The sequence below is a fragment of the Paramormyrops kingsleyae genome, chromosome 4 (genome assembly GCF_048594095.1).
Source record: "Paramormyrops kingsleyae isolate MSU_618 chromosome 4, PKINGS_0.4, whole genome shotgun sequence".
NCBI lineage: Eukaryota > Metazoa > Chordata > Actinopteri > Osteoglossiformes > Mormyridae > Paramormyrops > Paramormyrops kingsleyae.
In genome coordinates this window covers 47678524-47966881 of record NC_132800.1, presented here as the reverse complement: position 1 = coordinate 47966881, position 288358 = coordinate 47678524, and the positions used below count along the sequence as shown (strand labels likewise).

The 288358-nt window shown below is 45.3% G+C and overlaps 5 protein-coding genes and 5 long non-coding RNA genes across 13 annotated transcripts; 7 read left to right on the top strand and 3 right to left on the bottom strand.

The window, feature by feature from the left end:
- Positions 1-17039: 17039 nt before the first annotated feature.
- On the top strand, positions 17040-19056 carry LOC111843035 (uncharacterized). The gene is made up of 3 exons (XR_002838046.2): positions 17040-17121; positions 17239-17559; positions 18751-19056. It is a non-coding gene; the product is annotated as an uncharacterized lncRNA (long non-coding RNA).
- A 29100-nt stretch (positions 19057-48156) lies between these two features.
- Positions 48157-48968, top strand: LOC111841113 (uncharacterized). Its single transcript, XR_002837601.2, has 3 exons — positions 48157-48234; positions 48541-48600; positions 48887-48968. It is a non-coding gene; the product is annotated as an uncharacterized lncRNA (long non-coding RNA).
- A 2136-nt stretch (positions 48969-51104) lies between these two features.
- Positions 51105-57718, top strand: LOC140577569 (uncharacterized). The gene is made up of 16 exons (XM_072711622.1): positions 51105-51220; positions 52198-52366; positions 52703-54226; positions 54324-54463; positions 54612-54816; positions 54891-54995; positions 55082-55272; positions 55356-55497; positions 55582-56232; positions 56336-56401; positions 56601-56764; positions 56863-56982; positions 57056-57103; positions 57186-57269; positions 57376-57441; positions 57602-57718. The coding sequence occupies exons 2-16, from the start codon at positions 52198-52200 to the stop codon at positions 57716-57718; spliced, it is 3792 nt and encodes a 1263-aa protein (XP_072567723.1). The 5' UTR covers positions 51105-51220.
- Positions 57719-58372: 654 nt separating this feature from the next.
- Positions 58373-59497, top strand: LOC140588894 (structural maintenance of chromosomes protein 5-like). Its single transcript, XM_072711515.1, has 6 exons — positions 58373-58461; positions 58559-58609; positions 58703-58747; positions 58832-58896; positions 58973-59081; positions 59199-59497. The coding sequence occupies exons 2-6, from the start codon at positions 58601-58603 to the stop codon at positions 59466-59468; spliced, it is 498 nt and encodes a 165-aa protein (XP_072567616.1). The 5' UTR covers positions 58373-58461; positions 58559-58600; the 3' UTR covers positions 59469-59497.
- A 21010-nt stretch (positions 59498-80507) lies between these two features.
- Positions 80508-97688, bottom strand: LOC111832824 (uncharacterized). Of its 2 annotated transcripts, none has more exons than XR_002835598.2 (4): positions 97598-97688; positions 88264-88369; positions 81904-81968; positions 80508-81808 (listed from the first exon to the last, which is right to left on the bottom strand). It is a non-coding gene; the product is annotated as an uncharacterized lncRNA (long non-coding RNA). The 2 variants fall into 2 exon arrangements; XR_011990141.1 differs by lacking the exon at positions 97598-97688 and adding an exon at positions 96689-96965.
- Positions 90854-99131, top strand: LOC111832822 (eotaxin-like). Of its 3 annotated transcripts, none has more exons than XM_023790532.2 (3): positions 90854-90950; positions 98083-98197; positions 98580-99131. In XM_023790532.2, exons 1-3 carry the CDS (start codon positions 90944-90946, stop codon positions 98752-98754), a joined length of 297 nt encoding a protein of 98 aa, XP_023646300.1. In that variant the 5' UTR covers positions 90854-90943; the 3' UTR covers positions 98755-99131. The 3 variants fall into 3 exon arrangements, with proteins under 3 accessions (XP_023646300.1, XP_023646299.1, XP_023646298.1); XM_023790531.2 differs by lacking the exon at positions 90854-90950 and adding an exon at positions 95860-96340; XM_023790530.2 differs by lacking the exon at positions 90854-90950 and adding an exon at positions 97684-97796.
- A 6467-nt stretch (positions 99132-105598) lies between these two features.
- Positions 105599-117910, top strand: LOC111832825 (eotaxin-like). Its single transcript, XM_023790533.2, has 3 exons — positions 105599-105937; positions 106149-106263; positions 116884-117910. The coding sequence occupies exons 1-3, from the start codon at positions 105874-105876 to the stop codon at positions 117002-117004; spliced, it is 300 nt and encodes a 99-aa protein (XP_023646301.1). The 5' UTR covers positions 105599-105873; the 3' UTR covers positions 117005-117910.
- On the bottom strand, positions 106720-116131 carry LOC140588893 (uncharacterized). Its single transcript, XR_011990139.1, has 7 exons — positions 116011-116131; positions 115681-115747; positions 112706-112908; positions 110216-111222; positions 110030-110099; positions 108597-108771; positions 106720-107606 (listed from the first exon to the last, which is right to left on the bottom strand). It is a non-coding gene; the product is annotated as an uncharacterized lncRNA (long non-coding RNA).
- Positions 117911-122181: 4271 nt separating the features above from the next.
- LOC140588892 (uncharacterized) lies at positions 122182-131343 on the bottom strand. Its single transcript, XR_011990138.1, has 4 exons — positions 130873-131343; positions 130582-130711; positions 129291-129469; positions 122182-125240 (listed from the first exon to the last, which is right to left on the bottom strand). It is a non-coding gene; the product is annotated as an uncharacterized lncRNA (long non-coding RNA).
- On the top strand, positions 129346-193975 carry LOC111832831 (ephrin type-A receptor 3-like). Its single transcript, XM_023790542.2, has 17 exons — positions 129346-129481; positions 142166-142230; positions 144293-144953; positions 163169-163324; positions 164350-164694; positions 165881-165993; positions 167191-167353; positions 168615-168723; positions 175909-175976; positions 177458-177583; positions 177676-177861; positions 184578-184639; positions 186451-186660; positions 189292-189441; positions 191887-192080; positions 192410-192547; positions 192822-193975. The coding sequence occupies exons 1-17, from the start codon at positions 129394-129396 to the stop codon at positions 192922-192924; spliced, it is 2937 nt and encodes a 978-aa protein (XP_023646310.2). The 5' UTR covers positions 129346-129393; the 3' UTR covers positions 192925-193975.
- Positions 193976-288358: the final 94383 nt, after the last annotated feature.

Genomic DNA, 288358 nt, shown 5'->3' with positions numbered 1-288358 from the left:
ACAGTAGCTTAGGTGTATAGTTCTGTAGGCATATTCAATCAAGCCAGATATAGTAACAAACTGCAATAATCACTCACCTGTGCTTGAAGAATCCCGTTTGTGTGCTGCAATCTCCCTCCTGGCTTGAGACTGCAACACATACCACCGCTTTTCACATTCCTCACTGGTGCGCACAACCAGAGGGAAAGAGGAGTTTATCTGCTGAGATATTTTCTCCCAGGTCTGCCTCTTTCCTTGAGCTGTGACACCGGAGCCAAATTTACCTTTTAAAATGGCTTTCTTTTCTTCAACTAACTGAGCTAAAAGTAAACACTGCTCTTCTGTCCAATTTGGTTTTCGTGGTCTTTTACTTCCTTCCATCTCTCTTGGATTGTTGGCTACATACCATCCAAAAGTGCATCTTAAATAGACTGGCCTGCAATCATGTACATTGGTAAAAGCTGAGCCATTTTGCTCCAATCAATCTGAAATGGATTACAAGTAATAAAATCAGTATGGTAAATAAATGTAAGAACGTAAACATACAGTAGTAACTGCTGCGTGGAAATTGGTTGCTTTAAAAGTAGACACATTTTTAACATTTGGCTATTTTAATTAACTTTAATATATTTTGCCTATAACAGAAACTTTGCATAAAGTATCCTGTAGTCATGATTATACAATTTCTTTATATACAAACATTATGATTTCACTGTCTATTCTATTATCATATATTCTATTTTTACCAAGAGTCCATTTTAAGAGCTTTACAGATTTTTTTTTTTGTTATCAACCAATCACAGTCCTTGAATTGCTGCATCATCCCTAGCAACGGAGTCGACCACACCTCCTCACTAAGATAAAGGTTTTTGTACTTTCCTTACTCAGAGTTGCTCTAAGAAGTTTTCTAAATCACTTTTAGTCTAAGACACCCAGCTAGGACTTTTTAGGCTAAGATAGGAGCTCTCTGAGAGCATTCTAAGAAGCTTTGTGAATACGGGCCCAGGAGTTTATCCATGTGTTTCCCAGTCTAGAGAGAACTGATTAGCAAGTACTATATTGATGGTAAAATGTATAAACAAAATTACATAAAAACATGCATATAAGAAATAAGAAAATAAAAATTAATGGAAATGTAGTACAATAAATAAATTTAAAAAGTAAGAGTTAAATTAAAATCAAATTAAATGTGTCATTAAAAACTTTATAGTGGACTTGACAAAAACCATAGGAGAACCTTGAAAGCAAGAGAGAAGGTGGGTCTTTAGTTTAAGATATATACTCTTCAATAGTAATGCAGGAATTAATGTGGAGACTATTCCAAAGTCAGGGGGCAGCTACAGAGAAAGACCGGGGAGGTTGAATATGGAAATAGCAGATCTTACATGTATTGTGGGGCTAATCCATTGAGTGCTTTGAAATCAAATAGCAGAGTTGTAAGGAAAGCACTGCAGAGAGAGACGCTGGTATTCCAGTGAGGAATGGATACAGATAAAATAAAACCAAAATATGACACAGAAGGTGAGACTGACCTCAGGCCTCAAGCTGATGAAGGAGGGATGTCTGCCTCTGAGCTGCACACTCAGCCCACTGAGCCACGCGGTGGCCTGACTAAGGCAACATCAGACAGGGAAAAAGCACAGAGTACAGGGCCAGACGGGCACCGACCCTGACAAGTAATATTACAGTGTCAAACTCATGATGATGAACCATGAAAACCTGGATATAACTGAGGAGGACCAGGGACCCCATTGTGTACGAAACATCATTCTTGTTGCATCACTTCCTGTGTGACGTGTAAAGTGACCCTTCCCTCTTTACTGTGACTGCTGTATGTGAGCATAGAGAAGACAGAGAAACAGTGAAGTTATGGAAAATCAGGACGTGAGCATCAGTCTCCACAGATCTGAGGTCAGTGAGACACATGAAAAGGCTCCTCTGATGCTCCTCTTCATCCTCTGATGGGCCACCAGGTGAGAATCACTTACTTTAGGTTGGTTGTTTTTTCACTTCCTGTTTATAATAACTAACAGCAGACATCCTAGGAAAATGTATAAATTCACTATAATTTGACAGCATGTAGTTCCGCCCTTAACTGTGTATGAGCCCTCAGATGGACGGGCATCTCCTATGGATTAATGTCGGGTAAGAGGTTATACTCAGAGTAAAGACGTCTGGGCTGACTGACTGATTTTAAAATTGATTGCAGTCTTTTCTGTCTCCACCGTGTGGCAGCAGTGCACAGAAATGTTCTAATTCTATCATTACAACTGTGGGATTAGATCAGAATAGATGAGATTCAACTTCATTGTTATTGCACAAAGTACAATAACTCAGACAATAGAATTCAGCTTCACATCTGAAAATAAAACATAGTGCAAAACTGCCAGAAACAGCTGTAGAGTATATACATGTGTGATAATTATGAAGTGGGGAGAGGGGAAGCTGTGCGCCAATGATGTACTGGCCAGTTTTCATCATCTGCTGCAGGGCCTTCTGGTCTGGTACAGAACAGCTGAGTTACTGTGATACAGTAACTCAGGCCCCTACTTTCCCTCAGCTCTCTGCCTTTCAGTCAGCCATTGGCTGTGCTCATAGGCTGTACGGCCGTCAGAAAACTCTTCACGCCCCCTCCTATTATCATGCACTTTGACTTTTCTGACTTTTTGTAGGAGAATCTCTTTTATTACCAGTATTTTACTGCTAAAACAGCTGCAGCTGTGAAAGCGATGAACGCCCCGATCAGGACAGTGAAGGAGTTGAGGCTTACACCTTTTCCGATCTTACCTGCACACCAGAAGCTTTCCTTAGGAAGTCAGCATGTTTTATATGATACTCCTGAGGATGCAAATACTGCCATGGATGGCTTCCAGTATCTTGGAACTCTCCCTATTTAAGGTCATTGAACTGCACTGAGTTCGCCAGCCAATTCCTGCAGGTCACCTTGATCGCTATGGCTGCTGTGCAATGTGCTTCCCTGTAGCTGCTCTGTTGCGTGATGCTTCTTTCTGATTGCTTAGTTTGCCCATCCAGGAGTTGCTGTCTCCACAGCAGTTATTAATCACAAAACTGCATGATTGTTACATTGTTCCTGTTGTTTAATTACATGTCCGACATGCCCCTCAAATTTTCACTCTCGATTCTGGGGCTGATGCTCACCACAGGTTCTGCTGTATCCTGTCTGAGTTGGGGGAAGTAAGATCTGTTTCGCTTCTGCTTATGCCCCCACCCCCCACAAAGCTCATTCTTCCTGGGCCTCTCTAACCATATCCTTAAACTACTGTACATGATTATGAGCTCATTACAGGAACAGATGCCAATGTTGTCCATGACCCAGTCCTGGATAAATCCGGTTCTCTCTTAGGTAGTCAGGTATCCCCTCTAGTCACTCAAATACTTTATTATTTGCAACAACAAAACAAACTGGAGGTGTTGCTAAGTTGGAGTCTTGCCTAGGTTTTTTTGGAGATCCAGAAGTACCCCATGATTTGGATTCTCTTCTTGTCGAAGGAGATGATGAGCCAACCACTGAGAACCACTTCTGATTATGAGAAAGACCTTGGTGTGTATGTTGATGCTTCCATGTCTCATTCTCGCCAGTGCGGGGAAGCAATAAAAAAGGCCAATAAGAGGAATGTCATATGAGGAAAGGTTAGTTGAGCTAAATCTGTTCAGCCTCAAGCAAAGGAGACTGAGGGGGAACATGATCCAGGTGTATAAGATTCTAACAGGTTTGGATGCTGTTCAACCAAATAGTTACTTCAGCATTAGTTCAAATACATGAACTCGTGGCCATAGGTGGAAATTAACGGGAGAACATTTCAAACTGGATTTAAGGAAGCACTTCTTTACACAGCGTGTAGTCAGAGTATGGAATAGTCTTCCTGATAACGTAGTGCAAGCTGAATCCTTGGGTTCCTTTACATCAGAGCTAGATAAGATTTTAACAACTCTGAGCTATTAGTTAAGTTCTCCCCAAGCGAGCTCGATGGGCCGAATGGCCTCCTCTCATTTGTATAGTTCTTATGTTCTTATGTTCTCTTGTTCTGAAGAAGAAGTGCCCTTACCACGACCCCGGTCTGGTAGGACAGAAGATGCACCGAGACAGTCCTGAAAAAAAAAATATCTCTTGGTTTAAAAGGAAAATTTGACCATTCCAGACAAGGACTAATTGATTGAATGTATTGGTGTTTCATCTGTTCACATTTTTTTTTACATCCATCCATCCATCCATCCATTATCTCCCGCTTGATCCGAGGTCGGGTCGCAGGGGCAGCAGTCTCAGCAGGGAAACCCAGACTTCCCTCTCCCCGGCCACTTCATCCAGCTCCTCTGGGGGAACCCCGAGGCGTTCCCAGGCCAGCCGAGAGACATAGTCTCTCGTTTTGACTGCACAGACTGGGAAAAGTTCAGAGAAGCATCCACCTATGAACACTCAGTGGACTTGGAGGAGTACACAGACACAGTCACTAGCTACATCAGCAAGTGCATTGAGGATGTCACTGTCTCTAAGACCGTTATCACCCGACCAAACCATAAACCCTGGTTCTCTGCTGAGCTGCGCAACCTGGTGAAAATCAGGGACTCTGCTTTCAATTCAAAAGAAAAAATCAACAGACACTTCACATCCACAAAAGACATGCGGCGCATGTGGCAGTGCATCCAGACCATCACAGGCTACAAGCCAGCATGTCAGGCCTGCAGCAGTGAGCCCTCCCTGCCAGATGAGCTGAATGACTTCTTTGCACGTTTTGAGACAGAGATCAAGGACCCATTAAAGAAGATGACCCTATCACCGAATGACCACGTACTCCGGCTTTCTGCAGGCGACGTCAGAACAACTCTTTGCAGAGTGAACCCGCGGAAAGCAGCAGGACCTGACAACATACCTGGTCGGGTGCTACGGGAGTGTGCTGATCAGCTGGCGGACATCTTGACAGACATCTTCAACTCATCGATGAGTTCAACTGTGGTCCCTACCTGTCTCAAAACCACCAAAATCATCCTGGTGCCAAAGAAGTCCCACAAGCAGTGTCCTACAGTGTCTCAACGACTACCGGCCTGTGGCGCTCACCCCCATCATCATGAAGTGCTTTGAGAGGCTGGTACTGAGGCATGTGAAAACATAACTCCCACAGAACCTGGACCCATTACAGTTTGCCTACCGCCCAAACCGCTCCACAGACGATGCCATTTCGTCAGCCCTTCACCTGACCCTCTTCCATCTGGACAAAAAGGACACATGTCAGAATGCTGTTCATTGACTTCAGCTCAGCATTCAACACTGTCATTCTTCAGAAGCTCGTAAGCAAGTTAGACCTGCTGGGAATAAACACCCCCCTCTGCAACTGGATCTTGGACTTCCTGACGGACAGACCCCAATCTGTCTCGATAGGAAATAACACCTCCAAGGTCCTCAGACTGAGCACTGGTTCCCCACAAGGATGCATGTTCAGCCCACTGCTGTTCACTCTGCTGACTCACGACTGTACTGCACGGTACTGTTCAAACAAAATCATCAAGTTTGCAGATGACACAACAGTGGTAGGTCTCATCACCAACAAGGATGAGTCTGCATACAGAGAGGAGGTGAAACAACTGGTGGACTGGTGTCAGAGCAACAACTTGCCTCTCAATGTCAACAAGACCAAAGAGATGTTTGTTAACTTCAGGAAGAAGACAGCTGCACACACACCACTGCATATCGATGAGTCCGCGGTTGAGATCGTCAGCAGCATGAAGTTCCTAGGTGTGCACATGACTGACGACCTCTCCTGGAGCCTCAACACCACCTCCATCACTAAGAAAGCCCAGCAACGACTAAAGCTGAAGAAGGCCAGGCTCCCTCCTCCCAACCTCACATCATTCTTCCGGGGGACCATTGAGAGTGTACTCTGCTGCTATATCACTGTCTGGTACGGAAACTGTACCGTCGCTGAGCAGAAGGCCCTACAGCGGATAGTGAGGACAGCAGAGCGCATCATCGGGGTTCCTCTCCCACCCATCTCCCAGCTTTACGAGAAACACCTCATCCGTCGAGCCTGCAGCATTGTGAAGGACTCCTTCCACACCTCACATGCACTGTTCTCCCTCCTGCCATCTGGCAGGCGGTTCAAAAGCATCAGAACTTTGCCAGAAAAATGCCAGACACTGCAGGAGCTTCTTCCCACAAGCAGTCAGAGCTCTAAACTCACTGCCACCACCAAAGAACTGATAAAAATCACACAAATGCTAAATCTCAGAAATTTGTTTTTTTGACATTTGCACAATTTCACAAATTTCACAAATATGCACAAAAATTGCACAATTTTACCTCCTGCTAAATTTGCTCTTGCTTACTTTGTACATCTGACATTTTGCACATGTTTTTGTCTTGTCCTGTTCTGTTTTGTCTTTACAATATCCTGGAAACTATAATGCACAGCAGAGCATGTGAGCGGAGCGGAGCGTGAGCGAGGAGCGGAGCGGTCGGAATTTAGCCAGAACGCGGAGCGGTTTTTTTAATTAAGGCTGGAGCGGTCGCACTGTCTCGCTCCAATTTCACTCCGATACCGCTCACACTACGATTCTGAGGCGTGCCCAAATCTACCCAGAATTCATCTGTATAATTATCAAGACTATTACAGAAATTGGCCGAGATGGAATTCGCAAAGTATTTCACAAAGGAAACTGATAGATCATACAAGTATAATATTTTTATCAAACATTTAGATGATAATAATGTAGAGCAAGAATAACAAGGTGGTGAAACTGTTTCAGTGAGTAAAGATTCACTTTGGAATCATTTTTCTCAGAAACACGAGTGTTTTATGCGAACAGGTCGAAGCCAGAGCAAAACATGAGCAAGTTTTATATGGTTGTAGTATATCGATCAAGTCTATAAATTAAAGTTTAAAAGCCTATATTGGTAAATATTGGTAATCAAATAAATTCGTTTTGTCATTCAAAGTAGGTCTAATAGGATTTTTTAAATTTCACGTAACGTTGTCAGTGAAATTTTATTTTATTTTACAGCAGCATCAACAGAAAAAATTGAGAAATTTAAAACGTAGATGCTTAGCCTGTATATTCTTTAGACTATTAAGACCATTGATTCCTTTATTTTTAAGCCTATTTTTGTGTGGAATGCCATTGCCAAACGTGTCCTTTGTTGACTATATGTTGCTTAAAAATAAATATTTTCTGAGTGGCAATGTTGCCATTGCTCATATTTCTTTATGATATAAGGCTTTGGTTTAAGGTGACATTTGTTAGGCATACAGATTATTTGTCCCTCTTTTAAATTGGAGCGAGCGTGGAGCGATTTCACTGAAGCGGGAGGAAATTTTAGTGGAGCGAGGAGCGGAAATTCTCACCGCTCCACTCCGCTCACATGCTCTTAATGCACTTTTGAAACGTCTTGTTATGTCCTCCTGCTGTCCCTATTTAATGTACAGAGATATTTATAGTTTTTGTTATAGGTATTTAGGTGTGTACAGAATTTTTTTTATAGCTCTCATAGGTATTTAAGTGTGTAATCTCTGTTTATATTTTTCTATATTTTATATTCTACGTACCATGGGGAGGGCTGGGTGAAACGGCATTTCAATACACTGTATACTATGTACACTCACCTAAAGGATTATTAGGAACACCTGTTCAATTTCTCATTAATGCAATTATCTAATCAACCAATCACATGGCAGTTGCTTCAATGCATTTTGGGGTGTGGTCCTGGTCAAGACAATCTCCTGAACTCCAAACTGAATGTCAGAATGGGAAAGAAAGGTGATTTAAGCAATTTTGAGCGTGGCATGGTTGTTGGTGCCAGACGGGCCGGTCTGAGTATTTCACAATCTGCTCAGTTGGTGGGATTTTCACGCACAACCATTTCTAAGGTTTACAAAGAATGGTGTGCAAAGGGAAAAACATCCAGTATGCGGCACTCCTGTGGGCGAAAATGCCTTGTTGATGCTAAAGGTCAGAGGAGAATGGGCCGACTGATTCAAGCAGATAGAAGAGCAACTTTGACTGAAATAACCACTCGTTACAACCGAGGTATGCGGCAAAGCATTTGTGAAGCCACAACACGCACAACCTTGAGGCGGATGGGCTACAACAGCAGAAGACCCCACCGGGTACCACTCATCTCCACTACAAATAGGAAAAAGAGGCTACAATTTGCACGAGCTCACCAAAATTGGACAGTTGAAGACTGTAAAAATGTTGCCTGGTCTGATGAGTCTCAATTTCTGTTGAGACATTCAAATGGTAGAGTCAGAATTTGGCGTAAACAGAATGAGAACATGGATCCATCATGCCTTGTTACCACTGTGCAGGCTGGTGGTGGTGGTGTAATGGTGTGGGGGATGTTTTCTTGGCACACTTTAGGCCCCTTAGTGCCAATTGGGCATCGTTTAAATGCCACGGCCTACCTGAGCATTGTTTCTGACCATGTCCATCCCTTTATGACCACCATGTACCCATCCTCTGATGGCTACTTCCAGCAGGATAATGCACCATGTCACAAAGCTCGAATCATTTCAAATTGGTTTCTTGAACATGACAATGAGTTCACTGTACTAAAATGGCCCCCACAGTCACCAGATCTCAACCCAATAGAGCATCTTTGGGATGTGGTGGAATGGGAGCTTCGTGCCCTGGATGTGCATCCCACAAATCTCCATCAACTGCAAGATGCTATCCTATCAATATGGGCCAACATTTCTAAAGAATGCTTTCAGCACCTTGTTGAATCAATGCCACATAGAATTAAGGCAGTTCTGAAGGTGAAAGGGGTCAAACACCGTATTAGTATGGTGTTCCTAATAATCCTTTAGGTGAGTGTATATTGCTGTATTGACAATAAATCCCTCTTGAAATCTTGAAATCTCATCCACCCCCGCGGCCCAGCCACTGAGGAGCTTTTTAACCACCTCAGAGACCTCCACCCCAGAGATAGGGGAGTCCACACCCAAGTTCCCATAATTCTGCTTCCACGTTGGAAGGCGTGTCGGTGGGATTGAGGAGGTCTTCGAAGTACTCCCTCCACCGAACGAAAATGTCCCGAGTTGAGGTCAGCAGCACCCCATCCCCACCATAAACAGTGTTGATGTTGCACCACTTTCTCGCCCTGAGCCACCGGATGGTGAACCAGAATCGCCTCGAAGCCATCCGGAAGTTGTTTTCCATGGCCTCACCAAACTCCTCCCACACCCGAGTTTTTGTCTCAGCGAACGCCGAAGCCGCATCCCGCTTAGCCTGCCAGTAGCTGTCAGCTGCCTCTGGAGTCCCACAGGCCAAAAAGGCCCGATAGGATTCCTTCTTCAGCTTGACAGCATCCCTCACCACCGGTGTCCACCAGCGGGTTCTGGGATTGCCGCCGCGATAGGCACCGACCACCTTACGGCCACAGCTCCGGTCAGCCGCCTCCACAATGGAGGCGCGGAACATGGCGCATTCGGACTCAATGTCCCCCGCCTCCCCCGGGACATGGGAAAAGTTCTGCCGGAGGTAGGAGTTGAAACTTCTCCAGACAGGGGATTCCGCCAGAGGTTCCCAGCAGACCCTCACTAAACGCTTGGCCCTGCCAGGCCTGGCCGGCTTCCTCCCCCACCAGCGGAGCCAACCCACTACCAGGTAGTGATCAGTTGATAGCTCCGCCCCTTTCTTCTCCAGAGAGTCCAAGACATGCAGCCGCAAGTCCGACAACACGACTACAAAGTCGATCATCGAACTGCGGCCTAGGGTGTCCTGGTGCCAAATGCACATATGGACACCTTTATGCCTGAACATGGTGTTCATTATGGACAATCCGTGACGAGCACAGAAGTCCAACAACAAAGCACCGCTTGGGTTCAGATCGGGGGGGGGGGGGCGTTCTTCCCAATCACGCCACTCCAGGTCTCACTGTCATTGCCCACGTGAGCATTGAAGTCCCCCAGCAGAACAAGAGAGTCCCCGGGAGGAGCGCTCTCCAACACCCCTTCCAAGTATTCTGAACTGCCACTTGTTGCATAAGCGCAAACAACAGTCAGGACCCGTCCCCCCACCAAAAGGCGAAGAGAGGCTACCCTCTCATCCACTGCGGTAAACCCCAATGTACAGGCACCCAGCCAGGGGGCAATAAGTATGCCCACCCCTGCTCGGCGCCTTTCCCCCTGGGCAACTCCAGAGTGGAAGAGGGTCCAACCCCCCTCAAGGAGACTGGTTCCAAAGCCTAAGCCGTGCGTCTAGGTGAGCCCGACTATATCCAGTTCGAACCTCACAACCTCACGCACCAGCTCAGGGTCCTTCATCAGAGAGGTGACACTCTATGTCCCTATAGCTAGCTTCTGCAGCCAAGGATCAGACCGCCAAGGTCCCCACATCTGGCCACTGCCCAGCTCACATTGCACCCGACCCCTATGGCCCCTCCTATAGGTGGTGAGCCCATTGGAGGGGGGACCCACGTGCCTTGTTCAGGCTGTGCCCGACCAGGCCCCATGAGTACAGGCCTGGCCACCAGGCGCTCGCCATCAAGCCCCACCCCCAGGCCTGGCTCCAGGGGGGGCCCCGGTGACCCGCGTCCGGACAAGGGAAACCATGGTTCAAATATTTTTTTTCTTCATTAGGGGTCTTGTGAGCCGCACTTCGTCTGGTTCCTCACCCAGGACCTGTTTGCCTTGGGTGACCCTACCAGGGGCATAAAGCCCTGGGCAACTTAGCTCCTGGGATCATTGGAACATGCAAACCTCTCCACCACGATAAGGTGTCGGCTCCAGGAGAGGATTTTATTTTACAATGCAGGCTTAAATGTGTCTCTTTCAGTAAATTATCTTGTAAATACATTGATATCTGAAGTTAACTGAGGCCCTTGCTATTCATTGTGTCCGACTCTCCAATCCTTACCTCTCCTATAAACCTAGACACTGGTCCACTGTAATCTACCTGCATGATCAGGTCGCAGCTGTTGGTAGCAGGTTTCATGTCAGACCACTGTAGATGCAGCACCATGCATTGCAGCCTGCAACAAAGGTATACTGGTGAAACTTCTCCATGCCATACAGAATAAGGAAGTACTGGGGGCAGTGAGTGGCTCAGTGGGTTAAGCTTCTGCAGCTGTGATTGAAAGGTCACTGGTTCAAGCCCAACCTCAGCACATTTGTGGCTGGTTTGAATGAGGCCCTTAACCCCTAGCTTCCTGGGCACTGCCATGGGTGGCTGCCCTTCACAGCTAGGTTCCCCTTTGCCTAAGGAGAGCAGTTTGGGGGAAGGATAAAGAGAATCTTTCCACAGGCATCAATGAAGTATCTATTGTTAGAGGCTCCTTTTCTATCTGAGCATATCCTTGCTCAGTTTGCATGAGTGCTCTGCTGCACCCAAACTGGTGTCTGAAGCATCACACTGGAGAATCAAGTCTTCCTTGGGATTGTAATATTTCAGTACCGGTGCGTTTACAATGGACTTTCTGATTTTGGAGAATGCAGCATCCTGAATGTCTGTCCACTCCCACAAACTGCCTTTATGGGTCAGTTGTCGCACAGGCTCACACTGGTCTGAACGGTGGCTGCAAAACTTAGCTAAGAAAATCCTAGGAGTCGTTGCCCCCTTTAACATGTGTTGGGCATCTGCTGGATTGCTTTGCCTTTTTCTACATCAATTTGAAGTCCATCCACTGTCGGTAAATATCCTATGAATAGAACAGCGTCTGTTTCAGTCTTTTAGACTTGATGCAATGATGCTTGATTTTTTTCATAAATAAATTACTTTTACTCTGCCAGTTCCATTGTATCTCCCTCACCTGTGATCGAAATGCCGTCTGTAATCATATGAACTCCCTCCAAGCCGTTCCTGGGATAGGCTCAGTCATCTTTGGAAAATCTCTGGAGCAGTGCTGATGCCCATAGGTATGCACAGCCACCTGTACCTGCCACAAGGGGGCGAGAAAGTGGTCGAGTAGCTGAAGTTTTCCTCCAGCTTGACATGCCAACAGGCATTTCTGATGTCACACACTGAAAAGCTTCTTCAGATCTAGCAAGATGTCATCAATGGTAGGGAGAGGAAAATGGTTCCTCTTCAGTGCTTTATTCAGTGGTTTAGGATCTGTACACACGCTGAGCTCACCGTTTGGCTTCTTTGTGAGGACTATAGGCTGCTGATCCACTCCATGCTTTTGTCCACAGGTGTTACTATTCCCCTCTTCTTTAGGTGAAGCAGCTCTTCCTTTAAAGCAGACATGATGGAAACCAGAACCTGTCTCTCTGATAGCTTGGCTGGTGTTGCCCTCCTGTCTACTTCTATCTCATATTCTTCATCCAAGCAGCCATTGTCTTTGAAAACATCAGGATATGTAGCTTTAATGTGCTCCACTGTCCATGGCCCTTCTGTGGAGTCTTCTGTCACAGCACTGTCTAGTGCCAGTATATTCTCTTACTGCACCTTCAACAGATTCATAGTCCATGAAGACTACATGGTAAATTTAATATTTTTAGGTTCTTCAGTACATGTTTGCATCAGACGAAGGGCTACAGTGTCTTTTTGTCATACATTACTAGTAACTGATCTGTCTTTTCAGTCACAATGTCAGGAATCACTATGTGTATATTGCAGTTGGCCCCACAGTCTACACTAACCAGTACCATTTTTGGAATTCCGCTCTAAATTAGCTATTAATTAATACAGGAATTTTGGTGGTAATGTCTATCAAAGAATGTTTACAAATATCATACAATGGACGATTAAAGAAGTAACCGTAGCAGTTGAATAGTTCTGCAATCTAAAAATTTGAAGTGTTTCCACAATTTTGGCCACTAGTGTAGCTGAAATCTGACTGAAGCATTGATGCAAAAAGCTGCCCCTGCTTCTCATTCTATAATGCCATCCAATCACTGATGCCGCTGTAATGCTTAGAATTTCTTCACATTCTGCCTGTTCTAATTCATCAATGGCAGTGCAGTGTTACTCTTGCATTTTACAGCAAGAAATATTGACTTTCCCAATTCTTCTATTTCTTGCCATAAGCTGGACATTTATTTTAGTCTCTGATGTGTGATCTGCACAACACCATTGCAGTACCTTTTGTGTGCTTTTTGTCTTATTCCATAGCATGGACCTTCAGCTACTGCACCTTCTGCTGCTCTACAATCTGCACACAGAGGACTGAGCCCTGCTGGACTTGGCAGCAATGGGGAGTATTATAGACCTGAAGCTCACACAGCAGCATAAGATCCCTCTGGAGCCAGTGTCACCCCCTCTCACCATTCAGGGAGTGAATGGATACCTGCTAGCTTCTGGCTGGGTTATACACCAAACCGCCCCACTTGTGATGCAGGAGGGTACTTTGCAGTGGGACCAGATCCAACTCTTGGTCCTCCCTTTGGTCCACGACCAAGTCATCCTTGCACAGCCCTGACTCAGCCCTGCCTACCTCCAGGTGTCCCAAATGTGTTGACATTCAATGAGGAGGATTGATGGGAGAGTATCCACTGGTGTCTGGAAGACTTGTCCAAAACGTTTGACTTTGCCAAACCTCTATAATTCTGCCCAGAGGCTCTCCTTAGGCAAAGGGGAACCTGGCTGCCCAGGAAGCTTCTCCTTTTCAGTGGTTCCTGAGCCCATGTTCACCCCCTACAGTGTCCTCTGAGGCTGTCGTTGCCCCTGCAGTGCCCCCTGGGTCCGTTGTTACCCAGGCACCTGTCTTGTCGTCTCCTGTCATCACCCAGGTACCCACCTCATGGTCTCCTCTTGTCACTCTGGCCTCTGCCTCTGTGTCCCTTATTGCCCCCAGCCTAGAAGGGAAGGACTCGGAGGACACCCCTCCTGGGGACTTGGAATGGAACCCTTTGGACCAGGTCTTGAGCCCAGTGCTTTAGCTCTCTCCCCATTTGTCTGTCAGTTCAACTTTACACTGACCAAACATGTCAACATGTCATTTTGATGTATCATTCTCCTCCTCTTTTGACTGCTTGTTATGCAGCTCATCTTAATGTGTTGTTATGAATTTTGTTTTGATGTGTCATTCTTTGTTACATGTTCAGCCGACATAGACAGTAAGCTATTGACATATATTTGGGACAAATGGGAGCCCCAAATGCATGATGACATATTTTTTGCACAAACAGAGCCCCATACATAGGGACGGTATAGCAATCTGATGACTTGGAAAGTGAACTTAGCATTAATAACATGAAAGCCAGCTAGCATTTGTTATCATCCAAGCAAGGCCAAAGTAATGGAGCACAGATCAGCAAAGCCCCCCTGGCCAATAGCGCTTTAGAAAAATGGTTAGGGCCACCCAACTCATTTACATACAGATGAATAAAAATATCTTTGGAATAAAAAATATTTTTCTATGAATCTTTGGAAAAAAAAACCTTAAATAAATTTGTCTATTGATTTCTTTATTTCTGATTATGTCCTACATAATATTTGGCCCACAACGTGTTTATAATTAATCATTAAACATGGACAGAGGAACGATCTTTCATAACATCATTCCACTAATAATGGCACCCTGTCCCCCAGCAAGTGGCTCAGAGGTTTGCCCGTTATCAGCATCTGTGATATCAAACAAAAATAGTGTACAGATCGTTTGTCTTTTGAAGTGTTTGTAAAGTGTTTCTAAAACAGTGATATTTAAGACATGACCATTGCACCATGAATCAGGTTATTGATATTATATGTACACAGCAAATGTGCCAGTGTTAAATTAACACTGCATGGTGTCTATATGTGACCACACCATTCAGTGTTACCTTTAACACTTTTCAGTGTGCAGTGAGTGTTGTTTTTACAGTGTTAATATTTATTAACTCTTATAGTGTTCAATTTACAACCTAGAGTGTTAGGACAACGTGTCTCCACCTCTTCCCAAATTGCAAGCCCATATGGGTGGCACACAAGTACAAAATGGGTGGCCCATATCTGCCCTATTTTAATGTGCACTCATTTGAACTCATTTGGGCATTCAGCTGCTGTGTTTTACTAACCCACCATAATAAGAAAGACTTAGACCAATATAGCCTTTTTTCTTTTTATGCAAGTTTTATTTCAGTTCAGCTCATAATAATCAAAAGACTGTGCTGAGAATCTTCTGTGGTATGAAAGTGATTGAAATGTAAGGCACCAAACATAGATTATGAAGCTAGATTCTGTTAGACTGCATCACATAATTATTTAGAAGGGCTGAAGGAGTGTATTCCCGCTAAAGCAGATATAATGGATGGTGGCCTCATTGGTTTTAGACCGCAACTTGTGATAGAACAAATCAAATCACTTTGCTCATTTAATATTAAGATTTTCATTAAGCTTAATTTTTAGAAACCCACCACGATCGAGGCTGGTATGGCACTGATATTAGTCTTTACCACATTTCATTATCTGTATTTTTGAGTTGCCTGTTGTATGTTAATTGATGTGGGCAGTGTAGTTCTTATATGTGCATCCCTGTAGTAATCTCAATTGTAAAGATACAGAAGATCCAAATAATTTTCCTGGGAAGAGCAGACTTATAAAAGAAACAAAATGAGTGGTTTTTCCATAGCATTTTCCTCCCAGCCAATGCCTTCTCTCATCAAGCCATAGAGGCTAAACCACCCCACTGGGAAACACACTGACAAAAACATGTCACACACTTCAGCATTTTGATTGATGGCCTTTAGCTTGTGCACATTCACCATCTCTGTCTGTTTCGATGAGCTTATGCAGCATCACTATGTTAATTTTCATCCAGATTTGCTTTAATGTTTCACTGACATCAGAGAACTTTCACAATTGGAGCCTTATGAACCTTGGCATTGTGGTCCTGGAGTACACCCAGGCCATCAGGGAAGAAAACATTCATTGCTGGGATAACCTGGTTATTCAGTAGATTCAGGTACTCAGCTGACTTCACTTTATTGCTGCAAACAAATTAATCACTGCAATAATGAATTACTCACTGGCTCTTAACTATTTAAAATTCAAGCAGTGACTTAATTTTTTCCAGGCCGTGTACATGGTATGATGGCAGAAGTCCTTGCTCTATGGTCAGGTAAAAATTCACACAGTGCAATAAATCCATTTAGAATTCATGACATTCTGCAGGCAGAGCTGAGCGTATCGATTGGCTAACATTCCCACAATGCCTCTTCAGGAGTCCTTTTAGACACCATGTTCTGAGGTTTCCAATTAGCACCATGAAGGCGTACAATGGTGTTCATGGGTATTATGGTCTGCAACCAAGTAACAATTATTTAAGGCTTTTTCTAGATTTTATGTGTCTGCAGTGTTTGAACATTTTTAAAATATACATCGGGGTGCAACTTTTGCCCCCACTGTCTAAAGATGGACGAATTTGCAATATTTGGGGTCAATTTTTTTAAATTGTACTTAGAGCATAAGGTTTATGTTTTATGAGCGAAGAGCCCAGATTAAAATGCATACAGTAATCAGCACCTCGTGCCAACATGCGGAAATAAGAATAATATTCCTATCAGGGAGATTTTGGGCCCCATGAAGCCATATCATATTGGGCCCCCAGTCCAGACCAATGCAGTTATTTTCCATATTTTCTAGGCCCCCTGTCACTCAGGGGCCCCTGGAAGCGTCCTAACTTACCCCACCTTATGGTGCCCTGATTGCTGTTCCAAAGAGAAGTGTGCAGTCATCTGTATGTGTATAGAGAACCATCTGAATGTGAGAGGCAGCAGGTTCTAACTATTTAGGCTCTTATTTGCCTCTTAATAACCTTCAGATATGTATAATGCATTAGTTCATAGATAAAGTGAAAACTTCATCACAGTCTTTCAAATGAACTAGTTTACCATCTTTTTAAATGCCCTTTAGAAACTGTACAAAGTCTACTATGATATTTGGTAAAATAAAAGGCAGCGTTTTCCAGCTGTAAATACAAACCACCTTAAAAACAACATTATCAGAACCAAATTCAAGCAACAACACTGCCCTGCAATGGACCGACATGCTGTTAATAGTTTACCTCACTTTACACTGTGTGCTTACTGCTCTAATGATGAATAGTTATACTTAAAAAAGTGACAATAAAGGAACGACTTACTGAAATGCTAAACATTCAACCTTGTGGTTTTGTCACTTCCTGTTTAAGGTGTCCACTCCCCCTTCACTCTGCCTGCTGTGTCTGAGAATAGAAACGACAGAGACAGTGAAGTTACAGAGGATGAGGCAGTGAGTGTCCGGGTGTACTACTCACAGCAGGCGATCTGTACCCTGCCTGAGCATGTTTGGCCCCTAAAGTGCAGTTCATTTGAAAAATGGGAATTCAGTCAATTGTTTTTCCTGCAGGTGCTGACAGTGTGTCCACAGTGAGCTGGGTGTCAGTACTGAGTGGAGGATCTGTCACCATCCCATGTTTCTATGGTGACAGATATGAAACACATGTGAAATACTGGTGCAAACAGTATAATGTGAGTTCATGTACTCCCATAGTACACACTGACTCTCCACAGGAGGGTAAAGTGTCAATCAGAGATGATCCTGACCAGCGAGTCTTCACTGTGACCATCAACAATCTGACAGCTGGGGACTCTGGTTATAACTCATGTGGTGTGAAGATCTTTGGAGATGTAGATGTTGGAGATTGGGTTTACCTTTCAATTACTGATGGTAAGATATCTGTACAGATGTATGATCATTGTTTTCAGGCATATATGTCTTGTAAAAAATAAATACAAATATTCATTGTATGAGCTGCAATGACAATGACATGTCATTTTAATTAAGGAAGGAATATTTTTTTAAAAAAGGGGATGAATCTGCCAATATTTTCCTTACACAGAGTCACTGGTGACATTTAAATGGGCATCTTACATTTTATTTATGTAAATGAGGGTCCAAATGTATGTCTTTTGTTCTAAGCGACTTCAGGGTGTTATATAAGTTAAGAAATGTCATTTTGTTTAGGTTTTAGTTCATTTCAAGCATAAATATGGATACAGAAATGTATACAGCACCAGTTTGGCTGATATTTACTGGAGTTTATATTACATATATGAATTAGTAAATATGAATCAGCAAACATTTCCAAGGTAATTATGAAACTCAGTTAGTAATTTCTACACAGTTTGATTCTTACAAATACAGTGATATTAAATACAACATTTAAGAAAAACAATTTTTAATATTTTTGCAAAGTGAGCAGTGAAAGATATTGTCATGGAGGACGCTGCTGTGGATCAATCAGGTGAACGAGGCTTTATTATACGGATTGTGAACCAGGAAAAAGAATCAAGACGTGGTTCTGGGCTCGTGGTCGTGAGACAGGCTGAGGTTGGGCGATCTTCGTCAGTAATCAAGGAGGGCAAGGCAGGCTCAGGTCTGGGGACATGCGGGTAATCAGGCGATCTTCGTCGTAAACTCAGAGGGCAAGGTTAGAATCATTGTCGGGAAAACACAACAGAGTCAGGGTAACAGGCAGGCAGGGTTCTAGACAGGTTGAGGGAATATGGGACAGAACTGCTCGAACTCGCAAAAATTTCCTGAAGATCTCGCGTCTGGCGAAGTACGATCTTCCATTTACCCTGATGAGCTTCAGCTGTCAGAGGGCGGTGTATCGTAACCGGTTCTCTCGGTTCCCGGAGCCAGCGGGGAGTGAGCAGTCCGGTCGCTGCTACAATCCCTTCTCGGGAAACCATGAGGGCATGAAAAAGAAGCCCTGCGTGACATCAAAGGGGATTCCTCGGAGCGGTCCATGACAGATACAGTGGACTGGTACTGATTCATTATTAATGTGTGTATAAATGGTGTAAGAGGGAGTGAGAGTTAATCAGCTTGGTAATTTTCATACTGTCCCTGTAGGTGTGTCCACAGTGAAACGGGTGTCTATACACAGAGGAGGATCTGTCACCATCCCATGTTTCTATGATGACAGATATAAAACTCGTGTGAAATACTGGTGCAGAGGGTATAATGTGAGTTCATGTACTCCCATAGTACACAGTGACTCTCCACAGGAGGGTAAATTGTCAATCAGAGATGATCCTGACCAGCGAGTCTTCACTGTGACCATCAACAATCTGACAGCTGGGGACTCTGGTAGCTACTGGTGTCATGTGGAGATCAGTGGAGGTTCAAATGTTGGAGATCAGGTTTATCTGTCAGTCACTGATGCAGAAGATCCAAATAATCTTCCTGGGAAGAGCAGACTTATAAAAGAAACAAAATGAGTGGTTTTTCCATAGCATTTTCCTCCCAGCCAATGCCTTCTCTCGTCAAGCCATAGAGGCTAAACCACCCCACCGGGTGTGGATATCCACAAGTTGTGGATAGCTTTAAATGTAGCCATTTCGGTGGTTTTTGTTCTCTTGCCTTATTCATCACAATCGCTGTGGATAAAAAAAAATCTATTAAGTCAAAAACAGTACTGTGTTATGCTATGCAAATATACATCCAGCACCATTGGTCTACAGGGGAGTGGGTGGTACCAGGAGCTGCACGGAAAAGGGTAGCACAACTGTCCTGACACTTTTCCACATATGTTAATCATCCAAAGGCAGGACTGGCAGACAAACATACTCCCACACCATTAATATAAATACACCAATCTGGAAACACGTCCTGTATATCTCCAAGAGTTCTTGCTGTGATGCAGTAACAACAACATTCTCCCAGCTCTCTAATATTCAAGATTTGTCAGAACCGAACCAGCAAAACTTTAATACAAAACAAGAAAAAGCTGTAAGGTCCTGTTTGGTCAGAGTCTTTCTCATGATGGTGGGTAAATCTGGGATGGCTCTTCAGATCCTCATGATGTCTTGTTCGCATATTAAAATGGGGCAGATATGGGGAGGTGGAGACTCTTTGACAACACTCTATGTTGTAAATTGAACACTATAAGAGTTAATAAATATTAACACTTTAAAAACAACACTCACTGCACACTGAAAAGTGTTAAAGGTAACACTGAATGGTGTGGTCACATATAGACACCATGCAGTGTTAATTTAACACTGGCACATTTGCTGTGCACTCTCGGACAGTATCCTGGCATCATGTGATTACAATGTCTAAAATCTTGTAATCTGCACTGAAAACAAGTTTTGTATTGATGCTGTGGAACCTCTTTCTGTTGACAAAAACATCTTCATTTTCCGATGGTGCGATTATGCAGATATGTGTCCCATCAATTACACTGGCAACACCGGGAAACCCCGCTATGTCCATGAATGCCCTTTTGAGAGCCTGCAGAGTGCGAACGTCCAGTGGAAATGAAATGAACTGTTTCACTATACACTCACCTAAAGGATTATTAGGAACACCATAGTAATATGGTGTTTGACCCCCTTTCGCCTTCAGAACTGCCTTAATTCTACGTGGCATTGATTCAACAAGGTGCTGAAAGCATTCTTTAGAAATGTTGGCCCATATTGATAGGATAGCATCTTGCAGTTGATGGAGATTTGTGGGATGCACATCCAGGGCACGAAGCTCCCGTTCCACCACATCCCAAAGATGCTCTATTGGGTTGAGATCTGGTGACTGTGGGGGCCATTTTAGTACAGTGAACTCATTGTCATGTTCAAGAAACCAATTTGAAATGATTCGAGCTTTGTGACATGGTGCATTATCCTGTTGGAAGTAGCCATCAGAGGATGGGTACATGGTGGTCATAAAGGGATGGACATGGTCAGAAACAATGCTCAGGTAGGCCGTGGCATTTAAACGATGCCCAATTGGCACTAAGGGGCCTAAAGTGTGCCAAGAAAACATCCCCCACACCATTACACCACCACCACCAGCCTGCACAGTGGTAACAAGGCATGATGGATCCATGTTCTCATTCTGTTTACGCCAAATTCTGACTCTACCATTTGAATGTCTCAACAGAAATCGAGACTCATCAGACCAGGCAACATTTTTCCAGTCTTCAACTGTCCAATTTTGGTGAGCTCGTACAAATTGTAGCCTCATTTTCCTATTTGTAGTGGAGATGAGTGGTGCCCGGTGGGGTCTTCTGCTGTTGTAGCCCATCCGCCTCAAGGTTGTGCGTGTTGTGGCTTCACAAATGCTTTGCTGCATACCTCGGTTGTAACGAGTGGTTATTTCAGTCAAAGTTGCTCTTCTATCAGCTTGAATCAGTCGGCCCATTCTCCTCTGACCTCTAGCATCAACAAGGCATTTTCGCCCACAGGACTGCTGCATACTGGATGTTTTTCCCTTTGCACACCATTCTTTGTAAACCCTAGAAATGGTTGTGCGTGAAAATCCCAGTAACTGAGCAGATTATGAAATACTCAGACCGGCCCGTCTGGCACCAACAACCATGCCACGCTCAAAATTGCTTAAATCACCTTTCTTTCCCATTCTGACATTCAGTTTGGAGTTCAGGAGATTGTCTTGACCAGGACCACACCCCTAAATGCATTGAAGCAACTGCCATGTGATTGGTTGATTAGATAATTACATTAATGAGAAATTGAACAGGTGTTCCTAATAATCCTTTAGGTGAGTGTATGAGACTGTGAAAGCGCTTCAATAGTTAGTGTGATCACTCTGCTGATGGAAGGTTGTGACAGACACAAGTCATCACTACTGCACTGTTGCATTTTTCCAGTTGCCAAATACCTCAGTGTTGTAATCACTTTCATTTCTACGCATTACTACGCATTACTACGTTGAGTGGGAGATGTGAGCGCATCTCTAATAAGTTCGACCACAAACATTATCCCATCATGATCCAATCTGTAGCGTTTAATTAACTCAGGATCATTCAGTGTTTGGAGAATATTTCTTCTGTCCGCCATTTTGTCCTCTGCTACAGAAACTCTTAAGCCTCTTAAAAGTCCTCCTCTCTACTCTTAACAAATTTTACCTTAGGAGCTGTTTTTAGGGCTAAGATGTTTTGTGAATCATTTTTATCTTTACTAAGATTTAATCCTAAATTTAAGGGGAAATTCTAGGAAATACAGGCCCTGTTGTTTTTAAATGTGCTCTACAAATAAATGACTTGATTTCCTGAAGCATCAGATCCCTTGGTTTAGACAGTTGGTTTAGAGCACAGGTGTCAAACTCCAGTCCTGGAGAGCCAGGGCCCTGCACATTTTTGGGTTTCCCCTCATTTAACACACCTGATTCAACTCCATGTGCTAATTACCACACAGCTCTTGAGCTGAATCATTTGTGGTGGAACAGGGAAAGAACTAAGCTACACACCCTCCAGGACTGGAGTTTGACACCCCTGGTTGAGATGGTGTGTTTAGTTTAGACGGTGTGGTCTGCTGGGGCAGCAGCATCTCTGCTGGGGACAGTAAGAGACTAAACAGGCTGATCCGGAGGGCCAGCTCTGTTCTAGGATGCCCACTGGACCCAGTGGAGGTTGTGAGTGACAGGAGAATGGTGGCTAAGCTGCCATCCCTGTTGGATAACATCTATCACCCCATGCAGGAGACTCTGACAGCACTGAGCAGCTCCTTTAGTGGCCGGCTGCTGCATCCACGATGTGGGAAGGAGAGATTCAGAAGGTCTTTCCTTCCAACTGCTGTCAGACTCTATAACAAAGTCCTTGCAACTGACCACACACACACACACACACACACAGACTAACGAAACACACACATCCAATACACCATAGTGTTTTCTTATGTGCAATATTTCTTTGAGTGCATTTCCACAGTGTTGTACATATATTTATGTTTATATTTTTATATCCACTATGTACACATATAGTTTTAATCCTATTGTTTTTCATTTTTGCTGCTCTATTCTTGTACTGTCCACTTTCTCCCGTGACAATGCAAATTTCCCACTTGTGGGACTAATATAGGATCATCTTATCTTATCTTATCTTATCTTATCTTATCTTATCTTATCTTATCTTATCTTGTCTTATCTTATCTTATCTTATCTTTATTAGGGAATCTCCTGTGTGTGACTGCCCTCTAGTGGATAAACAAAATTCAGCTACATAAGTCAATATTACAGTTTTTTCCAATCATTTTCACACTTGTCTCAATACCATGTCCACTTTTTCAAAACACTTCACACTGTGAACTTTACAAACACGCACCTGAGCATATCAGTTAACTTTCGGTGCAAGATGCACTAGAACCACCAAAACACTTCACACTTCACCCAAAAGTGACTCATGCTGCCAAACCTATAGCACACACACTCTCTCACAAGACGACTTTGTCACACAAAGTACAATGCATGAAAAACCACAAACAACTTGAAGTGCTGCAAAATGCATATATATGATGTGTTGTTGGAAAAGAAAAATACATTACAACCACCTACTGAAAGTACATTACATTCAATACAGAAAAAAACAAAACAAACATAGCCAAATAGCAAAGTTTCACTGTATACAGTTAAGTATACTGTTGTCCTGGACTAATCCATTTGGTCCCTTGCATTTGGCCATAAATTTTCATCAACATCACACTGAATATTTTCTCTTGCAATACACCAAGGAAAAAATCTCTTTGAGTGTCTTATCCAGCTCTGGATGTCCTCCACATGGATGTCCACACCCAGCAGCCATTGCATCTAAAAGCGACATCTGATCATGTGGCCGATGGTCATATACCTTCCATCCCCATGCAGAAAAAAATCCTTCAGTCGGGTTGAGGAATGGAGAGTATGGTGGCAAGAATAATGACATCATCCTGGGATGGGCTATAAACCACTCTGTGACTTGGCGGGAATGATGAAAGGCCACATTGTCCCACACAATCACAGATACCAGTAAATTCTTCCTCTCCCTCCTGTGGGAGGTAAACGCTAAATCCTACAGTATTGGGTTACAGTAAAGACAAACGTGCATCGATGCATCAGTTTTTTCCTGGAGATTTTCCTCAAATCACACCACTACAGTAATATACACACCAATCAAATGCCTTCAGTCAGAATGCTCTAAATTGTGTGTAGTACCTGTTGCTTTGCCTGAAAATCCTGACAATTGATGCCTCTGTGGATCTAGGCAGGTGGGGCTGAACTCATAGACCCACTTTCCTCAGGGACAGACCATGACTTACAACATGGTCAATTACTGTGGCTCTGATTTCATCAGTAAACATGGTTCCTCCTCTTCCTCTCCATTGATGTCTTCTTGATCTTCCTCTGCCTCTTGCTGCATCCATTTTTCACTAGCTAAAGAAAAATGGCAATGGAAAGTGCCAATCCAAAGATTGCCCCTTTTGTACATATGGCAAATTGGCACAAACCACTCAAATAGATAGGTGCATAACTGAAATTACAGGCAGGTATGTGTTTTCATTCAGCTTTCCAGCCTCAAGCATTGTAAAATGCTTGGTGGTGATCTAGGGGGATCGTGGTGGTCTAGTAGTTAGGGATCTGGCTGGGATCCCATTAGGGCATTATTATGCTCACTTTCAGTTTATAATTTTATATTTATGATCTACTAGAATAGAGTATGCATGCTTCAGTGTTCAAAAAGCACATTTTTTTTCTCATAATGCACATCTCTATTCACCCTCTGTCTAATCCCGCCCCCAATGAGTCCAGTGTGGTTTGATTGGTCGGTTTACCCTTCATTCCCCTGTCTTTCAGTCTGCAGACAGATCCTTGCAGGTAGGCAGACAATAAGGATTGTGTTATGAGGTGACCTCATCATGTCATGGAAGTAAGGGCTGGAATTACAATGAGGTGTTTTAGGCAGATGAGAGATGAGTGGTTTCTGTGCTGAGAGTTACTCCCTTTGCTATGTACTTTGCAACTTAAGACTTTGCAGACTGTTTACATGCAGCTGAAGCCATGTAACACACTAATAGAAAGGGAAAAGCATAATAGGTCCCATTTACTGAGTGTTATAGCAATATGCAATATATTATTTTATATATAAATTTCTTTTGATGTTGACCAGAAGGTATGTGATACCCCCCCCCCCCCCCTTATCAGATAAGTAAGAGCTGCTGTCAGCTGAGACAAGCTGGTGTGATTCATTTCAATTCAATATTATTTGTGTCGCATATTTTCACAAAATTACATTGTCTCAAAGCACTTTACCTTATCCCTGCCCAAAGCCCACAGAGAGCAAGCCAGTGGCAAGGAAAAACTCCCTAGAAGGAAGAAACCTTGGGAGGAACCAAATTCAAAGGGGAAGCCCATCCTGCAAGTGCTGGCAGAGGAAGTGATATGAGCAAAATGGCAAAGTCCCAGCTCACACTTTCCATATTTTAAGGTTAAAATGAGGAAAAAGTGGGTGGTCCTGATTTCGTGTCTTACATCACACTCCAAGCACTGGCTGTACAGGTTCCCAGGAGACAATCCAACACTGCAGATAAACCTCCCTGTTTAACTGACTCCCATGGTATGACTAGACAGATTGAGCAGGGCCGCATGAGAAAGGTCTCACTGCAGTTAGTGTAACCATTTATTTTACTCTTCTGTCTCGTTCTGCTTCATAAAGGTCACACCCCCCTTCCAGCTTCCTCTGACGCAAGGAGATTCATGCACAAATAAATGGCTACAGCATAAACTGAAACAATTATGATATACAGTATAAAAAGGCATTTCATACAAACACAGCATAACCTTGCTGATAAAGCCTTGCGGTTTGTGCATTTATTTACACTAATAGTGGGCGTATGCTAATTATATTAACAGGTGTTACGATCTGGCTCAAATTCGTAACAAAAAGGAAAAGCAAAAAAAAAAGAAAATCCAAGGGAAGACACGGGACCCAAGATTACCAGATAAAGAATTTAATAAGTATAATGAAAAAAAAGAATGCTACACAACATATATATAAAACACATGGTTGTCAGTAATCAGTAGTGTCAGTAGTGCAGGCATGCCATGTTCATGTTTAGTGTAGAATAAATACAGAAAATGAAAATCAAATACATAACAAGAGCAAAACAAATGGCAACGTGCAATCGGCGCCTGACCACGAGCCCCATTTTCCCCAAAGCCTGGCCATTTTAAAAGGGAGCAAATCAGCTACAACCTTAACAAGCATCAGGTGTAACCGGCTCACAGGTATAGCAACAGCACTCAGAGTCATGACAATGTGAATTGCCAACACTAGATGACAATCAATCCACAACCCACACTCAAGGTCGTCACAACAGGATTAATAAGCCTGTATATTTAATCAGAATTCCCTAAGACCCGTGTTTTGTATCGGCTCCTCACATTTTGACAACAACAATCTAAATGTCACTGCAGGGCTTTAGAGAATAACTATTCCAATAATTGCGTAGTGATATTGAAGAAGAACATGTCATCGACTACGTCCACTAATCATGGCAGCCTTAATACATACACTGTAAAAAATAAACCGTAAATTTTACGGTAAAAAACTGGCAGCTGTGGTTGCCAGAACTTTACCGTCAAAAATACGGTAGCAACGTTATTGGTTTTACAGGACTGCACCCACAGTACTGTATATTTTACGGATTTTAATTGTTTTTTTTATGGTTTATAACTGTCTAATTAACATATTTATGTTGCTATAAAAACAGTTTATACCTGTCAAATTCCAGGGTTTACATTGTAATATTCTGCCTTTTATGTCTCCCTCAACTTGCTCTTTGTAAGTAAGTTGTCCATGAAGGGCAGCCACTCATGGCTGTGCCCAGGAAGCTGGGGGTTAAGGGCCTTGCTCAAGGACCCACAGACATGCTGAGACTGGATTTGAACCAGTGACCTTGTGATTATTGGCACACAGGCTTAACCCACTGAGCCACACAGAACACATGGACCCTGTTGCTTGAGTACAAGAACTTTTATAAATAAATTACAAATATCAACTCTAAACACAGAAAGCATACAATAGGTATTTTAGACATCCAGAAATTGTGCAAATGTTGCAAAAGTAGTCAAGTAGAAAACAATTTGAATAGTGGAATATAATCGTGTGCATTATATGTGTGTATGATCAGCAGGGTTTAAATATGAGTACAGTCAATCAATTTCAATACATCTATATTGTACAGCACAATACTATATACAGTACTATATGCTATATACAATATCTATACAGTATCTAAGTAGTATTGCATTTGTAAAATGCAACTAGAAAACCCCTTGTCTCATGCTGTCTTGCCATGCTTCCCCAAAGATAATACTTGTTACAGTTCGCATCAGTTAGCATAGCACTGCGCTAGCAGACCATAGCTGCTCTGGGTAAAATTGTTCTAAAATACGTTACACAGCAAATGTGCCAGTGTTAAATTAACACTGCATACTGTTTATATTGGCCCACAGCATTCAGTGTTACCTATAATACTTTACAGTGTGCAGTTAGTGTTGTTTTTACAGTGTTAATATTTCTTAAAACTCTTATAGTGTTCAGTTGACAACATAGACTGTTAAGTCAGTAAGTCGCCACCTCTTCCTGGATTGCAAGCCAATATGGGTGGCACACAAGTACAAAATGGGTGGCCCATGTCTGCCCCATTTTAATATGCACTCATTTGAACTCATTTGAGCATTCAGCTGCTGTGTTTTACTAACCCACCATAATAAGAAAGACTTAGACCAACATTGCCTTTTCTCATTTAAGCATGACTAATAGGTTTTTTGTATTTGTATAAGAAAGAACCAGTTAAGTTCATCTATGAACTGCTTGTGGTATTAATGTGTGTGAAATGTATAACACCAGCCACCAAACACAGATTACAAAACTTGCCTGTGTTCAACCGCATAACAATTATTTAACAGGGCTGCGAAAAGGTGAGAGCTCTGGTAATGGTTGGAGTGTGTTTCAGCTAAAGCAGCCAGAATGGGTGGTGGCCTTATTGCTTTTAGACCACAACTTGTGATGGAAGAACAAATAAAATCATTTTGCTCATTTAATATTCAGATTTTAATTAAGCTTAATTTTTGAAACCCACCACGACTGAGGATGGTATGGCACTGATATTAGTCTTCACCACATTTTGCTAGTTGGTCTGAGCGGTGTATTTGTGCTGCAATCTTAACTGTAGTGGTGCATGTGATCTGGATACTTTACCTAGAGAGCACAGGCTTAGAAAATGAGAAAAAAAAAAATATTGATTTTCCATAGCCTTTTCTTTCCCACCTAGTGCTGCCTTTAGTCAAACCATATAGGCTAATTAATCTCATTTAGTCATTGGCAAGCACACAAGTGGCATTTCTGTGGTTTTTATTCTCTTGCCCTATTCATCACAATCGCGGTGGATTGAAAAAAAAAAATCTATTAAGTCAAAAACAGTACCGTGTCATGCTATGCAAATATACATCCAGTACCATTGGTCTACAGTGGAGTGGGCGGTACCAGGAGCTGCAAAGAAAAGGGTATCACAACTGTCCTAACGCCTTTCCGCATATATTAATCATCCAAGGGCCAGACTAGCAATCAAATGCACCCCCACCCCATTAAAATACATATCACTCTAGAGACATGTCCTGTACGTCTCCACAAAACTTTCTTTGACCAGACACCAACATATATAAAACCACAAATCAGTGGAAAACCACCAGAACCACAGCTCTTTAATCTTCAAGATCAGACAGAACTTAGCCAACAACACTTTAACATAAGACAAGAAAAAGCTGGTCTTTTTTGGTCAGAGTCTTTCTCATTATGGTGGGTGAATCTGGGGTGGCTCTTCTGATCCTTATGACTTCTTGTGTGCATATTGAAATGGGGCTAATATGTGGAGCTGATGACTTACAGTTTTTCCCAATCATTTTCACACTTGTCTCAATACCATGTCCACTTTTTCAAAACACTTAACACAGTGGGCTGTACCAATACACAACTGAGCACACCACTTAACCTTTGGTGCAAAATGCCCTACAACCACCAAAACGTTTCACAATTCACCCAAAAGTGACTCATGCTGCCATAACCATGACAAATGCTGTCAGCCAACAACACTACTGGGGCACTCAATGTTCATTGGGCTAAAAAACACTAACAACTTTCAGCATTGCAAATTACATATATAAAGTGTGGCTGTATCCTCCAGTTTGGCACAAATTACTGTCATGTTACATTGTAAAAATAAAATAAACAAGAGCTACTTTTGCATGTGAAAATTGTAATACCAACCAATTCTGAAATGCTGCAATATATTTCATTAGAAATCATGTAAGTGTTGCTGTTTCTTTTTTGCAGTATGTAAATATTTCATTCCTAGCAGAAAATACCAATCCAAAGATGGCCCCTTTTGCAGGGACGGATTATGGGTTGTGTGGGCCCCTGGGCAAAACGCCAAAAAAAAAAAAAAAACGCCAGCATTGTCTGGGATGGCTAGTTGCTACGTAAATGACTACATGTGTACCGTGTCCAGCTGAACCATGCCAGAATCCACCTGTGTACCATATCCCCTTACAGAACGGAGTGATCAGGGGTGTAGTGGTAAAATAAGAGGTGGGTGAACTACGAATTCTGTGATCACATTTTGTGCATAAACTATACTATGATGTGCATTTAGATCAATTGAGAAGTGGGTAAACTCTAATTCTGAAATTTCAGAGGTGGGTAAACCGTGTTTACTTGCGTTTAGCCTCCACTACAGCCCTGGGAGTGATTACACTGGTCAAACTCTTACACTGCTACACTGGTCTGGGGGCCACTCAGCGGGCAGGTTAACCGCCTCCATCCCACCATGCTACCGCTCCCTAGTCAGAGGGCCTTCTGTAAGGCTGTTACAGTAACATGACCCCCTCCCTTCCCCCCAGAAGCCAGGGGCCCCATGGTAGGGGCCCTTGTAATCAGATGGCCCTCTAAAGGTACACTACACCCTCCTCCCTAGGGCCTCCTAGTAGGGCCCTCATAATCAGAGGGCCCTCTAAAAGCCCCCAAAACCCCCATCCTCCCTAGGACCCCCTGGTAGCCAGAAGCCAGGACCATAATAGGAGGGCCTAAGAGGGCCTTCTAAAAGTAGGCTCCCATGCACCCATTTCCCTTTAAAGTTCCTATAGCAGGGCCGGGGGCCCCCTGAAAGCACCGAACCCCCCCACCACCAGCACCACCACCACAACCACCACAATTCAAGGGCCCTTGGCAGCCAAACGCCCTCCCTCCATGTTTCCATCAGAGGCCCTATAGGGTCAGGGGCCCTTGTAGGCAGAGGATCAAAGAATGTAGGCCCTCCAAAATAGACAAACGAAAATACATTGTTGATAAGCGTTGCAAATTGTTTTGGGATAGGGGCCCCACGGGCCCCCTGCACCCCAAGGGCCCCAGGGCAGCGGCCCCGCTGGCCCGGTCCGTAATCCGTCCCTGCCCTTTTGTACATATGGCAAATTTGCACTAACCAAACAAATTCCTAGATAGGTTCTTAGCTGAAATTTCAGGCTGGTGTGTGTTTTCATTCAGCTTTCCAGCTTCAACCATTGTAAAATGCTTGGGGTGATCTAGGGCAGGGGTCTCCAACTCCAGTCCTGGAGAGCTACTGTCCAGTAGGTTTTTCTATCCTACCTGGCTTCTGATGAGTCACACCTATACTCAAGTAAATACCAGGAACAGGTGTGGCTCATCAGAAGCCAGGTAGGATAGAAAACCTACTGGACAGTAGCTCTCCAGGACCGGACTTGGAGATCTCTGATGTAGGGGGATGGTGGTGGTCTAGTAGTTAGGGATCTGGCTGGGCTCCCATTAGGAACCCCAGAAGATTGTGAGTTCACTCCCAGGAGGTGCCATCATTGTGCCCCTGAGCAAGGCCCTTGACCCCAACTTGCTCCAGGGGGACTGTCTCTGTAGATATAGTACGTCACTGTAAGTCGCTTTGGATAAAAGTGCCTGCTAAATAAATACATGTAAATGTTGTACTGTAATATATGTGTTGTCATACCCACTGTTTTTGCACAGATTACATTGTGTTGCCTTGCAAAAAGGAAAGGGACACTCCATGGCCTCATTCGTATAGATAATGTAGATGGTAACGAAGCAGCAAACAAAAACAAAATTAGGAAATTTCTGCTAAAAGCACAATTATTTGTGTTAGTGCAAGTGCATAGTGTCCTTTGTCTGTGAAAATGCAGCATATTTCAATTGACAGTGCTCTAAATTTCATTAGGTTTTGACCTGAAAGTTAACTGTTTTGAACAGATTATCTAAACGTCTGAAAAATCGGCTGTAGTTGTACAAAGTTTTGCTGGTGGCGAACACTGACTGAGAGAAGTATTCATGAAATTTGGGGGAAGTGGTGATTGAATGCATATTGTGTCAAAGCAATGCAAACGTATACATAGTTTAGCTCACGTGGTCCAATGGTATGGTGCATGTGTTAAGTGTTTTGAAAAAGTGGACATGGTATTGAGACACGCGTTAAAATGACTGGAAAAAACTGTAACAGTCTAGGTTGTCAATTGAACACTATATGAATTAATAAATATTAACACTGTAAAAACAAAACTTACTGCACACTGTAAAGTATTATAGGTAACACTGAATGCTGTGGGCCAATATAAACAGTATGCAGTGTTAATTTAACACTTGCACATTTGCTGTGTAACGTATTTTAGAACAATTTTACCCAGAGCAGCTATGGTCTGCTAGCGCAGTGCTATGCTAACTGATGCGAACTGTAACAAGTATTATCTTCGGGGAAGCATGGCAAGACAGCATGAGACAAGCGGTTTTCTAGTTGCATTTTACAAATGCAATACTACTTAGATACTGTATAGATATTGTATATAGCATATAGTACTGTATATAGTATTGTGCTGTACAATATAGATGTATTGAAATTGATTGACTGTACTCATATTTAAACCCTGCTGATCATACACACATATAATGCACACGATTATATTCCACTATTCAAATTGTTTTCTACTTGACTACTTTTGCAACATTTGCACAATTTCTGGATGTCTAAAATACCTATTGTATGCTTTCTGTGTTTAGAGTTGATATTTGTAATTTATTTATAAAAGTTCTTGTACTCAAGCAACAGGGTCCATGTGTTCTGTGTGGCTCAGTGGGCTAAGCCTGTGTGCCAATAATCACAAGGTCACCGGTTCAAAAACCAGTTTCAGCATGTCTGTGGGTCCTTGAGCAAGGCCCTTAACCCCCAGCTTCCTGGGCACAGCCATGAGTGGCTGCCCTTCATGGACAACTTACTTACAAAGAGCAAGTTGAGGGAGACATAAAAGGCAGTTTCCCCATGGGGACTTGCAGTCAAATATAAGAACATTGTTAAACAGCTTTAAGTTACATTTTCATGTTGAGTTAACTTAAATATATAAGTACACTTAAAAAAAGTGAACAAGTGAATGTTGGGAGATATTAAAAAAAATGTTAATTGATCTCAAAATGTATAAACAGGGTAACTTGGGTATTTTAAGTAAGAATAAATAATTTTGCATGAGTACAACAAACTCAAAACTAGATTTTTCTGTTTACTTAAAACTGTAAATTTCATAACTTAAAAAATTTGATGTAACTGATTACCTCAAATTTTTTGAGTTTTGCCAACTTATTCGGGATTACAGTGCAGTATATTGTTAATTTTACTGCAATAAACCATATTTTCATATGTTTTTAACTGTGAAATGTAAGGTCTTACTCTGTAAAACTAATTACGGTTTTTCACTGTAAATTCTAAGGTTATCGCATGTTTTGTGGAATATGGTTTTATCCGGTAGCATTTATACGGTATTTTACTGTTAAATCTACGGACATTTTTTACAGTGTAGCTGATGTAATGCTGCAAACGGTCGGGGCTCTGACATTCTTAAGGTGCGGCTATCTATCCCCGAGACACTTTAGCCAGGATCGTGTATATTTGCGCTTATTAATGCTGCAATGTCAGGGTTTTGCTGACTCTTATAGGAAGCTGGCTAGCAATAACATTTTTTAGCTGGTCTTTTTCATTTAGTACATACACGGTTTAGAAGAAAACCTAATCACCATTAAAATAAATAAATAAATAAACGTACAAAACTATTGAAATCCCCCAGAAGCATGTGCATATTTTTCTGGTTTGCATGTTGTGTGTGTGTGTGTGTGGTTACCTATAAGCACAGTCGGCCTAGTGTTTGATAGGTGATGGAGAAGCGTACGGTCGTGGGGACAATAAACTACATGCGCCTATGCCAACATGTGTTTAAGTACAGCGACAAACATGGACGCTTTCTTTAACGTAAAACAGTTAAAGGCTCATTCGGTTTTGTTTACATTTTTATTTTTTTAATTTCAAGTAGCCTCTAATCACCTTACATTAGTTCTGATTTACTGTAGTCACCAATCAGAGTATTTTAAAACAATGGCACTGAAATGTCACCACATGTTAAAGCTAACAAGGTAACATTATTATATCAGCGGAACAAACCAGTCGCCGGTACGTACAGACAGATCATGTTTTGCTCAACAATCGACTGCATTTTATTTAGACAAATATATTGGGAATAAAGCGTTGTGTTTTAAAAGGCAGACATTGAGGTCGAATTTAAATTGGTCACAATTGTATTTTTTTCCACAGCTAGAAGTGTCGGCTGAGGCTGATTTTAATTGGCATGTCAGTTTAGGATTCTTGCAGTAGAAGTTATGTAGTGAATTGCGGTACTCTGAAATTAAGTGATATGTGTATTAGAATCGTGAAGCGTCATCTTCCTTTGTTTTAGGTTCACCCCGGGCATTTTATGAATTATAATGTAATATCAGACAGTGTGTGATGAATTTCTGAAGGCCTGTTATATATGACAATTTCGTGGAACCGTCTCATGGAAAAATGTAGTTGCAGTTTGTCAGGACTAAAGACTGGCTAATATGACATGGTGAACAAGTCCTGTGGTAAAAGAATGCCTGCCTGTTGCTTAAAACATTGTGTTGTATGCCGAATGTTTCTTGCCCATAGACTACATGTTGCTATACTGTTCCTTTATAATATTCAAGTATTATTTTTTAAATCATTTAATGAAATAGGTAAATACCTCATCATTGATGACTATGGTCCACCTGAGTGACAAGTAACCCGTCCTGGACAGAGGTTTCTTCAAGGCCTGTTGTGGGAACCCCATGGTGTAGCATTAAGAGAAAGAATACAGGGAGTGGTACAAATGAGCAGTTGTCTTGCCCCCTTTTACTCATTTTGGATGCTTAAATTACTAAATTGTGATTTTAATGCTAATCTGTATGATTCTATGGTCTGAGCGAGTCTCCAGTACTACATGAATGGTAAACTTAAAAACTCTACTTCTCTTAGCTTAATGATATTTTCTTTTACTGTGTACGATTGGTAGAAATGAAAATCGTGATTTGCCTCTCAGCTTGTGTGTGTGTGTGTGTGTGTGTGTGTGTGTGCGTGCGGTGTGTCAACAATGGCAATTAATCACTAAATTCTAAACAAACCCACATATAAAACCCCCTCCCCACCCTCCCCAGACACCTATAAAACACAGCATTCTTGCTCTCACCCCCCACTCATTTTGTGAAAAAGCATGTCTGTTGCCAAGACTACAGCTCGTGTCTTGAGTCGTACATACTATGACCCCAGCCACCCGGGGTCATACGGAGGGGCCTCCAGACTGCAGAGAGCCGTGCAGGAAGATACGGGGGAAAAAGTGGCTACTGATGACATCAGAGAGTGGCTGTCTATGCAAGACAGTTATACTTTACATAAGCCGGCTAAAAAGAATTTCCCCAGGAGCAGAGTGTTTAATACCGAGAGCCATGTATCAGCGGCAGGCCGGTTTATGCGACATGCAAGGGCTGGCGATGTACAACGACAGGTTAAAGTATCTCCTTACGGTGATTGATGTTTTTTCCTAAAAGACATACTTGCGTGTGTTAAGAAACAAGACAGGGGTGGTTGTAACGGAGGCCTTTGATTTTATTTTAACCGAGGGGGCGTGTCCCTCGAGTTACACACGGATGCTGGTAATGAGTTTTCAGAATGAACTTTTCAGAAACTTTTAAAAAGTCATAAAATCACCCATTTCACCATTTAACCGAACGTTAAAAGAGAGGATGTCCAAGTCAAATTGAATTTTCTCACAGCTTGAAAACTGGTCACATCTTTTCATTGTGCCACACATACAATGTGTAGTGTACATTTGAATGTGTAGTGTACACATTCAAATGTAACGCTTTTTAATAAAGTAAAAACATTTTGCCCGCAAATAATTCTATTAAACAGTAATATCAGCAACCGCTCTCCCTTAACTACAAGAGTAGCAGGACTGCACACATTAATTTAACATGGGAGTGTGTGGTGTGTCGAGGGACACTCTGACTCGCGCGCGCATTAGACTCCTTGGTCCATGTTTCAAGACGGGTCCGGTGGGTAGCGACATCGCCGCGGACCCCTGGTGCCATTCGTGGGCCGTGATCTGCGCGTGCCGGCGCAACACGGTCGGGCCGCACTGGGGACAGTACGGCCCGGTCGGCAGTCGCGCCGGGGCACGGTGACCCCGTTCCTCGCCCAGCAGCCGGGCGCACCCCATCAAGGGGAACCCGGAGAGGGCGGAGGGAAGGCACGGTGACAGGTCATCTCCCTCGGCCCCGGGAAGCTGGCGGGCGGGGGCTGTAACACCCGCCTGCTGACCCCCTCCCCCGAGAGGGAACAGTACACACCACACACTCCCATGTTAAATTAATGTGTGCAGTCCTGCTATTACATTACAATTCATAAAATGCCCGGGGTGAACCTAAAACAAAGGAAGATGACGCTTCACGATTCTAATACACATATCACTTAATTTCAGAGTACCGCAATTCACTACATAACTTCTATTGCAAGAATCTTAAACTGACATGGCAATTAAAATCAGCCTCAGCCGACACTTCTAGCTGTGGAAAAAAATACAATTGTGACCAATTTAAATTCGACCTCAATGTCTGCCTTTTAAAACACAACGCTTTATTCCCAATATATTTGTCTAAATAAAATGCAGTCGATTGTTGAGCAAAACATGATCTGTCTGTACGTACCGGCGACTGGTTTGTTCCGCTGATATAATAATGTTACCTTGTTAGCTTTAACATGTGGTGACATTTCAGTGCCATTGTTTTAAAATACTCTGATTGGTGACTACAGTAAATCAGAACTAATGTAAGGTGATTAGAGGCTACTTGAAATTAAAAAAATAAAAATGTAAACAAAACCGAATGAGCCTTTAACTGTTTTACGTTAAAGAAAGCGTCCATGTTTGTCGCTGTACTTAAACACATGTTGGCATAGGCGCATGTAGTTTATTGTCCCCACGACCGTACGCTTCTCCATCACCTATCAAACACTAGGCCGACTGTGCTTATAGGTAACCACACACACACACACACAACATGCAAACCAGAAAAATATGCACATGCTTCTGGGGGATTTCAATAGTTTTGTACGTTTATTTATTTATTTATTTTAATGGTGATTAGGTTTTCTTCTAAACCGTGTATGTACTAAATGAAAAAGACCAGCTAAAAAATGTTATTGCTAGCCAGCTTCCTATAAGAGTCAGCAAAACCCTGACATTGCAGCATTAATAAGCGCAAATATACACGATCCTGGCTAAAGTGTCTCGGGGATAGATAGCCGCACCTTAAGAATGTCAGAGCCCCCACCGTTCGCAGCATTACATCAGCTATAGCAGCTTCTGCGCCTCACCGCGGACTCCCTCGTGCTCAGAGCCATTGTGTCCGACATACTATGAATGAATGAAATGCCTTTTTATTGTCACTATACACATGTACAATGAGAATAAAAAGCAGATCCTCCAGTGTAAACATGCATGTAGAACACACAACAAACAATAAACAAATAGTGCAAAAAAGTGCAAAACGTTCTGCGGTGCTATATATATACATATGGAAGGAACAAATAACTGTGTACGTTATTGCCGCTGCCATTTCCCTTGTTATCCGATAAGTGGTAAAGTAAGAAAATGAATCTCTATTCACATTTCGCTCAGAAATCTCACTGCAAAGTGGATGACGACTGGTTCTGTTGAATTAGGTCTAAGTTTCATTAAGAGTCAAACACGGTGCAGCTCAGTCACCACTGTTAACTTAACATATACATCTCAAATCAGGCGCCCGGATGTCACCAGGCCGCGGGGTCACCTTGTAGGAAAACCATTTACTAGAAAGCCGTCTTTATTAAAAATAACTAAGGCTTTATTCTTTAAAGTTTTTAATGTGTTTTAATGCGACTGCTAAATGCAGTTTACAAGCTCCTACTGTTATAAATAAAATGCTATTAAACCAGGTGCACTCGAAGTTACATCTTTTGATGCTTCAGCTAAAAAACAATTTTGGAAAACTCAGCATATAACGAATGGAAAGAATGGTTACAGATTCGTTGATACACAAAATGCTGGTGGATCGTTCTTTCACGGCGGAGACATTCTCTTGCGATGGACCTGACCCTACACTGGGTACATGGGGACCATTGCTGAAGTAAGGATCTAATGCGTAGCTAGGCGTCGAGTCTCACGGTTAAAAACCCCAGTCCCCGTGTGGCTCAGGGTTCAAAAGCTGCTAAAGATTGGTAGATTCCACGAGAGGTACCCCTTTAAATACGCTTTATTCCCACCATCCCGCAAATATTAGCACATTTTAAAAACATGACCGTGCTGCATACATATAACAAAATGTATGTACAACTTTTATTTTGAATAATAAAAACACCTGTACATGTTACATTTTAAAACTCATTTGATAAATGTACACAAACATTTTTGTACAAGTTTGAAAAATAAAACACACGTAGCCTATACATGTTACATTTTAAAAACATTGTGCAACTTTGAAAATAAAAAAAAACTTCATGTTATATTAACAAAATCTGCTTTGATAAAGAGCCTACAAATTTTTTGCAACTTTGTGTTTGTAAAATAAAAGCCACGTTCATATTAGATTTAAAAACCGATTCGCAAAATGAATGCATATAACTTTGTACAAACACGCTTGGGCTGCATACACGTAACAAAACGTTTTTGTACAACGCGTCTAGAAAATAAAATACCCGAACGTTTTAAAACATCTGTACATCTTACTTTGAAAAGCTTTCATGTTACATTAACAAATTCATTCGATGAAATATTTTTAAAGACTTACAACACCCTTTTGCGATGCTGCTAGTTTTACATTTCGGTATCCAAAAGGCAGTTTCCCCTAGAGTTGTGACGTTCGCGAACGAACCGATTCTTTTGAACGGCTCATAAACATGAACGATGGGAGCCGAGTCGCGGCTGGAGGGGAGCCGTTCTTTCTGTCGTTCTTTTTTTCCTATGCGTGTTTCACACAGATGCACACAAATTAGCTCCTCCGCGAGACAGAACAGTTATAGGGGGAGGGGCGCACCCAGCGCAGGGGTGCTACTGCCTAACAGCATGATGATAGTTGTGCACGCATCCTTCACTTCCACATTGTGTGGAAGTGTTTGTAGTAAAAGCTGTTTTGCACAGAAATTCATTGCAGCCGGCTTTGTTTTTGATGTTTATTTGTGAGTAGGTATTGTATGAATAACACAAGTCAACGTAGCTTTACACATACACACACTTTGTACTAAAGGTAAATCCAAAATAGTGATGTCACTGTCTAAGCAGAGGGATGTTGTGCAACCATATGGAATATAGTACACACATGACAAATGAGGTAATAATCAATATTTCAGAATAATTCAAACTCAGATATTGGTGTGTGATATCTGAGTTTTAATTATTTGACTACAAATCTCACCTCATCATTCCTCCCAGTGATTATTTCCAGGATAAACTGAGATGCCCCCAAGCTGGCTTCTTAAAACTGACTAAATATTTAAAAAGAGCCAAAAGAGCCGTTCTTTTGAACGGCTCTTTGAAAGGAACGGATCGCCAAGATCCGGATCCCCTCAAAGAGCCATAAATCCCATCACTAGTTTCCCCACTAGGCAACAATCTGCGTTTGTCGTAGACGTCCCTGACATTTTTATTGAGGTCTATTAAACGTTTTCACGTCGCGTTTGATTTTGTTATAGTGCGGCATTATGGGGAATTATCCCGCTGCCTTTCATTTAACACGCTTAACCTTCGGCCTATGTTAGCTTTCTGTTCCTGTCTCTTATGTTAGACGGGTCGGTGTCAAGCAGCACGTGTCTTACATCAGCCATAAAATACCCTCAAAACAATTATTTATCATCCAATTTGTTTCTTACTTCTTGGTTACCTTGTTAGGCTTCCTTATCCATGAAAAGATTGGTTTTAATATTTTTGGTGTGGCTTTCTGGACCTTTCTTTTGACAGCATTCCTCTCGTTTTCAATAAAAAATAATGATAAAATAAACCTCTAGAGAATTATATAAATAAACTGAACTGGTCTTATCTTACCTTACATGTGTGGGGATGCCTTACCTTGATTTTGTTTTAATTTATTTAGTTTAAATAGAGATTCCTGACAAAGTCAAAAAGCTTTGATGCAGTATATATTTCGAAAAAAAGGTTCTTGGGTGTGCTATATAGAACTATAGGGGTTCTAACCAGAGGAAATATAACCATTGCCTTCAAAAAGGTGCCATTTCTTTTAATTGAGAATGTCCAAGAAGTGTCATATATGTACCAAGCTAAAAGGTTCAATATGGAGCCTTTTGTTTTAAGAGTATGCACAAATGTATGTGGTGCTTTTATGCATGTTAAACTTAAAAACGGGTCGGTGCCGACCCTAACAGCACAGGAAGGTTAATAATGTCTCTAAGGACGGTAGCAAACAGAGCTCTTGGGCCGTCGCTTCACCAGACGCTGCGGGTGGCGAGTCGTGTTGAGCAAAGTAAACCGCATCATTTTCATCATTATTAGCGTTGTTGATGTTGTCTATTTCATTTAATAGCGCTTCAGGTATAGGAGGGGGGTGTTGCTCCGTCCATACCTGCTGATTCAGGTCTTGCGTAGATTTTCTCTTGACCGGTCCGCGCCGTCTCTCTTGTACATAGAAAACAGGGAATACCTATTATTAGAATAAGTTATAATGTATAGTGTTTAATGTATAGCGTTTATCATATGTATAAAAGAAATAATATACTCACTCTATGCATGTCCCGTGTAGTTTTCTCTTTCCAGTGGGGGTACTTGTGTCTCTTTACCAAAGGAGGGAAACCCTGCTCGGCGTACTAAAAATATCTGTGGTTGATTACTTCTTAGGATTCTTTAAGGAGAAATATACGGCCTGTCAAGTTTTATCTGATTTTCTTAAGTCTATTTCGATGTACGTTTTTTCTTTTAACTGCGCAGACGATGTACATAACGGGCGAGTCGGGGAAAAAACAAAACTTCAAACAAAATTTACTGAAATACAAAATGTCCAATTTGATGTGTGGTCCAAATTATTACGGATGACCTACGGGGATGTACATAACAGGTGCATGAGAAAAACCAAAACTTCAAACAAAATTTACTGAAATACAAAATGTCCAATTTGATGTGTGGCCCAAATTACAGTTTGACCGGGATTTGAACTACGCTGATGTAATACAACGGCTGCATGACGAAAAACACAAACTTGAAAACCGCTACCACACAAGGCCAAGCTGTTGCTGCTGCTGCACGGGGTGTCAACACACACACCCAAACTGCCGCTAAGCGTTCATTGGAGGAGGATAGCGTCAGACCCAGACCCTCCTCCTCCTCTCATTCTTAGCTCCAACTTGTTCATTCTCACAGGGTTTCTTTCAGTATCGCGCAGCACAACTCTCAGCTCACAGCTCTCCAGCATCGCTCTCTCCAAGTCCTTTGCGGATTCTCCAAAGCCCGGGACCTTCCCAAGGTACCGCTCCACAGGCACCCCCTCCGAGTCCTTTGCGCTATGCCCAAGTACACGCTCCGCTGGACCGACTGGGACCTTCCCAAGGTACCGCTCCACAGGCACCGTACGCTCACACTCCATCAGGTAACCGACCCACTCAGCCCTCGTGCTCAGCTCCGTCCTCGGCACCCTCGTAGCACGGGGCTATTCCCACAAAACCCCACTCATAAGCACACAATTCACTCTCCTCAAATAAAAATAAATTTATAATTAATAATAATAATTGATTAATAATAAATACTATATTAATAATTAATTAATAATAATAAATAAATAAATAATAATAATAAAAAAAACCTCTCCCAACGTCACTAGTCGTTGCGTCACCCCAGACCCGCCCATCCAGTGAACTTTTGACCCGTGACCTTTTTGACCTTTGGGTCATAAATCTTTTTGAAAGAAGCGGTATTCTCCATCTCTCTCTAATATTAAAACAATATTTAATATTTGGTTGTCAAGGGATTTATCGATAAAGGGTCGAGTCTTATTATCCAAGAGTGAAGGTTTGTCAAGACTGATTTATTCTGCTATGGTGTTGGATGTCCCAAAAGTGATAATTAACCATACTGATAAGGATCTTTTCAATTGTGTTTGGAAAAATAAGCACCATTATTTAAGAAAAGAAGTGGTATGTAATTCTCTTGTGGATGGAGGCTTAAACATGATTGACTTTGGAACATGTAATACTATTTTGAAAACTAAGTGGATCAAAAATTATATCCAAAATGCAAAAAAAAAAAAAAAAAGTTTGCATAACGTCATGTCCGGACTCACTTGTGGAGGTCACATGTTTCCGGCCCTCTAGTGGAGTTTCTCCTGGTGGAGGTCTGCAGCCAGATGATCTTGTGAGGGCACAATCTGTCTTAAGTTGTCTTGATGTCGTTTTACAAAAAAATAAAAACATTTTAAATAGCTGGATACAGAGAAATAATTCAATCTTTGGGAGAGTTTTATTGACGAAAATGGAAGGAATTTAAAGAATAATGTACCCAGCATATTCCTTGGCTATACCAGACAGATTTATTGAAACAATAAACCAAAGTCATTATAATTTTATTTGGAATAATAAACAACATTTATTAAGAAAAGGAGATGTGGTAAAACCAGTAGGAGATAGTGGTTTGAATGTAATTGATTTTGAAGTGATGAATGGTACTATTAAGTTGAGATGGTAGCAAAATGTTTTAAAAAATGAACATTGTATTTGGTTCAGTTTACTTGCTTATCTGTTTAACAGGGTTGGTGGTATTAGGTTTCTTATTAGATTTTGACCCCCTTAAATTACCACTTAAGTTATCTGATTATCACAGACAGGTGTTACTGTACTGGAAAATGCTCTACAAACACAACTTCACCTCACACACAGCCATTATATGGAATAATAGATACATTTTACGTAAGGGTAAATCCTTATTTTATAAAGAGTGGATGGAGAAAGGTGTCTGGGCTATTGTCCATTTCATGGATAAGGAAGGTAATATTTTATCTTATACAGAGTTTAAATAAAAAATTAATTTGGATTGTTCTTTTAAACAATACTCCTTCATAGTTAAAGCTATTTCCTTTCGATGTGAAGAACTTATTTAAAGGTGTTTTACAGTATTCATTAGTAATACCTGTATATGCTAATTTATTAATTGACAAATATAACTTTTTAGATAGTAAATGTAATAATAGAATATTAAGATCTGTAATGACAAAAGAATGCCCTACTCCAGTTAAAAGAAGAGTATTATCTACAAATTTTTCATACTGAAACTATCAAAGTTAGATCTATATATTTGTCCTTTCCTGTTATCCAAAATGAAAGAAGTTCTCTTTAAAAAGATTAATGACATTTACCCAAGTAAACATTTTTTAAAAATGAGGTTTAATTTAGAAGACTTGGAGGATTTATGTTCTTTCTGTGATAATAAGAGTGAATCCCAGGAACATTTATTTTTCTCTTGTACAGTGGTCAACAATTTTTGGTCTGCTCTGTTTAACTGCTTATCTTCACAATATGTAATACCACATCTCACCATTAAGTTTGGGGTTTTCCTTGAAGAGAAGGATACTGAATTCTTGCTCAACAATATTATTTTAATTGCAAAATTTTATTTACATAAATGTAGATATACAAAGGTCCTCCCCTTTTAAAAATGATTTAGTTTTATTTTTTAATTCTTTAGAGAAGGTAAAGACCAATAGTGCCTGTAAACTTTGTACTCTTATGTATGGCCTGTTTTGATGTACCTGTGCTGTCCCCCGGCTCGGATATTGTATTTTGTTGAAGACGAAATAAAGGAGTTAAAAAAAAGAAGTCGTCTTGATCTCTCGAGGATTTTGTATCATGTGACATGGTGACGCGTGGTGACGTTTTGCAGCGCCAGACAAAAAGTCTAACCATGATTTGGCATTTTTTTGAAATAGGGGTTTAGATACTTTTCTACCTCAGAATTTTAAAAGTTTTTAAGAGACCAAGAATAGATGCAGATAGTTCTTGCAGTCAGTTCTGTCCTGCTTTATTTTGTGTTTGCCCATTATACTGTTTTTGTCAGCGTTCGTGGGGAGGGCGAGCAGGAAAGCAGGTGAGCGAAGCCAGGAAGTCCGGTAAAGTGGTTTATTGGGTAAACGGAGAACAGGCACGGACATCCACGGACAATACAATGACGAGTCTGGGGAAGGACTAAATACAAAAGACGAGCTAGACATAACAGGACACAGGTGATCACAATCAGGGCTGAACACGAGGTAACGAGGTGGGCGTGGCACACATCAGGAGCGGACGGAGTGGATCATGACAGTTTTGCACATTGTTACATTATTATATGGTTTTATTCATCTGAGCTATGTTTCTTTGAATACTTGAAAATCAATAACCTTTCATAATTTTAAGGGAATTTTGTATGTAAACAGTAAAATTTGTTGGAAAATAAACATTTGTTTACTAATATTGTTTATTTCAATGTATTCATTCTATTTGTCAGAATAGGGTTGTTTTTATTATTATTTAGTTTATTACATGGAACAACATTGTGAAACTATTATATTGATAATTATCGATATCAGTCAATACAAGAAAAAATATTGTGATATTTATTTTAGCCATATCGCCCAGCTCTACATTAAAGCATGGCTTATGCTAACAGGCTAGCGGGGCTTAAGCTACACAGCAAATAAGTGGATAAATGTTTTGTTTGTGCACCAAATTATTTCCCCATTTGGTACTGCTTTTTCCTTTTTACAGTATCATTGAAGCAGGATACATTTCCCATGGTACAATAAGCCCAACATCGTATTCACTAATAGTTCCAATACCAGTTACCATTACCAATTTACAGTTAGCATTCAATGGTACATTTCAATCAAACGCAATCAGGAGCATTGAAGTTTGGTGAAATGTAGCTTATTACTCACTTCATTACATTATGCATATAAATGGTGTAAGAGGGGGTGAGAGTTAATCAGCATGGCAATGTTCATACTGTTCCTGCAGGTGTGTCTACAATGAAATGGATCAGTGTACGGAGAGGAGGATCTGTCACCATCCCATGTTTCTATGGTGACAGACAAAAAACTCACATGAAATACTGGTGCAGAGGGGACGACTGGAGGTCATGTACTCCCATAGTACACACTGACTCTCCACAGGAGGGTAAAGTGTCAATCAGAGATGATCCTGACCAGCGAGTCTTCACTCTGACCATCAAAAATCTGACAGCTGGGGACTCTGGTACCTACTGGTGTCATGTGGAGATCAGTGGAGGTTCAAATGTTGGAGATCAGGTTTATCTGTCAGTCACTGATGGTAAGATGTTTGTACTGCAGACTGTAGCCAATGAGATGCACAGTATGTAACATGTCATTTACCCAAAAAGGAAGGACATTAACACAAACACTGGAGGAATAAATATTTTAGCATTTTAAAACCTACAAAATTTACAATAACAAATACCAAATCTTAGTTTTGCAAAGTATCATAAATGAGACCTGGGAGATGTAACAGTCTCAGTTTATATGGGCTACTCTAGGGGATAAATAACATTAGTAATATATTTTGTTCAGTTTTGATGTGATTAAAAAGTACAGATAAACATTAAAATAAGCATGTTGTAACTGGGTCATATGCATGAATATTTTACAGCTGAGTAAATAACAGTGTTTCATTTGTCCCTAATTTGCATATTCAGGTTCCCCTGGGCTGTCAGTGGACAAACAGGAGGTGACGGGTGTGGAAGGAGACAATGTCAGTGTTCAGTGTCGCTATAGAAACAGTGACAGTCTGAAGCTGTGGTGTAAGATCGGGGGCTCCTGTGCATCAGAGAGATCTGTGAGTTTGGATGGGAGGCCTGTCCTGATCAGGGAGGACAGAGTAAATAGAGTCTTCAGCGTGACAATGAGGGGACTGGAGATGAAGGATACAGGATCGTACTGGTGTGATGCTGGAGGCTGGCAGATCCCAGTTCATATTACTGTCAAACCAATAATCATCACCGAATGTAAGTAATTAATACAAATCTGGCTGTGAATAATTTGTGCTTCAATACAAATAGCCAAACAACAAATGATGCAGTTTCACCCATGAAGGGGGTCTGTGCGTTTTATAGGGATAATCTGTGGGGGGGGGGGGGCTAAGCTGTGTATATTTAAACTACCCTATTGATAACTTTAGCTGAACAGAGTTATTTATTGGCATTATAGGTTCTGTGTTAGTGGCACAGTGGCTCAGTAGGTGATACTGTTGCTTCTGACTGGCATCCCATCCAGGATGTACTCCATCCCTGTGCCCTGTCCTGCCTGGGATAGGTTCCAGGCCCCACATCCCTGACCAGGACAGAAGATTGATGGGTGGATGGCTGTAGTTTTATGTGTCTATATGAATGTACTGGAAGATTAACCATAAATACCAGCATTACCTCTATGGGAGACACTCCATAATACAGTTGTGATGACCTGCACCAAGAGGGATTCCTTGAACACTTGATACTTGGAAAACAATAAAGATTCTCATTCAGATTTAACTATACGTACATGCACCTGTTTTCTTATTAATTTCCTGGCCGATACATTGTATATAATCTAATCCTGCTGTTAGTATGTAATTCATTCCTGCCCAGATCCCTGACACAAAGTTGGAGGCAGAATTCCATGCTATCAGGTCCTGCTCTGTACCAAATACATGAGTGTCTGATCTGTTTGTTACTCCTGGAGCTGTACTGAGCCCTCAGGAATCAGCAGCTTCTAGGTCAGGATGTGTCTGTATAATGAGACACATTTCACAGGATGTTGCCGCAGACAGACATTCGTTTCCATATTACAGCCATTTGTTATGTATATAAATCCAAATACAAAATTGTTACAGAAGGTGTGCAGACTGGCTGATGTGTCTGTAGGTGGTTTCAAATTGCAGCAGAGGCCAGTGTTACAGTTATACTCTGTAATAACTGATCCAGTGCTGCAATAAGTACATTATGATATTATAATAAAATAATTAATATCACCAATTCACTGCAATTCCCTGGGATATGAACATTTTGATCATAACACTAATTTATTATTCTGTATCCAACCAGCTGCTCTATGAAATATTTTATTTTAGTTATTCTTATATCAGTTTTTTTAGGAGTCTTTAGTAATTTACAGACCAGGGTTTTTCTATTTGTAAAATAACAATTCTTTTTCTTGTTTCCAATGCTGATGTTTTCTGTCACATTAAATGGATGGAATGAAAAAGTGAGGTAAGCCTTCAGCAGCATTTACAGTAGTGTGGGGGTCCAGCTAGCAGCATTTACCTGGTCACACTGTAATGGGAAACTTCCATAATAATTATGAGAAGTAGGATATTGCTTTTCATTTTTTTCTTAATTATAATAAACTTGAGATGGCATCCCATCCAGGGTGAGTCCCTGCCTTGTGCCCTGTGCTGCTGGGGATAGACTGCAGGCCTGGATGATGGATGGATGGATGGATGGATGGATTTTACAAAACAGTATAACATTGAGCTATTTTTATGCTCTATGTTAATGTCTCCTCTTCCTCACATGTATCCTGTGTAATAGTACAGATGTGGCTGAACTGTGCTGTTATAAAGCATGTGAGACTTTACTATTCAAATCCACCCTCTTATTCAGCTCCTTGGTCCAGCTGGCTCTGTATGTAGGACTGGGCTTATTGGTCCTGCTGTTGATCATCATCATCATCACATGGAAAGTGCGGGACAAATACAGTGAGTATCTGCTGATGCAGACGGTGTATAAGTAACCTGAACTTTGCAGAGTTGCAGAGACACAGGTGTGAGCAGAATCATTTTCTGTGACTTTTTTCCTCATTCCTTTCTTGTAGAGAAAAAAATGGCTGAGAGACAAAATCTGGGAAGCACAGAATTGACAGTAAGTTCATATTTAATACGGAAAGTCCAGAAGAGCATTCCTCAGCCTGTGGGTCGCAACAACCTTTGGAAGGGTTTTGAGCCCGAGCTGGACAATTGTTAGGCTATTTTATCCTACTTTAAAATATTAAAATTGCTTATTTAAAATCAGAAACAATCACATTTTTTTCAATTGTAGTTGAAATGATGCTGAATTTGAGAGAACTGCTTATAATGAAACAGTTACTTTGAATGAACTCAGTTTAATATGTAAATTTATGACATGTGACTTTTATATCTCATTTTTATGTGCAGAATCTCAGTATGATGGGAGTCATAACAAAAAAAATATTTGGTACAATACTTAAAACAGATTTGAAATATATTCGTTTGCAATGTTTTGTAGTTAAACTATGTTGTCGAGGCATGTATTTAACGAAAATAGCATGTTTGTAGAATTTGCTGACTACTGCAGTGTATGATGGGTACAATATTTGGAAGCTACTTAAATTTCATCAACTGCAACTGGCATAGGCAGGGCCTAGGTGTGAATTTGGAGGTGGGGGGGGGGGGGGGCATGGTCCATTTTTGCCCCAGTGAAATACTAAAACAAAGCTTTTGCTAGTTCAGTGTGTTTCTTCACATTCCAATAGTTGAAAATTATTAGTTTCTTCATTAAAACGTAACCTTCTTATGTATGTTTATGGTTCAAGTTAAACTGAATAAATTACTTACATTGAGGCAACTTCAAATATTTCATGTTATCCATTACTTCTAATATTTTAAGTGATTCAAGATTTCCAGCATTTTATTTTTTTCCGCTTACAGCTGTTCTGCCACTGGTTATTTACCTAATTGAAGTTGAATGAAAGTGATTAAGTTGGTTTGATTAAACATGAGAAAATTTAGTGAGATTAACTCAACTATATTCTGTTCTCAGAACACAAAGTGAATGCATGAACTTTAAAAGAATGTTTAATTTTCAGAATACTCATTCTAGTTGTGTGGAACTACTCTGCATTATTCAATAGCGTTTATTCAAAGATTTATGCATAAAAACTAATACAATTTACATTGCATCAACATAATTATTTAAATAACAAGTAACATGAATCCTTTATTTCAGTGACTGATTAAAAAGTTTATTGTTGGATAGGAATATGATGTGAAACTGACTGGTATGGAGTGATTGTTTGAACGCTGAGCTGTGACTTTGTTCTAGCTGAACCCAGACCCTGAATACGCAGCAATAGGCAACATCAAGAGAGACCCCCCAGGGCAGGTAAAGTGCAGGAATAAAATATATACAGCAAGGATTTTGAGAGCAATCTGTGTTTCTATATGTAAAAAAGTGATATTATTTTATGTAACATATTTTCATAAGCCAGTTGTTACACTGTGGTTAAAGAGTTTTCTAAATGGAAATAAAAATTAATTAATATTGGACAACATCGATAAAGATACAAATCATTAACTAATATGTCAAATTATCAACAAATTCACCAACAATGATGCTCCACTGCTGTCAGTTAAAGAATGGGCAGGTGGTTCTGTATAGATACATGGTCATAATGTGATCCTCTCTAAGGCCTCTGAGGAGCCTGGAGCTGATGTCACCTACAGCTCCATTGTCCTGTCAGACCCAGAGGTAAGATGGTTTAATGTAAATCAGTGTTTGGTTCAGGCATAGGACCAGTATCACAATGCGAGTGACACGTATATCAATAATGTGCTGACTGGGCAGGTCATCTACACCTCAGCTGATCTCTCAGATCCATGTGTATCAGAATTAGCTGTAATGTACCAATAAGTACCATGATACCCTGATATTTCACAGTGACTCACATGGGAGGTTTGGGAGTTTATGGATTTGTGATTTATGTACAAAGGTTGGTCTTGTACCTCCACTGTAAGCAGCTAAATGTTCTCAGCAGGTGTCCTCTAGATGTTCTTCACACCGTCCTGCTGTAACCCCAGCCAGCGATGTGGTCTACAGCTCAGTCGCCCTGAAGCACAGAGAGGTGAGTTTGGACAATCTGCTCTAACATGAGCTGTGATACATTTAGTGTCTGATGCTACATACATGTCATATGTTTCATTTGACAACATATACGGCCATGATTCCAACATCATACATGCAGCTAATTTGATTTCAAATTATAAACTAGATGAAAGTGAACTAAAGAGGTTTCCCTCATTAATCTATCACTCTGGTTCATTTCCTGATCCTGTAGCAGTAAAATTAACACACCAAACTCCCTGAAATGCTAAGGAAGGCATTTGTGCCTCAGGAACCAAACTGATGTTAATGCTAATTTGTTCCTCACAGATATGGAAGATTATAAGCACAAAAATTCTTATGGCAATTCATTTTGCAATTGGCAATTCAATATTCAATCAGAGCATGCATTTGTCATTTCAATATTTAATCTGAACATGTAATTTGAAAATACATTTTGCAATCAGCAATTCAATGTGCAAAGTGCTTATGCAATCCTTAATTCATTTCAAAATATTTTGAATAATAAATAGAATAACAAGGCACTGAATTGCATTACGTGTATTGCCATGGCCTTTTTGCCTCTTTATTCAAATGCAATGGCGTCCCCGGCAATTCCATTGCATGTTAGGGGGAAAACTTAATTTGCAATTCCCAACTGTCAGACCGCTCATCAAGGCGGACCTTCATTAACGACGTCACTTCCTTGTTTAGGGCCTCGCCAGCATTCAACGGATTTGTTCATTTAGAGAGTAATGGCGACAGAACAGCCTGTAGCAAATATTTGTGCCTTAGCAGATGACATGGAAAACAATCGGGTATCAGCAATAGATGCGTTTGATAGGTTGCTTTTGCTCTCACAGAGGGTAGAGGAACTTTCAATCTTAACTGGACTTGACACGGGAAGGGTGCAAACTAATCTAGGCAGTCAGTGAGGCGCAGAGTAGGGAGACCCGCCATCGAGATACCTGTGGTGGCCATTGAGGGCTACCTCTATGGGCAGATATTTGTGCTACTAGAAACTGAATTTGAATTGTATGTATTTACTTGAATCTGCAGTTGTCGCATTAAAAAACTCAATCTGAGTTTATTAGTTGAATCTGAATTCAGTTCGCAAATTCAATTCCAACTTATTGAGGAAAAGTAATCGACCGCAGGTTCACAACGCAACTCATTTCCACGTTTACGACAGTTCTGCAGGTCGGGGTACAGTGGAGGCATGTGCCGGGATGTCGCAAGCGCATTACCTTATGATGTATATGAGAATAAGCTTTATATACACAAGCGATAGCATAAACATTAACCACACATCTGGTTAGTATATAGTAGTATATGTGGTTAAATGAACGATTTCTGGCTCTGCTAGTTTATTTTAATATGGTAGACTAATGCAAAACTAGCTACACAGCAAATGTGCCAGTGTTAAATTAACACTGCATGGTGTCTATATGTGTCCACACCATTCAGTGTTACCTTTAACACTTTTCAGTGTGCAGTGAGTGTTGTTTTTACAATGTTAATGTTTATTAACTTTTATAGTGTTTTATTTACAACCTAGTGTGTTAAGACAATGTGTCTCCACCTCTTCCCAAATTGCAAGCCCATATGGGTGGCACACCAGTTCAAAATGGGTGTCCCATATCTGCCCTATTTTAATGTACTTTCATTTGACCTTATTGGGCATTCAGCCGCTGTGTTTTACTAACCCAACATAATAAGAAAGATCTCCTTTTATGTAAGTTTTTAGTTCAGCTCGTAATAACCAAAGAACTGTACTTATATGAATCGAAGAATATTGAAACACACTCATTATGAATGTATTTGTTTAAGCTTGAGTAAGATAAGTTTCTTCAATCATCATAAGAAAGAACTGATCCAGCTCAGCTGAGAACTGCTCGTGGTATAAAAGTGTGTGAAATGTATGACACCAGTCACCAAACACAGATTATGAAGTTGGACTGTGTTAGACTGCATAACATAATTATTAGGGCTGGACGATATCATATCGATATTATATCGCGCATGCGCAATAATCACTAGGGCTTCAGATGACAGGCGCAACATTTGGCAGTGCGCCAGCTTTTCTCAAGAGCGCCTGGCTGCAGACACAGTAGGTGTGGAGCTCCACACTAAGCGGAAACACGTGACCTCCACACTAAGCGGAAACACGTGACCTCCACACTAAGCGGAAACACGTCACTCCTCCACAGTAGGCGGAAACACGTGATCTGCATAGATTCAGTGGAAACCGCGCAAGTGGATCGTAAAGGTTGGTACAGAGTCATTCATATACAAATGTGCTGTTAGTAATTTAGTAATTCTAGTATTCAACTAGTCTGCTTAAACTGATCATGTTGGCACTTTGTATGCGTATCAACATGGAATATTTAAAACGAAGGTCATTTTTAAACTTGTTTTTTTTTTTTATCGTGCTCCATGGCAGAGAAACACACCGATGTTTGTTTCCTGGCCCTGGTTTAAGTAAGAGAGCTGGATTAAGGGCTTCTGTGAGCGACATGACCAAAAATATCTCTAAACCACATTTTGCATTAGAATTAGTTATTGTTGGAATATAGTGGTCAGTTTCAAATGTATTTGTTTTTTGTTTCCTATTGAACAAATTCACTTCACTACTTTTCATTGTCTGTAACATCAATGTGCATTGTTCCATTTACTGCATATTGCGCTTTATTCATGTCTCTCATTCCACCTGCATCGACGTTGTAAAGTGCTTCAGAAAGAGATTTATATATTTATAAATACTTCTATTCTTTATTCTTTTCTCTAATGCTTTTTTATTGCCCGGTTTTTAGTTCGCCTTTGTTAAATTGTATGTGTTGTATGTCAATACATACGTATGTCACAATTAAAAGTCTTGTAAAGTATCTTTTTGTATAGACCTTTCTCCCCAAATCTTCATGGTTCTTACATGTTATTCTGCTAAATCGTTATCACGAAGCACAGTGGTTTTAAACAGTAATTGTTACCAGTGTAACATTGAGAAATCACTATTACATGCTAAGTGTAATGTGTTATTTCTGCTAAAACCTGAACTGGTTTTTTTTTTTTTACATCCAAAATGTATTTGATCTCATAATTTCAACTTAATCTGTTGTCTAGTACATTTTCTCTGCTCCCTCAATGTGGTCAGTAGAATAAGGGTCTCGGCACTTTGAAGAACATACAGTAGCATCAAAATAGTTCAAATGTGTATATGGTGTTTATCTTCTTTTCTCTCTGTTTTAGATGCACATATCAATCTGTGATTCTGCCTCAAAGCCAGCATTGCAGGAATGCACAACATGTTGCAGGAGACTCTTTCACTGCCCTCTGTGCCCTACTGTCAGCCCTACTGTCAGGGCAAAGATGGAGGAACATATAAATGGACACATTAAAAATGCTTTGCCTTTCAAAGGTATGTTGGTATTAAATATAGTTTATAGTTATAAATATAGTTATATGCACTTGTTTTCAGAACTTCTGTAGTGTCTTTGTTGACTTAAAAGTTGCTATCACATTGTACAGTTCAGTGCATTCATCAGCAAGAAAAAACTTGTTTTTATTAAATATATTTTTCTTTCCTCTTCACCACATTGCTTGATGGCATCCATACCCTTTTGCTTTTACTATAGAGGATTGGATGGTCATTATTTTATTTATGCTTTTGTTAACATGTACACTCTGTTAGATAAATTGATTGCATTCTATATAACTACGTTTAAACTACATGTGTTTTTTTTCTCTCTTACAGACAAAATTATATGCCGGTGCAGGCTGCCATGTAGGAGGACAGGACACTTTCACTGCCCTGTCTGTAACAGGACAATCATACGGCGTAGGGATATGGCAAGGCATTTATTATCATGTCAGCATTCTTCAATACCAAGTCAGCCACCACTGTCAGGACTGCTCCCCGCTGCACTCTCCGAGGAGCCCCGTCTCCCTCCCGCTGCACTCTCCGAGGAGCCCCGTCTCCCTCCCGCTGCACTCTCCGAGGAGCCCCGTCTCCCTCCCGCTGCACTCTCCGAGGAGCCCCGTCACCCTCCCGCTGCACTCTCCGAGGAGCCCCGTCACCCTCCCGCTGCACTCTCCGAGGAGCCCCGTCACCCTCCCGCTGCACTCTCCGAGGAGCCCCGTCACCCTCCCGCTGCACTCTCCGAGGAGCCCCGTCTCCCTCCCGCTGCACTCTCCGAGGAGCCCCGTCTCCCTCCCGCTGCACTCTGTCCAGTGTCTAGACAGTCTTCTGAACCTTTGGTAGAACATTCATATGCTCTACCCTCTGTGCTGAATGAAACTGTGGCTTATGGGAAGTCAATAAGAATGAAATGCCCTCACTGTGGTCTTAGTCTTCTTAAAAAAAACTTAAAGGCTCACATGATGAGGAGGCATTCAAACAGATCACTGGATGTTTACCTGGCTTGTCATCTGCAGTGTGTTTGTGTAGATGAGACTACTGGCTTATTTGCTGTGCAGAGAACTGGCCATGGGTTTTCAGTGCCAGTTCACGTTCAGAGGAAAACATGGGGGAGATCTCACAGTGTCAGATGTGAGCTGGAGGAATGTCAGCAATATCAGTTGCTGGCTCAGCGGAGCGGACTAGGCTACAGTTTATGTGAGCACATTCGCTCACTAGATTACTGTAGAGAAACTGTGAAAGAGGTATTTCTTCAAGAAGCTATTTTGATGGAAATGGTGGTCCTGAAATTCTTCGGAAAGGACAAGGCTGCGGCATGCTTAAGGAGACAGACAGCTGCCCAGATGACACATGTTCCACTTTGTGTGAGGGTAGATTTTGGTGGATCCTCCTCACAGATATGTTTCTCTGTACTTGAGCCTGAAATACACAGTTTCTGCCGTCTTGGCAGAATATTTGTGACTTACAATGCTCAGAGGAATACCTGGCATTGTGCTTGTGCAAAGCCACGAATATCATGCCCTCATAAAAGCATTGCTAAATGGCATCTCTTTCAGACAGAGAGAGACCTCTTCCAGTCAAATGTGCCACTATCATCAGGCCCCCCATCACTGATGACTCAGGAGGGTTCTTCCTGTGAGGACAATGCTGCTGCGGAAAGGAGTATCCGCTATATATTTAAAGAGAAAAAAATTCCTCAATCTCTTCCAGAAGATGTCATGTCACAGAAAATGGAACATCAGAGACAGCTCATTCCTTTTGAAACTCTGTGCCAGGTGTGCCCAGACTACCATAAACTTGACGAGGCTGTTCTAATTACTAATAAAGCAAGGATTGTCAGCATGATGGGAATGATTGAGAGTAAGTTGTAATGAATCAGATTAAATCTGTGTGGAATTATGACTTATAATTGCTCCTATACTAATGTTTTGAAATTAATGTGGTTTGTCTTTAACAGATGTTTCAACATACCATAGATTGTGTCCTCAGTGCCACATGGTGTACAGATACCAGGAGTGGACGGATGGGCTTCATAACTTTGACAACCACATCGTTTTATCTCTTGAACTCTGCCTTTTTCTGAGAGAAAATTTACAGGTGAGGATCACAAATAAATTGTACTCATCTGATGATTTCTTAAAATGTGTTTGTGTGTGTGAGTATGGTATGTTGTTGTATGCATACATTTGTGCCTAAATTTAAATATCTGTCTAATCACAATCTTCAATCTATTGTCATATTTCAGAACCATGTATCCGTGTCAAGGGTCATTGACTCATTGGAGGGCTTAAGAAGGGTGAAGTTTCCTTCTAGGGATATCATATTTCATGGTTATTGCCATTTTGAGGCTTTGACTGACACAGATTACATGTACTCCTGCATAAACTGTGGATTTCACCCCCCTGTGGTAGTTATGGACTTACACAGAAAAGGGGTGTTCAACTTAGCAGGTAAGTTTTATGTACATTTGTGTTTATAGTTCATGGAGTACGTACATGTTCCTGACTAGTCATTGTTATTATAGTGAGTGACCTCAAAGCCCCCCCTGAAGACTTCAGTGGTGAACATGACATTGAAGGTTTTTGGAGCTCTATTCACCTGGAGATGATAAGCCGTGAGTTTTTTCCAAGTAAGTGATGGCAAAAACTTATTTACAGTCATTCAGTGTTTTAACGTAATTTAGACTGTAAATAAAAACATACCATTTTTCTGTAGGCAGCGTGAAGAATCCATTTTCAGTTCCACCAACTTACACGCACTGGGCACCATGGATCGGGAGTGAAACTCGAAAGAGTGACATTGTGCTTAACACTGAGTTTAAAAAAGTAAGAACAAGCAGTTCACATGAAGCACAGCTTAGCAGTGTTACAGAGGAGCGTCTGTTTGATGAACTCACCAAACAAAAGGTAACATTGCTTTGAAGTTTTTAGAATATGTACAATAAAGCTCAGTGGTTGTTCCATTTACAGTTTTCCCTAATTACTGTCAGGTTGGAGTGGTGAGAAAATTGTGCAAAGCCTGCAACATCGACTCCAAAGGCTCCCGCTTTGATCTCATCACCAGACTGAGGGAGAAGATGAAGAGCAGGCAGACATATGATAAGGTCTTTCAAAGCATATGGGGTGCCTCTGGTAAGTATCACTTAGTGATTATAAGAAGTAGCATTAAATTATTGATTTACAATCACAGACACCTTGTTTAATCTTTTCTCGCAGGTGGATGGTCTGTAATACTATGTCCGCATGGCATTGTATACAGTATTAAATTTAATCTTCGTGCTGAAAGTCCCAGGGATTTTGCTGACCTTCTCCTGTCCTGGAAGCACATACCAAACATCTGCGTGTATGATTTTGCGAGGGGTTTGGTGGCACACACCAACTTGCGGGTTCCAAATCGAGTGCCATTTCATCCACATGAAGGTCGACTGGCTGAGCCCACTGAGGAAAATGTCAAGGCTGCACGGGATGGAAAATTGCGAGTGAATCTTCCATGGCTACATGAAAGGATGGACAGTGTAAATGAAAATCCTCATCCTATCACTGGATCATCCGACCATCATGTCCTGTATGACAGATTTCATGAGGGAAATACAAAAGATCCCAAGGACATATTACGTAGAATTCAACTTGTCCCAGAGCTGAAAGGTTGGCTGAACAGTCAAGTTGTTGAACAGTTCTTTGCAAGCATGAGGAAAAATAATTACTTTTTAAATAATATGAGTCCATCCACACATGTGTTTTTGATGAGAAATATAATTCATCATCATAACACTGTCACCAACAAGAAACTTCTGGAGAGGCAGTTAAGACATGGTCGACTTGGACAGATCAATATCTCATTGTCTGCACTGGGTCAAGCTGTCGTAGGTAAATGATACATGGATTTTCACAAGACCAGAAAGCTGTCATTGTTCACGGATTACATTTGTTCCTCACTGTGTGTATATTGCTGTTTTCTTTGTGTCCCTAGCCCTACAGTGCAGTAAACCCAGAGAAACCACAGAAACTGTGTTGAACCAAGCACCTTCAATTTCTGGTAACACTGGTACAATTTCTTATTTTGAATAGTGTTTGTTATATATAGGTGAAATGACAATCTTGCTCATAACAGATTTCCTTACCTGCTGTTTTAAATGCATTCCCTTATATAAATAGTGCTTGTTTTTCTTGCATGTGTATTCTTTAATATGCATTCTATGTAGTGTTTTGTATAAAACCTGTGGAAATCCCTATAGAACCTCTGGTACCAGTTGACGACAAGAAAAGCAATAGAACGTCAACAGATGCAACTCTTCCTGACCTGTGTGGACCACCGTGTAAAGCTCTGACAAAGCCTGAGAACATTTTGGCCAGCCGTTCATCGTGGTCTTTTGTACTGCACCCTGGTCAACAGCAGCTTGTATGTTAAAGTTTGAGTTTTCACATGTCACAAAGTAGTACTTTTAGTGCTTATTTGCTTTTCTCATCCACAGTGTATGATACTTATCTTTTTTTTAGCTCAACTATGTTCTGGACATCAGCAGACCCAAAGATGAGCTGATTGTTGAAACGTCTACTGGATGTCTCACACGGGCTGATTTTTGGACACTGGGTTTAAACGAACAAATGGAATCTACAGTAAGTATTTTTTATTTGGTCTGTAAATGTATAATAATAAAGTGTACATTAATTTTTAATCTATTTTTTTCAGGTTGGGAATGGCTGTTTTGAGCTTATCACCAAAATTGTTCAGTCAAAGGTACTGTGTGTTTGTATATGAAGATTTTTAAGCTTTATTTTAAAGAGTGGTTGTTTTAAATGTGCTATTTCACATTTTCTAGGGGATAAGCATTTACATTGAAAATCTTTATGTCACCCGGACTTGGCTTGCACCCTATGGCTGTGATCCATTGCAGTCCGTTCCTGTAAGTGTACCATCCTTTAAAAAAAAACAAGTGATCATAATGAATTTTTATAGAAATTTAGCAAGAGTTTATATACTGAATACTTAAAAATATGATTCTGTTTCAGACTGATGCTCAGTGGATGGACATCATAGTTCTCCCTCTCTGGACACCTGGCCATTTCCAGTTGTGTGTAAGTCTTATTTTTTGCCACATACTAAAATTTTGCTGTGTGTCTGTGATCTATTACATTTAGATGACACATTTTCAAAAGTATTTCTTTACTGTATTTTTTATGATCTCTTGCAATGACATTGTTTGCAAGTTTGAAGTCCTGAGCAACTGTCTTTTAGGTACTGAAGCCACGTAAAAGAGAAATCCTCTTTCTTGACCCATTAAACACAAAGGCAGGATTTGGTGGCCAACAATATGTTTCACTTTTGAGGTCACATTTTTATAAGCTTGTTTGAACAGGTTCCTGAAAACTCTGGAACAAACCAGTGTTCCAGGTTAAGTGCATCCCAGATCATGTTCTATTGATCTAGAGTGTTCACACATACAGTACATTCACATGCTTGCTTATAAACTATATCAGCAGGATGCATCACCTCTTGATTCTTTTTCTCATCTTCACATTCTGTTCAAATCAATGATGCTGTCTTTAGATGAGTTTCACACATTAATTGGCTTTTCAAAATCTTCTAGTGTTTAACATAAAACAAAAATCAGTTTATAAATTATGCCAACCTGAAAATAAAACTGAAATTGCTATGTATGACACACTTTAACCAACTGCGAGCATGTGACTGTACTTTTACATTTTGTTGTGTCCAGGCCGTGTTCCTAAGGCCGTGTTCCTAAGGCCGTGTTCCTAAGGCCGTGTTCCTAAGGCCGTGTTCCTAAGGCCGTGTTCCTAAGGCCGTGTTCCTAAGGCCGTGTTCCTAAGGCCGTGTTCCTAAGGCCGTGTTCCTAAGGCCGTGTTCCTAAGGCCGTGTTCCTAAGGCCGTGTTCCTAAGGCCGTGTTCCTAAGGCCGTGTTCCTAAGGCCGTGTTCCTAAGGCTTGCACTTAAAGTTGGTGCTATTGGCAAATAGCATTTCACACCCATCATGATGATGTCTGTTAACTTGTGAATGTAATTGTCTTGGAAAAAGGAATCTTGCAGTGAAGATCATTCCAGGGCAGTGGTCAGAAAAAAATGGGTTTGACTTGAAGGTATGTAATGGTGTGAGTGTATGGTGAATTACATGAATTACGCTAGTCGTCTTTTAAGGGATTTTATTAATGAACCTTTATTTTCTCTGTAATAAAGGGTTTTCCGAGCCAAGACTTTGGAATTGACTGTGGGATCTTCATGCTAATGGTTATTTTTCTGTTATTCAGTTTTCCTTGAGATTCATACAAAAATTAAATTAAGCTCCAAAACAATGTAATTTTTATTTTTCGTCCCAAACAGTCTGCTCTCTACGTGGCACTGGATGCACCATTTGATTATACTATAGTAAGTATCCTATTTCATTTGAGAGCAATGGAGTCTTGAATCTTTTGAAAGTTGTTAAACATGTTTCATATTGATATTTTACAGTCAGACATGCCCTACTTGCGGAAATGGTGGTGCTTGCTGTTGATGGAGAACTTTGATCTCAGGAGGTATTTATATTTTGGCTTCTGTGCTATATTGTCTCAAGGTTTAGACACATTAACAATATCAAAATTTTCTGTTAAGCTATGGCAAGCTTTTTGCACACTGGAGAGAGGACGCCAAAGTTGTGCTTCAAGGACAACATGTGCCCATTTTCAGACTGAAAAAGCGCAAGTTACCGGAAGTCAGTCAGGTCAGTATTCACTTTAAACATTAGTGTAATTTAATGGTTAGTGACTTGACTCACTGTTAAAATAACCGTTCTGCTTCAGAGAATATCTAAATTTTTATCCCGATTTGCTTGACACAGGAGCCAGCAGTTGTTCAAGATCTGCATACTGCTGTGCAGTGGGTTGTCCAAAATAAGGCGCTTTTCCATGAACACGTAACCATGCCAAAATATCTGTCCTTAAATAAAGAGGACCAGCAGAGGGTCTTAAGAGAGATGCTGGAGGAAGAAGACACTGAAGCAAGGGACTTCTTCATCTTTGTTTTTCAGTGTGCGGAGGACATGGAGCTCTTTCTACAGGCATGTGTTGACGAGCAGGGGCTAAGGGTCAATGCTATGTTTGAAAAATAATGGACGGAGGAAGGCACTGGCTGTTTGTTTTTTTTATGTGTTGTTTTTTTCAATGTAAATAAAAAATTACAATTAAACTTATTTCAAAATTTTGTTCACTTGTTTCCATGTTCATACTTATAGTTGAACTTTATTGATCCCCATGGGGAAATTATACTACTACAATTTAAAATAAAAGATTACAGTGCAAATATAACAGCATTGTTTATACTTGTAACATTAAAAAGCTTAGTTGCTATTAACAGTAATGTATTAGCCTGTAATCAATAATATTTTTATACATTTTACGAATTAAAAACACTTAATTAGAACCATGTTTATTTCTCAGCATTATCAACAGTAACAAAAACGCAATTTAGTTTTCGCTGTCAAAGTCTATTGTTATTAATTTGTCTATTTTAAGTACATCCTATATTTTTTAAACCTTTTATTCCAATATATTGCAATACGGGATACAACACAAAAACATTTCTCGTGCGACGTAACTGTGTTCAAATTTGAAGTCACGTGTTTCCGCTTACTGTGGAGCTCCACGTGTTTCTGCCAACTGTGGCGGTGACGTGTTTCCGCCTACTGTGGAGGTCACGTGTTTCCGCTTACTGTGGAGCTCCACAGTGTCTGCAGCCAGACCCTTCTCGCTTTTCTGTGCTATACGGACATTTATTTACGCCCACAATTTAAGCAACTTAGTATGGCTAAATTATTAATGAGGTTTTGTATCAGAGCATGTGAGCGGAGTGGAGCAGTGAGAATTTCCGCTCTTCGCTCACGAGGCTGTTGGCTCCGCCCGCTTCTCCGCTCTAATTCGCACTAAGCCGGCTCCGCTCAACACCGCTCCTCACTCCACTAAAATTTCCTCCCGCTCCAGTCAAATCGCTCCACGCTCGCTCCAATTTAAAAGAGGGACAAATAATCTGCATGCCTAACAAATGTCACCTTAAACCGAAGCCTTATATCATAAAGAAATATGAGCAACGGCAACATTGCCACAAAGAAAATATTTATTTTTAAGCAACATATAGGCAACAACGGACAGGTTTGGCAATGGCATTCCACAGAAAAATAGGCTTAAAAATTAAGGAATCAGTGGGCTTAATAGCCTAAAGAATATACAGGCTAAGCATCCACGTTTTAAATTCCTCAATTTTTTCTGTTGATGCTGCTGCGTCTCTATAAAATAAAATTTAATTGACAGCGTTACGTGAAATAAAAAAAATCCTATTAGACCTACTTTGAATGACAAAACGAATTTATTTGATTACCAATATTTACTTTATAGGCTTTTATACTTTAATTTACTTTATAGACTTGATATGCTACAACCATATAAAACTTGCTCACGTTTTGCTTGCTTCCGCCTGTTCGCGTACACTGTAAAAAAAAAAATCTATTGTAAAATGTCAGTCAAAAGTCTGGCAGGTCTTGAAGACCAATAGTGCTGATATATATTTGCATAGCATGACAGGGTACTGCCTTTGTTTAAACTTTTAACCATGCATGGTGTTGAATAGGGCAAAAACAGGGACACATCATTAAGTTTTTGATCACAATAACTAGTTATGACAGCAGCATTATGTTAGTCTAAATTAGTTTTAAGATAGCCAACAACGTCGCTTTCCTTTCACTGACGGAAACTTAAGTAACGTTAAGCAATTAACAGTTATTGACACCTACTCACAATCTCTGATGCTTAAAAATAAATATTTTCTTATTGACAGTGTTGCCGTTGCTCATATTTCTTTATGATACAAGGCTTCGGTTTAAGGTGACATTTGTTAGGCATGCAGATTATTTGTCCCTCTTTTAAATTGGAGCGGGCGTGGAGCGATTTGACTGGAGCGGGAGGAAATTTTAGTGGAGTGAGGAGCGGTGTTGAGCGGAGCGGCTTAGTGCGAATTAGAGCGGGGAAGCGGGCGGAGCCAACAGCCTCGTGAGCGAGGAGCGGAAATTCTCACTGCTCCACTCCGCTCACATTCTTTGATACAAAGCCTCATTAATAATAATAAATTGACACTTCTATTAATCCCCATGGGGAAATTCTTTTTACGCCTCCCTGTCCGCGAATTTAGCCATACTAAGCTGCTTAAATTGTGGGCGTAAATAAATGTCCGTATAGCACAGAAAAGCTGGCGCACTGCCAAATGTTGCTCCTGTCATCTGAAACCCTAATGATTATTGTGCATGCGCGATATAATATCGATATGATATCGCCCAGCCCTAGCACTATCTATACAAATTCCATCAAGGTATGAGTCAGCTGCTGGCGCCCTTACCATTATACCTGTTGCCAGCCGCTTTCATAACTGACTGTCGTTATCATAAATTTATCACGCTGATTTAAACTCTTGGTGTATAAACCTTGTAGTTGCCCTAGCAAGATAAGTTTGGTGATAATTAATGCAGCTAGCGAATTACTTACATAAAAACCTATTAGTTGGGGGCGCAATAAGTTATCGTAGATAACTCTACGGAAGAGGAAATGTATCGGCAGTCTATCGCTCATCCTGTCAGTCCCGTATAAGTAGAGGGTTGAATTTCGGACCGTATTTTAAACTGAAATTGTGGCAGCGTATTTGAAACAGCAAAAATAACGGGATTGAATATTGTAAAGCAGAAATAAGAGGACTGAATGTTACTGCTTGAATAATAAAGATGTGAATAAAACACATGGAATATTTTCTAACTGAATTTGTTCTTTTGAAATTTATTTTGAGGCGAAATTAAATGAACCGCATTCATGTGGTTGAATTATAAATATGCACTTTAAAATACGTATGTTTTGGAACTGAATTTTGGAAGCCGAATATGAACTGAACGTTTAAGCAATGAAATTACAATTGAAATGTTCAATGTTTAAATGTATGCACTAGGGGTGGAGCCGAACCCGAATACGGTATTCGGAAAGGCACAAATAATGTGTTTTTTACGAATACTTATTTCGAACAAATACTTGTATTCGGGAACAAGAAAAACTTTATATTAAAAAGCTGCGTTTCCTCTTGAGACCGCAGTGCATGCCCGGATGAGTGAGTGAGTGAGTTCAGGAGTCGGGGAGGGGAGTAAAAGAGGTGACTGACACAGGCTGCTCCACACAGCAACAGAGAAGGCTCGGCTGAGCGAAAAAAAGACTTAACTGTATCACTATTTTTGTTGAATAGATTTTTGTACCTTAACTGGGTTCCGGAGGCAGTTTATAACTTTCGGGAAGCGGAGTTTGATCGGGAGATTATTCCATTACGCTGCATTATTGACGTCTGCAGTCAGGTGCTCTCATGTTCGCTCTGTTTACGTAGCTCTGTTAGCTCGGTAATTTAGACAATAGGCTGTTGACAGAGTAACGTTAACGTTTGGTTAAAAAGGTTAAAACAATGCTTGTGTAGTTGTGTCGAATTGTATGCACTTGTAGGAGTTACAGTATATGGTACATTTAAGTTACTCTGTCTACTGCATATCCATAATTATAATTAAAGAATACTTACACTATAACGTAAATTAGAAGTGCAATGCAAAAAAACTGGATTTTTACGCCTATTTTGAATTTTACTCGAATACGAATACAAATACAAATACTTTTCCCCCCTCAACAAATACAAATACAGATACAAATACCGGCTGCTTTGCACACCCCTAGTATGCACAAATTACAGTCCCCAAAAATTCAAAGCGTCATTAATGCAGTGCGTTTTAATTCGATAAGTGTAATTCAACGTGTTTTTTTCATCAACGACTTTTGTCATTAATTTACTTCCATACACCCTTCTTGGTCGTCGACTGCGAGTGACGTCACTCCCCATACAATCACGCCCCACAGTATAGACCAGCACTTCTCAAAGTCTACATTCAAAGGTCCAAATCTGAATTTTCATCAATGACAAAGGTCCGGAACTATTGGTAATTACAAAACTTGTTTTTAATAAACATGTATAACAAATCAACATTCATTTTATGAAAAAATAAGGTGCCTTTTGCATTCAAAATACAATAACAAGTGCAAAAGTGGCAAAATAATTAATTTAAGTGTCTGGATTTTTCTTAACAAAACACCACAAAAGTAACATGGTGCAAAATACAGAGCAGTCTAATGTGAGAAATGGCACTGTCTGTCTCCCATCAGCTGCCGAAACCGTGGCACAAAAGGTGTGGTTGCTAGTGTACACAGCAAATGTGCCAGTGTTAAATTAACACTGCATGGTGTCTATATGTGACCACACCATTCAGTGTTACCTTTAACACTTTTCAGTGTGCAGTGAGTGTTGTTTTTACAGTGTTAATATTTATTAACTCTTATAGTGTTCAATTTACAACCTAGAGTGTTAGGACAACGTGTCTCCACCTCTTCCCAAATTGCAAGCCCATATGGGTGGCACACAAGTACAAAATGGGTGGCCCATATCTGCCCTATTTTAATGTACTTTCATTTGACCTTATTGGGCATTCAGCCGCTGTGTTTTACTAACCCACCATAATAAGAAAGACTTAGACCAATATAGCCTTTTTTCTTTTTATGCAAGTTTTATTTCAGTTCAGCTCATAATAATCAAAAGACTGTGCTGAGAATCTTCTGTGGTATGAAAGTGATTGAAATGTAAGGCACCAAACATAGATTATGAAGCTAGATTCTGTTAGACTGCATCACATAATTATTTAGAAGGGCTGAAGGAGTGTATTCCCGCTAAAGCAGATATAATGGATGGTGGCCTCATTGGTTTTAGACCGCAACTTGTGATAGAACAAATCAAATCACTTTGCTCATTTAATATTAAGATTTTCATTAAGCTTAATTTTTAGAAACCCACCACGATCGAGGCTGGTATGGCACTGATATTAGTCTTGACCACATTTCATTATCTGTATTTTTGAGTTGCCTGTTGTATGTTAATTGATGTGGGCAGTGTAGTTCTTATATGTGCATCCCTGTAGTAATCTCAATTGTAAAGATACAGAAGATCCAAATAATCTTCCTGGGAAGAGCAGACTTATAAAAGAAACAAAATGAGTGGTTTTTCCATAGCATTTTCCTCCCAGCCAATGCCTTCTCTCGTCAAGCCATAGAGGCTAAACCACCCCACCGGGTGTGGATATCCACAAGTTGTGGATAGCTTTAAATGTAGCCATTTCGGTGGTTTTTGTTCTCTTGCCTTATTCATCACAATCGCGGTGGATAAAAAAAAATCTATTAAGTGAAAAACAGTACTGTGTTATGCTATGCAAATATACATCCAGCACCATTGGTCTACAGGGGAGTGGGTGGTACCAGGAGCTGCACGGAAAAGGGTAGCACAACTGTCCTGACACTTTTCCACATATGTTAATCATCCAAAGGCAGGACTGGCAGACAAACATACTCCCACACCATTAATATAAATACACCAATCTGGAAACACGTCCTGTATATCTCCAAGAGTTCTTGCTGTGATGCAGTAACAACAACATTCTCCCAGCTCTCTAATATTCAAGATTTGTCAGAACCGAACCAGCAAAACCTTAATACAAAACAAGAAAAAGCTGTAAGGTCCTGTTTGGTCAGAGTCTTTCTCATGATGGTGGGTAAATCTGGGATGGCTCTTCAGATCCTCATGATGTCTTGTTCGCATATTAAAATGGGGCAGATATGGGGAGGTGGAGACTCTTTGACAACACTCTATGTTGTAAATTGAACACTATAAGAGTTAATAAATATTAACACTTTAAAAACAACACTCACTGCACACTGAAAAGTGTTAAAGGTAACACTGAATGGTGTGGTCACATATAGACACCATGCAGTGTTAATTTAACACTGGCACATTTGCTGTGTAGTAGAAAATTACCACCAAGCATGATGTCTGATGGTTACTAAGGAAGTTAGGCTGCAAAATAAGGTTGCTATGCTCGAAGAAACAGATGCAAGAGACTGGGGAGGGGTTTTAGACCTTACCCATGTTAAGCTAGACAAGAGATGAATTTTTATTCTATATATGGTAAATATAAGATGCTTGTGCTAGACGAAAAGCTTGTCCTGAGCATAGAATGTGCAAAAGCAGACATGGGTCTTCCGGTTGTGGTTGCAGAGAAAGGTCATTTGTCTGTCAATATAAAATGAAAGCAACTGCGTCTGCTATTTGGAGAACTTCTCAGAACTGTCTGTGGAGAGTCTCCCCGAGCTCGCATAGAAAGATATCTCAATAAATGAAACCAAGCTAAACCATTGGACTCATCTGTTGCTTCCTACCTCCAAATTTCCATAACACTAGACGGAGACACTGGCCTAATGGTGCGTTCCATTTGCCCTGGGAACTCGGATTCCGAGTTGGATTCCGAGTTTCAAAGCCGGAAGTGACGACATGCGCGCTCCCGTTTCTCGGAGATCCGAGAATGATCTCGGATAACGCAGAGGATCCCGAGTTCAGAATCGAAGATGGCTGCGCCCTTTATCAACAGAAGGGAAAGTTGTAGTTTTATCCTGTTTAAGCACTACTTCTCATTTCTGGCTCATTAAATCGGTCGCACACACTATACCGTCCAACTTATCTGTGGACGTGTTGCTACGGAGTTTTATACGTGAAGCACCGCGCGTAATGTGTTATCAAGTGATATGGCTAACAATGGCTACCAATTAACCGGTCTAGAATTGGATTTCATGATTAGTCGGATTATTTGTCGGATTTAAGGTAGTTCGGGCTAATTGTAAGTGAACGAAAATAAAGGCCATTTAAACTGAGGTACCTTAAATCCGACAAGTTGTCCGGCTAAGCAAAAAATCTTGCTTTTTCATATGGGTCGATGGTATTGCTACTTCTTTGGCAAATGGAACGTATCCAACTCGGTTTTTCCGAGTTTTTACCGGATGTGACGTAATCTCGGATTCCGAAAATCGGAATCCGAGGCAAATGGAATGCACGATAAATGTTCATTAGTCAAGCTGCTGCGGTGTGAGTTCTTTACAGCATTCATTGCTGAGAATGCAGACTCACACCGATATGTTGACCCAAACATGGTAAGAACACAGATGGCTACTTTCTGTAGATTGGGGAAATTTTCAGCTGTGACCATTTTAGTCCAAAAGGTAACAGTGTCACAGTCCACTTCCTGCAAAGCCACATTTTCCTGTAAGTCAATGAGTTCAGTCTGCAGAGATGCCATGCTTGCCCACGGGAAGATGCTCTTGATTTCTTTTGAAAATTCCTCAATATTCTTGACTAGGAATGGAGATGGAATGCAGAGCAGCACTTGTCTGCCTACATTGAAGCCCTCAAAGCGCATCCTGAAATTTTCAGCTAGCTTCTCCAAAAAGGAAAGATGGTGACGATGGTGATTGCCATTAGTCTGCTGGAGAAGAGTTGGAAAGTGGATATGTGGCCCTGTGATGTCATTCTTAAATATCTCCAGCCGCCTTTCAAAGGAGCGTACTACTGCCATCAGATCACACACTGTGTTGCCTTGGCCCTGGAGCTTCAGATTTAGTTCATTTAGATGAGATGTTATGTCCACTAAAAAGGCCACAACCTCCATGGTGTCATTATCCCTCAGAAAATCCAAGTAATGGCTGGCTTTGACATTCTTCTGCTGGGACAAAAACATCTCCAAATCTTTCCTGATGGCCCAAAACCTTTCCAAGACTCTTCCCTTACTCAGCCACCTAACATTGTTATGGAGGAGTAAGTCGTCATAAGCAGCATTTACCTGATAAGAGAAAGAAAAAAAATATACAAATAAATAAATACATGACCTTTTTGTGTTGCAGAAATATTCATAAAGTGAACACAAACACCTTTGTAAATTCTGTAAATGTAAATGGTTAAAGTCTGTTGTAAGTAGATTTTGATGCCAACCTTTAATAGTTCAAAATGCATATAATTACATTTTATTCACAATTAAAAATGATTAAATAAATAAAAAACATTTGTGGAATAAGGGTTGACTTATCATCAGTCAGTGGGGAGATTTTCAGCATTTCCTGCATTAATTATGCCTTAGTTACACATTGATTAAAATTGTTAAAGATGTAAATGCTTTTGCTCTGAAGCAATATTTTTTTATTGGGCCAGTCTCTGACTCTCTCTCTCTCTCTCTGTGAGTGAGTGTGTGTGTGTGTGTGTGTGTTTGTGCGTGCGTGTTTGTGCGTGCGTGTGATGAACACTTAATAAACCCCTATTGACCCACACACACAAAAATACAGTAGAAGTAAAAAGTCAAATAAATTCTCACCTCAGTCAGGAATGCCCGCAGAAGACGGTGCTGAAGGGCAGAGGATGCTCTCAGGTAGTTCACAAGCTTCATAATAGTTTTCATGACGTCTGAATATTCTTTTCCAAGGCTAGCACACAGCACCGACTGGTGTATTATACAGTGGTACGTCAGCAGGTCGGAGTGCTGCTCTTTCAGACGTTGAACAGCTCCCTTCTCCTTCCCTATCATGGCTGGAGCACCATCAGTAGTGATGGACACAATATGCTTGACATCAATTCCCCGTTCATTAAGCAGCTGCATGATAGCTTCATATATGTCCTCTCCTCTAGTGTGACAGAGTGGAGTAAGGCCCAGTATGTCTTCACAGAATGTCCCCTTTGCCTTGCTGAAATATCTGACAAACACACATAGCTGGGCTTGGTCTGTGCTATCTGTTGACTCATCCACCGCAAGTGAAAGGCAGGGTGCATCTTTGATATCGTCAGTTAACTGCTTTACTAAGTCATCAGCAAGTACCTCTGTCCTCCGAGTTGAAGTGTGATTGGACAGTGGAATTTTCTTTCATTTCTCTGACATCTCCTGTCTCTCCTTTCCCTCAAACAAAGCATCTGCTATCTCCACTAAACACTCCTTAACTATCTCTGCATCAGTGAATGGCTTCTTGTTTTTGCCTAGTACCCAGGCCACTCGGAAAGATGCTTCTGTAGCTCTCTCTTGCTGTGTCACAGCTCTCACAAGCAACTTATTTGTTGATTCATATGAAGACTTTAGCTGTCGAAGTTTTGCTGTCCGTACCTCTGTATTTTGTGGATATTGCCGTTCAAAATGACCGTGTTTTTTTTCATAATGCCGTTTGACATTTCTACTCTTCACAACTCCAACTGTCTCGTTACAAATCAAACAGAATGGCTTCGTGCTGGATTGGGGCAAAATGAACGCATACCTCTCTGTCCAATCATCTTTGAAAACTCTATTTTCTTCGTCAACTTTTTTTTTCCTAGACAATGACGTCCTCCACACCCATTCAAACACTTACTGTGGTGAAGTGTCGCGTTGCGCGGCTCGCGCCCGATTACGTTAAAAGTATACACTCACTGGATGTCATGGCAACTGAATCACGGAGGAAAACTTTAAATATCTCGCCTTCGCTTTAATTTCGGACCATCTCCAAAAAGACACAAAACACTAAACAAATGATTCTGACATGCGTTTATCAAAGTAGGAAATCCAGATTTTTAATCCCTTAAATTACTGCTGTTGAAATACGAAATGGTGGCGGGTCCGGATTGAATTCCCTCCGGGTCCGGATCCGGACCGGAGTCCGGACTTTGAGAAGTGCTGGTATAGACCCACCCCTGACGTTGATTGACAGGTTTCCATGTACCTCGTAGTGTTGTAGTCAAGACCGCCTAAACCGAGACCAAGACATTGCCGAGGCCGGAGGGTATCAAGACCAAGACACTGCCGAGACTTGAGGGTACCAAGACCAAGACACACTAAGGCGAGACCAAGACCAACACTGGTCGAGATCAAGACCAAGACCGAAAACAGACTAGGGCTAGAATTGACATCACATTACCCAGATCAACTGTAGAGAAAAAAGGCATTGCTGTAAAGTGTCGTTACTCATTAAATCAAATTCATGTTATCTTTTCAATTATATTGTCCGTATGTCCATATGTCTCTCATTTAAAATCTCCCAGATTTGTCATAGTTACGAGACCTGATGGAAAATAATATTCTCAGCAATCCTCTCCTATAACCATTTTATCAGACCTCGTCAAGGGAAAGAGATGGGATGTACCAGAAAGATGTTCATATTAAGTCTCTTATACCAGGGACAGAGGCCTCGGGCAAGCTATGAATACAGCTATGTAATGATCCTTTGCTTTGAATTGAAGAGAATGAGCCTCCAGATTGACTTGCACCTCCAAGACCGTGCTTTCTAATGAATGTAAAATACCTAATTTATTTGAATTGTAACTATGCTATAGACTTAGCGGACATTTTCGGACATTTTTTTTGCCGATGTATGATACGATGTGTATGATGTGTGTGGACTGTGAAGCACTGGCAGTGTCCGTGGAAAAAATGTATAAAATGTAACGTTTTTGAAATGGATGCATCTGACTGGTTGCATTTGAATTGAGGCGCGTAATAAATAATGATACTGTTCTGTGAGGATGTGCAGTTTTCTCTTTTTTTCCCCATCCCATCGAGACCGCTATGTCCGAGACCAAGACAAGACCGAGACCAAATAGAGTCGAGACCAAGACAAGATCGAGACCAAATAGAGTCGAGAGCAAGACAAGACCGAGACCACAAAAAATTGGTCTCGAGACCAAGACCGGTCTCAAGAACTACAGCACTAGTACCTCGTCGGATATTCAAATGCAAAATGAATTGCGCTTGCGTTTGAGTTTTGGCAGGCTACATACGTGACGCAGAGAAAGTGAAAAAGCAGACGTGGTAATTGATTTGCCTATTTAAATATGACAGGCTCATAACTTGTAAGACATGGGAAATGCAATTGCAAATGGACTTTGCTTTTTCATTTGAAATTTGGCAGTCAGTGTTCGTTCGCGTAATGCAAAATTTGCAATTGCATTTGAATTATGTCACACTTTATGTGTCCACATATGAATTTGCAATTCCTTTTGAAAAATGTCCGGGATTTCTCTCCATAGTGTGGGCCAGATCTGGGCCAAAGCAAATTATTAGTCTCGGTTTTCATTGTTTGGGCCAGATTTGGGCCAGGGACCCAGCCAGACTTGGGCCAGAACTGAGGCAAGGGTGTGGCCCAAGGGTGTTATGTGGGTAAAGATCGTATCCCAACATTACCCCTGTCCCTCCCCGATCGTCCGCTCCTTCCGTGTGCCACGCCCCCTTGTTAACCTCGTGTGGGATCCCCATGTGATCAGCTGTTTCTGGTTGTTGTCATTAGTCCTCTGTATTAGTCCGCGTTTCAGTTTGTCTCCCCTGTCCGGTCATTGGGTACGTTCAACTTGCTTACAGCGCTGGCTTTTTTTTTTTCCAATAAACTTTATTTAGAACAATGACAATGACAATCTCAAATAGACAAGCGAAAGAGTGCCTTTCATCACATTATGTCACACCTCCTTTTTCTTTTACATTAATTTAAAGAAAATACATCATTGCAAAGGTGAAGTTGGTATTTAACAATCAAACCAACAATAATTGTAACTAAACATATATATTAAAAATAAATAAAAATAGAGAACAAGAAACAAAAGCAGGAAAAAAGGGAGACAAAGGAGATCATGAAAACTTTAGAAGTGAAGTTTTATAAACAAGATATATAACTTAAATAAGGGGGCTAAGAAAAATCAAACTCCTCTAAAAATTTATGCAATTTAATTGCTTGGGGCTTATTTATTAAGTTCAGAGATGTACACAACAGGGATAGCTTGTTTTTAAGAGCAGGCCATGAAGGGGGGATTTAGCATATCGGCATTTATGAATGTAATATTTTGTTATAATGATCAGATTGTTTACCAAAAAATCACTATTTTTGTCCTTAAGGATAAAACCAATTTGAATATTCTGAAAAGACCAAAAATCAATATTTCTAGACCAGGATGATATTAAGACGTGGAGAGATTTCCATAAATTTTGGACAGTAACACACCCATAAAACATGTGCTCTGTAGTTTCCAAATATAACAGTTGTCTGCCACAAACTTAAATCTTTCTCTCATAAATTCATTAGAGGGGTAAATATTTTTCGTAGTTTTAAAATGAAAATGAAGAGTTTTATGCGCAATTTATAAATTTCAAAATCACATACTAATAGGAATTGGATCCCCCCAACTTTGTTGAAAATAAGAGATGGTATCAGAAACCAGATCTCATTATCATTTTTAAGAAAGATCGGAGCCAATTAATCTTTAACGTGCCATTCATTATTTCAAAATCAATTGCTTTTATGCCCCCCTCTTCATAGTCTTTTATCAAGTCCCTGATGTTTATTTTTCCATATGAAATTAAAATTCACCTTATTGATTTCTTTTATGATCCTTGGTGGGATGGCTAGGGAATAAGCTGGATAGATTAATCTGGACAAAGATGCAACCTTGGTTAACATTGTCCTGCCGAACAACGTTAAATCTCTTTGTAGCCAATGATTTAAAGTTTTTTTGCATTTGTCAATTGTGTTCTGAATATTATTTTTTTCACTATCAGCCATGCATTTAGTTACCCAAATTTCAAGATACTTGATTTCATTCTTTACAGGTATATCATACAAGGAAGAGTGAGGACAATTATGGATACTCATGAGTTCGCATTTTTCCAGGTTCAGGCGTAGTCCAGAGGCATCAGAAAAGACCTTTATTGTATCTAAGGCCATTGGAATTTGTTCTTTATTTTTTAGAAAGCTTGTAGTATCATCGGTGTCACGTTCAGCTCCGAACGCTCCTCGTGTGTGCCACGCCCCCTCATTACCTCCTGTCGAAACCTGATTGTTCTCACCTGTTGCCTGTTACGTTTGCCTAGTCTCATGTATTTAGTCCTAGTCTCAGTCAGTGTACCCCAGATTTGTCATTGTGATGTAGTGTCTGTGGATGTCTCTACCTGTCTGTCCGTTGACCCATTAAACCCCTGATTGCCCATAAGTTTGGCTTGCTCTCTTGCTTCCCTGCTCGCCTTCTTACCCGATCGTGACAGTATGACAAATCTCCAAGAAAGCACAAAGCGGCAGACCGAGCACCAACGGCTCGGTCTGCTGCAAAAGTTTGTGTTCTGGCGGTCCCAGCCCGAGGTTCAGGAGGACTCTGTAGCCCTGGCTCTGGCTCTTTGAGGAAGAGCGCCCGCCCGGACAGGACTATCCCCTCCGAAGGGCACGCAAATGCCTTCGCCGCCTGAGTCAGCGCCTGACAAACAGCTGGGAGAAGCGGAGCAGAGAACCAGCAGAAGAAGCCCCAATGCTCTTCCTGGGAGCTTGCTCTCTGCTCCCCGCCAGGGAGGCTTGTGCTGACCAGCCAGAACGCTTACCCGGAAGAGGGATCAGCGCCATGAGAGACGCAATTCCCCGGGTCCCTAATGCTCTTAAAGGGGTAGTCCCAGGCATACCTGATCCGGACCTGCATACTCCGGACCTGCAAGCAGCACCTGCTGCTGTTGCCGCCGCACTGCCCGCGGCAACGCCTGCTGCTGCTGCCGCCGCTCTGCCCGTGGCACCGCCTGCTGCTGCTGCCGGCGCTCTGCCCGCGGCACCGCCTGCAGCTGCCGCCGCTTTGCCAGCGGCACCGCCTGTCCTGCCTGACCCGCCTGTCCTGCCTGACCCGCTAGCTCTGCCTACGGCCTAGGCGCCTGCGGCCTAGGCGCCCGCGGCTGCGCCCTCTGCTGGCCGCGTGACGGTGGCGCCCGCCGAGGCGCCCCCTGCTGGCCGCACGCCCGCCGAGGCGCCCCCTGCTGGCCACATGTTGGCGGCGCCCCCTGCTGGCCACACGGCCAAGGTACCTGCTGCAGCATCTGAGCCACAGCCCTGCCTGGAGGATGTCAGCAGGTATTACCTCCTGCAGGAGCAGTACTGGCGGGTGGTTGGCGAACCCGCCATAACAGACTCCCTGGAGGCAGATCCACTCCTGGAGCAACTCCGCAGGGAGTTTGCCATGGCAGCCCCTGATTCCCCACTCCAACAGCTAGCCCGGGTGGAAGAAACCCTGAGGCAGCTGCTCCGTCTGCAGCCTGCTGCCGCCGCTCCTCCTGCAGCGCCCCCTGGTGGCCGCACGTTCGCTCTGCCCGCGGCACCGCCTGAGGTCGCCGCCCGGCTCTCCTGTCCAGCCCGTCCAGCCCAGCTCTCCTGTCCACCCCGTCCAGCCCAGCTCTCATGTCCTGCCCGTCCAGCCCAGCTCTCATGTCCTGCCCATCCAGCCCTGCTCTTCTGAACTGCCTGTCCAGCCTGCGGCCACGCCCGCGGCTCCTGCGGCATTGACTCAGGTTCCCCCAGCACTGGCCCTAGTCCCTGAGGAGGTCCCGGACAATCGGACCCCCGCTCCTCTCTCCTTGGAGGAGGAGGAGCTTGAGTGGGACCCCTCGGGGACCTCCCTAGAGACTCCCTCACCCTTGCTTCAGCGAGGCAGACACCCCCCTGGACCCCGCCTGTCAGTTTCCCGTAAGGGACGGGGACACAGGCGTCGGGCCTGGGTCCCGCCCACCCTGCCCCCTGGCTCGCCCTCGCTCGCTTTGGCTGGGGCTCGGGGCGCGCCTGCGGCTCCTCCGGCTCTGGGTCGGCGGTCGCCTGCGGGCCCCCCTCCGTGGCCTCGTCCCCCGGCCTCGGTCCCGCCTCCGACTCCTCGTCGGTCGCCTGTGGATCCCCCTGCGCCGGCACGTCGGCGGACGGCGCCTCCGCCCACTGTGGTAGCGCCTTCGCTGGCTGCAGCTTCCCCCTCCTCCTTCCCTTTGCTGTTGGCCCCTCCGACTCCCTCCTTGTCTTCTCCGTCTGTCCCTTGCCCTGTCTCCTTGTTCCCTTCGTGGTCCCCTCCTGCTCCCTCCTTCCTGTTGCCTGCGGCCCCTCCGGCTGCCACCCGTCGCCCGCCTGGGCTCCCTCGGACTCCCCTTTGTCCCCCTTCCGTTCCTGTCTGGTCTCCCCTGTCTGCTCCTCCTTTCTTCGTCCCGCCTGTTTCTCCTCCTCGTCCCTGTGTTTCTCCTCCGTGCACTCCTGGCCCCTTCGTGTCGCCTGTGGGTGCTTCCTCCGTGTCTCCCTTCTCTGTCTGTCTGTCCGCGTTTCCGGTCTTGTGTGGGGTTTTGTCGTGGGTCTTGCCCCTGTCTCGATCTTGTTCCCTCTTCCTCGTTGATGTCTTGCTTTTGTTTTTCAGTTCCTGCCCCTCGTCTCGTCCGTCGCCTCCCCTCGGGCACGCCCGGTGTGCGCGCCTTTGGGGGGGGGTTATGTCACATTCAGCTCCGAACGCTCCTTGTGTGTGCCACGCCCCCTCATTACCTCCTGTCGAAACCTGATTGTTCTCACCTGTTGCCTGTTACGTTTGCCTAGTCTCATGTATTTAGTCCTAGTCTCAGTCAGTGTACCCCAGATTTGTCATTGTGATGTAGTGTCCGTGGATGTCTCTACGTGTCTGTCCGTTGACCCATTACACCCCTGATTGCCCGTAAGTTTGGCTTGCTCTCTTGCTTCCCTGCTCGCCTTCTTACCCGATCGTGACAATCGGCAAGCTGACTTATAATTAATTTGTGATTATTTATATCTAAGCCTTTGATGTTCGATTTATTAACAGTAATAGCAAGTAATTCAGTAGCTACAATAAATAAAAGGGGTGAGATGCTGCAGCCTTGCCTGATGCCTCTTTCCACCCCGAACCTGGGACATGTGCCTTCTGAAAGAGAAACACAACTATTAATATCAGTGTACAACATAGTGATCATATCCAGAAATGAATTTCCAAATCCAAAATGTTTAAATGTCTTAAAAATAAAAGTATGTTCGATAGAATCAAATACTTTATGGAAATTCAAGAACAGCAAAAAACCATCATCCTTAATTAGGTAATTGTAATCAATAAGGTCTAAAACCAAACGGATATTATTTTGGATCAACCGTCCTTTGAGAAATCCTGATTGTGTTGGGCTAATTATTTCAGAAATACCTATTTTTAGTCTTGTAGCTAAAACTTTTGTAAAAATTTTGTAGTCCGTATTTAGGAGTGTGATAGGCCTTAGATTACATAGTTTTTCCTTATGTTTTCCAGGTTTTGGAATCAATTTTATAACTCCTTGTTTCATTGATGTCGTAAGCTCCTTTTGATTAATACATTCATTTAACGCTCTGAATAATAGTAATTTTAAATCTTCCCAGAAGTGCTTATAGAAGTTAGTTGTTATTCCATCTGCTCCTGGTGATCGATCAGATGCCATGCTCTTAATAGCAAAATCAAATTCTTCTATAGTTAGGTGTTTATCACAAATTTCTCTAAAATTATAATGAATTACAGGAATCCAATTGCTGATTTTGTCAAAAAAGGAAGAGACATTTGGTTCTGAGTATGAGGACCTATAAAGATTACTGTAAAAAGTAAATATTCCATTCGAAATGCGTTTAGGGTCAGTACATTCCTCTCCATTGATTATTAGGTTACATATTGAATTAGATTCTTGTCTACGTTTTTCTAGATTGCAGAAATAGGCAGTGTTTTTTTCACCCTCTTCTATCCAGTTGGCTTTGGATCGCAAATAAGCACCCTTGGCTCTATAAAGATACATTCCGTCCAATTTAGTCAGTAAATTGTTAATTTTTTCTTTTTCTACCTCAGTCGAATTCAATTTGCCATAAAGAGTCATAAGTTCTTTTACTACATTTGTTTCCTCTTCTTTCCTTTGTTTGTTTAATTTTTTACCGAATTTGATTGAGGATTTCCTGATTCTAAATTTAAGATATTCCCATTTGGATATCGGTGTACTGATGGCCTCATCATCCTGGATATCTAAAATTATTTTTTTAATAGAATTACAATACTCCTCATTTCTCAGCAGCTGAGAGTTAAATTTCCAATAATCCCTAAATGTGTTGTTTTGGTCTTTGCTTTGTAGTCTTAAAATAATGGAGCAATGGTCACTTAAGGGGCCATTAGAGATTATTATTTCCTTAACATGTTGTAAAATTGAGTTGGATACCAACCAATAGTCAATACGTGACCCGCTTCGACCTTTAGGTTTGTGCCAGGTAAATTGCTTGACATCTTTGTTTAACAATCTCCATATATCTATTAATTTATTATCATTAGCGAAATTTCCAATTATTGGGTTTTTATATTCTTTTGAATATTTTGGGGGCCATCTATCCATCCATTCATCGGGGGTCACATTGAAATCACCTCCAACTACTATATAATCAGTGGGGGATTTGGTATTTAAGTCCTTTATAACTGTAGATATTTGATGCAGCAGGTTCCTATTCTTTTGATCAGTGTTGTATCCATAAACGTTAATCAAAGTAATCAGAGAACTATCAACATTTACCACACAGTAGTGTTGTAGTCAAGATCGCCTAAACCGAGACCAAGACATTGCCGAGACCCGAGGGTATCAAGACCAAGACACTGCCTAGACTTGAGGGTACCAAGACCAAGACCAAGACACACTAAGGCGAGACCAAGACCAAGACTGGTCGAGACCAAGACCAAGACCGAAAACAGACTAATCGACATCACATTACCCAGATCAACTGTAGAGAAAAAAGGCATTGCTGTAAAGTGTCATTACTCGTTAAATCAAATTCATGTTATCTTTTCAATTATATTGTCCGTATGTCCATATGTCTCTCATTTAAAATCTCCCAGATTTGTCATAGTTACGAGACCTGATGGAAAATAATATTCTCAGCAATCCTCTCCTATAACCATTTTATCAGACCTCGTCAAGGGAAAGAGATGGGATGTACCAGAAAGATGTTCATATTAAGTCTCTTATACCAGGGACAGAGGCCTCGGGCAAGCTATGAATACAGCTATGTAATGATCCTTTGCTTTGAATTGAAGAGAATGAGCCTCCAGATTGACTTGCACCTCCAAGACCGTGCTTTCTAATCAATGTAAAATACCTAATTTATTTGAATTATAACTATGCTATAGACTTCACGGACATTTTTTTTGCCGATGTATGATACGATGTGTATGATGTGTGTGGACTGTGAAGCACTGGCAGTGTCCGTGGAAAAAATGTAACGTTTTTGAAATGGATGCATCTGACTGGTTGCATTTGAATTGAGGCGCGTAATAAATAATGATACTGTTCTGTGAGGATGTGCAGTTTTCTCTTTTTTTCCCCATCCCATCGAGACCGCTATGTCCGAGACCAAGACAAGACCGAGACCAAATAGAGTTGAGACCAAGACAAGACCGAGACCAAATAGAGTCGAGAGCAAGACAAGACCGAGACCACAAAAAATTGGTCTCGAGAACTACAGCACTACCACACGGGCAACCCAATCTCCATCTTTGTCCACCATGTTGCACAAAAACCTACCAGGACACCTGTTAAAACATATAGCAACCCCAGCCGACCTGTTTGTACCATGGCTAAAAAATTTTTTTTATCTCCCCATTGTTGTGACCAAAACTTCACATCAGACTCAACAGAATGAGTTTCCTGGAGAAAAAAACAATTTGCCTGTTGCGCCTTGCAAAACAGAAAAACAGCTTTGCGTTTAATTGAGTTTTTAAGTGGTATCTTATCATGTAATATCAGATTTTTTCCAGACTTCTTAGTGTCTTTGGTTTGTTTGTAGTTTGTTTGCCTCTCGAAAAAAGAATATTGCTATTGTAACCCAACTAAAATAAATACAGGGTAACTAACGCAAGCAATTATGCCAATTAGGCTCAGTTAAATTTTACCCATATTATTTGCGCTTTTATTAGGGAATTTACGTTTTTTGCGGTCACGTTGTGACGGGAAAAACTGTGTGAGAGAGAGAGTTTCTTTTGGATCGGGAAGTATAGATGTTGCATGAATGATAAGAAAAGGAGTATTTGAATAAAGCAGATTAAAGCAAAGTTTCTTTAAATTAAACTAGATATCGATTGATATAGTTTTCCTTTTAATTTATTTTGTCAGAATACGCCACTTTGTGAAGCAGATGGTTTATGATTGTTTGTGGATTTGCTGAACTCCGGTGAGTTGAATGCCATGTGGCCTCATCTGTATTAATGGGGACCTGAAAAAAGTGATGTTCGTGTGAACAGGATCATATGTTTAAGTTAAAACCAATCGGAGTAAAAGTTGAGAAACCGCTTTAATAAGTATATTATATATTTTATTTTAATAATTTGTCAAACTTTGTGCAGTGTATAGATATGGATTGTCAGCGGTTAAAAATCACTGTCAATGGATGTTACGATGGATTTGATACTGTTATTTCTTTTGCATTATATTAGATTAATGCTGGTATAGTATAGCTATTTTGTTAATTACAAAATGTTATTTTTGTTTATGATAGAAATACTTGAAACAACTTAACCTTGAACTGCTTGGGAAATGAATGAGGTCTCATTAGAAATTACTTACTTGAATTACTTACTGTATGTACTACAGGTTATTTTTTTTTTGCACATTGAAAATTGATGGCGAGCTGGTCCTAAGAACTCTGAGCGTGCACCCTCTGCCTTGCTCTGGTGCTGGAACCTGGGCACATCGTCTCAGCCCTGGATTGGAACGGCAAGTCGGCCACCCACTCTTCGACGCCAGAATCAGATGAGCTGGAACTGTTGATCCTCTGTCACATAAAGTCTACCCGGGTAGAGGACAATTTGTTTTCTTTCTTTCGGGGATAAACTTTCCTTATTTTCCATATTGGTCATTTCAGTTGTCATCAAACATTTCATGTTCTTGTTATATTAAACTGTTTAACTGCATATACCTTTGTTCTTGTCCCCCTCCATCCGGATCTAGAGTAGTGTGTTAGTTATGTTATTATTTTATTCACATTAATTTGAACACTGGCTCAATTATAAGGCTAACACCATCTGATGTGACCCCTACTCTGGCACAAGGGTTACACAAATTGGCGAGCCAGCCAGGAGGGGGCAGTTTTGTTAAAATTGCTGAACATATCTATATACACTGTTGTTCTGATATATGTGTATATATATTGAGTGTACAAGGTGTTGGTTACAATCTGTACCATTTGAAAGTGAGTTGTAATATTTATTTTATGTAAAATGGATGTAGTAGTAACAGAAAGTGTCAAAGTGCCCAACGCAGTGCTAGTGAGTGGGTTGTGCGAGAGTGATGAAAAGGGGGAAATTTTTGAATTTCTAGAGAAACATGGCTATATTTCTAGGGTGATTAGAGTGCCCAGCACTGACAAAGAACTTCAAAATTCAGTAATTGTAGAGTTTGAATCAGCATCTGCTGTCCAGAGCTTAGAAAGCCAACTGCCTTGTTATAGACAATGTCCTGACAACCCTGACATTGTGCATTATCTCAGACTCCTTTCAAGTGTGTATACTGAATATGCAGCAACTGCAGTTACCCAATCTTACTTGCGTTCCTTGAAAGATATCTCCCGCCTGAGTGGGCAAGATATGGAGACAGTGCTTAGGGATGAGTTATCTCGTATCCAGCGCTCTGTTGGAGATGCTTCCCCTTCTCCCCTTGCCAAGCCAGAAACTAGTCGTAACCCTGCAAAAGGGGTTGATCCTGCTGCTGCTTGCGATCCACCTTTAGTCTCTTTGGATGATCCCAACCCTCTGCGCCGCATACAAATAGCTAAGTCTGCTCCTGAGATTTCTCTTAGTCCCAGTGTTGAGAGTTCTCCTCACCCTCCAAAGGTTATTTACCAACAGCTTCCAGAGCCATTTACTAACCCTGAGGTTCAGAAGGTCATTGTGGAGCATGTAGTCAGAACTAATGAGGCTGCTTCTTCATATCACAGTCTTAGGATAAGGCCCTTTTCCGGTCGAAATCCAACACCTAATCATGAGGTGGATTATGAGACTTGGAGGAATCAAGTAGAATTGATGCTGTCTGATCCAGCAGTTTCTCCAAGGCAAGTGATTAGGAAAATTCATGAAAGCCTGGTACCACTGGCAGCCACTCTAGTCAAGCATTTGGGACCTGACTCTGACATGATGTCTTATCTTAATTTGCTTGATTCAGCTTACGGCACTGTTGAGGATGGGGATGAGCTTTTTGCAAAGTTCCTTGGTACCCATCAGGATCCTGGAAAAAAGCCGTCATCTTACTTGAGTCGCCTTCAAATTGCTCTTGGTGTTGTGTTGAGAAGGAATGGAATCCCAGCATCAGACTTTGACAGGCAGCTGCTGAAACAATTCTGTCGTGGCTGTTGGAACAATAGCCTAATTGCTAGCTTACAGTTGGAGCAGAAAAAGGACAATCCACCCTCTTTTTCTGATTTATTGCTCCTGTTAAGAACTGAGGAGGATAAGCAAGCAGCTACATCAATCAGAATGAAGCAATATCTAGGCATGTCCAAGACAAAAGCTCTGTCCGCCTCTCATCATGTCCATGACTATGGTTTAACTGAGTTAGGTGAACCAGGTTATTCTTCTGGGTCTCCATCAGTGGACGCCAATGAGATGAAAAAGGAAATTGCACAGCTCAGGTCACAGCTGGCTTCCCTTGGCAAATGTAAGGGAAGTACTGCACAGACCTTTAAGAAGTCCAAACCTAATGAGACTAAATATAATGCAGAAAGCAAAGAAAAACCTAAGACAATTGCAGCAGATAAGTCATGCAGTAAGAGGCCTAAGCCTGGTTATTGTTTTAGTTGTGGGGAGGATGGTCACCTGGCCTCATCATGTAGCAATGAACCAAACCCAGCATTGGTGCAGGAAAAAAGGGAAGAGTTGAGGGAAAAGCAGAGGGCCTGGGATAAACAGAACAGTTCCCAGGGTACGTCTCATTTAAACAGGGAGTAGTTTCTGTTGTGGGACAAACAGAGACTGGACGATTCCATAGTCCCATTGACTGCAAAACGCAAACTGCATTAGCACCTGTGAGGTCAGTGTACAGGGGGTTACCTAAAGGGCTTGTGGGTCATAAATGCACAGCCAATATTAATTTTTCAGGTGTAGAATGCATATCACTGCTTGATACTGGGTCCCAAGTAACCACAATGTCTCAGTCATTCTACCAAAAGTACTTGTCCAACCTCCCCATAAAAACTGTGGATAGCCTGTTAGAAGTTGAAGGGGCTAATGGCCAATCTGTCCCTTATTTAGGGTATGTTGAGGTCGCTATAGTTTTTCCCGAGGACCTCATTCCTTCAAAGCCTGAGGTTAGCACTTTGGCCCTAATTGTCCCTGATATCAGGTCTAGCAGTAGTTTTCCTATTTTAATTGGCACAAACACCCTGGATGTGGTCTATGATCAACACTGCGAAAAAGCTAATTTTTGTACAAACACTTTTGCTCATGGCTATAGTCAACTCTTAAAATTACTTGCACATTGGAAAAAGCAGCGCGACAGTGGTCATGTTGGCAACTTAATTGTGGATGGAAAAAAACAAGTAATTGTTCCTGCTGGGTGGAAAATCCCTGTTAAATGCTGTGTGAGTTTAGGGATTGATCATGGGAAAACACCATTGTTGGTTGAGCAGCCCTCAGACATCTCATTGCCTGGAGGTATTTTTGTTGACCCTTGTGTTGTCACTTTACATGGCCAGTCACCTTACAACCTACCTGTGTGGGTTAGAAATGAGAGATCATGATATAATGCTTGCCCACAAATGCGTTATTGCCAAACTTATCATTCCTCGGGATATAGTCTTTCTCACCACTGTGAAGAGTAGTGGGCCTGTAGGAGCTAATTCTTGCATGCTGTCTGCTCTTCAACCAGATCCTGAAGGAAAATCAGAGTTAAGTTTCAATTTTGGTGACTCTCCACTGCCAGAACCGTGGAAAGAAAGGATCACTAACAAACTAAACCAGTTTTCTGATGTTTTCTCACAGCATGATTTAGATTATGGGCATGCCACTAAGGTCAGGCATCGTATTAAACTCCAAGATGAAACACCCTTCAAACAAAGACCCAGACCCATACATCCTAATGATTATGAGGCAGTTCGAGATCATCTGAAAACCCTCTTTGAAGCGGGAATAATCCGTGAGTCAGAGTCTCCATATTCTTCCCCCATTGTTGTGGTCAGGAAGAAAAATGGTGATGTTCGATTGTGCGTTGATTATAGAAAATTGAATAATTTGACAATTAAAGATGCTTATGTGCTTCCTAATCTGGATGAAACTTTTTCTGCACTTTGGGGATCACAGTGGTTCTCTGTGATGGACCTAAAATCAGGTTATTATCAAATCGAGATGGATGAGGCAGACAAACCTAAAACCGCTTTTGTATGCCCTCTTGGTTTTTGGGAATTTAATAGAATGCCCCAGGGAATAACCAACGCCCCAAGCACATTTCAACGACTAATGGAGAAATGTATGGGAGACATTAATTTGAAAGAAGTATTAGTGTTTCTGGATGATCTGATTGTGTTTTCTAACAGTTTAGAAGAACATGAGACTAGGTTGTCACACGTCCTTACTCGCTTGAGAGAAAATGGGTTAAAATTGTCTCCATGTAAGTGTAAGTTCTTTCAGACTTCTGTGCGCTACTTGGGACATGTAGTTTCAAGACAGGGTGTCCATACTGACCCTGAAAAGATCAGTGCTATTATGACTTAGCCAGTACCAAAAACTGTAAAGGAACTTCGTTCATTTCTTGGCTTTGCAGGGTATTACCGTCGATTTGTTAGAGATTATGCTAAAATTGTTAAGCCATTGAACAATCTCACAGCTAGTTGATTGGTTTAAACCTATAGCCTATTGGTTTAAACCTATAGCCACATCTTGCCCATCGAACACTAAACAGTAGCTTTCATTTGGTACTAAATAGTTTGTTTACTAGAGTACTGGTTTACCTACACAGCAAATGTGCCAGTGTTAAATTAACACTGCATGGTGTCTATATGTGACCACACCATTCAGTGTTACCTTTAACAGTTTTCAGTGTGCAGTGAGTGTTGTTTTTACAGTGTTAATCTTTATTAACTCTTATAGTGTTCAATTTACAACCTACAGTGTTAAGACAACGTGTCTCCACCTCTTCCCAAATTGCAAGCCCATATGGGTGGCACACAAGTACAAAATGGGTGGCCCATATCTGCCCTATTTTAATGTGCACTCATTTGAACTCATTTGGGCATTCAGCTGCTGTGTTTTACTAACCCATCATAATAAGAAAGACTTAGACCAATATAGCCTTTTTTCTTTTTATGCATTTTTATTTTTCAGCTCATAATAATCGAAAAACTGTGCTGAGAACCCTCTGTGGTATAAAAGTGCGTGAAATGTATGGCACCAAACACAGATTATAAAGCTAGACTCTGTTAGACTGCATCACATAATTATTTAGAAGGGCTGAAGGAATGTATTTCCGCTAAAGCAGATAAAATGGGTGGTGGCATCATTGGCCTCTCCTGGAGCCGACACCTTATCGTGGTGGAGAGGTTTGCGTGTTCCAATGATCCCAGGAGCTAAGTTGCCTGGGGCTTTAAGCCCCTGGTAGGGTCACCCAAGGCAAACAGGTCCTGGGTGAGGAACCAGACGAAGTGCGGCTCACAGGACCCCTTATGATGAGTTACAACATGGATCCACGATTTCCCTTGCCCGGACGCGGGTCACCGGGGCCCCCTCCTGGAGCCAGGCCTGGGGGTGGGGCTCGATGGCGAGCGCCTGGTGGCCAGGCCTACATCCATGGGGCCTGGTTGGGCACAGACCAAATAAGGCATGTGGGTCCCCCCCCCAATGGGCTCATCACCTGTGGGAGGGGCCATAGGGGTCGGGTGCAGTGTGAGTTGGGCAGTGGCCGAAGGCGGGGACCTTGGCGGTCCGATCCTCGGCTGCAGAAGCTAGCTCTAGGGACATGGAATGTCACCTCTCTGGTGGGGAAGGAGCCTGAGCTGGTGCGCGAGGCTGTGAGGTTCCGACTAGATATAGTCGGGCTCACCTCGACGCACGGCTTGGGCTCTGGAACCAGTATCCTCGAAGGGGGTTGGACCCTCTTCCACTCTGGAGTTGCTCACGGGGAGAGGCGTCGAGCTGGGGTGGGCATACTTATTACTCCCTGGCTGGGCGCCTGTACATTGGGGATTACCGCAGTAGACAAGAGGGTAGCCTCCCTTCACTTTCGAGTGGGGGGACGGGTCCTGACTGTTGTTTGCGCTTATGCGCCAAATGGCAGTTCAGAATACCCACCCTTTTTGGAGTCCTTGGAAGGGGTGTTGGAGAGCGCTCCCCCCGGGGACTCTCTTGTTCTGCTGGGGGACTTCAATGCCCACGTGGGCAATGACAGTGAGACCTGGAGTGGCGTGATTGGGAGGAACGGCCCCCCCGATCTGAACCCGAGTGGTGTTCTGTTGTTGGACTTCTGTGCACGTCACGGATTGTCCATAATGAACACCATGTTCAGGCATAAGGGTGTTCATATGTGCACTTGGCACCAGGACACCCTAGGCCGCAGTTCGATGATCGACTTTGTGCTCGTGTCATCGGACTTGAGGCCGCATGTCTTGGACACTCGGGTGAAGAGAGGGGCGGAGCTGTCAACTGATCACTACCTGGTGGTGGGTTGGCTCCGCTGGTGGGGGAGGAAGCCGGCCAGGCCTGGCAGGCCTGAGCGTATAGTGAGGGTCTGTTGGGAACGTCTGGCGGAATCCCCTATCAGAGGGAGTTTCAACTCCTACCTCCGGCAGAACTTGTCCCATATTTCGGGGGAGGCGGGGGACATGTTCCGCGCCTCCATTGTGGAGGCGGCTGACCGGAGCTGTGGCCGTAAGGTGGTCGGTGCTTGTCGCGGCGGCAATCCCCGAACCCGCTGGTGGACACTGGTGGTGAGGGATGCCGTCAAGCTGAAGAAGGAGTCCTATCGGGCCTTTTTGGCCTGTGGGACTCCGGAAGCAGCTGATGAGTACCGGCAGGCTAAGCGGAACGCGGCTTCGGCGGTCACTGAGGCAAAAACTCGGGTATGGGTGGAGTTTGGCGAGGCCATGGAGAATGACTTTTGGACGGCTTCGAGGAGATTCTGGTCCACCATCCGGCGTCTCAGGGCGGGAAAGCGGTGCAGTATCAACACTGTTTATGGTGGGGATGGTGCGCTGCGGACCTCAGCTCCGGACGTTGTGGGTCGGTGGAAGGAATACTTCGAAGACCTCCTCAATCCCACCGACACGCCTTCCATTGCGGAAGCAGAGTCTGGGGACTTGGGGGTGGACTTACCTATCTCTGGGGCAGAGGTTGCTGAGGTGGTTAAAAAGCTCCTTGGTGGCCGGGCCCCGGGAGTGGATGAGATCCGCCCGGAGTTCCTCAAGGCTCTGGATGTTGCGGGGCTGTCTTGGTTGACACGCATCTGCGGCATCGTGTGGACATCGGGGGTGGTGCCTCTGGATTGGCAGACCGGGGTGGTGGTCCCCATCTTTAAGAAGGGAGACCGGAGGGTGTGTTCCAACTATAGGGGGATCACACTCCTCAGCCTCCCTGGTAAGGTCTATTCCAGTGTGCTGGAGAGGAGGGTCTGTCGGATAGTCGAACCTCGGATTCAGGAGGAGCAGTGTGGTTTTCGCCCTGGACATGGAACAGTGGACCAGCTCTATACTCTCGGCAGGGTCCTGGAGGGTGCGCGGGAGTTTGCCCAAGCAGTCTACATGTGCTTTGTGGACTTGGAGAAGGCATTCGACCGCGTCCCTCGGGGAGTCCTGTGGGGAGTGCTCCGGGAGTACGGGGTGCCGGACTGCCTTATAAGGGCTGTTCGGTCCCTGTACGACCGGTGTCAGAGCTTGGTCCGCATTGCCGGCAGTAAGTCGGACTCGTTCCCGGTGAGGGTTGGACTCCGCCAGGGCTGCCCTTTATCACCGATTCTGTTCATAACCTTTATGGACAGAATTTCTAGGCACAGCCAGGGCATTGAGGGTGTCCGGTTTGGTGACCTCAGGATTAGGTCTCTGCTTTTTGCAGATGATGTGGTTCTGTTGGCCTCATCAGACCGTGACCTTCGGCTCTCACTGGAACAGTTCGCAGCCGAGTGTGAAGCGGCTGGAATGAAAATCAGCACCTCCAAATCCGAGACCATGGTCCTCAGCCGGAAAAGGGGGGAGTGCTCTCTCCAGGTCGGGGAGGAGGTCCTTCCCCAAGTGGAGGAGTTTAAGTATCTCGGGGTCTTGTTCACGAGTGAGGGAAGGATGGAGCGGGAGATCGACAGGCGGATCGGTGCAGCGTCAGCAGTGATGCGGGCACATGCATCCTCATCCACATGCACCCTCCGCGGCCACCGCCATCACGTGGTCAGCAGGGGGCACATCCGCGGCCACCTCGGGTAATACCGCAGGCAGAGCGGTGGCAGCTGCAGGAAGCGGTGCAGCTGGAGCTGCGGGCAGGACGGGAACAGGCGGGTCGGGAACAGGCGGGTCCGGAACCGGCTGGACCGATGAGCAGGGCTGCACGGGAGAGGCGGCCTCGGACAGGGCCGCGGGCAGGACAGGAGAGGCGGCCTCGGACAGGGCCGCGGGCAGGACAGGAGAGGCACCCTCGGGCAGGACAGGAACGGCGGCCTCGGGCAGGGCCGCGGGCAGAGCGGCGGCCTCAGGCAGGGCCGCGGGCAGAGAGGACGTGCGGCCAACAGGGGACGCCTCCGCAGGCGCCGCCTTCACATGGCCAGCAGGGGGCGCCGCAGTAGGCACCTCGGGTAGATCGGCGGCAGCAGCAGCAGGCGGTGCCGCGGGCAGAGCGGCGGCAGCAGCAGCAGGCGGTGCCGCGGGCAGAGCGGCGGCAGCAGCAGCCGGTGCTGCTGGCAGGTCCGGAGCAGGCAGGTCCGGAATAGGCGCCAGAATCGGCGCCGGGTGCGCAGGCGCTGCCCCTTTAAGGGCCTTGGGGATCCGGGGAATCGCCTCCAAAACGGCCCTGGCCCCTTTAAGGGCTAGCCGCGTTCCCCGGAAGGGGGAAGCTGCCCGCGAAGGTACCTCCGTGTCGGTGCCTTCTGAGGTGATGTCCATGGTGATCAGGGATTCCCCCTGATCACTAACAAGGAGCGAAGCAGAGGAGAGAGAAGCGGCTCCCAGGCAGATGGTTAGGGCTTCCTCTGATGCCCTCTCCTTACGCCTCTTCTTCTTCCTCCGGCTTGGGGTTGGCGGTGGCTGCGCCGTCTCCATGACGACGGGGCGTCAGTCCCTGCTCTGGACCGCGTAACGGGCATCCTCACCGTTGTCACCCGCTGCACGAGCTTCCGGTGGTTTAGCCAGAACACCACCTCCTGTAGTAAGCCGAGGCGCCGCCGCTCGGCTTGCGGAGGCGAGTCTTCGTTGAGGTCTGTCATTCTGTCAGGTTGCGTGTCCGAGCGATCCGGGAAGCAGGCAAGTGAGCCGTGAACACGGTCAAAAAGGATTTATTAAAGGAAACAAAGCAGCCAGGGGAGCTTCACAACAAACGACGTCAATGACAGACCTTGGGAAACTAACTCAGACGCGGACTAAATACACAAGACAAGCAGGAAAGAACGGGTAACAGGTGATAACAATCGGTAATCACACGAGGTAACGAGGTGGGCGTGGCACACATCAGGATCGAACGGAGGGGATCGTGACACTCACTGCACAATGAAAAGTGTTAAAGGTAACACTGAATGGTGTGGTCACATATAGACACCATGCAGTGTTCATTTAACACTGGCACATTTGCTGTGTAGTAGTAGGCTAATAACTTTTTTTTTGTTTTATTCCCAGAAGTAAGCTTTTATTTATATCTCGATGCTTCACATAACGCAATGTCTACACTGTTCAATCATGGGTTGTTCTTTAATAAATGTCTTAACCAGTGTATCTGACTCATTTTGCACTGATCTGGCATTAGGTTGGTACAACGTGAAGTAGCTTCTGATGTAGTAAGCTACTTTTGCCATATTTGTGTAACTTAACTTGCTATATTTCTATGGGTGGTAGCTTTTGTGTAGTGAAGTTTAATTTATTGTTGAGTAAATGATAGCTTAGCTCACTACACTTTACAAGTAGCTTGCCCAACACTGCTGGGCTGTCCTTTCATCAACCCAAGGACACTTCACAGAGGACATTCATCCATTATCTATAGCGCTTTACCCATCTGGGTCGCGGGGAAGCTGGAGCCAATCCCAGCATCTTCGGGCGAGAGGCAGGGTACACCCTGGGCAGATCGCCAGTCCACCACAGGTCACAGAGGACATAACTAATAAAAAAAAATAATGAAAGATGAAAGAGATAAAACACATTCACAAATAATATGACAGGGAAACTGTAGTTATGCTGCCCTCGTGAAAGCGTGTCTTCGTAACACTAGACAGCTAGTTAACATTAAAGAAATCCATCAGTGATGACAAGACGTAAGTTTTACATTGTCAGTCGCCAACTAAAAAGGCAATTACAATTACCTCTGTAACAATGTTAAGCACAGACTAAATTCAAATTATATTCTAAAACACACTAAATCAGCCTCACTAAACACAATCCAAAATAAATACATGCACTTACAGACAAATGGTGTCCAAAGTACAGCGTGAAAACAAATAGTTCCATGGAACAATCTCCTATGCTCAACCATGTGCTTTTTCACTAAACTAAAACAACTTCCTGTCTTTCACCATCTTGACATAAAATAATGTGACACAAGGTGGCAGTACAAACGCATCGGCTAACATTTGAAGTACAACATATTAAAAGAACAATAAAGTAGTAAAAGTGAATGGACAGAATGACAGCCCATAATCAGAAAAAGACGGGTGGCAGAGAGAGAAGAGGTGGGACTTCAGCTGAGATTTGAATATGGGGAAAGAAGTGGTCACATGAAGACACTGGTGGTGGGGGGGAGGGGGGTGAAATTCCACAGTTTGGGGGCTGTGACCTTAGAAGCCTGAGTGACCATGGTGGGGACATCTCGGGACAGACAACAGACCAGAAGACAAGCAGGAGAGGAGGGCTGAAGTAATTCTGTAAGGCAGTGAGGAGCACAGCCATGAAGCACCTTATATGTAAACAGAAGAATTTTATATCTAATGTGATAAAATACTGGAAGCCAGCGCAGGTCAGGGAGGATAGGGGTGATGTGTGCTGAGCATTTGGCATGGTTAAACACACGGACTGCAGAGTTAATATACTGGATTCGAGTAATGATTCAGCTGGGAGACCAATGAACAGAGCATTTCAATTATCTAGATCCCTATTATTCAAATCACAGTCCTCAAGGTCCGAGCACTGCTGGTTTTCCAGCCTTCCTTTACCTATGAGCCAGGTGTGACCAATCAGAATCAGTAATTATTAAACTAACTGGGAGAACTGAAAACAAGGCCTGGATTTGGAATCAAGGACCAGATTTGAAGAACCCTGATCTAGATGATGGGATAAAGGCATGAAGGAGCATTTCAGTGGCCTTGGTACTGAATGCAGGACGAAGGCATGTAATGTTGCAGAGGCGAAGAAAAGCCGTCTTAGACATAGTTTATAATGATCTTCAGAGGTGAGAGCAGAATCAAAAACAACAACAAGGTTACATACAGGGGTGGGGGTGATGGTTTAACAACACTACCATGAATAATCAGATTAAAACTTTTGCGCTGACTCGTCTGCAGCTGCTGCAAAATGCCGCCGCACGCCTACTGACCAAATCTAAAAATCCGTGCCACATCACTCCCATTTTAGCATCGTTACACTGGTTGCCAGTGAAATTTAGAGTGGATTTTAAAATGCTACTGTTTGTTTTTAAAGCACTGAATGGGGGAGCGCCATCCTGCGTCAGTGACCTCATACATCCATACTGTCCACCGAGAGCCCTGGGGTCATCCAATCAGCTGCTGCTCTCCAGCCAGCCATTTGAGGAGGAAAGGCGACCACTCCTCCTCCGTGGCCAGGCCCAACCCTGCTCTCCATGTGCGATCTGCCCCCACCATTGAATGTTTTAAGTCGAGGCTGAAAAACTCATTTATTGGCTGAGGCATTGTAGACAAATGTGCAGTATGTTTTATTGCAATTTTGCATTTATTTTATTACATTTTCCTGTATTCTATTTATGTTTTTTTTGCATATATTTACATTTTCCAGCACCTTTTATGCATATTCTTTTTATTGTTGTAAAGCACCTTGGTGAACCACTGGTTGTTTTAACAGTGCTATACAAATAAAATGACTTGACTAATATGAGGGCAGTTTTATCGGGATTAAGCTTTAAAAAAAATGTGTACCCATGCAGCTTTATTTCTTACCGCCATACCACCTAAGAATAATGTCAATCAGGTATGATTCTAATTTTGATAGGGGGCACCTGTTCTACAAACCTCCCCTAGATCGTGTGGTTCTCTTGACTTCTGGTGTGAGATTAACTTTCTCAGGCTTGAAGCTAAAGCAGCTCTTCCTGGTCTAACAAAGACCACAGGAGGGTACTTTTTTTAAAAACTCATCTTAGCTTGAAATCTAACGTGATACAACATCTAAAGCAGGGGTGACCAATCTTATCCATAAAGGGCCGGTGTGTATGCGGGTCTTTGGGATAACCTGTAGGTCAGCTGTTCAAACCCAGGTGTGAGGACTCTTCAGCCAATCAGTCCTCTAATTAGTAATCTAATTAGGTAGCTGCAGTGATAACCGGCATACACTGCTACCCTTTCTGGATAAGATTGGACACCCCTGGTCTAAAGAATCCACGCATGGTACTGCGGTGACACTGGTGTGCCTGGGTGGTCCTGGGCCCCACCCAGATGGAACTCAGCCCCACCCATTCCACATTCACAGCGAGCGATGCGATAAAACGTACATGACAGGTATGTGTGTGTGTGTGCTCAGATGGATCGGCGGAGATGTGCTGTGGAAAGGTAAATAGATTTTTCATTCTCTTTGTTCATTTGGTCTCAGTAATGCCATGGGTCATTTAAAATCCGATTATGTAGACATGTATGTATGTATATTACCATTCAAAAGTTTTGGGACGTTTATAAGTTTCCTTGCTTTTCAAAAAAACCTATCCTCTGGTGATGGTGATGGTAAAAAAAACCTATAAAAAAACAGTCAGAAAAGATGAGAAGGGAAAATGTCAGTGGCCTCTGCCTGGTAAACCATTCCTGTTTTTTGGGTCGTCTCATTGTTGCCCCTCTAGTGCACCTGCTGTTAACTTCTTTAACACCAAAACAGCTGAAACTGGTTAACAACCCCCTCTGCTACTTAACTTATCAGATCAATATCCCAGAAGTTTAACTGATTTCATTCTATACTCTGATTAAATGGTGTTCCTTTAAATTTTTTGAGCAAAGTACGTATGCATGTATTCAGCCTGTAGTGTGATTTTGTCATCAAGGGACCTGCCACTGGGCCACCTACGTTATTATTTATTATAAGTGTTGGTGGTTCGAGAGCAGCACTGTGGGCCTGTGTCCAGTGGATGCCGTCATGTGAGTGTGACATCACTGAGCTAAATATCCTCCTGAGACCCCACCCATTTGTAGGATCACACATGCACATATCACAGGGCCTAAATTTCAGGTGGCCTGAGACGAGGCCGAGCCTGGTACGAGAGGCACCAAAGGGGGGTTACACACATAAACACACACACACAGATAACAAGGGAGGCCAGCACTCCAACTTTTATTGCCCAAAGATTTAGGGACCTACAGACAAGCAGAGTGGACCTAATGGACAGGGGTCCCCCGACTTGGCACACAACCCCCTCCCCATACGTTCTGCCTTACATATCACTCACCCAACAGACAAACATCCTAAAGGAAGTTTCATTTAAGTTTGGCTTTTGTATACCCTGTATATTGATTTACTCATAACTACTAGTCTCAATATACAGATAGGTTATGTTTGTATGTGTCCTTAGACAATCTTAGTGTTTTGTGTGCCACCCTTATAACCATGTTCACGGAGTATCACCTATTTTACCCCTTTGCACTTAAAAACACATATAAATTTAAATAAATAGATAGGTATAGCTACCATTGTATATATGTTCTCATGGTATACCAGAAGAATCTGGAAAGTGAGTGTAACCAATGTGTCCTAACTTTTAGAGAGTCTTCTTTGTTAACCCCCCCCCTTCTCTTCCAACATTCCTTTGTGGTCCTTATCTGATCTTGGTGGACCGTCACCAAGTTTCTTTGTTCTAACATGCTATGTTAAAAGAACTGAATTAAGGTGTATCTTATCCATTCTGGAGAAGATGAATTGGCATAAGCCACACCAAACAAAATATGTTGTTTCCAGATGTGCAACTTATATTGATATTACCACAAACTAACGGCCACACCTATCTATGGATAAGATGTGCTGTTTGTAATAGGAATATTTGATGTAATGTCTGCACAAAGTGTAACATCTGTTGAGGTGCAACCCAAAACACCTGTATCCCATACTGATGTGAATGAGTCACATAGATAAAATAATTAATTGTTTAATCAATTAATACAGATGGTATGAGGTATGTACCTGTGAAGCTGGTATGGCATGTTTGGTGTCAAACTGATTGTTAATCACCCCTGATTCCAAATCTGGTCAGTGATTACCATAAAAGTGGATGTATCAAAAGTTATAACAGCTTAATGAAAATCATCAGTAAAGGTAGATTCGGTCGGGCCATAAATCCCAAAAGGACTGATACAGACCCCCTTCCGAAAGCCCACCAAATGGATGGCCAGCCATTGGGCCAGGAGTCGAATTCCTGGCCATCCCTATTCATGAACTTTAGACCATAAAAACCTGGCATCTCAGAACAAAGGTGCGCGGAGAATAACCATCAGCCCGAAGGAGAACATCAGCCGGGGCAAACAGATCATCAAGTGCAGAAAAGACCATCAGCCCGGGAGGAGAGAAGCCCACAAGAAGCCCTCCGGTGAAGGCCCAGCTGAACAGAGAACAGCACCCAAGACAAAGTTTCACCAGGAGAGAGAATCCAAAGGGGCTCCACTCCACTGCTCCAAACACCGCACCTTCCTGAGTGCCATCAGCTCAACAGCTCTGCCATCAACTGCCAAGATCCCCAACCCCCACTCTTCAACCAAGTAAACCAACTTCCTTTCATTCTAACAACTTAAGCTGTTCCGTTAACCTGCTATAAGACTTTAGGGTCGTGTTTCCACAAACTGTGCTTGCTTTGCAGAACAGTATTTCCCATTTAAGGTTACTCATTTAAATCCGGTCATTGCATTTTCATAATTACATCGTTTGTTGTATTCCGTTATTTCGTGTTTGTTGTTTGTGTTAGGTGTAATGTCTGGCTTATGTTAGTTGTAGTGTTAGTTAGGAATAAATGCATGTCTTTTACACAACTTCAGCCTCCGTCATTGAGTACTCACACTAAGTCCCTGCCTCTGTGCGATCTTGCTACACGCTCTGAACCTCAAACTCGCCTGAAACATCGCGAGACTCTCTCTCATCGGCCGTGAGGGGAGCTTCGCTACCAATCGTTTACATTACCTGGTGATGCAGCTCGCTGGACGAGCCTTCTAACCCAGGTTACTAAGCGATACTGGTAATTCATGAATCCCATTTAAGTCTCACATTAACAGACTCACAGGGATACCGCAATTGAGTTTGGAGGAGACGACCATTCGGCATAACGATTGGTTAATAATCAGCATTAAATAATAATTAATTAAACTTTAATTAATTTCAAACATACTGGTGGAGATATTAAAAATTACCTGAGCTAATAATTCCTACATATTCATTTATGTCCATTGTAGTGGACATTTTGTTTTTGCATCTATCTTTTCACCGATGTAAGGAAACATATTTATTCCTGTTGTACACTAAAGAGCACATGCTGTGAAATTAAAAATAAATTTGAAAAAAATCCAAATTGCAAGATGTCTTATTTCCTCCAAAGACAAATAACCTAAAATTGAAGGACACGTTTTTCCTTGGGTCTCAGGAGGTTATGACATCCAGATATTATTACAAATAAACATTTAGGTGATGGTTAAACCAAGAGCCGCATGCTCTGAGAGGACGGGAAGTGACACGATTCTTGATCAGTGTTGCCAAGTAAGGAGGAGCTGTTCCAGTCTTGGCTTTAAAGGCAAGTGTTAGGCATTTGAACCTGATGTGGGCAGTCACAAGGAGCCAGTGCAGGTTGCGTAGATGAGGTGTGATGTGCGAGAATCTAGGAACATTACAATCCCTACCTTAGAGAGGAAGAGTCTGTTCTGAACCATAGGGAACAAGAAGATAATTAGAAGACGTATTCGTTCTTGATCAGTTAGTGGTAATTATTAAATTACAAAAAATATATAATAAAAATGCCTGAATGGGATAAAAACAATAATTTAAAGACACTTCTCCAAGTTAAAATAACAACTGCCTGGAAACAGTGCATAGCTCAGTTCACTTCCACACACGATGATCAAAACGCTCGTATGTTTAATGAGTAAGTAGGTACTTACGCCCATAGAATGAAGTCAGTTGAGTAGGCGGTCCTTCAATGCGGCTTGGGTTACATTCACGTTCACACCGCCGTAAGAGTGGCTATAAACGGCTTTCAGAGCGAACGCGGCATGCGCCTATATGCTAGGGTGACCAGATAATCCATGTCAGGGAGGACACTTTGAGCTACTTCGGGTTTTACAAACTACTTTCAAACTGAAAGGCCCCTGTGCTAGGCTAAATAGTTCCTGTGCTTTGACTGGTTTGTTTCCTTGAGTGAAAGACTCATCCAGCTGTTTCACATTAGCATTAGTGACACATGCATGATTATAGGAGACTGACCAATCAGCACACAGCAAGAACTCAGCGCTTAAGTGAAATCCAGGTCCGTTTAATTGAAATGGTAATACAATTCCTGTCCTAGCTCAGAGTGTCCTCCCTGACATGGATTATCTGGTCACCCTACTATATGCGTCCCAAACCACCTCCGAATGTGGTTACAGTATTTGGACCTCTATATGCGCAGTCCATTTGTGATCGGATCACCCAGGACGCATGTGTGAACAGGGCCTCCGCGTCATTTCGGAGGAGAAGCTCACGGCGGCCTTCCGCTCGTCACACTGACCGCCCGCAGTTACCAAGCTCGGTTATACACAGCAGACGGTGCCGTGATCAGACCTGCAATGAAAAGGCTGACACTTCATTTCACAGGCGATTAGTAAAACTTCCAGTGGCATTACGAAGTACGCGAAGACGGAGCTCGCTAATAAATTACAATCATAACTGTTCAACAAAACAGCTGTTATGCCGAAAAAGGCATCCCTGCAGTAGAATGCATACCTATCTCTAAATGACCGATTGGTCGCTGATCTGAAACGAGTTCAGCTACTTTGTAAAGTTAGGTTACCGTAGTGCTAATCGATAGCCCTAACCCTAACCCCCGAAACACCCCTAAAACCCTAATCCTAACCCCCAAAACACCCCTAAAAGCTCAACTCGTCAGAACACCGGCATGCATTCTACGGCAGGGGTGCGTTTTTCGGCATAACACCGCCATTCGCAACAAAACATTTTAAAGCTCTCTATAGACATTAGTATGCCATGACATTTGGTTAAAGAGGATTATTAACTTTTACTAGAAATAGCACACATATAATAAGGATTAAAAGATGGGTGGTCATATAGGCTCTATTTATACAGTTATTTTAATCTTTATTTCTTGCTTCATGTTGTTATTATTTGTATCACACATTTCCTTATGAACACAATCCAGGAAGCAGGTACGTGGGAAAGGTGCACACGTGTGTGGGCCTATACGTCACAAATAAAACTTCACAAAAGAAGAAATTGAAGTGCAGCTTATTAATATCGGATAGCTTTCGTGCCGATTTGCACAAAATCTTCGGTTAATGGCGTTTGACTGAGCACAGTATTACTCTCCCCCAGATTAGCAGACGGGCAGTAATGGGGGCGAAAAGAAAGAAGGCTGGGAATTGACATCACAAATCCAGCACGACCGCAGACGGCTAAGCGTACGACTCACAACCCGGGCAGAGACGCTCCAAACATCGGCGCGCTTTGCACCGCATCTCCGTACTACGGGTCTGTGTGTCGGGAGCGGTTCGAAGCCCAGAAGATACCCAAGGCTCAGTTCAGGAACTATCATCATAACATGATGGAGATCCTGAAAGTGATCGTGAAACAGCTTTAACATTCGAGCATGAATGCCGTAAACCCGCCCCGTCTCCGCCCATGCACGAGTTTCTGTTCAGTGCAGTTTTCCGGGTTGCTGACGGTGAGTGGAGCCTTTATAGATTAATATTCTTAATCTTTCACAGACTTGCAGAAATTACGTCTTGAGCAGATGCTACATCCCAGCGAAGGTCTGCACGGCTGAAACCGGACCACATTCGGTTGTATAGGAGCAAAACAACGCAGAATCCCAGAAGCTTTTCAAATTAATTCGGTCACAGATTGTCGCGCGTATTTCACGCCGAATTCAAGCCATTTAAGCTCATGGTGGTCAGTGATCCAGAAAACACACGAAGTCAGGATGTGTAACGTGCACCAGCACATTACATTCACTGCCGCTTACAAACTCTCACACCGCCGCGAACGTTTATTCACACTCACGTTTACTCACCTTTTTCTATAAATTCCCCTGAGCCCCCATTGCGGGTTCCGTGGGGGTCCCACACGAATATGGGGGGAAACAATAACTGCATTCACACGGAAGACGTAACAACGGGGTTTAACCCACACGCGACACGAAAGTGCGAAACCGCCACCCCCATGTAAAACGCTGAAATTGTACGGCTCAGTGAAAGTAGTGGGGAGTCGCAAATTAACCCCACAACGGCGTAACAAACGGTGAGAACACCGTCTCTTCATTCATACGTGAGCTGGCTTTGAATAGTCAACCACTGCAACCATAGAGAAAACACAGTATCAACGGTGCGCCTCAAGCGAGCCTGGGGTCACATTACATCGTGCCTCATCTTTGTGATGGATTCATAAATACTAAAAATACTGAGTATTGAATCAGTAGTTGTATGTGGTGGATGAATGAAAGTGCAAGTCAAGCAAATCTAACAAACTGTGCATCTATCTATCTATTTATCTAATGTCTCTCTATTTAATCATGTGTGAATTTAACACAATTTGCTCAGCGGTCTCCAGTCCTCGTGGACCCCAATACAGTCCACATCTTTGCTGTCTCCCAGCACAACTGAACTGAAGAATCAAAAACAAACCAAAACAACCAAGAACAGCAAATACCTAATAGCGGTGTATTAGGAGCTGGGAGTGAACAAAAATGTGCACTGTCTGGAGGTCCCAGCAGACTGGGTTGGGAAACGCGGATCTAATCTGTCTGTCTGTCAATCTATCATTTTACAACATCACTACTACTCACCACAGCCATGTGTAAGATGGAGGGATATATACTAAAGCTTCTACTGCCCAAATAATAATATAATTATAACAATAATACGCAACAATAAAACTGATAGCAGGTCTGCACATTTTGACACCTAGCTTCTCCCACACTTACCACAATGGAGAGTTGCTCTTGCGTGGGGTTTAGTACGGTGTAGGAGGCGAGGTGACCTGTTTTTTCCTGCCGGTCACAAGGTACAAATGCGCCCCTCACGCGGGCTGCTGGCAGACAGCACAGATGAAGCCCCTCAGCAGTTTGCCCCTGGGTCCTGCCTCATTTCTGCTTCTGCTGGTCAGCCTCACAGCCGTCCACTGTAAGTGCCTGTTTCTCTGCTCCTGACCAAATCAGGCTGTTTGGGGGGAGATTTACTAGCATGACCAGCAGGAGAAGTCAGGATACACTCTGGAGGATTTTAGTACTGCTGCTGCTTTGTCACATTAATACTCTCCTTGCTTTTCAGCTATTAGAGGCTTGTTTGCTGGTTGGTTTGGTGGTTTATATCCAGGAGGCCGACTGAGCTGTTTACTGCTGGTCTCCCTGATGTCTCGCGATGGCCAGAGTTTCTTTATGTCACCCACTATTTGCTTTTCGTCCTGCAGCCAGCGGACCAGTGCTGACCTGCTGTCTGAAGACGTCCAAAACCGTGCTGAGGGTACAACAGATAAGGAACTATTACCAGCAGAGTGCGGGCCTGTGTCCAGTGGATGCCGTCATGTGAGTGTGACATCACTGAGCTAATTATGACATCCAGATATTATTACAAATAAACGTTTAGGTCAGGGGTAGCCAATCTTATCCGCAAAGGGCCGGTGTGTATGCAGGTTTTTGAGATAACCTGTAGGTCAGCTGTTCAAACCCAGGTGTGAGGACTCTTTCAGCCAATCAGTCCTCTAATTAGGGAGTTGCAGCAAAAACCCGCATACACACCGGCCCTTTGCGGATAAGATTGGCTGCCCCTGGTTTAGGTGATGGTTAAACCAATGAGGAACTCCTCTGGGGATATTACTTAATGTGGCCAGAGGTGTCTGCAGAGAGTGTCCTGCAGGAAGGGGGCTCAGCACTGTAAGGTGACGGCTGCCTTTGTGCGTCTGTGCAGATTCGTTGTCGGAAAGAAAAAGGTAAAGATCTGTTCCAGCCCCGATGAGCCTTGGGTGAGGAAGGCCATGAAGTCTGTGGACAGCAGAAGGAGGAGAAGGCTGTGGGGGGAGCAGGAGGTGCCGCGGAAGAAGAAGCCGACCTCTGTGCGGAGAAGAGCGCCCCCTGCTGATTAATTACAGCTTGCATTTTTCTGGAATGTTTTGCCAATATGTGAAATATTGGAATATGAATATATTTTAGGCGTGCCGTCTAGTATCTGCATCTTGTATTAATTTTCTTTTTCATGTACTTTATTTTCTGCATACAGAACATGCTGATTGTGTGTACACCTGATTTCCCCCTTTAAACAAAGTCATTTCAAAGATATTTTAAAAGTTTATAAGAATTCTGAACCTTGCCCATTTTCATGAAACGTCCTGAGATTAAATATTAATTTATTATTTCAGCTATAAATAATCTGATTATGGGTTAAACTGTCTGACATTTTGGTCACAATTTGTTTGTGGTTTTAATGTTGCTATAAGAAGGATAAATAAAACTCGTTGTTTAATACAGTGTGCGGGTGATTTGGTGAGAACTCAGTAGCTCAATGTCCTTCCGGGAGACTAAAAAAACAATGACCGAGTGGAACTTCCGATTTCTGTGCCGAGAACTAGCTGTTCACAGGAACTTTCCGGAACAAACCCAGATACACAGTGGTTAAACCGAACTGTGAGCATGAGGCTGCAGACCCTAACCCTAGAAAGCAAAGCACACAACATGAATCACACAACAGCTCTGCTTTGTAAAATAATAAAGCAAACGCATTTGTGTAACAGCTAAACATGCTCTTTGGCTGGAGCAGTGTGGTGTATCACGGGGGCTATTTTCACATCCTGATGAGACTCAGGCACCATCTGCAGCCCACCGAGCTGCACCCTCCCCACATGTTTTCCCCTCTCCTGACCACCAGGTGGCAGCTGTTTCCACTCAGCCGGATTTGTCAGCATTGCCTTTTCAGGTTTCGCTTCAGGTCAGTCAGCCCGTCTCTAGACCCCCCGCCTATCACCACATGCTATTCTTGGCAGCAAGTTGGCGGCAGTTTAACGGAAAGGACCTCTGGGTCCCGGCGCTCAGAGTGGTGGGTTTCACGCCTGGGGGGGCCGGGGACTCTTTGCAGAAACAGTGAGGTTTTCAGGGGGTGGAAACCACCGCTAACGAATGCAAGAAGACAAGAAGGTGACAAGCGGCCTGCTGCATTTCTGGGGTTTCTAACTCTGAATCTCCAGGCAAGAGGCGCAACAGTCAGAGCCGGAGTGTAAAAACCCCACCTGGTTTATTCTGGTCCACAGAACAGCAGGAATGAGAGGGGAATTCAGACCTGAAAAATTCTACGCATACTAATCAGTAGGCCAGGACTAACTTAACATACACAAATAAAACAATCTCAGAATTCATCTGTCTTTGGTGTGCACACTTTTTGTTTTCATAACTGCTGCCGTCTTTCATCTGCACACCATTTTGATTACGGAGAAGAAACTTCCGGTGCAGTTACGGGGTTAATGACTGTGTGCATAAGAATGAAACATTCTATAAACATATTGCACAGCATATGCCTGAGATATAATAATTAGATTTATTTTTAGCCAGTGACAATGTATTTTACACCATGATTTATAACTAGTGTTTAAGAAATATAATAATAAAAGACACTTTTTATTCGTCCCTGTGGGGACATTCTCCTAACACCTCCCTCATCTTGCTCTCCATAACAGCAAATGGCAGCCAGCTGTTGCAGTGCCCAGGGAACCAAGGGTTAAGGGCCTTGGCCAGGGGCCCACAGAGGTGCCAGGGAGGGGTGTGAACCAGCAACCTTCCAATCTCAGACATAGAGGCTTAGCCCACTAAGCCACACTCTGCCCCCCAGTAAAGTGCATGAAACACACATAAGTAAATATTAAGAATATCTGTCTATTTGCAACAAACACATTGGCAAGTTGATTATCTAGACATTCCCCTGATTAGGGTTAGGGGGGTGTAAAGAAAAGCAGTAAAGGTGCCCCAATGTTCTTGGTTGATCATTTGAATGGAGACAGTGTTAGCTATTAATGATCATGGGGGAATGATCAAAGGGGGAAGTCTGGGAGAGAATAGGGGTTCCATTGGGCACCACTAAGGTGATAAGGAAGATAATTCAATTGACAGTGGCCAGAGAAGTGGCTGAGCTACCATTTGCTCTCACAGGAAATCCCCGTCCTGTCCTGTCCCGTCCCTGTCTCAGGATCCTCACACTCCAGGGGGTCACTCTTCATATGTAAATTCACTCACAACACCTACACACAGCACCTTGGCGGGGAGGGTCTTTTGGGGTATAAAGGGGGGTGAAGAGCTGCCCTTAATTTGTATTTGAGCTGCCTTTCAGTACCCGGTGTATGTCTACACTGTATTACATTATATTATTTTTACTGTTCAATAAACCACCATTTTGCTGAAACTGCGGAGATTCTGCAAGTGGATTCCTTACAGGGGGGCGTCTTTGAAAGGATGGAAAAATGGTCCGTTTGTTTCGTTAAACACCCCCTGATGCCTGTAAAGGCTCAGTGGGCTAAGCCTGTGTGCTTGTAATCACAAGGTTGCCAGGTTCAAACCCAGCCTCAGCATGTCTGCGGGTCCTTGAACAAGGCCCTTAATCCCCAGCTCCCTGGGTGCCCCAACAGGCGGCTTCCCTTCGCAGACAGCTTGTTCTAAGTTGATGGAGGTGTAAAAAGAATTTCCCCACAAGGGACAATAAAGGTTAAATTATTATTATTAATTTCCTGGGTTTGCACCTTTATTGGGTTGCAGCAAGTGTAGCGATTCTCAGATAGGACCCACTGGGGACTGCAGTTTTGACTGTGCCATTAGTAATCACTGATTGTATCAGGGCCCTCAAAAGTGTTAAAGCACAAACCGATTCAGACTCCCACATGTTGCTCCCAGGGCATTTTCCTCACGATGTTTGGAAGAAGGTGAAAAAAATCCAGCAAACCAGCAAGGCAAAGGCAGGGGCACCAGCATCTGATGGAGAACTTCATCATCTTGCTGCTCGGGTGTCATGAAGCACCGAACGTGTGCTTCTCGTTGCCAGGTGAAAAGGCTGTGCATATGCACACAGTCCCAAACACAATCCGCCTTGGCGTTTGCACTGCAGAGGCCCTGAGATCTTCACATGTGTTCATCTTCATTCTCGCTCCCTCAAGCCTGTGCTAAACAGCAGCACCAAGCCCATCAGGAAACGCGAATGAGCCTCTGTTTCCTCAGTGAAAGACGTTCAGAGTCAGCAGACGCCTCCTAATCAGAGTCTCCACCTCCATCGGGGACAGCGCCCCCACCTGCCCGTACGTCTGTAAGGCAGCACAAACACCCTAAGTCCAGCTCATAACTTCCTCCCGCTTGGTATCATCAAACCAAACCATCGAGACGGTTACGCTGCTCAGGGCTGGCCCAATCCTTTTCGGGGCCCTGAATGAAATGTGATTAACCTACTTGTCCTTTGCCATCTCCCATCCCATTCTGACAGGCTGATCAGATGGGGCGCCCCCTGGTGGCCGCTGGGCCCTAAGTAGCTGCTTCGTTCGCTAATGCCATGGGCCGATCTAACTGGTCCTCATATGGAACTTTAGGAAAAACACATCATATCTCTGTCTATGATTAGCCTATGTCTGTAATTATATGCATGCATTCATCAGTATATACCCAGCATATATATGCATAGTCGTATCTCTCTATACATCCATCTTTATCTTTTCACAGCTAAATATCTATATGTGCTTATTTCCACGTCATGTATGCACTATGAATGTTTTTCCTGTATATGAACATGCAATAGGATTACACCAAATGCAATTTCCATGAAGCTTGTTGGTGGCAATTAAAGTTTCTATCCTCTTCTCTTATATTATATACTATATAGCAGGGTTCTTCAAATCTGGACCTCGATTACAAATCCAGGCCTTGTTTTCAGTTCTCCCAGGTAGTTAGTTTAATAATTACTGATTGTGATTGGTCAGAGGCTTCACACCTGACTGACTGGTAAAGGAAGGCTGGAAAACCAGCAGTGCTCGGACCTTGAGGACCGTGATTTGAATAACCCTGCTATATAGTATCACGTATAATTTACACTTTGCCTGGCTCTAAACCAGGGTTATTCAACTCATGGTTATTCACAGGTTATTCACCTGCTAATTACTAGTGCTGTAGTTCTCGAGACCGTTCTCGAGACTGCTATGTCCGAGACCAAGACAAGACCGAGACCACAAAAAATTGGTCTCGGTCTTGTCTTGGTCTCGGACATAGCAGTCTCGATGGGATGGGGAAAAAAAGAGAAAACAGCACATCCTCACAGAACAGTATCATTATTTATTACGCGCCTCAATTCAAATGCAACCAGTCAGATGCATCTATTTTAAAAACGTTACATTTTATACATTTCTCAACGAACACTGCCAGTGCTTCACAGTCCACACACATCATACACATCGCATCATAGCGAAGTCGGCAAAGAAATGTCCGAAAATGTCTGCGAAGTCTATAGCATATAGGTATTTTACATTGATTAGAAAGCACGGTCTTGGAGGTGCAAGTCAATCTGGAGGCTCATTCTCTTCAATTAAAAGCAAAGGATCATTACATAGCCGTATTCATAGCTTACCCGAGGCCTCTGTCCCTGGTATAAGAGACTTAATATGAACATCTTTCTGGTACATCCCATCTCTTTCCCTTGACGACGTCTGATAAAATGGTTATAGGAGAGGATTGCTGAGAATATTATTTTCCATCTGGCCTCGTAACTATGACAAATCTGGGAGATTTTAAATGAGAGACATATGGACATATTGATCTGAGTAATGTGATGTCGATTCTAGCCCTAGTCTGTTTTCGGTCTTGGTCTTAGTACCCTCAAGTCTCGGCAGTGTCTTGGTCTTGATACCCTCCGGTCTCGGCAATGTCTTGGTCTCGGTTTAGGCGGTCTTGACTACAACACTACTAATTACATAAGTGGAAACGTAAATATATGCGCTACGATATCAATCAGCTGTGGTTTACCACCACCCCAACACCAAGAAATACAAATACTTTCCTTTGAAAGAGGAAAACATGCGCTTTTTAGTGAAGCTGCTGTTAAGTTCCTCTCACTGGTTCAACACGCATTCTTAGCCTAGAATACATTAGTGCAGGGGTGGGCAATCTTATCCACAAAGGACGGTGTGTATGCAGGTTTTCGCTGCAACTCCCTAATTAGATCACTAATTAGAGGACTGATTGGCTGAAGAGCCCTCACACCTGGGTTTGAACAGCTGACCTACAGGTTATCCCAAAAACCCGCATACACACTGGCCCTTTGCGGGTACACAGCAAATGTGCCAGTGTTAAATTAACACTGCATGGTGTCTATATGTGACCACACCATTCAGTGTTACCTTTAACACTTTTCAGTGTGCAGTGAGTGTTGTTTTTAAAGTGTTAATATTTATTAACTCTTATAGTGTTCAATTTACAACATAGAGTGTTGTCAAAGAGTCTCCACCTCCCCATATCTGCCCCATTTTAATATGCGAACAAGACATCATGAGGATCTGAAGAGCCATCCCAGATTTACCCACCATCATGAGAAAGACTCTGACCAAACAGGACCTTACAGCTTTTTCTTGTTTTGTATTAAAGTTTTGCTGGTTCGGTTCTGACAAATCTTGAATATTAGAGAGCTGGGAGAATGTTGTTGTTACTGCATCACAGCAAGAACTCTTGGAGATATACAGGACGTGTTTCCAGATTGGTGTATTTATATTAATGGTGTGGGAGTATGTTTGTCTGCCAGTCCTGCCTTTGGATGATTAACATATGTGGAAAAGTGTCAGGACAGTTGTGCTACCCTTTTCCGTGCAGCTCCTGGTACCACCCACTCCCCTGTAGACCAATGGTGCTGGATGTATATTTGCATAGCATAACACAGTACTGTTTTTGACTTAATAGATTTTTTTTTTATCCACCGCGATTGTGATGAATAAGGCAAGAGAACAAAAACCACCGAAATGGCTATATTTAAAGCTATCCACAACTTGTGGATATCCACACCCGGTGGGGTGGTTTAGCCTCTATGGCTTGACGAGAGAAGGCATTGGCTGGGAGGAAAATGCTATGGAAAAACCTCTCATTTTGTTTCTTTTATAAGTCTGCTCTTCCCAGGAAGATTATTTGGATCTTCTGTATCTTTACAATTGAGATTACTACAGGGATGCACATATAAGAACTACACTGCCCACATCAATTAACATACAACAGGCAACTCAAAAATACAGATAATGAAATGTGGTAAAGACTAATATCAGTGCCATACCAGCCTCGATCGTGGTGGGTTTCTAAAAATTAAGCTTAATGAAAATCTTAATATTAAATGAGCAAAGTGATTTGATTTGTTCTATCACAAGTTGCGGTCTAAAACCAATGAGGCCACCATCCATTATATCTGCTTTAGCGGGAATACACTCCTTCAGCCCTTCTAAATAATTATGCGATGCAGTCTAACAGAATCTAGCTTCATAATCTATGCTTGGTGCCTTACATTTCAATCACTTTCATACCACAGAAGATTCTCAGCACAGTTTTTTGATTATTATGAGCTGAACTGAAATAAAACTTGCATAAAAAGAAAAAAGGCTATATTGGTCTAAGTCTTTCTTATTATGGTGGGTTAGTAAAACACAGCAGCTGAATGCCCAAATGAGTTCAAATGAGTGCACATTAAAATAGGGCAGATATGGGCCACCCATTTTGTACTTGTGTGCCACCCATATGGGCTTGCAATTTGGGAAGAGGTGGAGACACGTTGTCCTAACACTCTAGGTTGTAAATTGAACACTATAAGAGTTAATAAATATTAACACTGTAAAAACAACACTCACTGCACACTGAAAAGTGTTAAAGGTAACACTGAATGGTGTGGTCACATATAGACACCATGCAGTGTTAATTTAACACTGGCACATTTGCTGTGTATGATTGCCCACCCCTGCATTAGTGTTTTAAAACATTAATTAACCATCGTGAAAGATTGATGAGAAAAGCGGCTGCTTGCTTTGCCCTAGCTGTTAGCTCATGGACCCTCATGCACCTTTTTTCAAAGTGACACAAGCGCTGGGTAGTTTCGCTTTTTGGGTGTTTTTTGCAGGGGGGAAATCCGCGCACAGCTCAGAGTGCGGCAGGAGGGAGCGACTGGAGGTCCGCTCACTTTCTCTCCGGCTAGTAAACGCATATAGTATACAGTCCCGGGAACGATGCGGCGGATTACTGCGGTCGCCGTCCTGCTCATCGCCGCGGCGGCGTGCCCCGTCTGCGCATGTGAGTCTGCGGACGCGAACTCGATGAACCGTGGTTGTCTACCACATTCCGTATAGCCTAGTTCTTATGCACTGGTAGTAGTTTGCGGTGGTTATGTATGCGTATAAATACGCGTACTTTTAATCTGGTTTGAAGCAATCAGATCACATAGCGCTGAGTGAAAGCTGCTCACGTATCCGCCTGTTAAAATATTCATGTTTCACTTTTCTAGCACCCGGACCGTCAGTGTCATGCTGCCTGTCCGTGTCTAACAGGGCGATACACCGACACAGGATCGCAGGATACACCGTGCAGGAGGCAGGACTGTGCCCGGTCAGGGCTGTCGTGTAAGTGCAGAGCAAGTGCTGGTGCATGTTTAATAAAGGACAATGTGTAGTTTGCGGGTAATATTCTTTATGATATATATGAAACAGGCAAATTACATGTAAATTGGAGCATAAGATAAAGCTACTCATATCTCGTAACTACACTGTTAAAAATTTCCTGTAGAATTTACAGTAATTTACTGGCAGCAGTTCGCCAGTAACTTGCTGTAAATTAAACATACAGCAAGAATGCTGTATTAATATTTACAGTACCAGTTTATATTACTGTAAATGTATTTACAGTAAAGTATTTTTAACTGTAAAACACTATGACATTATTTTCTCCAGTAATGTATTTCTTTAAAAAAAAAATTTTTTGTAATTCATTGTCCATTTGTCTTACAGTAAAGCTGCACTCTAAAATACTGTATTGCCTCAGTAAATGATAAAAAATAAAAACATTACACCATTGTCATTGCTTAATTGTTCGACTGTATTAAAAATGATGCAATAACCTTCCAGTATTTCTGCAGACTGAACTTTAAGTTTTCTTCACAAACTTAAATCTGCAGTAACATTTATACATAAGTTTCAGCATTTTCAGTTAATGAACAAATTCAGTCCTAGGAACAATTAAAAAAACGTACTAATTCAAAAGATTCTCCTGCATACGATACATTTGCTCACTGTAGCAACTGTTCAAACCTGTAGTAACATTTAACACAGGAGTTTCAAATTACAGCATTTTACACCAATTAACAAATACATTATTTTTTTTCTTACAAATTCAAACAACTCTTTAAGCAGAACGTTTGCTTGTAGTAGCAACTGTTCACATAACAGCATTTTAAACCAATTAATGAATAAATTCAGTCATAAGAACAATTTTTAAAAATATTACAAATTCAAAACATTCTTCTGAATAGAATGTGTTTGCTCATAGTAGCAACTGTTCAAACCCTTTAGAAACATTTATACACAAGTTTTACATTACAGCATAAACCAATTCGTGAACAAATTCAGTCATAAGAACAATATTTAAAACTTGAACATTCAAAAAAAGTTGAGTTTTGCCATACAGAGACAAATGAGGATTTCTGGATTGAGGGTTCAGGCCAGTAGGTTCAAGCACATGAGGGTTTAGTTCTTTCTTCGTACTTCAAAAAAAATCTTGCCTGAATGGAATGTATTTGCTCTTTGTACCTTAATAGTTCTGCCAGCTGAAATCCATGAACTCCTTAATGAAGGAGGACACATGAGGGTTCAGGCCTGAGTTCTTTCTTTGAACAATCCTCCCACTTCTTTTGCTGACTTGGAACTTTGAGGAGCACTTGCTGTTGTCTGGGTTTATCCTCACAAAGAACCTTCACATTAAAGAAATAAGTAATTACATTATTTGATATGTTATCATCAAGAAGAAGAAAAAATATATATATTTTCTCTTTTCTTTTTTCATCTATCCATCCATTCAAACCAAATTCTTAAGTGTTAGAAGCATAAAAGTCATCCTTATGATTTGAGAGGTTTAAAGGCCAAAGTATACTTCACTTTTTATGCATACGCGAGGGACTGCGCACTGTGCGCATGATGCAAATTTCGTCATTATTTATCATACTAGTGTGCTTGAATACTTAACCAGTAAGTGTGTTTGTGGTCAAAAATGACCAACCCTCCCCCTCCTCAGTCATTTTTGAGCAATATAAGCTCAGAGGCCTATGATCAGTTTGTTTAAAAAAAAAAAAAAAAAAAAAAAAACCTTTGGACAAAGAAAAGAAAAGAAAAAAAAAAAAGATTAAATCCTGTATTACGCCCTATGGCACATTTTGAACTGCGAGAGGCATTAAACATTCTTCCGAAGCCAAATACAGAACGCAGTCCAGCAGAGGCTGGATGTTTTCTTTTAAACATGGATATTTTTCTTAAACTCATTGCACAGATATGACTGTGATTGGCTACAATTACCAGCGCTTCATGCTTCTCACTGAGCTCTCACACAGCAGCACAACTGGAGCACTTGAAAGCCACGTCTGTCAGTGGATCCATCTACTGTATATGCAGATGTATTAGGGATCCTCTGACAGATGCTGCTTTCAAACGCTGTCATTGTGCTCCTGTGTGAGCGCTTGGTCAGGAGTGTGAAGCTCTGCTCATTGTAGCCAATTACAGACCTATCTATTGCGCATGTGAACACTATGGCCAATCAGCAATGTTTAAGAATCGGTTCAACAGCGTTCAAATGTGAGTGGGAAATGGACGTTTTTAAAAATTCTGTATTGTGTGGTACCGAATCAGTACTTTTGACAACATTACTGAAGTATAACCAAATGTTATAGAATACTATAAGATGTACTTACCTCTGTATAAACTCCAAAGTAGTGGCTGCTTCCACTTGGTACTCAAGGTTAAGCACATAATAGGAACCAAAAAGAACAGCAAACGCAGAAGACAAATCTGGTAGGTCAGACTCAGGAATAAAGACTTTGCCTTCAACTGACAGCATCCATTTTTTGCTGCATATAACCGAACCCCCTACCAAAAACAAAACAAATGTAATAATAAAAAATTATTATTATTATTATTATTATTATTATATATAAACATTTTACATTTGATTTCATTACAGTAACAATATGTTGGAGCTTTTCATTAATTTAAAGCAGGGATGTGGAACCTTAATCCTGGTGGAACGTTTAGCTCCATACCTAATACTGTTATAATTAAAAAAAATATTATAATTATTTATTACAATTTCAAAAAAAAATGAAATAATAATAATAATAATACCTACCTGTTTCTTGAAAACCTTACTGTAATTAGATTGTTTAGGTGTGTTGGATTAGGGTTGGAGCTAAAATCAATGTTCCCAGCCCCTGATTTAATGGGATAGTTCTCACAAAAATTTAAATTAACCCATGATTTATTCACCCTCAAGCATCTTAAGATATGTATTTAATAATGTATCTTAAGAATGTATTTGACTTTCTTCTTTCAGACAAATACAATTAGAGTTAATATGAAATTTTAAGTGGCTCTTCCAAGCATTATAATGGGAGTGAATGAAAGATCAGATTTTGAAGCTCAGAAAGCAAAAGTGCTTCCATCTATCCATCCATCCATCATAAAACTACTCTACATAGCTCTGGGGGTTACTAACATTTTGTAAGAGAAATTTCCAAATCTAAAACTTAAAACAAAACATCCAGCTTCTGGCAGATTCCAACTTACAAAAAATGCATAACGCCTCTCTGAGTTCAAAACCAATGCAACGCATGACGCTGATCATGGCGTAAGCATTTTGAACTGTGAGAGACGTTACACAATCTTTGTAAGTTACGGTCCGCCAGAAGCTGGATGTTTTGCTTTATAATTTTAAATATGGATTTTTTTTTCCCCCATCGATTCACTTCAGAAGACCTTTAGTAAGGAGCCGTGTAGAGCTGTTTTATGGTGAATGGATAGACTTTTTTTTTGAGCTTCAAAATCTCATCTTCCATTCACTCCCATTATAAAGCTTGGAAGAGCCGGGATACATTTTATTATAACTCAGACTGTGTTCATCTGAAAGAAGAAAGTCATATACATCTAGGATGGCTTGAAGTAAATCATGGGGTAATTTTCATTTTTGGGAGAATTATCCCTTTAAGGGTACGTTTACCAAAGAAATGACAATCATTTACTTATCCTTGTTTTTTAAAACTTTTTGATGAGATGTTAAGCAAAATGTTACACATGGAGAGCTATGGACCATCCCTTAAATGTTGCTAAATCATGAATTAAAGTATCTTACCAAGCATGATCAACCTTGGAGCAGAAGGAAGTGAAAGCCTGGTCTCTGCATCTGCTGGAGTTGTTGTGACCTAAACACACAGAAACACAGTTTTTGTAACTGTCAGTTACTTCAATTATATAAATGAAAAACAACAACAAAAAAACACAATAATAATAATAATAATAATAATAATAATATACTTACATCAGCTGAAAGGAACAGCGATTCCTCCTTTTCTTTGAAGTGGGCCATCATCAACAGTACAGCTGCCAGGCCTTGGTCAACATCTCTGCCTTCTCTGTCAATCTCTCTGAGGACAGTTCGAACTTCTTTTCCCCACCTGGAAGTTTGATTTTTGAAGAAGCACAGAATCCTTTCCCCTTTGGTACAAAGGGATTCCTTTAATCTGAGGTCAAGATCAATCCCAGTCAGTTCCTTGAAATGAGCGCATAAGAATCTCTTCATGAAGAGAAAAGGCCACCTTGCCTGAAGATCTGAAATACTGGATGGAGGTCTGGCATTAATGCTGTGGCGTTGTGCAACAAATGTCAATTTCATTAATTCTTGGACCTTGTTGCGCTCAGCTGCACGAGGTCCTTCTTGGGAAAAGAGACTAAGCATCTCATTTCTCTTTAACTCTAAAGACTCAAAATGTTCTCCTTCAGGAAATTCAGCAGGGTTCCAGTTCACACAACCATAGCTATCCAGTTTAGCCGATTTAGATGTTGAGGGCTGGCTATCATCCATTTCACCTTCTGTTCGTTTAGGTTTTCTAAGTCAAGCCATTGTATTGTTCCTGTTAAGATGTTCCACCCTTGTCTTCAGCTGACACAGCAAAGAGTAGTAACCACACCCGATTAACTCCCCCTCTTCTGTTTTGTCACTAAAACTGTGTGGATACTTTTGGATGACTGACTGTGCAATTTGTGAACATTGCTGCTTGCTTGGATTTAAACACACCTCTCTGATGGAATCCACAATCACCCTAACCATGTGTCTTCTATCTGAGGCTTCAGGTCGCTTTCCTTGAGCAAGACATGTCTGTAAATTTGGTGTCATCTTACCCCAGGGTATCTGAAAATCTGACAACCATGTTGCACTTTGAACTGGGACTGGAATGAATGTGGGACTCTGACTGGTAACTGAACTGGATCCATGACACTGCACAGTGAATGTTGAAGGGTTGGGAGTAGCTAGAACATTTTCGTTACCTAAATGAAATATTGAACAAAAATATTGATTAATAGAAAAAAAAAAAAAAAAATGACAAAGTATTTAATAACAGCACATTAATGATTTGAAAAATGTACATATTTCTTCTTCATTGATCATGGGCATGCCTTAAAGCCCACATAATCTATTTTTAATACTGTTTGTTACATATATAAATTACTAACACCTGCATTTGAACAAATTAATTATTCTCCTGCAATCTATAGGTATTTTACATATATACAAATGACTAACCTCTGTTTCTGAAGTAATTAATTACTTTCCTGCAATCTATTGGTATATTACATATTTAGTTGTGCTCATAAGTTTACATATTCCATGCAGACTATGAAAACTGTTAATCATAAAAATAAATAAATAAATAAAAGGGATCACAGAAATTGCATATTTTTATTCAGTACTGTCCCAAATAAGCCATTTCACATAACAAACGTTTATATAGATTCCACAAGACAACAGGACTTGATTTTACAAAAACTACCCCATTCAAAAGTTTACATACCCTTGAATCATAATATAGTGTGTTGTTTTCTGGATGATCTATGATTATTTTTGTGATTGTTGTTCATCGTGACTCCCTTAAGCAGTTCATCTGCCTGCTCTTCTTTAGAAAAATCCCCCAGAACCTGCAAATTCTTTGGTTTTCCAGCATTTGCATATTTGAACCCTTTCCAAAAGTGAATGTATGATTTTGAATTCTGTCTTTTCACAATGAGAACAAATGAGGGACACATATATAACTAATACAAAAGATGAAAACATTCACTGATGGTCATGAAAGGAACACAAACTTTTTGAATTGAATGATCATTGTAAATTGTACTTATATTGTCTACTGGCAGACATGTTAATATATATGTAGTTTCTGAAGTGCAATACTAAATGAGGAACAAAATCTGTAAACATAATGAGAAAAACTACTTTTAATGCATTGTGTTGCCTTCTTAAGCATCTGTAAATGTTTTCATGTTTTGTAATAGTTATGTATGAGTTCCTCAATTTTTCTCAGTGTTAAAAGATGGATCTAAAAATCATACATTCGCTTTTGGAAAGTGTTCACATATGCAGAAGATGCTGGAAAACCAAATAATGTGCAGGAGCTGAAGGATTTTTCTGAAGAACAGCAGGCAGATGACCTGCCCAGGACAAACAAGCGACTCATGAACAATACACAAAAGACAAAAACAGTTGTGGATCATTCAGGAAACGACACACAGTATTAAGATTCAAAAGTATGTGAACTTTTGAATGGGGTCATTTATATAAATTCAGTTAAAATTTTGTCTTGTGGAGAATATATGAACATCTCTGATGTTAAATAGTTTATTCAGGACAGTACTAAATAAATAAAAATACATACAGCTTTCGAGTTTCCTTTTTATTTTGTTATAATTATTAACATTTAGTATATTATGCAAGGGTACGTAAACTTATGGGCACAACTGTATACAAATGACTAACCTCTGCTTTTGAAGAAATTAATTAGTTTCCTGCAATCTATTGGTGAAAGGAAGTCTTTGACGTCATCTAATGTGACATATTGGAGATCATCATCTGTTTTCACACCAATTCTTCTTAATTCTGATGTCAAGTCATTCAGTTGATCTTTATCCAGCATTGGGAGGGCACTTCTAATGACAGCTTCCATCTTTTACCTTTTTACCCTAGACAAACAGAATGGTGAAGTGCAACAAAATTAGCATCAAATCGTTTGTACACTGGCAGGGGGTAATAGTCAGCTAGATTCTCTACGTTTACACACAAATATTCAGGATTTGACTCTTGCTGCAGACAATGCAGACCCAGATCAATAACTGTTACTGATTTACACTTTTCAACAACAAAGAATAAGTCTGAGAAGTGTATCAGAATCATTTCAATTTTCCCAAATGTGTACACATCATCTGTGTGATCTACCACAACAACCGTCGACGTTTTGTATGTGGTTCCTTTGTATGTAACAGTTGATGTGACAAATGTGGAGTCAAGAAGGCCTTGCATCCTTACAGCTGCTTGAATGCAGGTGTTGTATACATGACTGTGAAACTCATCTGCTTCACCTACTTGCATATTTGGGGAAAAGATGGAGCTAGCACTCAAATAGGCTTGCAATAATTGATGTCTGTCAGCTAGCGAACTCCCTAGGTTTTTAAAATTTCGCAATTTTCTGGCACACTGTTTAAAATAGCTGTGCTTGCTTTCGAATCGTAAACTCCATAGCCTAACCAGTGGTCCGAATTTGAGTGTGAGTTCAGCGTAGTGAAGCAAATAATGATGCTTTGGTTTAAGTGGTGCATCTGGAAACAAAGCAGCTCTTAAGTGCACATATTCTTCAATTAGACATTTCATATAGGCTATTTGATCATGATGGATTTTCGGTGCACATATAATTTCAACAAGCTCTCTCAACTTCAAGCACAACTGCCAAATTTCATCATCAAGTGGATTTTTAATTCGATCCCCAATTAATAATGGAAGTAATCGAAGCAGACACCAGTTCTGGGCTGCATGTCCTGACAACTTTGAACCATCAGGTTTTACTTCACATGGCTTATTGTTCATGTCACTTCCACTGTACTTGAAGCTCGATATGTTCCTGTTTAGCTGGACATAGCTAAAATGCTTACCTACAGTGACAAGTTGTTTTATATATAAAGCCAGATCTGATGACACGACCCCCTCAAAAAGATCGTGTGCCAAGCATGGAGGAAGCCCAGGATCACACACATGAAAGTGTTTTAGGCAGTTGAACGCAGAGTCAAACTTGACACCATCACAAATTTCTTGTCCTTCAGACACTGACAAACTGTCTTTGTAACTCTGTTTTGTTCTTGTTGGACCTAATTCTGTGCCTTTGCTTTTAAACATGTCTCTGTTTACAAGACAGTAACGACAGAAATGTGTACTTTTACTAAAATTTTCAGTGAAACCACCGATGCAGTGCGACCCCAAGTTATCGCCAACGATGGCAATCACTGTTCCCCTGACTGTCTCTCCATTCTCCAGTACAATTCCAAATTCCTCCATGTCCTTCAGATCACTCAAAAGAGGACTGAAAACTTGTTGCTGCCCAAAAAACTTAAAATCTTCCTCTCTGCAAAGCATGACCAACTGCATAGGATCAATAGACGATCTATTGTGAGGACAGATTTCTGAAAGTGTCATGTACATAGCAACCAGCTTGTGCTTTTTTCTTCCAGAGCCAAGGGGATTAACTACCTCAAATGCGTCTTGATATAAAATCAGAGACACAACTGATGAATACTCTTTGTAAAGAGTATTTTCTTGAAATTTTCTCCCATCCCTTATATCCTGCAGTACATGAGGATTTTGTGGTGTGTGCCTCTTGGCCTCATCATACTGTTCTTTAACAGATCCATTGTTCAGAAATGCCTTCAGAGTTTTATTTACTGGTACGTACTGGAAATAGCGCTCCTTCCCAGATGCATCACAGCCTAGGTACACTTGCACAGGCTCTACATAATTGAAATGTTTTTTGAAAAAGGACTTCCGTGTCTGATCTGATTTAAAATATCCCTCATTATACATCTTAAGTAAGTTTTCTTTAGATAACCCACTTATTATTTCATTTATTTGAGAGTCTGGAATTTTTAGCTTTGCCAATTCTTCATGAACTTTGGACAAGACGTGTGTCATGCTATTTGTATGCACCTCCATGAACTCATCAATTAAAATCTGAATTGTTGTGGCTGGCAGAATCATTTTTGATTGCATCCTCAAATAAAATAAAGCCAAATTAGTCAGAAATGTGTCTTTGTCAAGCTGAATGGCTGGACCATCTTGAAATTCCACATCATCAAAGCCTTCCCCAAGATCATTCACATCTGGCACAGCAACAGAGATCTCAGTAATATTTGCACAGACGGATTTCTGAAAATCACATTTATGCTTTCTACTGAGGTGTGCTGAAAATGATGACTTGACTCTAAAATACTTTTTACAGCCAATCATCGGACATTCAACTTTTTTACCATCTCGAATGTGCCACTTCAGGTGTTCACAAAGCCTGGCGAATTTAGTCGTCACGAATGTACAACCTTCAACGCTGCATTGAGAATTTAAATCATGTTGTTCAGATCTGTTCTTTATTTTTGCGGCCTTTCTGTGTTTGCGGTACATATGCGACTGAAGTGCAGAGAGGCTTTGAAACGTGCATGGGCATTCAGAAACTGCACACGAAAACCTGAAGTTCGCCATGTTTTTGTGCCCTTTTGCATGATTAATAAAGGCGTATAATGTCTCCACAGAGACGCCACAGTGTTTGCATAAGAACATCGCGGGTTTTATGCTAGCAATAAATGCATGCTGTACATTTGTATGGGGAAATAAGTTAACAGCAAGCGATCATATCACAAACTAAACCCACAAAAGCTTGGTCTGTCAGCTAAAGTTAAAAACGTTAGATGAACACTCACCTGCACCCAACGTGGTCAAACGTAGGACAGAGACCGTTTATGCTTATATTTCGATGCTGATTTATTCCTTAAAAAGGAAAGAAAATAAAGAAATGTTCATTTATTTCACAGAAGTTAAGTTTTCTTCAATTTAAATCGCGTTTCCGCCACAAAGTTGTTTAACGTTAGCTCTCTGAGCTCGCCTCTACACCATAGTCTGAGGTAACGTTACTGTGCGTCATTAAGTGACGCACAGACGCAAGTTTTGATCTGTTTTTATTTACTTTTTAAATAATTAAACCCAAAAATATAGACGAAATCTAGAAGAAACACAGGAATATTTCTGCACACCTTTGCAGCTGTCAGGTCCTTGCATCTGTGTCTTGGTGTTCTTCTTCCAGGCGGTAATAAAGGCCTTTCTGTGATTGGTCAGGTTTCGCGCTCTTTTGGTCAGGTTTCGCGCTCTTTTTACAGTAAATAAAAAAATACTGTATTTTAATGGCGCCAAGGGGATATTTCCCATAATGCAACTTTAAAATACAGTAGCATACTGTATAGCTGTCCTACAGTAAAATACAGTTCATTTTACAGTTAAATACTGTGAAATTTACAGAAATTGCTAACAGTGTATGTTGTGTTTTTACATCCATTTGAGCAATGATAAGTAGTGAAAGCAGTAAGGATTCAGACCGATTAGAAAGCAGTTACCATTATACATAATGACCGAAGGAGGAATTAATCTTCCGTCTTGCAGCTGAAATTAGGGAGCCTCTCACCTGGTCCTACAGAGCTATACCTGTTTCATAAGTAACGTTTTCTGTAGGGGCTTTTTTATTTACAAAAAGCAAATGATAAACGACTGACCATAAAACCACAGGCTTTAAGCATAGACTTTTGTGGTAATACTTACATGCGTTCAAAACTGGCTGTCAAGTAAGTTATGGCGTTTAACAGCTAGCGTATCCGGACCTTGGCATTAAACCATACAGATTTACACTTAAACGCTTTTGCGTTTCATGAACTTAAGATATACTGCTTACGCTTTTACCTGTATGTTCGTTGGAAGTTCTGTATGTTTGTGATGTGCTGGTTGCCTCACTTGTACGTCACTTTGGACAAAAGCGTCTGTTATATATAAATATAGACCTAAATGTAAATGCAAGAACAAGGGTCACCCGTCTGCCAGCCGCATTCAACCTAAATCGTCGACTCCTTCTCCTGCAGGTTCCACACCCGACACGGGAAGATCGTGTGTGCGGATCCCGACCGAAAGTGGGTGAGGCGGGCGATGCGGAGGTTGAATGAGGCGCTGGAGAAGGCAGGAACGACGGCTGGGGGGTACTGAGGAAGAACGAAGGAGAGAGGAAGAGGAGGGACGGGATCTGCGCGCTTTGTCCTCAGCGCACGGGGGTGTGCTGAGAAGGTCCTGCATGGCCATGAGTCCATGCTGCGCTTGTCCTCCTCGGAGGGAGATTCTCCCTGGGAGAATCCGGCGTCTTTCTCTGTCAAACAACCTGCTGGCGGGTTAGGGAAACGCTGTTCAGAAAACTGCATTTTCCAGCTGGTAACTTTAAATCAGCTACTGCTAACTGGCAATAAAAGCCTAGGGCACAATGGCAATCTTGCATTTTTAGTGATATTTCTCTATGCATGCATGCATCTATCCGCTTTATGAGACCACTTGTCTAACAGTTGGGGCTTTAGCCTTACCACCAGAACTGAGGTACATGGTTGCCAACTTTGGTAAGCTGACTGGAGTGAGATTTTCAATCAGAAACAAGCCTGCACACTCATTTACATGTACTTAACAGATTTATTACCTAGGAGTCAGTGTGTGGCTTAATGGACTAAGCCTCTTTGTGTCAGGGTCAGCACCAGTTTGTCTTGCATCTTCTCCCTGTTTGGCCAGCAGGTATCGCTGGCCATCCTGTCTTCCCCTGTTGTCCTAGTCCCCAATTTGTTAATTGTCTGTCTCACTCCTGCATGCTGTCTCGTTACCCAGTTCAGTTTCAGTATTTAAGTCCCTGCCTCAGTTCAGTTCCCCAGTGGCACATTGTATGAAATGTATGTTGTTGGATGTCAGTGAAGTTTGGATGTTCTGGTATTTCTAACCCGCCTGCCCACCCTTTGTTGCCCTGACCCTTTTTGTAAATTAGTCTTTGCTTATCCCTTTTAGTTCTGACCCCTCGAGGTCTGTTTTTGTTTGTAATGTTTTCAGTTTTGTTTCAATAAACCTTTGTTGTCTTGCGGAGCCGCCAGTGGGTCGTCCACCTATCTGCCTGCTTCATGCCTCATCCACGCACCAAATCCGCCCGGCTCCATGACACTCAAAGTCACCAGTTCAAGCCTGACCTCTGTATATCTGTGGGTCCTTCAGCAAGGCCCCTAACCCCCAGCTGCATGGGTGCTGCTATGGGTGACTGTGCTTTGCAGCCAGTTTGCTCTCACTTACAGAGAGCAATTTGGGGGAGAAAGTATAGACTAAGATTTGCAAACTACTCTGACACTTTTGATGTAGCTAATTTTAGGTTTAGATTTGCCATGAGCATGAGAGTCAGAAAGCGTGAGACTTGGCAACCCTGGAGGTAGTGATGCTAGACTGCAAGGCCTGAAGCATCCTGGTTTGAAAGCCACACTGGTTCCTCAGTAAAGTGTCTGAATCATGTTTCAAGATGTCCTTGTCCTCGTTCGTTGCCCCCATTCCTTTCTACTCCATCCTGAATGCGGTGTGGCTGATATGAAGCTACCTGAAGGCTGTGTTTAATGCTGAATCTGTTTCTCACACTTCCACAACTTCCCAGTGAAATCATCAAGTAATAATGACTGCAAAATTGCGGCATACTATCGTGTTACACAATGCCTTTGATTGCGATTGTGCCCTCTTCACACGCTCTCTGCACCCTTCCGGTGCCTTCAGCAGTCTGTCTCTGCGCAGAAGCGTCTGGTAGCTGCTGTCGAAACGCTGGCCTCAAAACCACACGATCGTTTCCTCCTTCTGTTCTCAGAACGAGTTCCTTTTTATTTTTAAACGGCTGATTTGAAGCTAAGCATTTAAACAATGATGCACCAACATCACTTTGACCACAAAAAGAGTGATAGGAATCGAGTGCTTTGTGGCGGCAGGTCAAGTGACCTTTCTGCGGGCGTCGTTCTCTAAGGGGAATAAAGGATGCCCGATGTTCACTTTCTGTCTATGACATGGCCACAAGGCTGCAGCTGTTCTCTTGGGTCACATGAACATATGGGTTTCAGAGAAATTTATTTCTAAACCTCATGCTTTGTGGGTTTTGAGTGAAAAGAAATGAAACGGTACAGCAACCCTCACCCAAAAAAGCAGCTCAAGAAAGGATGGAGGAATGACCGAAGCCACTAGAGGGCACTCTGCTAAGTTTTCTCAACTTCACTTCTGTTTAGCGCTGAATGAATGGTGATGAAATAAAAGAAGGGCAAATTAAAAGGTAATAACAGCATGCTGGTAAAATATAATGGGACTATTGAAAGCGCAGTTACTGTCTAAATTAATGTTACTCATACACGTACTTTTTGCGTGCTTTCATTGTGAAGCTACCATTACATTTTAGGTTACAGCTCTTCTGTTTTACTAACCTGCAGCCAATAAAACCTATACCTCATAACCTGCTTGTGGAGGCGGAGATTATTTTAACCAGTCAGACGGGGCTCTCGTTACCAATCAGTCTATCCACGGTAGGCCTATTTATCCATACATCCATCTATCATCAAAATTTGCTCAGCCGTCTCCAGTGAAACTGAATTAAAAACCGGCCCATTCACAGAAAAGCTGTTTACTCGATCATTCCACATGGCACCTTATCTTACTGCAGCAGTGCCTTCTGGGAATAAATGGTAATTGAGTTGTTATTCTGGGAGACGGTTCTCTAAGGCCGGACACCGTTTTCAATTTCTTATAGCCATTACCGGCTGTGCTCCCCACGTGTGTTATCCTACACGTCACTGATGTGAATTTAACATCGGCCAAAAATGGATTTCACACGGTATCTCGCACACAGCTGGTATCTGTCAGGAAGGCTTGTTCCTGCAATCTCTCTGTTGCACAGACTCCCGTTCCTTCGTCGTAAATCATGTCTAAAACACGAAAGGGACAAAAGGCTGCGGTATAAAAATGGGACTTCTAATCCAAAAAAAGCAACACAACAAAAGAGTGACATCCATCATCGCTGTAGCCTTTATCACACTGGACTGACAAAGTGGTGTGTCAGCACACACAGATCCCAGAAAGTTTATAAAGTACTGCGCTCCTATAGCAGTGTGGATCTCAGTCAGCTATGCACTTTATATGGCTAAAACATTTTTTGTCTATATCGGACAATGCCAAAAAAGTGTGCCGTTAATTTGCTTTGGTCAAATCAGGTGGTATTTAATTACTTATATTTTGTTTTAAAAGCAACTTTGATCTGAGATCGTACTTAAAGTTTTCGAACAATCTGACATTGCGAAATGTGACTTTGTGTCGTTCTCTGTGTTTAGGTGCCTGTTAAAAACGGAACTAGTTTACTCGCCTAGACTGAAAGAAGTGAGAAGTCATGAACTAAATTGGTTGCAAAATGCTGATGTGTTACTTACATATTGTGTGCAATAGTTCCGGGCTGGAAACAGCGCACTGCATGCTCATCTACACACACTTCCAGTGCAGTGGGAAAAAAACGCTCCGTGTCAGTATCCACTCTTACCCAGTAGGTGGCCACATTCACACAGAAATTGAAATTTCCTCCGCTAGGTTTTCGCGGTGCTTGAAGTCACTTATGAAGAACAAATTAGCGTTCAGGACGAAAAGACTTTGATCACCTTTTTTCTGCTTTACGTAAATGAAGAACTTATCTACGTGTAATATTGTATCTACGGTATATTAGGCCTATATAATAATAATAATAATAATAATAATAATAATAATGTTACTTACCTCACTGTAGCCCAAGGGTCACCAACATGGTGTCCGCGGGCACCAGGATGCCCTCAAGGACCACATGAGTCGTCCGCGGACCTGATCTAATAATAGCACAACTCACCAGTGAGCAGCGCCTAAAATTTAATTTTATCCTGTTGCTATTCTTCTTTAATCACATTTGCATCTATATAGATTTGAAAATGACAATATCTTAAAAAAACATTTAAAACATGTTCATTATACATGAAGTTTAGATGAGTTTAGGAGGGCGTTACAGACTGGTAGCCCTTCGTAAGGCTCAGTACCCATGAAGTAGCTCTCAGTTTCAAAAAGGTTGGGGACCCCTGCTCTAGCCCATACCTCACTGGGGAGTATAGTCCTTTACTCTTCTGGGGGAGTCATTTTCTCGGAAATAGATTAATAAAATAACCGATTATGTGTTTAAAATTAAATAAAATCACTGAATATCATAGACTATACTATACTATACTATACGCAGTGGTGAAAAGATGCGTTTTCAGCCTAGTTTTGAAAGTAATTACACATTATGTAGCTTTTTCTGGGAGAGAGCTGCAGAATTTGGCACCAGAGTAAACTTGTTGGGTTGCCACCCGTCCCACATAATATAATATAATATAATATAATATAATATAATATAATATAATATAATATAATATAATATAATATAATATAATATAATATCTGTCACTCAGGGGCCCTTGGAATTGTCCTAACTTTCCCCGCATAACGGACGGTGGTAACCCTAACACTACTTAAAAGCTGCCTACAAGGACAACGCGCTATTAATTACTGAAATACGCAAAAAAAAAATAGGATACCTCGGGGCAGGTCGCAAAGAGAGGCATCAATGCATGCAGAAAGTATTCTGATTAAAGAGAATTTTAGGTCCCAAAAAAGACTGTGAAAAAGAGGACAACCCAAGTTATGCTGGGCGTAACATTTCAGGTGCTTATAAACACACAAAGCAACAGGATATGTGTGTATCAGATACGTGCGTTAAGACAAGGAAAGTGAGATGCGCTCTTTTTTGCCCCCCATTACAAACTCTGCATATGATCTGGATGATGTTGATTGACACTTTATGAAGCTTTATATCTAGCCGAACGACTGATTTTTAAATATGTCATTCACGTCTTTGTTTGACCGTTTAACTCAGGGCTAATTAATCTTCGCCCAAAAGCCAGTATGCATACAGCTGTCACGCCCAGATAGGATCTCTCCATCGTAAGACCCATGGGTTAACGAGGGTCGCAATCAAAAGAAGCCAGTAAACCACTAGGGTCGTTCTCTGCTGGTCTAAGATTAGACTGCTGGGGTTTACAGACCTTTACTCGCCTGGGGACATGGAGATGCGTGTTGGGGGTCTTCTTAGGTCACAGCTCCTGGGCGGTTGTAGATTTGGGGTCTATTTTAAGCTTTCGGTCGATAATCTGGTTCTTCCTCTTGTTTCCCATTGCCTGCGCTAGAACAAATCTAACGGAGCAACCCAAGGGGGGAGGGTGGTGATGGTAAAAATGTGGATCGGAGGGGCGTTGGGTAAGCAGACGATTTGAAGCCACGACCCTGAGAGACCGGGATTATTTGTTTTAGGATGAAAGCCTTTATTAAAAATTAAAATGAAATAAAAGACTGTATACGTGGTGGGTGGTGTTTCGGCGAATTCCCCCCCTGCGGCCCTTTTGTTTCCTCTGGACGGGGATCAGTACGTTGCTGTGATTGCAGACCACGCTGGCAGAGCTGGGTGTGATCGGGATAACCGTAGGTTTTCCTTTGCTTGGTCTCCCGTTTAGGACGAGTGGTCAGTTGAAACAGAGTGTATTTTATTCCTTCATAAATAAAAACATAACCGCGCAACCCCCCATGAACACATAGACACACCCAGCTCACAGCGTTGGTTGGTTGCATTTAACTCATGGAGAGGGGCTACGTGTTCATTTTATCTGAACGAGAGGCTTAACTCTAGCCAAGTTCAAGTAAGCTGGGCCCGACTGATGGTAGCAATCGGGCATCCTGCATGGGCTTCCACGCACACCGGCTTCGTCGTTTCCTCTTTGCTGTTTGAGGGCTGAGTGTTTCCAGCCGAGCCGCTGGATCGCGTCCGGGCGGATGTCGAGACGGCGTGGCCATGCAGGAGCTGCCCAAGAGGTGCAGCACAGCCGGATCCAAAGGCTCCACAAACATGGTCATCTTGGATTACCGGACTGCGTGTCCTGGGTTATGTAATAAATGCACATTCAAAATATTTATATCATTCAATATATTGACAGCACTTTCAGTTTAATATCAAAATGTAACGTTTAGTGGAAAGCTTCAGCCTAGATAAATAAAACCATATATTGATTGGGGGTAACAAGCTCAAAGGAATAATGTAAATAAATATTTAGTTGACGTTCATGGGAGATAATAAGTTGAGGGGAAAGAGCATCTAAAGGCCAAAAGAAATGTTTCGCCTCTAGGCAGGTTTTAAATGAAATCATTATGAGGCTGAATCAACAGCCATCAAATATTAACCGTGTCACGCATTTATCAGCGCGGTAAATCTCCAAAGACCGCAGACTTCTCGCATGTTTGCGGCTGGGATGTTTCATTCATCTCCGATGGTGTGTCCTCATTTAAACGAACATAATGCGGATAAAGGCTGGCAGATATGCACAAGAATTAAAAGGACATTTCGCAGCCCAATTAAGGTGGCGGAAAATACCCCAAACACCTCGACTGAACTCGCCTTATTCCACATTTGGATCCAAAGAAGTGAAACTGTCAGTTTTTCTTTCTTTTCTGTGGACCTTACAACCATTTATTTTCAATTAGCCTATTTATTTGTGATCTCGGCCGATGGATGTATACACGTTTGAGGAGAGATATGATATGTGGATGTTTAAAGCTTAAAGTAGGATAAATTTCTTTCACAATTAGAGGAATCCATTTACCATTGTGATTTGCGGATTGTTTTGTGTCGGAAACAATTTTCATGAAGTCAAAAATTGTCTTAACTTAATTAACTAGTCATTTGAATGACTGACATTATAAAGTAACAACGTGTACTCCCTTATTACAGAACGTGTCACTGTAAACTGTTCGATGATTTTTACGGGTTTTACCAAAGGTTTAAAAATAATCTGGTTCTTGAATATATTTTACAATTGTATTAATTTTTGTTTCTTTACATCAGCCATGGTAAACAGGAAGCGGCAGGTAAACATTTAAGAAAAAGCATGTAACATGCCAAGTGTGTAAGGAAGTGAGATGATTCTCAGTCTGTCTCCTTGGCAGAGCCTCATGGGTACAGGGTCAGAACCAAAGGGGACTTTCCCACAATGCTGCTCACTGTTGATGGGCAGCATTTCTAAGGGGAACTGGAGCGTTTTGCTTTTTGTTTGGATAAGAGAAAAAAAAGGTCTTGTCTTAGCTGCCTGAGAATTTTGCCCGATTGCAAATGTCTGGGTTTGGAGGCCGGCCTGGTTCTGATCCAGCCTGCTTTTTGCAAAACAGTGCCGGCTGGTTTGCTGGCCACTGTCTCGAACCCAGGACTGAGGCATTGACAGGGTCAGGAGAGACAGTTTCCTTTGCCTTCTTCACCTCTGACCAGTGCGGCTTGAGCTGTTCTTGAAGCAGCCATGAAGTGAGGAGAAAAACCAAATACTGGCCCGGGGTCGTTCCGGGCACGTCGTCATGGAGACCTGGGGTCAGGATGGTTTGTTTGTGCATTTCTGCTTTTCTTTCTTCGCTGGATGTGTCAGCCATTTTTTTTTTAACTGGCCTGGAGATATTTTGGGGAAACTTTGAAGTTGCTCAATGCTCTTAAATCTGCTGCGGTTACAGGAGGTCAAGATCAGAAATGTGGGCTGGACTGAGAGAGCTTGGACAAATTGTGTGAGTACACCGGGGGGCGCAGAAGTGTTTATCACCACTCAAATCATGCATTTGTGTGGGGCCCCTGAGGTTTGGGCCCCCTATTGGCCACAAACAATTATTACACTATGGAAGGATAGGACCCCAAAGTGATTTTTGGATTGGGTCCCCAGAAACAACATAACCCCCCAGCAGTGGTGCAGAGAAGAGCTCTCTTTGATCACCACAGAAACGTGTAACTGGCAGAGAACATTGCAATCATGTGCAAGGTCAAAAGACACTCCTACAGTAAATGCTTTCCCATTATGACACACTTATGGGAACATGCTGAAATGCGATTTGCCACTGAGAGTCACAAAGCAGGGAAATTATTTTCCATTCAAGCCACTGTAAGGTGTCATGAATGTTAAGGTTAACATAGGAAACACACATGTAACAAAAACATGTCTGTGAACACATTAACTATGATGTTTTAGTCGGCTGACATTCAGTGAACTTGCCGATGCTGCCTCAACGTTGCCCCCTTTTGGCAGTTGCCCTGAAGTCAAATAAAAAGCACCACTGGTAATTTCCAGTTAGATCTGGGTGTCGTGTGGCTGAAATACTTGACATCCTAGGCAAATGGTGAACATCCTGTCTTCAGACATCCCAGTAACTGCTTGTCACAGCTGAAGCGTAGCATGCACTCCCAGCACCATAGTAACTCCACCCCCAGCCGGCAGACCTGGTCACGGAGGCTCCGGTCCATCTCGCCTGTTTGTGGGCAGCTGCATTCCAATGGGTCCTTTATAAAACGAAACCAAGCAAGGAGCCATCTGTACATTTCACAGCACAAACTTTACCACCAATGAAAACAAGAAAATCAAACTTCCCAATGAACAGTGCGTGACCATGCCAGCGATCTCACGCATTTGAAAGAAGAGACCTTTACTGCCATTTTCCTGCATCCCCCACCCTAACAGGATAATCCTTCTTCTTTGTGCAGGGAGGAAGACCCCCCCATAATAACATGCAAATAATTGTGTTATCAGCTTTGCAGAATTGGTTGTGATGGTATTTAGCTAAGGGGCCTGAATCCTAATTGCTTTGTGCTTGGACACAGTGACAATGAATGTGCCCCCCTCCTCCCTTAAGACACACACACACACACACACTATGTATTCTTATCTTTGTGAGGACTCTCCATTAATTTCTATGGACATAACTCTAAGCATAACTATATCAACCTTAAGCCCTATTGAGCCATAACCAAACTAAAGACTTTTGGCTGTTTTAGGATTTTGATTGTCACTGATTTTTTATAAAACTGAATTTCCCCTTGTGGGGACCGAAGAAAATGGTCCCAGAACGTCAAAATAATATGTTTTTTATATTGATATTGTAGGGACACGGCAGGGCAGCGATGGGTTATGCCCGCCCAAATTTATGCTCTGCCCACCCAATTGGTCAACTTTAGCCTTCGCCATCTGAATCTGCCAATCACGTTTATTTCATTCGCCCCATCACATATTCTTCTGCGTAGTGTTTGTAGTCACCTTTGAAAGTGGAGGAGGATTGTCACTCTATTCTTATTAAAGCTCCTTCGTGTTATAATGTATCATTTGTTGCTGTAGTTTGCTGTAATGTGTTGAATAAGGATCTTTGCTAGTAGGGGTTTAGTGAACTCTTAGTTAGCTAGCTAACTAACATTTCTGTTGGCTAGGAAGCTCACTAGAACGTACAGTACACTTAAAGTGAAAATTAAACTTTATCATAGGTATGTCTAGGTACAGGAAAAACAAGTAATTTAATGTGTTCGCTACTAATCACGGTTTGCGGTCAGTCTTGGCCGTAACCCCTGGGATTGGGGTGCACTATTGTATTTAACATTTGACAGTTTGCTAATCTTGATATCAGCGCAGGGTTGCCAACTTTGATCAGGTGGCTGGAATGACATTTTCAATTCGAGACAAGTCTGCACACACATTTACACGTATGTAAGAGTTTTATTACGTGAATTAATAGCAATAATAATAAAAAATAGTCTGTAGGGTTTGCAGACTATTCCAAAACTTTTGATGTAGCTGATTTAGGTTTATAATGGAATAATATAGATTTGCCGAAAGACCGTGAGAACCTGAAAGCGTGAGCGTCACGACAGACGCGTGAGAGGTGGCAACCCTGTCAGCGCTCAGTATAAATAACGTTGCCTGGGGGGTGTTCCGCGAAGCAGGATTAAGGGAAAGTCTGACTTTTCCACAAGTCGGGCTTATTTAAGTGGGAGTTCCGTACCATCAAAGTGTCTTAAATGAATCCCCACTGAGCTACCATGGTAACTTAGGCGAGTGAACAAGTCTGCTCCGCACCAGGTTAACTGTATGGCTTAGTTTAACGTTGTATCAAAGAACGTCAGACCTCTGGGTTCAGATTCCCAAAAGATCGTTCCGTCGGACGAAATTCCGCGCTGTCACTACTCATCTCATGTAAAATATATAATAAAGCCTATAAAAATCACGTCTCAGCATTTCAATTAATTCCAAAATAATTAAAATAAAAGCGTACCCATATTACAAAGGTCAAACATAAAGTTTAATGCCTGAAAAAAAAATCCGTTAAAATAATATGAACAGGAAGATATTTTTATATTTTGTTTAGTCACAGTCTACTTTGAAAGTTTATTAGTAAAGAGCAAAGACAAGACACGGTTATTTGTGCAGAACATTTCACATCTATGCGATTAAAAGTATTTTACGGAGATCAAATAATTCAGAATAACATTACACAGTAAGAATGGCACGTAAATTCAACCAAGATCAGGCTTCCCGTTGGCTATGGTGAGCGAACTAGGAACTTTCACGCTGTGAGGCGACAGTATAAACCACTGTACCACCGTACCAGGCATTTATTTATGGTCACAGTGTTGCCTTTTTTTAACGATTACATCTTTGTATATTTCATACAGCGTTTGTTCTGCAGCGGAAAAAAACACCGCTGTCGTTTTACACACTTTCTGACAAATTTGATCGATCTACCGTTTATCCATTCATTTGGGCTTCTTAAATATCTCGGGTGTGCGCTATGCAAGTCTGTCTTTTATGAGCCTTGATTAGGTTAAGCTGAACCGCGTTAATGGAACGACATGAGGCTATGAGGTTAGAGATGGTGCTAGTTTGATATGGAAGCGGTCTGACTTTTTCGGGAAAGTCTGGCGTTCTTTAGCTATTTTTATGGAATACCCCCTGGTTAGATAGATGACGTGCAATAATTCACTTAAATTATTCATACACAACCACAAACAACAAGTTTTGGTTCTCAAATCAAAGCTTGCTACCAGCAGTTCAGTTATTATGCCAGTAGATAAGCTTATGTTTATGTTACGCTTATGCTTAGTTAGCAGACACTTCCATCTGAAACGTACAGAAATCATATAATAATAATAATAATAATAATAATAATAATAATAATAATAGTCTTTCCTGATTAGAGAGATGACCATTCATAATTTAGAATTCATAGATAGTTCAAACGTACAGTATGAATATGCCCATGTACCCCACCTATCTCTCTCGTCACAAGCCGCTACTCCACTGTAGTATAGCCATTGTATGAAACGCTGACCACCCAAAATTTGTAATCCCCCCCAACCAGAGCAGCCTAGATCCGGAACTGGAGATATACATGACCACACACACCTAGAGATACTGTAGATCTAAGCTCTAAAGACAGAGCAGGGGGTTGACGTGCCTTAGCATGCACACTGGCAAAATGCGAGCTGCTAACGGGGAAGTTAAACACAGCAAACGTTCCAGAACAGAAGAGCAGCTTTGGTTGATAAGTAAACCAACACCCCCCGCCATTATTTTTGGCTGTTCATCTCCTGCAGTCAATCAGCTGCCAGCTGCCAACATCACGCGTGCAGATAACAGCCTTCCTTCCCGGGTACCGTGTCTGACTCCCTAAAGCTCACGGACCTTCGCAGCCCAAACCCCGCCCCCCTCCCGCGCTGTCACTCTGTCATGATGGCTGTCATCTGGCACCAAGCACGGGCGTGTATTCGGCTGGGGGGGGGCGGTTGTGGACTTTGATGATGGATGGTCTTCACGAGGGAAACTGGTGCTTTACAAATCTGCCAACCACGTGTTTGACCTTCACGTTCACACTCCAATTGATGGGATTATTTTAATCTAAAACTGCCCCCGTAGCAAATTACTGAAAAAGCGGTTACTGCAAATGGATGAATAACCACTATTATTGTGATTTTTTTTTTTTTTTGGAATAATGGCTGCCTCTAACCTTCCCGAATTTCAAACTTGGACCCAAATTTCAATTTATCTTCAAAAGAAGGGCTGCAGGTTTGAATTATAAAGTCGTCAGAAAATGACTGCAAGAAAACAAAAATGGCAAAGCCGATAGCGACTGATAGGTCTCTATAAAATAACGTAAATAATTAGACTGCCGTTTAATAGCCTTGACTTCATACGTATATAAAGTGCCAGTAAATATGCCTAATTTCAATATGTTAGAAAAATTGTATAAATTTGTCTTGGGCTTTCCGTTCGAATCTTTCCATACAGCACCACAAAAAGCGTCCTACTCCTGAGGCTTTTAGGTGGGGATAATAGATCCTATTTGCCAGTGGGCTCAAGTGATTAAGATCGCTTTCGAAATAACCAATTACATTTTTTAACCAAAAAATCGGCCGCAGATAAGGAGGTGACTTGGAGTTGGAGGTTTCACATTAACCTAGAAGGAAATGCCCATCTTTGAAGCTTGTTATTTCAGGGCTTCAAAACCAAGGCGAGCCTCCATCCCCGGGCGTTTGACCTGCCCCCCCCCCCTTCCGTGATTGACAGACCGGAGCGGCGCAGGATCCTCCTCCGCGCTGGCCGCCGCTCACTTCTCCTCCAGCACAGCCAGCTCTCCGGGATCAGTAAGTTTGTGCACAGGGATGCCTGAAAATGCCAGTCCATTGGATTTACCCAACCTTCTTGATCCTTTTCGCGTTGGCGCCGAACCTGGCTTTGCGGAATTACCCTGAAAATGAAGGTAGGATTATTTCTCTACATTCGTCTCACCAGTTAAATCTGAATTTCATAGCTGAGGCTTCGCTGTGCTTAGGCGCCGGCTGTCCGCAGAGATGCTTGGCATGAATCATGGACAAGTCAGGGGAAACGAGCAAGAAGCGCGGATAATGCTCCGCCGCCGTCTCTCACTTTTGTATTAGATTTGTATGGACACGCTTTTGAGTTCGGCAATATTTAATTTTGCACATTTCGGGCACAAAAAGATAAAGTTCTCTTTTTGTCAGCATCAGTTGCCACTAATTATCAATGCTCACTTGGTAAAGTTTATGAAGCAGCGACAAACCAGAAACGAGCATTTCTATTAACTCAGTCTTTCACTCAATATAGCCTATGTGTTAATATATGCACGCGATGTGATTATGTGTATATATGCATGCACGTATAATAGAGAGAATAATATAGAGAGAGCGGTATTTTCATTGTAATTTTTGTATTTTACATGTGACTTGTGATTTACGGAGGTTGGGCACGATGGTTCAGCTTTTACCGCCGTAAGTCGATCTATATAACTTACATACATGGTTACCCTATACAGTATACTTCTCCGCAAATAGGGCTGATAACTAGAAATGACAAATATGTCAGCCTTGTAAATATAAATATAGTGTTAGTACAAATAGGAATTGTTGTAGAATATAGTACGTCGCCTTGATCCGTACGACGGGCAACTACACCGTGTGAAAAATCACAGTGTGTCCCCCGCCAGTGCATCAATCCGCTGTTATCATTTAAACTGGTTTCACTGGCACTCCAGGTGATCGGACTGCTGCTTTACCCATTGACCCACTAGGATGTTATAATGGGGGAGACGGATCTCACCCGACCTTGCTGAGGTCCCACACTTCCCACACTTCCCACCGCACACCATTGCGATACCATGCTTCCTCTGAATGACACGTTCTGAAGAAGCCTTTAATAAATAGATGGCATTTTTTTAATCTCAATTTTTTTCTTCTATCAGAGACACGTTCTGTGGAATAACGTGCTTCGCAGAGTTACAATCCAGTTAAATGTAGTGCACCCATGGTCCGATCCACTGTACGGGAAGTGTCCCATACGTGCCTTTTTCATAGGGAGTCTGTCCAGACCAGGGGGTACCATCCGAAGCAAGGTGCGGCCGGCCCAGTCGCGACTGCTTATGGTTTCACTCGCCTGGGAAGTTTTTTTTTGCGTTGCCTGGGTACGGCCACCCCTAAAAATAATGAATACAATAAATGTTCAAAACAGATTAAAAGAAGAGACTCGCACAAATGATAAGTTCCTTTCAGACAAATATCAGCACAAATGGCCAGGGTTGATACTTCAGATGGCAGTGTTAATTATAACTCGTCCAGGTGTATTAAGCGATCTTACCTGGATTAAAAGCTTTGTCACCTTCGCAGTGGAGCAATTGTGCAGATGGTGCTTTAATGGAAAGTGGGTGTGATACTTATCTGAGTATTTCAGATAATCCGCAGACCACTGGCTTCGTTTGGAGCACCACTTTGAACGTACAGAGCTGTCAGCGCAGACAGATGCTTTCCCCACGAAATGAGCGGGAGGGGAAATAGGGCAGCGTTCCCTGTTTCGCGTTTCCCTGTTACTCGCGTCGGCACTCCATAGCCGCCATCCTTGGTTCGCAAGATCGGAGCTGGGCTGGGGGTCCAGTTGTGAACTGTTTTCTGAATTCCTGTCTAGCTTGCGCTGAAGTACTTCACAAAACTGAAACACCGTTAAAAAAATTGGTCGAACATTTGGCAAACTACAAACCACACTCAATCATGGAAATGTGGCATTACAATGAATTCGTAGAGACCGTCGTCTAATCGTTGCTGCGTAGTAATCCTCATGCCGACTGGAGTGACTGAATTTGTACAGCAGATGGCGCACTGACTTCTTCGGACGTTTGTGCGCGTGTAGGTGATTGTGTGTCAGAATTGATATGGATGGTTCTATTACGGGCTAGAGCCGATCGTTAAACAAGGAATGACACTTCAGCAAAACCAGTAATGGGTAGACAACTGTTAATCCGACCGATTGATGAGCTTCGATATTGCTGCTTGTTAGCCCTGATCTTTCCCTGACTTGTTCCACCTGGAAATAAGAAAATGACAAAGATTCACTGCATGGTCTTCGGGGTCATGGGAATCACATCTAAAGCAGGGCAAAGGTGAGATTTTGCGGGGGAATCAGGGGAGTGGAGATGAATTACAATGACATCAGGCGTTTGGACTATGTGTCTGTCGTCCTCTGGGCGAATGTGCCGAGTTTTAGATGAAACAGATTTCAAGTCCCCTGTCTGAAAACCGCTCAGGAATGACGCTCTTTGTTCTTTCATCTCCTCTCCATTTTCCAAGTCACACTGTACAATGTGTTAAGATTAGTTTTCATTTAAAGATAATGAGGTGACTCAAAGAGACCTCTGCTGATTTTATGGGCTGCTCAAAGTGGCACTCCCATGCCTCTAGATCACTGTGTATGTGTGTTTTATTTACTTGATGCCATGTGATATGAAAAGAACTCCTTTAGAAATGTCAGGAGATACAAACCAGGTTGTGAAAAGAGGTTGCGGAAATTCACACCTTTCAGGGGGCGGGTGGACCTGCCATGTCATGAACACACCCACCTCTGAGAAGATGTGAGCAGCCAGCAGGTGCTCCGTCTCTTAGGCAAGATCAAGCCTCTGTTGTGCCATTGTGGAAGGTACATAACCTCAACAGACTGAGTTAAACCTTCCAGTGCTAATTCACCTTTGTATGGAGTATCTGCTAACCTAATATCTAACATGAAAGGTTCTCCTATCAGCTGTTCACTATTGACCGAGGTTTCCTAATCCACCCAGCTGGCCCCATGTATGCTTACCTGCAGAATGTCTGTGAAGTGAGACCTCTGGTATGGTGCCCAGGTTGGTTCTGTAGGGATGACCAAACACTTGTCTGTGTGCTCTCTGTTAGCCATCCTCATAGCTGGATGTGGTTTCTGGAGAGGAGCTAAGGGTCGCTTGTTTCCAGGCTTGATTCTTCTGATGGTGAGCGCTTGGTCTGAGACACGGTCTTCAAGCAAAGCAGTCTCAACTCTACCCCCCCCCAGGTTGATATCCGGATTTCTCGACCTTGATCTTATGCTACGTTCCATTTGAACTCATAACTCGCAAATTCAGAGTTCCTAGTTGGAAATTTCAACTGGAACACCCCCTGAAGTTGGAATTCTGACTCACAAACTCGGAGGAATCGACACAACCCTGAGCTCAGAATTCAAGATGGCTGCACCCTTTATCAACAGAAGTTAAAGCTGTAGTTTTACACTGTTCATTAGCACGTACGTTTGATTTGTGGCTCATTAAATTGGTCATACACACAATACTGTCCAACTGCTATGGACGTGTTGGAATGGAGTTTTATGCGCAAAACACTGCATAGTGTGTTGTTATCAACTGATTTTGCAAACAATGCCTAACAATTAACCAGTCTAGAACTGGGTTTCTTATGTAGTCGGATAATTTGTCGGATTTAAGGTAGTCTGGGCTAAATGTAAGTAAATGAAAATAAAACCCATTTAAACTGAGGTACCTTAAATCCAACAAGCTGTCTGGCTAAGCAAGAAATCTTGCCTTTTGAAACAGGTCCCTGGTACTGCTAAATTGCTTTCTGACTTGCTGTATTGGGACGCTGTTAACTTGTTTTTGACGTCATTCCCAGTTCTGAGTTCGACCTCCGAGGTAAATGGAACGCAGCATTAGATCCTGTCTTTGCGTATTTTGTTGACCTTGGATTCATCCACGGCTGTGACTGACAGCTGCCGCTCTCTGCCTTCGGTTCAGCGCCAACACCTGGCCATGTTAGATGACACTGCGTGCTGGGGGGCTATATTTTTCCAGCTGGTTCTCATCTCCCTCATTCGGTAGGAATATCAGATAGCAGCTGTACATCTCCCCGCACTGCACCCCCAGCTTCAGATTTTACAGCCCTGTCCCCCAGGGCTGACACGGGCAATTTCAGCTTCGAGACCTTGGCAGTGCACTCAATACCGCAGGATGTCATAGTCTGTTGGCTTTTATTAGGACTAATCAAAACATTCATTGTTATATATGTCATGCACTTAGGGGGGCACTAGGTGGCATGGTGGTTGAGAATCTGGATGGATGCCAAACTAGATCAAGACACAGACTTTCTTCTCAAAGTCTGAGGGCATGCTAATCAGTTTTATCCTTGGGTGTTTTTGGATATTTTGTCTGCAAGTACTAACGCCCCATCCAGGACATACCATGACATATACTTTCAGACATGGACTTTGGATTTCTGTGACCCGTAGCAGATAAGCAGCCTCTAGATGAGGCTGCAATTCCTGGGAATTTTGTTGTGTTTAATGAGACAATATTGTATAGTTGTCAACGAGGGGTCAGGGGTCATCTCGTACATTTAATTGCATCAATTGCCTGGCGCTTGTATGTATCGGCAATTCCATATTTCTTGGCATGGGTCGATGCTTAGGGCTGGCGTGATTAAACAGATGATTAACAGGCACCGTGATTCCCACAATCTCCTTCCAGTCTTTTTGCGTATAATCGGCAGGTCCATTGATCTATACGATGACCTCCACGCTCTTTGTTGTGTTCTCCTGTGGTCGTGTCCCTTATCGGACACTATCTGATGGTCATCTCTAGGGTTGCTGTCTATAAACCAGGTCTACCGCACCACCACACTGCCACTTCATCCTACTGTTATTGATACAGGTCCTGACGCTTGCATGTCACAGCTCAAATAACTAACGGGTGAGGATTGCGAGCACCCAGGTCACTTCCTGAGACATGGGGTGTTATTTCGGCTCCGAGACGTTAGCCTTGACTGGGATGTTGGCCGGGTCATGCTGCGGTCCCTGAGCTCGAGTGCAGTGAGTACGCCAAGGGCAGAGAGCATTGGTCACTGGACTGCTCATCCAGCTGCTTGTCCTTTTTAGATATAAGAATATTTACACTGATTGAATCAAGACTAAGCCTGTTTGCACTCAAGCCTTTTTGGTCTTTAATCACAAATTTCTCCTACACGGGCAACACCCCCTCACTTAAAACTCACGGCAGTTGCTTACTCTGCAACCTGGCTCGACCGTGTCGGGCTGGTGGAATTAAGCTGTGGGAATGTGGGATTGAAAAGGGGCACAGAGCCTCAAGGTCAGCGGGCTTGCTGTGACTTGGCGTTTGCTGGCATGAGCTGACACCCCCTCGGTTCCCAGTAGCATCTCTTTTCCAGGTCAGGATGCCTTCGTTCTTGACAGCAGCCATAGGTGTGTGTGGATGTGTGTCTCTGACACTTTACATCTTGAAAACCAGATACTATATAGGGATGACCCTGCCAAACAAATTTTTTTTAAATGACTGCATTTTCAAGTGCCAAAATTGTACTCTTTGGAATTTTCATTCATTTTCAAGCCTTGTTGTGGCCTGGTTTGTGTATTTAAAGTAAAAGTAACAGGGGTTTCTCAGTAGCACATGTGCTTCTTGGGTGTATATATGCACATTCAGAGGACACGCCCCCCAATGCATCTGTCTGCGGTAGTGAGTACCACCACTCTTATACACTCACCTAAAGGATTATTAGGAACACCATACTAATACGGTGTTTGACCCCCTTTCGCCTTCAGAACTGCCTTAATTCTACGTGGCATTGATTCAACAAGGTGCAGAAAGCATCCTTTAGAAATGTTGGCCCATATTGATAGGATAGCATCTTGCAGTTGATGGAGATTTGTGGGATGCACATCCAGGGCACGAAGCTCCCGTTCCACCACATCCCAAAGATGCTCTATTGGGTTGAGATCTGGTGACTGTGGGGGCCATTTTAGTACAGTGAACTCATTGTCATGTTCAAGAAACCAATTTGAAATGATTCGAGCTTTGTGACATGGTGCATTATCCTGCTGGAAGTAGCCATCAGAGGATGGGTACATGGTGGTCATAAAGGGATGGACATGGTCAGAAACAATGCTCAGGTAGGCTGTGGCATTTAAACGATGCCCAATTGGCACAAAGGGGCCTAAAGTGTGCCAAGAAAACATCCCCCACACCATTACACCACCACCAGCCTGCACAGTGGTAACAAGGCATGATGGATCCATGTTCTCATTTTGTTTATGCCAAATTCTGACTCTACCATTTGAATGTCTCAACAGAAATCGAGACTCATCAGACCAGGCAACATTTTTCCAGTCTTCAACTGTCCAATTTTGGTGAGCTCGTGCAAATTGTAGCCTCTTTTTCCTATTTGTAGTGGAGATGAGTGGTACCCAGTGGGGTCTTCTGCTGTTGTAGCCCATCCGCCTCAAGGTTGTGCGTGTTGTGGCTTCACAAATGCTTTGCTGCATACCTTGGTTGTAACGAGTGGTTATTTCAGTCAAAGTTGCTTTTCTATCAGCTTGAATCTGTCGGCCCATTCTCCTCTAACCTCTAGCATCAACAAGGCATTTTCGCCCACAGGACTGCCGCATACTGGATGTTTTTCCCTTTGCACACCATTCTTTGTAAACCCTAGAAATGGTTGTGCGTGAAAATCCCAGTAACTGAGCAGATTGTGAAATACTCAGACCGGCTCGTCTGGCACCAACAACCATGCCACGCTCAAAATTGCTTAAATCACCTTTCTTTCCCATTCTGACATTCAGTTTGGAGTTCAGGAGATTGTCTTGACCAGGACCACACCCCTAAATGCATTGAAGCAACTGCCAGGTGATTGGTTGATTAGATAATTGCATTAATGAGAAATTGAACAGGTATTCCTAATAATCCTTTAGGTGAGTGTATAGGACTGAGCTAAACACAGCCCTGCACCTCCCCCCCAGCACCTTATCAGGAACAGTGTGACCACTGCCTTATCGGACCGGGGTGGGAGAAGCATGATTTTGACACCAAGCTCAGAACCAGTTATTGTCTGGATCAAATCCTGGGTGTGAGCTGCCGCTGTCCACTTGGAAAAATTGCGTTGGCACATATTTCTCTTCAGGATAAAAGCATCTGATTCCCAGATATATACCCAAGGAAATTGCCTGTGGTGCTTTTTACTCTCCGGGTGATGGTAGACATTTATTGTCCACTGAATTGTGCCTGAGACTTTATTGGATAATGCCAAATGCGACCGGGGCTGCGGAATAGGTGAGGCAAACATCCAGTGAGATTCTTAGCTGGTGGAGGAGTATCTAACGGGGTTAATAAAATTCCTCACTGGGGTCAGGGAAGGTTCACGGCAGTGATAGGCAGCGATTGGGAGCTTGTGGGAGGTGTCTCCTCCTGAGGATGTGGGACTCTGCGCTGTACTCCCGAGGGCCTCACAAACGCAGGTGCTTGTGGGAGGTGTCCCCTCCCGAGGATGTGGGACTCTGCACTGTACTCCCGAGGGCCACACAAACGCAGGTGCTTGTGGGAGGTGTCCCCTCCCGAGGATGTGGGACTCTGCGCTGTACTCCCGAGGGCCACACAAACGCAGGTGCTTGTGGGAGGTGTCCCCTCCCGAGGATGTGGGACTCTGCGCTGTACTCCCGAGGGCCACACAAACGCAGGTGCTTGTGGGAGGTGTCCCCTCCCTAGGATGTGGGACTCTGCGCTGTACTCCCGAGGGCCACACAAACGCAGGTGCTTGTGGGAGGTGTCCCCTCCCTAGGATGTGGGACTCTGCGCTGTACTCCCGAGGGCCACACAAACGCAGGTGCTTGTGGGAGGTGTCCCCTCCCGAGGATGTGGGACTCTGCGCTGTACTCCCGAGGGCCACACAAACGCAGGTGCTTGTGGGAGGTGTCCCCTCCCGAGGATGTGGGACTCTGCGCTGTACTCCCGAGGGCCACACAAACGCAGGTGCTTGTGGGAGGTGTCCCCTCCCGAGGATGTGGGACTCTGCGCTGTACTCCCGAGGGCCACACAAACGCAGGTGCTTGTGGGAGGTGTCCCCTCCCGAGGATGTGGGACTCTGCGCTGTACTCCCGAGAGCCACAAAAACGCAGGTGCTTGGCTCAAAGCTTGCATGTCGATTTATCTTCTCATACCACCGTACCGCCTCCTAAGCAGTATCTGGATATGGTATTTGAACCAGAACCTACTGGTTCCTCCTATTCCTGAATGACCTCTCTGTGCCCCCTGACCTGGTTCTCCATGTGATAGGGGTGTAGTTCTGTGGGAGATGGTAGTCTGTACCTATGATCCATGAGAGAGGTCCTTATATGCATGTTATTAGGGTTTTTCTATGTGTACATGTGTACACGGTCTACGTGATGCAACCATCTCTACTCGAGTGCAATTTGTACCGTACGTCCTAATGGGTTATATAACGATGGTTATGCAGTTTGAGTGCTGAAGCCACAGCCTGTGTCACAAGGTCATTACTTGCCTCTCCACAATGTCGGGGATGGGAGCTGGTGACAGTGACTGCTGTTTCTCCTAGTGCAACTGTCAGGCCAAATAGTCTATATTTCGACTCAAATTTGCTACAGTGGAATGGCCATATTATTGTCTTTCCCTGCAAGCATGATGATGCCTGTTTGTCTTTAAAGTTCTGATGGGTTTAGCATGCAGATTGAACCAGATCCATGTCCTCCGCCCTGTGGTTAAGAGAAGCATGTCTAATCTTTTGGTTTATCGCGGAATATAACTTAGCACAAAGGTCAGATCTTCCCTCCCAGAGGGGGGTGAAGCCCGATTGAGTTATAAAGGCTGGCAGCTTGCAGGTCTTAAGTTCCTCTGGACAAACGGGGGGAGGAATTTCTCTGTGATTCTTTCCACGACTGCTGCCTTACTCATGTGTCAGGGTGGGGGTGGGGAGACCCCCGACTGAACCGTATTTATTATTGCAGCACGAAACAGGCCAAGGGACAAACGAGGGGAGGTGACGTGATACGACACCGTCACGCGTGAAAATAAACGGAGAAAGCGGGAGACTGGGGCCAAGGTAATTGCTGTCAGCTGCAAAGTCGGCTGAAAACTGGCTCCTTGTTCCCATTGTAAATCGACATTTTTTCTTTGTTTTTATGAAGGAATGGAGCAGTATACCTGTCCTCAATAGCCTTTTGTAGAACCCAAGGCTGGCAAAGAAATTTCAAGTATTTTAAAGGTATTTCACTTGTCCCTGACATTTATAAAAAAAGGAACAAAAACATACTTTTATAGTTGAGGAAGTTGGTACAGTGAATATAGCCCAAATGTTTAAGATTTCTGGAAGACAAATTGCTTCTCTTACGATGCCCACACTATCTGAAGATGGCTGTTATTGGGTCGGCATATCTTAATGTCCGAAATATTGCTTGTCGGTCTTTATACATGGGTCGTGGTTTGCAATGCGATGGATAAATCCTGCCACGGACAGGTAGAAAGAGCGGAAAGGGAAACTCATTCAGCTCTGACTGCTCGATTAACATTAAGTGGGCCAACAGGATGCTGGGATCCCACCGCTGCGAGGGGCTTTTAATGTGTTACTGGGTCAGGCGAGCAATGTCTGAGTCCAGCGGCTGGAGATGAGAGTGGAAATGCTGAGCTTGGAAGCAGAGCATCTATTCTCCATCCATCTGTTCCACATCACCGGGTAACCGCGGTACGAGGACACTGATGCAGAATTTTGTAGGAGGTGCCTTCAAGGCAGGGGTCACCAACCCTGCTTCTGGGAGAGCTTGTACCACCCTGTATCACTTTGTACCACCATTTACCACTCTGCAGAGGTCAGGAGCAACCCTAATTTGACACACCTTACAAAGAGAAGGACCGGAACCATATATGTTGAAGCTAAGCTGGCTCTGATACTGAGATGCTACTGAAGGGCCTGATTACCTGCAACAGGTATGTTAAATTAGGGCTGCACCTACGCAGTGAGAAAAAAGTACCTCTTCCCAGGTTGCGATGGGGTTATGTTCTTATAAACTTGTCATAAAGCAAAAATGCATTTTAATACAGTACATCTAACCTAAGAAACATCATAGCCTAGCCGAGCCTACATTTAAAACATACTAAAGAACACTTATATTAGCTTGCAGTTGGGCAAAATCAAGCCTATTTTATAATAAAGTGTTCAACATCTTATGTAATTTATTGAATTAGGTACCGAAAGTGAAAAACAGAATGGAACTGGAATACCCATTGTAAAGTGGAAATGTCATAACACGGACCATCGTAACCCAGGGAGCATCTGTTCCAATTTGTATCTTTGAGGGTACAGTTACTTGTCACTAGGATCTGTCAATTGTAACCCAGTTGTAAGTAAGGGCACCATTTAAGGTATAGAAATGTACATTTTTGTACAGTTTGGGTACATTAATGTTGTTTATACCTTGGGAACAAAACATACCAGGCCTGTACCTTTTTTTGACAGTGTAAGCTCTGGAAGGTGATAGATCTTCAGGAGCAGGGTTGGAGGCTACTGAACTAAGGGACCACTTCATAGAACAATTTCCCTTCCACACTGAATTACTGGGTGTTTTTTTATATCTATACGGCAGTGGAAAACCATTCTATGAGACCATTCTATATTTTTAAACATATCTGCATTTTTAAATCCTGGTCTGCTGACAGAAGGCTACATTGAGCACCAGGTTGCTTCCAGGTTCAATATTTATAAGACAGCAGTACAACAGAATAAGGTGAAGCAGGAGACACTGGGAAATACCAGAAACCAGCCAGGTGATGGGCTCAAGCGACTTTCTAATGCCAGAGATGACAGTTAACTTAGGTATCTGACTGTGCCTCATGAATCAAAGGATGACATGAAGTGACCTTCAAAAGGAATTGGAAATATTAAGTACAGGTGTGAAGTGCACTGCGAGGACAGTTCGTATCAGGCTCCTAGAAGCAAGACTGAAGTCCCATAAGACAAGGATGAAGCCCTTCATTACTGACAAACAGAGAAGAACCAGGCTGCAGTTTGCAAAAATATATATGTTATTTACAGATGCACAAAAATGTGCTGGCTCTTTAGTTTACCCAACGGTTCAGTTTTGCACATCAGACACTTAGCTGGTACATGCAAAATTTAATTTTGGCACCTTCATTGAGTGGATGGGTCCATGACCTTGATGGGCTGGGAGCTGGGTCGCTGTGACTTGTATGAATTGGGTGTGTGTGTGTTATCAGAGAGTTCCAGGAGGAATGAATTGTCAGCAGAGGGGGGAGGTGATTAAAAATTAACTTCGCACAGTGCCTGGGCGCACGCCAGTTCAGAGCGGCGTTCCAATCGGAAATGACAATCAAGCAGATCTGAAGAAAGCAGGTGTGGAATGTTAACAGGCTTCCCGAACCCTGTGTGAGTCTGTACTCTTTTAATAACTGCTGACGAGCTCCTTTGGCTTGACACCAATCACTGACGGGTGTGAGACGTTAAACAGTCACTGAGTGTTCTGTAAACACGGCAGACTGTGTCCTTATCGGACCAGACGTACATGACATCACTAAGGCTGTTTTCTGCTTGGTCCTGGCACCAAAATGGCTGCCATTATTGTTGGCTAGAGTAACATCCTTACCTGGGGTGACATCAGAAGAATATGCCTTTGTAAAAATGGCCACACTTTTACTATCAAAGTTATATTGAAGAAACAGCGGAATGAATGACATGATTCTGTTCTGTAGCAAAGGGAGTAAACCTGTTTGTTTTTAGCAGGGGAATGGAGGCAGATTTAACAAAATGGCAGAAAGGGACACAAACAACATGTTTCTATTTCAAAGCTAAACGGGCTAAGGCAGGGTGTAGGCCCAGGTCTTTGTTTAATGAAAGATCCAGTAATATTAGTAAATGGGCTAAATTAAAAAAGTGTTTTCGTTGCTTTCATAGATTCAGTATTAAGCTTCATAGCCTAGGTGAAAGTCTTCCCATAGTGCAGTTAAGATACGGGAAAATCATTACAAATCCTATCAGCCCCTTGAAATCAAATCGAAGCAGCCCACCATTTAACCTGGAGATTGCCCCCAGATTCCTGATATCTGATAGCTTTTCAGACACATAAATCCTGGGCTGATGTGGAAGAAGCCCAGAGACGGGCCATTAAAACAAGTCTGCATCCACCATGATCTGGACTAGGTCATGAAGAAGGAGCGAAGGATGCTGGTGAAATGGTATTCGGCACAAATATGGAGGATTAGCGATGTGAATTTTTAGGCTCTGAGCATTACTGTGGGTTTTATTTTTAAAGCCGTGGCCTCCCCTGAGAAGTGCAGCGGCCCCGGGATCGATATTTGCGCATTAAGAATTCACCGTGTATTACGCGTGACCTTGCGCGTTCTCTCTGTCCACCCAGGAGACCCCACACAAATACTCTGCAGCTGACGTTGTCGCCTGTGAGCTTTCAGCGCTCTCCCGCAATACCCCAAACGCTGGGGTTGGCCATTTGCCCTCAGGACTCTTTGTTTTTTACATTTTAATGGCAAGATACCAGATGTAAATGGAGAACCATTAAAACCAGGGACGGGGCCTCAAAGTACGAGGACCGCTTCTTGGTCGGCCCATTAGGTGACCACCTTCTGAGAGAACGGTAAATCAGCAATCCGATTTCATTTTGAGTCAGACGGGGGTGGCGGCAGTGAAGCTTGCCGAGAGCCTCACGTGGGTCTCGAGCGGCACTGACAAGCACAGCCTAGAAGCTGATGGTTGCTACCTGAGCAGGTGCTGAAAATGGTGCCGTGGGGTGATAGTCTGTCCCCTGCTTTCCTCTGCAGTGACGCTCCTGGACTCCATGTCAGCGCTGGGGGACCTGGGCTGGGAGGCCTACCCTGCAGAGGGGGTGAGTACAGAACCGGACCCGCGCCACAGGAAGAGGAAGGTATTGATGATGATGATGATGATGAGGATGGTGACATAGGGCATCATCATCTGATCCATCTTATTTTGAAAGAACCACACACACTCACTATGTAGACGCGTGTGTGAGGTTATGCATGTATAGACACAAACCGACTGGTAATATGGATTTGGGGGTTTCTGTTACACCCTGGTACCAGTGTAGAGTGGGTAGAGTGCTATAATAGCAGCTACAGGGCGACGGTCGAGATGACCCACAAATGATGTCACATCCTGTTTCCTGTCTCGGTCACTCACCCAGCAGGAGTGGGTGTCAGAGCCTGGGGAGACATTCACACAGCAGCTGTCCATGATATAACCACCTTACCCACCCAAAAGAACCAAAAATCTGATGACAACAGGGCAACAACCCTGACCTTTCAACAGCCCAATTGCACTGGGAAAGGTCATGCCCGGCGTCTGGGGTATCATCCATGGGGGATTACTGAGCCTGACCCTTGACCCTTGAACTTGGGATGCCGTAATTGGCTTAACTTTCCCTGTTCTGTTTACCTTTCTGTTGATGGAGACGGGGCCGGCCGAGAACCAGATGTTTGAGGGCTGCTTAACTTGGAGATTATTCATGGTCACGGATAAATGAGGGGGCCTTCAAGAAAGAGAGGGATGAGCAATATTACAGGGTATGAGGAAAAATATAATGAAGTGTTTTCAGCCACAGAGAGTCTTTCAGCCACAGAGGGTCTTTCAGCCACAGAGAGTCTTTCAGCCACAGAGAGTTGAAGCCGCTGGGCCTTTACATTAACCACAGGTCCTCTGCTTCAGTGGAAGCTGATTGGTGGGATCTCCCATGACTGTTTCGATGCATGGCTGGATCTACCTTTTCAGAGGCCCCAGGCAAAGCTGTACTTCAGAGGCCCTCCTACCAAGAAATGTGATGATCATTTCACATCCTCTGTAATGCAGATAACTGGGGGCCCGAGGCAGCTTCCTGTTCTCTCCATAGTTAGACTGCCTGCAGAGAAACATTTTAATTTCATGCATTTCGTTTTATTTTTTACTTTAGTGTAATTATTTGTATTTATATTTATATGAATACATAATATACATTTTTTCTTGACTCAGTGGCCCCCAGGCAGCTGCCTAGTTTGACTACGCCTGGATCCTGCCTTGTGTGGAGGGCTTCTTAGTCCTAGTCGTAATGAGAGATTAGACACCAGGCACAGGGGACGTTGTGCACAGACCAGCCCTTCATTCACAGCCTGTGGGGCTGAATCCTTATAGATGGTCAGGAGTCACTGCCAGATGCCAGGAGTCATTACTGTCAGTCATCAGTTAAAGAGCATCAGGAGTCATAGTGGATTGACAGGAGTCATTACCGTATACCAGGAGTCATTAGTGATTCTCAGGAATCATTTCTGACTGTCTTGAATAATTTTGGATGGTCAGGAGTCATTGCCGAACATCAGGAGTCATTACTGAATGTTAGCCATCAGATACAGAGTGTCAGGAGTCATTACTGTATACCAGGAGTCATCACTGACTGTCCTGAATCATTATGAATGGTCAGGAGTCATTCTTTGAATGCCATGATTAATTACAGAGTGGTTGGAATTATAATAGATGGTTATGAGCCATTACTGAATACCACAAGTCATTATTAAGCTATGAATTATTATAATGCAGTGAATCCCAACCCAGTCCTTGAGGACTTCCAGACAGACCATATTTTTGCTCCCCCCAAATTCCCAGCCTATCAAAAACACCAAATACTGGTGTTTTGCGAGCAGTGAGGGTTTTAATGTGGACTGTCTAGGAATCCCTGAGGACTGAGCTAGGAAACACTGTTATAGAGAATTAGTCAATTATCAGATGCCAGGAGTCATTAATGAGTATGAGAAGTCATTTAAAAAATACATGAATTTGAAATAACTTTAGAGTTAGAGTGGAGTTCAAGTACAAAAGTTATGACAGGTCCCCAAATTTCTGATAATTCCTCGAGAGCGGAGCAGCCTCTGATGTGCTGTCCTACCGTCTCCCGTCTGCAGTGGGAAGAGATCACGGTGATGGATGAGAAGAACACGCCCATGCGCACCTACCAGGTGTGCAATGTGATGGAGGCCAGCCAGAACAACTGGCTGCGCACGGGGCACATCGCCCGCCAGGGCGCCCGCCGCGTCTACGTGGAGATGAAGTTCACGCTGCGTGACTGCAACAGCCTGCCGGGGGTGCCAGGCACCTGCAAGGAGACCTTCAACCTGTACTACCACGAGTCAGACAACGGGGGGCTGCGACACGTGCGAGAGAGCCAGTACACCAAGATCGACACCATCGCCGCGGACGAGAGCTTCACGCAGACCGACGTGGGTGACCGTGTCATGAAGCTCAACACGGAGGTGCGGGACATCGGTGGGCTCACCATGAGGGGCTTCTACCTGGCCTTCCAGGACGTGGGCGCCTGCATCGCCCTGGTCTCCGTGCGCGTCTTCTTCAAGCGCTGCCCACACGCCGCGCACAACCTGGCGCTCTTCCCTGACACGGTGACGGGTGGCGACTCAGCCCTGGTGGAGGTGCGCGGCTCCTGCGTGGGTGACGCCCAGGAGCTGGAGCCACCCCGCATGTTCTGCGGCGCCGACGGCGGCTGGCTGGTGCCCATCGGCCGCTGCGTCTGCAAGCCTGGGTTTGAGGAGCGAGAGGGCCGCTGCCAGCGTGAGTACTTATGGCTGTCGAAGCGGAGCCCATGCTTACGGGCATGTGGGGGGGGGGCAGTGTATGGCTCAGCGGGTCAGGATGGTTTGCCTATGATCATTAGGTTGTTGGATCAAATCCCAGCGGTAGCACCTGAACAAGGCACTTAACCCTTAGTCACTCGAGGGACTGTCTGACCCCATTTTCCAAAAAAATGTCCATTGCTTTGGATAAAAGTGTCCTAAAACTGTTACTAGTAATTTGATAATATATTAGTAAATAAAAACATCCAGTTGCAATCAAACATAGAAATGTATTATAAAGTCTCATTAAGTACTTAAGAGCTTGTAAACAATTGCTTTTTAACTCATTTATAAGCATGCTTACCAACCCATTATTTATATGTTCAAGTGATCTACAAGCTATTTTATAATTATCTCAAGCAAGATACAATTCTATTAAATGTTTACATTTCTGAATTAATATTTCCATTTACTAATATATTATGAAATGATTAGTAGCAATTTATTAATAGCTGAAGAGCAGGACTTAGAGCACAGTGTTACCGGAAAATCAAATAAAACAAGAAAAGTAATAAATACTGTAAGAATTCCTCACTGGTTGGGTTGCAGTGCTGCTTTAGTGACCTGTGCTGTTTCTTTCGGAGTGATGGAGCATGTCGCTCTGACTCGGCATCCTTTTTGTCCCCTGCAGCCACCAGTAGCTCAGCTGACACCCCCCTTCTTCTTGCTGATTGTTGGTTAGATGAAGGCCAGTCTCTCACTCTAAAAATATGGCTCGCTCTCCACTAAGCACAGTAAAACGATGGCTTTTACAGTGTCACTTGACCTGTGGGTGGGTAATTGACTGACACAGCAGGTTGTTTCACTGCTGGCATTCAGGTTCAGAATCTTTCAAAGGAATGTGAGGGTCTGTCTCCTACTGGATATGGGTTTTGAACCTATAACCTCCAGGTGACAGGTGCTGGTCCTTCTCCACCAGGCACCCTCAGGTGCTCCTCTGCTTCAGGGGCTCCACACGGCGGCTTCTAGCTGCTAATCCTGCAGGTGGGCTAATGGATCGAGTGGTAATTAGGGCAGGAAACTGGTGTCAGTAGCATATGGAGTATTTATCAGTGTTTCTGAATTTGACTGTAATGCTTTTTATTTTCCCTGAAGCGCGTGCTTGAGAGGATGAAAATTTTAGCAAAAAGAATAAAACAGAGGAACAGACATTTAAAACCCACCCATCTGTCACCCGGGGTTTTAAGGTAAGGGGAGATTGAGAGAGGGATCTTTGGCGATAGATGCTTTGTGCTTCATTCATGGGCCTCTCAGGCAGGGAGCTTGGGATATGAATTTCTTATAAGCTGAGAAACTAGCCTGGGCTTCTTCGGAAGGACCTCACTGTGTCACCATCCACAGAGTAGGGGTTAAAAAAATGAATAAATCAAACAGGAATGAGTCAGGTAATTACAGCATCATCTGAGAAGGAAGAAAAATGGTTTTAATAACTCCCCTCCGGGACAGGGTCCAGGGAAAAGGGGGGAATCTATGCTTTTTACACATCATGAAGGCCACCACGAAGAAACATCTACATGTAAATAAAAGATTCAAAGCTCCTCAGAAAGGCAGACAGGCATCGTCTCCAATGTCACTCATCACAAGCAGTAATGGATTCAAATTTGGGTCATTAGGCTTTCTGACAGGTGCTAATGACCTCATTAATATGTCCTGCTTCTTTGGTTTGAATGGCTGTCACCAGTAATTACTGCTGTCTCTCTCCTACTCGGTATCTCTCTCATAAGATTGTCCACCAGCTTCAGCATCCTCCGAATCTGAGGGCCACATTCCTAGAAGTCACTCTTCATCCAAGGCAGATGGGGATCTAGGTAGTCTATCCATAACATAGTCCATAACAATGATGTATCCTGGAGTCCCGCCTCCACAGCATTGGCTGGCTGACCGACAGCGACTTTGGCCACATGTTCCACTGACAGCATCATAGCACATAACACGAGGCTTGCGTGAGGCTGTTAGCTATAAACAAAATGTTCTGAACATGCACTTTTCCTCTTAGTATGTGAAGATAAATAGAGAGAGAACGAGAGAGAGAGAGAGCGAAAGAGAGAGAGAGAGAGAGCGTGCACAGCAAAGCTGAAAGCTGAGAGCTTTCGTACTGTCACATGGGCTAAAATGCCCGTGAGTGCTTCAGAAGTGCTGTGAGCTGAATGGCCAGTTATGTAAAGAAAGATACTCCTGAACCCTTCCAGCGAGAGCTGCGACTGTGTGTGATGGTGTGGGTGTGCTATCTGTGCGCATCAGCGGCTCCGCATTGTCCAGCCAAAAGCCTTCAGCCTTGAGTCTGTGGTATGACCAGCAAACAGTAGCCTATCCAGCTGCCTCTGGCCGTAATGGCAACTTCAGTGATATTTCTGTTTCTTCTTTGCTGAGTGTGCTGCTCCTGTAAAAAAAATAAAAAATAAGAAAAACAGATAGAAGGCACTATCAACGAGGGCTACCGTAGCTCCATCCTATTTCTGTGATTGAAATTATTCCAAGATGTCCTCCCAGCTGTGATGGGCAGCCATCCTGGTCCCTGGTAAACAGTTATGTAGGACGGATGCATGTTCTCTCAGCTTGAGGTTGCAGCTCTGTGCCGGATGCTGCAGTGCTTCCCAGGGCTTCTTCTGCAAAAGTGAAGAAACTCAGTCAGCAAACTGGTTTCGTAGTCACTCTCGTGCATTTTGTTTGGGCGTCATGCATAGTTCTCTCAGCGAATGTCTGGCCCTCAGCATGTTAGAAAACGGGAGATGCTGGGGCCTTAGCTTCTCGACCCCACTGGAAGCATGGCGACCCGTTTGAGCATCGGAAACTCCTTCTCAAAGGCATTAGAGGCTAATACCCGAAGGCTGGGCCTTTCTGGGGGTCATTCTGGGCTCTCGTGCTATGATTGCTTGGTTCTTGTGAAGGGGATTATGGGTACACTTTTTGTGTATATGTTTTGTATGGTTTTACAAATTAATAGCAGGACCGGTGAGGTGACTGGCTGGCAGCATGAGGTTCACAAAACCAGGCAGATGCAAAAGCAAAACGCCTGATGCCCTGGACACAGACTTCTGCCTTCAGGATCCCTGAACCATGGTGGAGAAGCAGCCAGGAGCTGCTCTTGTACCCTTGGTCAAGATCATCTAATAGGCTAAGCAGCCCAACAGCAGTGAGGGGTCTCGTTTGGCGACTGGGGAACCTTCCGGGCGTCTGCCTCTCCAGCTGCCTCCCGTGCCCTGTGACAGCGCGTCTCATTCCCTCGGCTTTCACGCCGGGGGCTGGGAGCGCTCACTGAGAGGGCTCCACCACCACCACGCTGTGAAATCCCACGCATCCACAGAAAATAACCTGATTAGCGCAATGTGAGAGTGGTTACGTAACACAGGGAGAGAGCCTGACCCACTTCCAGAGCCCCCCCTTCCCAGAGGAAGGTGCCGGGGCCTGACAATCGCTGTGCCTGCCTCATCATCTTCATCCTCATCATCAGGAGCTGCTGTGTCTCCTCCCTTTTAGCCTCATTTCCTCTGCACCATCTCCCATCATCTCCTCTCCTTTCCACCGTACCTTTTCTCCCCCACCTTCCCCATCTAACTCCTCTTTCTGCCGCTCCCATAATCTTATTCGATGCTCTACATTTCTGATTTTCTGCTCTCTCTCTTTCTGGTCTCCCTTTCAATACTTTCATGTCTCAATCTGATCCCCTCTTAGTCTCAGTTCAAGCCTCTCCTGCTCTCCATCTGACCCCCTCCTGGTCTTAAATTAAACCCTTCCCGGTCTGCAATTCTGAACCCTTCCCAGTCTGCAATTCTGAACCCTTCCCGGTCTGCAATCCTGAACCTCTCCCGGTCTGTAATTCTGAACCCTTCCCGGTCTACAATCCTGAACCTCTCCCGGTCTGCAATTCTGAACCTCTCCCGGTTTCCTGTTCTGATCCCCTTCCAGTGTCTTGTTCTGAAACCCTCCTGATCCCCTGATTTGAACTCAGAGGGGTATCATGTTCTTAACCCCTCGCGGTCTCCTGTTCTGAACCCCTTCCAGTGTATTGTTCTGAAACCCTCCTGATCCCCTGATTTGAACTCAGAGGGGTATCATGTTCTTAACCCCTCGCGGTCTCCTGTTCTGAACCCCTTCCAGTGTATTGTTCTGAAACCCTCCTGATCCCCTGATTTGAACTCAGAGGGGTATCATGTTCTTAACCCCTCGCGGTCTCCTGTTCTGAACCCCTTCCAGTGTATTGTTCTGAAACCCTCCTGATCCCCTGATTTGAACTCAGAGGGGTATCATGTTCTTAACCCCTCGCGGTCTCCTGTTCTGAACCCCTTCAGGTCTCGATCTGAATCCCTGCCGGGGTCCTCTTTTGAACCCCTCCCAGTCTCCAAATCTTGAGTCCCTCCCAGTCATCTTTTTTCCAGAATCTCTCCTGAGGTTTGTCTCCTGCCCCCTTTCCCTTCCTCCCTCTCTCCGAACACACTCACCTTTTCCTGGGCTTCCCTATCTTCTTGGTCTTGCCCTGCAGGCATGCTGAAAATCTCCCCTCCATCCCCGCTATCTCCTTTTGCCCTCTCCTCTCCTTGCCATCCTCGCCGCTCCTGAGTTTCCAGCCTGTGTCTTCCTCTGCGCTCTAGTTAATGGGGTGAGAAGCGGTGGTTCGTGCCCCTGTGGGACCCCCTCGCACCCTCTGCCACTTCACTAACACCCTATGCAGAAAGGGCTCCATCTTCCAGTGTAACACTACAGGTTAAGTGCCTGAGGTGATTGCTCGGAGTATACGATGATCGTGTTGGTTGGGCCACCTTTTCCCCAGCTAAGGTAGCTACTTCCGGCGGGTTATGAACCTGCCAGAGACAGTTCACTCTTCTTTTGCAGTGAGTTGTCCTCTTTTGGTCCACACAGATTCGTACCTCCTTGGAGGGGAGCAAGGGTGTAGCTAGAAATTCTAAGCCCCCCAACAAAATATCTCTTTTGGCCCCCCTGCCCAAATCTATGCATAATTTAATGTATTAAAAGGTCCTTGTCAATTACTGGGTGTCCTGAATCTGCCATTAATTAAATGATCAGTGGTCATTGTTGACACACCATAGCACAGAGTGCACAACAACAAAGTGTGTCCTCCTCATTTAACCCATATGTGACAATGTGACATAGCAGGGGGCAGCTAATTCAGCACCCAGGGAGCAGTACCATCTCAGTGGTGCCTTGCTGGTCAGGGATTTGAACCTTCAATCTTTCAATTACAAGTGTGTTTCCCTAACCATTAAGCCACCACTGCCCATGGTATCCATGCCCCTTTGACACCGCTGTGCAGGAGAAAGGGAGCAGGGAAAGGCATTGCAGCAGAGCCTGTTCAGCATGACACTCACACTGTAGAGGCTCTGAGAAGTCCAAACTCTCACCTGGCTCGCCGCATTCCCAGCCTGCTGTGTTCCCGGCCCACCATGTCTCTGGCAATCCCCGTTCCTGTCAGTTTGGGATTCAGGACTAGCTTGCCCTGCAGATTAGCAAGGCTGTAAGTGGGAGTCCCGCAACTCCCAAGGAGCGTGAGGAAGTGCCCGGTGGAGGGACACAGCTGGGGGCACCATGGCGACATCATCATGGCGACCTGGCCATGTTTATCTGTGATTCCCAGCCTATCTGCAGCTCCCAAATGCCCCGGTAAAGGCTGTGCCGTCTGGAGGCCTGAAGCAGTGGCAAGCGTGAGCGCCCACATCTGAGAGGAGTTTGGAAGCAAACCTCGCATCCTCCTGCAGCCAAACGGAGAGCTGCAGGGGCGGACCCCAGGCTGGGGGCTCTGTTTTTGTTTGTGTGGGCTAAAAGTTTTCTTTCCCTTTTAGATTAATGGGCTGCAGTGCCTGTAATTGAAGAAAGATGGTCCACGGCGGGGTCTGCAGGGGTCCTGCTGATTCCGGCATTCCCCTGTGGCCCCGCGGAGAAACGCCGCCTTTGACATGGAGCCAGAGGAAGTTGTTAATTGGGCCCATGCCTCAGGAAAGGGGGGGTGGGTCAGGGCTGAGATTAGATCTGTATGTCCTCGCAAAGAGAAGAAAGACTCCAACGCGTGGACAGATGTTTCCCTCACCCCCGGCTTCTGGGTGTCTGCTACTGAAGTGAAGTCACTCCCAGACCTCGAACATGAACGTTTTCTCTATCAACCAGCATGTTACCTGCTGTGCCGTGTCCATACTGTACAGATGATATGTGGCATTACAACATTGTTGCTGTTATACGCATGGTACGGCATTTACTGCCGAACACAGAGACATCTGCTGAAAGCTGATTAGTGTTTCATGGCATGGAACATGCAAGGCTGGAGCAGCCATCTGGCATACCGGGCATTTTCCCAGTGGGCCGGTAAAATTTATCGTGGAGACCCCCTCCCCGCCCCACCCGCTACATAAAATTAATCGTAGAGTCCCAGTCCCACGTGATTTACATCTCCATAAATCCGACCCTATACTGGATAAGTGGCTTGAACGGGGATGGATAGATGGATGGGTGAATGAGACGTCTGAGGTTTCAGGAACCGCTCAAAGGTTTAGCAGCAAAGCCGCTGTCGTCGTCACATGGAGCAATGGAGCCCTTCCAGGAATTTTTAATGACGAAAGATTTGCCATGTTTTTGACTTGACCTTGAGCATTAAGCCGATGCACGAGCCCCACTCCCGGCCCGTGGGGGACGCATCTCTGATCCCGTGCCGACTGCGGCGTTTCCCAGGGCAATGAACAAACAGTGGCATTTTTTTTAACAAACGTGACAGTCTGCTTTTTCCGCAAAGCCACTGATGTCTGATGTATATTCTGATACTGGAGTGTTTTCACCTCTCTGTACCCTCAGCTGTACCCATTGCTGCATTACCCGTGCCCTCAAAAGCTGCTTTTCATTATCCTGTAATGGTAGAATAGATTCTCCATCATGCATTGTGTGCAGATGAGTGGGTTTGTTCTGAATGGAACAAAGCCCAGTGCCTTAACTGCTCTGCTACTGTTTGTAGTGGCTTCAGTCACAAAGCCTGGAGACACTGACACAAAGCATGAGAACACTGTGAGAAAGTATGGGGACACTGTCACAAGGGCTGGGGCACTGTCACAAAGGTTGGGACACTGTCACAAAGGCTGTAGACACAGTCACATAGGCTGTCACACAGTCAGAAAATCTAAGACATTGTCACAGCCCCTAGGACACTGTCACAGAGGCTGGGGACACTGTCAGAAAGTCTGGGACATTGTCACAAACCCTAGGGACGCTGTCACAAAGCCCGCGGACACTATGCAAAAGTCTGGGACACTGTCATGAAGGCTGGGGACCCTGTCACAAAGGCTGGGGACGCTGTCAGCAAGGTCTGTGGTCCACACCACCTCATAACCCTGATGCATGTCTTCAATAAACTCCTCGGTTGTCTCCATCTATCCTAACAGCTAAGAGGAAACAAGAGTCAGCATACAGAGGACATGGCTGGGAATCAGTAATCCTCCTGCATGGCGTCCCACCTCTCAGCGGACAGGTCATCAATAAGGAGTTGTCACAGTGGCTAACTGCATCGCCAGCATTTCATCAATAATGACTCATTAGGAGCTGCCTCAGTGGAAGACAGCCTATCAGTTAGATAGAGATCCATGCAGTTACTTTTTGAACCCTCAGAAAGATTTCTGACACAGTCCGGCTTCTGAGGACGTGTGTGACTTAAAGGGCCCCTTCACATAAAGGTGCTTGTAAGATCATTGAGAAACATCTGTCATGGGTACTTGAATAAGAGAACCATCCCCTTGCTACCCAAACAGTGTCAAACAACAGGGAGACGCTGCTCTTCTGATTTACACTGGAGGTTGTCAGCGTTTTCCTGGACTCCGTGTTATTTCCTGCCTTCTAGGTTTTCTGCCAGGAATCATTCTGGGAAAAAATATCACCTAGGTGATAGTAAATTGAATAAAATGTCCTCATTTAATAGCCCGTTTAACATGGGGTTAAGTTAATGGTATGAAAACTATGCTGCGTGGTTATCCAAAACTCATAAGCAGACCCCAAGACACAAGGAATGTAAACATCACGTTGTGGATTTATGCTCCTTTTCTCGTTCTCCCTGTTTGAGAGTTAAATGAGGGTTTACTGAGGGGGGATTCAGTATTGCAGAGGCTTCCCCTCTCCCTCCTCACCGAACTCCTGACAAACAACAACACGACAAAATGAGTCAAAGTAACTGCTCTCATGCAGAGCAGAGCAGAATCTTGTCAGCCATCCCATAACTAACCAACCCCCGCCCCGACTAAAATAACACAAGAGTCCCCCACCAAAAAACCAAACTTGCACCTGGTATACATTACCCATGCAAGATTACAGCGTCGGTAGGAATGCGTGAAATTACCAAGCAATCATCTTGGGTCGGGGAGTGGTGCCTTAGCCATTAAGCACCCCCACCCTCCCCCACCGAGGCACACACGCCAAGACGAAACCCCACCCTGGAGATAATGAACGACTGCGGCCTGCGGCCTGTGTGCTGTTATTCCAGGGTTAGAATGGCGGGCCAAACGAGATGGGACTCGGCCAAGGGGGGACGAACTAATCGGACATCTATACTGGGGGGGCATGGGAAAACCAGACAGCTGTTACTCCATCTCTTCTCCCTTCCTGGCCCATCAGGCTCCAAACAGGCCCTCTTCCCCATGGCCCTGGGTGAATACTTACCCCACATCATGCTGACTCAGCAGCACTGGCATGCCAGGAAGGAGCGACGTTCGCAGATTAACTCTGAGGCGTGATTCTCACCGAATACTGGAAGTGATGTGTGGGATGGGGGAAGCATAAATCCACTTGGCAGCTTCCTCTGTGAGTTGAGTCCTGGTTGCCAGGTGCTCAAGTGGGCTATGATTAGAGGACGGTTAGTATACCTCACTTTGTCACTGGTCATTACTGTGGCTTTATTACACATTAACTAGTCCTGTTGAAATGCATCGATTAACTACTGGCCATTGGTAATTCATTAACTAGGAAGACGCCACTGAATTTACATGAAGAACTTCTCACCAATGTCCCCAAAAGTCATGATCATCCTGTTGGAGTGATTCTTACTCAGATTAGCCCTTCATGAGAGTCACTGGGGTGACCTGATTGCTCACTCTGCAGAATTCATTATTATTGGAAGGGGGAATGTTTTTAGCTAAGGAGACAGGCTTATTGAGCTAACGTAAGACCTTCCTGAGATGAGGATAATGTTTGAAACAATAAGGCGTCACAGCTCCTACAAACCCGACATCAGAGGGACAGGTCATTTTGCAGCTTGGCTGTCCGACTTTGCCATCAGTATGGTACTTAGTCAGAGCTCCAGGGGGAGCTGACCTTTGGCTGACCTCTGAGGGGCACCGTTTTCATAGCCTGTGGCTGCCAGGCCTGTGATACACTGAGCAGAGCATGAGAGGATGCAAAAGGTTAGTGCAAACGTCTGACTTCCAGGCGCAACTAAGTCTGCAGATCCATCAAATGGTGATCGATTCCAGTACCCGCACCTCCCCGGAGAACCATTCTCAGCCATATTATTGTTTCCAGGTTGGAATTTGCTTTGCAAATCCTACTTGGTTCCAGTCCGTGGATGGTGGGCGTCTAGTGTTGATGCTACCTCTTCCGACTCAGAAGGCTGGAGACACTCTGTGGCAGGCTCTCTCCTTCCATTCGTCGATACCAAACGGCTAAGGGACCTCTAAGCAGATGGAAAAGGCTTAGTGCTGGTGCTGAGCAGAAGTTTGCAGCAGCAGGTTCTATCTTCTTTTGGATGCTTTGCTCCTTGCAGTCTCCATTCCTAGCTTTATTTTAAAGCAGGGATCCTCAGCAAGGTTATGATCTTTGTCCTACTTGACATCTTCCCCTAGTGTGCCATTAACTGTGTCTCTGTTGTTAATTCATACTTATCATATTTCAAGATCTTTCCTGAGCATGTTGAAGAATTGACATCGGGAAGCACATGGTATTAAAAGATGAAGTCTCTGATGATGAACATGTTACAGAGTGCTTTGGATTAGGGAAGAGTCCTGAGGGCGTGTTGAAAGACACTACTTCAGCAGTGCATCACCGCTCCATGTGCCAAAATGCCCCAAGCGTGCCTTTCTCTTATCCATAGCTTCACAGCAACGCCCGCAAACCAAAGACCACTCAAAGACCATGAGCTTTTCAAACACCCATTGGAGAGATTTGTTACACTTCATTGACCATCAGGATTCAGCCAGATATTTGGGTGGGGTGTTTTATATTAGTATTTATGTGCACTACAGCCTTCAAAACTCAGATAGTATTTTCGCTGACATTCCTGGCAAGTGTTTCCTTTTCGAAAAAATTAATTCATGAAAAGGATTCCATTCAACTGCATGGTACACAGACACATGCAGACAACAACCAGCCTAGCTGCATGTCCTTAAACTATGGGAGAAAATCAGAGCATACAGAGGAAATCTGTACAGCGCTGTGAGGAGGTGGAAGCCTCACACACAGAGCATAGGCAGGATTCAATCCCCCAACACTGAATGGGAGCTACCCACTGAGGCACTGTGCCTGAACAAATCCAAGGCACCATTTGTGAAGTGAGTTTACTCGTGTCGTTTGAAGGACACTGGAAACTGTGATTGGAATGTCCTGTGGGAATTCTGGAGCTGAGAAAAATAGCGAGAAGCCATGCTGGTAAATTCATCAACACTCTGTTCGGGTGGGGCAGGGAGGTGGGACCGTGCTCCCACGAGGCCAGTAATGTGGACAAACTGGGCCATGTGTTGCCCTAGGCGACTCAGTGGAAACAGACAAGAGGCTCGAGAACCACATAATGGCCCGAATGGATGCCTCACTTCTCAAACACTACTATGGGCATGGAGCAAATGATGAATTGGTGACACCCAATAAAAAAATTGTGCTGGTGTGGGAGGGTAAATGAAGGGACATTCTTATTGGCTGAAATGGATCTGTAGCAGCCTGTCCATCATTGTCATTGTGTTTTACATGATGACTGGGAGCTAAAAACTCTGCAGTACCTAATTTCCTTTACACATCACGCATGAGGCATGCTGACGTTCTAGAGCCTATATGATTGCTAGTAAAAACTCTCACATCTGTTCGTATTTCTTGCAATGGTCCAAGGCCTCGAGGCACCACTATAGTGCATTGGCGCAGATCCTAGCTGCCAGGGTGTTTTGCCTAAAGGAGCTCACAGGAAGTAACACTTACCTGTAGGTGTTGGAAGCACATATGCCACAGGTGGGTGGGGTATCAGCAGGACCTGCTAATGGATCCTGTAAGCACCCTGCCATTCTGAAATATTCCTGGTCCAGTCTACAACACAGAGAACCTGGTCTCTGGTCTCAAGTTTGTGTGAATATTTAACAAATTTGCCATGAAATGCATGATGGCTCGTCAACAAAGGAACCATTAAATAGTTTTCATCCGACTGGAACATCAAACCTAGCAGCATTTAGCCCCGAACACAAGGCTGTGGAAAGGATGTCCTATTAATGATTTTACAACATTTACATTGTCCTACTAAACATGAGAGAGATGCTTTTTTCATCGACTAATATGCTCTGTGAGTAGTGGGCTCACCACCTTTTCCAGGTCCTGGTTCACAAATAATTGTAAGAGATTCCTCATCCTCTGCTTGAAGGATTCATTGATTTTGAAGAACCATCAAGTCCAATCACGTTAGCACTAGCTTTGTATGTGGCTTTTTAATATTCTAGGGCAGAACATTCAGCTAGTGATCCCTTGCTATTGGTCTCGCACCTGACAAAGAGACTCCATTCGGAGTTATGTTGCCATGGAGACCTTCACAGTGTCCTCTTCAGATCTGTAAAGTGGCCTTCTTTGTCTGGGTTTGATGTACCTGTCAGGGTGGACAGCTCATAACAGGGACTGTACACCCTCCTTTAGGCATCAGTAACTTCATGTACTTTTTTCAACCCTGTTCATTACTCCACACCCAAGAATATGTGAAAGCACTTTTCCTACTTGCTGGATACTGTCCTTTCCTTAGGGTGCCCCCTTGAAAGGACTTTTGGTAGCTGCTTGGAAAACTCGAGGCACGGAAGGTGCAAACTGCCATGGTACCATGGTAATATTACTTTCTTTGGATCCCATTGGAGTTCCCCATTCTTCAGCTGAAGTTTGGTTCTGTAATGATCTGATCTTTCGTCATCACGGGATCCCTAATCGGAATCTCTGGTGTTTAGCTCAAGTTTGGTTCTCTATTTGGTGTCCCTAATCTTTCATAAACACTGGATTGCTGATGTGGATCTCTGGTCGTCAGCTCAGTGCTGGTTCTGCAGGATCTTGGGCAAACTGCCTCTCGCCTCATAAGTTGTCCTTCTCCATCTACAGCAACCACACAAAGTTATGCTAGACTGACTTTCCAAAAATAGCTGAGGCTTTCCAAGCACAAATCTGATCGCTTACTGTACAGAATTCATTCTTATTGGTAGGGGGGATGTTTTCAGCAAAGGAGACGAGCTATTCAACGTTACTTTTCACTGGAGACTGTAAACTCCATTCACCCCGCTCATGTGGGGTCTCTCTGGGGCTTTCCGGCCAGTCGAGTCAGCTGGGGCTCAGCTTGATGGGAAACATACTGAGTGTAATCTGCTGTCTCTGAGGTGTGATTCACAGCTATATCAGAGAGCGCCGAGTCTCTGGGCGCATCTACAAGGTGGCGGTGGGGGGGTGTCTGTAGCTGGGTGGGCTCTCATCCGACCTCCCCCCACCCCACACACACCCCTCCACCTTTATTGGATTTCACAGCTATCAAAGGCTCATGTTCTCCAGCTAAGGAGGACACAACGTGTGGGAAATTCTGAGCTTCTTGCCAATTTGCTTTCCAGTGGAAGCAAAATGTGTCAAAAAGCCTCTCCTAACACATTATGGATATACGTTAGCATTAGCATTGGTAGCATAGTAGGGGGTCTTTCTGTTCTTTACAGTGAAGTATACTTGCTCTGGAGACAAGGGTGAAATTCAGAGGTCAACATTATTCTTACACCCCAATGAGAAAAAAAAATAAATCTTGAAAATTACAGTGCCAATGATTTTAATCGACAAAGAAAAGCCCAGAAGGCACTATTATCACTTGTGGTCTGTCCAGGCCTCTGGGTAAATAACTGTGTAAGTTACAGTTTTGTAGGCTGTTATTAATCTTATTATCAAATGTTCACTACAGTGTAATTAGCCTGTAATTGGCAATAAAACAAAGGGGGTTTTTGTTTGAATTATTCATGAGTATACAACAAATTTACATTTCATTCACTTTTCAGTATCATACAATTAGATCAAGTTAAAAGAAAACATACATGCCTGATGGGTGGCATCATGTTTAAGAGCACAGATATGTTGGGAGGGGCTGCGTCATAGACGAAGGAACTTTACAAACCCCAAGGTAACCAGGGGGTGCAAGTTCCTAATGACCTACATAATGGAGAGGGTACTCTTACTGCATTTGCGTCTGAAAATGCCCACCCATGACGTTTGGCCAATCCTGGGACGCCGGCCATATGTCCCACCCTTCAGGTGACGCCCACCCATGACATTTGGCCAATCCTGGGACGCCGGCCATATGTCCCACCCTTCAGGTGACGCCCACCCAAGATGTTTGGCCAATCCTGGGACGCCGGCCATATGTCCCACCCTTCAGGTGACGCCCACCCAAGATGTTTGGCCAATCCAGGGACGCCGGTCATATGTCCCGCCCTTCAGGTGACGCCCACCCAAGATGTTTGGCCAATCCTGGGACGCCGGCCATCTGTCCCACCCTTCAGGTGACGCCCACCCAAGATGTTTGGCCAATCCTGGGACGCCGGCCATCTGTCCCGCCCTTCAGGTGACGCCCACCCAAGATGTTTGGCCAATCCAGGGACGCCGGTCATATGTCCCGCCCTTCAGGTGACGCCCACCCAAGATGTTTGGCCAATCCAGGGACACCGGTCATATGTCCCGCCCTTCAGGTGACGCCCACCCAAGATGTTTGGCCAATCCTGGGAAGCCGGCCATATGTCCCACCCTTCAGGTGACGCCCACCCAAGATGTTTGGCCAATCCAGGGACACCGGCAATATTTCCTGCCGTTCAGGTGAAGACCCAGCCTGAAAAAATGCAGAGCAGCACCTTAGAATCTCCCCAGAAGTGCTTGAGGACTGCGGGCACCGTCACCACCACCCCCACTTCCCCCCCCAGCTGCTCATGACTCTAAAACCTAAAAGCTATCGATTGCTCCAAACAATCGAGCCCGCCGAGGAGTTTGTTAATATTTAATATGGCGTCCCCGGCAAATCGCTTAGAGATGTGTTTTTATTTAGCTGTTATTTTCTCAGTCTGCTAATTTGCTGCCAGGATCGATGTGCTGCACGATAGTACACCGAAAGCCCCGGGTGGGATTCTGAGAGCGAACCAGTTCGTTGGGCCTGACAGCCCTCCCTTTCCAGAGGGACGCTTTCCACTATCGATTAAACATGCCTGGGAGTCTATCCTTCTCCTGGGCAGTGCTGGGAATCCCCCCCACCCCCATCTACGTTGTTATAATGTGGCAGACTGCAAATTGAGCTGGACCTCCCCTCTTCCAGACCCTGTGGGAGATTCACTCACAGCCTCAATCGTTTTGGTAAAATATGCAGCAGTGTCAATTGGCAGAGGGTGAACGTATCGACCATTTAAGTTGCCCTGGCAAAGAAAAAAAAAAAAACACGGAACGATTATAATAAACAATGGTTCAGTAAGGGGGGTGTTCACTATGGCAGGTGTCGGCGGTTATGTGTTGGGAACATACTTCCTGGCTGGATGAGCTCGGAACTGGGCATGTTTATCGCACATTAGGGCATCATTAGCGGGGAATAGAGGAATTCAGGCCAGACCTTGAAGGACTCCAAGGCTCTTATTCTTGACTAGATTTAATACATCACATACGGCTCAAAAGCTCCAGCAGTACAGCTACGGCTTCAGTCTAACAAGTAATGTGGCCCCCGGACCTGAATCAGGGCTACCACCCATCCCAGTTTCCCGGGATTGTTCTCTTTTCAAATCAAACATCACATGATTGTTCTTCTACTGCGATGCTATTTTCTTCCTGGTTATGTTTACACATCCATCGATGTGTCCATAGATGGTTATAGATAGATAGATAGATAGATAGATAGATAGATATATAGATAGATAGATAGATAGATAGATAGATAGATAGATAGATAGATGACACTTTACTGTCATTGTAGTTATTCAATGAGACTTTGGTAGCTCTCAGAGAGAACAGACGATACAAAATATAAAATCCAAGATAAAATTACAGTGTAAAATACAAAAGTAAAAAAGAAAACATTTTACTGTAAACAGATGTTGCACACATTATAATAATTGTATTCAAGCAGTGTAAAACAGGTAAAGAGTGTAAACAGGTATGCTTTGTATACAGGCATTGCACATGTTATAATATTATAATTATTGTAGTTACAATCCTAGATGTAAAGAGATCAATGCGTTAGCAGCAGTTTCGCGGGGGTGGGGGGGGAGATGGGTAATACAGCTGATTTGTTTGTATGTGTAGAGTGTGTGTGTGTGTGTGTATGTGGTTCAGGTATAACTTACCTTGTGGGGACCAAATATCCCCATAATGTGATGAATATCAGTTTTTTTGACCTTATGGGGAGAAGTTTCTTTTTCCCCAAAAGGGAAAACCCAATTTTCTAAAAATCTGTGACTGCAATCGAAAAACTAAAAATGCAACAACAAGTCTTGTATTTTGTTTGGTTACTGTCCGGTTATGGTTAGGGCTGGGTAGGGGTTAAGGTTGTCATAGTTAGCGTTAGTATTTTTTCCATTGACATGAATGAGCGGCCCCCACAAAGATATAATTACAGGTCTGTGTGTGTGTGTTTGTGTGTGTGTGTGGATTATGCTTATATTTAGAGTCTGTTGGTACGTGTTCTGATGGTCTTTTATCCTTACTGCTAAAAGACAGCGACCATTGGCCATGGCGGTTCTTTATTTGATTGGTGGCAGAAATATGAAGCTTTCCTTATCGCCTAGCAACTGCCCAGGCTGCCGGTCTGCCGCACGCATCCACATCCGCGACCCACTGTGACTGCAGCTGCTGGCTAGAGGAAATACTAACTTATAAAGACTTTCTATTTGTTTTGTGAAAAGCGGAGAGATACAGACAAGGAGGGCGACAAAACAAAATCAGACGAGTCACTGGCATCAGAGAAAAAGTGATTTACACCGTACTGCTCAGACTGGGAGAAAACAGAAAACTTTTCTGAACGCCCAGCCAAAGAGACCAGCCAAAATTTCAGTTAAATATAAAGGAGAATCAGTGCTGGAAAATCACGCGAAAACAAAGATGCACCAGAATTTTGTATTAAGCAAATGCAAATCTACCCATTGCAACTTTTGGTTGAAGCAGAACTTCAAGTCAGATTAAATGTCAGATGATCATGCTTGGAGGTTAAAGCTTTCACTGAGGGACAGCAGGGATGTCTGCAGGCAGCATAGAGGAGTGAGAAATGGAAGAGGAGGAAAGAAATGTCAGTGTCAGGCTGCCCAAATGCATTAAGTTAAAAAGCGGTTTATAATGCATCAGGGAGAGAATCTGTGTCATGGAGTGCGTCAGGACAAAAAGGTAATTGATATTTATTGATGTCTGTGGAGAAATTCTCTTTACACCTCCCCCAGCTTGCTCTCTGTAGGTGAGATCAAGCTGGCCGCAAAGGGCAGCCACCCATAGGGGCACCAGGGAGCTGGGGGTTAGGTGCCTTGCAAGGATGTGCCTTGTGTATACTGTAGATGAACCAAAGCCAGGCTTGAACCGGCTGAGTCACATGCTGCCCCCAGTATAGGCAATAGAAAGTCCTAACATAGGATATTCACATATACAGTGGTACCTCAGTTCTCGAACTCATTATAACTTGAATTTCTTAAAAGTCGAACCAACCAGTTCGAAAAAAAATTATCTAGACTTGATCTGAATCTCAGAAGTCAAACCGTGAACGCCGACCTAAGATAACTTGTACGCGCAGGGAAATGAGTCACGCGGCACGTCTCTCAGCGGAAACAGTCTCAGCCTCGCATTCACTGTAATAGCATCGTGCATGTTTACACTAACTGAATACATATATTTAGACAGTAAAAATACATTTAGACAATGAAAGACAGTAACAGTAATTATTATATAATAAAATACATTTTAAAATAAAGATTTCTTATTAATAATTTTAATATTAATAATAAACCATTAATACATTTAATTATAATAATATTGTTGTGCTGGGCGCTGACGGAGCGGAGAGAAAGGCTCAGATGTCAGAGTATCGGGGAATACGGGGTTTAATTACAGGTAAGGCAGGCAAAACGCAGACGGACAATACAATGACCGGACTGGGGAAACAAACTGAAATGAGGACGAAATGCAGAGGACTAATGACAACAACCAGAAACAGCTGATCACACGGGTATTCCACACGGGGTTAACGAGGGAGCGTGGCACACGGAAGGAGCGGACGGTCGGAGCAAGACACATTGTTTGAATACATTTATTTTCTTACTTTAAAAATTACTGTTTTGATAAATGTGCTTAGATGTGTTTAGTACAGTATATGCTCTTCTTGTTTCATCTGGTTCATTTTGTGTTTAAATGCTAAAAAAAACATGTTTATGTGTAATTTTTTGGGGCCGGGAACCAATTGGTAATTGGTTTTCCATTATTTCTTATGGGGAAAATTCGATCAGAACTCGAACTTTTTAGGCTTCGATCTGGAGTTCTGAACGGATTAAGTTCGAGTTCTGAGGTATCACTGAGCGTCCTACTTTTTCACACATCAAAGGGGGCAGCCCTAACCTACACACACCATGGTGGATGAAGTCCTGTCTTTTTGGAAAGTTTGGGGATTTCCCGGAGGAGATACCCTGCCCTTCTGGGAGGATGGCCTGTAGGGATTTTCCTTGGTACCCCCTGTACGGCAATGTTGTTGCGCTTACTGCGAAGCAGTCAGCATGGATCTCCGGAGCATGCCGATAATCGCGTCGTACTTGTGATTCTGTCTGCATTGGCGACCATCCGTCAGCGGCCTCTCACTGTACCCCCTTCCTTGAGTGCCTGCCTGTGTTGGGATTGCCATGCAGCCTGTATCCGTCTCTCCCCTCCCTCTCACTCCAGGACTGACCTGGCCAATCTCTTTGTCTCCCTCGCACCTCCCAGCCTGCAGGTCTGGCTTCTACAAGGCCTCGTCCCTGGATGCCCTCTGCTCCAAGTGCCCCCCGCACAGCCACTCCCCCCAGGAGCGGGCTGCCGAGTGCCCCTGTCTGGAGGGCTTCCACCGGGCCGAGACGGACCCCCGCTCCATGGCCTGCACCCGTAAGCTTAGCCGCCACTTTGGGGTCCTTGAATTCTCTGGTTTATTGGGGTAGACCCATAAAAGATAGGCAACAATAAGGAGGATAGCACCTGTTCCTGTTCAGTCATGTGACTGGAGCGAAGGCAGGATCATTGTGAGGCTTAAGTTCTTAGAAAATCTTATGAACTAAAGCTCTCTTTTTTCAGCCAAGATTTATCTTAAACAACTGAGCCCCGAAACTGACGGCACTTTGGCAAGGCACTTGTTTACGCAGCCCGGCAGCTACGAGCAGCTAATTTAATCATGCTGACGGCAGGCATAAATCACAGCTCCTCACTGACGCATGTGTGGCCGGCTCTTGGGCTCCCATCGGCGAGGCTCACGTCTCACCCAGGGGCAATCCAGACCTTCCCGGTGATGGCACTGGCCATCCGTGATGTAGGAGGATATCCACTATGGCTATAGTGGTCTGGCCAGTCTGCACGCGAGACAGACGACTGATACTGTAGATGGCGAGCGAGTGTCTGTCACTGATACGCTGTTACATGTTTCAGTCTTTATTTGTCACATACACAAACACACTGTATTACTGCGTAGTGAAATGGATTGTGCAGAAGAAATTATGCAATACAGAACAAAACAAAATAGATAAGAATAAATAATGTGCAAAAGAGCGTTTATAGAGACACCCCCAAGTGGGTAGTGACTGATGATGTGACGATTTGTCCTTCTTTCCTTCCCACTCTTCTTTTCTTGCCCCTCTGCTTTCCTTCCCCCTCTTCTTATCTTGCCCCACTGCTTTCCTTCCCCCTCTGCTTTTCTTGCCCCTCTTCTTTCCTTCTCCCTCTTCTTTTGTTGCCCCTCTGCTTTCCTTCCCCCTCTTATTTTCTTGCCCCTCTTCTTTCCTTCCCCCTCTTCTTTTGTTGCCCCACTGCTTTCCTTCCCCCTCTTCTTTTCTTGCCCCTCTGCTTTCCTTCCCCCTCTTCTTTTCTTGCCCCTCTTCTCTTCCTTTCTGCCCTTTCTTCCATGCCGGCGGCTGATGCAGGACCCCCCTCAGCCCCTGAGAGCCTGGTCTCCACCGTGAATGAGACGTCGGTTGCTCTGGAGTGGACGGCTCCGCAGGACAACGGGGGGCGCTCCGACGTCACCTACAATGTGCACTGCAGCTGGTGCCCAGGCAGCGGGGGCGCATGCCTGCCCTGTGGGGGCATTGCCGGGGGACCCCACTTCCTCCCACGCCAGTTGGAGCTGACATCACCCCGCGTGCTGGTCACCGACCTCCTTCCGCGCACCAACTACACCTTCAGCGTGGAAGCGCTCAACGGCATCTCGGACCTGAGCCCTGGGCCCCGAAGGATGGTGTCCGTAAATGTCACCACCCGGCAGAAAGGTGGGGGGCTGGAACAGACACCTCCACCCACCCCGGCACCGGGGATCAAATCTGGGCAGCCGCAAGCGAATTTGTTTCAAAGCAGCAGCTGCTGATGCCTTTGTAGCTATAACACACGCTGGGCGAAGCGGCTTTTTCCGCGTCCGATTCACACGGGGAGTTCAGCTGGCTGGGCTCAATGGCAGCAACTTGCTGGCTCACCATCAACACGGGCTGCCGCCTCCGACCAGTGCCACAATCGGGACTGCTGTCCACCGCTGGTATGTGTGGGCTGCAGGTGGGCACAGGGCACGGGCACGTGCCTCATTCTCTCTGGTGAATCCTGAGAGTCGCCTTAACTCCAAAGGCTTCCGGTGTTTTCCGAGAGCTTTGTGTCTTTTCTGGGGGAAGCGGAATAAACTGAACCATCGCAATCTGCGTTTTCCCTGTGCGCATGCAGTTTACCCCGGATTCTTTATGTTTGTACTACAGTCCCCTGGCCTGTAGGTGGCGTGGTTGTTAAGGATCATCAGTCCCCACAGAGGGACCCTGCCCAGTTTCCCAGGTATTTGAATAGTGGCACTCAAAACAGCAAGGTGTGTAAGACAAAAACAGTCACTTGACTGTCTTCCTTGACATGTTTTAGCTGAATTCACACTCAGTGAGAAGTGGAATCTATATATCATGAATCCTTTTGAGTACATACTGATTTTTTTCCTTGTGTGAAAAGGTCTTTACCCAGGGTGCACTGGGCTTTAAGAAGGCTGAGAGATGAGAGAGCTGGTTCAGATTCAGGGTCCGAGTGATTTTTACAGGGGTCTATTTTTGGTGAAGTGTTACCGGGGTGATGGGGTGCTCGTCGATAGGTCCCATGAGGATCAGTCTCAGCAACCCACAGGCGTATGCGCTGGGTAACCTTGGCAACCTTGGTGTGGGGTGTGTGCCCATGTGCGTGCGTGTGTCCCCTCCATCAGCATCATGACCCGGCGACAGCGATCCTGAATCCAGGCAGCTCTTAGAAGAGGGGGTGGGGTGTGATGGAAAGCTAATTCACTGCAGCTTCCCCCCCTCCCCGTACTCCCGAGACGCTGGCCCCCACTAGAGCACCTAACCCACTCCCTCTGCCTTTTAATTAGAAAGTCAGATGAAGCCCCCACCCTTCGCAGCTGTAATCAGCCCCAATGAGTCTCGCTCTCCACCCCCACAGTGAGCGTGGTCCTCAAGGAGAGGAGAAGCAGAGACAGTGTCACCCTGGCTTGGCAGGAGCCTGACCGCGCTCTTGGAACCGTCTTGGACTACGAGGTCGTCTACTACGAGAAGGTAAGATCGCAAGCCCGGCTCTCAGCCCTGACCATGCATTAACCGGGTCTTCAGCGCCGGGGATTTCTCCTCTGCTGGCTCACACAGACCCAAACACGTGATCTCATTTTCCACTGCCATCTCTCAAAGGTTTGTCATGGAAGCTACTGGAAATCTAGGACAAAGGCAGGGGACAGAAATCCCCCAGGTGAATGTCTAATATAACAGACTGATCTTCACCAAAACCCTTCCTGGTAGCTTAATCCCCCTTTAACCGATAACTTGACATTATTAAGGGACAATTAGGAAAGAATTAGTGAACTGAGCATGCGATTTTTTGTGACAGTAGCACATAAATAATAATAATAAAGCAGTGCTTCTTTTGGAGGATGATCGGCGGTACTTCACAGGTCCACAAAGCCCTCAGTGAACATTGTTTGAACCCTTCACCTTTCCTCAAAATGCTCCAGCAGAACTTCAAGATTAGCTTGTGGAAATTGCCCTGGGACATTCCCACTTAATTAGAGCTTCATGAGAGCCACTGGATAAAAAGCTGACTTTGTGGCCGACGTGACGGATTGGGGGAACGGCCTACCACAGCGGATTCCCATCAAGACGGTCAGTGCTTTTTGAAAAACCGAGTGCATAGATGAACAAAGCCGTTACTGTCGCTCTCAAGCAACCCCAGGAACCGGGACGGGCACGGGATTGCGGGAAGCTGTACGTCTCGTTCACTCTGCATTCTGGGAGCCCGTATGTTGGTAGGAAGCGATGAGATGAAATAGGGGCACAGATGGCAGGACGACAGAGAGGCACACAGGCGGCACCAAGGAAGCCCAACCTGTGAAGTGGCAGGATTTCCACAGCTCTCCTCCAGCTCATGAGGTGTCAGCACTCCTGCCCCAGACTCCATCAGGTCCTGGGGTCTTCTCACAGACGTGACCATCCATTGTTCTCTGCCAAGCTGTCTCCTGATACGCCCATATTTCATTTATTTAGCAGATGCTTTAATCCAAAGCGACATACCTTTTCTGAGAAAGCTGGGACAGCCAGTTCCTGAGTAGATGGGGGATGAGGGTTATTGATTATATCACTCAGCTGACCCTGGGATTTAAACCAACGACCTTCCGGTTACATGCACAGAGTCCAAATCCTCAGAGCCACTGGGATGGGGCATAACAGCGGCTGCTTCACCTTCCTACTCTCCCTCCCCCTCAGAATCAGCGGGAGCAGAACTACACCGTCCTGAAGACGCGGTCCAACATCATGACTGTGGACGGGTTGAAGCCGGGCACCGCCTACGTGTTCCGGGTGCGGGCGCGCACCGACGGGGGGTACGGCGTCTACGGGGGCGAGATCGAGCTGGAAACCAGCCATGAGGGTGAGGCCCCTTGATGCCCCCTGTTGCCCTCTCCTCTCCCCCCCCCCCAGTTCCTCTGTCTCTCACCAATGACACACAGCCTGAGTAATCAGCGAAGTGTCTCATTAGGAAGTGAATCACTTGCTTAAAAATGAGAGGGCATACAGCTACTGTCTACCTGCGAATCCCCTGCATGTATCTGTTGACCCTCCCAAGCTCCACAGGAAGCTTTCAAACCAACACTCTCCCCCCGCACACCAGCGGCTGTGCCCAGTTGTACCAGGAGACAGCCTAGTAATGGCTCCGCTTGTTTAGCCTGTTTGTTATCCTCTGTTTCTGTCATTTACGCTCGGGAGCCCCCGCTCGCTGGCACTGCGGGGGGATTTTGAGAGCGGCCGACCAGCTAGTCATTTATTTCCAACAAAAGAGGCCCTCAGAAAGGATTTCGCTCCGGCGCCAATTTGCATGGCCTCGATAAGAAATGTAAAAAATGCCACGTTTAATGGCCAAAAAAGAGGACTTTTTTTTTTTTTTACCCACAAATGCCAATTTAAATACTGATTTCATCTGTAGAAATGTTTTCATCACTTAGCCTTGCTTGGCCACTGGAAGTCTTTGAAAGCTGTTGGAGCCCAAACTCTGTCTGATGAGTACTGGTTGAAGTGGTGAGGGGGGGTTGATTGTAGTTAACGTACTCCCTCCTGTTACCTGTGGTTACCGATACCAGCTTTCCTGCCGAATGCCGGCACGGGATGCAGGATTATGCAGTTGCTTAGGAGACGCTTTCCTATAGCTTGGAGTTAGATTTTCAAAGCTGAATATTTCCGTGGGGGTTTATGGCAAAACTGCCCCCTCCCTGGGATTTTTAGGTTATAACCGTCAGCCTCTCCTTGGAGTTTTCACGGTATAACAGCCGTATCCTTCCATGGATTTACAGGGTACAGTGGCTGACCCCTCCCTGGGATTTTCAGGCAGTAACAGCTGCCCCCCCTGGGATTTTCAGGGTATAAGAGCTGCCCCCCCTGGGATTTTCAGGCAGTAACAGCTGCCCCCCCTGGGATTTTCAGGGTATAAGAGCTGCCCCCCCTGGGATTTTCAGGCAGTAACAGCTGCCCCCCCTGGGATTTTCAGGCAGTAACAGCTGCCCCCCCTGGGATTTTCAGGCAGTAACAGCTGCCCCCCCCCCGGGGAATTTCAGGGTACAAGAGCTGGGACCTCCTGGGATTTTCTCCGCTGTCTGTTCACACCCACTCTCACACTGTCCCCCTACCCCCCTCCACAGACGTGCTGGCCATCGGAGACCCTGGGCAGACCAGTGTTCTGGCCATGTCCGTCGCTGGCGGAGTCGTGCTGTTTGTGCTCCTGGTCACCTGCTTCATTGTCAGCGGCAGGTGAGCACCCCCCCCCCCCCCCCCCATTTCTGCCTTGAATAGTGCTGCCTGAGTAAGTCATAAGTGGGAGAGAGAGCCGAAAATATCCACGTGAATGGATGGCCCAGTGATATGATCTATTCCTCTTTGACAGACTGGTTTGATCCCCAGTGGCAGCTCATGCAGTGTGGTTATTAACAGCAGAGTGATTAGTGCACGTTTGCAGGCCTGGAGTGCCATGCTTCAAGGTCACATGACAGAATATGCCTTGGCAAGGGCTGACGGGTGGCTGCGTCTTCTGCAATTCGCTCGGCCTCTGCGGGACATGCCGGGGCCTGCAGACTCAACACGGACAGACACAGACACGCAGACAGACACGCAGAAAGACACGCTACTGACGCACAGGGACACAGACGCAGTGCAGACACACACACACACACACACACAGACAGCTGCCACTGACATCTCCAGTGTCAGAGCATCACATGAGAGAGTGGGCACAGGAGATGAGGCAAAGCTGGCAGGTGTGTGCGGGGGTGGGAGGGAGGTGTAGGAGGGGCATGAGAGGAAAGAGGATAGAATGGCGTTGAGTGCATGTGTGAGCTCGGCACGGACAACATGAAAGGGCTCCGCGGAGTAGCACCCAGCCATGCCTTCTCCACAGATCAAAGGAGACACAGCGGGGGGGGCTTGCGCAGGGATGGGGGTGAAATTAGTGGCACAAAGAGATGGGATGGGGAGGGGGGTCAGAGGGTAAGTGAGATAGAAAGAGTGAGTGAGAGAGAGAGAGTGTGGATAGAGGTAATGGACTCGGAAAGGAAAGATACTGACCACTGGTCAGCAAGTTCCTCTTTCCAATTAACTAATTACAGCAATTACTGGCAATTAGCCACAGACCAGCATCGCTATGAGCAAATCAGACATATACCAGTACTGCCTGTTCAGAGATGTGACCCAAGAAACCACAAGATTTAAATTCCAGGTTCCTTAGTTATTGCGCCACCTAAACACCTAAATGGAGCCTCAGCTCACTCTGTACCAACAGCGAACATTTAACACGCTGGCCACTGAATAGCAGTGGCCTCATTGCTCGCTGTCCACTAGCAACTGGCAGCACCTAGTCAGTCACTGTATCAAACGATGCCCTGGCACTTCAGACCATGACGTTTCTGGGTCAGCGTTCCCGAAGTGCCTTCCCCAGCTGGGAGCCGCCAAGTGGAAAAACAAACCGGAGCGGAGGATCCCGAATGGCTGGTGTTAATCAGGAATGGCACACGGCTCGCAGTGGCAGCCAGCCATTGTCAGTGCAGTCCTGTGTTTTAAGGTCATTGGTCAGTGCAGTCCTGTGTTTTAAGGTCATTGGTCTGCACAGTCCTGTATTTTAAGCCCATCGATCTGTGCAGTCCTGTGTTTTAAGACCATCAGTCTGCGCAGTCCTGTATTTTAAGCCCATCGATCTGCGCAGTCCTGTGTTTTAAGTCCGTCAGTCCATGCGGTCCTGTGTTTTACGCCCCTCAGTCTGTGCAATCCTATGTTTTAAGCCCAACAGTATGCACAGTCTTCTGTTTTAAGCCCATCGATCTGTGCAGTCCTGTGTTGTAAGCCCATCAATCCGTGCAGTCCTGTGTTTGAAGCCCATCGATCTGCACAGTCCTGTGTTTTAAGCCCCTCAGTCTGTGCAATCCTGTGTTTTAAGCCTATCAATCCGTGCAGTCCTGTGTTTTAAGCCCATTGATCTGCGCAGTCCTGTGTTTTAAGTCCATCAGTCCATGTAGTCCTGTGTTTTAAGCCCATCAGTTTGCGCAGACTTGTGTTTTAAGCCCCTCAGTCTGTGCAATCCTGTGTTTTAAGCCCATCAATCCAAGCAGTCCTGTGTTTTAAGCCCATCGATCCATGCAGTCCTGTGTTTTAAACCCATCAATCTGTCCAGTCTTGTATTTTAAGCCCATCAATCTGCACAGTCATGGGTTTTAAGGCTATTGGTCCACGCAGTCCTGTGTTTAAGCCCATCAATCTGTGCAGTCTTGTGTTTTAAGCTCATCGATCTGAGCAGTCCTATGTTTTAAGCCCATCAGTCTGTGCAGTCCTGTGTTTTAAGCCTATCGATCTGCACAGTCCTGTGTTTTATTGCCCTCCCCCTACATCAGCATGGCTCAGTCCATTTTAAAGATCAGCTGGCTGTTGGTTCAAATCCCAGCCTGTTCTATATGCAGAGTTCTTATTCATTACAATTATGCAGAGTTCTTATTCATTACACTGGTGGGATAGTAATAGCGTATGCCAAGCTGCTCAGCCTGACCCACCAGAAGAGACTCAAAAGCTATTTCAGGGAGCACTTTTCAAAATCGTTTTCACAAATGATGTTGAAAATGATTCATTTATTTTTAAAAACGGTGGTATTTCAGACCCTTCATGGTGTGCGCTGTTTCCACGAAGGCATAAAGATGAGCGCTATACACCACCCCACCCCCCCAGCATAGAAGAGGGCCATGCTACCGGGGAGGGGGGGGGGTGGGGGGGGCAGTGACACCATGCTTGTCGCTTGGCAGCTCAGCCTTGAAGCGGTGCTGGCATCTGGAATGAACTTGTAGGTGGGAATAATCTGAAGCATATGGCGCCAACCCATAGGGGGCACTCTCTCTTACCGCGAGGGGCATTTAAACGCCTCCCGTCATGTTGCCGTTAACAAATCCAGGCATGTCTTCCTCTTCCTCTGGCTTTCAGTCCCCCTGATAATGGAACCCCCCCTTGATGTCAGCCCCCAGTGCTGCCCCCAAGTGGCATTCTGGGGCATAATGCCACCATTCCCTTTGTAAACAAAGCCTGATGTGCCAATACTCGTATGTGTTTCAAGCCTTTTGTTGGGTGTCACGTTAAAGTCCCGATATTGATCTTGGCATACAGAAAGTTGTGGGGTGTGTCCAGTTGTTCCCGTGGATGCCCCACCCCCGATATCTGCTGAAGAGGTAAAAGCTACAGAGGGCGAGCAGGGTTGCAACGCCAAACCCAGGTCAACATGGCCGTATGCAGAGTTTCCCGGTACCTCCAATGTTCCGGCAAACGGTACCAAAGTGGCCAAAACCTGTCAGACATGTCCAGAAGATCCAGGACCAGATGTCACCCACAATGCTGCCGGATGCGTCGGATGAGGAGAATGTTTCTGGACAGGCCCGAATGCCCGTCCCGGCCTGAGGGGGTTTAGCATTGATGCCAGAAATAGCGCCACACGTATCAGCGCTTCATGGTAAAAATAGCGTATCACAGACGGGCTTGGAGCCGGTCTCCGTTGTCTTCAGAGGGCTTCAGACGCCTGCCGAGGATCTGACTGCTGGTCTCGGTGGCACCTCAAAGTCCTGGTCGGGTTTCGGCCCGCTGCTCCTGCTCACGTTTGGCCCGGCATGTCTCCGTCTGATTTCCAGCCGTCACTGTGGATAGCCAGCAATAAAAGCTACCAAGGAGGCAATGGGGGGGCCTCGTTGTTCCAGAGACGTCCGCCTCCATGCCGACTTCAATTACCATAATGAACGCGGAGGCGAATCGAAGCCTTTAAACACCTCCGGGAGACGACGGGGCTGGAATTTACGGCCGTATATTTAATCCGGCGGGTAATTATTTTCTCTGCGAATTATAACCCAGGCAGCCGTAAATCTGCCTCTGGAGGGGGGCGGGCTACCCCTCCCATTTTGGAAAGCGGAGAGCCGCAGAAAGAACGAAGGTGGGGGGGAATCGAAAATTGTTTATTTCCTCCCCCCAGCGCCATTGGAGATTTCTCATGTTTATATTTTGAGCCGTTCTCTGGGTCCTTTGGCATGCGGCTCGTGTGCTCAAGTGCAGTTCTACACATGTGCATGCTCCTCTCCCCCAGGCGCAGCTCCCATGCACCACTTACTGCGGGATGATCCCTGCTGCCCAATCGTCAAAATGCAGTTCCGGCTTGGAGCTCCGGGGGCGCTGTTGCTATCACTGTCAGTGGCACTCAAATACAGCCCAGGCCTTTAACCTTTGACCCATGCACCCCTTTCTCATGTCTCTCCTCCATGTCAATGTAAGGTTGCCCCCCCCCTCCCTCATCACTGTAATCAGATAACACTCTTTAACACTTATACCAGCTGCCCCCGTAACTAAGTGGACCATCTTCCCCATTACGTTGTCATCGCCCTAGTCCCCCTGTGCACCAGTGTAATTACACCAAACGGCATCGCTGGCACCAATTCAGCGGCGCCAGGAGGACCCAGTTAATTCATCTATTTTCCTTTCCTCCTTACCGGACGGGAAGACATCCTACATGAAAATATCCATAATTAAAAGCCATTTTCCCTCCCATAAAGACGCCAACTTTTTTGTTAAACACTAAAAGGTAGAAAATCTGCTCAGCTTACTGCCTGGAAAGCATATTTATCGGAGGCTGGTTTGGTGCCTGGGCTGATCCATTCCGGCCCCGGGCTGGTGGGGAACAGAAACACACCTGAACCTACCTGAGCAATGCTCTAGCCCAACTTGCTCTATAGTTCATAACTTCCTCAATCCTGCAGATTCAGCCCGGAAACCCTGGTGTAAAGAATGATTATTTTTGTAGAGGAGTGGGATGGATGGATGGATTGATGGATGGTGTCTCTGTGTCTGTTTAATAAGCAGAATCTACAGGATTTCATTTGTGTCGAGGCTGAAACAACAGCCATAAGTCAATCAGCATTGACAACATAAATATTGCCGGAATGAATTACCAAGTAGTTAAATCCACATAGTAACGCTGAACTTCAGGAGGGGGGTGCAGTGGGTGAGAAAAGGGAGGTGAGGAGTGAAAAGGGGAGAGGAAGGGGACAGATAGATGCCAGCGGGTTCCTGGGGAGGGAATGGCTGCCGGTTGGAGCTAGAGGAAAGTGAAAGGGGTATCCGTGCACCCCCCTGACTAACACATGCTCCTGCTGGGACGAGCCCCGATCCGTGCAAATGCATGTTCATCCTAATAAGATCTGCGGGGGGCAGGTGACACCCTGATCCCTGTGGTAACGGCAGGTCCTCGATCAGCGAACCACCCACTCCAGGTGATAAATGAAAGCGGGCACAGATGGCACCGCCGGTCCCCATGGTAACACCTGAATGTTTCTCACCATTGGCCATTGGACGGTGTGGGTGTGTGTTGGGCCGGTGCCCACCCGAGTGCCAGGTTCAAGATGCCTCCACGGGCGCCTCTCTGTTGACATCTATGTTGACACTGTCTGTCTTGGTACCCACATAGGTGCCCATTTCAGTGACTGCCTCAGTACTTGTGTCAGTTCCCATTAAACAATCTATATTACTGCTAGTTTTGATGCCTTGGTCCATATATGTATGTTCCTTGATGCCAGAATTATTGGTCACTTCTCTGGTTACTGATGATGATCCCACAGAAGTCAGCAGGTTCTGTCTCATTAGCATTCCAGCGCTACTTGCACGCTCGCACCTACCCCATGAAAATGTGCTGGCAGAACCTCTGTAGCAAGGTGTGCCTCCGCAAAGCTTGCGTTTCTGCTCAAAGTCAGCCGGGGCTTAATGCTTCACTGTTTCATCTCTGACCCCTCATTAATAATGCTGCTACTTGTCAGGGTGCATCACAGCAGAAACCGAAAGAAATAAAAGTAACATCCCACTGCGCATAGTGACGTCGGAATGACATCTTTAATATGTCGTTTTTGGACGTCCAATTTTGGTCCACTGAAGGGGTTGTTTTGTAACGCCAGGCGACGTCTTTTTTTGACGTCTAATGAACGTCTAGTATTGACGGCCGTGGGACCTCCATGTATGGGCTATTTATAGTCCAAATGTGGTCGTTGTGGACGTCTTATAATACCAAAAGCAGACTAATTTTAGACATTGTGTATGTCGTGTCTCGACTAAATTCATATATAAATGAACAATTTCACCATGCTTTCAATTAAAACTTAAATTTAAATAACGTATTGCTGCGACGGGCAGATGGAGGTATCGCGAGCAGAGAAACACGGAGATTACTCTGACGGGGAACATCCACTCAATTAATAATCCGTACAAGGATTACATCAGGCACCCAAAAAGCACCAAAGATAATTATACGTAAGAAACACAAAGTAGTCAGACGACGAACTGTAAGACGCATCCACGGTGGGACATTTATGTAAGCTAATTACACACGAGGATCAGACCGGGTACACACAAGACACATGTAAACACATGCGCAACAATAAGGAATTACCTATTAATTAACAATAACAGCAACAACACAACAATGGCTATTTACAACTGCACGCGGGGCATGCTGGGACATGAGCCCCGCCGGTCCTACAGTGTATGCAACAGAGCAGTACAGAGCTAAAGTAAAAAACATAATTTAGCATTAACCTGGTTTAGCAAGCTGGATGTTAATTTGTTCGACCGGGCATCAAGCTGCTGCCAGATTTTGAAATCCCGCGTTCTGCACGTGCACAAAAGTGTCCGCGAGGGACGTGGATAAAACTGTTACAGCTGCTCTGCACTACTCAGTTTTCACATGGTTTTCAGAACGAACATAAAAAACAATGCACGATATAATTTATTGTCATATCAGCGCAAATGCACATAAAATACGTACGCATTAACATAATAAATCATGTTTGTTTCGAAATAATCATCTGTATTCCATTTATTATGTTGATAACAACAATGTTGATATTTGTAAATAAAACTATATTTCCTGCACCTGTCGTAGTCGTCCAAATAACGTCAAAAAAATTACGTTCAAATGTTGAATGTCATATTGACGTGCAAGTTGGGTCATGGATGGACGTTCAAATTGTGGACCTAGTTTGGACGTTGTATAGATGTCCAGAATTGGTCATGGACTGACGGACCTAATATAGACATGATCTGCACGCCTATCCGACGTCCAATGTTTAGTGGGATGAGCTTTTACTAGCCAGAGACACAGAAATCCATTTTCCCTGACATTAGAACTTTGGTCCAGTTGGAAAGTTTAAAACTAAATGTTAATGTTTGCAGTGTGACACAGGGGGATCCTGACTCTATGCATGCAGGCCAAGCCAGGGCCAATAGCTGGAATGGGACCAGTATGTTTTACATATCAACTGGACACCATAGACTGCACAGCTGTTATGGTATTTCGGCAACACGCCCTGTGGGTTTAGGGTGTATGAGCCCCCCGACCCTCACCATGACATCCAAGAGACACACCCGCATGTTAATGTGTTTCAGGCACTGCGGCTACATCAAAGCAAAGCAGGATCCCGAGGAGGACAAGATGCACTGCCAGCCAGGGGGAGGTAGGACAGCCGGGCCAACATCAGGCAGTATGTTGGACTTTCAAGGTTCCTCTAGGTTCTGAACCGAAATATCAAGGTTCAGGTTTTGGGGAAAGGAGACTGTACTTCTTATGTGAGACTACATTAGTTACTCTGCGCTACCTGGCTCTACAAAGCATTCATCACACATATCACCAGTCAAAGGTCTGGTTTTTCAACAAGATAATGAGCCTAAGCACAGCTCGAGGTTATGTAAGTACTGTATTAGTACTGTATTATCTTGTGAAAGAAAGAGATGGAGTGCTGTGAAAACCTAGTAGAGCTGGTTAGGGATGCCTTGGAGTGAAGAGTAAGAACAAGGTAGCCAAATTGTGCCCAGAACTTATGGAGAATCCTTCGGGACTGGTGGAGAAGCTTTCCAGGTGGCTACATCTGGAAGCTGCTTGGAAGAATGCCAAGAGTCTGCAATGCTGTCATCGAAGCAAGAGGGGAATTCTTTTGGTTGTTTTGCTGGTGCATTTGACATGTACTACTTCATTACCTGACGGACTTCTATTATAAAGGGAATAACGTAGCTAAAATAGAGACAAATGCATTAAAAACAGGTGTGTCCAGACTTTTGAGTGGTGTTGTATAGTAAAGTGTCACATTGTGACCAGGCCCAGATGCAGATATGGCTTTATTCAGCAACAAACAAGATAGATGAATACAGCTGAGAGAACACAGAGGACACTGACAGCACATCAGCTACACCAGCAACTGTAACACTGATAGTACATAACCTACACCAACAAATGTAACATTGGCAGTATATGACCTACACTGACAAATGTAACACTGATAGTACATAACCTACACCAACAAATGCAATATTGATAGTATATGACCTACACTGACAAATGTAACACTGATAGTACATAACCTACACCAACAAATGCAATATTGATAGTATATGACCTACACTGACAAATGTAACACTGATAGTACATAACCTACACCAACAAATGCAATATTGATAGTATATGACCTACACTGACAAATGTAACACTGATAGTACAGCACCTATATCACCTACCCCAACAAATGTAACAATGCCAGTACATCACCTACACCAAGAAATGTAACACTGACAGTACATCACCTACACTGACAAACATATGACTGACAGTATAAACGTACCAAATGTAACATTGACCATTGCCACACACATAATGCCAGGGCTATACCTTCACATGTAAAGGGTACAACACAGGTGAGAGCAATCAGGGTAGGATAACAGGTAATTGGGACACACCTGGGTAACACAATAGGCAAGCTTGACATAATGAAAAAGCATTAGTAATGGGAAGTGATGTGAGAAATCAAGAAAATAACCACAGTACCAAACATATTTGCTCATGTCATTGAGGGACTGGAAAAAATCATCAGTCCGCTCCATCTGCCCTCACGCCTATCCCCTATGAACCTTTACTCTCTCCCCATTCACTGTGCCCAAAATGAAGGTCAGATCCCAGGCAGCAGGACCTACATACACCCCCACACGTATGAGGATCCCAACCAGGCCGTCCGTGATTTCGCCCAGGAGATTGAGGTGTCCAGCATTCGCATCGAGCGGGTCATCGGGGCTGGTGAGCTTCAGGATCATTTGCTCAGGGACCTCAGAGAAGGCAGGGCAGGGACCCTGTGAGGGGTGCTGACTGGGCTGATTACGCTCACGCAGGCGAGTTTGGGGAGGTGTGCAGCGGCCGGCTGCGGCTACCTAGCAGACGGGAGATCTGCGTGGCCATCAAGAGCCTGAAGGCTGGCTACTCGGAGCAACAGAGGCGGGACTTCCTGGGCGAGGCCAGCATCATGGGCCAGTTCGACCACCCCAACATCATCCGGCTGGAGGGCGTGGTCACCAAATGTGAGTACTCTTATTGATGGAAATGGGCTGCATGGGGTCATGTGACCAGAGAGCAGTATTTCTGAGCATTTACTCTACAGGCCAGGTGCAGAGTCCTATCGCCAATGAGCTGGGCGGCCCACCTCAGTCTTAACAAAGGGGGCGGGGGACAGGGGTGCATGCATATTTATAAACCGGAAGAATGTTAATAATTCAAAGTGCTAATGGGATGCATTTTTTCCCTCTAGGGTCATGAATATTCAGTGGTGCACATATTAACGCTACATCCATCGCCTCCGCATTCCCCTTCCGTCTCTCCCTCATGCAGAATGCTAATTCTGGCCTTTTGTTCAATTTAGCTTAAACAGTTTTATTACAATAACCAGAGTAGAGTAGCTTCCATTAATTTTAAAAAGGCAAACATTGCATAATTTCACAGCATCATCATGGAGCTCTCCATCACCAGGAAGCAGTGTTTAAGGCACTCTATGCAAACATCCCCTCTTAATAGTGCTCATTATGGGGGGCAAATTTAATTTCTAAAAAGGTACACATCAGGCAGGTCACGGCCGTGGCTTAGAGACCATTGCGGTGGTCTTCTCCTGGCCCCTCCGAGTAACCAGTCCTGGGTGCGATTCCTGGGGGTGACAGTGCGGGTCAATTCCCAGGGCAGGGCCATTCAGTGCCCCCTAGTGGGCAGGCAGAGGTGGCCGCTCATCTGTCAGTGAGCGCGTGTGTTTATTTGTGGTTGTGGTGTGATGTGTGTGTTTTGAAGATGGGCCTGGGATAAATGTGTGTGTCTATGTGCATGTGTGTACATATGAGGGTAGGAGATAGAGTGTCTGTGTGTGTCTGTGTTTGTGTAATTATTACATTACTAATTATTACAGATTTCCTTAGGTGTGCCTCCCCAAAGCTTGTGCTCCTGCACAATGTGATAGAAACCTGTAACTTCATACCTTGTAGGGACATTTTTTCAGTCCCCAGACCTCAATTTTATAAAAAATGGAATTAAACAAAATTCCAAATGTCTCGTATTTTGCTTGGTTACTTGTGGTTACGGTTACAGGCTGGGTAGGACTTAAGGTTGTCATAGTGGGGCCTCATGCTTTTCCATTATGCTGGAAATGGCAGCTAGGCTGGAAGCCCATCCCCCTTCCACCCAGACAGCCCAGTACCCTCATGTGGCGACAGATTATCAGAAACCCAGGCAGTGGGATCAGCGGCTCCCGTTCCCGGCCGGGTGTCTGAGAGCTGTACCGTTTACCGTGGTCATTGCTAGGGGTTTGCTGCGTCCGTTAGTTGACTCGTTAGCCTGGTGCCGGTCCTGGACCATGTCAGTGCTGGAACCCTGAGACCCTCTACTGATGTGATACCTGCACACAGAGAGTGCTGGAACTTGGGTTCTAATTGGGTACTGTATTAAATAATGTTCTTGCTCTTTAAAAGTTGGTTACGGAGCCTCCCCTCTTGGGGCGGGAAATGAAAGGGGTCTGTGAGCGAAACAGCATTCGTAGAAATATGGGGATCAGTTTCTCAACAAATCAAATGAAGAGCTTGGTAGAGGCAGAGAGTGGAGAGGCAGGAGATGCAGTCGGGATGCTGAAATGGGTCCGAGACCCATCTACCTGAAGCGGGCTGTGACCCAACCCCACGGTTCCCCCTCACGGTTCTCTACCCAGCGGTGTAAATAGGAAGTATGTTGATGGTATACTGTGTACCTTATGTCAAGTGTGGCAAATTTATTATCCATATAATGTCGTTAAAGTCATCGTCTTGATATCAGCCATGTCAAGGATGGAGCCACATTAAAATGAATTAATAATACTGTAACTTGGCCATATATTCCATAATCCTTTGCATAAACCTGAGTATGACATTTAGATACAGTGGAGGGGCTGGGGCTGAAAGAAAATGTATTAAAAGGATTACAGGAGGGGGCAGTGGTTGGCACTGTCACCTCACACCTCTGAGGGTTCAGGCCTTCACTAGAGTTCCATGTGTGTGGAGTTTGCTTGTGTCATCATGGGGTTTCCTCTGGGTACCCTGGCAACCCCCCCAAGATTGCCTATATGTGTGAGTGACTGATGTGTGAATGACTGGTGTGTGAGTGACTGGTGCGTGAGTGACTGGTGTGTGAGTGAATGGTGTGTGAGTGACTGGTGCGTGAGTGACTGGTGTGTGAGTGAATGGTGCGTGAGTGACTGGTGCGTGAGTGACTGGGGTGTGAGTGAATGGTGCGTGAGTGACTGGTGCGTGAGTGACTGGTGCGTGAGTGACTGGGGTGTGAGTGACTGGTGTCTGAGTGACTGGGGTGTGAGTGACTGGTGTATGAGTGACTGGTGTGTGTGTGTGTGTGTGTGTGTGAGTGACTGGTGTGTGTGTGTATGTGAGTGGCTGGTGTGTGTGTGTATGTGTGAGTGACTGGTGTGTGTGTGTGTGTGAGTGACTGGTGTGTGTGTGTGTGTGTGTGTGTGAGTGACTGGTGTGTGTGTGTATGTGAGTGGCTGGTGTGTGTGTGTATGTGTGAGTGACTGGTGTGTGTGTGTGTGTGAGTGACTGGTGTGTGTGTGTGTGTGTGTGAGTGACTGGTGTGTGTGTGTATGTGAGTGGCTGGTGTGTGTGTATGTGTGAGTGACTGGTGTGTGTGTGTGTGTGTGTGTGTATGTGTGAGTGACTGGTGTGTGTGTGTGTGTGTGTGTGCGTGAGTGACTGGTGCGTGAGTGACTGGTGCGTGAGTGAATGGTGTGTGAGTGACTGGTGCGTGAGTGACTGGTGCGTGAGTGAATGGTGTGTGAGTGACTGGTGTGTGAGTGACTGGTGCGTGAGTGAATGGTGTGTGAGTGACTGGTGCGTGAGTGACTGGTGCGTGAGTGAATGGTGCGTGAATGAATGGTGCGTGAGTGACTGGTGCGTGAGTGACTGGTGCGTGAGTGACTGGGGTGTGAGTGACTGGTGTGTGAGTGAATGGTGTGTGAGTGACTGGTGTGTGAGTGAATGGTGTGTGAGTGACTGGGGTGTGAGTGACTGGTGTGTGAGTGAATGGTGTGTGAGTGACTGGTGTGTGAGTGAATGGTGTGTGAGTGACTGGGGTGTGAGTGACTGGTGTATGAGTGACTGGTGTCTGAGTGACTGGTGCGTGAGTGACTGGTGTCTGAGTGGCTGGTGTCTGAGTGACTGGTGCGTGAGTGACTGGTGTGTGTGTGTATGTGTGAGTGACTGGTGTGTGTGTGTGTGTGTGAGTGACTGGTGTGTGTGTGTATGTGAGTGGCTGGTGTGTGTGTATGTGTGAGTGACTGGTGTGTGTGTATGTGTGAGTGACTGGTGTGTGTGTGTGTGTGTGTGTATGTGTGAGTGACTGGTGTGTGTGTGTGTGTGACTGGTGTGTGTGTGTATGTGAGTGGCTGGTGTGTGTGTATGTGTGAGTGACTGGTGTGTGTGTGTGTGTGTGTGTATGTGTGAATGACTGGTGTGTGTGTGTATGTGTGAGTGACTGGTGTGTGTGTGTGTGTGTGTGTGGGTGGCTGGTGTGTGTGTGTATGTGTGAGTGACTGATGTGTGTGTGTCTGTGTGAGTGACTGGTGTGTGTGTGTATGTGTGACTGACTGGTGTGTGTGTGTGTGAGTGGCTGGTGTGTGTGTATGTGTGAGTGACTGGTGTGTGTGTGTGTGTGTGTATGTGTGAGTGACTGGTGTGTGTGTATGTGTGAGTGACTGGTGTGTGTGTGTGTGTGTGTGTATGTGTGAATGACTGGTGTGTGTGTGTATGTGTGAGTGACTGGTGTGTGTGTGTGTGTGTGTGTGTGGGTGGCTGGTGTGTGTGTGTATGTGTGAGTGACTGATGTGTGTGTGTCTGTGTGAGTGACTGGTGTGTGTGTGTATGTGTGACTGACTGGTGTGTGTGTGTGTGAGTGGCTGGTGTGTGTGTATGTGTGAGTGACTGGTGTGTGTGTGTGTGTGTGTATGTGTGAGTGACTGGTGTGTGTGTGTGTGTGTATGTGTGAGTGACTGGTGTGTGTGTGTATGTGTGAGTGACTGGTGTGTGTGTGTATGTGTGAGTGGCTGGTGTGTGTGTGTATGTGTGAGTGACTAGTGTGTGTGTGTATGTGTGAATGACTGGTGTGTGTGTGTATGTGAGTGGCTGGTGTGTGTGTGTGTGTATGTGTGAGTGACTGGTGTGTGTGTGTCTGTGTGAGTGACTGGTGTGTGTGTGTATGTGTGAGTGACTGGTGTGTGTGTGTGTGTGAGTGGCTGGTGTGTGTGTATGTGTGAGTGACTGGTGTGTGTGTGTGTGTGTATGTGTGAGTGACTGGTGTGTGTGTGTGTGTGTGTGTGTGTATGTGTGAGTGACTGGTGTGTGTGTGTATGTGTGAGTGACTGGTGTGTGTGTGTATGTGTGAGTGGCTGGTGTGTGTGTGTATGTGTGAGTGACTGGTGTGTGTGTGTATGTGTGAGTGGCTGGTGTGTGTGTGTATGTGTGAGTGACTGGTGTGTGTGTGTATGTGTGAGTGACTGGTGTGTGTGTGTATGTGTGAGTGACTGGTGTGTGTGTGTGTGTGAGTGGCTGGTGTGTGTGTATGTGTGAGTGACTGGTGTGTGTGTGTGTGTGTATGTGTGAGTGACTGGTGTGTGTGTGTGTGTGTGTGTGTGTATGTGTGAGTGACTGGTGTGTGTGTGTATGTGTGAGTGACTGGTGTGTGTGTGTATGTGTGAGTGGCTGGTGTGTGTGTGTATGTGTGAGTGACTGGTGTGTGTGTGTATGTGTGAGTGGCTGGTGTGTGTGTGTATGTGTGAGTGACTGGTGTGTGTGTGTATGTGTGAGTGGCTGGTGTGTGTGTGTATGTGTGAGTGGCTGGTGTGTGTGTGTATGTGTGAGTGACTGGTGTGTGTGTGTATGTGTGAGTGACTGGTGTGTGTGTGTATGTGTGAGTGGCTGGTGTGTGTGTGTATGTGTGAGTGACTGGTGTGTGTGTGTGTGTGAGTGGCTGGTGTGTGTGTATGTGTGAGTGACTGGTGTGTGTGTGTGTGTGTATGTGTGAGTGACTGGTGTGTGTGTGTGTGTGTGTGTGTGTGTATGTGTGAGTGACTGGTGTGTGTGTGTATGTGTGAGTGACTGGTGTGTGTGTGTCTGTGTGAGTGACTGGTGTGTGTGTGTATGTGTGAGTGACTGGTGTGTGTGTGTGTGTGAGTGGCTGGTGTGTGTGTATGTGTGAGTGACTGGTGTGTGTGTGTGTGTATGTGTGAGTGACTGGTGTGTGTGTGTGTGTGTGTGTGTGTATGTGTGAGTGACTGGTGTGTGTGTGTATGTGTGAGTGACTGGTGTGTGTGTGTATGTGTGAGTGACTGGTGTGTGTGTGTATGTGTGAGTGGCTGGTGTGTGTGTATGTGTGAGTGGCTGGTGTGTGTGTGTATGTGTGAGTGACTGGTGTGTGTGTGTATGTGTGAGTGACTGTGTGCCCTGCAATGGGTTGACACCCCATCCTGGGTTGTTCCCTGCTGTGTTCCCATAGGCTCCAGACCTTTTCAGCCCCCATAAGGGACACTAAATATTACAATAACCCATGACTGCAATAAAAAAAAAAATGCCAAAGTTCTTGTATTTGGTTTGGTTACTCATGGTTAAGGTTAGGGCTGTGTAGGGGTTAAGGTTGTCATTGTTGGGATTAGGGTTATGCCCATAGATATGAATGGAGAGTTCCCATAAAGATATAAATACAAACCTGTGTGTTTATATGTGTCTGTGTGTCAGCCTGTATCTTTGACGTTTCCATACCATCACCAAGTTCCTCTAATCTACCCCCCCCCCCCCACCAAGGTGTACTTGAGCACCCTGTCCACTGACACACTGCACAGAACAGCAGAACACACACCATAACCGTGCTGTCAGACATCTGTGGGGTTTGGAGGAATGGAGCTGCCTCCTGTAACTCAAACCTGCTCCCTGAACGCAGACCTGGATATCACATACAAAATATCGCGAACAGTCAAAGCAACAGGTGGATGGTCCCGAAAGGGAGTGTATTGAATTATTGGATTATTCTCTCAATAAAAGACAAGGGGTGGTGTCAAGGTCATTTGGCTGCTCTTAGCCGGGCACTAATTCTCCGTGTCTGATGCGAGATTCATTGTGCCTGTGCTCTCCTGTCTCCCGGCACTGGCTCGGCCAATGACGAGATATTTTATCTGTTTATTCAGATGTAATCCTGCCCGGGCTGGCAAGCGTGCATTGGGTTGTATTAGTGTCTTGTACTGGAAGCGTTTTCCATGGCTGTGGGGCGCTGGAGGGCCAGGTGCGCTGGGTAAAGCCTATTCCTGCTATACCTCTTGTACCCAAACTTATCTTCTCTGTAAGGCCATTCATCATGAGCTAACTACTTTGTGCTCTCACCCCCCCCCCCCCCCCCTGCCCCCCAAAACAGACCCCTCCCCCTGCAAGTGCCCGCTAACGGCTCTAGTCTTCCCGTACAAAGATATCCCCAGTGGACCACTCAGTCTCCTCAGGGCCTGACAGTTATTGACGCCTTTAATTACAGCCTGCTGCAGTGACGGAGGCCTACCTGCTGGTGGGCAGGCAGAGGAAGGTAGCTGGAAGGACAGTGGCAGGCCTCCCCGTTGTGTTGCCGTGTCCTGCGGGGGTTGAGAGAAGCTGTCAGTCCCCGGTCCCCCCGCCCCGCTGTTGGCTCACACCCTCCAGTCTTCTTTCTTTGCCATTTATCGTCCCTGTTTTCTCCTTGGCAGGTAAGCCTGTGATGATTATCACAGAGTTCATGGAAAATGGCTCTCTGGACACCTTCCTCAAGGTACGACACACCAACCGGCTCACAGTCCATGAGAGTGACCACCTTTCCAGTCCAGAGTCAATCTGCTAAAGGAAATATCACTTTAAAAAATAATTAGTCAAACAGTCAGAGCCGGTTAAAGCAATTATTTTGTCTGTTAATGTGATTCCAACACGTTAATCACTCACAACACAAAAGATCACAACACTACTTACCTTCAACCTGGGTAGCATGAGATGTAGAGGAACATGCTTGTATTTGGAGGACTCTAGTTACACTTTAATCAGACTGAACCCCCCCACGCTCCGGAGGTTAGAAGTGGGCCTGAGTTTCCATCATTTAGTGACGACCCTTTTTAATTACGGATGTGTAGAGATGGAAATGGAAAATAAAAACTGTCTGCGACATTCAGGTTGCTAGCGGAGACATAATGGACCAAGAGCCATAAATATTACCCAGCGCTCCCATAAAAAAGCTAATATAATAATGGTTTTGGTTTTTACGGCCGATAGCTCATCGTCATCCGTCTTTCAGAAAACATGCATTTAATTAGGCCTTTCATCAATTAAGCTTCACTCGCTCGATCGCTTGTTCAGATATACTGTATAGAGCAACTGTGTAAAACAGCCGTATCCCACGTTCAGCCTGTGTCGCGATAGCCGACACGCCGCCGCCATGTTTATCTCATGGGAGAGTCAGAGTCCTTTGGCTTGGGAGGGTTTGGCTGGTGCTTGTAGGCCCTATCGGAGATCAGAGTGGCGATCTTCGTGATGACAGCACTCAAAGGCAGAGCCGTAGGAAAAAAAACATTGAGTGAATAGAGGTTTTCATATGCTACCAGGAGCCTCTTAATGTACAGGCCTAGAAAGCCAGACCTTGCCCATCGGGGAATTGGTTTTCCTATACATACGCCCAAGAACAAATTCCTCACATTTCTATACCCAGATGTTCCAGTATTTTTCACCTTGATTTCCTAGTTTCAAGTTCTGTGTATTGTCAGCTACGATTTCTGAGTTTTCAAGGTCCCGGCATTGAGTTCTCATTCCACCAGGGTTGCATTCTGGGACATCGCAATCACATATGCATCAATGTGAAGAACAAGCGACAAGCACGTTTCCAAAACTCACCCACTCCACAAAATAGGCTTATGACAAAAATTTCTGTGGAAACTTAACAAAAGTTCCTAGTTGGAATGCAATGCCCTCCGCAATTATTGGCACCCCTTGTAAAGATTTGTAAAAACAGTTAGAAAAAATCCACCTTTTGGTGAAGCAGCTTCATCTCACACTGACAAAATGAGAAAAATACAACCTTTCATTGAAATAAATTTATTCAAAGAAAAACAAATCTTTCATCAAGAAATAATTACCTTTATCAAAAACACATGTGCCGCGATTATTGGTACCTCTGCTGTTAATACTTAATACAACCTCCCTTCGCCAGTATAACAGCACTGTCTTCTCCTATAACATTTTATAAGTTGGAGAATACCAAGCAGGGCATCTGAGTCCATTCCTCTTTACAGAATCTCTCCAGATCATCCAGGGTCCTAAGCCATCTCTGCTCTCTCCTCTTCAGCTCAGCCCACAGGTTTTCAGTGGGGTTCAGGTCAGGGGACTGAGATGGCCATGGCAGAAGCTTGATTCTGCGGTCAGCTAACCATTTTTGTGTTGATTTGGACATGTGCTTAGGATATCGGACTGAGTTTTGGAAATTTGCTGCTCAGTTCCTGGATTAAGGCGAGGGCTGAGAGGGTTTAGCTTGAGAATGGACGCTGCCATGACTTACGACGGGGACATGACTTCCTGTCTTCTGCACCCTTCCTGCCTCAGAAACACGACGGGCAGTTCACAATCATCCAGCTGCTGGGCATGCTGCGCGGCATCGCCGCTGGCATGAAGTACCTGTCCGAGATGAACTACGTGCACCGCGACCTGGCTGCCAGAAACATCCTGGTCAACGGCAACCTGGTGTGCAAGGTGTCCGATTTTGGCCTGTCCCGCGTGCTGGAGGACGACCCCGAGGCTGCTTACACCACAAGGGTAGGACGTCAGCTCTCTCTCCAATGATCATTTGGCATTAATTGGGCTAGCAAATCAGTAACGTAGTTAAGGTCATAAGCTTGTACCTTGAAGGTTACAGCAGCATTTGCAACCTTGAGCACGTCTCCTGATCCGCTAAAAACACCCAAGTGTATAAATGGAAAAAATACTCAAGTCACCCTGGATAAATATTCAAGCTTAGCATAGTGTAATCGGGGTACCCACCCAAAGGGACAGTCTGAAGGCTTAAATAAGAGTCCCAACACAGAAAAAGTCCAATACAGTCCTCGTGGAATGGTTTAACTGGCCAGCACTGCACTGCCAATTTGAAAGCATAAAAAAGATTAACACACCTACGCAGGCGGTTATTGGGTCTTTGTCGAAACAACAGAAATACAGTCCAACAGGGAAGCCTCTGAAAGGAGATACAGGCCAATCCAAGCCCAGCACTCAAAACACAATCATCAACAAGGCCTGTGAAAACAGAAGCTGTGCACTGTGAGCCTTCGAACATGCCAGTGAAGTTAGGCCATTTTCATCTGCTTAAGGGCCGTGCCTCTTTTCATAAGTAAGGCTAATTTAGAAACCCTTATAAGGTTTTGCCATACTTCCTACTTCCCATGAGTCGTGGCTGGCTGAGTTACAGCTGCTGTAATGGTGGTCCAGGCTCAAGTTCCTACCGAGTAAGAATGTGACAGCATCAGGGATTCGATTTTGCTTCTGTACTTTACCACGGTTGGACGTAAACAAGAACAAGAGACCTGTGCCTATGTGGAAGGAAAATTGGACATTGGTAGGCCCGGGAGGGGAGGCATATTGGGTCTGTTATGTCTTAGGCCTTAGGCAAGAAGAGATTGTTTTGAATACTGTGTGTCCTCGCTTCATGATAGCTGCATGTGGTTAGTTCCGCAGACCCTGAAGAAAGATCGGACCTTGGACAGACAGACAGCGGAGTAAGGGGTGGGGGGAGAAATTATCCGCAGGAAGGGAATCGAAGTTGCCCTAACTGGTTCACAAAGAGTTATAAAATAGTTGCAGTAGACAATACACGATATGTTATGCTGTAGTGCAAATATATTTAGTAACTTTTACGTTCATCATACTAATCATATGTTAACCATGTATTTGCAGTGATTCAATGACAATATGTCAATGCGTTAATCATTAATCAAAGGACAACCAAATATTTACAGTGATTCAATGTAATATAATCGATATCTATATACATATCTCAAGAGTCTAGAAGCGGAGACAGATTCCAGTAAATTGAGCAAAATGGGTGAACCAATAGAGCAGGAGAATCGTGTTTGTTATACCTTTGAACTTGGTCTGTTGGTGTTTTGTGACCAATCAGGACTTAGAAGTCCTTATTGGGAATTGGGTGTTATGGTTTATTGACTGGTTGCTCTGTGTGCTGGGTGTGACTTGGTACCGAGTGCCAGAGTGTGACAGGAGCGCTTTGCTGGAATTGCTGAAATAAAAGAGATTACTTTACTCACCAACTGAGAGGACCAGAGTTTTATTCTAAGTGGCTCAGCCACAGTTATCAAACAGGTTGATTTATAATTTAACTACCACACCTACACAGGTGAACTCTGAGAAAGACTCTGTGGTTCAGATGAAAAGTGACCTTCAGAAACAGTCTACACCTGTTGTCGGGGTCTGTACCCCGCCCCCTGTGACCCTTTCACATTTTCGGCCAGCAGGCATTGCTGGCCATTTTGCCTGCTTTTCCCCTTTTGTATTTAGCCTTTTCTTGACTGGGTCGCTACATAGCTTAGTGGCTGGAGTGTGTGGCATGTACTCAGTAGCCCATAGCTCTTGGGTTTGAAGCTAGCCTCAGACCAGCCTTGTCAGTTATTTGGTGTTTTCTCTTTTCTCCAGTGTTTTGGTTAATTCCCTATTTGAGTTTCTTTGTCTTTGCCCTCCTCGCGTTCTATTCGGCTTTTTTTTTGTCCTTTTGTTTCATTTTCCTAGTGTAGAGTTCTCCCTAGTTGCAGGTTCATAGCCCCTTAGATCTGTTTAATTGTTAGTTAATTCCTCCTGTGTCCTGTTTCCAGTGTCTGTTCTGATTGGTTGATTGTTTTGAGTATTCATACCCGCCTTTTGTTAGTCACTGTTATCTGTATTTTAGTGCCTGCCTGTGTTATGTTCCCTCAGTTGGTCATTGTATCGCATGCTGTTTATCCTGTGCTTTGTTTCTGTGTGTATTGGATTTCTTTGTTTAGTGTAGTTATTTTTTCCCTTAGCTTTGTTCCCTGTGTTGCCCAGCTCTGTTCTCCTGTGTTTTGTTGTTATTGCCTTTTGACCCCTCGTGGTTCCTTTATTTTCTGGTTTGTGTTTTGTTATTAATAAACCCCTGTCGTCTTGGAGCTGCACTGTGGATCGTCATACTTTCCTCGTCGGCGTCATGCCCCGTGTCCATGACACCTGTAGGGACAAGCAGAAACCACTGGGGCTGGATCAGGCCTGTGTATTTGCAGAGTTATATTCCATAGTTTGTCAAGAAATCCTGCAAAGTTCTGCTAGCCCTGCGATTGCATGAAGCATGATGTATGAGCGTTTTACTGAATGATGCTGGGTGTGCAGAAATGTGTGCTGTGACTAAACCGGGGCGTTTTTGTTTCCCAGGGAGGGAAGATCCCCATCCGGTGGACAGCACCCGAGGCCATCGCCTACCGGAAGTTTACGTCGGCCAGCGACGTGTGGAGCTACGGCATCGTCATGTGGGAGGTGGTCTCCTATGGCGAGCGGCCCTACTGGGAGATGTCCAATCAGGACGTGAGTTTGGGGGCTTACTCTTATAAACCAGCTGCTATATGAGGAGATGTCCAATCAGGACGTGAGTTTGAGGGCTTACTCCTATAAACCAGCCGCTATATGATGAGATGTCCAATCAGGACGTGAGTTTGAGGGCTTACTCCTATAAACCAGCTGCTATATGAGGAGATGTCCAATCAGGACGTGAGTTTGAGGGCTTACTCCTATAAACCAGCTGCTATATGAGGAGATGTCCAATCAGGACGTGAGTTTGAGGGCTTGCTCCTATAAACCAGCTGCTATATGAGGAGATGTCCAATCAGGACGTGAGTTTGAGGGCTTGCTCCTATAAACCAGCTGCTATATGAGGAGATGTCCAATCAGGACGTGAGTTTGAGGGCTTGCTCCTATAAACCAGCTGCTATATGAGGAGATGTCCAATCAGGACGTGAGTTTCACGGCTTGCTCCTATAAACCAGCTGCTATATGAGGAGATGTCCAATCAGGACGTGAGTTTCACGGCTTGCTCCTATAAACCAGCTGCTATATGAGGAGATGTCCAATCAGGACGTGAGTTTCACGGCTTGCTCCTATAAACCAGCTGCTATATGAGGAGATGTCCAATCAGGATGTGAGTTTGAGGGCTTGCTCCTATAAACCAGCTGCTATATGAGGAGATGTCCAATCAGGACGTGAGTTTGAAGGCTTACTCCTATAAACCAGCTGCTATATGAGAACGCGTCCAATCAAGGCGTGAGACGCACCACCTTCAACTTGACAGGCTGTAGCAGTGGTCCAGTGAATCTTCTCCCAGCTGTTTTACAGCCATTAGGGGTTTGGATTTTGTCTGCTGAGCCCGGTGTAGAGAGAGAGGAAGCAAACACATGAGTCAAACAGGAAACATCAGACAGGAAGAAGGGAGGAGCCATTAGAAACTCATGTACTCAGAGACCTCTAGTCATTCATCTCGCCTTCACATCCCTGTCCTTTGGTTGCACATTTCATCCTCCTGTAGTCCTGACCACTGAGGTCGTACTCCAACCAAGGCAGATAGAATAGAACAGAATAGATAAGGTAGTTATGCATTACAACACACCCAGGTAAAGGGCCTTGGCTAAAGGTGCTATGTAAAAATAAACTGCATTTAATTCAATTGAATACATTTATTATCATCATACAGTGCACAGCAGAATTTGACAATGCAGAAGAAAAAAGAAAATAATAAAAATCTTTATATAATAAAAAAGTCTTTACAAAAATATATAAATATACTGTATATGCATTAAGAAATTTAAGGATAAAAAAGAAACGAGAAGAATGAAGTGCAAAGAGGTCTGACCATGAGTGAGCACTGCAGTAAGTGGGCAGTAACACTGCAGTAAGTGGGCAGTAACATTGCAGTAAGTGAGCAGTAATGACAGCTGAGAGAATGTGACAGTTGTGCAAAAGACAGCAGCACAAAAAAGATGCGGCCTTATGATGTATGACAGTAGGGTAAATAGGACTGATTAGTGCTGGGGGACACGCGGGGTGAGGGCCGGGGAACGGGAAGGGTGTTCTGGACGTCAGTAGCGGTAAAGCGAGAAGGGGCCTGCTGAGAGTAAGCAGGCTCCGGCACGGCCTGCTGCCACAAAGCCGGACTCGAGCTGTCAGCGCTTCGCTCTTTTCCATACAGCAGTAACAGCGCTTATTTTTTTTGGAAACCACCTAGGGATGTTCACAGAGGAACTTTTTCTTGCATGTGGCTATGCAAAGCGAGCCAGCTGAAAGGAACTGGCAAAACATGCCCCCCCGCCCTCCCCCACTGGGCCGCTCAGCAGATGTGTAACCCAAAGGCTCCGGCCGGCTCTCTGCCTTATGCATTTCTCTCCAGTTATAAATTTTAATGAAATCGTTCGGTTTAATGCCTTTTGTAAAAACGTACAGAGGCCGACGCTTGGGGAGCTGAATTTATGAGTCGCTAATTCATTTCTCAGAGTGCCGCTGCAGATATCTTACGGCCGGGCGGCATAGAGATCCAGCAGGGTGCTCTGACGGCACAGAGATCCAGCAGGGCGCTCGGGCGGCACAGAGATCCAGCAGGGCGCTCGGGTGGCACAGAGATCCAGCAGTGCGCTCTGACGGCACAGAGATCCAGCAGGGCGCTCTGACGGCACAGAGATCCAGCAGGGCGCTCTGACGGCACAGAGATCCAGCAGGGCGCTCGGGTGGCACAGAGATCCAGCAGGGCGCTCTGACGGCACAGAGATCCAGCAGGGCGCTCTGACGACACAGAGATCCAGCAGGGCGCTCTGACGACACAGAGATCCAGCAGGGCGCTCTGACGGCACAGAGATCCACCAGGGCGCTCTGACGGCACAAAGATCCAGTAGGGCGCTCTGACGGCACAGAGATCCAGTAGGGCGCTCTGACGGCACAGAGATCCAGCAGGGCGCTCTGACGGCCGGTGTCTGCCACTTCCTGCAGGTGATAAAGGCCATTGATGAAGGGTACCGCCTGCCCGCCCCCATGGACTGCCCACTAGTGCTGCACCAGCTAATGCTGCACTGCTGGGAGAAAGGGCGCAGCGAACGGCCCAAGTTCTGCCAGATCGTCAGCACCCTGGAGCAGCTGATCCGCAGCCCAGGCAGCCTGAAGCAGCTGGCAAACAGCACCATCTGGTAACGCTGAGACGGTGGACCGAGCGGAACCACAGAGTCGCATGTAGCTTAAAATTGCAAATGGGTTCTGTGACCAACTGGTTGGATGGAGGGATGAATAAGCAGAACACCAGACAGGCAGACAGATAGATGGATAGATATGGAGACAGACAGACATAGATAGACAGACAGACACAGATAGTTAGTTAGTTTGTTAATTCGTACATTAATCCCATGAGGGAAATAAGATTTAAAGGCGCATACGGGTCACAAATCCATTTGCCTGTAGCTCAGACCCATTATTCTGCCCTGAGCACCAGGTTTATAGTTTCGGTCACCTTTCCCTGCAGGCAGGACCCCAGCCTGACCGATCTCGGCACCAGCACTGTGGACGAGTGGCTGGACTCTATCAAGATGGGCCAGTACAAGGAGCACTTCTCCAGCTCGGGCTACGTCACGCTCGACTCGGTGCTCAGCATGGACACCAGGTAGGAAGCCATGAGTCAAACCGGCAGATCCACCCACCCGGCACTACCAAATTGGACCCGGAGGTGTGAAAGCAGCGTGGGTGCATTAGCAATGTGCTAACAAGTCAGGAAAGGTTGCTTCTGCGATCAATATAGTATCAAGCGATGACTGGATGCATCAGCCTAAATGTTGAAGCGATTATATCTACATCCAAATGTCAAGTGCTGTTTGACAGCTGTTAGGGCATTGTTCACTTTCTCTGACAATGTTTTACTGGCTTCCCTTCTGGGGCAGTGAGCTGGGGAACATGGGAGTGACGCTGGCGGGACACCAGAAGAAGATCCTCACCAGCATCCAGAGCCTGCAGAGCGAGCAGGAGCCCCAGGTGCACGTATAACCTCCAGCCAGTCCGCGTCCTCCTGCTCCGCCTCTCCTGGGTGGACTGTGGCCTCAAAACTGTGCAAACAGCCACCCAGACCCCCCACCAGCACTGGAGCAGGATGAGGGCGAGATGGGTCCACCTTGGAGGGACAGTTGGGGCGGTGGAAATGGCCAACATGGAGGCACGTGTACAGAAGAAGAAGACATACTGTATCGTAGCTTCATTCCATGGTTTTTTGTTCAGCCATTGTTTTTCTTCGTGGTCTACACCTTGGTGTCAGCTGTGGCACCACAAAGCCAATGTGAGGCCACTGCCTCATGTGGCAGCCAGTGGGCTTTCATGGACGAGCACCCGGACACTGTCCTTCACATCTGGTCATAGGCGTGTTCTCCGTTTGCCAGAACGGGAGGTGTCAGCGTGGTCAAGGTGGCCATGACAAAGAGTGGCACAGTCAATGTTCCCGGGCTCCGAAACAAATGAGAGGGATCCGGTGGACCAAATTTAGGCCACGTAGATGAGGATTCACTCCTCTGTGGTCTCACTGAACTTCTCCAGGAGCCACATTGGCAGGGCGTGACCCGTCTACTGGGAAGACAGCGGTTCCGTGCCGAGAACACGTCGGGAAAATGAAGTTGTCGCCAACAAAGTCAGCAGGACATGCTCCGAGCCATGTTCAGGTGGTGACCTTCTCCAACAGGGATTCCTCACATCAGACCCTTCAGCCAGCTAAACTACTCGGCGTGTAAAAGAAAGGAATGTAACGAACGACCTCCTTGCTGCAGTATCGAAGGAATGCCTGGGCGTCACAAAGGAAAATCCGCCGCACTAAAAATGTATTTCTCATTGTATGTCAAAATATGCTCCTCCTATCGGAAAAATGTAAGCTGCCACTGCGAGTTGAAACGTGTGCATATGGTGCGCAGTGTGGTCAGTAAGCTTAGTGAGTTCTCCCATGTATTTAGTCATTTCTTAACTAAACGGATGTGTATGAAAGTCGTGGATCCTTCTCCTGATAACCGCCGTATGTTTTGACATATGTCGACAATACATTGGTGATGCTCGCTAACACCTTTGGATGTGTGTTCATTGTTGGGGGCGGGGGGGGGGGGGGGGGGGGGCTTTGTGTTCATTATGGCAGCACATGAGCTACGCTTCCTGTGGCCACACTCATGCTTTTACACACTCTCTCAGACAAGCTGCAAGGTGGGGGTGGGGCAGTTTAATATATTCAGGGCTGAAGTTTCAGGAAAGCAGCGCGAGGAGGGATGAAGTGGAGATATTCAAGGCACATACAGATGTCAGGAACGGGGCCAGCCTGGTTCCTGAGTGTGGGATGCGTCTGTCGTGAGAGATATGTCAAGTTAAATAAAAAAAAAGAAAATTTAAACACCAGAAAGACTGGCACTGAATCGCGAGGGAGAGACACCAGGCACATGGGAGTTACATTCTCGGCAGACCTCTCCTTCACTGCGGGTAGAAATTGGACCCGCTGTGCTCCAGGTTCAGGAAATTCACGCAGGACCCCTTTCCCACGCTCCTGCCTGCTTCCAGGAAAACCTAAACCCAGAAGAGATCCTCATCCTGTTTCTCCATCTGCTTTCGTGTCCGGCGGTCACACCTGTGATCGTCTTGATCGAGACGAGTCCACTACACTCTGGCAAATCCGACACCGGTGAAGGAATGTGAGCAGTGCATCATGGGTAAAATTCATTGTTTTGGCTTCTGGGAGATTACTGATGTTGTGGGACCCATTTAACGTGTTGGGAGTTAACCTCCATCATCCATCCACTCAGAAACACCACATTTACATGCGTACTCCTCTCAGACACTCACAGAGGCACTCGCAGACACACACACTGTATTTATGGGGGCTCCCCAAATGTGTCCACAACAAAACAAATAGGAAAAGTCTACCAGGCCCCCACTGTGTGCTTTTGTCATCATCTACCCTTTCCTGCACTAAGCATGATTTCTCTGTATGCTTTTCTTCTCGAGCATCAGAGATCTGGATACACAGAGCACAACACCAGGATTCTTTGTGTTTTGTATTGATTTTATCTGCCTGTTTTTCTTTTCTTATTACCTTAACATTCTTCCTCAACAAAATATGAGTCCTGTCCTCCAGGAAAGCAGGAGAGGTGTTGAGTTTTCAAAGAGAAACAGTGTGAACATTGTGGAGCGCTGATCCGAACCCTTACGTGACGGGTGTATGTGGCCTTCACCACAGCTGATGTGGACGCCCCCATCGCCAGTATGTCTATGGGAAGAACCAGCAGTATGATCCCATCCAGCCAACACACGTGACTTTGTGGCACTTCACCTACAGGGGGCGTCGCTGTCCCGCAGCCACGCTTCAGCTTGCCATTAACTCCAGCCTGCTGTTCTGCGGCTGTCCCGGCGTGCATAAAGGGAACAGGAAATCCTGCCCCAGACCGACGGCGTTCTCCCTGCCATGCAGCACGCCGTCCAAAAAAAGGAGAAGACCTAATTAACAGGCCCCGCTGACAGCGATAAAATGAGCAGTTTGCTCAGCCGACTTCCCGAGCGGTAATGACTGTGATCAGCGGAATAATTTATTCGAGGAAACCCACCATCCTTGCAAAGTTTAGACCTGCAGGTCTTCATATCAGCTCCAGCGAGCTCCGCTCTCCCATTTACAACAAAAAAAAAAATCTGGTAGACAGTGACAGCAAGCGCCAACAATGTGATTCCTCCCAGCCCGGACACCGGCATCACAAACAGGCTATTTTTGTGTCGGCTTGTAAATTGTGACTAAACGGCGAGTGCCTAGCTTTCCGTCTCCGTGTTACAGAGAGAGAGCACGAGTACATCAAGTGAAAATCCAGTAGTGAAATATTCATGTTTAACTGGCATGAATTTTAAATGTGGGCACTCTGAAATATCTTCTAGTCTCTCAAAAGGACTTTGAGCATTCTCCTTTGGAAGGCCCACGTCCAATCAGTCCAAGAAAAGCCTGATCTTAACAAGCTGATTTTTCAGTTTTTGTTGTTACGACCAACTTTCAGTTTTTCCACGCTGCTCTGATGTGACACGGCAACCTCGTCTACTGGAAACTCTGGGCACAGCCAGCAGCCCTCGGTATTCAGTCTCAAATTGGTTTCTGTGTGGCTAACTGGTCGGTGCTAGCCAGAGCCGCTAACGCAAAAGACCAGTTCAGCCTTCCAAAAAACCTGTTTGGGGCAGATGAGAATCCCACTGGAATTTCCTACTCAAGCCAGACGCTTAGCGGGATCGATCTGTCATCCGGGCAGTTGGAAAATCTCTGTTCCTGCAGAAGACCCGACCTCCCATGTGGAATCACAACATCCTCCTTAAATACTGAGACGTTTCACGTTAAGAAACTCAATATCTAGATCGCAGAGACCTGCACGTATGTGCAAACCTGAAACCAAACCAGTGGCTCAAAATATAAAACCAAAATGATAAACACAGGCAAGTATTACACTGGATTTGCATTAAAATTACCCATAATCCAGTTTGGTTCAAAAGTTCATAATCGCAATGGTTCACAGGCTCGTTAGTGTTTTGTTTGACTAAGAGTAACTGCTGGAACTAATCAGAAAAAGGCAGGATTAAATAAACAGGCATTATCCGCCTGCAGAAGCCATCACCTCCATCACTGTATGAGGAGCCCGCCTGTGCTTCTTAAGACAAATCGTCTTAAATCCAGACTCTTTGCTGCTGCTGAAACTAAGATGAGAAAGAACAAAATATTAAATTAAAAAGTAATATTTGACAGCAAATTGGTCAGGCAGAGATAGAATGGTATTACAGCATTTGGTTTTCTATTCATTTTATTCTCATCTTTGATGGGTTGGCTACTCTCTCCAGTAGCTAAGAACGAGCAGCCTGAACCGTACTTAGCTCATACTGCCCTTCTAAATGCTTCCTGTCTATTCTGTCTTAACGTTCAGTTATCCCGTGGTCACTTTTTTTTTTTTACTTATCTGAGGCATAAATGAGCTTGTTGATGGTGTAATCCTAACCTAAACATCAGCACAATAAAAATGCTAATATTTTTAATCATCACGTGGTGTTTTTCCATTCTCAATTTGTGCAAGAGCATCAGTGGGCCACTTAAACAGCTTCAGTATCCATGCAGGCACATATTAAGCCTCCTGATTGGTCCTTTACAGAGTCCTGACACAGCGATCACTAGATTCGGGTTAAACATAAACCGTACGGGTGTGGGAGGGGTGTGCGAGTGCTGGGGAGGGTGGGAATTCTGCCTTAATGAGTTTATAACTAAATATGCATTAGGGGGACTCAAGTTCTTTCCCTAGCTGAAAATTGTGTCAAAATGTCATTTCTCGGTTTTAGTCAGGCAAAGACATGGACTACTTGTGCGGTCATGTGACCTCTTCTCTTCCAATGACAATAACTCATGTGGCTCTGACCTCATCTGTCCAATAGAAACATGGGCAGAGAATATACAAATGCACACCTAACAGCACGGTGTTATACCAAAAAAATTTTTGGGGGGGGGGTTGGAGGGTGACAGCTCTCACAGAATCACTCGACGTTTCTATTTGCAACAACCTCATGTGAGATACTGGTCCTTGCATGGCATCATGGGAAATGATCCCAGAATACCACTGGGCAGGTTCCCATATTGCATCTGGAGCCACAGTAAAAGTGGGGGCCTGCATGGTCACGCTCCCATCACTGATCCCATTTACAGTCAATCACAGCCCCATCAGTGCCCCCCCCCACGGGATCTGTGTGTCCCCATAGGCCTAGTATAATGACTCCTTAACCCCTGTGATAGGTTAGGTCCCCCATGGGATGGAGCAAGGTCATTGACCCACCCAAATCCCAAATATTACCCATCAACCCACTGCTTAAACACCCCCACTGGAGACTCTATGAGATGTCCATTATATGTAATCTTCCCTTGCAACCCCCCTGCCCCCCCCCCCCAGGTACTGATTGTTAAATCAGCTGTCGCCATCTTCATTCACAGACTCGTCCCCTTTGTTCTTTTCGCGGAGTAAGATGCACAGTGCAGCTCCACATGAGGCCGTTTGTTCTCAAATATATGCAAAGATATTCCGAGGCTGAGGGAACATCCTCGCCGTTCTGGCATAGGCGTTATCCGAGGCACCGGCGCTTGTGAAGTGGCGGCCATCACGTTGGCCGCAGCTGCTGTGCATGTAACCATCACCTCTGCTTCCCGCTGGACCAGAGAGACCGCAGCCTTCTCCCTCATTTTGATCTGCTCGTTTTTTTATTTGTGCCATTTTTCACATGGAGGGAAAAAAAACAAGTACAATGGATAAACAAGCAATTAAATTCTGGCCCGGCTGGCTCCCCAGCACACAGGAACTTGTATGCGGCAGAGACTTTCGAGAGCTTAACTCGAGCTGCAATGCTTTTGGGCTTTGGCAGTAAAAAGGAGAGAGAGATAAGAGAGCGACTACACGCGTGATGAAGACGACACCCAGACTGACGCACGTTCGATGGGAGCTGAGGGAATGTAAGCGGCGTGTTCCGAGGCGGCTCCTTCCAGATCATTAGTAGTCTGACGATACCACTCAAGTGTTTTGCATCCTGCCAATGCACCTTGCAGGTGGCGTGTGTCCTCTTCGTAAATATGCGTCATAAACGCTGCCGGCTAGCCACCCTCCCCACTCGCTGAAAACCATGCAGTTCACACCTTAAAAATAAACAGGCCATTCACACCCATTTCTTCTGTTCCGGGTGTTTCGTAGAAATTTATATCACTCACACCTCAGACCTTCAGTAGAGATTTTCCTTTTAATCTCCCAGCCATTAGATCTTCTGGTTAAATCTCAGAAGGGAAGATGTTGATGCGCATTCTGCAATATGCACGGTTCAAACTCCTTACCTCTTACTCTGTCCTGGTGACGGGTTCTGCAGACACGTCACCGGCACGGTGGGAAATAATGGGAAAAGGGCCAAGGGACCAGAATACCCAGCTGTCCCTGTTGGTGCATGCAGAATGACCTCGTCTAGCTGGAAATGAATGACCTTACGTTTACATCACAGTGACTATGCAGGACTTCAAGACAGGGAACAGGGCATTTGTTAAGGAAGTCTACTTTTCCAGGGGCAGCATAATAGGGCGGTAACATGGTCAGCACCACTAGTTTCTGGGATCTGAACCTGTCACCTTTGAATCTCTGCTTTAGCCTCTCTTCTTGATTTTCTTGATGCTGGGGGTGGATTTGTCATCCTGCAGTCTGACCAAGAGTCACTTCTAAATAACAACCCAATAATGGAATGTGCCAGAGAGGTTCCAGAGACCAGCTGAAGCTGGTCCGGGATCAGCAAGGGGAAGCAGGACCTTTAGGAGCCCACAGAGATGCCTGCCTCGTCCCATCCATCACACACCCCTGCTGCTCCCAGGAAAAGAAGGAAATAAGAAACTGCAAATTTTGGGATTGGCCCCTGTGCCAAAAGGAAGGTGCCCCCCCAATGCTTTAATCTGGCTAAGAGGGAAGAGTTTGTACATGATGGCATGATGGGCTGCAGAAACATGTACAGTACTAAGCAAAAGTCTTAGGCACTCAAATAAAATGTTTAAGGCTATTTATCTGGGTAAATTTATCATGTAAACCAAATTTAACAGTAGAACATATGCAAATTAAGAGAATTGGTTCTGATCTCTGATAGCTTGTTGGACAGCTAGAAGAACACAGCTTCAGGTCCTAAACCTCTCCTCATGGGCACCTCAGCAATTCCAAATATTTGTTAAATATGTTGACTGGATGAGGCATTGAATAGCCATATGAGGTGGGGTTGTGGTCGAGTGAAAAAAATACTGACTTGACTTTGAAATGGTTGAGCTGACATGCTTTGACAGACATAATGCCATAGATTTACACCAACATAAAGATCATTGAAACATCACTTTCTTTGCACAGTACTGTATATACACTGGCGTTACATGGGGGAAGCTGGAGGAAAGAACAGGAAGGGAAATTAGAGAAAGGAGACGACCAGCGGGGGACAGCAGGCCGGGGCTACGGTTTGGGGTCAAAGCAGAGAAGCAGACGGCTGCAGTTCAGGACACTGTGGCCTTTTTTGGAGTGAAAAGGACAGTCAACTGGCAAGTGAGACAGTGGTGTGATGAGGGGGAGTGGGTCCATTTGATGACATGCCCTGAGTTCCACTCGCCTCTTGATACACACACACACACACACACACACACACACACACTGCCTGGTTGTCATGGTTGCCTCAAATTGGTGCCAAATCTCACAGCAATGCTAATGGTAGATGTTGTAAAAAGTGTTTACTGATAAATTATTGGAGCCTTAACTTCTGTATTGAGGTTGGATTGACTCCATCCCCAGCGCCCTGGGTAGGACAACTAAACAGAGTCCTTGTGGAGCAGAAACAGTAAATGCTTTTGACTCTTTCTCCAGAAAAGAAATAAAATGCCAAGCTGCTGTCCGTTTGGTAGCCTCCTGCTCCAGATTTAGCACCGTGCAGACAAACAAGCAATTTAAATGCACGGCCCAAGACGCTACCTGGGTCTGACCCAGTTTCAGTGCTCCCCGACACCCAATCCGTTCAGAGATTGGAGGCAGCCAAGCGAGGCCCTGGGCCAGCGGAGCAGAACCGCGATTACAGATCCTGTGTGCTCCCCCCTCCGCCCTGCTACTCGACTCCAGCCCCCCATCTGTCCAGCCCAATGGCCTATCTTTGTCACATTCCATATGGCCCACCTCCCAGGGCTGACCTCTAACCCCTGTTTAGGCTCTTCTCAAAAGCACTCGAGCAGGATCGGGGGGGAGGGCTGTGCTTTGTTTTAGAGACAGAGCCACAGGAAGTCAGCAGCAGAAGTTCGACTTCACCGCCATGTGTCAAGGTTTGGTGTCCTAGCTGCTGGACAGTCTACCGGAACTCCTGCTTGATGCACCCTGAGGACTGTATGAAGCCAGGTGGAAATATCAGGTTGCTCTGCAGCTAGTATCTGCAGGATCTACGGATGGGCTTCTAGCTGCAGTATGTGCCAACTCCACCGTTTGAGGTGGGCTTGTTGTTAGCATTGTCGCTAATCATTGTAATTTATCTCCTCAGTTAAGGATGAGGAACCTTCTGAAAAAAAGCCTGGCAGCAGAAAGGAAGGTGTCACAGCTCTTCTTTACAATCGTATCTGTGTGCCGACATGCACGGCCGACCCTCTTGATTCCTTCATTATCATCCAATTATCCCAGCAGCTGGGGCCCAACACCTTTCAATTAGGGCCAATTAAAAGAGACCCAGGCCTGGGGAAACAGAGGGGCCTGGGGGAGTCAGGGGAGGGCTTCAGCCCGGGGGAGTCAGGGGAGGGCTTCAGCCAGGGGAGTCTGGGGAAGGCTTCAGCCAGGGGAGGGATTCAGCCAGGGGAGTCAGGGGAGGGCTTCAGCCAGGGGAGTCAGGGGAAGGCTTCAGCCAGGGGAGGGATTCAGCCAGGGGAGTCTGAGGAAGGCTTCAGCCAGGGGAGGGCTTCTGCCAGGGGAGTCAGGGGAAGGCTTCAGCCAGGGGAGTCTGGGGAAGGCTTCAGCCAGGGGAGGGCTTCTGCCAGGGGAGTCAGGGGAAGGGCTTCAGCCCTTTCAAAGTTTAACAAGTGAATCATACGAGAAGCCCCAGTATTACCGATACAGATAACTGGTTAGCCTCTGAGACCTATGTGTAGTAAGCACATCATTTAATGCTGGCAGTGAGATTTCAGCGGAATAGGGCTGACCTGGGAGATTGTAGCGAGGATCTAAGTGCTGAACGAGCCAATGGAATCCCTCATCATCCAATGCGACCAGTTATTTTAGCAGCTGGGTCTTTAGCTCCGGTGCTGCGAACTTTGAATATTTATAAAGTTTAAATATCATTTGGCAATATTGGCCAAGACTGACATATCAGACCAATACCAATATCTTGTTTTTAATAAGCATTGGCCGATACAGACACGTTAACCATTATATCGTGCATATCCATGGGCTCTAGCTGGAAAGGACGTCATGAATCCCTCAAATGGATTCAAGTCCAATAAATACAGGCGGGACTGATCCAAGTGTCTTAGCCGAAATCAGTTTTGGGGGTCAAGGATCAAGTTATTATTGTCACGTGAGTCCCAAGGAACACAGTGACATTCTAATGCTACAGTAGCAGAGGAGGGCCTAAGGGGACAGGAGAGACAGGACAGTGCAGGAAAAGAGAGTGCAATAGAGGAGTGAGTGCCAAAAAAGGCAGGAATATGTGTAATATGGCAAATGGACCACACTACTGAAGAAGAATGATAGAAGGACCACTTCCCTGTTAACAGTGGTGCAAGAACATCAAGCCTGGATGAAAAGTAGCAGGAGGCCAGAAGAAAAACCAAGGAGATATTTTATCACACCAAGAGTAGTGAGGTTTTGGTACGTGAAGCAGGTGAAAAGCACAGGATGGAGTCTGACTCACTGTCGGATGTTAAGTATCCAAACGCTGCTTTGAATGGGCTCCTCCAGCTTCTGGCATCGGTGGGAGACCAGACGCGGCACGGGACCAGAAATGATGCCTTGCGGGATGCGGGGAAGCCCTGCAGAGCTGGGCGCCCATTCCGTGTGTTCAGCTCTGCTGTGCAAGACTCCCGGTGAAGAGAAGGTCACGGAAAGCAAGCCTCCATGTGGAGAGCGTGAGGAACCCCCAGTGATACCTTCACACCACCCGCGGTCCTGCCCCAGGCTGGTTATCACACAGAAACAGACATGCAGACACAGACAGACACACACACAGATACACATACAGACTCAAACACAGACACACAGACATAAACATACACACAGATATACAGATACACACATGACAGACACACATATACAGACAGACACACAGACACAAACACACACATACAGACACAAACACAGACAGACGCAAACACAGACACAAATACAGACAGACACAAACACAGACAGACACAAACACACACACAGACAGACACAGATACAGACAGACACACACACAGATACAGACACACAGGCACACACATGTCATTTTATTTTGATTGTTATTTGTATAGTTTTATTCTGGTTTTAGTGTTATTTTATTCTTATTTATTGGTATCTGTTTTGTTTTCCTCTATATTGGATACTTTCTTCAGCAGAATACAGAAAGCAGATGAAAGCATTTAACTACAGTGTATGTTTGTGTATGTGTCAAATAAAACTTTGAAACTCAGAGAATTTGTACTGATAACCGTAAACAAAAAACAGATCAGTGATAAGTGGTAATTCATGCAAGACGCTGGTGTGGCTTTTGACAGGAAGCATGCAGTTACATTTGGACATTATCCCACCGCACTGTAACCCATAATAACATAGTACACGGCTGCCGGCAGCTATTGGCTAATCTACACCCGTAGTGTGGCTGGCGTCACGTTGCATGGCGTTGCATCACTACTGAGACGCTCGCCAGTAAATATCCTCGCCGTGTTAGCGCTCTTCCGCTTCAAAACGAGCGAAACAAAAGGGAAACACAAACGCTTTGCATTCCGAGACCTCGGGCAGGCAGGTAGGCAAATGACAATGTCTAATGAGCCCTTAATTAAAGTAATTAAAATGCCCCTCCCCCTCTCCCAACCACCATCCAAAGCCAACCAATCCTTTCACACATGGTTATCAGATAAAACCAGCCGTAGTGACTGACCGCCCCCCCCCCCCCCCCAAAACACCTGGGCTGCTCTTTGATTGACATGTCTCGATCCAAGTGCTCGCCCAGCAACAACACCCAGATGGAGGATGATGATAGTGAAAGATTTGGCGTGGGGTGGGGAGGGGGTGCTGGCTTATGCATGTATGGGGTCAGAATAGGTTGAATTCCCTGGGGGGCAGTAGTTTGACACACACCTGCCCCAGAAACACAAGTCCTCCAATCATTCAGATACACCGCAACCCTAATGAAAAACCCAATGTAAATATACCATCATAATGATGAACAGTTAATTATTAACACTAATACACTGATTACTTTTTGAAAGGATGTTAAAAAGCTTAAAACCTATGTCTAAGTTACTCTGGTGACTCCTTCCTCCCGGCCACTGGCTACAGGTTCAAGTCCCGAGAGCTGCGAAGGATCCTGCATGTTCAGGCCTGCTGGTTAAAACGGCTTCCCCTGTGACAGACCCCCCCCATCCCCCACCGCTCACCAGTGTGTCTCCAGGAGTCACTCTCACATGTAAAATACAAAACCTCACGTGCACCGGACTGAGCGATACCACATCTGTTCTGTTTGCCAACACCGAGCCCTGAAGCAGAACATGCGACTTTTACATGCCCCCCCTCCCCCCCAACCGGTGTTTACACCCATCTGCCGGGCATAGCTGCTGGATGGCTGCGTCTCCTGCCTGGCATCCCTCTGAGCCAGTCAGTAACCCACTGAGAATTTGCTACATGTTCCGCTTTATACATTCATCCTTTGATTGGCAGGTCTGTCAAGCTGCTGACTGAAAGAACAACTGTGCAGTGATGTCACACAATCGCTACAGCAACCACAACTTTCATGTGGAAAAAATGGAGGGTGGCACTGGGGAGACCTCTTGGACCGGCCCCTGCATTGATGGTGCCACCGGGGCTGCGGGTTCGAGTCCCTGCCCCAGCACGGTTCCAATGCCTTTGATGCCCTTGACCAAGCAGAGTGACCGGTCCTGCTGAAGGGGGGTACCTGTTGTGTTCTGGGGGCAACGGGGCCCAGCCAGATGGTGGCTGTGCCCTAATTACCCCATGATGCGTCTCACACTCTAACCCGGCCTCACCTGCCTCCCCCCCCCCCCCCACAGCTGCCCAGTAAACCTCCCCCCCACTCCTTACTGCAGCCAATCACTAAACATGTTGATTTTTAATGCCACGATATATTTCATAATAACGTTGCCACTCATTTGAAAGCGCAAATGTACATTTTCTATTCAAGCCGGCTACGACTGACTTTGTAAGACGAAGCGCTGGATGTTTCACTCTGTGTAGTAAGCTTGCCATTTTGGGATTTATCACCCAGAATACAAAAATGTCTTGTATCAGCAAACATCCGCTCATGAAGGACGCTTGTGTCTTTAATGTTGTCTTCTGCATTTAATCCATCCATCAAGTTTGCGTCACGGATGACTGTTGTCACAAACACACCTGGTTCCCCTTAACCCACCGCCGGAGTTGTGTTTCCCACAGTTTCCACAAACAGTCCCAGGCCGAGAAGGACCAGTTTTGGAAATCGCCCCACCACGCCCCCCAAAAATTCAGCACCCAGTTCACTCAATCAGCAATCCAAACATGGTAGATTAGCATTTAAGGCTGATGCTGCTTGCTGATTTACAATGTGCAGTTCTTCTGTGACATATTCCATGCATAAACCGTACTATTCAATACTGCATACATTTAAGAAAAACAGACATTTATGGGAATATTAATGTGGAAAATGTGTGGTTTATATAAGCAGACTGACATACAGAAAGAGCTGCATGTCGGCGTGCAGGAAAATTTGGCTGCATGCTGGGAACTGGAGCCGAACATGTGAGCGTGGAGAACCCCGGGCGGCCCGTGTGGATGGAGACCCCGTGTGATGGGCGGGGGGTGATGGTCGCCCCATCATGGCGACAGCCCCTGGCATCACGCCACGAGGGCTCATTTCCCACTGCCCACGCTGTTTATACCACGGCAAACGGGAACAAACACACAGATGAAACGACGTGGCTCATGAACCGGCTGCCGTCCACAGCGTTACGGGCTGGACCCTCATTACATGCCACGCAGAGCCAAGCTTACATTCTGCGCTCGTGAAATTGCTCCCGTTGAGTTTCTCTAGTGAGCAACCTCACCTGGCAACTGTACACTCTTCTGCAATACGGCAAACCAACCCTAGAAATGAACATGATCTGCACACAGTGGCCCTCAACTAGTATAGCCTCAAGACCCACATCATTCCTTGGTCAGCATAGCATGACCCAAATTTGTTGACTTGGGGGTGGTGACAGGAAAAGGTGTTGACTAGAAGAAGGGTGGGGGGGGGTTGGTATTTCTTTTTCTGTTTTTTAAGCCACAGATTCTGCAATTCATCACTTTTGGGTCACGATCCGCCGGCAGAGAAACAGTGTTCTCATAATAAGCCGCTCCCCCACTGTCAGTGATCCGTTCAGCACAGTCCAGGAGAAGCTCAGACATACTAACAGGCCGTAAACGCTGAGAGGAAATGGCTCTCACCCCCCACATTCTCCCCACAGAGGAATACGTTTCTGCTTATTCCTTGTTCTGCTCTTCACATGCAGCCCCATTGTATGGCACGGGAACGGGGTGGGGGGGTGGAGGTGTCTCCTAGCGACAGCTACGGTGGGAGATGGACTGGTCAGGCTGAAAGACAGGGGGCGCCATCACACGACCCTAATGGGGGTTTAATGAAATGCACAGCAGGCAGTGCATCTCTGCCGAACCGTGATGGGATCTCGTTCGAATTACAGGGGAATTAAAGGACCAAGGCTTAATTTAGCGACCGGCCTGAGGGATCTTAAAGCGCCACCTAGAGACGGGGGTAAGTTTCACCAGGGCGGCACCTACCCCTCACCCACCAGCACATCTGCCCGCCCTCAGGGAATCATAGCCACTGGCCGAATGGACTAATCCTGCCCAGTATAGAGGAGGGATTTGACCCCCACACTTCCTCGGGGGACATCCAAATCTCAAAGGAAGTTCAGAGGACCTCGTAGCTTGCTTTTCAAGACCGTGGTGTCCCCATCTGGGAGGGGCTCAATCCACAGTCGATAAAAAGCGATTTCAAAACACCAACATCTATTTAATTACATGTGCAAAACACCTATGTGAAAGCCACTGGATAAGACACATGACAAGAAACATGACAGCAGCCATGTTTCCCCTGAAGGTGACATGTAGGAAGAAATTCCAAAGCCACAGAGAGGCTCTTGCGTGTTTCCCATTCCGGTCAGACTAAATGTTGGCGAGCCAGCAGAGTGATCGGGGTGTGAGCAGAGGCGTTTTCTGCAGGCATTGGCACACGATCATGGAGGGCACAGCTGATATCTCACCGTCCCGCTGCCCGCCAAGAGCTCACACGATCACAGAACACCAGCCAACGCTCGGCGAAGGATCTCTGCCACATCGCCGTCACCTGGTCAGACTTCCTCTCAGGAACGCCGAATCCCTCCCAGGTGCTGGTGTGGGACAGGACTGAACTTTGCATCCATGTCTCACACCCCCATGAATGACTCAACAAGCAAATTCCCATATAAATGCCAGCCATTCTCCCATAATGCTGTTCTTCATGGTCCTTGACGGCACATTTATTAGCAGAGCCAATCTGAGCCACCAGTCTCTCAGCACTGGGTTCGCTGGGTTATTTATATGCTTGCTGCCCTACTGCACCCTCGCACGTGATGCCTGTCCTTGACCTCGTTAAAACACTGATCATATACAGGAGACCTGATGTATGTCTACACGTGCTCTTAATAAATCCAGACATAATTTCGTTAATAAAAATAAATTAAGTCCAGTCAGGCAAAATAAACAGCCTGTGCAAAATTTCCTGACTGCGTGCAGGTTATGGAGCGACATCTTCCATAACGAGATGAGACAGATGCCATTATCAGACGAATGATTACCCAGCATTCCTGAGGCACCTGTGACGTCCTTCTGCATGGTTTCTTTCTGAGGTGAGCCGATCAGCCTTTATTACTGTGACAGTACAGGTGGCGAGCGGTCAGGCTATGTTTACAGAATACACATATATTGCAAAACCCACCACGTTGGCGAACCAAACCAGAACACATTTTTTAAAAAGAACAAACAAAACATAACTGTTCAGCTAAGATGCAGAGCGGGTAACTGTTCCTGCCGCCATAAGGCATCTGAAACATGAATATTTACCAGACCTCACCCATCAGCTGATCCTAACCGTCAACTCCCTCAAACAGAGAGGGTTACATTTAGAGGGGCTGCTAGAGATTTTGCCCCCCCCAGCCCAAACCATTCAAACTATGGCCCAAATCTTTTTGACATCATCCTAACTTGCCCCCTTTTATGTTGCCCCTGGTTACACTTGACATCACGTTCAGGGGGACTGGGAGAGGGGCAGGAATGTTCAGGGCTGCTGTTTTACGTGTATCTGCAGCTTCCGCCATGTGAGCGCACACTCCGCCCCCTAAAAAACACCCCAGATTAGAGACACTGGTAAAAAAAAATGCCTTTAAGCACAGATATTCTATGGATCTCTCTGGGATGGAGCGAATGATTCAATGATTCCACACGGGGTTACCTTCTGTGAGAAAGGCTGTCGCCTTCAGACAGCTGTTCGTTTTCTGTCTCCGCCCACCAGGGCGGCGCCTGCTTCCTATTCATTACTTATTGATCGAGTTCCCCCCTGATTTATGTGTATAATTATTCCTCTTTCATTCGCAGTAATGACCTCCACAGATGGCCACGGGATGACCCCGGCCCTGGTGGCACCCAGCGGCCCGTGACACGATGAGGAGGCGGGCTCGGAACTCGAGGCGGGTCAGAGGTTGCGTGCGGGAAACAAGTCGAGCATGTCATTGGGACCAACCCCCCCCACACACTATCATGCTGACAGCTCAGTTGTGGCCCCTCCTGGGATTAAATCCCCCTTCGTGTGCCCCATGAAGCTACAGACAGGAAGGAAGCAATCAATAATGACGCTGACATAGGGGGGCGCCAGAGTGCACCAGTGACGCCTTTAACAACTCTGCTCATTCCGATCAATCGTGCCCAGCCTGGCGGCCAGCTGACGTTACATTAATATAAGCAGGGGGCTGCGGGGTGGGGGGGCAGTGTGTTAAGCTGAGGGGGTCAAATTTGGTCGAAAACAGATACCAACAAGTAACGACCCACTGGAGATGTAGACTGCACCCCCACACCGTCCTGCCCACCGGTGCCATCCCCAGCTGCCTCACACCCCCATATCTGTGACACATTAACCCCCACCCATGAAAAAGAAACCAAAATCGCATACAGTAACAGCGCCTCTTACTGGTAGAGCTTGTCACTACTGATAGACATGTACATTTAAATACAAGAGTGGAACACAGAATTGGTAAAAAAGAAATAATCCCCAGGAGATGGGCAGCTCTCGCCTGCTGTACTAAGCCAGTCTCGCAGCCATTTACGGCGAATTGCCGGCAATATTTCACATAGCATTTCACAGGCTAAATTAACTTCTAATTTAAAAGAAAAAGACTTGATTTTGCCTTGCTGTGATGTATAATTCAGCATGTGTAATAATATTCGTGCCTGGCACTCTTCTGGAAGGTGCCGTGGAAGGCATGTAGGGGTCACTGGGTTCCAGAGTGGATTTTTATGTCTGGTGTCTTAAACGCTTTCTTTAGGGCCTAATGTTAACTGCTGTGGCGGCAAGGCGAACCCGTTATTACAATCACGCCGGGCCGGGCCACCATGACAGGCTAACTGGATTCCTGGTGGCCAGCGCCACGTGCGGCCTGAGCTCATGTCAGCCTGGGTCAGTGTAAAAAGCTTTCTGCACTAAAGCTGCCCCCCCCCGCCCCCATACCCCCCCACTGAGCGAGTGGAGAACGGGCAACCAGCCCACTTTAAAGCCTCCCTACATCTCGGAGCACACGCACAAAGACACGCACACGCAGCGCTGCGTCTGAAAACCTTCCCCTTCTGTCAGCTGTTATAACGTTACCTGCTGCTCTGTTCGTCTGCGATGCTTGGCTGGGGACGGGGACGGGGACGGGGGGGATGGTGGCCTGGAGATTGAGGAATAGGGGGAAAAAATTATAATAAACAGCACTCACTGAATGATGGTCTGGCCTGGAAGCAGGAGCTATATCACACAGGTACAGTAAAAACACAAGGAAGAGGATATCCCGAGGCATACTGAGAACGCTATAAAGAGTACTACAAAGAAAACTGCAGATGTGCCAAGGTATACTGGAAACTGTACAAAAAATACTACAAATACAACAAGGAATACTAAACAAACTACAAAGTGTACAACAAATCTGAGAGAATATACTGAAAATACTGCAAAGAATGCTACAAATATAATGAAGCATATTAAATACTACAAAGAACACTACAAATACACTAAGGTATACTAAAACACTACAAAAAATACAAATAAACTGGGGTATGCTAAAATACTATAAAGAATATTATAAATACACTGGGGTATACTAAATTACTACAAAGAATACTACAAATATGCTGAGATGTACTAAAATGTGCGTCTATTTTGTCTATTCACAGTTCAGGGGACGGCAAGCAGGCGTCCAACGACATAATTCTCCTCCTGGCTGTTTCTATGATGATGATACCAGAGGGCTCGTTCATGAGCCGGGGAGATGGGGCCAACATCCACGTGTGATGTATCACCCATGTACAAATGCAGGAAGACTCCAAGAGCATCAGGAACAAGGAAGTCGAGGTCTCCTATCAGCAAGGAAAATCTCAACCATAAAAGTGCAACACTGACACTTTCGCTCATGCACAGGCCCTGCGACTGCGTACGTTTCACTGTCAGCTCACTAACACGCTGACTCCGTTCCTCCATCCCAACACACAGCTGCCCCCCCCCCCCCCCCCCCCCCCCCCCCCCCACTGGTTGCGCTCAGCTACTGTCCTCGTTCTCAGAAGCTGATCCACACTCCCGGCGTTTCGAGTTCCGGCAGCCCGCTGGCGACCGGTGCTGGCAGCCGAGCCCAGAGAAGAGAAAGCACATCTTAACGTAATACATTAACTACTCCAGGGTGGAAAGTCTGAGATAGATGTGAAGAGAAACCCCTTCCCCCCATTAGCCAGCATATAACCCAAGTATTTAGGCGACTATAAGTAGGTCTTACACACACCACTTATGAATTAAGTGAGAAGAGACCTCAAGAGCCAACCACAGTAAAGAGGTTCTGTAATAGATGCCACATAATAGCAGTCTTTATAGGCGGCCCCCGTGATGATCGCACAAAGTGGATACAGTACCTGTGCTCTGTGCAAACGAGCCGATTCATTAGAACGTCCCACGGTGCTGCGGGTTGCCATGGCGACCCATCGCTGAACGTGTGTGTCTTGGCCTGTGTGAGAACTTGAGGGCCGTTCACAGGTAGGGCTGTTAGTGCGATGGTTTTATTGTGAGAAGATGTAGACAGAAGACAGGGGATGCCGTGGAATCTGAGTTTTGACTTGCATTGTATCCGGACTTAAGCCTCCCGCTCGTCACTTACACAGGCATTCAGGCTGAGGTCGCAGCGTCAGAGCTCCGCCTGGGATCCTAAACTTCTACGAAAATCACTGGGATACAGGCAGGGGCCATTTGACTCACAGGGAAGAAGAAATAAAGGACCCCCCCCCCTTGGGTACCACACGATTATATTTGCAAAGTGAGCGGCACAGAATGCATACAAAAATGTGGGACAAGTGACTGAATGGTTTTAAAAGTTATTATAATAATTTTAGAATAATTACCCCCCCTAAATAACGTCTAGAATCACCAATGGATACATGTGTGAATCTCAGGATGGTCAGGAGTGAGCCCCTTTTGTCAGGCTACCAGGAAAATATCGACAGATCGCTTAACGTCGGCGTAGCGACAAATACCCCGGCATAACACAATTGCTGGGAATCCAGTTACAGCTAAATGGGTATTCGCATTAATTATTAACGCGGCACAGAGCGTTCGATCTAGACGAGGGGCGCGGGGTGTCTCACGGAGGTCGATAACCACAGACAGAGAGGCATTCGGGGTTCCGGCAAGGATAACGACTAAACTGGGAAGGCTGGCGCTCTTTACGAAGTCACCCAGTAAAAACGAGCGCCCACATCTTCATAAAATGTCTTTCCCCAGGACTAAGAGCTCCTGTCACATGACTCTCCTCCCCCTGCCCCTAGACGGTAAAGCTCCGCCCTCCCAGTGCTGACAAAGACTGGCGACAACAAAAATAGAACAATGTGTGGGGTGGGGACTTTCTGCATGCTGGGACATACCCATTTCACTACTGTGGGAGCCTAAGAACAATACTCAGCAAGCACCCCCTCCAATCTATTTCATTTGCAGGGCCTAGTAATGTGGCAGGAAGAGCCACAGATAACAGCGGGCAAGCAGCCATCGTCTCCAAATACAATAATTGACACCTGTAAGTGAGGGACTGACGAATCCCGGGACACCCATCCCCCCCACCCCCCCTCAGCACCGGGGGTGAATCCTCTGCGCTTTACTCCCCTTCATCCTAGTCAGACCTGCTTCTGTAAATTCCAACTGAGACTAAGACGAGTCTTAATTCCCGAGGATTTTCCAGCAGCATTGGAGAAGCGAGACCCAATTAGCAGGAAGAGTGGGCAGAAGGGAGAGGGGGTGGGGTGCTCCAGAAAAAGCGGATCGCTATGTAACTACCCCCCCGGCCTCGCGAGACAGATGCCTGTGAAGTCATGGGGAGAGAATAGGTGGCAGCAAAGGCACACGTGAAGCACGCTGTCGACGGTGCACATGCAAGCAGTCTTATAAACGGCGGCGGTTCCACTCTACAGCTACAGGCGTCGGTCCCTAGATGGGCAGAATTACATGCCACATATTTGTCGCTCGCCTTGGGTTGGACGATCCCACCACCACATATCTCACCCCCTCTGCCTCCTCACAGCCCTTTCTACCTCCTCCTCCTGGCCTGCCCAATTCACACTCTGCATTCTCCACAGCCAGGAGCTCTAATCTTGATGATGAGGGGGTGAGCCATCTTCATACGGTCCCTTATTAAACGAGAGTGATGGGGCCCCGTTCATAACCGGCTTATTAGAAAAGAGCATCTGCATATTTCAGGTGAATCATCAATCGGGCAACAGGGGGCACCTTCATAAGGTTGATCATGAAACAGGAAGTTGAGGTTATCGTCATAAGGTCAGGAACAGAGTATCTTCATAATACTGACAATAGATTGAAAGGAGAGCATTTGACTGCCTGAATATCTAGCAGTAGACAATGGATATCTTCATAAGCTCCATCATTAAGCCAGATGCTTGGGGTATCCGTGCACCATCTCTAAATAAATTGGAGATTCAGGGACCACAGATTATTATGTATCTTCATACAGCTGATTGTTTTTCATGGAGATGGGGGGTCTCTTCATAAATTTTGTCATTATGAAGGTGGGACGCAGTTGTCTCACACTGGCGCATCGTTAAACCTTTGTGCAAGGATATCTACATACCACTTATTATTTTTGGGGAGAGGGACGAATTGTCTTAATGAGGCTCATTACTAAATAAGAGGAACCGGGAGCCTCAGGTAGGTGATTATAGATGAGAGGGCTGTATGATTTAAGGTGGACGGTAAAAGACTGGCAAGAAGACTATGTTTCGGGAGCTAATTATGGAGCCCCTTAACGATTCTCTTCATCACCGGAGGCCCCAGGTGAAACTATCTCACCGAGGGAGAGACCTTCTCCAGCCTGTGGAGCCACTCAGTGATCATGACAGTGCTTAATACTGACGTCTAATATATATATATATATATATATATATATATATATATATATATATATATATATATATATATAGATAGATAGATAGATAGATAGATAGATAGATAGATAGATAGAAAGGAAAGTCATTCAATCATACAGTCAAACATACTGTTTGTGTGTGCGTGTATAGGGGGGTGGCGTGTTTATACCCTGTTCTGCCCTGAATAGACGGAATATGCAACCTTACTACCAGCACCTTCAAGGCTGACCCAAGCCCCGCCCACTGATTCCAAAACACAACCTTCCCCCCCCAACCGCACCAAGCCTCCACCCTTCTGGCGAGCCACCTCCATGACATAGACAGTCAAGAACACCCCCCCCCCACCCCACCAAGCCTCCACCCTTCTGGTGAGCCTCCTCCATGACATAGACAGTCAAGAACACCACCCTGGTTCACACACAAGCCAGTCCCTGAGCCACTGCGAAGACCTCTGCAAAGGAGACTTCTGTGGATGGAGCGGACACTCTCAGACAACCCGCAGTCGACGTTTGGTAGCACGTGTCCTGTGAGTCATGACTGAGCCAAGAGGCACCACAGGTATCAGACAAAGCTGCCACGCATTTCTATTAGCATCACGGCAGCTGGCTAACAGAGACCTCGCCTTGACCCCTCACGTTTCCAGGGCGACGCCATACTTTACACACACCACACACTTACAATGCATAGAGACGAGGAGGACGTGAGTCAGTGAGGGTGAGCAACAACTGCTGGGCCGGTGATGGAGCGCCCACATGTCCCTGCCAGGCCACTGCACCGCTGCGTGATTAATGTCCTTCCGCATAGCGATCGGAGACCCGATTGGGAGGCATTAATCAGGGCTTCGCCGTCCCACAGAGGGGGTATTTGGTACAGCCGGGACGTGAACCAAGATGCCGTTTCAGGGGGAGATTATGGCTCACCCACGACTGGGATTAAAGAGGGGATCTCCAAGGATGCTGGGAGATGGAGATGGAGAAGGAAGCGGTGTGTGCCTCCATGAAAAATGGGGCCGGCAGTGTTGGGAAAAACTTGAGGACAACAATGGGGGACACACATATGCATGAGGACACACATACAGGAGGACACACACGAGGACACACATATGAACTTGGTCATGTGAGAACACGCACAAGGACACACACATGCAGAAGGACACACATAGGAAGGAGGATACACACGAGAAAACACATATGCAGGACACACGAAGACACACACGCCTGAGGACACAAACATGCAGGAAGATACACACACATGTGGAAGAGGACACATGCTTAAGGACACGCACACACAGGTGGACATACGAAGCAGACCTGCTCAGGTGACTAGTGCTCTGTGTATCCATCGCCTCTGACACAGGCAGCCAATCAATCAGGCCTGCAAAGCAGCAGGTTGTACAGTCTGATTGTGTGCAGCAGGGGGATTGTCACTTGGTGGGGAGGTTGTCACCCAGCAGGGGGGGGATTGTCAGTCACTGGGGGGGGGGGAGATTGTCACTCAGTGCAGGATTGTCTCTCGGTTCTGTGCATTATCTTCCTGATTACACGAAAAGGCTATTCTGAGAGATCTGGACCAGAAAGAAAGCATTTTAATATTTATACAACCATAAAAAGTCACGGAATTCAGACGGTGAGACAAATCTGGAACCTTCCAGCGATAGGCTGGGATGTTTGAGCAGAACCTCACTTGGAGACCATACAAAACAGGGATAATTCACTAACTCCCCTCTGACTGGAAATTAAGCGAAATATGGGCTGGAAATTAAAGGTGTTCCTGGCTGATGAGGAAAAGTCATTCCAGCTCACAAAGGCTGAGCCAAAGGTGTTTATCAACCCCGCAACCTGTAGCGCGGATGCAAAAGGGTCGACAGGCAAGTGTGAAAGCTGGCGTTTACGGTCCCTTGAACACACAAAGAGGCATGTATGCAATGCATGCAGACACAGGAACAGGTGGGGGCCCTGATACAAGTGTGCAAAGCTATACGATTCACCATGGAGGTGCGAGAGCAGGTGTGCAGTGCCACACAAATGTACACCGTGCTGTGTTACGAACGTTTTACTGGACGTGTTAACGCCCTGTAATATCAAAGAGGAAAAAGCCAGTTATTAGTTAAGGTGACTGGATTCATGATTTGGCAAAGGAAGTGGGGTGGGATTAACTGGGCAGCCTCGAGGCATTATGGGTAGGTGAGCATAACGAGATACATGCACCCTGTCTGCTAGCTAATATAAACTGACAGCTCCTACAACTACCACTGTCTATTCACACGCAGAGAAAGAACTTAATTTATGTCATAAAAAAATCCCTCGACCTGGTCTCTCCCACATTTTACAAATATCGACACCACAGACACGGAGACACCGAAGCAGCATAGCCTATAAGCTGACACCTTCTGGCCATGAATCATGTTTGCTCTCTCCGAAACCCATGCTCAGAGAGCGGAGTGTGGCTGTCTCCAGGCGATGTCAGAGAGTGAAATTCCCTAAAAAATAAACGAAGCACACATCCATGGACAAAAGGATGCTGTGTGATTTCTCGTGGACACAGAGTGTGCCGTCAGGTGATGGACAAAATGTACCTTTGGGTACAAATTCTTCTCCTGCTAAAGAGAGGAGATGGAATCGGGCCACGCGACAGGATCGTCGTCCTGGGGGATTGTTTTAACACTTGGTCCCGACTCAGGCTGTGTGACAGCGAGTCCCCTCTGAACCTGACAGTGGGCGGACGGCCATGTGTGTAAACGAGGGAGAGGATGTGGGACTGCGTGTGATCGCCGTTCCAGAAAACCGACAAGACGTGGAGATGGGAAATGGAAGCTTCCCTTCTCCTGTCCCTCACGGCACACCGAGTGCGTCGGTAGGGAGGGGGCGGTGTGCCGCTACCCTGACACATCACCAGCTCCTCATGCAGAGCCTCTTCCAGATAAACTGCTGCCACACAGCCGTCCCCACAAGCTCAGGATCCCCCGCCCCCCCCAGGCTCCGGGGCCTCGAGAAGGGAAGTGTGAGAATAAAGTGTATCTCTGTATGAGTTACTGTGCGAGTGTGTTACTGTGTGTGACTGGCTGTGTGTTATTGGCTGTGCGAGTGTGTTACTGTGCCAGATTGGCTGTGCGAGTGTGTTACTGTGTGTGACTGGCTGTGTGTTATTGGCTGTGCGAGTGTGTTACTGTGCCAGATTGGCTGTGCGAGTGTGTTACTGTGTGTGACTGGCTGTGTGTTATTGGCTGTGCGAGTGTGTTACTGTGCCAGATTGGCTGTGCGAGTGTGTTACTGTGTGTGACTGGCTGTGTGTTATTGGCTGTGCGAGTGTGTTACTGTGCCAGATTGGCTGTGCGAGTGTGTTACTGTGTGTGACTGGCTGTGTGTTATTGGCTGTGCGAGTGTGTTACTGTGCCAGATTGGCTGTGCGAGTGTGTTACTGTGTATGACTGGCTGTGTGTTATTGGCTGTGCGAGTGTGTTACTGTGTCAGATTGGCTGTGCGAATGTGTTACTGTGTGTGACTGGCTATGTGTAATTGGCTGTGCGAGTGTGTTACTGTGTGTGACTGGCTGTGTGAGTGTGTTACTGTGTGTGACTGGCTGTGCGAGTGTGTTACTGTGTGTGACTGGCTTTGCGAGTGTCTTACTGTGTGTGATTGACTGTGTGTGTGTTACTGTGTATGATTGGCTGTGTAAGTGTGTTACTATGTTTGACTAGCTGTGCGAGTGTGTTACTGTGTCAGATTGACTGTGTGTGGCTAGCTATGTGAGTGTGCTACTGTGTGCGACTGGCTGTGCGAGTGTGTTACTGTGTCAGATTGACTGTGTGTGACTAGCTATGTGAGTGTGCTACTGCGTGCAACTGGCTGTGCGAGTGTGTTAATGTGTCAGATTCGCTGTGTGTTATTGGCTGTGTAAGTGTGTTACTATGTGTGACTAGCTGTGCGAGTGTGTTACTGTGTCAGATTGACTGTGTGTGATTGGCTGTGAGAGTGTGTTACTGTGTGTGATTGGCTGTGTGAGTGTGTTACTGTGTGTGACTGGCTATGTGTTATTGGCTGTGCGAGTGTGTTACTGTGTGTGACTGGCTGTGCGAGTGTGTTACTGTGTGTGACTGGCTTTGCGAGTGTCTTACTGTGTGTGATTGACTGTGTGTGTGTTACTGTGTGTGATTGGCTGTGTAAGTGTGTTACTATGTATGAGTAGCTGTGCGAGTGTGTTACTGTGTCAGATTGACTGTGTGTGACTAGCTATGTGAGTGTGCTACTGCGTGCGACTGGCTGTGCGAGTGTGTTACTGTGTCAGATTGGCTGTGTGTTATTGGCTGTGTAAGTGTGTTACTATGTGTGACTAGCTGTGCGATTGTGTTACTGTGTCAGATTGACTGTGTGTAACTAGCTATGTGAGTGTGCTACTGCGTGCGACTGGCTGTGCGAGTGTGTTACTGTATGTGACTAGCTGTGCAAGTGTGTTACTGTATGTGACTAGCTGTGCAAGTGTGTTACTGTGTCAGATTGACTGTGTGTGATTGGCTGTGAGAGTGTGTTACTGTGTGTGATTGGCTGTGTGAGTGTGTTACTGTGTGTTCCCATATTATGATAAAAACCTGCTATTTTTACCTTGTGGGGACATTTCTCCAGTCCACATGAGGGAAAACTTAATTTTGCAAAAATCTGTGAAGGCAATCAATCAATTAAAATAGATTTTGTATTTAGTTTGGTTACTTATGGTTAATGTTAGGGTTGGGTAGGAGTTGAGGTTGTCATTTTTGGGATTAAGGTCATGCCCACAGAAATGAATGGAGAGTCCCCTCAAAGATATGAATACCAACATGTGTGTGACTGCCTGTGTGTGTTACTTTGTGTAACTGGCTTTGTGAATGTGTTCCTGCGTGTGATTGGCTGTATGAATGTGTTCCTGTGTGTAATTGGCTGTGTGAATGTGTTCCTGTGTGTGATTGGCTGTGTGAATGTGTTCCTGTGTGTGATTGGCTGTATGAATGTGTTCCTTCATGTTATTGACTGTGTGACTGTGTTCTGGTGTGTGACTAGCTTTGTGAATGTGTTCCTGCATGTGCTTGGCTGTGTGAATGTGTGAATCCCTCTTTGATTGCTTTCTCTGCCTCTCTTTACTGAGTGTCTCCATCCCCTAGTGCCCTCAGAAAGGCTGACTGTCAGAGCATCTGCCAGCTAATTATGGCTGCCTGGGCTCTCCTGTGTGGGGCAGAGCTCGTCCCCGACACCGCTGTGCAGAGTGGACCCTCAGCCCATGATTACGCTAATCAACGGCGGCCCTCGCACCCGTGCGCCTCTACAGCCCTCTCCTGGGCCATCAGCACGGTACTCATGGCAGTGCCTCATCTGCGGCCGGTCGCATGCGTGGGAGCGGCAGCTGCGGCTACCTGCTGCTAACAAGCCCCTTCGACGTCACCCCGCAACCAGCTGTGGACGAGGCCCCTGCCCCTGGCTATCTGTTTCACCCAAGTGTCTCACAACATCAGATCGCTGAGATCTTTCCATCTGATTATTCCGCGCTCAGCTTCCACAGCTGTTTCTCCGTGACATGTAGTTAAGTCCTCCATAGCGCTGCTCTGCCACCTGATCATCTGATGAAGAAGGTGAAGAAGCCTGGGCAGTGACGGGCCAAACAGAGCAGCTTCTCAAGGCTGCAGATTCCCACATCAAGCTCCGTAAACAGCTTGTGGGCTGGTCTCCTCTGCTTCAGTCTAGGCCGGTCTTCATGACATTGCTTCCTCCAGTCACACTGACGACATAGGCCCCAGCCACGTGACTCTCATCCATCTGAAAGTGCTTTTTATGAACAGGCTTGTTGTCAGACCTAGGCCTTGAACTGAACCGTACTCTGCATTTCCTTCTCTATAGCTCTCCTTCTCTCTTCAGCACACCAGGGACATGGCCTCGAGCGAGGCTGTTACCTTTTCAGACCTGCTGTTCTACCCCAATCCCCCCAACCCCCCCCACACCCCTGACCCATACAGACATCAGGCACCCATCTGCATGGTTGAAGTGCTGGTCACAGAAGCCCTCTGAGAGCTGAAAAAAAGCAGTGCTGTAATTGCTGTAATTATGGTTTGTCAGCTGATGCAGAGCAGCCACAGGAGCGCGCTCTCCAGCTGAACAGCTGCTCATTTTCGTAACGAGGGCACTTGTGCTTCTCTTACAGCGCAAATCCAAAAACTGCCGGGTCGAAACGGCGGCCAGCGACAAGGACCTGAGAGAGCCTGGCGTCTCTGCACGTCTCTCCAGAAGCGAGACTCTGCAGGACATGAGAACTCATAAAAGGTCACAGAGCTACAGTGAAAATTAGCCCCAAGCACAAATGAGGCACCAGCTCAGGCATCATCCCAGCTGAACGCAAAAACTGCACACCTGTCAGCTGTCGATGTGTCAGAGGGACAAGCTGAACAGACAGCTGCATTTACCTGGTGTGGACATGGAGATAACGTACAGACAATGCAATTTTAACATAGCACTAGCATAGCGATAACACAACGTTAACATAGCGATAATGTAGAATTAACATAGAGATCACATAGTAATAACATAGAGGTAACACAGCATTAGCAGCGATGATGTAGTGATAACATAGAGATAACATAAACATTACGTAGCAATAAAGTTCCATTAACATAGAGATGACATCGCGATAAAGTAGCATTAATGTAGAGATAACAGTGATAATGTGTTAACAGTAATAAGGTAGAGACAGCTTAGCAATAACGCAGTGACAATGTAGGGATAACATAGCAATAACATACAATAATGCATCAGTGATAATGTAGCAATAATATAGTGATACAGTAAGTGATATTGTAGTCCTAACAGCGATAACGTACTAATAATGCAGGGAAATAACAGAGATAGCGGATGGGCACTTAGAACAGGTGGGTTCTTCCACATCAGTGGGGAGATAACAGATCCCCAATTTTCAGCTTGGAAAAGCAGCGTGCGCCATCTCTGCCTCGTCTGCGTCCTGAAAGGCAGGACACTTGCAAAGGCATCAAGAAAGCGAGGTTTCGCTTGTCGTGATGAGCCACACCCCTTACAACCTGCAGGTGCAGCGACCACACCCCTTACAACCTACAGGCACAGCGACCACACCACTTACAACCTGCAGGCGCAGTGACCACACCCCTTACAACCTGCAGGCACAGCCACCACACCCTTACAACCTGCAGGATCAGTGACCACACCCCTTACAACCTGCAGGCGCAGTGACCACACCCCTTACAACCTGCAGGTTCAGTGACCACACCCCTTACAACCTGCAGGTTCAGTGACCACACCCCTTACCACCTGCAGGCGCAGTGACCGCACCCCTTACAACCTGCAGGCACAGCGACCACACCCCTTACAACCTGCAGGAACAGCCACCACACCCTTACAACCTGCGGACGCAGTGACAACACCCCTTACCACCTGCAGGTCCAGTGACCACACCCCTTACCACCTGCAGGCGCAGTGACCACACCCCTTACAACCTGCAGGCACAGCGACCACACCCCTTACAACCTGCAGGCGCAGTGACCACACCCCTTACAACCTGCAGGCACAGCCACCACACCCTTACAACCTGCAGGATCAGTGACCACACCCCTTACAACCTGCAGGCACAGCGACCACACCCCTTACAACCTGCAGGTTCGGTGACCACACCCCTTACAACCTGCAGGTTCAGTGACCACACCCCTTACCACCTGCAGGCGCAGTGACCACACCCCTTACAACCTGCAGGCGCAGTGACCACACCCCTTACAACCTGCAGGCACAGCGACCACACCCCTTACAACCTGCAGGAACAGCCACCACACCCTTACAACCTGCGGACGCAGTGACAACACCCCTTACCACCTGCAGGTCCAGTGACCACACCCCTTACCACCTGCAGGTGCAGTGACCACACCCCTTACAACCTGCAGGCACAGCGACGACACCCCTTACAACCTGCAGGCGCAGTGACCACACCCCTTACAACCTGCAGGCACAGCCACCACACCCTTACAACCTGCAGGATCAGTGACCACACCCCTTACAACCTGCAGGCGCAGTGACCACACCCCTTACAACCTGCAGGCACAGCCACCACACCCTTACAACCTGCAGGATCAGTGACCACACCCCTTACAACCTGCAGGCGCAATGACCACACCCCTTACAACCTGCAGGCGCAGTGACCATACCCCTTACAACCTGCAGGCGCAGTGACCACACCCCTTACAACCTGCAGGCACAGCCACCACACCCTTACAACCTGCAGGATCAGTGACCACACCCCTTACAACCTGCAGGCACAGCGACCACACCCCTTACAACCTGCAGGAACAGCCACCACACCCTTACAACCTGCGGACGCAGTGACAACACCCCTTACCACCTGCAGGTCCAGTGACCACACCCCTTACCACCTGCAGGTGCAGTGACCACACCCCTTACAACCTGCAGGCACAGCCACCACACCCTTAAACCTGCAGGATCAGTGACCACACCCCTTACAACCTGCAGGCGCAGTGACCACACCCCTTCCAACCTGCAGGTTCAGTGACCACACCCCTTACAACCTGCAGGTTCAGTGACCACACCCCTTACAACCTGCAGGCACATCCATTCACACGTATCCAAACTGCATGTGCACACTGGAGTGTGTTGGAGGATAGAAAAAAGCACATAATCACAACTGTGGTCACTGGTCTGCCCATTTTAAATGCATTATTAATGATCTCACAACATCGTCAACATGCATTCATTCCTGTGATTTCAAATACAGTGCAATTCTATTGATCTGAATGTCATGCGTATACATCTACACATTGTATGATCCACAGCCATAAGGTAATTGCAGGAACACATTCCTTACCCATACAGCATGGGACTTGGGCAATAAATCACAATGACGTTAAACCATGTGGAATTAAACCTGACAACAGATGGGGTGAGAATTAGTAAAAAATGGAGTTAGGGAAGTGTTTCTAAATCTGGTCCTTGGGGAATCACAGACAGTCCATGTTTTTGTTCCCCTCCCAGCTCCTTACCAGAAGCAAAAACGTGGACTGTCTGGCAGGGGACTCGGAGGGACTAAAAACGTGGACTGTCTGTGGGTCCCGGTGCAACAGGTTGGGAAACACTGAGTTACAGGATGAATTATAGTAATCCTGCTTTGACACATTTATCCAGACTTATGCCACACATTAACATAACATGTATGTATGTATTTCATGGCAGAACAAGCTGCTGTTAACAATGCACAGACTGGCCCCAAATACTTAAGGCATTTGGTGTGGGTAAATATTATCTTTTCTATAATGCCTTGTTCTGGAGCGATGGGTTACATCTGTTTGTTTTTTCAAGAGCAGAATGGGATCAAGCCCATTACAACAAATCGTACCGAATCCCACTGCGAACCACGGGGCTGTCATCTGTGACAGACCCACACTGCCATGATGCCAAGATAAAAGGGAACGCTTTGAAAAATCTGGACCAGCACCCAGACGAGGTGCTCCAGGCATCCTCACAAAACGGCCAGGTGTGCCGTAATTTACATCCCGGGTAGACGATAACAGATGTGCGCTATTAAAAATGGGAAATGTAAAGCATTTTAGCGGGTGTGTGGAAATGCAATATCAGCTACCATGCTTGGTGTCGGGGAACTCGTCACTGTCACTCGTCCAAAGGCAGCTGCGTTAACTTGTTGCCAGGCAACACGTCCTCCGTGCCGGTGGGGAGGTCACTGCACGGGTGGCATGTGGAGGACGCGCCGGATAATCACGCCGAGTGGCCTGTGATGGTGACTGATAGTCTCTTTAGGGGTGATCGCGGCCACCCATGTGGGACGAGGCTCTGATGGCGGCTAGCAGCCCAGTGATAGGTCCTGGCCGCCAGTGATGGATGGACCAGAGTGGGCTGAAGGGGGAAGGGGGGGGGTTTCATTTGGACAGCCAGGACCATGGGCAAAAACAGCAGCGACATGCAGAACCTGACCCACGCACAAAGCAGAAAACATCCGTCATATGATTACAGGGACAGTATCCGACCGCGTGGGTTTTAATAAATACCCGCAATTACCTGACACACACCTGCCAGCTGTACACAAGGAGCCCACACCCCTCCCCTCTGCTTTCAGCCACTGTGATGTCCTGGGGGGGTCACCCTCAGTCGTTTGGAGGCTGGCTCTTTCCAGGGACATGACATATACCTAAATAGTCTCAACTCTTCACCCACGGCGAAATGCAGGAAGTTTATGAAACACCGCAAGCATTCCCAGCTGTGTTGAGTCCCTTTCTATGAAATAATAACCTCCTAAGACCCCACCCATTCATTTATGTCCATTGCAGTGGACATTTTGTTTTTGCGTATATCTTTTCACTGACGTAAGGAAACATATTTATTCCTGTTGTACACTAAAGAGGACATGCTGTGAAATTAAAAACAAAAATAAATTTGAAAAAATATGTCTTATTTCCTCCAAAGACATAGAAAATCACAATTACCCTAAAACTGAAGGACACTTTTTTTCCTTGGGTCTCAGGAGGAGGATATAGTTTAATGTCAATTTCTCTGTCTTAACACCTGCCCCCAGGAGACAGGACACATACCCCCCCCCCCCCCCCCCAGAAAGCGAGGGACTGAGGTGGTGATGTATGTTAACTTAGGTTATGCAGAAATATACTTTGCATGCATCATCTCTCCCTTGGACTGATAAGTGCATCTTATGCTACGTTCACACTGCGAGCGGCGAGAGCGTCAAAGCGACCGGAAGTCATTCATTCTCTATGGGAGGGAGCGTCGGGAGGCATCGAGGAGCGGCGCGGCGCAGCGCGGCGCGATCTTAGCGGCGGGAGCGTCAGACAGAAGTTGAATCCAGTCAACTTTATGGTAATGAGCTGTGACGCGGTTGGGCGGCAACCAATGGGAATGTAGAGATGCTCCGCTAAAGAGAGCGCCGCAGAACATAAGCGTGTAAACTTTTGTTCCGACCCAACCGTTCCTAGGCACAATGGAGGAGAGACTTATTATTGCTGTGGCCGGGTACCCAGTTATATATGATGTGTCTCTGTTTGCATACAGGGACATAAATAAAAAAAAATGAGGCATGGACCAGAGTGTCCGAAACAATCGGTGTTCCAGGTGAGATGGTGAAGTGCATAATATATTTTTTTGTGAAAAAGGAAGGAGATCAGTAGTAATTTTGGCGCCATAGCAGAGAAAACAGTGCAAATTGTTGGTAATGTTAAACCTATTTATAGCATTAGTGTTTGTCAAAACATAATTATGTGTTTTAGTAGAACTGTCGTGAAACATTTTAAGTACTATTTATGTTAACTAAAGAAACATAAAGCACAAGCAACTACTTGGCGATCATCCATTGTGATCCAAGGTAAATTTGAAAAGAAGCACTACACTATTTATAGGTAACATTTTCCCTCCAGAACGCTTGATTTTAAGTGGGAATGCAAATAACTGGCTCACAACAATATTTATTTGACAAATTATGTCCTATCAGGAGTCGGTGCAAAGATATAAGCTACACGTTTGTTTGTTTTGCGACCCCTTTAAAAAGTTCTCAGAGCCTGGCATTCTGAGTGGCCTTGTCCCCGCCCACTCTATGACGTCAGAGAGCGTCTCCGGCATTGGCTAGCGTCGCGTTCAGGGCGGCGGGAGCGACGGCTGGCGTCTTTGACGCTCGCGGTGTGAACGTAGCATTAGGCTGTCAAGCTTTTTATCTGCCATTAATTTATTGCAGCTTTGGGGCTGCATGGACAGTGAGTGCTTCCCTGCCATTTTTGTGGTATTACCAGTGCTTCTAATCAACAAGCTCACACCCAACTTTAACCCATTTATTCAGCTGGTGCCATATTAAAGTATTCAGTGTAATTGTATTAGCCAGGACTGGAACTCACAACCTTCTGGCAGGCTCTTTTCTGCTCCACTTAGGTATGGATCTTCTCTGTCTCTCCACTATGCAGCCGGGGGTGTATTCACAGACAGGTCTGGAGCCAGTAGACTGACTGCCGGGACTGGAAATCTCAACCTTCGGGTTGGCTGTGGCAGTCACACCCTGCTTTTCCCCAAAACCGAAAGAAGTACCTGCATCCTAATATAAAAAGCATACAAAGCACCTAACTATGGACTGAAAGATTAAAATATCCACAACACAGACAGAAACGCATCATCACAGATCCAGGCAGACCTTCACAGCTCCATGCTCCTTTTACCCACTGCTTCTATATTCCTCTTCCTGCTTCCTGCTGCTGGGGAGGCATCAGGATTGAAGAATCCCCCCCTCCCCGCCAAGGTAACACTACCCTGTGCTCCAACCAGAAGGTTGTGAGTTCCAGTTCCAGCAGTCAGTCTGCTGATAGGCACGATATCGAGTGGGTCACTGACCACGGGTGGACAGCCTGTGCACAGCACAGACACAAACGCTTCCTTTTTTCCCAGATCCAATTATCCTTGTGCAGGAAAGAGGCTCTGGAGTGTTTTCTCACTTCTAAAAAACTCAGAAGAGCCAGACGGTCCTGCCTGTCTTTGAAGATCTGCGCCGGTGGTGGATTCAGAGGGGGGACCATGTGCGCTAACGAGCGTCGATGTGCTAACGCGTCTGGGCACGCGTCTCTCGAAGAAGACCTGATCAGAGAGTCCGGATGTGAGAAAAACGGCCTCTTTCTTCCATCCCACCTCTTACTTTCAAAGCCTCCATCTGTTCAAGATGAGCAGGCTTTTGTCTACAAATAAACAAACACACACACACACACACACACAACGGTTATGCTGTGGATAGTTTAGAGTGGTTTTTGAGGAAACACATTAAAACAGGGGCCATATTTTGAATCAGCGCCCATTAAGTGTGAGCAGCAACAGCATCTCGCACATTTCCATCAGCCACGGACACCCTCATCACCATAAATCATGATGTCAGCCAAACAGCGAGGCGCGGCCAGCCGAGCGTTTGTGACGGATGCGGTTCATACAGGGAAAACCGCGGGTCCCAGTCTGAGAGGGAGGGCCCCGCCGCTGTACCCTGAGCAGAGTATTTATACCACGCAGCTCAGGTTAGAGCCGTAAAGAAATTGTGAGCAAAGCCGGCAGCATCAGGACCGCAGAAACCACGCTGATGCCTCGATGCCCGTCAGTAGGAGTGTGAAATGTCTGACTGATCCCTCAAAACACAGGAACATGGTTTGACATTCGAAGGGTCAAGGGCAGGGGGTGAAATAAACAACTTCACGCCACACCAGAGTCACGCCAGCGGAAGGGTGTGGGTTTTAAACCCCCTGCACTAGAAACAAACATGACTGCTTGGGGTCTCTCTGACGTCTCTACATAAAAGAAAGAGCCATGCTCATCTGGCTCTGCTTACTGTACTTCCTGTAATTAAAACGGATTTATCACAAGAGGACAAAGACCGGACCTTGACTTCCTCTGGCTTTGCTGGTTTCCTGCCTGACAGTGTGGTAATCTAAACACCCACCCACCCCCCATCCCCTGTGATTTTGCCAATTGACTGGCACTGCGTCCCGCCCAGACGGGCTCCCGGGCACTGCACATGTAATCAAATGAGCGCATAATAAAAATGGATGGATGGGTGGATGGATGCATTTTTAACAGGTATGGAGTTTTAGCGGAGGAGGTCCCGCGGAGCCGGGCAGAGCACGGTCACGCGGAATACCTGTCGTCACGGCGATGGCGGGATGCCTAAATTATTCAATGCCAGGGTGATCTGGCGGTCACGACCCCCAGAGATACGAGACCCCTCCCCGCACAAATCATCACTAAAAGCACAGGCAGCACCCCGCCCCTGGGTCACAAGAGCCTCGCTTGGACGAATGAAGAGGCTGGTAGGGCTGGACATGCCGAATTCCTGATCCTGCCCTCGTTTTCGGAGGGCATCGGCAAGAGGAACGGCCTGAATGGGCTGGGAGAAACCCATGGAGGCTGATTAGCTCCGTGACCCACCATATCTACCCACTCACACTTACATGATTATCCCTGATGGGGGAAACTGAACGTTGAGGTGGGCACACTGCTCGCTCATATTCAGGTGTCTCTCAGAGTTGCCCCCTTGCTGTCCACATTGTGTACAACGATTCTCCATAGCTGATTGGGAGAGGACTTGTTTTGGGCCATTAGGGTGACTTCAGCCTGCCTAAGGGTAACTGTGACACATGACGTGTTGTATGGCATTTACAGACATCTTCCTTGCAGCTAGATGATCTTGCCATGACCTCACCTGCTCAGGGCTAGTGGGGTGGAGTAGAGACAGAGTCATGCCTCCTGTCTACTGATTTTCCCACCCAAATCATCTCCACATTTTCATTCCTCCCTTCAGGTCAAAGAACAGAACGTTCCCATCCTGATTCCCACCACTGACTGGTGATGTATCACAGCCTCGCCCCTAGGGGGCAATCTGATCCACGAGTGCTACTTATGTTGTTCAATCAGTGCTGATAATAAGATCGCAGGCTCCAACTGAGCATCAGTCAATCACCTGGATAGCAGGGGGGGATCACCCTGAAACTGGCACAGATCTTAACATTAATAAGCCATTTATTATAAATAAAATGCAATCACAATGCACAATACCGGCATGGTTTAATGCCTCGCTGATAAGGATCCCTGCTTGAGAGGAGGGGCTGTGCATTATCACATGGGAATCCGGCCCCCGGCCCCCCCTCCCAGCCATAATCCATATGCTAAACCAGAGCCAATCAGCAAGGACACTGTTCACACTGTTTCGCACCACAATGGGAAGAAGGGAAAGAAAGTGACAGCACCTGTTAGGGTTACCGGGTGGAGGGGATTTCAAATTCCGAAGCCCTTCAATCACTACGTGGGATTTATAAATTACCCTGAAGGAGGCAAGTTAGCTGCCTTCAGCCTCACATTAACATAGAATCTCTTTTATTACTTATTAAATCCAAATGAGATTAGGTAAGCTGCTGCTTGGCATGCAGCATTTCCCATAATTCTCTATGTGCTGGTCAGTACCTCCTCACACACTGGGCCCCGGGGGGGCGGGCCGTTTTATGGCTCAACTGCGAAGAGCAGTGCATTCTGGGAAGACGGCAGGAGCGCGTTTGGCTTTCGTGGGCTTCTGCAACCAGGAGGGTTGCCGTAGAGACAGGACCATCTGCAGGCACGGCAACAACAGATTGCCAGTTTCGTACTATGGACAATAAAACATAAATTTTCATTTTTAAGAATTCTATCCACATACAGGGTTGTTAAATGGGTTTTTCGCCAGAGTACATTGCGGCCTCCATCTCTGATAGGGCCAGGGAGTGATTTTCAGTAAGACTGGTCAAAGCGAGTCCGGTCTGGGCCCAATTAAACACATCGGAGTTAAGATCTTCCAGATCTGTCCAGCTGGACAAACCCACCTGCCTTTGAGCTTAAAAGTTCTCCTTGGCCCGATTTCATTAAAAATATGCACACACACATACACACTGATACACATTGACACACACACAGTCACATACACACTCACACACACACACAGTCACATGCACATTGACACACACACACAGTCACATACACATTGACACACACACACAGTCACATACACATTGACACACACACGCAGTCACATACACATTGACACACACACACAGTCACATACACATTGACACACACACACAGTCACATACACATTGACACACACACACAGTCACATACACACTCACACACACACACAGTCACATGCACATTGACACACACACACAGTCACATACACATTGACACACACACACAGTCACATGCACATTGACACACACACACACAGTCACATACACATTGACACACACACACAGTCACATACACATTGACACACACACACAGTCACATACACATTGACACACAGTCACATGCACATTGACACACACACACAGTCACATGCACATTGACACACACACACAGTCACATGCACATTGACACACACACACAGTCACATACACATTGACACACACACACAGTCACATACACATTGACACACACACGCAGTCACATACACATTGGCACACAGTCACATGCACATTGACACACACACACAGTCACATGCACATTGACACACACACACAGTCACATACACATTGACACACACGCATAGTCACATACACATTGACACACACACACAGTCACATACACATTGACACACACACACAGTCACATACACATTGACACACACACGCAGTCACATACACATTGACACACAGTCACATGCACATTGACACACACACACAGTCACATGCACATTGACACACACACACAGTCACATGCACATTGACACACACACACAGTCACATACACATTGACACACACGCATAGTCACATACACATTGACACACACACACAGTCACATACACATTGACACACACGCATAGTCACATACACATTGACACACACACACATGCACATTGACACACACACACACTGACACAAAGCCAGACAGACACACACAAGCACTGACATGTACACACAGACACACACACACACACACGCTGACATATACACACACACGCTGACATATACACACACACTGACACACACACACACGCTGACATATACACACACACTGACACACAAACACACACACTGACATACACACACAGACACACACACGCACACACAGACACACACACACACGCTGTGTGGGCCAGCTTTACATTGAATCTGGCCTGTATTTGCACCAGAATCAAAAGTTCAATTCAGATCCGGTTCAAATGTGGCTCAGACTAATTTTTTCCAGACTGACTGATGACCAGTTCTGCTCCAGGACCCTAACATGATATAATATAACAAACACTTTAATTGGCCCAAGTACCCTGGAATGTATCTCTTTGCCTGACCCACCTTGGGCCCGTGGACATATGGCTGTGCTGGGAAGGGGCTTGAACCGCTGATGGTCTGAGCTTGAGCAGAGAGACTTAGCCTGCGAAGCCACTCAAAATACTGTCAGGATGTTCTCTGTTTGAAAATATGAGTGGCTGTGGATGTGTGTGAAATGCCCATGACTGTGGTGCATTTGGGCCATCACCAGTCTTGCACTTGTAGCCTTATATAAGCAGAAAGATAGTAGAGTAGTTGACAGGCCCTTTCCTGTGCAGATCCTGGACCAGTCTTCTCTGTAGACCAATGGTGCTGGATGTATATTTGCCTAGCATGACACTGTACTGCATTGATTAATACTTTATAAAAATCCACTGTGATGGTGTTGAATAGGACAAGAGAATAAAAAACCCAGAGAGTAATTATTTCATATTGACTGCAACCATGTCAACCTTGGAGGGTTTTTGCATACTGCTGCGTGGGAGGCTTTGGTCTCTCTTGGGATGTTCAGTGAATGGTCTCTTAAAGATTCTTGGGGGGGGGGGATTTTGAATGGCTAACTGCTAAAGTAAACTGGAGTGGCATTTGTCTCTACACGTAATAGGCTGTCTCCTCTTCACTTACAACTATGAAACTCGATCAATACATCAAGATCTGTTGAAACTAACCCTGATGTACTGCTCGTGCTGAAGAAAATGCTTTTCTTTTGAGATACACACCTATGAATACTACTGCAATTGACATCCAGCAATTACAGTTTTTTTCAATCATTTTAACTCGTGTCTCAATACCATGTCCACTTTTTCCACAACACTTAACACATGCACCATACCATTGGACCATGTGAGCTAAACTATGTATATGTTTGCATTGCTTTGACACAATATGCATTCAATCACCACTTCCCCCAAATTTCATGAATACTTCTCGTAGTCAGTGTTTGCCACCAGCAAAACTTTGTACAACCACAGCCAAATTTTCAGATGTTTAGATAATCTGTTCAAAACAGTTAACTTTCAGGTCAAAACCTAATGAAATTTACAGTACTCTAAATTGAAATATGCTGCATTTTGACAGACAAAGGACACTATGCACTTGCACTAACACAAATAATTATGTTTTTAGCAGAAATTTCATACTTTTGTTTTTGTTTGCTGCTTTGTTACCATTTATACAAATGAGGTCATAGAGTGTCTCTTTCCTTTTTGCAATGTAATCTGTGCAAAAACAGTGGATATGGCAACACATATATTACAGTGAAACATTTACATTTATTCATTTAGCAGACAGTTTCATCCAAAGCGACTTGCAGTGAAGTACTATATCTACAGAGACAGTCCCCCTGGAGCAAGTTGGGGTCAAGGGCCTTGCTCAGGGGCACAATGGTTGCACCCCTGGGATTGAACTCCCGCCGCCGTGGAAGAAATGTGATAGGAAGAAGAGCCACCATTGATGCTCCAGGCCAGAGGGGCACTAACATCACTATGTGTGCAGCAGTATCTGCAGAAGGACCGCACCTGCACAGGGCTGTAATTGGCCCATACAACACAGCCCTCCTGGTTACTTTTCTTGATGAACTGTGGGAAAAACTTACTGTCCCAAGAGATCAAGAAAGGCAAAATTTACCAACATATGCAATTGTATGGAATAATGTGGCCTTTCACCACTCTCGACAGGTCACTGCATGGTTTACAGACCACCCCAGGATGATGCCATTATTCCTGCCACCCTACTCACCTTTCCTCAACCCAATTTAGGAATTTTTTTCTGCATGGAGATGGAAAGTGTGTGACCACCGCCCACATGACCATATGTCATAACTAGAGGCAATGGTGGCTGGGTGTATGGACATAACTGCAGAGGACATCCAGGGCTTGATAAGACACTCTAAGAGATTCTTTCCTAGGTGTGTGGCAGAGGACAACATCTGATGTGATGTTGACGAAAATCTATGGCCAAATGCTGAGGACAGAATGGACTAGACCAGTCCAGCAGTTTTACGTTCTGAGCCATTGATAGATACTGTAGGACTTGTATTTTTTGTTGGTGTAATTGATCGTATCGTAAAGTCCATTGAATTACACTGCTGCATTTGTGATTCATTTATTTATCATGTATTTATACATTACAGTAAAACATGGCTCCTTGGTTTCTCTTACAGTAAAACACTCAGTACAGTTTTACTGTAGATTTACTATACTCAACTGTAACAATCTTTCTCTAGGCATGAAATATTTACATACTGCAAAAAAGAAATGGAAACACCTATGTAGGAATTATTAGCTCAGGTAAATTTTAATATCTCCACCAATATGTTTGAATTAATTAAAGTTGAATTAATTATTATTTAATGCTGATTATTACAATTTTTCTCGATTGCTTAAACACACTTCTTGAAACTATGCCTCGGTGCAATAAATTACAGTTTTTACCAATTGCTTAAACACTATTGACAGATGCTAAAACCAAAGGAACCCAACTTGAAGTTGTTGTGGCTGTTCCTTAAACAAAGTGTAACCATACCTTAAACAAAAGTGCTGCTTTGCACTTTGGTTGCAATTCTGCAAAACACTAGCTCCTTTCTACAACACACTTGCTCCTGCTCACAACACACTATTTCATACATAAGACACTTTGTTCAAAAATGAAATCTCGCAGTACCATTGGGAAAACACATCTATTCAAAATACAAAACACAGTCTGTCATTGAAAACAATTAGACACACACCTGAAAACATTTACTAACAAAACTGAACACCAATCAGTCAGCTACAAAAAGGCCTTAGCTAAGCCATTTTGGAGAACTTGCCAGCATGGAGGGAGGGAGAGCTAGAGGCAGAGGCAGAGGAAGAGAAGGACGTGGACGAAGAGGCCGTGCAAGGACCATAATTTCTGATGACATTAGGGCAACTTTGGTGGACCATGTCATAAACCATGGTCTGACTATGAGGGAAGCTGGACAGAGAGTCCACCCCAATCTTAGCCGTTTCACGGTCGCATCCATCATAAGGACATTCCGACAGGAAAACAGGTATGTCTTCAATTCCTCTACTACAGTAATGTAGCTTGAGTATTTACAGTACTGTCTCATCTTACATGTATATGTTACGTACATGTACTGTTACACCAGTACTGTACTGAAGGGTGGCTCCTTGTTTTGTGAAACATATAATCATGTCTTGAGATGTTTTACAGTACTGTAATACAAGTACAGTAAATACAGTAAAATACAGTTTGTACAGTACTGAAAAATAGAAGAAAACAATTACAAATTCTGGTTGCATTTTTTCTACAGAATGATTAGAAGACCTACTGGCGGTGGACGTCAACGCCTATTTACTGAACAACAAGAACTTGTATTAGTGGACATGGTCAGGGGAAATAATGCGATCCGTCTCCACCAGCTACAGAGTCACATAATTGCAGATAGACAGGTTTTTGGCAATATAAATACAGTAAGCATTACCACCATTAGAAGCATCTTGACAAAGCACCATATTACAATGAAACAACTGTACAGGGTTCCATTTCAAAGGAACAATGCCAGAGTGAACTAACTTCGACGTGAATACGTACAGGTAAGTGTTTCAGTCCTCTACATTTACAATACAAAAGAGGAGCAGTCAAATAGCTGAGTCTGTACCATTGGATCAGTACCACACTGACACTGTATATTCAGAAAGCTAAACAGGCCCCTGTGTGATGAGGTGGTTCAATTCTGTATGTGTATCAGTGTAGTTGTGTACTTTGAGTAATGCCATCCATACAGTACTGTACAGTACAGTAATATGTACTTTTTCTTGCAGAGAATGCTCGCCATGGATGGAGCTGCTCAGCCTCATGAGTGTATTTACATCGATGAGGCTGGATTCAATCTGACGAAAAACAGACGACGGGGGCGTAATCTTACTGGCCAAAGGGCAATTGTGCACGTCCCTGGGCAACGTGGAGGAAATATTACATTGTGCGCTGCCATTAGCCTTCAAGGGCTACTGCACCATCATGCCAAATTGGGGCCCTATAATACACAGGAAATACTCACATTTCTTGATGGTCTTCATGACATAGTCATACAGAATAGACCAGAGCAGCCCAGGTTTGTTGTTGTGTGGGATAATGTTAGTTTCCACCGGGCTGCTCTGGTCCAAGACTGGTTTACTAATCATGAAGAATTTGAAGTGGTGTACTTGCCCCCTTACTCCCCATTTTTGAATCCTATAGAGGAGTTTTTTTCAGCATGGAGATGGCGCGTATATGACCGCCAACCCCACGCCCGAATGCCACTTTTACAAGCAATGGAACAGGCCTGCGGAGATATTGAAATCAGGTCAATTCAGGGATGGATTAGACACACAAGGGGATTTTTTCCCCGATGTTTAGCCAGAGAAAATATTGCTTGCGATGTGGACGAGGTCCTGTAGCCCGACCCCGACAGACGGCAGGATCCATACATGTAACTTCTTTTGTGTGAAGTTCAGTTTGTTTTATTTTTGCTTTACAGTTTTTTCCAATCATTTTCACACTTGTCTCAATACCATGTCCACTTTTTCACAACACTTCACACAGTGGGCTGTACCAATACACACCTGAGCACATCACTTAACCTTTGGTGCAAAATGCCCTAAAACCACCAAAACGTTTCACAATTCACCCAAAAGTGACTCATGCTGCATAACCATGACAAATGCTGTCAGCCAACAACACTACTGGGGCACTCAATGTCCAATGGGCTAAAAAACACTAACAACTTTCAGCATTGAAAATTGCTTATATAAAGTGTGGCTGTATCCTCCAGTTTGGCACAAATTACTGTCATGTTGCATTGTAAAAATAAAATAAACAAGAACTACTTTTGTGTGTAAAAATTGTAATACCAACCAATTCTGAAATGCTGCAATATATTTCATTAGAAATCATGTAAGTGTTGCTGTTTCTTTTTTGCAGTATGTAAATATTTCATTCCTAGCAGAAAATGCCAATCCAAAGATGGCCCCTTTTGTACATGTGGCAAATTGGCACTAACCAAACAAATTCCTAGATAGGTTCTTAGCTGAAATTTCAGGCTGGTGTGTGTTTTCATTCAGCTTTCCAGCTTCAACCATTGTAAAATGCTTGGGGTGATCTAGGGCAGGGGTCTCCAACTCCAGTCCTGGAGAGCTACTGTCCAGTAGGTTTTTCTATCCTACCTGGCTTCTGATGAGTCACACCTATACTCAAGTAAATACCAGGAACAGGTGTGGCTCATCAGAAGCCAGGTAGGATAGAAAACCTACTGGACAGTAGCTCTCCAGGACCAGACTTGGAGATCCCTGATCTTGGGGGATGGTGGTGGTCTAGTGGTTAGGGATCTGGCTGGGCTCCCATTAGGAACCCCAGAAGATTGTGAGTTCACTCCCAGGGGATGCCATCATTGTGCCCCAGAGCAAGGCCCTTGACCCCAACTTGCTCCAGGGGGACAGTCCCTGTAGATACAGTACTTTACTATAAGATGCTTTTGATAAAAGTGCCTGCTAAATGAATAAATGTAAATGTTGTACTGTAATATATGTGTTGCCATACCCACTGTTTTTGCACCGATTACATTGTGTTGCCTTGCAAAAAGGAAAGGGACACTCCATGGCCTCATTCGTATAGATGATGTAGATGGTAACGAAGCAGCAAACAAAAACAAAATTAGGAAATTTCTGCTAAAAGCACAATTATTTGTGTTAGTGCAAGTGCATAGTGTCCTTTGTCTGTCAAAATGCAGCATATTTCAATTTACAGTGCTCTAAATTTCATTAGGTTTTGACCTGAAAGTTAACTGTTTTGAACAGATTATCTAGACGTCTGAAAAATCGGCTGTAGTTGTACAAAGTTTTGCTGGTGGCGAACACTGACTGAGAAAAGTATTCATGAAATTTGTGGGCAGTGGTGATTGAATGCATATTGTGTCAAAGCAATGTAAACGTATACATAGTTTAGCTCACATGGTCCAATGGTATGGTGCATGTGTTAAGTGTTTTGAAAAAGTGGACATGGTATTGAGACACGCGTTAAAATGATTGGAAAAAACTGTAGGTCCACTCTGCTTGTCTGTAGGTCCCTAAATCTTTGGGCAATAAAAGTTGGAGTGCTGGCCTCCATGGTTATCTGTGTGTGTGTGTGTGTTTATGTGTGTAACCCCCCTTTGGTGCCTCTTGTACCAGGCTCGGCCTTGTCTCAGGCCACCTGGAGTTTAGGCACTGTGATATGTGCATATGTGATCCTACACCTACATGATTTCTAATGAAATATATTACAGTATTTTAAGAATTGGTTGGTATTACAAATTTTTACACACAAAAGTAGTTCTTGTTTATTTTATTTTTACAATGCAACATGAGAGTCATTTGATACAGCCACACTTTATATATGCAATTTGCAATGCTGAAAGTTGTTAGTGTTTTTTGGCCCATTGAGTGCCCCAGCAGTGTTGTTGGCTGACAGCATTTGTCTTGGTTATGGCAGCATGAGTCACTTTTGGGTGAATTGTGAAACGTTTTGGTGGTTGTAGGGCATTTTGCACCAAAGGTTAAGTGATGTGCTCAGGTGTGTATTGGTACAGCCCACTGTGTGAAGTGTTGTGAAAAAGTGGACATGGTATTGAGACAAGTGTGAAAATGATTGGAAAAAATCTGTAAGTCCAACAGCCCAAAAGGACCCTAAAGAATAACTATAAATTATAAAATTTGGTAGAGACTAATGTCCACAACATAGCATCTTCAGTAACAGTGGCCTTCTAAACTAAGAATAGTAAAAATCTGAATATTAAATGAGAAAAATGATTTGATTTGTTCTTCTATCCCAAGTCACTGTCTAAATGCAAGGAGGCCACCAGCCATTATATCTGCTCTAGGGAAAATGCACTCCTATAGCCACTAGGGGCGCTCTCACTTTCTCTCAGCCCTGTTAAGTAATGTCTTTATTTATCTAGCAACCAATTCAGTTGGTTTTAAAAAAAAAAAACAACTTTAGCGAGATTAACTCAGCGAGATTAACTCAACAATGTTCTGTTCTCAGAACATAAAGTCAATGCATCAACTTAAATAGAAAGTTTCATTATGAGGAACCACTGTCCCTGACTGAGTTATTTCAAAGTGACTATTTTAAGTGTGGCTGGTTGAAACAAAACCTTGGTCTGGATTTGTACTTTCAGGACCTGAACTTTGTCTATAATGAATTACATTTTGAAAGTAACTTCCCCAATACTGAACTTAACATAGGTGGGTGGTTAGGGGCGCAGTAGGCTAAGTGTCACCACTCAAGATGACGGTTCAAGCCCCAGGCTTCCCAGCACAGGCATATGTCCATGGGCCCAAGGTGGGTTAGGCAAAGAGATGCATTCCAATGTACTTGGGCAAATTAAAGGGTTTTTAAATATTATATTATGTTAGAATCCTGGTTAGCAGTCAGCCTGGAAAAAATTAGTCTGAGCCACGTTTGGACCAGATCTGAATTTAACTTTTGATTCTGGTGCAAATACAGGCCAGATTTGGTAATATTCATTGTAAAGCCGGCCCAGATATGGCTCTTATCTGTTTCAAATCTGGAAAGTGATTTCAGACCAGTATTGGTCCGTTGTGCAAAAAGACACCTAGCCAGATCCGGTTTACGGATCTGTGGTGGCTTCTGAACAGCATTTCCCCTGGATCCGGTTCAGGCTCATCTTGCTATGTGGGTTATGACCACCGAGAGGTTACGGTAACAGTTAATCTGAGGCTTCACTTATGATCCCTGTAAGGCTAGGCTAATGGCTAATGTGAGGCTATAATTATGATCCCTGTAAGGCTAGGCTTATGGCTAATCTGAGGCTATAATTATGATCACTGTAAGGCTAGGCTAATGGCTAATCTGAGGCTATAATTATGATCCCTGTAAGGCTAGGCTAACAGCTAATCTGAGGCTATACTTATGAACACTGTAAGGCTAGGCTAACAGCTAATCTGAGGCTATACTTATGAAGACTGTAAGGCTAGGCTAACGGCTAATCTGAGGCTACACTTATGATCACTGTAAGGCTAGGTTAACAGCTAATCTGAGGCTATATTTATGAACACTGTAAGGCTAGGCTAACAGCTAATCTGAGGCTATACTTATGAAGACTGTAAGGCTAGGCTAATGGCTAATCTGAGGCTACACTTATGATCACTGTAAGGCTAGGCTAACAGCTAATCTGAGGCTATACTTATGTAGACTGTAAGGCTAGGCTAACGGCTAATCTGTGGCTACACTTTTGATCACTGTAAGGCTAGGCTAACAGCTAATCTGAGGCTATACTTATGAACACTGTAAGGCTAGGCTAACAGCTAATCTGAGGCTATACTTATGAAGACTGTACGGCTAGGATAATGGCTAATTTGAGGCTACACTTATGATCACTGTAAGGCTAGGCTAATGGCTAATCTGAGGCTACACTTATGATCACTGTAAAGCCACACAAACAGCTCTAGGCATCACACTGCTGCACTAACCACAAATGGTGATGTAACAGCTAGACCTGTAGCTGCCAGCATTTACTGGGATGACATCTACACTATGACTATGCTAATGGTTATGGACACGGATACGACCGGTTTGTAGGAAAAGTCCTCATAGGACCTCCTGAAAAGCATTAGAAGAATTAAGGTATCTGCACCTGAATATAAATACTACATACTGTAATTTTCATCCTAAGCATCCCTAAACTATCCATCAATCCATCACCATAACCACTTAATCCCAACTGGGGTTGTGGGGGGGACCAGAGCCTCACCTGGGAAAAGGCAGGAACCAACCCCGGGCAGTTGCCAACACACTCAGGGCCAACTTAGAGTTGCCAATCAACCTATCTTGCACACACAGGAGGAAACCAGAGCCCCCAGTGGAAACCCACCCAAACACAGGGAGTGCATGCGAGCTCCACACAGAAAGGGCCGACGTCCATCCCAGGGACCAAACCCAGGACCTCCTTACTGTGAGGCAGCAGCACTAATCACCGTGCCACCCCTCCCAAAACCATACTCAGCATTAATTAAGAATCATGTATTAATAATTGCAATACCCCATTTTCCCAAGTAGAATTTTTCTGGACGGTATTACAGGGTAAGGGCTGTATTGGAAAATGATGTATTGAGTCAGTTGCGGGGTGATGCTTCAGGAACGGAGGCGGCTGCATAGAAGCTTTTGGAACCTCAGGTGAGGTTTGGGATCTCAGCTATGGAGCCATGGGGTACATTAGGCCACCAGTAGGGGGAGCAGTGGCCACCCTGAATAAGTGTGTGCATGGTGGGGGGCGGGGGGGGGCTCTCACTCATCTTGCATTCAGCTCACTCCTGAAAACCCCCCTAAAACAAAGTGTGACAGCCAGCACCTCAGAATATGTTAATTTCCTCCATTATACAATCTGGCAGAGCCTCGCTCGATCGATGAGCTATTCATGAGCCATGGTGTGCTGAAGTCATCCGGCATGCCCCCCGACCCCCACCCCCCACTGCCCCCCCACTACCCTGGAGTCGTCTCACTCGGCCCCCTCTGCCGCTGCCCCCCTACTACCCTGGAGTCGTCTCTCTCGGCCCCCTCTGCCGCTGCCCCCCTACTACCCTGAAGTCGTCTCACTCGGCCCCCTCTGTTGCTGCTCCCCCACTACCCTGAATTCCACTACCAATGACGTCCGTGCATCCAGCTCGCCGTTCTGCCTGTGTCGTCTTCCTTGTATGACCCACTGCCTGCCTTCTGGTTGCCTGGCGATTGGAGGGAGTGGTGGCACCGGCTTGCCATCTCCCCCCTGCTCCCCGTTTGTGTCTCAGATTTAACTGTATTTGACTCTCCCTGCCGGCCCCTGGAGGATGGGCTCCCCCTTTGAGTCTGGTCCCTCCCAAGGTTTCTTCCTTCTAGGGAGTTTTTCCTTGCCACTGTCGCCTATGGCTTACTCACTGGGGGCTTTGGGTGGGGATGCTGTAAAGCGCTTGGAGACGATGCAATGTTGTGATAATGCGCTATACAAAAATAAATTTGTTGTTGTTGTCTCACTCGGCCCCCTCTGTCGCTGCCCCCCCACTACCATGAAGTCCTCTCACTCGGCCCCCTCTGCCGCTGCCCCCCCACTACCCTGAAGTCCTCTCACTCGGCCCCCTCTGCCGCTGCCCCCCCACTACCCTGAAGTCCTCTCACTCGGCCCCCTCTGCTGCTACCCTGGCACCCTGCACATCCAAATCCAATTCGCCCGTCACATCTGCATCCCCCATCCTCGTGAGGACAAACACACCTCATAAATTCAGTGGTGACATTTCCAGACACTATCCCTGCCCTCCCGGGAATGATTAATGGTTACGGCCAGATGATGGAGCCAGACAGGAGATTCTCCCTTTTACTGCTATGTAGACGAGGGACACATCAATCAAACGGCGTCCACCACACCTTTAGACGCTGAGGAAAATGAAAGGGAAACCATTAAAGAAACATGGAATGTCCGTGGAGACAAGGGTATTATTGGCTGCCAGTCCGCAGTACCGACAAAGCGTGGGCACTGGTTACCCCAGAGAGTCAGGGTCATTATTGAGGAGCGGGGGCAAGACTGTGAGATCTGACAGCAGCACTCTGGGATACGGACCTCGGAAGAGCGGAAGGATGATTAAGGAGGCAGGAAACCAAAGCGCAGGAGCCTGGAGATTCTATGCCGATTGCCGCCCGTCTTTATTTATGCTTCCCTGGAAAAGTTTCCGACCAGAATCAGGGAGTTTTACAGGAGGTTTATAGGAGACCTGGCAGCAGCAGGCCGAGAGCACAGGGTGCTCCTCTGAGGCCGTGATGTAAGAAGGAGCAAGCCGAATGGGCCACAGTGCGCTCAGCCATGACTGGGCACCTCGGTGTCCATGTGACCGCCATACCCTGACGGTGATTGGCTTAGCGAGTTTGCTGCTCCCCCAGACAGGCTCTCAGACATACCAACTCCTTGAGCCTGTCAGCTCAAAACCTTGAGAAATCGAGCAAAAGGAACGTCCGACTCCGTTCAGGCCGATGGCGACATTAAACTTTAATCGTTTCACCGTTAATCACGTGACCACGGGTCCTTAGAGGGCTGGTTCCTTCAATAATTCACGAAAGACATCCCGCTTTCGAAATCTGTTCTTTTTTGTGATGCATGAAATTGTCGCCGGGACGAGTCCTGCTTCAACAAGAAATAAATAAAACCGGCAAAAAAAAAACATTTTCCGGGAAGGTCGGCTGACAACAGACAGGTCTGAAGAGCAGAAAGCGGCCACAGACTGCAGATTACAGACTGCATTGGTGCAGAGATTCAATGAAAATGCAAAAAGCCACAGACTGAACAAGAAACGGGTGGCCATGCAGGGGAGGCACCTACAGGTCAACATCACACCCAGGGGCTGCACAAGAACTTAGAGCAAGAAAAATAAAACCGAATCATATAAAAAACCTATTTCCATGGCTCTGTTGACAAACTGAGCTCCATTGTTTGGACTTCATATACCATATTTCTGTAAAAACATGTTTTCAAGGACAGGGGCCTGTCAACAAGCAGTGTTATTAATGACTGGGTCTGGTCAAGCCACTTCTTGAACAGACCCAGTGCCGGCCGTTTTTTGCAAAAACGCCGACTGCCCGGTGACTCCTCGATGGAACGTGACGACGGCGGACTCAGTGAAACATCCATCATTCAGCTCTTCCTGCATCCCAGCCCAAACAGAAACTCCAGCAGCCAAACTGTGTCCTTCTAGGAGCTCGGAGGATCACGGAGAAGAAAAGGTCACCAGCTTTGCCACGTGAGAGTTGCCTGTGCATCACGAGCGAGAAATAAAGTGCCCCCCATTATAAATAAGGTTAAACTCCTTCAAAGAGACTGCAGAGAGAACATGGAAACAGTAAAGGAGGACTCCGGGAAAGCAATCATCATTCCGGGTAGGTCAGCAAACAGCACTGCGTGACACGGGTTTGGGATGTGGAAGCACGGTTCAGTGCGACTGGGAATTCTCTTTCCGCCATGGGCAGGGATTTTTGAAACCAATAAAAAGAATGGAGTTTTGGCACCTGTGTGGGGAGAGGAGTGTGAGGAGGAGGTGGGTGCCCAGATGGGGGGGTTTATGAAGCAGATTGAGATTATAGCTGAGGATATAAGCGCAGTATTGGGGGGGGGGGGGGGGGGGGCAGTGAATCACAGTAAACCCCCCCCCCCCAACCGCACATGTGATTCTCAGACAGAGAGGTATGAAAACAGCGAGTGTCTCCGGGCCAGTGGCACAGTTAATGACTTTCACAAATTTATCCATCCTGTCGGGGGGGTTTGCCAGCTGAGGCAACGTGGGGGGGGTAGGTTGGCCAGGAAGCCGAATTTTAGGTGTCGGTGGGTCTTCCTGATATTCGGACCTGTTCCTGGATGCCATGGAAACCCAGTCAGTAACCCCCCCCCATGCCACGGTGCCAACAGCCGACAGCCTGGCCCGTCAATGTCTAATGAGTGCCCCCCGCCACCCAACTCCCTCTCCAGAAGAAAAGGGGCCTCGATAAAACGGGAAACAGGAAACATAAACAACACCAGGTGTCCAGGCCATTATGTTTTCCAAACAGGTGGTGGGAAGAAAAAACGGGATGGAGAGGGAGAGGAGAGAAGCCCTCAGACTGAGCGGGGGAGCCAATGCCAGAGCCCCTCCTCACAGGGACGGCCAGTGTGTGCTGCTCCTTTGGCGTGTCAGGATGGTCTGACTGTGACATGCCCCATGGGCGCCACTGTGAATCCCTAGGGGCCCCCGACACCCCGCTGGCGTGACACCGTCATACAGTACATCCCTGTAGGGGTGGTGGGGGCATAGAGACCAATGTGGGGCTTTAAATGAAATTAATTACTCTGACGCTCAAGAGGGAAGGCAATGAGCGCATAAGAAACACCCCCTGCACCCAACTTCCAGCAAGACATCCTCATTGCTGTGGTTAACGGCTGCTTCCGGATTATGGCTCAGACCACAGAGCTGCTGGAGCAGTAGGGGTTACAGGAGGTCCGGCCCCCAGCTCTCCTACTGTTCAGTGACCTCGGAGGGCCCTCGGCAAATCGGCACAGGTTTGAACGAGTGTCACCACAATGAACAAGAGATGAGACTCACGGCAAGACTCATACCACGCGTCTCCCCCATCTCGGTCCTGGTGATGCGGTCCTGGCAGACTGGCACGTTCATTCCTCTTCTTTGCTGCCATTTTCCAAGAAGCTTCCAGAAAGTATGGGGTGAGAACAGGCTGGGATGGCAGTCCATCACAGGGCACCAGTGCACCTGAGCCATACGTCTCTCTACTGGGAGGACAGCTGAAAGTCCCACACATAGCACACACACACACAGCCGGAAGCAGAGTGGGCCGTATGCCTCTGGCTAATCCCTGCCACCTGCACGAATGCAATATACCACAATCAGTCCTGAGCTTCCTCACTTCCTGAATGGGCGCTGGGAACTCCAGAGCGGATAATTCGGCGTGTGTAGCTGTGCTCCACAAAAAGGACATAAAACAGGCCTGTTAATTAGGTCCCAGTGTCAGTGCTGGGGGGGGATAATTACGGCGCCGCGGCCCTCGGGGATGGAGGATTTGTTCAGGCAGGACGGCCGAGGGGATAATCGTGGGTCCTCTGTACCGATGAATTATTAAAGGACAACATCGACGCGACAAGGCAGGGAGGGTGGGGGGTGGGTGTCTCTAAAAGGCTTTTCAGTGCAAATTGGCATTTCCCACAAATCGAGGAGAAACATGGATCCCTCACGTAGCAAAGAGGGAACAGGATCGCGGTCCTGGGCTGGAAAGCCATCAGCCTCCTATCCAAACCACAGAGCATTCCTTCCTGGACAGCTGTCTCCACGAGAAACACTGTAACCTGTTCCCTCGCCATGTCACCTCGATCCTCTCCAACCAAATCCCCCCCGAGGTCTGCTGGGTATTCAGGAAGTTGGGCGGTTAACGGACAGGCGGGGCCTTGTCAATAAATAATGGAGAATGAACAAAAAAAAAAGTCAGTACACATGCAGTCGGTAAAAAAACATAAGAAGCATCTGGGGAGGGCTGAAGGAATAAGGAATAAAACGCTCCCATCCATTCCCGGGTCTGTACCAGGCCTGGTGTTGGGAATAAAACGCTCCCATCCATTCCCGGGTCTGTACCAGGCCTGGTGTTGGGAATAAACGCTCCCATCCATTCCCGGGTCTGTACCAGGCCTGGTGTTGGGAATAAAACGCTCCCATCCATTCCCGGGTCTGTACCAGGCCTGGTGTTGGGAATAAAACGCTCCCATCCATTCTGGGGCTGTACCAGGCCTGGTGTTGGGAATAAAACGCTCCCATCCATTCCCGGGTCTGTACCAGGCCTGGTGATGGGAAAAAAACGCTCCCATCCATTCCCGGGTCTGTACCAGGCCTGGTGTTGGGAATAAAACGCTCCCATCCATTCCCGGGTCTGTACCAGGCCTGGTGTTGGGAATCGCTAATTAGGCTCCATGTGTTCAAGAAACCCGCCTCGTGGTCTGGCTTATTCCACATGGCCGACCTTGGTGCTCGGGTCCATCGCTGAGGGACTGCTCGGTCCTAGTTTACATATAGATGTAATTAAACACAGCAAAGTACAGAATTTATATAAAAAGGTGTACTTTAATTAAATCATACTGGTAATAGCAGAGAGAGCAAGCACATTTGAAGGTATCACGGAACGGGAAATATTTCTATGACCTTACAGGTGAGGTCTAATAACATGGAGTAGCAGCTAATTACCGCTAACAGTCACAGGCTTACACAGCAGATGCTCCTCTTTAGGACCAATTAAGGGGCTTCCTCAGACAATCAACCATTTTGCCGCCGGCCATGGCATTCTGCAGAGAGTCAGAAACTGCTGAGGGCAGAGGTGACCACAGTGTCCCAAATCAAACCGCTTTATCAAGCTTAGCTGCTGCAGGGGTGTCACGGTTGGACCATCTATGATTTTTGGGTGGTTTTCATGTACAGTCCCCAGCTGTGTTCCAGATGGATAGATGATTGTTCCACCACTTCAGGAGTTTCATAGGGTACAGGCAGGGTGTGAAGTCCCGTACCACTACAGCCATGACACCGGCATCAGTCAACAGAAAGCTCATGTATTGCATCTACAGTACATTCATTTATTCATGCATCTGATACTTATTCATCCAAAGTTCATACCATAGAGGCAAGAGGATTCGAACCTATGACCTATGCTCCATGGAATTCGAATCTATGACCTATGCTCCCTGGGATTTGACCCTCGTGTATACACGGGTTTAGTGCAGACACATATCTCTCATATATTACTTGCTATTTCTGGTGCCTGGGTGTAACTACAGAGTTCCCATTACTAAAATTAGCTGTCAGACCCATTTGGGTATTAGATATGTTTGTTTGCTCAGTCACAATTATGTCGGGGTGAGGGTTAATGGAGGAGGGGGACACCATCAGCTTTCTAAAAGCCCCCCATGCTTGTGGGAGTGGATCATTCTACTTGGCATAATTGCCCATCTTAATTAACCCAGTCCACCCTCTCCCCTCACCAACAAAACAGTGAGTAGGACACACTAGTCATAATACTCGCTGTGTCCACCTTCAGGAGACGCAACCGCAGCTAGCGAGTGCACATGCGCAGGCACGAGTCTGCGGCTCGCGTGGCATCCAGAGAGCTACCCACCTTAGCGTAGGAGTGGAGAGCGGTGAGCTGCGGACAACGAGTGACTCTCCACACAGCTACAGACACCACTTAGAGGGCTAATGGCCCCGGGCAAGGGAGGAAACAAGAAATGAGAAACAGGTCCTCCACTCATGAGCATCGCTACGGACCCCAGAGACTCAGCCGGGCTCTCCAGCCAAGTGCATGAGAGAGCATCACCTGTGGACTGGTATGGAACCAATACTGTGCACTGCTTATAAGGCTTACAAACCTGTAATGAAAGGTACACTTCCTGCTAGCCTGTTTACACACTCATACACACACACACACACCACACAGCTTGACGAGCGAAACACCTAATTAGCAGGATTATGTCCACCCGTATCCAGTTCACTAAATCTGGCACGTGCACCAGGTAATGTGGCACAGCTGTTGCACGCTTTGGGGTGGGCGGCCGTGCCCACGCTGAGGCTGCCGCGGCAATGCGCCGGGTACTGCTCTGCCAATGAGAGCGTCCCGGCTGGTAATCGCTCGTCAGAGGAGGCGCACGGCGATTTCGTAGAAGGAGTTCACCAAAACTCAGGCGAAGCTACTAATTATCTCGTAGGAAACGCACACGATGCTGGGCTATGTTTACACTGAGGTGTTTATCTGGCTCTTCAGTCTGAAGCGACGTCTCCACAGCGTGTACGACTCTCCCATCCCGTGCAGGAAAGATGAAACTGTCAGCATTCCTCGTCCATCCGTCACGGGGGCTGACAGGAGAGGCTATCTCCTCTGGAGGGGTACAGCAGACTCTGTAGTGGAGCATGACTGATACTCGCACACACACATACATACACATACATGCAAACACACACACATATACACAGCAACAACAAGAACAGAGTGAAGAATCCTTCTGTCAGCCCTGGGCCCGGAGCCTAACCGAATGTCACATCAGTGAGACAGAAGGACCCTCTTTCCTGACAGGAAAGGCAGCGGACCGTGCCATCGACAGGCAAAAGCGTAACAGATGCCATCAAAGGCCAGCAATTAGGTCTTTGATTGAGGAGCCCGCGACTCCAAGCTGTGCTGGCGAGCCGCGAGGTGATATTTCAGGCTCAGCAGGGAGAACACAGACCAGGAGCAGCACAGACTGATGTCAGCCATCAGCTAAGGACACACAGCACCGACACAGGATCCTGTCGCTTGTTCTAACAAAACTCTATATGAAAGACCTTACAGTTCCTTTCGCAGTGCCACTTTGAACCAGTCCTCAGTCTGTCAGCCATAACTGAAGCCTGCCCCCTGCTGTTCAGTGAAAGGCATTACAGATCTTCATACAGTCTGGGGACCACGGAAGGGAAAAAAAGAGCAGACAAACCAATTACAAGGCTCAGTGGATAATGCTCTGTTATAGCATAGAGAAAGCAGCCTTTTCTCCTGTTGTAATCAGGGCTCCTCTCTATCCCTCCAGAGGAACGGGCGCTCAGAACAAAGAGGGATTTGTGTTTCTCCGGAGGGCAAGGCGATGCAGACGCTTCCAAGCATTACTCTGTGGTGAAAAGACTCACCATGCCGTGCCAGAAAGCCGGGACACGATGCTGAGGACGGGGAATCACAGTGCCGATGCTCCTTGCAGTACGACGGTTCAACTTATGACGTTTCAACATTACAAAGGTGTGATATCGATGCACATTCAGCAGCCAACTTTGCATTTTGATCTGTTCCTGGGCTAGTGATATGCAGTATGAAACTTTATGATACTGTCGATGGGGCAATGGCAGCATCTACCCAGCGTGCTAAAGCACAGGCACAGGTCCACAGCATGCTGAGGCACATGCACAGGTCTATAGGTACTGTGGACCCCACAACACAGGGCGGTGTGTATGAAGTGATGAGAATTTCTGCTGCCTGAGGTTCGGGGACCAATGAAAATGAGGAAAAGAGCAGGTTTGGAAAAACTGGCGGTTCTTTGCCTTAAATCAAGATGGGACACAGATCAATCACACACACATTTAGAGATCAGGTCCCCTTTATTCAGACACTGAGCAGGATTTACAGTAAATCATAAGCCGTCCAGCAAAAACAAGGCATATGAAGTGTCACACATTCATTTGAATTATTATTTTTCTTATTATTAAAGGGCAAAGACCTGCCATTCTCAGTGTTGGGGGAGGGGCTAATCAAGCTACTGATCAAATTCGATAGACTCGTTATTTTCTGTAATCCCGACTCAGAGAAGGTCGGCGTCTGGAGGCAGAAAAGAGTGAGAAAATTAAAATCGGGGAGGCAGGCAGATATTTATCAAAAGGGGAAAAAAGAAAGAAGAAAATCAATGCCGTTTATCGTGGATGCCCAGCTCTGGCTTTGGGGAGAGTAAAGGTCTGAATAACAATAAAATGTGAATCAGAGAATGTTAAAAAAAAACATCGTTAGTCAGAGAGAGGGCTCAGCATGGCTAGATTCAAAGGAGAAGCCATTAAAATACAGCACAGGCAGCTTACACAAAACCCAGGTTGAAATACGCTGACAGCCTCTTTCACATTTTTGACAGACTGAGAAAGGTTGTCAAACTCAAGCACTATTGTGGCAGAGCAGCGCGATGGGTAAGAACAACGTAACGCCATTCCACCACAGATGCATGATATATACGTTAAGATGTAGGTACCGGCCGATTTTTACCAGTCAGGTTCAAAATCAAGGTGCAGCTGTGTTGATAGCAGATTTGAGCCCAGGCCAACAAAAAACACCAAAAAATTTGGAGATATTTACAGACTGAGATGAGAAATCCGGCAAATGTGTCGTGTGTGCTTACTAGCTGGGCCTGAGTCACGTAGAATGTGTGAAATGCATTTAGGCACAGAGATTTGTGTATGTTCCACAGCATGGCCGTGAATTATCCACACTCCACGGTGCACTGGGCATTACAGATAAGTGTACAAAATGCGAAAAATAAATAAAGCAGAGGTTTTGCCTCAGCTGCTGGCCGTGCTGCACTTTACGGGTCCCGTGGTGAATTCGGGCCTTTCTCTGACGACCTGGCGGAGGCCTCCTCGTTCGGCACCAGCAGGCCGGATAACGAGGAGCAGACTGCAGGCGAATCTGGGCGGTCAGAAAATGCTATGTGCATTTGAAGGTGGAGCTCCAAACCATGAGAGAGATGGGGCAGGATTCACCTCAAACATATGTAATAAACGTATGTAGGAACCGTGCCTGTAAAAGGCCTATACACATCCAAACCTCTCTTCCTGGTGAGAGACTCCTCTCTGAGGTTCGTCTCCAAGCCAGCGGCAGGATAGAATGGCTCCAATGTGTCCAACCGCCCAGTAGGACATACCCAGTACAGCTTCCTGACCAAACAACCTCAGTAGACTCCTCTCCGACTCTCTGAACTCCTCCCTCTATTAGTGAGAGTGAGCCCAGCAGCTCTGTGGAGAATCGTCACGGTCCCTGCTCATACTCCCGATTTTGTTCTTCCGATACCGGTGCTCCCTCTCTAGGGGGCAGACTCTTCCCCGTTTGCCTACAGGATCGACCCGCCGTTTTCCGAGAGAGCATTGCGGCATCGGAATGGGTGGAGCCGACTCTCATCCCTGCCGCCTCATATTGTGAGATGAACAGCTGAGAGGTATGTTGGAGGTCCCGGTAGGATGGGCCCAATAGAATTTCAGAACTGCCAAGCGACTTTGGGAAGGGGGGGGCGGGGGGGGAGGGGGGGGGGGGGTTGGGCGTCAGATTGGCAGCGCTGACATTTCCATGCTATGACTGATCCAGCCTCTGTTGATTGATGGTGCTGGTGAGCGACAGCTGGGAGGACCAGGAGTATCCAGAGCAGATAGCAAGTCGTCTCTGAGCCTCTTTCAGAAAACAAAACCATGAAGTAGTTTTGGATGATGTCACTCCCGGCCTATCAGCCACCACGGCAGGTACATGGACATTGGTTGGACCGTAGATTTGAAGCAGGTTGGTCAGTGCTAGCAAACAGGAAGATGCTGGTCTTGCTAGCGAAACATGGTTTGTGGTAACTTGATGTTGACGGCTTCTTACCCCCCCCCCCCCCCGCCCCAATAGAGATGCCTCATGCTGTCGATGCTACATTGAGTGGTTATTAAAAAGGCACATTCGTCAAACACAATAAAAACAAACTCATCACCTTCCGCTGGGCTCCATTGCACCATGCCATACGGCCCTCTCTCTGCCAAGGATGCTATAAATAACTCCTCAAATTCTGTGCCCATCTGGGGGTGGGGGGGGGAGTAAGCCATCATATTGAAAGCCCTCCTCCGGTTGGCCAGGCTTCCCACTAGCCGAGCACAATCATATGCATTTTTCCTCAAGGTGTCTGCCTGACTGACAGGCCATAATTAAGAGGTTAGCGGCTACCGGAGGTGGACGCCTGACAGCCACGTGATTGGCTCTCACAGCATGCCCGGGGGGCAGCCCTCGGCCAATCGGGGCCGTGCGGCTCCAGGGTGGGAGAAGTTTGTGCAGAAAACTTGTGGAAGTCAGCAGTGTGTGTGTGTGTGTGTGTGGAGGGGGGACTAATCCAGTAGTGTGTAAGAGGTCTGTACTGCAGATCAGTTACCGAAGCTGATGTTCTACTCACATGCAGTGGGGAAACTTCACAGACATTTGTCACATTAACAATGTATGTCAGGGCTGTTAGATCTGGGGCCTGGGGGTGGAGTCCAGAAAGAAGCAGCAGGTCAGAGCGGCTCCTTCCCATCAAGTCTCAGTGAACGCCTCCTCATCCCTGCACCAAAATAACTTCCAGAAGCTCTGAAGCCGTTTGGGTTTGGGGGGGGGGGGGGGGACATTGGCTAAACTGTAATCATCTCCTCGGCTGCTTTTGTTCCTTTGTCTCCCTGGTGAGAAAGTGGCTTCACTCTGGGAGCAAAGCCAGGGGCCTCTCCATCTGCCAATCACATGTAGGAATTATTAGCTCAAATAAATTTTAATATTCTCCACCAATATGTTTGAATTAATTAAAGTTTAATTAATTATTATTTAATGCTGATTATTAATCAATTGTTATGCCGAATGGTCGGCTCCTCCAAACTCAATTGCGGTATCCCTGTGAGTCTGTTAATGTGAGACTTAAATGGGATTCACTAATTACCAGTATCGCTTAGTAACCTGGGTTAGAAGGCTCGTCCAGCGAGCTGCATCACCAGGTAATGTACACGATTGGTAGCGAAGCTCCCCTCACGGCCAATGAGAGAGAGTCTCGCGATGTTTCAGGCGAGTTTGAGGTTCAGAGCGTGTAGCAAGATCGCACAAAGGCAGGAACTTATTATGAGACACACAATGACGGAGGCTAAAGTTGTGTAAAAGACATGCATTTATTCCTAGCTAACACTACAACTGACATAAGACAGACATTACACCTAACACAAACAACAAACACGAAATAACGGAATAAAACAAACAATGTAATTATGAAAATGCAATGACCGGATTTAAATGAGTAACCTGAAATGGGAAATACTGTTCTGCAAAGCAAGCACAGTTTGTGGGAACACGACCCTAAAGTCTTATAGCAGGTTAACAGAACAGCTTAAGTTGTTAGAATGAAAGGAAGTTGGTTTACTTGGTTGAAGAGTGGGGGGGGGGGGGGGGGGGTCTTGGCAGTTGATGGCAGAGCTGCTGAGCTGATGGCACTCAGGAAGGCGCGGCGTTTGGAGCAGTGGAGTGGAGTCCCTTTAGATTCTCTCTCCTGGTGAAGCTTTGTCTTGGGTGCTGTTCTCTGTTCAGCTGGGCCTTCACCGGAGGATTTCTTGTGGGCTTCTCTTCTCCCGGGCTGATGGTCTTTTCTGTACGGCTGCTGGGTGTTCTCAGCGCTGGTTGGCGGTTGTTCTGCGCGCCTTTGTTCTGAGGTGCCAGGATTTTTATGCTGTAAAGTCCATGAATAGGGATGACCAGGAATTCGACTCCTGGCCCAATGGCTGGCCATCCATTTGGCGGGCTTTCAGAAGGGGGTCTGTATCAGTCCTTTTGGGATTTAAGGCCCGCCAGATTCTACCTTTACTGATGATTTTCATTAAGCTGTTATAACTTTTGATACATCCACTTTTATGGTAATCACTGACCAGATTTGGAATCAGGGGTGATTAACAATCAGTTTGATACCAAACATGCCATACCAGCTTCACAGGTACATACCTCATACCATCTGCATTAATTGATTAAACAATTAATTATTGTATCTATGTGACTGATTCATATCAGTATAGGATACAGGGGTTTTGGGTTGCACCTCAACAGATGTTACACTTTGTGCGGATATTACATTGAATATTCCTATTACAAACAGCACATCTTATCCATAGATAGGCGTGGCCGTTAGTTTGTGGTAATATCAATATAAGTTGCACATCTGGAAACAACATATTTTGTTTGGTGTGGCTTGTGCCAATTCATCTTCTCCAGAATGGATAAGATACACCTTAATTCAGTTCTTTTAACATAGCATGGTAGAAACAAAGAAACTTGGTGACTGTCCACCAAGATCAGATAAGGACCACAAAGGAATGTTGGAAGAGAAGGGGGGGTTTCTAACACAGAAGACTCTCTAAAAGTTAGCACACATACAAACATAACGTATCTGTATATTGAGACTAGTAGTCGTGAGTAAATCAATATACAGGGTATACAAAAGCCAAACTTAAATGAAATTTCCTTTAGGGTGTTCGTCTGTTGGGTGAGTGAGATGTAAGGCAGAGTGTATGTGGAGGGGGTTGGGTGCCAAGTCGAGGGACCCCTGTCCGTGAAGTCCACTCTGCTTGTCTGTAGGTCCCTAAATCTTTGGGCAATAAAAGTTGGAGTGCTAGCCTCCCTGGTTATCTGTGTGTGTGTGTTTGTGTGTGTAACCCCCCTTTGGTGTCTCTCGTACCAGGCTCGGCCTTGTCTCAGGCCACCTGGAATTTAGGCCCTGTGATATGTGCATGTGTGATCCTACACACAACAGGCGGCGGCAGCGTAACCCCTGCCTCGATTAAACTGATTGGTTTGCAATAAAATGGCTCCTCCAGTTGCGACGAATGGCTACATGAAATCCCGGAAGCCCCATGCTTGACTGCGGGGCCAAACCCGAAGCCAAATGGCCCCTGGGCTGTTAAAAAGAGCCCCCACCAGACACATTGCATCATGGTTGCCGGACAGCACTGCGCACACAGACTGATTGTGCTGACATGTAGGCAAAGGGAGGAGGAGACGGGGGGAGGAGGGGGGGGCAGCTAATGTCAAGAACTGACTAATCAGAGTGCCCCTCCTCCCTTTCCAGGACGTGTTATCTGCCCCAAGCTGCCTCGGGCACAATAGTCCCCAAGACGCTATATCAGCTTAAGCTGGCCGGCCCCCCATTCAGAAAAGTGACCATTCATCGCAATCCTGCAGATGGGGGGGGGGGGCAGCAGGCTTAGCAGTGAAAGCGTCTGACCCCCGACCAAATCAGAGCTGGCCACGGCAGCGACCCAGGTTCTTCCCGGCTGCTGACGCGGGCCGGCATGCCGTCGGGGGAGATGCCCGGCCAGGCCTTGTGCCGAGGACGCGGAGGGTCACACTCTGGGTTTAACTACGCCAGCTTTCCTGGCGGCCCCCGGGGGGCTCGGCACGACGCGTTCTGGCGACTTACAGGAAAGGTACTGAGAGAATAACTCACATTATGATCCCTTAATTACAACAAAATTTTGTTTCTCAAGAGTAACAATGCAGACGCCCTTCTTCATCCTGGAGGGCTATAGATTAGGCCCTAATCATTAGGGTGTTTTCCTTTTCCATTTATATTTCTTTAGCAACACATTTCAGAAGTCGGCTGTACACCATCTGATCTGCTGTGTCAGGGGCCACTGGGAGGGGGGTCAGTGCCTGGCCGTGTCACCTGTGTTTAAAAGGTGTCTCCTAAGGCAGAGACGCAGCCCCCCCAGCGTTCCCAGCCTCCCCCTCGCCCCCCAGCGTTCCCAGCCTCCCCCTCGCCCCCCAGCGTTCCCAGCCGCCCCCTCGCCCCCCAGCGTTCCCAGTCTCTTCCTCCCGAATAGGACAGATGTTCCCGTTTTACCTGGGAATCCCCAAGGGGATTGTGTGGCGGGGTGAGGAGCTGCACATCTGACCCAGACTGCTCGTGTAACCGGTCCGCCTTGCGGTCGGTTATCCCTTCTTTCCCTCTCTGCGTTGTGTAATTAACATAAATGACGACTCGCGCTGCTGGTTGGCCGATGGACGTTTTTTATTCTTCCAATCACCAGGTCCTCCCGCCAACTCTCCTTACCAAGGCTGAATACACTAAGGAACTGAATACACAAGGGAACTGAATATAGCACAACAGGAATACGCTCGTCACACTCCCTCTCTCCACCAAAGCTTCCCGCCGACTGAGGGGAGCGCAAAAACAAACATATACTAACATAAGATAAAGTAAAATATATTTAAACATTCTCTAATTTATCTTATGCGTATTCCGACCGTCAGCTATGAATTATAAAACATGAAATAATGACAAAACAGTATACACATTCATAAAACAAGAAACTGGTAGTTATAACTAAATAAATCACACAGTACAATAATCAAACATTCACGTACCTGAATACACAAGGGAACTGAATATAGCACAACAGGAATACGCTCGTCACACTCCCTTAACAGACAAAAACCAGAAAACTATTACAATACTCCATTAATTAGCGTGATACTGTGGTGTGCTGAAAAACCTGTGTATTCTTCTGTACATTAATATAACCATGATAAAATACAACTAATAATATACTAGTAATTTTGTATGACTAACACTGTATTTTAATGGGAGCGCTAGCACTCGCCTACCTCTCTCCACCAAAGCTTCCCGCCGACTGAGGGGAGCGCAAATGCCGCAGGAAGTGACGTCTTTCTTCAAAATAAAAGTCCCCGATGGGTTTACCCAAAACAAGAACATAATAAAAATACACAACAAAAATACATAAACTCCAAATTTTGGGGAAATGAAATACAAATACTGTTTTCTTTTTGTGTACTTCGGCTACATTCACCCCCCATAAATTTCACCAAAATTACAAATGCATTCCCTGGAAAAAAACCACTGAAACAACAAACCGAGCACAATAATCTGGGCAGGACACTTGGAAAGCTTTCTCAGCTTCCCCATCGGCTTGAGAGCCACCTAAGCATAGGTTCAGAGGAAGTGTAAGGATGATCAGACCTTTTCTCCTCCTTGATGAATATGATGCCTTGTACATCATATGATTCCCTACCCTTCCCATTATACTGCTCACGCAATTCATGTAACACCCCCATGAATGTTTCAGCTATGCTTAATTTTACTCCCAGAAACCTCACTCCAATTGGCCAATAATCAAAAATAAAACTCCATACAAATCCTTATCAAAAATAGAAAAATGAAACCCCCCCCCCCCCCATAATACTGAATTCCTTCAAAACATATTGAAAAACGACTGAGTCCTCTGAGCAACCCTGTTAGTAAAACCTTGTAGTTTAACAGGTCTCTGCGCCATAGACTCGATTAACCTATTGACCTTCCTGACTACTCTACCCGTGCGAGTTGTAACACCCGTGACAGGAGCAACACAAGGTTGAGAGCCAGAACCTAGATCAAAACATGGGGCTGCGTTTGAAATATCTGAGGTCGAGTCACCAACTAACCCAGTCTTATCTAGGCTGTCTGCACTAGAGCCCACCAGACTTAACCCGAGACCTGCCCCATCAACAGTGGGAGGAACCATCACACCCGAATCCCCCAGCAGCACCTCACCGGACTGCTCAACTGAATCTCCCAGCGTAACATTATCGAATGTATCCATTGCTTCCGATTCATCTTCTGAGCTGGAAACTACTGCCTGTTCAGGTATTTCACCACACAATGATTCCACCGGTAAGAAGCTGATGTTGAGAATAAGGTTGCGATGTACCACCCTCTGGTTTCCTTTTCCATCAACTAACTCATAGATATGATTCAGTGGATTCCTATTTCTGATGGTGTAAACTGTGGAATCCCACCTATCAGCCAATTTTTTCTTTCCCCTTTCACCTTTATTCGCGATGAGTACTCTGTCCCCTATATTCAAATGTACCCCCTTAACTTTCCTGTTATAATGCTCCGCCTGTTTGTCCTGCTCCTTAGCGCTATGCTTCTGTGCAATACTTATGGCTTCTCTAAGGTGGGAAATCAGTGTTTTTGCATAACTACCATAATCCACCACTACTGGATCTCGTAGCGCCTGCTTAAACATCAGATCGACAGGAAGCCTCGGTATGCGACCAAACATCAGCTGGAATGGCGCGTACCCCGTCGTCTCATGCGCCGTCGCATTATATGCGAAAGTCAGCGCCTGGATCTGTTCTGGCCACTTATGCTTCTCCTGCAGCGGAAGAGCGCGAAGCATACCACCTAAGGTCCGATTGAACCTTTCGGTTCCTCCATTCCCCATAGGGTGATACGCTGTGGTATGCGATTTGGCGACCCCGGCTAACTTAAGCAACTCTGCCAATAATGCACTCTCAAAATTTGCCCCCTGGTCTGTATGAATTCGTTGTGGGAATCCATACACACAAAAGACATTATCCCAAAGTTTCTTGGCAACCTGCTTCGCGGTTTGATTTCTGCACGGGAAGGCATGGGCTAACTTAGTAAAATGGTCGGTCATAACTAGTATGTCTACTGTCCGTTGCTTTCGATCCTCTGCACACCAAAAATCCAAACAAACTAGCTCCATGGGAGCTGATGTTCTGATGCTCTCCAATGGTGCTCTCGCAGATGGCTCAGGTGTCTTAGCCAAAATACACCTCTGGCAATTCTTGACGTACTCCCTAACGTTGTGCTCCATGCGAGGCCAGAAAAACCGCTGTCTTGCGAGGTATAAGGTCCTCGCCTGCCCTTGATGACCAGCGAGATCATGGATACCATGCAGAACCTTTTCCCTAAGACTTAGTGGCAGCACCAATTGATGTCTTTCCTGCTTGCTGACAGGATCTTTTCCGACTCTATAGAGGAGTCCATCCTGAACCTTCAGCCGGTCCCACTGTTTCAAAAGAATCAAGGTTCTCACATGTAAACCATCCCTCTCACGCATCGTAGGACGCCTCCCCCTATTGACAAATGATATTACTTTGGAGATAGATGAATCAAGCCCTTGGCTTTGTTGAAGTCCATCTACATCCATGATGGGAATATCATCATGACTGGGTGGGGTTAGATTTTGGAAGGACTGAACAGCTTGCAAAACCCTGAGCTCAGCTGTTGTGTCCCAATGTTCGTGTGAGTTCAACTGAGCTCGGACAATCTCGCTCCCACTAGAGGGATTTGCAGGGTCAAATTTAGAAGACTTTTGATGACACTGAACCTTAAGACGGAAAACATCCTGGATACTTCCTCCACATACCTCTTCAGCTTCTGCAAGCAAACCCCTATACGGTTCAGTAACCAGTCTACTACTGACCGATCCCGCAAACGGATCTCGGCTCAAAGCGTCTGCAATAACATTCTTGCTACCAGGTATGTGTTTAAGGTCAAACGTATATGGGGCCAATTTAGACACCCATCGCTGTTCACAAGCATCCAATTTAGGTTTAGTCATTATGTATGTGAGCGGATTATTATCCGTCCACACTGTAAATGAATGACCCTTCAACCAATGACTGAATTTCTCGCACACACTCCATTTGAGCGCCAAAAATTCAAGCCTGTGTGCAGGGTATCGCTTCTGGGACTTACTCAACGATTTGCTCGCGAAAGCAATAGGACGAGCCTTCTCCTCACCAGCAGGGACCTGTGACAACACAGCACCAAGACCATCAAGAGAAGCATCAACTGACAAGATAAACGGCCGTGAAAAATCAGGGTGCGCGAGAACCACACAATGTAACAAGCCCTCCTTTAGACTCGAAAAAGCCTTGTCGCAATCCGTTGTCCAATCAGCAGGTTTAAGCTTTCGATAAACTCCCACCCTCGCATCTACCTTAGCCCTACCTCTCCTCTTTTGTCCAGCAGTAAGGGCAAAAAGAGGTTTTGCCTTGGCAGAACAGTCAGGAATGAAGTGTTGATAATAAAAAACCATACCGAGGAACGACTTAAGCCTCTTCACAGAAGGTGTGCACTCGTCATCCTCCATCAAGTCTGCTTTGGTCATATTTGCAATTACTTCAGTTTTAGCTGGGTCCACTGAAATACCACTGCCGTCTATGATATGACCAAGGAACTTAACTGAAGACCTCATGAAGTAACACTTCTTTGGACTCAGCTTGAGATTATGGAGCCTTAATCGATGAAACACGACCTCCAACCTTCTCAAGGCTTCTTCCTCGCTGGGTGCAAATACCAAGAGATCATCCAAATAGCATAAAAGGCTACTAAAATTTAGATCGCCAAAAATGCTCAACATCATCCGCATGAATGATGCAGGACTATTGCACAACCCCTGTGGCATCCTGTTGTACTCGTGTAGGCCTAAAGGGGTTGTAAAGGCCGTGTATTTTTTGTCTTCTTCAGCCATGGGGATGTTATAGAAACCTGATGTCAGGTCCATGGCACTAAAAAACACATTTCCCCCAAGTGCCGCTAAACAGTCTGCCTGATGTGGTAATGGGTGTGCATCTTTGGTAGTCCTTACGTTCAGCCACCTGAAATCAGTACAAATCCTTAAGCTGCCATCCTTCTTCCAAACTAAAACTAATGGAGAAGCATACTCACTCACTGATTTGCGAATGATTCCCTGCTCTTCCATTTCCGAAAGTACTTGCCGGAGCTTCTGATAATGAGCTGGGGGCACGCGGCGATAAGGAAGCCGGAAGGGTCGCTCATCAGTAAGCCTGATGTGGTGTACAAAACCTTTGGCCTCCCCACAGTCTAGGGCATGCTTGGAAAAGACATCATGATAAGACTCAAGGAGCTGGACTAGTCTTTCCTTGGCTGCAAGATCGATACAGCAAGACTCAATGTCCAGGTCACCAAGACCAACATTTTGCAACCGTTGTTTGAGGCCTGCTAGACTGATTGGCATGGGCCCTTCCTTAAGGGAGGCTACCTTAACATGAGTCACCCCTTGAAAAAGCTCAAAATCTTCGACTGCTAGACAAGGGGATACGTCTGCCAACTTACAGTTTCTTCTGAGGGTAACAGGTTTCTCAGAGAAATTAGTCACTTTCATGGGAACCCAACCATCACCCCACAGAGGTGTGACAACACGTCCAACCATTATATTACGTGGCAAAGTTCTGGCAGATGTGGGTTCGATGACAACTGTGCTCCCTAAAGACATAGGAGCATTACTCGGTAATTTCCCCCAAACTAGGTATTCTCGTTTAGCTAACAAGGTGACTGATTGCTGCAACTTAACAGTCCCTATCCTCCCTGGCAAATCACTACCTCGCCACCTTTGTGCATTTGCTATAAGGTCCAGGAATTGACTGCGCCCATTAGATGACTGCTGATCGCTACTGGATAAAAGCCTCCAGTAGTCGTGACTAAATTTCATCTGGTGTATAAGAAATTTAATCACGTTCGTGCCGATGATTAACTCATCTTTCTGACCAGGTACGACCAGAACTGGCACGATGCAACTCTCCCCATATACCTTCAATTCAACTTCATACATGCACTTTGGTCTAGTATGTTTCCCTCCACATCCAACCAACACTATATCCTCAGTGAGTGGCTTTGGCTCAGGTAACACATCCTCACTTTTCATTTGTAATTCCGCCTCTTCACTGAGTGTGCATGCCATAGACCCTGAATCTAACATTCCCCTCATCTGGAATCTATTATTCACAGAAACTGGCGCGTAAAACAAATCATCAAATAACCCGACCCTCTGTACATTCTGTGCAATCACTTTTGTGCCTACTGGTGCTGTCGAACACGCACCCTCATAATACTGTACAGGGTCGTTGGTGTCGAGGGGCTGTTCACTTTTGCTCACGCTACCCCTCCTTGAACGTGAGCGATCTAATTTAAAGGCTGGGACTCACCAATCCGTTTTATCTGAGTGGCTCTACTGATCAACCTATTTGTACAGTTCACCTTAATATGCCCTGGCTGGAAACATGCTAAACACAAGCGCTCCCGTCTGCAGTGAGCAAGGGTTGAATGCTCACTCGACTTACAGACCTTACAATGCCTTGCATGTAACTGAACTGATGGGCACTGTTTGGACGCCATCTGGATGTTCTGGTTGACTGCTAGATCTAGTAAATTCACAAGGGTTTTCATACAATTGTCATTAATTTGAGGGGCGCACGCTATTGCAGCTTCAGGTGAGATAGGTGTTGTATTACTCAATTCTGGTGCCTGAATATGGGCAGTGGCATGCTTCACTGGACGAAGACCTCTAGCGCTAGCCGACCGACGTTCTTTTAATTCTGATTGATACCTATCAAGATGTTCCTGTATCTCACCTGCAGTCCACTTATCAGGGGCCTTGAACCTGAAAACTGCAGAGAGTGAAGCATCCGGACAATACTTCACAAACATCATAACAACTTCTTGGCAGGGATCTTCAATCTGCCGACCCATCCTCCTTAGACTCTCCTGTGCTACGTCAACGGCTTTGTTTAAACGAATCCAATATTCAATAGGATTCTCCCCAGTTATTGGCAGAGTGCTATAAAAATCAGCTAGAGGCATACATGAGAATTTGATTTCGCTGAAATGCTGCCTCAACACATCAAAAATCACTTTCGGATTTTCAGATGGTTTAAGAGCTGGATTACTGCGAAGTGCTATTCTTACTACATCTTTAGCCTTTCCCATCAGTCTTGAGAGAATCTCATGTGCCTGATCAGCCAGGGGAACACACCGCTTTTGTAGGAATGTATCCATCAATTCCTCCCAATCATGTATGGCAAATTTGTCAGAATCCTCTCCACGGAAAATGGGAGGCTCTTTCACATCGCGCTGGAGAACTAGCCTGGTCCCCGACAGATTGGATGGGGGTATACCCATAGCTGACTGACTTGTCTCCTTAGGAGACTGTGGGACACTCAAACCTCCATCCCTACAACACCTAGTGTCGCTTAACCCAGGTGAAATTAATGTCTGCCTAACCTGGTGGACAATTTGTGTTATGAGGCTACGCAATGCTGGGTCATTTGAATCGGATAAGGTTAGATTAGGATTCAATGGGACTTGCTCCACTACTTGGTCAAGTGCACGGGTAGAACAGAACATGGGAGAATTTACTATAACATTTCTCTCCGTGGATACTGGGGTGAAAGGCACTTCACTAGAATACCTGCCCCTCCCCATCCCTGGAGCAAACATATACTCATTCACCATGTTACCTTGTTCCCTCCCCTTTTCATATGCCATTTTTCCGACTTTACCAGACCTACCCAAAGAACAAAATTGGAAAATACAAATCTTAACAAACGATCACGCAGAAAAACGTTTCTGCGAAAAATAAAAAAAAGACCGGAGTTATACAGTGTCCTCTCTTCATATGAACTAGACACTTAGCTGTAACAATTTTGGTGGAGACCGGGAATGGTGCGCAGCAACTGTCGGCGACCAAACTGGCGTTGATCCTCTGTGCGGAGATCCGGGTGAGTCTGATCTGGAGCACAGAATCCGAGTCACGGCACCAATGTAACCGGTCCGCCTTGCGGTCGGTTATCCCTTCTTTCCCTCTCTGCGTTGTGTAATTAACATAAATGACGACTCGCGCTGCTGGTTGGCCGATGGACGTTTTTTATTCTTCCAATCACCAGGTCCTCCCGCCAACTCTCCTTACCAAGGCTGAATACACTAAGGAACTGAATACACAAGGGAACTGAATATAGCACAACAGGAATACGCTCGTCACACTCCCTCTCTCCACCAAAGCTTCCCGCCGACTGAGGGGAGCGCAAAAACAAACATATACTAACATAAGATAAAGTAAAATATATTTAAACATTCTCTAATTTATCTTATGCGTATTCCGACCGTCAGCTATGAATTATAAAACATGAAATAATGACAAAACAGTATACACATTCATAAAACAAGAAACTGGTAGTTATAACTAAATAAATCACACAGTACAATAATCAAACATTCACGTACCTGAATACACAAGGGAACTGAATATAGCACAACAGGAATACGCTCGTCACACTCCCTTAACAGACAAAAACCAGAAAACTATTACAATACTCCATTAATTAGCGTGATACTGTGGTGTGCTGAAAAACCTGTGTATTCTTCTGTACATTAATATAACCATGATAAAATACAACTAATAATATACTAGTAATTTTGTATGACTAACACTGTATTTTAATGGGAGCGCTAGCACTCGCCTACCTCTCTCCACCAAAGCTTCCCGCCGACTGAGGGGAGCGCAAATGCCGCAGGAAGTGACGTCTTTCTTCAAAATAAAAGTCCCCGATGGGTTTACCCAAAACAAGAACATAATAAAAATACACAACAAAAATACATAAACTCCAAATTTTGGGGAAATGAAATACAAATACTGTTTTCTTTTTGTGTACTTCGGCTACACTCGCATGCTTATTTACCCACAATGTATTTGTCTCACACTTAAAGATCACCAGAACAATACCATTACTAGAGCTGCTTTGAGCAGCATGACCAAAACCATCCTGACAACCACGGAGAAGTTTAAACAAGAGCTCTGGGGCTGGTTCCCGATCCTATTAATTGAAACCAATTTAAAACAGAGTCGGTCTTGCAAGTATTTAGAACAAGACATTAACACATCGCATTGCCCGGGTTGAGCATGTAAACGCATCCATGTCGTACATGCAAGCCACAAACCGTAGTGCATCTACAGGCTCGTTTAATTATTGGCCCAAACTGCACCCATCCTTCACCACGCTGCCCATCCCTCATACCCGGAGGCAGGAGTAGGCTGGCTTTTCACCAGCTGCCCGTGTTCAAAGCTTTGATATTATTTATGGGCTTTTCATAATCACAATGACCGGGACCAGCCTGAGCCTGTATGACAGATTTCACCGAAAGCCTTTATTAAACATGGCGCTGCTTTGAAATCCACGCTAATGCGGGCTGTTATGAGCAGTAGATAGATCTGGGAATTTACGCCTTCGGTGAATTGTATGGCTCACCCCGCCTTTATCAGCCTTTTCACCAGACACATTTGTCTGGGAGCCTAAGGCTTTGTTAGAGACAAACGGCCGTAATATCATTATTTGAACCCCCCCCCCCCCCCCCCAATCTTGGTTGCCTAGACAGCCAAGCCACAATTGTCTCCCATACAGCCTGAACAACTGAGATATGAACAGATAAATTAGCTTTGGATTACACCTTCTTGTGCGTTCTGAACTCTATGCCACGCGTCAATGATTTGTTTCAGGTAAAGGTGCCCAGGACACATTAAGGGCAAGATCCCATCTTCTCAATTGAAGAAACATGCTTTGGGTGTTCCTAGGTGACAAAGCAATTACACAACATTGAGGCAAGATTCAGCCATCAGCTACGCATCATGGGGTCAGTTACCAGGTAGCCTGCAGGAGCTGAAGAAATGAACAAGGTCTAAACGGCCATAAAACAGGCATGACTCCTTTATCCATGGTTTCCCAGACTTCCACGTAGCGAATCAAGATGCTCCTTCAAAAAGCCCCACCCTCATCTGCTTCCAGCCCAACAGGAAGTGCCAGGGAGGTCCACAGCCCAACGGCAAGTGGAGAACTGGGCTAAGAGGCAGGGATGTTAGCTGTGGTTGTGTTAGCTGCCAGCTGGGCGAAATCCGGCGGCACTGAGCTCAGCGGCGCCACCTGCAGGAGGCCAGATGGAATCGCAGCTCGTGAGAATACGAGCGTGTTTGTCAGGTAGTGGTTTAGATATTCGGAAGGTACAGATGCCATTTTGTGAAATAAATGAAAAAAATGGGAAAAACAAGCAGAATATGAAAATAAAGTGCCCAATAAATGCAAAACCACGAAAAACCAGCAGAGTAGGAGGAGAATAAAATGTCCCTTTATGCTTTATGGTCACATCTGAATTTCCTTGCCAGATTTAATACTTTCCAAACCCATTTTTAGCCCGAATTGATTTCCTCCCACCAGGTGCGGCTGATCTATGCGATGGTGTGCAGCGAAAGACCGGCAGCCCGGGCCCTGGCAGACGCCTCGCGGGACTCGCTAAGGCAGCCGCTGCCTTCCTGGCGGGAATCCCGGCAGCTTTCCTGGGTGCCAGTGGTGACGGGTTCCCACAGCAATATGCACACGAAGCAATGTCGCAAAAAGCCAGCAGGGTTTGTGCTTGGAGGGCTCAGGACTGGCTGGGTGTGAGGGATCAACAGCGGCACAACCAGAGTTGGTCACTGCTGTTGGGCCTTTCAGTCGGGGGAAATAAAACTCCAGCAAGCAGGGGGAGCTGTGCTTCACAGTAAGGAGGGACAATGACTGTAAATCTCTGCTTTACCAAGAGAACAGCACAATAACAGAGGAGGGAGAGGCCAGGAACAGCTGAGAGTCGCAAAGAGAGCCAGGCCCCGTTCAGGAGCTCGGGCCACATTTGCGTGCTAACTGCTGCAGTTAGTGTCTTTGCTGCTAGTGGTGGGACAACTCTGAATCCGATAACACTATAACACACGTAAATCACTATTTAAAATTAGGGCAATTTTACACATTACACCTACTTTACTGTCTTCCAACTGCGTGTGTCATGTGCCTATTTTGGTCCAATCATAATCAAGAGATCGTGTCTGCGGTAAAAGCTCATGATGGGTAATAACTCTGACTGCAGACCCCATGGGCACCTTTAAGTCAGCAGTGCAGGAACATTTTGGTTATACAGTACAGTATATATCCAGTAGAGTATATATCCAGTAGAGTATAGTATTTATTTATTTTATATATTTTTGTATACATAGTTATTTTATGTGAAGTTCCAATGTAATGTAATGTGTTCCAAATTGTTGATTAACAAAACAGAAATTTTCCCACTCTGGCATTAGCATTTATTTATACTGACGATACCCCACAGAATTTTTTTCTTATTCACTCCCACCCCCGGGCAAAAAAAAATAAAAATAAATACTGAGATATGAACCAAACCAGGGCTCAAAAATCAAGGTCTGAACTGAACCGTGGATTTGGAGAAGAATTTCACCCCTAGTCTTTACACATAAATACTCGACTTGGTTGAATTCTAATTTTACATGCCATCAAACATAACACTGAAGTGCTGAATTTTGACAGCATTTTTCCATATTTTGAAACTCTGCTAATAAAATTTGCAGAGCTGGGGGGGTGGGGAATATCCTACCCCACAATTAAATTGGTAAATTTTCCTGATTTTGAAATACCACAGTATACCCAGAAAACCCTGGTATGCTGTATGTATTAGAGAAATACCAGCCAAGCCTGTCCATACAAACACATACAGTGGTAAGCAGCCTCCATCTGGTTCTTTATTCCAAAAACCACATAAGGCCCATGTGAGCTGTGAGACCACAGCCTCACTCAGCAGCGTAAGGAGAAGCCATAGCTGTGTGTGTATGTGTGTGTGTGTGTCTGTGTATGCCTATGTGCATGTCTGTCTATCAGTGTCTGTCTGTCTGTCAGTGTCTGTCTGTGTGCATGTCTGTCTGTATGTCTGTGTGTGTGTCTGTCTGTGTGTGTCTCTGTATGTCTGTGTGTGTGTCTGTTTGTCTCTTTGTGTGTGTGTGTGTGTGTGTGTCTCTGTGTGTGTCTGTTTGTCTGTGTGTGTGTCTGTGCATGCCTCTGTGTGTTTCTGTGTGTGTCTGTGTATGCCTATGTGCATGTCTGTCCATCAGTGTTTGTCTGTCTGTCTGTGTGTCTGTGTGCATGTCTGTCTGTCAGTGTTCATGTCTGTGTCTGTCTGTCAGTGTTTGTCTGTCTGTCTGTCTCTCTGTGTCTGTCCGTCAGTGCCTGTCTGTCTGTGTGCATGTCAGTGTCTGTCTGTCTGTGTGCATGTCTGTCTGTATGTCTGTGTGTGTGTCTTGTTTGTCTGTCTGTGTGTGTCTCTGTATGTCTCTGTGTGTCTCTGTGTGTGTCTGTGTGTGTGCGTGTGTCTGTCTCTGTGTGTGTATCTGTCTGTGTCTCTGTGTGTCTGTGTGTGCGTGTCTGTGTGTGTCTGTGTGTGTGTGTCTGTGTGTGTTTGTGTGTCTCTGTGTGTCTCTGTGTGTGTCTGTTTGTCTCTGTGTGTGTGTCTGTGTGTCTCTGTGTGTTTCTGTGTGTGTCTGTGTGTCTCTTTGTGTGTCTCTGTGTGTGTCTGTGTTTCTCTGTGTGTCTGGGTGTCTCTGTGTGTATCTGTGTGTGTGTGTCTGTGTGTCTCTTTGTGTGTGTTTGTGTGTCTCTGTGTGTTTCTGTGTGTGTCTGTGTGTCTGTGTGTGTCTGTCTGTGCCCCAGCTACCTCACTTCATAGGTCTGGCACTGCCTTGCTTTCAGAAAATGGCCTGGGGATTCCTGCGATGCGATGTTCAGTTCCTGAACAACACTTAATACATCCCATTTGAAACACACAAAAACATTAATAAATTTGTCATTTTTGCAGGACAGAAAAGAAGATGCAGCTGAGTAACATACGTAACCTGCTTCCATATCGCCCCCAGCTGGGGGACCCTGGTAGTACCTGTCACAAGCACAAAACCGAGAGACTGCTTGGAGCTTGTGTCCCAGCATCACTCGCCAAAGTCTCTGATCTCCGAGAAAAGGGTAGGCGGGGGGATGTGTACCGAGACACCCCCACGGGCACAGTTTCCATGTTGCTCTCCTGAATGAGTTTGACGTGGTTGCTTATTAATCACTCAGCGAGATGTCAGGTGACATGTCAGGTGACAGACGGCAATGACAAGCGGGTGCCGCCTACGCTTTGTTGCCGCTGTCAGTCTGAATTTCAGACAAGTCTGTGCCCGGGTCTCCTCCCTTTGGAACAAAGGGTCCAGTAGGGGGCGCTAGAGAACATGCGCACACACACATGGACAAACTGCTGACACTCACTGCATGGACACTCTGCTGATCTCCTTAGATACTGGACCTCTGCGCCTCTTTCTACGGTTCAGTACATTCCTCAGATATTATTGAGATCAAAGAGACCCAGGAACAAAGCAAAGTCCCCATGCCAGCCTTTTCTATGCTGTTAAAGACCCACTGTATATATACCACACCCGCGCCCCCCGGTCCATACTGTGCCCGACTGCCTGCTGGGCAGTTTGTCAATACACTGTGATCGATTCTCCTCCAACACCATCACCTAGGCACTAACTGACAGCACCCCCCCCCACCCCCCCGGCACCCCCTTATAACCCCCAAATGACCCCCCCGGACAGCGTCGCATAGCTGGATCCCCTCACCATGAACTGGTTTCAAAAAGCGCCCCCTCCAGCCCAGTGATCAGTACCAGGGCCAGATGGAGCTGCGACAGGCCGCAGCTTGGACCTTGCCTGGCCTTTGTTTCCCTGTCCGAGATCTCACTGCAGGGGGACTGAACAGTATTGATCAGGGCCATTGGGGGTTATTTACCACATCCGAAGAACTGTGGGGTATTGTCAGTATAAATGAATGCTAATGCCATAGTGGAAACGGTCACTGTCAATCATTGCTGAGTACTCCTCTGCTATTTTAACACACATTTCTAGATCTGAAAAATCAATAGTCTCACCACTGAATCCCTCTCACTGGAGACTGATTCAGCTGCCTTTCTATTTTAAACTATCCTTGAACAGATGCAAAAAGTATTATAGAGAGCAACATAGCTGTAATCTATGATTGCTCAGGTAGCTGTATTGCCGTAATGCAGATTTTCTCATTAACACAAGTAAACAGATCTGTGTCAGAATTCATCGTAGTGCAGAATTTCTATACTGGATCTGCGCTCTGCAAAGTGCTTCCTCCCCCCCAACTCCCTGCTAACAATTTTTAATTCTAGAAACATTTACTGAACATTACGATTAAGGTGTCTAGTTTTCCTTATGTTCCCAGAACATTATCCTACTACTACAGCTACTACTAATGCTAATAGTATAGCAGCAAATGAAGGCCACGTTCCAGCAGTAGGTAGCACTCAGGCCTTCAGGGCTGCCAGCTCTGACGCACCAGACCCGACGCTCACGCTTTCAGACTCTCACGTACCTGGCCCGACGCTCACGCTTTCAGACTCTCACGCACCAGACCCGACGCTCACGCTTTCAGACTCTCACGCACCAGACCCGACGCTCACGCTTTCAGACTCTCACGCACCTGGCCCGACGCTCACGCTTTCAGACTCTCACGCACCAGACCCGACGCTCACGCTTTCAGACTCTCACGCACCTGGCCCGACGCTCACGCTTTCAGACTCTCACGCACCAGACCCGACGCTCACGCTTTCAGACTCTCACGCACCTGGCCCGACGCTCACGCTTTCAGACTCTCACGCACCAGACCCGACGCTCACGCTTTCAGACTCTCACGCACCTGGCCCGACGCTCACGCTTTCAGACTCTCACGCACCTGGCCCGACGCTCACGCTTTCAGACTCTCACGCACCAGACCCGACGCTCACGCTTTCAGACTCTCACGCACCTGGCCCGACGCTCACGCTTTCAGACTCTCACGCACCAGACCCGACGCTCACGCTTTCAGACTCTCACGCACCAGACCCGACGCTCACGCTTTCAGACTCTCACGCACCAGACCCGACGCTCACGCTTTCAGACTCTCACGCACCTGGCCCGACGCTCACGCTTTCAGACTCTCACGCACCAGGCCCGACGCTCACGCTTTCAGACTCTCACGCACCAGACCCGACGCTCACGCTTTCAGACTCTCACGCACCAGACCCGACGCTCACGCTTTCAGACTCTCACGCACCAGACCCGACGCTCACGCTTTCAGACTCTCACGCACCTGGCCCGACGCTCACGCTTTCAGACTCTCACGCACCTGGCCCGACGCTCACGCTTTCAGACTCTCACGCACCTGGCCCGACGCTCACGCTTTCAGACTCTCACGCACCAGACCCGACGCTCACGCTTTCAGACTCTCACGCACCAGACCCGACGCTCACGCTTTCAGACTCTCACGCACCTGGCCCGACGCTCACGCTTTCAGACTCTCACCCACCTGGCCCGACGCTCACGCTTTCAGACTCTCACGCACCTGGCCCGACGCTCACGCTTTCAGACTCTCACGCACCTGGCCCGACGCTCACGCTTTCAGACTCTCACGCACCAGACCCGACGCTCACGCTTTCAGACTCTCACGCACCTGGCCCGACGCTCACGCTTTCAGATTCTCACGCACCTGGCCCGACGCTCACGCTTTCAGACTCTCACGCACCAAGTCCGACGCTCACGCTTTCAGACTCTCACGCACCAGACCCGACGCTCACGCTTTCAGACTCTCACGCACCTGGCCCGACGCTCACGCTTTCAGACTCTCACGCACCAAGTCCGACGCTCACGCTTTCAGACTCTCACGCACCAGACCCGACGCTCACGCTTTCAGACTCTCACGCACCTGGCCCGACGCTCACGCTTTCAGACTCTCACGCACCAGACCCGACGCTCACGCTTTCAGACTCTCACGCACCAGACCCGACGCTCACGCTTTCAGACTCTCACGCACCAGACCCGACGCTCACGCTTTCAGACTCTCACGCACCTGGCCCGACGCTCACGCTTTCAGACTCTCACGCACCAGGCCCGACGCTCACGCTTTCAGACTCTCACGCACCAGACCCGACGCTCACGCTTTCAGACTCTCACGCACCAGACCCGACGCTCACGCTTTCAGACTCTCACGCACCAGACCCGACGCTCACGCTTTCAGACTCTCACGCACCTGGCCCGACGCTCACGCTTTCAGACTCTCACGCACCTGGCCCGACGCTCACGCTTTCAGACTCTCACGCACCAGACCCGACGCTCACGCTTTCAGACTCTCACGCACCAGACCCGACGCTCACGCTTTCAGACTCTCACGCACCAGACCCGACGCTCACGCTTTCAGACTCTCACGCACCTGGCCCGACGCTCACGCTTTCAGACTCTCACCCACCTGGCCCGACGCTCACGCTTTCAGACTCTCACGCACCTGGCCCGACGCTCACGCTTTCAGACTCTCACGCACCAGACCCGACGCTCACGCTTTCAGACTCTCACGCACCTGGCCCGACGCTCACGCTTTCAGACTCTCACGCACCTGGCCCGACGCTCATGCTTTCAGACTCTCACGCACCAGACCCGACGCTCACGCTTTCAAACTCTCACGCACCAGACCCGACGCTCACGCTTTCAGACTCTCACGCACCTGGCCCGACGCTCACACAAGAAATCTTAGGGCAAATCTACATTATTCCGTTATAAACCTAACATTACCTACATCAAAAGTGCTGTGGTAGTTTGCAAACCCTACAGACTATTTGCGAGGTAATAAAATTCTTACATATATGTATATGCTTGTGCATGTACAGTATGTGCAGGCTTGTCTCAAATTGAAAATCTCACTCCAAGCAGCTGACCAAAGTTAGCAACCCTAAACTTTACACGTCTAAGGTCATGGGTACAAGGCTGGATGGCACATTTGCAGTGTACACGTGAAGCACCTTTATATATTTTTTATTATAAAATAATATTTTTTAATTGTGTTAAAAGGATGTTCAGGTAATAATGTTATCACGCTGACATTGACAGAACCTTTGTTGAAATGTAAAATGTCGAAATAGCATTCCATTAAACTTCTTTTAACAGAAAGGATGTTCTCAGCTGACTTTTACAAGACTTTCGCATAGCGTTGACTGAAGTATTGAGAATGTTCCAAGTTAACTGTACGTTTCCCAAAAGCACTGATTGATACACACACAGCAACTGAACAGTGCCACCTATGTAAGCTGCTAATGGAAGCTTCCAGAAGACGTACCCTAAGAACACTGTTCCCATGACGACTTCTCACCTCAAAGCTTACCTCCACCGAAGTCCTCCCAAATTCTGGAAGCCTCCCATAATGCACCACATGAATGCTGACACTTTGCTGAGGGATATACCCCCTGGGCCAGAGGTTAATAGCTGGTTTAAAAATGTTTGCGTGGGTAGGGGGGAGGGTGGATGCTGGAAGTAACAATGCCACCAGGGGAGTATTTTTCACAACACCCTGTCCCCACTCACCCAGAGCAGGTAATTCCTCTCTCCTGTTAAATAGGACTTAGTGAACTGGCTGGCCCAGCATCATGGTCCACAATTAGCCCTGAGAGAAGACGGTTCGAGGGCGGTCCAGTGTGGGAGCACTAAAAGGGGCACTTACCAGGCAGCGTTGGCGAGGAAACAAGATGAATCCCCCGCCCCCCCCCGCCCACCCCCGCACCACAAAAATAAAACAGAAACGTCCGTTTTAAAACATACGATACACGGAAGAAGGCTGATTACAAGTCATCGTTTATGAAGCTTTTAAAAGCCCGACACAGTAAACGCGATAAATGAGCCTCAGCGCACATCCTCCTTTTATACGCTGCACGGTGGCGGTCATTAATCACGCAGTGCGTGTTTACCAGGCCCGCGACACGCTTCGGGAGCCGGGCCACAGGCTGACGAGGAGCAGCCTAATGGAGACGGACTGACTGTGAGTGATGGGGAGGCAGCTGGCCTGTGCTTTTCCTTTTTTTTCGTAGATAAGTTCATTTGAAAGGTAAGGATTGGGGCTCCGGTGATTTCCGCGCGAACCTCCTCCTGCAGGAGGCAGCCGCTCACACGGTCACGATCCAGGTTGTGATTCACGGCCGCCCCCAGTGCCGGTTTAAGGTGATGTATTGTGTCCTTATCGAACGTCCACGGTCCGCCGACCTTTCACCACAGCATTAAGATGCGCGGCGTCATCGGCTCAGCCGTCGGCCAGTAAGGAGTCATATCGTGCTTTTTCACCCACTAATAACACCCCAAGTGTCCATCGCTCCCTTCTGATTATTTTTATTGTGCATCACTATGACCTGCATGGAATCCGGAACCAGGTTGAAAACGTAGCGGAAATATTACACGACTGCTGCCCAGTTCGCCAACTTCAGTCTCAGTCATTTTATGTATACCAACAGGTTCCTTCACAGGTACACTGTATACAGACCATGTGTCACGTCTGAGCATGATTTATGGTGCACTATGCAGTCTTGGAGCTCAGGGAACTTTATTTCAACGCTGACTGGAAAGACTTGACAAGAAAAGAAACCACAATGGGTCTAGACAAAGGCAGGCAAATAACTCAAGAACTAACAAAGACTTGAAACAAACACAAGGGAACACTAAGTATTGACACAGATTCAGAGTGGGGTTTTCACTGGGATCATCTAACAGCAAACACATTCCATATCCGAAGGGGAAGCAGAATGGGCAGGGGGGTATGTAGCCTATTATATGGACAAAAGTATAGTGGGACATCTGGCCGCTAGACCCACAGGAACTTTTAACTCTCGATCCATAGGCATCAATATGGAGTTGGTCCCCCCTTTGGGCACCGACCTGTTTGCCAACTGATTCAAGCTGATAGAAGAGCAACTTTGACTGAAATAACCACTTGTTACAACCGAGGTATGCAGCAAAGCATTTGTGAAGCCACAACACGCACAACCTTGAGGCGGATAGGCTACAACAGCAGAAGACCCCACCGGGTACCACTCATCTCCACTACAAATAGGAAAAAGAGGCTACAATTTGCACGAGCTCACCAACATTGGACAGTTGAAGACTGGAAAAATGTTGCCTGGTCTGATGAGTCTCGATTTCTGTTGAGACATTCAAATGGTAGAGTCAGAATTTGGCGTAAACAAAATGAGAACATGGATCCATCATGCCTTGTTACCACTGTGCAGGCTGGTGGTGGTGGTGTAATGGTGTGGGGGATGTTTTCTTGGCACACTTTAGGCCCCTTAGTGCCAATTGGGCATCGTTTAAATGCCACAGCCTACCTGAGCACTGTTTCTGACCATGTCCATCCCTTTATGACCACCATGTACCCATCCTCTGATGGCTACTTCCAGCTGGATAATGCACCATGTCACAAAGCTCGAATCATTTCAAATTGGTTTCTTGAACATGACAATGAGTTCACTGTACTACAATGGCCCCAACAGTCACCAGATCTCAACCCAATAGAGCATCTTTGGGATGTGGTGGAATGGGAGCTTCGTGCCCTGGATGTGCATCCCACAAATCTCCATCAACTGCAAGATGCTATCCTATCAATATGGGCCAACATTTCTAAAGAATGCTTTCAGCACCTTGTTGAATCAATGCCACGTAGAATTAAGGCAGTTCTGAAGGCGAAAGGGGGTCAAATACCATATTAATATGGTGTTCCTAATAATCCTTTAGGTGAGTGTATAATTCAATGGTATCAAGCTCAAATTCAATGAACTAAAGTTAAGATATGTTTATTAGTTAAATTACTTATTACAGAGGTGTCACCCCATGCTTGAATCCATTGAGCTCTTCAGAACAACCAATTCTTTCAGAAATGTTTGTAAACCTGATGCATAGCTAGGTGCTTGATTTTATACATGAGTGGCAATGGGTCTGAATGAAAACTTGAATTCAATGATTAAGAGGTGTGTCCCAGTACTTTAGTTCATGTAGTGTAGTGGAACAATGGACAGTTGTGGGTCATTAACAATCACATTAGCACCAGGAACTCAGACAGGGTGAACCAAGAACAAAGACGCTAAAGGAAAGAACCAAACTAAAGTACATGAATCTAAGGAACATGATTTAGATCCTGGGGCACAAATGACCAAAATCACCAATGTTGTTGAGCCTCTGGCCAGCCTGGAGCACCTGATGGTTTGTGATAATTGGTTATTGACCGCATGCCCAGACCATTCGGCTACATGGCAGGCCAGGGAACAGGGAGAACTATAGGGACTGTGAAGAGGCAGACCTAGGGGAACACAGTGAGCAGAATGGGATGGCCAATGTGACCCGCTAGCCAAACGGGGAACGTGGGGAAACGATGGACCAAACAAGGGGTGGACCGGGATTCCCCAATTCTGGAGGGCCAGAATCCAACACATTCTGCACACTACACTGACTACCCTGCTCCAACACATCCTCACCAGGTTCAAACACACCAGGTTTAATAGGTGTGCTTGATCATGGAAATCTGCAAACCGTGTTGGATTCTGGTTTTTCCAGTATGCAACTTGGGGAAACCTGGCATCATCGGATCCTGACGCCATGTCATGCACTATTTGACTGTTTCCAAAATACAGAACTGAGTGCCCTTCTTTGTTAACCTTCTTACAATAACAACGACAAAGAAAAACATAGAGTTATGTAAAATTAAATAACATTTCTAGACTCATTGTTGAAAACATGGTGAATTCATGGATAGCTATGCCGTTTTTTTCCGATAACTTCACTCCCTCTGCCATCTTGTGGCACAGAAATGTAACTTCAGCCTCCTGTGGTAGGCGAACTAAACGATATTTAGCCATCCTATAGTGCAGGGGTGGCCAACCTTATCCGCAAAGGGCCGGTGTGTATGCGGGTTTTCGCTGCAACTCCCTAATTAGAGGACTGATTGGCTGAAGAGTCCTCACACCTGGGTTTGAACAGCTGAGCTACTGGTTATCCCAAAAACCTGCATACACACCGGCCATTTGCGGGTAAGATTGGCCACCCCTGCTATAGTGTTAGGGTCGGCACCGACCTGTTTGTAAGTTTTAAATGCATAAAAGCACCACATAGATTTGTTTACTGCATCAAGGCTTTTTGACTTTGTCAGGAACCTCAATTTAAACAAAATTTTAAAAAAGAAAGATCACTAAATTATAAATGCTCTGATCAAGATTATAACAGCTCAGGTGTTAAGGTCGGCACCAACCCGTTTGTAAGTTTAAAATGCATATAAGCACCACATAAAATTTGTGTACTGCATCCGGAACCTCTATTTAAACGAAATAAATAAATAAAAATTCACTAGGCAAGGCATCCCCAGACATGTAAGGTGGGATAAGACTAATTCAGTTTATTTATATAATTCTCTTGAGGTTTATTTTACCATTATTTTTTTATTGAAAACGAGAGGTGTGCTATCAAAAGAAAGGTCCAGAAAGCCACACAAAAAAAATTAAAACCAATTTTTTCATGGATAAGGAAGCTTAATAAGGTAAGAAACAAATTGGGGTGAGAAACAAATTGGATGATAAATTATTGTTCTGAAGATATCTTATGGCTGATTTAATACACAGGTCGGCACCGACCAGTCTAACACAAGAGATAGGAACAGAAAACTAACATAGGACAAAGGTTAAAATATTACTTTCTTACATAATGAGTACTCAGAATATCCTTCTCAGTTTTTTTTTTTTGTGCCCACATCCCATGAGTTGCAATTCCTCACACATCCACTAGAGGGAATAGTTTGCTGGAAATTCGTTATATCGATTGATATTAACAATGTCTGTGGCTATTTTGCGGTATTTTTTTTAAATCCACGAAGTTCAGCCTCATCTCAGAGGGGTGTGATACCAATGATCTTTACATTACACAACAGATTTGCTGATGTTACCCTGGCCTTTCAAAATACACCATAAGTCAATTGCAACTACTACAGTGTGTGAGGGTATGGAGTTTGATCTCCGGTCAATTCCTCCAAGATGTTTACTTGTCCACATATTTCAAACATCTGGGGTTACATTCAGAGAATTATGCCAAGGGGAGAGAACACAGCCCAAACTCTGAATGTGAAACAGCCTTTGACATGAAAAGCTCGCCCTTCGACACGGCAGCCCGCTGTCTCTGCACTTGGGGGGCTGTGGGTGGGCTGCTAGTGCACTTCTAGAAGGTTTGTCATCAAGGCCCCTATTGTGAAGAAAAGGATACTGCAGTGTTCCTAAGAGCATCATTGTCTGTGCCAGACATTCGGCTGACACACCGTGTTTGTCTCTGTAAACGCCCCAGATCTGCTGGCTTTCGTGCCTGAGCACCAATGTCGCACCAGCCCCAGGCCTAAGCCCCCCCAACCACTCCCAGCTGGGCCTGCTTTACCCTCAATGCCTCATCAGGGCTTTTCAGGGGGGGGGCGCTGGGAAGATTGGGGTGTCCCGCTTCTTGGGCCTCAGTCCCGCTTTTTGGACATGTGTCCTCCTCTTTAGAGTCACGTTGGTGGCCACCCCACCCGAGGGGTGCAGCGATTGCCGGCTTTAATCGCCGCATTCAGGGCCATTTGCTTTGTTTTGCATGTTTCTCCTCGTCGTCCTGTTTAAAGGCAACTGCTCTATGGCGTTATATTAGTGCCACATTCCTGAGCGCGCAGAAGGACATTCACGAGCAATGTTTTTGCTCTATGCGTGCTCAACTCGGCCACATTCCTGAGCGCGCAGAAGGACATTCGCGAGCAATGTTTTTGCTCTATGCGTGCTCAACTCGGCCACCGCGCTCTCGCTCACAGCATCTCTCTTGCTCAGCTTGGCGCGCACGCTTGCTCAACCTGTCCTACGCGCGCTGAACTCGGCCACCGCGCTCTCGCTCACAGTGTGTCTCTCGCTCACACAGATCTCGGCTCCGTGCTCGCTCAACTCTTTTTATACGCTCGCTCAAGTTGGGTTTCACTCCACCGAAGATCACAACATTGTACCTGGTCAAGATGGGTGGAAACAATTTCGCTAATGTTGTTCTGTGATAAGAATGAGAACTCATTTTTTCAGCGAACACACTTGTAATTTACATAATATAAAAATCTCTTTTTTAAGGGGATGCTGAATATTATTCCTATATATATGAAACTAAATATGGTTAATCCCACTCAATATTTCAGTTCTTTGAACATGGCTATAAAGTTTTTCTTCAGCTCTCTGCAGATTATTCTAGTTTGACTTACTATGAAAAATATATTATTTACATATTGTCATAAAGTGTTATCAGTATTACACATTGTCCATTAATATATTTACTGTACATGCAGTGTAAATAAATGCTCCTGGATTATTACCATTGACAATATTTCTGGCATTGTTTTTCACATCCTGTAATCTATTTATTCATAATATTCCTCCAATCAGTAACTCCAACAGAAATATGAAGTTATATAAAATATTTTTTGTCTGAGGGCCTTAGTTAAATTGGAGACGCTTTAATAAATTATCAAGGAATATTGTCCTTCTTGAAACACCAAGGCATTTAGCAATGTATGCAACAAAGCATGTGAGCGGAGCGGAGCGGTGAGAATTTCCGCACCTCGCTCACGAGGCAGTTGGCTCCGCCCGCTCCTCCGCTCTTCGCACTAAGCCGCTCCGCTCAACACCGCTCCTCGCTCCACTAAAATGTCCTCCCGCTCCAGTCAAATCGCTCCACGCTCGCTCCAATTTAAAAGAGGAACACATAATCTGCATGCCTAACAAATGTCACCTTAAACCGAAGCCTTATGTCATAAAGAAATATGAGCAACGGCAACATTGCCAGTCAGAACAGAAAATATTTATTTTTAAGCAACCTATCGGCAACAACGGACAGGTTTGGAAATGGCATTCCACACAAAAATAGGCTTAAAAATAAAGGAATCAGTGGGTTTAATAGCCTAAAGAATATACAGACACGTTTTAAATTCCTCAATTTTTTTTTCTGTTGATGCAGCACGTCTCTAAAATAAAATTTTACGTTACGTGAAATAAAAAAAAAATCTTATTAGACCTACTTTGAATGACAAAACGAATTTATTTGATTACCAATATTTACTTTATAGGCTTTTATACTTTAATTTACTTTATAGACTTGATATGCTACAACCATATAACACTTGCACGCGTTTTGCTCTGGCTTTCGCTTGTTCGCGTAGCACACTCATGTTTCTGAGAAAAGTGATTCCAAAGTGAATCTTTACTCACTGAAACAGTTTCACCACATTGTTGTTCTTGCTGTACATTCTTGTCATCTATACGTTTGATAAGAATAGTACACTTGTTTGATTTATCAGTTTCCTTTGTGAAATACTTTGCGAATTCCATCTCGGCCAATTTGTGTAACAGTCTTGATAATTGTACAGATGAATTCTGGGTAGATTTGGGCACGCCTCAGAATTGTAGTGTGAGCGGTATCTGAGCGAAATTGGAGCGAGACAAAGCGACCGCTCCAGCCTTAATTAGAAAACCCGCTCCGCGCTCTGACCAAATTCCGCCCGCTCCGCTCCTCGCTCACGCTCCGCTCCGCTCACATGCTCTGGTATGCAACTGGCAAATGTGTGTCCAACAGATTTTTCAGTTTTTCTCTCTCTCTATTACAATTTTGGGGTAGCCAGAACCTGGACCAACTTCTGTTTCCAGTTCCACTGTGGGCATAGAGCTTTCATTAATTTTACACTGGACCAGATGATGGAGATTTTGGAGTGCTTCTGTAATGATCTCTGATATACCTCCTATATTATCTCAGTTATGTCGTTTTTTCTGTGACTGCAGGCTGAAGTGGAAGCTTGTAATAAATTAATATACACCTCATAGCATCCTAGTCATTGTCAATAATCTAATGTATTAGCTAACTTGGCAAGCTAATAATAATAATAACGATTATACAGGTAAAATTAGACACGCGGAATTTAATAAAAGCTGAAAACAATCAAACTAAAGCACAATAAACTGCTTACATGTGTCCTTGGTGCGCTATTTTCGTGTTGCTGTTCAAATTAAGAGAACATTGTCAAACGCTGAGCTACCCAAAGATAATAGAAGAAAGATATGAGTCAAATTCGTTAAATATCGACCGATGGTTGGAGGACTGTGGAAATATCGTAAAAACGATAATTGTTCTACAATTCATTAAACGAAATAGGCAGTTCTGTATGGAAGCTCGAAATTTCGACTTATTATCTCGAAATAACGAGATAACTATCTCGAAATTTCGACTTAGTATCTCGAAATAAGTTTCTAGTTTTAATAACTTTGGTACGGAGCCCCTAAGGGGACAAAGGAGGAGAAAAAAAAATGGCAGAAGAAAAAAAAAAAAATCATGTTTTGCGTTATAACCCAAAACTTTTGTATTATAACCCAAAACCATTGCGATATAACCCAAAACTTTTTGCGATATAACCCGAAACCTTTGCATTATAACCCAAAACCTTTGCGTAATAACCCAAAACCTTTGCGTTATAACTCAAAACTTTTGCGACATAAGGCAAAACTGTTGTGACTTTGAAGTGGAAATATGAGTAATCAGTCAGTGTAAGGAACATAATTGATAGGAAAACATGGAGCGTTTAATCGAATTTTACTTTGATCTTGGTCTAAAATATATGGACATTCAGTTTGTTCTCCGATCTAGGCATGATGTTCACATAAGTCTGAGGCAGATTAATAGGATTTTATGTGAAAGGGTATTATTCCAACGGAAAAACTACTCCGACTTGGGTGATGTAGGCTAATTAACTTTATTTGTGAGCAGCTTTTGCACTCTGGGCAGCTTCAAGGTTATCGATGGATGTATGCAAAATGCAGAATAAATGACCTTCATGTGAGAAAAAAGCATTTGATTTATATTAATTTATTATAAACATGAAACAACAACAAAAAACGAACAATTCTTTAGGCTTAAATCAACCTCATCAGATTAGCATTAATTAGCAATGTTACTGAAACGTACATTACCAAGGCTTGCTTTACAAATTACTAATTATGAATTAAACAATCAAATCTTACCACACTGAACTCAAGTTTTTTTTAACCGTTAAATTAGATTAATAAGCGAAGCGGGGATCAACCACATGCAAACTGCGGCTTTGGAAGTTGCACTCGAATGACCAAAAGTACGCTAGTCACCTGATCGTATTGTTGCATTACTACGGAAAAGTTTTGGGTTATATCGCAAAAGTTTTGAGTTATAACGCATAAAGGTTTTGGGTTATATCGCAAAAGTTTTGGTTTATATCGCAAAAGTTTTGGTTTATAACGCAAAGGTTTTGGGTTATATCGCAAAAGTTTTGGGTTATAACGCAAAACATTACTTTTTTTTTTCTTCTGCCGTTTTTTTTTCTGTTCCCTTGTCACCTTAGGGGCTCCGTAGTACGACTTGATTTACTTTCATATATTTTATGTCGTGTGACAGACAGTTTCCGGAATGCTGATTGGACAAGAAACAGCCAATCAGAATTACATCAAGTCTGCGATTGGCTGGTTTTGTGGCACTTTTGTAACGATGTGCCCAACTTGAGCGAGCGTACAAAAAGAGTTGAGCGAGCACGTAGCCGAGATGTGTGAGAGCTAGAGACACACTGTGAGCGAGAGCGCGGTGGCCGAGTTGAGCACGCATAGAGCAAAAACATTGCTCGCGAATGTCCTTCTGCGCGCTCAGGAATGTGGCCGAGTTGAGCACGCATAGAGCAAAAACATTGCTCGCGAATGTCCTTCTGCGCGCTCAGGAATGTGGCCGAGTTGAGCACGCATAGAGCAAAAACATTGCTCGCGAATGTCCTTCTGCGCTCTCAGGAATGTGGCACTAATATAACGCCATACTGCTACTGGCTTTATGCTGATTTCAGGTCCTACCGATTTGTCCATTTAAACCCTGAGGCCATCAGATTTACTTGTTAAAAGGCCTTGAATGGGATTAATGGGATAGGTGAGGGGGAGCTTATGGGGTTTTTCTGTTTGCTGCCCCCTGAGAACATGGTGCCCCCAGGCATGTAGCATATGATTAGTCCAGGCCAGCACCATCCCACCCTTCGATAGTCACCATTCTGATTACGCTCAATGTGCAATTATCCCAAAAAGCAAGCCCCGCCTAGCCGACTCTGCATTCATGTTCTGCACTTTTCCTTTTTCACCAGTTGGAGGTGCCACAACACCACCATATTTTACTCTCAGGAGCGCTAAACGAATTGGTCTCCCATAGAGTGCTTGCTGCCATGCAGGCCGTGTGTTCATAGATGACACAGCTGTCCAGGTAAACTTAAGCACTACAGTGATTCGGATCAAAGGAAAGGTCACCCTTAGCAACACTAAAGCTATCGTATTAGGGGCCCTGAGCAGCGGGAAAAGCAACAAATGGGTGTTTTATTCTAATCAGTATGTGTGTGTGTGTGTGTATGTGTGTGTGAATGCGTCTATGTGTGTGTGTGTGTGTCTGTATGTGTGTGCGTCTATGTGTGTGTGTGTCTTTATGTGTGTGCATCTATGTGTGTGTGTGTCTTTATGTGTGTGCGTCTATGTGTGTGTGTGTCTGTGTGTGTGTGTGTGTGTGTGTGTCTGCACATGTTCTCTGCCGGCCCAGCGTGTACAAACGCGAGCACATGCTTCTGTGTATAAGACTGGACCGACGCACCCCCCACAGTCCTCCAGCCTCTATTGTCTTCAGCACAGCATTAGCTAGCTTTAATGATCACCCAGAGCCTGCATTTCAGCATTTCTGCATTTCATGGGTATGCCAGCATAATTGAGAGTTTTGTTTGTCTGGAATGAAGGACACAAAGGCCCTTGTTGAACGGATTCAATTAGAAACTTGGCTTTAAAGACGTGTTATTCTGCCATTTCATAAAGGCAATGCCTCCCGGGAAAGGGGATCCAGGTACAGCCTTGAACCCGTCTATTATTGGATGTTTCCCATAATGAAGTTTAATAGAACGGAAACACTAGTGTAAATTGGCAGTGGTGGGGGGGCTGGGTAACAACTTCTGTGGAGTTGAAATTTAGTAAAGAGGATCAGGAATGGTGGGGGGGGGGGGGAGGATTTAATCTGTGGAGGATCCAAAAATACAGTTCTGGCAGACAACCCCCTCCCTCTGTCACAGAGGAAGTGGGAATGGCGGCAGGGGGAGATGGAGGAGTGGGGAGGGGCTCTGGCTCTGAAGTTTGTCAGGTCTGTGGGGGGGGGGGCGTGTGCAATCAAGAGCTGACAGCGTCCCACTCCCTTCTGGGGGGGGGGGGGGGGGGATCCAGCATAAGTCAGGCAGTTCGGACCGGTCCGTGGTCCTGGTTTGTGGTGTGGTGTCACCTTGCCTCTGCGGTCACAAACCCAGCCAGGACATCGTCAACCAGCGGCCAGACCAAGGCCTCACTCGACCACCCACAGAACACAGTTCATGCCCTTAAAATACAGTCCAGTTACATTTATACAGCTACAGAGGCGGCCGTCACAATTCTCTACCTCTAATGTCACAGGAACTAAATGATACAGTATTATGCAAAAGTCTTCAAAGAAAATGCTTAAAGCCAATGATCTGGGTAGTAACTGTATATTTACTCAACACATCAAGCAGAATTCCACATTAGAATATGCAAAATAACAGTAACACAATAAAAACTAACAGGAATGTCTTATTTTCTCCAAAAAGTCACTAATGCCTTGTTGGATGGCTAGATGAACACGGCTTCAGTTCCCGGACCTCTCCTCAGGGGCACCTCAGCCATTCTATGTATCTGTTAAATATCACCATCGGCACAGTATGCTATGTCGATTGCTCGAATCAAATAATACACAGGTGCATTGGATGGTTGCTGGGCTGACTTTAGGGGAGATTTTGACAGGCATAATAGCATAGTTTTACATCAACATGAAGATCATTTCAACATCATTTTCGTTGCCTGCCTAAGACTATTATATTATTATTAAATTATACTGTTACACACTGCACTGTATAATATTTCTATATTTCGGTATTTTGGATCTTCTCTCTTTGTCCCCAGAATAACAACGTTTCTCAGGCTGATGTGCGTGGAGATGGTGAGTTGGGATGCATGGAGTCTCCACGGTGACTGGGGCTTGGCCCGTTGCTGCTGCTTCTCAGTCCGTCATGTGCATCTCCCCAGCCTTCCGAGGAGGACCAGGCTCATTCAGACAGGAGCTGATTTCCCTGTACCTTCAGGAGGTCACCCCTGTTAGACTGTAAGAGGGGGGTCATGCTGGCATTAAGGTTTAATGCAGTGTCCCCCCATGAGTCATGAAACCACCCCCCGCCCCACTGAATTACAGTACCCTGGAGAAGGAGAGTGGGTATATACACATACTGTATCAAACACTTTCCTCTTGTTTGACAGGAATAAAAATGTTTAACTTGGGAGAGGAGAAGTGAAGGCATTCTGAGTGTTACCATGGAAACTATATAATCATACATGAGAGAAAGAGATTGGGCCTTACCTGCTCAAAAAGCAAACTGAAGCTCACTCAGTAGAGCTGAGACTCAGTAACTCACTAAGGAGAACAGAGGTTCATTCAGGAGAGCTGAGACTCACTCAGGGGAACATAGACTCATTCAAGAGAGCTGAGACTCTGGAGAACAGAGACTCATTCAGGAGAGCTGAGACTCTCACAAAAACAGAGACTCACTCAGGAGAGCAGAGACTCTCTCAGGAAAACAGAAATTCATTTAGGGGACAGTCCATTTTCACCTTAAACACATTTTCTGGTTCCCTGGGTCTTTCAGGATGTGTAATCACACCAGTATGCCCGTATGGAGCAATGATACAAAGCCATGTTGTTAGTTTTCTACTGGGTCTATTTTAAGTTCCTATATATTCTAGGTTCACACTTTCCACAAAATGGCAAGATTAATCCCATTAAAAGAACCTACAAAAAAGGTAATTTTTCATGGCACGGGCTTGCCTGCAATCACAGGTGGGGACTCGGGGCGAGGCAAAATTACTGAAATCAATCCGCTGGCAACAGAGGAGGGTTCCGGAAAGGCTTATGGGGAGAAAAAAACATCACGGGGGTGGGAAGACGGCGCCATCCGGGTGCAGGAAGACAGAGCCTAGTGAACGTGGGCAATGGGGGTTTCAGGCAGGTAAAATAAAGGATTAAAAACGATAAATGAGCCAACTTGCCCGTCCCATTAACACGTCGGGGCCCCAAAGCATCACCGGAGACGATCATATCACTTACTGCCCTCATTTCTGGAGTAATAAACAGGAGCGTTACCCACACCAATACCTGGCATGTCAAACTCGCCCGGGAAGCACGTTTCCCACAGGGTTCAGAGGGGTCGGCGAGACCTCAAGCGGTCACATCCCATTAATTGGACCCAGCAACCGGGGAGACAGGATTATGACACAGGATAAAATCACATGATGTCGTAGCCCGCCCGTACATCTGTGACCGGGCATTAATGGGGACCATGACGTTTGCCCTGATTCAAACAAACCATCCTATGTACAGCACATGCTTCGCAGGCAGGGGCCTGCTTCCTGTCATCTGAATGGAAAAAATGAGAGCTACAGGCTGTTTTGGGGATCATGCTTCAACTGGGTCTGATGTGACCAGGTGTGATGATCCACCTCCTACCAGTAGGGGCGGGACTACGAGAGCCTTTCCTCTGTGGGACAAGGTGATGTTAATCTGAGCAGTGTGTCCTGTTTCTGCGATGGGCCTCCGGTAGAGCAATAGTTGTTTAAGGGGTGGGGGTGTCTACTGGTGGTGATCTTTAATGCTTGGGCTGGCTTCTGCTGGCAGTGGTATGGGGGATAGTAAGATAAATGTGGAGATCCTCAAAAGTGCCGCCAAGGATCCAATCTAGCCATCAAGCACATGTCACTGTCAGAACCGCCATTCACAGGCCCACAGGGGCATCCGCTGTTGTCGGGAGCCAAATCAGAAAAATCTCGCAGTACGGCTATAAGCACTGAGGATTAGTGTGCCCAATAAGAAGGGCAGGCAGGCCTGATAAAAACATAAACAGCTTTCCAGAAGTTTCCAAGAGTTCACCTGCGCTCAAGGCTGGGTTGCCTCTGGAGGGTCTCCAGCATGTGATCCTCCGTGAGGACCACCAGGGGGCCCCGTATCTCAGTCTGATGCAGGAGCCGGGCGGAGGAGGCTGCTTTCTAGGCCCTGGGATTGCGAGTATTAAACAAATAATCATCACTTCTAAGAAGAATGAAAAACATGTAGCATTCCCTGCTCTCACTGGAGCCTTTCTCCATCTCCATTCCCTGCTCTCGCTGGAGCCTTTCTCCATCTCCATTCCCTGCTCTCGCTGGAGCCTTTCTCCATCTCCATTCCATGCTGTCGCTGGAGCCTTTCTCCATCTCCATTCCCTGCTGTTGCTGGAGCCTTTCTCCATTTCCATTCCCTGCTCTCGCTGGAGCCATTCTCCATCTCCATTCCCTGCTGTTGCTGGAGCCTTTCTCCATTTCCATTCCCTGCTCTCGCTGGAGCCTTTCTCCATTTCCATTCCCTGCTCTCGCTGGAGCCTTTCTCCATCTCCTCTAAGCCGCACAAATGTTTTAATCTCCATTTGCTTTTCCCTTCTTCCTTCAAGACCGTTTAAAACAATGAGGGTGGTCTTGTAATAATTAGCAGTTAATTAAAATGTTAATCCCCCTGGATACTTCACTAGGCCGACATTTTGGCATCGAAAATGTTATTGTTCAGTCGGCCGAGGAGAGGTAACACAGAACACAAATAAAAAACACCTTGGAAATGAATTGCCCAGCCCCAGAACGAGCCGTTCTGAAAGCTGTTCACAGGTAAGAGCCAAGAGACGCATTCATAAACTCCCCTGTGATTTGCACTGCTGGCAGCGTAACAATATTTGACTGTTTTCCATGTTGGCTTGCTGATCCCAGGCTCCCGGCTTCTCTCGGAGCCTGGAGAGGATTTAAGGGCTTTCCGGGTGAAGGTGTGATGTTTCCTCAACCACAGGCACCACAGCAAAAGACACAGGCACAGAATGCAGCATTGCTACAGACACATCTGTCTCATCCCACCGCACAGGAACTTCATAGAACCTCCATATAAGTATGAACTTACTTATAGGTGTATCCAAGCAGATAAAGGCAGATGTTCTGTAACAAGCAGAGGAAGTAGATAGAGCAGTTACATATTTATAAAAGGGGTCAAGACCCCCACTGGCAAGGGCACCTGGAAGGTTAGGGGTTAGTTGTCTCCTCCAGGCATAATTCTCTGAGATCTCCTGTAGGCTGAAGGCTCTGAGATCTCATGCAGGCTGAAGGCTCTGAGATCTCCTGCAGACTGAAGGCGCTGAGATCTCCTGTAGGCTGAAGGCTCTGAGATCTCCTGCAGACTGAAGGCTCTGAGATCTCCTGCAGGATGAAGACGCTGAGATCTCCTGCAGACTGAAGGTGCTGAGATCTCCTGCAGTCTGAAGACACTGAGATCTCTTGAAGGCTACAGGCGCTGAGATCTCCTGCAGTCTGTTTTCCCCAATGTTTCATGCCCCAATAATAAAACAAACCACCCCCGATTAGCAGAGAAAACAAGCCACCCAGAGCCACAAATGGGGGGCCATGCTAGCCCAGAGTTGAGGGGGGGGGGTAGGGGACAGTGCACAGCTGTTGACATCTATCCTCCCCCACACTTCAAGTCCTCAGAAGCTCAAGCCTCCATCAATGCAGAGTTGCCCCATCTTCTGAGACCAAGGCACCCCAATTCTAACAATACCATAGTACATTTTGTTGGGCAGCAGAGACTCGGCCCCAGGAGTCAAAGCTCAATTAATCTGAACCAATAAAACATATAAAAAACTTGGGGTATGACTGCCACATAGGCCCAACTGGAGCATAAAAAAGGGTCTGCTGACTAAATAATAATGTAATGCAGGAGGGAGACCCTGGGGCGGCAGAGCAGGGGAGAAGGCCTCTGTTTAACCTGGATTTCTGAAGGACAATGGTATTGGCCACGGAGGACTGACCCATTACTGTTACTGCTGATAGTCGACCCAGAGATACAAGTGCAGCCTCTGTTTTATGATTTTATTATAGAGAAGCAAGTGGAGTGTGGAAATAAAGGATGAATGACCTGGATAGATGTGATTCCTAGCAGTGGCTATGGAGCAGGCTGTGCATGCACACGTGGACAGACAGGGGGCGGTAGAGATAAGGTGGCCAACAGCACTCCTTTCTGTTTTAAGTTTTCCTCTTTCACATTTTCCCGCTCGTTGCCGTTCTCAGAGCAGACAGCTCTGGAAAGCTGAACAGGTGTGGGGTTCCGTCGTTCTGTCGCTGAATCAGGGGGTGGCTACACTGGGAGGTGAGGTTGGAAGAGCACTGTGTGTTTAGGCGGCTGTGCGGCCACAGAATCGAGGCAGAGAGTTTCCCGACGAGCCCCAGCCATCTCAAGGGCACGTGTGTTATTTACACCAGCAGAGATGGATGAGCCCCCCCACCCCCCCACCAATATGGCCACGGGACCCTGTGCAGCCTTGTCCGATTGAATGGTATATCAAGGCCGACAGGTCTGTTGGGGACCTTATGGTGGGGGCTGTAAACCCGTCACTGGCCCAAAGCAGCTGGCTTTCTGGTGCCCCCCCATCAGGGCCACAGATCATAGCCAATCAGATGGAGCGGACACTCCCCCAGGAAACCGGCGGGGAACTTCATCAATCCCATCGATTTCATACGGCGTCTTTCCGAGCACGGCTGCTCCTGCCAGAGTGATTAAAGAAGAATTTAGCAACAACATTATAGGTGAATTAAAATCCATTAAGATAATCTTAGTGATAAAACAGCAGTTAATGTTACTCTATTGGCAGAAAAGGTCAGACGATCTTGCCATCTTCCAGAGATCAGTGGGGACCTTCTGCAATGGGGCATTTTTTTCTGCTAGAATTTGTACAGATACGGCACTTCCTCTGCCATCTTGACATATGTCCCTGAGCGAGTGGCGTTCTCCGTCTCTGTTTGCAGTTCCAGTGGCCTTGTGGGATAGCGTGGCATCCATCGGAATTACGCCTAATGCAGTATGACATCCAGGTACCGTGTTTGGATGCACCCCATGACTCTGACCAGGACGGACCACGCAACACGTCCTGTGCTGCCTGGCAACACTTCTGGGTCAGCATGACTTCTAAGCAGGGTGCACTATTTCTCTCGTGCTTTCTGGGAACAGCCCTGAGTCGCCATAATTCTATTTCACTGAGCAGCTGTTGGAAATGGATGGATGGACACGTGGACGGCCAGCTCCTATTGGCCATGTCAGAGTTCACGCTGCCAATTACATTGGTTCTGGCCAGACGGGGGTCACAGGGGACACATAAAGGGCTTAACAGTGGCCTAAATTTACCACTGGCTCTTTATGATAATTAAAAACAAATGGCTTCTTGGAGTGCAGTGCTCTCTCCTTGGGGCGACTTTGGCTGAGCTGCTGTGGTGATTACCTGCGCTTTCCACCCTTTTGTGAGGTAACGAGCTCCAATCATATTTAATTGTGGAATTGCAGTTAGGCAATGAAGTTAATTAGTATGGAATTAGGTGTTAATGATTACGGATAAGCTCTCATATGTTCTGTCTGGTTTGTTTTATATACAGATATAATTCAATAACGTGCGGTTGCCATGGTACGGCGTGCACAGCACCTGGGGTTTCACCCAGTGAATAAAACGGCACACAGACAGTCAGAATTCAGCAAAATGCAGAGCGGCTGAGGCAGCCGGCAGAGCCGCGGACGACAGGAACATAAACCCCCTTTCCAGACCTGTGGTCGAGATTCTCCAAAAAAGTCCCCGGGACCAGAAAGACGCTGAGGACACTTTCTTTACAAACGAGTTCTCTTTAATGTCAAATTCAGGGATCCATTTTTGCATGAATGACAAAACAATTCACAGCATCGTAAAGGAAAATCAGGACACAGTACAGAAACACATGAAGAAGGTGCCAACTCCACCCCCTCCACCGGGTCTTTAGCAGCCCCCCCCCCACCTCCCAAG

What these genes read in the sequence shown, in the direction of transcription:
- LOC140577569 (XM_072711622.1), top strand. Translation starts at nt 52,198, where the DNA reads ATGCACATATCAATCTGTGATTCTGCCTCAAAGCCAGCATTGCAGGAA. An exon ending in CCAAAATTGTTCAGTCAAAG is followed by an intron (nt 57,104 to 57,185) that starts GTACTGTGTGTT and finishes CACATTTTCTAG; the next exon opens with GGGATAAGCATTTACATTGA. An exon ending in ATCCATTGCAGTCCGTTCCT is followed by an intron (nt 57,270 to 57,375) that starts GTAAGTGTACCA and finishes ATTCTGTTTCAG; the next exon opens with ACTGATGCTCAGTGGATGGA.
- LOC140588894 (XM_072711515.1), top strand. An exon ending in GAGAACTTTGATCTCAGGAG is followed by an intron (nt 58,897 to 58,972) that starts GTATTTATATTT and finishes TTTTCTGTTAAG; the next exon opens with CTATGGCAAGCTTTTTGCAC. An exon ending in AGTTACCGGAAGTCAGTCAG is followed by an intron (nt 59,082 to 59,198) that starts GTCAGTATTCAC and finishes TGCTTGACACAG; the next exon opens with GAGCCAGCAGTTGTTCAAGA.
- LOC111832822 (XM_023790530.2), top strand. Translation starts at nt 97,721, where the DNA reads ATGAAGCCCCTCAGCAGTTTGCCCCTGGGTCCTGCCTCATTTCTGCTT. An exon ending in CAGCCTCACAGCCGTCCACT is followed by an intron (nt 97,797 to 98,082) that starts GTAAGTGCCTGT and finishes TTCGTCCTGCAG; the next exon opens with CCAGCGGACCAGTGCTGACC. An exon ending in TGTCCAGTGGATGCCGTCAT is followed by an intron (nt 98,198 to 98,579) that starts GTGAGTGTGACA and finishes GCGTCTGTGCAG; the next exon opens with ATTCGTTGTCGGAAAGAAAA.
- LOC111832825 (XM_023790533.2), top strand. Translation starts at nt 105,874, where the DNA reads ATGCGGCGGATTACTGCGGTCGCCGTCCTGCTCATCGCCGCGGCGGCG. An exon ending in GGCGTGCCCCGTCTGCGCAT is followed by an intron (nt 105,938 to 106,148) that starts GTGAGTCTGCGG and finishes TCACTTTTCTAG; the next exon opens with CACCCGGACCGTCAGTGTCA. An exon ending in TGCCCGGTCAGGGCTGTCGT is followed by an intron (nt 106,264 to 116,883) that starts GTAAGTGCAGAG and finishes CTTCTCCTGCAG; the next exon opens with GTTCCACACCCGACACGGGA.
- LOC111832831 (XM_023790542.2), top strand. Translation starts at nt 129,394, where the DNA reads ATGCCAGTCCATTGGATTTACCCAACCTTCTTGATCCTTTTCGCGTTG. An exon ending in GCGAGAGGGCCGCTGCCAGC is followed by an intron (nt 144,954 to 163,168) that starts GTGAGTACTTAT and finishes CGCACCTCCCAG; the next exon opens with CCTGCAGGTCTGGCTTCTAC. An exon ending in CTGGCAAACAGCACCATCTG is followed by an intron (nt 192,081 to 192,409) that starts GTAACGCTGAGA and finishes CTTTCCCTGCAG; the next exon opens with GCAGGACCCCAGCCTGACCG.